Source organism: Schistocerca serialis, chromosome 4 (genome assembly GCF_023864345.2).
Source record: "Schistocerca serialis cubense isolate TAMUIC-IGC-003099 chromosome 4, iqSchSeri2.2, whole genome shotgun sequence".
In the NCBI taxonomy this organism is placed as follows: domain Eukaryota; kingdom Metazoa; phylum Arthropoda; class Insecta; order Orthoptera; family Acrididae; genus Schistocerca; species Schistocerca serialis.
In genome coordinates, this window is record NC_064641.1 from 643,458,720 (window position 1) to 643,747,077 (window position 288,358).

The 288,358-nt window shown below is 40.6% G+C and overlaps 2 protein-coding genes and 1 non-coding gene across 3 annotated transcripts; 2 read left to right on the forward strand and 1 right to left on the reverse strand.

Annotated features, from left to right (window-relative positions):
* Positions 1–14,563: 14,563 nt before the first annotated feature.
* LOC126475499 (COP9 signalosome complex subunit 3) lies at positions 14,564–118,039 on the reverse strand. The gene is made up of 8 exons (XM_050103406.1): positions 117,817–118,039; positions 75,962–76,216; positions 62,298–62,515; positions 42,118–42,312; positions 41,806–41,957; positions 39,872–40,031; positions 39,666–39,779; positions 14,564–14,809 (listed from the first exon to the last, which is right to left on the reverse strand). Exons 1-8 carry the CDS (start codon positions 117,869–117,871, stop codon positions 14,654–14,656), a joined length of 1,305 nt encoding a protein of 434 aa, XP_049959363.1. The 5' UTR covers positions 117,872–118,039; the 3' UTR covers positions 14,564–14,653.
* A 62-nt stretch (positions 118,040–118,101) lies between these two features.
* LOC126475500 (ras-related protein M-Ras-like) lies at positions 118,102–151,425 on the forward strand. The gene is made up of 5 exons (XM_050103407.1): positions 118,102–118,231; positions 118,863–119,101; positions 138,238–138,391; positions 146,522–146,684; positions 148,172–151,425. Exons 2-5 carry the CDS (start codon positions 118,912–118,914, stop codon positions 148,259–148,261), a joined length of 597 nt encoding a protein of 198 aa, XP_049959364.1. The 5' UTR covers positions 118,102–118,231; positions 118,863–118,911; the 3' UTR covers positions 148,262–151,425.
* Positions 151,426–246,040: 94,615 nt separating this feature from the next.
* Positions 246,041–246,117, forward strand: Trnas-cga (transfer RNA serine (anticodon CGA)). Its single transcript has one exon. It is a non-coding gene; the product is annotated as a tRNA-Ser (tRNA).
* The last annotated feature ends 42,241 nt before the right edge of the window (positions 246,118–288,358 follow it).

A 288,358-nucleotide genomic window follows, 5' to 3' on the forward strand; every position in this document is an offset into this window, starting at 1 on the left:
TGGTGCAAAAGGCAAAAATAATACTTCAGAGAAACTGAAGGACATATTGATCAGTTTGCCACTACTTCAGTATCTAGACTGTGAGAAGTTATTCATAGTGACAGCAGGTGCGAGTAAAGTTGCATACACATCCAGGTCTTTGAAGAAGGCGGAATATAATACCACAGAAAAAGAATTGTTGACCATAGTGTATGCAGTAAAGCAGTTTTGACTGTACAGATGTGGACTAAAGTGTACAGTGATAAGAGACCATAAGCATTAAGATGTATCTTTAGTGGGAAGGATCTGAGTTTGATACTCGTGAAGTGGAGACTGAAGCTCAAAGAGTAGGGCTATGGGATAAGTTACAAAGCAAGTGAGTTAAATAGTAATTTGGATGCTTTTAGCAGATTGATGCCCAGGGAATATGTACAAACTGAGGGGAAACAGGTGCCAAAATAGTGTTGTAAGAACAGAGGAGAGCTCTGTAACAAAAGCAAGTATAGTAAGAGTGATGCATGATAATCCACAGGGAGGACACCAAGGAATACATAGGACTTTGGAGAGAATAGTCATATAAATAGAGGTGTGGAATGAAGTGTGGCATTGAGGACTATGTACCGAAGTGTCCATCATGTCAAAGAAATAAGTATTTTCGAGTTTAAACATGACTGCCCTTGAAAATCACTGACACATCTGAGACAGTGTTAGAAAAGTTTTCAATGAATGTCATGAGTGTTTTAGATACATCAGAAATGGTTAAAAAATATTTGCTAACTTTTCTGGATAATTTATAGTGGATGATAAAGTATAGCCCATCAATGATTCAGTAAAATGAGGCAGGTTCAGGGAGTTGGATTCACAATGGTGAGGGCAGGAAGAATTAGTTAGCATAGTCACTCCGAACGTAATGATCACGATTAAAAGAAACAAAGGTAAATTCAGATTAGAATAGTACATTAGTAGTGCAGACAGAAAGGCAAGATACAGGCACAATAGCTATTGTGTTTATGGAGCACACACTATTAAGGTATGGGATTTCGTGATCATTTAAAAAAAACCAAGATTCAAATTTCTTGAGTGATCTTAAGAGTAGTGTATAAATTTTTAGAATTAAATGAAAACACATTACAGCTCACCATCTGGAATCTAATGGTGCACTGGAGAAGTCATTGTCACTGGTTGAATTTATAAACATTTTATAACAGGGGGTCAAAGTTCTGGGGAAAAGTGAGCACCATACCACACAGCAGCACAGGCTACACATATTTGTCCTAGTGTACGGTATGGAAGAAAAGTGAATATACCAGGAGCATTGCAACAAGTCATCAAAGGTAAGTTACAGTTATGAGTCATATGAGAAAAGATTAAGAGCAAGTAGGCAGGAAGCACAAATCACATGGGACGGAGTGGGCATGGGGTGGGGAGAGAGAGAGAGTTGATAATAAATAAGAAAACCATTAAGGAACACTATGATAAGAAACAGAATTTGGAGGCATTTATAGTGGATGACAAAGTATAGCCCGTCAATGATTCAGTAAAATGAGGCAGGTTCAGGGAGTTGGATTCACAATGGTGAGGGCAGTAAGAATTAGTTAGCATAGTCACTCCGGACGTAATGATAAAGATTAAAAGAAACAAAGGTAAATTCAGATTAAAATAGTACTTTTTATTTCAAGTACAGCACACAGATAGTCACAGCACTATCCACAAGTTCCAATGCAGGACAAAAATGCAAACGGATTTTAAAGTATCTAAAACAGAGAAGTTTTCAAGATTGTATTGTGATAATATAGGGGACGTTGTGTCTTACAGCAAGACTTTGAGAATTGTAACAAGTGTAAATTTGGATTCTCTGACTGAATATTGTAAGAGGGTTGAAAGATATTTGAAATTAGCAATGCAGACATATAGGGACACAGCAAAAGAACTGAATTTAGAATTTAATGAAAATAGACAGTGTGCCCCCTGCTAGACCAAAAAGTGATGCGACATAAAGAGGAAGTTAAAGGGCTACATAACTTGGTATGCCAGCTGACAAGAAGGGAGAGAGGAGTGTGTCACTTATTTGAGCAGGTAAATATAATATTATTTGTACGTTAGATGAAGCTGATGCTACATATTATAAGGAACACACAAAATATATGGAAAGAAATTTGGGACAAGTTCCAGTAGCAAGAACAACATTGTCTAGAGTAAATAGAATGGTAAGTGCAATAGGAGAAAAAGTCACGAATGTAAAGATTCATTAAGTCATATGTCAGGGAAACAGATACAGGATTTAAAAGAGTTGAAACAATGTGCAAATTGGTGTTGCAACTGTCAGATTGCTGTCCAAAACTAAAGGATAACAGTAACTTTAACATGATGTATCTCTGCCAAGTAACAGTTGGATGAAACTTGGGGCTTACATAGAAAGAGCTGCTACAATATAGTACAGAAAGTAATGGAAAGAAATGATCAATTGGACAAACAGAAATGACAATGAAGTCACCATGATTATGATGGTTCCCTGGGCATTATAAAAAGTGGGCTGTGGTTCTTAATAGGGTGTGTGATCACCAGGGACACCAATGCATGCTCTGCAGCAGTGACAGATATCTTGGTTGAGTTTTATCATGCATATTTTTAGTCAGTTGTTGAATATTTCATACCATTTTCCTAAATTTATTTCAAACATTACTATATAATCATAATCTAATCATACTCATCCTTTAACTGACAGTAATTTTTTCGCAGGTTTCAATTTCTGAACATTCAAAATCTGATAAAACACTGCTGACTTCATAGTTGTGAAGACTTTGTACACACAGTTTATTTTAAACAATGCACTTGAATGGTGCTGATAGGGAGCTTCTTGCATGATTAATTACAAGAGGTACCCATACTATCCCAAAACTTTTGAATGTGTTTCTAGATCTTTTAGGATAATTTTGCCAGGCAGAGTAACAGAGCAAATATAGGTAGCTGAAACAGTTTCAAACAAAACAGAATACTATAACTTGGACAAAGTTATATTGAAGAACTCTCAGTATCTTCTGTCTATACATAAGAAGTATCATTAATAAAAAGGATGAACTAATATGGAAAATGGAAGAACAGATGGAACAGCAGCATTCGTTTTATCCTTATCGTAACATCACATGCAAACTGAAATCTGACATGTGTATTGAAGGATATAAGGAAATACCACGTAGTAAGAGGAAAGGGAGGGGGGGGGGGGGGAGGGAGGGAGGGGCCTACACAGGATGGTCCAGTTAAGACAAACAACTCCAAGTACATCAAGATATGGTTTTCGCACATGCTGGCCACAAGGTTGGTAAGGAGTTCTTGTGGTAGGTTGCACCATTTCTCCACTAATGTGGGTGACAGCTACTGGATAGTTTTTGGTGCATGTGGACGTGCTGCAATATGTCTCCCCAACACATCTCACATATGCTTGATGGAGTTTAAGTCAGGAGAACAGACAGGCCAGCCCAATCACTGAATATCTTCTCATCCCAAGAGCTCGCCCACCTGCATAGTTCTTGGCGATCATGCACTATCATTCATAAAAATGAAGCCAGGGCCAAATGCACCTGTGGAAAGACACGCATGTGGGTGAAGTCCAGTGTCACAATAGCACTGACTAGTGAATGTGTCATGTTTCAAGATTTGGAGTTCAGTATGCCCATGCAACTTTATGCCTCCCCACACCGTAATACTTGGACCACCAAAATGATCATGTTCAACAATCCTGGATGTACTCTTATATGGTGAGAAGTGGGAATACACACTGCATCTAGGAACATTGTTGAACATGACCGTTGTGAATAGTTTCACACACAAGCAAGTTGTCTGATCACTACAATAGCAGGGCACAGATCGATAGTCACACACCAACAGCTGTTTCAGCTCTATCCAGTAGTAGATTGATGGGCTGATGACACTATAATATATGGGAAAGTATTGTCGTTGAGTGAATGGAGGAGGATGCAGGATGACAGACAGAATTTCTATTTGGTATAATGAATTGCAAGCTGCTCTAAATGTAAATTCACGTAAATGAGTAGGGAAATCAATACTGTAATGTAAAATAAGTTTAGAGGTGTGCTACTTGATAAAGTCATGTCAGTTAAATATCTAGGCATAATGTTACAAAGCAGTACAAAAAGGAACGACCAAGAAAGGATGGTAGTAGGGTAGGGGAATGGCGGACTTTTGTTTATTGAGAGAGTTTTTGGAAAGTGTAGCTCATCTGCAAAGGAGACTGTGTATGGAACGCTTGTGCAAACCATTCTTGAGTACTGCCCTACCATGTCAGATTAAAGGAAGACATTGAAGCAGGTCAGAAGGTTGCTGCTAGATATGCTACCACTAGACTCGATCAATGTGTGAATGTTATGGAGATGCTACATAAAATCAAATGCGAATCCCTAGATAGAAGATGAGAACATTTTCACAAAACAATATTGGGAAAATTTAGAGAACTAACATTTGCAGCTAACTGCAGAATTATTCTACTGCCACCAAGATACATTTTACATAAGGACCTTGAAGACAAGCGAAGACAAATTAAGAGCTTGTACAGAGGAATAGAGATAGTCATTTTTTCCGGACTTGGTTTGTGAGTGGAATAGTAAGGGAAAGACTAATAGTGGTACCTGGTACCCTACCCTCGGCCACACATCATATGGTGGCTTGCAGAGTACATATGTAAATATTCTTGAGATATATAACCTGGCTCAAATTGCATTTGTCCTGACAATTCATTCTTTCTAATTATTAATTATTTGCAATTTTCTCCCTCTCCTCCCTCCCCCCCCCCCCCCCCCCCCCCCCCTCCACCCCATTCTTCTTCTTCTTCTTCTTTTTCTTCTTCTTCTTCTTCAGATTTGCGAAAACTATACCTTGACGAACTTGGCGCTGTTTGTCTTAACTGGACCACCCTGTATGGCCACCCACTTTCCTCTTACTGTGTAGTATTTCCTTATATCCATCAGTATACGTAAGTTAAATTTCAGAGTTTGCATGTGATGTTATGATAAGGATAACACATTTACTGCCATTCCATCTGTTTTTTTTCATTTTCCATGTTAGTTCATCCTTTTTATTAATTATGCTTTTGATGTTTAGACAGAAGATACTGAATGAGAGTTCTTTAATATAAACTTTGTCCAAGATTTACTATTCTGTTTTGTTTGAAACTGTTTCAGCTACCTATATTTGCTCTGTTACTCGTCCTGTTTGACAAAATTATCCTAAAAAGATCTAGACAACACATTCAAAAGTTTTGGGATAGTATGCGTACTTCCTGTAATTAATCATGCAAGTAGTTCCTTTTCAGCAGCATTCAGATGCACTGTTTAAAATAAAAACTACATGTACAAAGTCATCACAACAAAGAAGTCAGAGGTGTTTTATCAGTTTTTGAATGCACAGCAGCTGAAACCTGGAAAAAATTACTGCCTGTTAAAGGAAGACTGTGATTATACAGTAATGTTTGAAAGAAATTTAGGAAAATGGTGTGCAGTGTTCAACAACTGATAAAACTCAGCTAATACATCCATCACTCATCATGTAAGATTTGAAGAATCAAGTGAAAAATAAAACTACGCAATACACATTTAACAAATCTCAGAGTTTCTGGGTAGGAAATTTTTTAGAGGCAATGTCAAGACGAAGATTACAGTGAACAACTAGCTTAACTCACTGCTAGCATATTATGGCACAAGAATTTTAATGCTTGTGGATGAGGTAGCCCACAAGGGTCCATTTCATCACGTCAGCACATTACATCTTGCGCTTCACAGTGGACATAGTGATGACAATGAGTTCTAGCAGCAGCCCATTGCCAAGTTCGGTGTTTGTTTCTTGAGAAGGATGGGTTGCCTCTGTGTCGTGTGTCATATAATTCTGAATATGATGAAGTATCACTACATGTCTCCACACGACACACTACATGTGCTCTGTATATGTACTGATTTCATTTATTACATATGTGTTACACAACTGTTGTAGATCGCTGATGATGAAGATTTGACTGATGCAGCACTTTGAGCAAGCTGCAAAGTTGCACACATCATTACAACAACTGGAACACAGTTCTCAATGGGGCCTTTGGTAAAATCATGCCTACTCACTGTCACTGAGCATCATCAGTGCCAGCAGACATTACAAAATCTGAAGGAATTTGCCTCTCCAACAAATGGTATCTCAATGGATCCGTGATATGGGCACTGATTTTGAAAAATCAATTGAAGCAAAAGTGCCAGATTTTTATAGCTTTTTCGTTAGCCCTTCAAAAATAACAACAGATGTCACAGAAATTTCTCAGCCCGCACTACTTGTGAGGGGCATTGATTCTGAACTACAGGTTTTTGAGGAGCATACACAGTCACAGGTCATGGGATATTTGAGGTTGTCTCGGAGTCTGTACAAAACGTGCTTGCCATGAGACAGGCTCTGTTCTGTGGCAACAGATTGTGCTCTGCAAATGGTTGGGAGCCAGAAACGCTTCACGAGTAGTCTGAAGAGGAAAAAAAAAATAGACGGAATTTCGAAAAGAAATATCAAGCATATACTGTTTTGTGCACTAGGAAGCCGTTTGTGCTGAAAATGTGAAATGTGCCAATGTTATGAAGGTAGTGGTGAAGTGTGTAAATTTTGTAAGGTGCCACAGTGTCAACCATCACTATTTCAAAGGCTTTTTGCATGACCTGGAAGCAGCCGATTGTGATATTCCTTATTACTGCACAGTATGGTGCCTTAGCAGAGGCAAAAGTTCTAAATGTATTTTTTGAAATTTGGGAAGAAACTGCATTGTTTATGGAAATGAAAGGACATGGGCAACCATCACATGGCAACAAGAAATGAGTGGCGGACCTGGCCTTGTTAACTCACATTACAAGACTTTTTAAACAGCTTCAGTACATCACTTCAAGGACAGGATCTGTTAATTGTTGATCTGCGTTATAAAATTAATGCATTCGTGGATAAACTTCATCTATTTGAAAGGCAACTTGGTAGTGGAAACTTAAATTTTTCGAGTGTTTTTCGTCCCTTTGATTGCCTGAAGAAATAAGTTTTGGTAATTAACCACGAATTATCGTATGAGGTTTCAGGATGTGTGATATCTACAAAAAGAGTTGAAACTGTTTAGCACTCCATTTTCAGTTGTACCAGACACTCTTCCTTCAGAAATGCTACTAGAACTAGATGATTTGCAAAACAGCACACTGCTCAAGAACAGATATTCCACCGCCATGAATTTGGTAAGATGGTATCATGATTTTCAAGCAAAAGACTTTTCCAAATTACACAGGAATGCAGATGACATCATATATATGTTTGGTTCAACGTATGGTTGTGAACAACTATTTTCTGTGACGAAGAGAGTAAAAACTGCAGAAAGGTTCCAGCTGCACAACTCAAAACTTAAGAATATTCTGCATCTTGTGGCAGCTTGAGGACTGATACTACTTTCTTCTTTTTCTTCTTCTTCTTCGCGGATAGATCACTTAGGACCACGAATAATCAACATTTGTTGGCCTTCCTTTTCGCCCAGTATTCCTTCATAAACAACGAATGGGCTAGCTTTCGTTGCGTAGACCATGTATGTCGGTTAGTTTTTCTCTCTTCTTCCTTAAAACCCCGTGTGTTTGTGATTTTTCTGATTTCATTTCTATCATGTAGATTTGGAGACCCTAATTCTCTCAGGTCTTTTTCCGTCTGTTTGTACCAGTTCGGTCTTGTAGTTTTGTTCTTTAAAAATGTATGGATTTTGTGCGTTAACCTGTTTGAGTCCATTCTTTCTAAGTGCCCCATGAATTGGATTCTTCTCATGCGCATTGTCTGTTATTTTGGAGATATTTTTATATATTTCTGCCTTGGGTTTTGGATAATGTACCCCATACAGGACTGATACATATTAATGTTTTTTTATAATCAGTCACCCTGTATGGCTTTGTACATGGTCTCCTCCCTAGCCAGCAATTTCCACACAGAGATGTACATAAGCTGCTTGCTCAGCCACGTCCACCTGTGAAATTCCGTGCACATGCACAAGCTGTGTACTCACTCCTGCACACCAGTGCCTGTGGACACTTGGCTGCTCGCAGCTGAGCTCTTGAGCTGGAACAGTCTGATCTTGAGCAATTTGTAACTTCAAATTTCGTAAGTGATATATTTTTTGTTAATAAACTTAGTACATGGTTATTACTTCCTACATTAACCTTATAATTCCATTCAACAGTGGAAATTAACTTCTTTTCTTAATGTATCGTGAGAAGTTTCACAATATTTGCAAAATATGTCACAAATTTGTGGTGATAGTTTGACAACCGAAAGAGGGGCTACAGACTCTTCATTTTTTCTGGTGACTGGAAATCAAGAATTTCCCGTATCAGCTTTGTGTTGAACCTGACACCCATCTTGGCATATCCAGTTGCCAAGATAACATATCTGGGTCTGTGTGAACTGATACTTTTACAGACCGACAGTTGGATACACAACTTGCAGGCAGAGTACATTGCGTAAGTATTGTATGGTCCCTGTTAGTCCTCAGAGAACATGATGATGCCATCCAATTACACCAATCATTGTCTATGTCTGAAACATCATAATACTCCTTCTAATAGGCTCTGATATGTAGCTGGTGCATTTCTTTAAAGGTGGTTTTACATCTATCTGCTGATGCTACTTCAATTTAGTGAACTGGTTCCTTAAACTTATGGTGAGAGAGTACCTGTACTGCTCTAGATTGTGTAGGGTTTCCATTACATGCACAAGCAGAGAGAGATGCCTGGTATTGTGTACCAGTTGAGGTGTCTGTAGTCGCAGAAAAACTGATTTTGCTTCAGAATTATGACAGAAATATTCCAGGGTTTGGAACTATCCTCTATGATGCTGTCCAACAGCTCCTGATTTGTGAGTTCTTTTCTTAGTGACTGGAGGTGGTGAAGAGTGTCATAAGGCTGTCTATGATCTGATGAAACATGTCCCACTGAATTTTGATGTGTGTGAGGTGTTGCAGGGAAAGATATTGCCCAGTGAGTAGATCAGTACATTCCAGTAATAGTGTCACTGATTGTTCCTGGTCATAACTTCCTTCCTATTGTAATGTAATGTGTCAACAGATTGATGTCTGAAATATTCCTCTGTGATACTGACAAAGTGAAGATTGAGTCAATAATAAAGTCACTGAAGACTAAGGACTCTCATGGCTATGATGGAATTCCTAGCAGAATATTAAAGTACTGTGCTGCACATGTTAGGGTGGTACTTAGCCATGTTTGTAATTTTTCCTTTAGGAACAGTCGATTTCCTGAATGATTGAAGTACTCAGTAGTAAAGCTGCTTTACAAAAAGGGAAAAAGGAATAATACTGACAATTTTAGACCTACTTCTATGCCATCAGTGTTTGCTAAAGTTATTGAAAAGGCTGTGTATTCAAGGATAATTGATCATTTTATATCACATGATTTGCTATCAAATGTACAGTTTGGCTTTAGAAGTTGTTTAACAACTGAAAATGCTACATTCTCTTTTCTCTGTGAGGTACTGGATGGATTAAACAAAATGTTTCGAACACTAGGCATACCTTTTTATTTAACCAAGGCATTTGATTGTGTTGATCACACAAACTTGCTCCAGCTGTTGGACCATTACGGAATTTGGGGAGTAGATGAAAACTGGTTCACTTCTTACTTTAACAACAGACAGCAAACGGTAATTATTCACAGTGTTGAGAATGGCTGTAATGTGAGGTACACACAGCTCAGCAAAACCTGACATTTTAATTTCACAGAATGGGCCTATGATTAGTGAAACTGAACAGTTCAAATTTCTAGGTGTTCAGATAGATAGATAGATAGATAGTAGACTGTTGTGGAAAGCCCATGTTCAGGATCTTGTTGAAAGACTTAATGTGGCCATTTTTACTATTCGAACGGTATCCGAAGCAAGTGATCATTTGACACGAAAGTTAATCTACTTGCTTATTTTCATTCACTTATGTCATATGTTGTTATATTTTGGGGTAACTCTTCCCCTTCTAAAAGGATATTTTTGGCTCAGAAATGGGCAGTTCAGGCAATAACCGGTGTAAGTTCACGAACCTCTTGTCGACTCCTGTTCATTAATCTGGCATTTTGACATTGGTCTCTCAATATATATATATATATATATATATATATATATATATATATATATATATATATATATTCTTTACTATTGTTTCTTGTTAACAATATCAGCTTATTCCCAAGAATTAGCAACTTTGACTCCATTAATACTCGGCATAAATCCAATATGCATTTGGATTGGACTTCCGTAACTCTTGCGCAGAAAGGTGTGCAGTGTCCTACTGCATCTATTTTCAATAAGGTATGGCAAGAATTCAAAAATTTTAGCAGTAATCCATGCTCTTTCAAATCAAAACTGAAGAGTTTCCTCATGAGTCACTCTTTTTATTCTGTTGAGGAGCTCCCTGAAAATTAAGCTGATTCTTATGTTATATTGTTGATTGCATTTACTTAAACTTATGGCTTGACTTTTTTTGGGTTCATAAACATTTTATTTTATCTGTTATTACTTTTATGTTGTAATTTCATGAACTGACATATTCCATGACCTTGGAGATTTGCTCCTCAATCTATTCCTACGGAACTAGACTTGTAAATAAAATAAAATATGAGCTATGTAAGAGCAAATACAGATACACAAAAAGATTAGCCTAGAGCAGCAAAACTGTGGTAGGTTAATAGGAAATTTGGTGTAGGAATGTTTCAAGCAAGATCAATCCATAGCACAAGTTCCAGTACCTGAATCATAAGAATGAGCTGAAGAGCAGCCCCATGAGTAAACAAGTCCGTTGCGATGATTTCAAAAACTGACATAGCGAGAAGGTTTTATGTTATTCACACTAAACACAGGACTGCAGAGCATGTCACAGGCAGAGGGGCTGCACGAGTTGTGATAGGAGTGGCACTTACAGTGACATTTGGAATCTCTCAATGGTAGTACCCTCCTTGGTGTGAGAATGACTGTGGGCTCTATATCACTATCGAATGAAGGTACCATGTCTACCTTACATACTAAACATGATAAACAAATGCAGTATGGAAATTACTTGCCCACTAGACTCTCACAGACATTCTGTACATTCATGACCAAATTATATATTATTCAGTCTTTTTTACCCTGTTAGTAATGTTAAGACATTTGTGTTATTTGGCTACCTTCACTGTTCCTTCGTATTATTCCCATCTTAGTATACTACAATTATATGACTATTCTAAGCTCTATTGCTGTTACAAATTTTTAGTACAATCCACTTATATTTCTGTTTACTTCAATGATGCCTTTCTGAGACTCAGTGGTAAAGTGACAGACTACGGATCCAAAAGTCCCAGGTTCAATTCCCAGTCCAAGGATTTTCGTCTGTCACTTATTACTTTTTTCACATTTGGAAATGACCGTTAGTGTGGAAAATGCCAAATTGCACTGTGGTTTGGAGTCCATGTTAAATTGTTGGTCCCCTTAGAACTAACTGATTAAATAATTTCAAAAGTCTGAGGAAGGCAATGGCACAGCATCTCCAACAGTATTGTGCCTTATAAAGCACTGTGGTTTTCAAACCAACCTTTGAGTTAATGATAGCTTAACCTGTTTTTTTCCCTCTGTTGTTGCTTATCATGTATCTACAGATTAATCAACATCAGTATTACTATACACAGTCTGGTTACATTAATGTGATCACTGCTTATCTTCAGTGTCAATATACAGTAACCACTCACTAGCACTAGCAGTGTACCATATATAAAGTGTATTGGGGGGATGTGAGAAAAAGAGCAGTCTCATAAAGCAGAAACAGAGTGATTTATCTGACATCCAAAAGGTCATTATCATTGGCTTTTAGGCCAATGCTGGAAGAATTTCCAAAATGGCTATTTTGTAAACTGTTTGTGCGCTACCATGGTTGAAGTATACTGTGCGCGGCAAAATGGCTCCATCCAAACCTGGCACCAAGGCAAATGTAGTGCAAAATGGACCTTAGATGACAGTGGCGAACAACAGCTATGGAGATGTGTATGTGTGAATAGACATGGAACCAATACAAACTGCAATACAAACTTCAATTCACACCTTCAGCACATTTTCGCCTTCTTAAACAGTCAGTATTGCTGAGTCTCTCCAGCATTAGAATAGCACCCAAGCTTTGTTCGTAATGGGGAAATCCTGCCTGTTCCTCAGGTGAAGGTGATCTACTGATCTGAAGGAATTATATTTTCCTTGAGACATACGAATCTCAACTTTATCTTCAATAATGATAGAAGCTGAAGAAATTAATTAAAATTTGTGGCATGGCTGGCACTTGACCTTGGGTCTTCTGCTTACTAAATAGGTGTGCTAACCATTACATCACCGTAGCAGTATAGCTAACACAACTGCATGGACTCCCTAACACAAACCAGATGCCCACTGCACAGGCCCATATGCAGCAACTTTTGATAAATATTCAATGATGAGACACTGTTGGTAGCCTCTTGGTTCATTTGTGTGGTTAGTTGCTCAACAGTTCTATGTCTTCAGCCTATTTTCACTTTCTTAAATCATCAGTGTTGCCCAGGCTCTACAGCACTGAAATAGCATCACAGCTTTGTAATGGGTGAACACATTGTTAATGAGGGCATTGGACTACAATAGTCCCTAAAGCTGTGTTAACCATACTGCTGCAATGGAGTCATGTGTAGCATATCTGCCTAGTAAGCAGGAGACCCAAGTTAAGAGTCCCAGCCGTGGCACAAATTTTAACTCATTTCTTCAGCTTCTATTGTTATCGAAGATACAGTTGAGACTCACTTGTCTCAAGAAAAATATAATTCCATCAGATCAATAGAGCATTAACACCTGAGAAACAGGAAGGATTTCTCCAGTACACACGAACTTCGATGCTATTCCAATGCAGGAGAGCCTTGACAATACATATGATTTAAGATGGGGAAAATGGGCTGAAGACATGGAACAGTTGAGCAACTGAGCACCCAGATGAACCAAGGGGCTACCAACAATGAACGTTCAGCAAAAGTTCCTGTGTATGTGCCTGTACAGAGGGCTCCTGGTTCATATACCCATGCCGGTTATTGCTCATCAGTGACAAAGGCTGGAATTTGCCTGCCAGTACCGCAACTGGACATCCACTGACTAGCGACAAGCGGCCTTTTCAGCCAAATCCGGTTTTATGCTCCCTCGGACAGATGGCTGCTGGTGTGTAGGGTGTGAAACATCTGAATGCAAACACCCTGCAATCACACGAGAGCTTTATGGTCTGGGGAATGTTTTCCTAGCATTCCCTGCATGATCTCGTCATTCTGGAAGGCACAATGGATCAACACAGGTCTGCATCTGTCCTTGGTAACCATGTCTACCCCTACACACAGTTTGTTTTTCCTTGGGACAATGGCATCTACCAGCAGGACAATACAACATGTCACACAGCTTGCAGTGCACAGGGACGAGTGTTCCCCTAGCAACCATTATACCCTGAATTTAAAGCCAATCAAGAATTTGTGGGACCGACTGGACTGTTCATGCCGTGGATTCCCAACTGAGAAACCTAGCACAGCCGATCACGACACTGGCATCTGCATGGATATCCCTGCCAGTATCTCAGAATCTCATTCACTCTCTTCCTGAATGTCCTGCAGTGCAAAAGGCTGTTTTTCAGCATTTTGACAGGTGGTCACATTAATGTGACTGGACAGTGCATTATGATAATGGCAATTCCTGGATAGGAACAACAAACTAAACAGAGGAAAGGAATGTCATTTTTACCATGTTGATGAAAACATCAAAAATTGTCCTATTTTAATTTTCTGATGTTATATGGCATCATCAATGGCAATTCTTCGCTGAGGCAGAAAGGGTTTGTTGAATAGAAGTTCATAATAACAATAATTTGCTATGTTTGCTACATCCCCTTCAGAACACCTTGTAGATAGCTCTGTTAACAGTTGGACTTTCTGACAGCAACTTAACAACACATTTACTTCCTTATGAAGTTTGGTGTCAACATCCAATGCAATTTGAAAACTGTAGCAAAGGGAAAAAAAAAACTTTAGAAGGAGAAATGACTTACATTACCAATCGCTCATCTTTAGTGTTGCAAAAGAAGTTGGATGTTGAGCAATAAAAATGTTTGCCCATATGCCCAGCAATGTCAAAGAGTCTAGCAGATAGTATAATTAACTTAAAAAACAAACTGATACATCTGCTTGACAATTTCCATGCACGCATACCTCTGCGAGTGTGTAATGTAAGAGAGAATCATAAACGGTCATGCATGCTGCCATATATTTCACTGAAGAAGTGTATTATAATTGTAAACTGAATCATTGCAAATCATGATGAGAGATCATAATTATGATCCATGAAATGAACCAAGTAATTACAATATATCTTGGGAACATGCTCTTTAGATCATTATCTCTCTAATTCAAAATAGATGCTCTCACACTTAATGACCATCTGCATAAAATAAAAACTATGTGCTTTTATAATTTCATTCTGAAATAAATGGTATTCCAAATAATTAATAAGTATATTTGTTCAGTATTGTTTATTAATACAAACATAAAATAAGAGTGTAGGCGAAACATTCTATCACAGAAAAATATTTAAGACACGTGAGTGTTCACATAGAATAAGTCGTAATTTTAGACGCAGGTGTTGTTGCAGGTGGTAAATCATCATCTTGGGCTCCACAAGACTTCTTCACAAATACTGGGTTAACCATAATTTCCTCCTCCATTGTCTGCATTTTTCGATCCAAGTCAGTGCAAACAGCCATCTGTTAGATAAAGCAGAATTTGTGTTATATTATTAAGAATGAAAATAAGTGTCCCACAAATTCAATTACCTGGGGTAAGTACAGTACCACTTTAAATGAAAACAATGAAAAAGCCAATCACAATGAACATATTGAGCACTGTTGCTGTAGAATAAAATAGCTGATAAACTGACTAATCAAACAGGAAATAATTTTTAAAAGGATAGCACTTTTTCATTTCATTGTCAACACTGTAACAGTGGCCAGAAATTTTTGCAGCAATGTGCTGACGCACCTCACACTACACATCACAATGTATATTCACTGTCGAGTCTGATGCTGGATCAGCAGTAATTAAGCTCGTCACTTGCATCTCAAATGACACCGTACCTCCACAAAGTTATATAAGTCTCAGCTTTTGTTTTATTGTTTACAACGAAATGTAAACAGAACAACAACACAAGTTCTGGAGTATAAATGTACTTATGGATATTTCATTCCTTCTGATATTTTTGCATTACACTACATATATGCTGGCAAGCGTTACAACCAAGGCTCAACATCTTGCCCATTCATTAAATAAATTCAAGTGATAAGGTTAATGAAGACCTCCATAACACACCAAAATAATAATAGTAGTAGGAAGACAACTGGAAAGTTGGGACATAAGTTTCCAATCAAGTTTTTTCATCTCATGCCATACTGATTTCATTAGACTGCAAATCAATGCCATTTATGTAGCAACACATACTGTGTTCACTAGCATCAACATGCAAACTCCGTTTTATGTGGGCACAAAAAAGTGACAAAACAGTCTTTCTTCGGATCACTGTTTCTTACTTACTCCATCAGACAAATACATATGTTCCCAACTAGATTATTGCAATGGTCACAGGAGCTTTTCAGTACACCACAATAATTTAATGTTGTCACCAAGTGGTAAGCATCCCTAACAGTTCAATGACTATGCAAGCTTAGGACATAAACAACTGAGTATTGTATATGTGAAAAACATATGCACATCCTAATTTTAAGGAGGGGAAAAAAAAGAAATGCTGGTTTTAATTTGTGTTTTATTTACAAAAAATTATTCTAATATAATAATTCTATTCACCACCACCACTAACTGAAGAATCATTGTTGTCATTGTCATCTTCCCATAGAGAATCGTCCTCGGTTCTGTTCAGTAAATTTGTGATATCAGATTTTTTTAAGGATTGTTCCACCAGTGGTAGCGGAATGGAGTCTCGTGCACATTCTACCCAATCACAAATCTGTGACAAATCCGACCACTTAACTTTTCCACTCAGTGTGAACTAGGGGTTTTCACTGGCTATCCGTAGTGTATATTGCTGAATAAGTGCAGCTCTGAAAGGCTGATTATACACATATAGAGTGGTTGTAGGATGGATGTTAGGCCTCCAGGGATAATGACCGAGTCAGTTTTTCATTTTAGTGATTTGTTTTGCACTTCCTCTGTTGTATGTCTGCAGAATTTGTCCAGGACCAACATGTCATGTAAAGTCAGCAAGGCACCTGGGCAATGTTACCAAACATACACCACAGTCAAACAAAATGTCATTGTACATCCATCCTCTCAAATTAGTTATGTACATGTGGACAAGAAAAAAATTTCCCGGATTTTTCCCAGTTAAAAGTAAACTTTTTCCTGGGTGAAAATGCACTATACCACAGTTTGAAAGATATTATACCCCTGGTGGAAGTACATTTTATACGTTAAGTGACAATACACTTTCCCTTGGAGCTGTAAAGCTTACCAATCCTTTTTATGGTAAAGATTTTATACACCAGCATAGAACTTCCTGACACTTTAGGAAATGAAACCCAGCAAAAAGCAACATGTTTCAGAAAGATCTCTGATGCACATCACCATGTACACTTCAAATTTTTGTGTTACAAAAGTATAAATACGAATTCCACCAAATACAGCACGGTAGCTTCTGAAACACTGAAACTGAGATCATGATGCGCTTTCATCAGCCAATCATAGCTCTTGTCACATTATCTCACCAGCCAATGACAGCAAATATTCACAGCATAGGACACTTGATGTAGTTAGTCAAAAGGTACATTACTGCAGAGCATTGCGAACACACAAATAGGAAAAGTTATTGATTGAAATTAATATACGTACAGTATAGCTACAAGAAAAGTTAAACTTTCACATGTAATATTGCTTGTTAAAAATCTTTAGTTGCTTTTTTTTCTGAGGGTGTGGTTAGGCAGTACCTAAGAGCACAGTTTAAATTGCTGCGAGTGAAACTACCATTCACAATACTTTCCTGCAACTGTTAAGGAAAGAAACAGTTGTGACGTCACACTCATTGAAAGCAGTTAATTGTTAAAAGTATTGTACAGTCCTTATTCTAAAGCCTTTGACATATTTTTGTGTTGGTAGACGCTTGTGTCTGCACTGTGTTTTATTCTTGTAAATGACACATTTTATTTGCAGCTAAAGTTTTATTTTGGTGTTATTCTCTTCTTTATGTTTTACTGGTGCAGTATTATTCTGCAGTGGTGGACTAAAATGAAATTCTTTGTTACAGTATCACAGTTCTTACCAGTCAAAATTACAAAAATTTGACTTACAAAAATGTAAATGAAAACTAAAACACTGAACAATTCCCAGAATTCTAAAAACTTTTTGGGTTTTCCGAAAGAGAAAATTCCATTTTTCGTGGACTTCTCAGTTGTCCTGGGGCATATACACTATGAATATGCCTTTTACTGATATTTTCAGAATAGTTTTCCTTTTAAATATCACATGAGATGGTAGCTTTTGTCCATGGCATGGTACATCTTTGCTCCTCATTGTCACTAGTTCGTATCATGACACTGGATTTCCCTTTCCCGTTCATTGTGTTGTCAAGCGGCATCTCAAATTAGACTCACATTTGAGCCACGTCACCAATTTGCAATAATACACAGCAATGTTTGTGGCACAAATTTATCACATAGCAGTGAAAATTCACTACTTTTTCCTCATAGTTGCCAGGAAGCCATTGAGCAATGGTAGTTTTCCTATGGAATCTAATCCATTTCGATTGGAAAATCTTGATAGCCAGCCCCAGCTAGCTTTGAAACCATTGCTGCCTAGTTCTTTGGAACATTTCATTAGTCACTGTGCATCCGTATTGTTGCTTCTTATCTACATGAATGCAGAGCCTTTTTTGAGGTCTGGATGCTTAGCTTTTTGTCTGCAAAATGCCTGGTGATTACTGCTCGCTTCTTGAAGCCATGTTTTGTTTTTGTGCCAATCATGCATACAACCCTCACTCACATTGTACTTTCTTCCCATAGCACAGTTCCTAACATTCTCGGCTTCTTCAATAATTTTAAGTTTTTCTCGAGTGCAAGTGATAATTAGAACTTGTAGCCATAATTAACAAGTTAACACTTAATCATTCCCTTCTAATATGTTACTGACACATCACAGACTAGAAACAAATACCCCGATTTTCAGCTGGTGTGCACACAGAAGTACAAGTTAACTGATATTCATCATACTAATTTGCCATAACAGTTACAGATGAATATTTTAGAATATCCGAAAATGTTTCACTTGCAGTTTCAGATCTGTTACTCCTCTTTAATGGAGGACAAAAAGTTGATTGCCTGTCTGCATAATTTTTGTTTCTCTAAAGCTTAAAAATTCAGGATCCATTACTTCAAATTATCATATTCTTGCTTACCATTTATTTCACATATCAACATAATTCAATCACAACAGCTGAATATTTATACCTCCTGTGACAAGGAATATTATCACTATCATAGAATCTTCAAATAAATAAATTATATGTTAATACAGTGGTCAAAATACATGTTGCATATTGCCAAAAATTTAATACTGAATGTTGTTATCCAGAAATATGTTATGATACCAATACACTCGGCTGTTTTGTTCCTACCTGAGGAGGCAGTATGTGCAGTCTTGGCAACCGTGTCACCTGTAAACATTGCAGTGCTTATGCTGTGTGTGATTAAAAGAGATTTGTTGTTTCAATATGGTTCAGACAACAATAACATACAATCAGGGGCTCCGCATGGCCACTCTAATGTAACAGGTAGGAGAGAGAGGTGGATGTCATGGCGAATGTCACTGTGTTTCAAAGTGATGTCTCTATAATCTGGAAAAAATTTCTAGCGACAGGATCTGCAGAGGATTGTCACAAATTGGCTGCTGAAGAAAAACAAGTTTGTAGGAACAATATATGTGTATAACAGCAACACAATGCTGCATGTCCAAGGCAGTAATTCTAAACAGCTATAGGACTGCAGGTGTCAACAGAAACTATTATCGTTTTGGGGTGGAATCATGATGGCCACAGGACACCCCATGTGCCAATACATAGGAAGATGACCGGTGTGAAGTGTCAGGACAGCTTTCTTGCACACACTGTAGCTCCATCTGGTGAACATATTGGAGCAGGTTTCACACTAAAGGATGACAATGCACACCTGCTTTGTCATAATCTTGTCAATGCCTACCTATGAGAGCATAAAATCATTCGGATGGAATGGCCTCCATATTCTCCAGATGTAACTGCACTGAGAATGTACTGGTCTTGTTACAATGAGCAGTTAGCAACTGTCCTGTTCCACCAGAGACAGGGCATCATTGAGCCCACTGTGGAGGAATGGGACAATATCCTGTACCTGAACAATTTGATAAGGAGTATGTCAATCCACATTCAAAAGTACGATATTGTTCTGGTGTAAAGTAAAGAACCGGCACGCCGGTCAGGAACGTTACAACAGAGAGGGCTGTGAAGATGTTAGCCAACTGCATGCGGACTGACCCCTCTATATGACGACAACCCGATGACAGCACCCTTGACACGAGGAGGATGTTACTGCTGTGCTGCCTGGCTGTGGTCCAGTTGAAGACTAGCAGTTCTATGACTTCCACATCGGCATCAAGAATAGGCACTTGTATGGCAGTGACTTAGGAACTGTATTACTTCTCTTGTTTCACAAACTGTATATACTGAAGAGTCTGCTTATGTTGCATGTTGCCCTTTGCTTGCGACACATCATTGTAAATTTCTCAAAGTTAGGTAATGTCATTTATTTTCTGTAAATAAAATCCATTAGTATGATTTGCTTGGATTGTTGTCTAGCGACATGAGAAAGCAGGTTTCCTAGGCACCCCATATTCTACAAGTAGGCAGGATACAACACTGCAGTCCAGAACAGATTTTCATTTTGTTATTCCATTATACAACCGATGTTTGTCCAAATTCGCAACTGCAAATACATTTCATGTATGACATTCAAAAGTGTCTCCAATTATGAGGAAGGCCAACTGGTTCATAAACAATGTGTTATTTAAGATGACAGGGAGAAGAAACTGTACTGTTCGCGGCGGGATCTTTTGTAAGATTTTGTTTTTTTGACTGCATTTATCAAGTGGAAATGTGCTTATATTTTTTATGTTTGTTTTCTTATGACTTTATCTGAGCGAACAAACTCAGTTTTGTTTCCTATTATGACTAGTATTGACAATAAAGCAATATGTAACATTTATTTTGACCACTATATGATTCTGCACAAAGCAATATAAAGTCTCTAATGATTTTTGTGTGTCTATGTTCTTTATTTTGAAACAACATGTCTGATGGAATATATCTAGCATATCTGTATCAAATAATACATAGAGCATTTTTTCAATGATAGATTTTTTTCCTGTACTTGTTGTGAATACATCATCATCATCTAACACTACAGCAGCAAATCTGTACTCCACAAGCCACTATACAGTCTGTGAGAGAAAATACACAGTGTACCAATATTTTACTTCCAAGATACTTGACTCAAGGATTGTGCATGAAAGAACAACTATTGATAAATTTCCATGTAAATTTCTCTAATTTTTTCCCTCACTGTCATCACATAAGATGCTTATGAGTGGAAATAAAGGCTGTGTCCACATATTTAGGACTGCATATATTCTGAATTTTAAGAGTAAGCTTTCCATTACGCATGTAGCATTTCACTCTATTTTGTTGATTCCACTAAGGAAATGTCCCAAACAGATGTACAGGCTGCGGCGGCGTTCATAGTAGGATATTAAAAACACACCAACAGGCAGTAACTGTAATTTATTTATTACCTCTTATTTCAATTAATAGTTAAAGGTATGCCACTTACTAATGCATAAGTCATTGTCCATTGCATGGATTAATTTTTGAATTTGACTCCTGTCAAATGATGCCCCATCTAGGCGGTGTTAGAAGCTTTCCATAACTCGGCATAATGTATTCCCTGGGACATTGCTGACGGCAGTTCTGATGTGATCCTTCAACTCAGGAATGGTGGCACAAAGTGTTCGGAACACTTCTTGCTTCAGGTAGCACCAAAGGAGAAAGTCTGCACGTGAAAGGTCAGATGAGCAAAGCGGCCCGGATATGTCACCAAAACGGGAAATTACTCTACCGGGAAATGTATGTCGCAAGAAATCCATGCAAATGCTGGCTGTATGCAAAGTCGCTGTCTTTTTGAAACCATAATTGTTCCACATCCACATCGACCATACCTAATTGGGGAAGAACTAAGTCTTGCAGCATCCTTAGGTAACATTCACTGGTGACAGTTACAGCCATGCCGCTGTCATCCTCAAAAAAGTAAGGGCCAATAATTGCAAAGGAAGTAATTCCACAAAACACTGTGACACGAGAACTTTGCAAGGGCTTGATGTGCAGTTCATGCGGGTTTACATCACTCCAATAACACATATTCTGTTTATTCACTGAACCACATAACTCGAAATGAGCTTCATCTGCCATCAGGATGGTGGCGAAGGAGATCACGCATGGTTGAGCAGAAGGTTTCATTAAAAAAAAAAACAATCACAAGGCCTAATTTCCTGAAAAATCTACAGCTTATATGGGTGAAAATAGAGATCTTCGAGCAATATTCTCCTGAATGAGCGATCGGACATATGCACAGTTTGCGCATGATGACGAGCAGATCTTTTTGGGCTACACAATAGTGCAGCACGGATGTTTTCCACAGCTTCTGGTGTCTGCACAGTTCTTTCACTTCTTCCCGGTTTGCCACTCCAAACAGAACCTGTTGTTCGAAACACACGTATCCACTTCACAATGGTCCATCCATCTGGAACTTTCCCATGACATCCCAAGTTGAAATGTTGCCGAAATAGCCACTGGGTAGCAATAACAGAGTTGTTATTCTTGAAATAACTTTCACACTGTCACACTCGAAATGGCAGCTCATTAGTACACGAATGCGGAATGAGCTTGCGCGCATTCCTGCAGTATGTCATTGTACTATGTAAGTCAAATTACGCTATGAATGCTGCTGCACCCTGTACAACACTCAAGAATCAATTAGACAAAGGCTTTGCAAGCAATGCAATTAATGAATCAATTATATTTTCTCAGGATTCTTCCAATGAACACCAGACAAGAATCAAACTGTCTTCCTTACAACTAGATTTGTGTAGCCACTACACCTCGAATTACTGCCAATGGGTAGTCTGCAGCATTTGACAGTTGTGACTGATTCCAGTGATTAGCTGCTCCTCACTAATTGCATAGGCAAATAATATCATGTCTTTTTGTCTTTTTATGTTCGTTACATTACATTCCTTTATATCGAGTGTCAGCTGCCTGTATTTGTGCAAAGTGTTGATCATGTACATATCTTCTTGTGTTTCATAACAATTTTGTAATTATACAACCTGCCATATATATCTGTGTTGCCTTTTCAGAGAGCTACTACCAGTATTTATCATTGTCCTACTACACTTATTTGGTATGCAACAAAAGACAATTTACTTTTGATGATACCTACCAATTGAGAATCAACAGTTAATTTTGTTTGTTAAGAAATCTTCAATCCAATGACTATTCTACCTGATAATGCTGTAAGAAAACATTTTGTTTCCAAAACAGCAGAACACTATTGAATTGAAGACTTTCCGGAAATTAAGAAACATTAATCACCTTGCACTCCACCCTCTACAGTCTTCTGGGTTCTAGATGGAAGGTGTTTGTACAATCTATACTGATTCTTACAGAAAAGATTTCTAAATGTAGTCATAATTTACACAACACATGTGCCATAATCTCGCAATTCCACCACAGTAATACCAGTGTGTCATTGTACACACCTGTATTCCAGCTTGTCTTAAAAACTGGAACAATCCACCTCTACTACATATTATGCACACTGCAACAAATGATGCCTGGGGCTGCAAGGTCATAACTGGACCATTCAAGTGGCTATCAGAGGAGGTTGAAAAGACCAGCCACACTCAAAGAGCTTCAACAAAGCTCACAATCTGCAGCACTGTCCCCTTGTTTTGAGAAAAGTGGAAGGCCTGAATCAGATACTTGGGACGATTTAGTGGCATGTTAGGCTGCTATTTCCTAGACTTGTGCCATAGGGTTGAGAATTTAAGGTCCCCCCTAAAGGGGTCAGATAGGCACTACACATCACAGGCTGCTACTCAGGTAGTTGATTTTTTTTTTTTTTTTTTTTTTTTGATTTAGCAACTCTTCATCCGTAGCAACAGGAGACCCTGAAGTATCAATGTAAGATCCAAAAAATGTCTCCCACAGGTGAGTGTATTAAAATTCCATTGATCAACTGCTGAACATTCACGATGAAGTGTCAGAGTTTGAAGCACACCTAAAGATGTAACAACCATGCATGAGCAGCGCCTATTCCACAGAGTGGTCCAACAACCGATCTGTTCCAGTCATTCCACCAGGAAGGAGGTACACGGCTCGTGTTGTCTGTAGTTCAACCATGTCACACGGTTAGATTGTGTCTGCATTGTTACTGTGCCAGGAAGGGTTCTCAACAAGGGAAGTGTCTAGGAGTGAACCAAAGCGATGTTGTTTGGACGTGGAGGAGATACAGAGAGACAGGAACTGTCGATGACAGCCTCGCTCAGGCCATCCAAGGGCTACTACTGCAGTGGATGACTGCTACCTACGGATTATGACTCTGAGAAACTCTGACAGCAACACCACCATGTTGAATAACGCTATTTGTGCAGCCACAGGACATCGTGTTATAGTTCAAACTGCGAAATAAGCTGCATGATGCACAACTTCATTCCCGATATCCATCTTTGCAACCATGACACCATGCAGCGCAGTACAGATATACCCAACAACATGTCGAACAGATATACCCAACAACATGTTTTGGGGTGGGATTATGTGGGGTCAACATACGACACTGGCGGTCATGGAAGGCGCCTTAAAGGCTGTACGATATGTGAATGCCATCCTCCGACCGATAGTGCAACCATATTGGCTGCATATTGGCAGGCATTCATCTTCATGGACGAAAATTCGCACCCCCCATCATGCACATCTTGTGAATGATTTCCTTCAGGATAACGACATCCCTTGACTAGAGTGACCAGCATGTTCTCCAGACATGAACCCTATCGAACATGCCTGGGATAGATTGAAAAGGGCTGTTTATGGACGACATGACCCACAAACCACTCTGAGGGATCTATACTGAATCGCCGCTGAGGAGTGGGACAATCTGGACCAACAGTACCTTGATGAACTTGTGGATAGTATGCCACAATGAATAAAGGCATGCATCAATGCAAGAGGACATGCTCCTGGGTATTAGAGGTACCGATGTGTACAGCAATCTGGAACACCACCTCTGAAGGTCTCGCTGTATGGTGGTACATTATGCTATGTGTGGTTTTCATGAGCAATAAAAAGGGTGGAAATGATGTTTATGTTGATATCTATTCTAATTTTCTGTACAGGTTCTGGAACTCTCGGAACCGAGGTGATGCAAAACTTTCTTTGATGCGTGTATGTTGAACATGCGAGATAAAGAGGCAGTAAGGTCATATCTAAATGAGAAATTTGGAAACTTTTAGCTCTGAAGAGAAACCTGTGTCTCAAGTCTAAAATAGTAGCTGACCGTGCACTGGACAGAAATGTACGCAGTAGAACATTTCGTGATGAGAGGGGCCCTATGTGGTATACAGTCTCTTGTGAAATAACTTCTAAGGAAATAGAGACTACTGCGTAATAGGTGTAAAACAAATTATGGGGCTATAGATAGAGAGATTCTGAATAAAACACATTTGGCTGTCAAGAAGGCAATGCATGAAGCCTTTAATGACTACCATAGTAGAATATTATCAAAGGATCTCTCACAGAACCCAAAGAAATTCTGGTCATTTGTAAAGTTATTGTCCAGATACTCATGGATGAGACAGGGACTGAAACTGAAGGTAGCAAAGCAAAAGCAGAAATGCTGAACTCAGTTTCTGAATGTTCCTTTTACAAAGGAAAATCAAAGAGCATCACCTTCACACCACTGCAGCAAAGATAAGTGAAATAGATAACAGTGTCAGCTGACATTGAGAAACAGCTCAAATCAATAAAATTGAATAAAGCTCCTGGCCCCAATGGAATCCCTATTAGATTCTATACTGAATTTGTGGCTTAGTAAGCACATCTTTTAACCATAATATACCGTAGATCTCTTGAATTAAAAAAATGCACCCAGTAGTTGAAAGAGAGCACACGTCACATCCACTTGCAAGAAGGGTAGCAGAAGTAATCCACCAAAATACTGTTCAATACCCTTGGCACCCATTTGCTGTAGGATTTTATAACATATTCTGAACTCAAACAGCGCTTTTCGCTTGCTGTGTTACAAGATAAGTAATTCAGCTAGTAATTAATTGCTTTTGCTGTATTTACACACTTTAGTGTCAGATAGACGTGATAAATTGAAGGTTTCAGTTTTTATTTGCGTCTCAATAAGATAAGCAAAGTTTCTGTTTAGGACAGTTCCGCGTATACGCAAACGTTTGTTTACATTCTTAACCGATGTTAAATACATGGGATTATCAATTAATTCGGGGCACAATACTCAGTATTTGCGATTATTAGTGTCATTTAGACTTGATACATTGAAGGTAGCAGTGTTTATACGTTTTATTAGGTTAATTTTCGCGTGTACGTAAACGTTTGTTTACATTATACATATGAGGGTTAATAAGTTTAAGATAGTGTTCGATACTTAGTATTCATGTTTATTAGTGTCATTTAGACATGATACATTGAAGGTAGCAGTTTTTATATGTTTCATTAGGAATAGTGATACTGACAGTGAATTCTAACCTCACTTGTATACGTTTGACTAGCGCAACCTGCGACCGTTAACAGTTAAGCAAACGTAAAATACGTGGTAAATTAGTATTAGACTACAATATCTGAGTAAATCAGTGTTACAATACAACTTCTGAGCCCTTCTTACATATGGTTTAGTTAGCTGAAAGCTAAAACTCACCTCGCTGTCTGCTTAAATTCCCTAGCTTGTTGTGGGCTTTAGTGATCGTGTACTGTAAGCCCATCAGTTCCTATACAGTAGAGTTCGTATTTGTGTTTTACATTCTGAACTAAAGGTTTTGTTTTGTACCTGAGTCTGTCAGTGTACAATACTCAGTATTTAACTTTATTAGTGTCCTTTAGACTCGGTACATTTATGGTAGCAGTTTTTATAGTTTTATTAGGTCACTTTCGCATGTACGTAAACGCTTGTTTACATTACAAATACGAGGGATAATCAGTAGGTGCAGCTAACCGTAGGTCACTGTTTAATTCATTAATAATACTCACTAGATAGCCCATAGTAGTTTACTGTAGGTCACTGTCTTATTCTTTAGTATTCACTAAACAGCCCCTAGCAGGAAAATAAGCACCAGATCTAGCTTCCACCATAAATTTTTATTTTCATTATTAAGTGTCCTTTCTGCCAACTATAGTGTAGCTGTTAATCTTGTGTGGCAGTAGGTTTCCTAAGTTTTTTTTTTGTAGTAAATCAGTTATTAGCTAGATGGATAGGGACTGTGTCTGTTGTGTGCGGATGCAGGAGTTGTCACAGTCCAAACGCAGCTGGAAGCTTTGTTGGCCAGTCAACAAACTCCAGTGTGCCACCTTGCGGTGTGGTGGGGAAGGGGTGCCTGGGGCAGCCTCTGCTGTACTAGATGTGCAGGGGGCAGGGGGATGTCACAGCTTTTTGTCATTGGGCCGACCTCAGGTGTGACTGAGCAGGCTGGCCCACTCCCACCTCAGTGTGGCTGGTAGACTGTGTTGAGGTCTCGAGCCTCAAGGCAAATGCTGCATGGGGGATACAGGCTCCTGCCAATCCCATGCACTTTGCTAATAGATTCAGTGTGCTATCTGATGCTGGGAGGGAGGCTGAGCTGGATCAGAATGCACCTTCTGACAGGATAGTGGCCGCTCCTTCAGCAAGGTCCGAACAGGCACGTGGGGGTAGGGGTTTGTTAGTTATTGGGAGCTCCAATGTTAAGCGGGTCATGGAGCCCCTCAGAACATAGCGGCTAGGGCGGGGAAGAAGTCCAACATTCACTCCACGTGGTGCTTGCCGGGGGGGCCTTGTCCGGGATGTGGAAGAGGCTCTTCCGGCGGCTATCGAGCGTGTGGGGTGCAGCCAGCTGCAGATTGTTGCACATGTCAGCACCAACGATGCCTGTCGTCGGGGTTCCGAGGAAATCCTTGGGTCCTTTCGGTGGCTGGCTAAATTGGCAAAGGCGGCCTCCATCCCTTGAGGAGTGGAATCCAAGCTTACGATCTGCAGCACTGTATCCAGGGCAGACTGGGGTCGTGTGGTTTGGAGTCGAGTGGAGAAGCTAAACCAGAGGCTACATTGACTCTGTGACGAAAGTGGTTGTAGATTCCTCGACCAACGCTGTGGGGTGGAAGGTTGTAGGACGCCCCTCGATAGATTAGGGGTGCCTACACACAGGAAGCAGCTACATGGGCAGCACAGTACTTGTGGGTTTTTTTTTAGATTAGGTTTCCCCACGGGAAACAAACCGTTGGCCTGAAAAATTACCAGTTCATGACACTGATGTGGGTGTGCCAACTGTAAAAGTGTGAAGTTATTCAAGGAGCGCTCTCAACATACAACACTGAGCAAGTGGTTAGAAAACCAACTCGAGTTGGGAACATATTAGATATTTTGGCGACAAACAGACCCGATCTTTTTGTGGATGTTAATCTAGAAGAAGGTATTAGCGACCATAATGTCATTGTGGCTTCTATGTCAGTGGAAGTTGCAAAAAAAAACCAAAGAAACAGCATAGAGTTTTCTTGCTTGGGACAGCAAATACAAGTGTCATTAATGAATATCTTCATAGTCAGCTCCAAGCATTCACTGCGGGACACAAAGATATTTAGCATCTTCGGTCGGAATTTAAAGGTATTGCCCACCATGTGCTACTAGAGAAGTATGAGCCTAGCAAAAATATAGGGGAGGGAAAGGATACACCTTGGTACAACAAACATATTAGGAAGTTGCTGAGGAAGCAGAGAATTCTGCACAGTGAGGGAAAGGATACACCTTGGTACAACAAACATATTAGGAAGTTGCTGAGGAAGCAGAGAATTCTGCACAGTCGTTTTAAACGTAGTCACTGCCCTGCTGACAAACAGAAATTATGCGAAATGAAAGCAGCTGTCAGAAGGACAATGAGGGATTCTTTTAATGAATTTGAATGCAATATTTTATCTGCAGATTCTAAAAATAGCCGCAAAAATTTTGGTCGTACATAAAATCTATGAACGTTACAAATAATTCAATACCTTCTCTTACTGCCAGTATGGGTAATGTAACTGATGATGATAAACAGAAGGCTGAAATCCTAAACCTAGCTTTCAAAAACTCATTTATGGTAGAGGACTGCAGCACCATTCCCCCTTTCAATTATCAAACAAACACAAGGATGGCTGACATAGTGTTTAGCGTATATGGGATTGTAAAACAGTTGAGATCCTTAGATGCCAGGAAGGCATCTGGCCCAGACGGTATCCCCCTAAGATTTTATGTTGACTATGCTACAAATGTAGCACTATTCTTATCCATTATCTACCAGAGATCATTGGAACAGCGGAAAGTTCGATGGGACTGGAAGAAGGCCCAGGTCATAGCAATCTATAAAAAGGGTAGAAAATCGGATGCACATAATTACCGGCCAATTTCACTGATATCAATTTTTTGTAGAACCATGGAACATATTTTGGGTTTAGACACAATGATCTTCCTAGGCTCTGAGAAGCTCATTTGCAGAAACCAGCACGGTTTTAGGAAACAGCGGTCATGCGAGACACAGCTGGCCCTCTTTGTGCATGATATACAACAGGCTCTAGATACCGGCTCCTAGGTTGATGCCATATTTCTTGACTTTCGAAAGGCGTTCGACTCAGCTCTGCACTGTCACTTGCTCCAAAAAGTGCGCACTTCGGTCTATCTGATGACATATGTGGTTGATAGAAAGTTTTCTAACAGACAGGGAGCAGTATGTCTGAACGGGGTGACTTCAACAGAAACAAGCGAAACTTCAGGTGTGCCCAGGGCAGCGTAATAGGTCCACTGCTTTTTACGATTTACAAAAACAATCTGGTTGATGGTATTGACAGCGGCATTAGACTGTTTGCCAATGATGCTGTAGTCTATAGGAAAGTAGTATCACACGAAAGTTGTGAACAAATCGATGAGGATTTGCAGAAAATAAATGCGTGGTGTAATGACTGGCAGTTATCACTCAATATTAGTAAGTGTAACCTACTGCGTATAACAAGGCAAAAATCCGCATTACTGAACGAGTACAAAATAAATGAACAGTCTTTGGAAGTGGTATCATCCGTCAAGTATCTGGGTGTGACTATTTGAAATGATCTCAAATGGAATGATCAGATTACACAATTAACGGGCAAGGCGAACTCTAGATTGCGGTTTATTGGTGGAATCCTGAAGCGATGCAGTCCTTCAACAAAGAAAATAGCTTACAATACGTTAGTTCATCCAGTCTTAGAGTATTCTTCATTTGTATGGAACCCTTACCAGTTGGGTCTGATTCAAGAGATTGAGAAGGCCCAAAGAAGAGCAGCAAGATTCATGACTGGTACATTTAGCCATCGCGAGAACATTACAAATCTCATAGAAAGTTTGAAGTGGGACACACTTGCAGATAGACGGCACACTAAACGAAATGTGCTGCTCACTAAATTCTGAAATTCAATCTTCACTGAGGATGTTGAGCATATATTATTACCACCATGTTTCAAATTGCACAATAATCACCATTCAAAGATAAGGGAAATTATAGCTCATACTAAGGCATTCAAACAGTCGTTTTTCCCTCGCACGATCCGCGAGTGGAACAGAGGGGTGAGGGGGTGGGGGAATACAACTTAGGTGTGAATTGTGCCCTCCGCTAGTAGAGTATATATGTAGATGTAGATGTAGAATGAGATATTACAAACAGAATGACTTCCTCCTTGTCATCTGACATGGATGTCAGAAACATTGACCGTGTTAAACCCAATACATTGAGAATGCCTGTGGATCAAGTACACATACTTACACTTATTATTGAAACTATCTCATGAAATTTGTGACTGAATTTAGGATTTCTTAGTACGGAGGATGCACCATTTGGTCTTCGATGGAGAGTCACTGAGTGTGGAAGTAACTTTAGGAATGCTACAGGTGAGTGAGTGCTGTTTATGTTGAATATTAACGAGCTTGCAAACAATAACAACCTCAGACTTTCCGCACTTGATGCATTTATCTAAAATGAAACAGTTGTTTGAAAAAAGCTGCACAAATATTAAATCAGATATTGATAATATTTTAAAGCAGTGCAAAGACTGGCAACTTACTGTAAATGTTCAGAAATGTAAAATTGTTAACTTCACAAAATGAAAAACACATAGTATCCAATGAGTGCAATATCATAAGTCACAATTGGAATTGGTCAACTTATACAAATACCTGGGTCTAAAAATTTGTAGGGATATGAAATGGAATGATAACACAGGCTTACTTGTAGGTAAACTAGATGGAAGATATCAGTTTATAAGTAGAATAGTACGGAAATACAATCACTCTACATAGGAGATATATTTGAGAGCATTCCACAACATTATAGAACATTCCACAATGATCTGGGATGTTCTGAAATCTTTGGGAATAGTGTGGAACATCCAGGAAGACTCCAGAATGTTCAGGAACATCCCATATCATTGTGGACGTTACAGAGCACTTCAGAATGTTTAGAAGTGTTCTGGAAGATTGTGGACCATTTAAAGCCTTTTTGGTACGTTCTGGAATTCACCACTGGTGGGGCTATGCATTCGTATTCATGGGCTCGAATGTCAGTTTCTTATCAGTGACAAAGTTAGGAACCGAAAAAAGTAGTGCAGTGTGTAAACACAAACAGTGAAGTGTGATTAGACAAAATGATACAGTGTTTGAATATAAATTGAAAATAAAGTGTTTAAAGTCTACTTAAAATATTTGTTAACAAAAAGGTTATCTGATTTATATTTTAGATAATTCTGATATGAAAACGAGGAGATCTTACCAGTTCTGAAGCAAAAACATTGAAAACAAAATAAACAGTGAAAAAAATGAAACAGCCAAAGAGTGCAAAGCATGTTTCAGTTTCCAATGGTTGAGAATGAGCACTGTGAGAAGCAGAGAAACCGCAGAACAATGAAATGAATGGACTGAAGCATCAAGAATTGCAACACCATCTTATAATAAATGACATCAAACTCAAGCTAGCCATGAAATTATCACCCAATGAAAAGCGAGGATGAAAAAAAGGAAACAGTACAACCTAACAAATGAAGCACCCCCTATGGCCTGACAAAAGAATGTAACAAACACAAACACATTGTAATCAGAAAAATGGATAACATCTGCTAATTTTGCAACGAGAAAAAATTCAGTAGAGAATTCTGTTGCATGAATGGAAAAATTCGATTACCACCACCAGAAACACCTCTGCAGATTTTTACATTACATGACCGGGGAAACTCCAGAATCAAAACACTTTCTTCAAAAGATAAAAGTGTACAATGCCCGCTTCCAAGTGATTGCTTTCAGAGTCATATCAATCATCAATAACAGAGATAAAACCCAATGTTTTTTTTTCCATCCAATGACAAATCTGTCACATGGGATCATTACTACCACTACCAAACGAAGACCATAAATTTCTCCTGGTATATTTCATCAGAAATGAAGAAACAGGAATTGGTCAACAATGAACAAATAGCACTGGATTGAGACGAGTAGTAGTCTGAGATGCACAGAGGATCTTATAGAAATACAATCAGCTGATTCACATATTCTAAACAGCACTAGACTGAATGATTTCTGATGACTATAAAATTATAATTCGAGCCAAAAAAAGACCACAAGGAGAACACGAAAGCTGATTTAACGCACTCAGATAGATTAAGTCATCATCATAATTGTGGACAATGAAAACACAAGAGATGACATAACCGTACAACGAAGAAGAGAAGGACTACAATGCAATGCGGAGACACACTGTTCTTATGATGCCCTCTGATATCCATTAATATTTCTGCACAGAGGGGACAGATATCACTGTAATGTGAAACAAATCCAACCCTATGCAGGTGAAGAAACAAATGAAGAAGTCACTTCCTAGGGATTCTATGCTCACTGCTTAATGATGAGAGACACTGAAACATTCTCAACACTTGCTGTTTATTCCAACAATGCCCGGTCTATACGAGAAATGGAACGGATGCTTTACATAAGACTGAATCAAAAGAAACTGCGCACAGAAGGATACATTAACCTTCAAGGCGCAATCATAAGCGACACAAACACCGATGACATTGGAACTATGGTAACCTTATCCTCATTGTACATAGGAAGTCTGAGACACATGCACGAACACACTCAAGATGCCATGACATACATAAGAAAATATGGACAATCTGACTTCTTCATAACATTCACATGCAACTAGTCGTGGCCAGAAATCAAAGAATAAGTAAGATATGGACAAGCCCCCACACACGATATGACATAATAGCCTGAGTTTTCTGACAAAAACAAATGAGAGCTACTGAAGTCATCATAAAATACCACATCTTTGGAACCGTTAGATGCTGGTTGTACACAACTGTATGGCAAAAATGAGGAGTGCCTCACTGATACAATCTCATATGGCTACATTCTACACGATAGAATTCATTCCACGGATATTGACAAAATCATCCAAGCTGAATTCCCCAATCCACAAGAAGATCTGGAACTGTACAACATAATAGTGAAAAACATGATTCACGGACCATGCGGGCCATTAAACTTCAATTCACCCTGTATGAGTGATGGAAAATGTACTAATAAATACCCAAAACTACACTTGGACACCACACAAACCAGAGTTGATGGCTATCCCAAACACAGAAAACGATCACCCAAACACAGTGGCTTCACAGCAAAAATACAAATATGAAGCAGGGACAAACTGGAAATAGGTAATCAGTGGTTAGTACCATACAACACACTACTTTCCAAAATGTTTCAAGCACACACAAACATAGAATACTGCAATTCTCTGAAATCCATCAAATATGTCTGTAGCTATATGAACAAAGGTACTGATATGGCAATATTTCAAACAGCCAAAGACAGCGAACAAGTAAACAGAAATGACGAGACCCTCATGTCACAAATTGAAAGATACACAAACAGTAATGAAGCAGCATGGCAGATTTCGCCTCCCCCATACCACAAAAGCAAACCAACTGTGCAACATCTAGCAGTATATTTGGAAAATGGACAGAGAATTTGCTTTACAAAAAACACTGTCAGAAACACCACAAGTGAACCACCTCAGAACACAATATTAACAGCTTTTTACCAACTGTGCCAAATGTATCCATTCACAAAAACATTACTATTTGTCGACCTCCATACCTATTATACATGGAACACAACAAGGAATTCCAGATCATTCAGGAATCATGAAAACAGGCACTCTACGCTGAGTATACACCATATGTCTAAATGCCAAATTTTTCTATCTCCGGATGTTGCTACACGAAATAACGGGATCAACAGGTTTCACAGATCTCAAGACTGTTGATGGGCCTACAGAGAAGCATGCCAACGCTTAAGACTACTGTAAAATGACAACCACTGGGAATTAATAATACAAGAAGCCTCACTCACAGCCTCAGCTAAACAAATGAGAGACTTATTCGCCATAATTCGAGCAACATGTAACCCATAGACTGCAAAATAGCTATGGGACTCCTTCAAAGAGAGTGCAAGTGATGACATGCTGCACCAAATCCGACAAGCTCATCCTGAACTGACCATCGAATTCAACAATGGCATCTTCAATGAAACACTCGTTTATAATTGGCAACCAATGCTGTACAATCACAATAAAGTCATGAGATGTTCAACTGACTCTTTTACTAGAACATGGTATGCATTTCAGGATTACACCCATGTTCAGACATCACAAACTTCAACTTCTTCCAAACCAACCAGGCAGAGCTTCAAGACTGCTTGTGTGGTAGTTATAGTCATATGTTATTTGACACTCTCTTTGAGTTGTCAAGGCTGTATGCCTGGTTGGTTACGAAGCAGTTGAAGTTTGTGAGGTTGGGTGTAATCCCAAAACACATAATGTTCTAATAAAAGAGTCAATTGAACATCTTATGACTTTATTGTGATTGTACAGCATTGGTTGCCAATTATTAACATCTAAATGATCGCAGGCCTCACACAGGATTTTATGTCCTGTATATCAAACACTCATTTGCCTAGAAGATAAATATTTAGCAATAAACAACCAGATCTTAGTACAACTTGGGATGCATTCACCATGAAACGATTCTATCAGTGTATTAAACTACAAAAATACAAAAGAAAAAAGCTACAACATGAATGAACTACTTCAATACATTGCTCACAACAAACCACTCCTCAATGACAATCAAAAGTAAATTTACAATGTTATCATGGACCAAATTGACAACAAAACTGGCAGAATTATTTGCTTGGAAGCATCAGGCGGTATCAGGAAAACATTTCTAATAAATCTATTGCTGGTGGTAATATGTTCTAAACAACACATTCCACTTGTACTGGCATCATCTGGTATTACAGCCACACTTATGAAAGGATGATGAACTGTCCATTCTGCCCTGCAACTGCCATTGAATACAGTTGAAGAACAATTCCTGGTATGTAATCTCAAGAGCACCTGGACGCTGTGAACTTCTAAAGCACACTAAAATTATCTTCTGGGATGAATGCAGAATGGCACACAAAAAAATCACTTGAAGTTGTGGACAAGACATTACAAGACTTACGAGGAAACTCTGAAGTGATGGAAGGAGCTGTACTCATATTCTTAGGGAATTTTCGACAAACACTTCCAGTAATCCACAAGTCAACACCAGCAGACAAGATCAATGCGTGCTTTAAAAAATCACATCTCTGGCCACACATACAAACACAGCGACCAACAAAAACTGAAGAGTTGAACTATTGAAAGACAAAACAACAGCACATTTTGTTCAATAACTTTTACAAATAGGCAAAGGCACATATCCCACTGACCAGACGTCTGGCCTCATTAAGCACAACAGCGATTTCTGCAATATAGCCACTGCTGAGAATGAACTCATTGGCCAATTTATCTAAACATTGTTCACAACTATACCAATCTGGACTGGCTATTTGAAAGGGCAATTTTGGCAACTAAAAAAATACTATCAATGATAACAACTTTAATATTCAAAAGAAAATTCCCAGTGAAGAGAGAACATAAAAATTGATCAAGACAATGGTAAATGTTGAAGAAAGTGTGAACTTCCCTAAAGAATTTCTAAACTCTTTGCAAGTACCAGGAATGCCATTACACTGTCTTTGACTTGAAATTAGATCTCCGATCATACTACTCAGAAATCTCAACTCACCAAAACTATGTAATGGAACAAGGATGATTGTCAAACAGCTATTGAATAATATCATCAAAGCCGAACTATGACTGGAAAGTACAAAGGACACACACTATTTACCCCCAGAATTTTGGACTGTATTATAAGTAAAAATGTGATACACAACAGAATCAACTTCAAACTCAAACCAACTTGTCAACTGCTTCTACTTCACATATTTTCTTAAAAATGTGTGTAGTGTGTGTATGTGGATGTGTTTGACTACAGTTAAATGTAAACCACTGTTCATAAAGAAGAATTAGAAGTAGTAAAGACCGATGCAAAAGATCATCATAACAATTGTCAGTATATTGTCATATTTTTCGCTGTCAATGGGTGTTATGAGAGTAAAATAACTCATTCGATATTACAGTGAGAGACGGCATTTATGATCCATTGAACAAACAAAAATTAACAATCTTCTCCAAATAATTAGAGGGAATGCTGACTGATAATGTCAAAAACCATCAATGTCTCATTAGGTAACCCTCCCTGTCATTTTAAGGCACTTTCCAATTTGTGCCTTGAAACTGACACAGGTTTACATTTGAAATATTGGAGTTTTTGACGAATTTATCCGGCTGCATTCTCACGAGTAATTAAGAGCACACAACATGGTGGGAAAAGCTTAACTTCTCTCTGGGCAATATGTTGAACATTATATCCTGCGTGCTTCATAAGATACAAATTTCTAATCAATAAATGCTAGGAAGTTCTCATATACTATGTATGCAATTGATATGTTGACAAACATCTTGTTTAAACCACAGGTCTTTAAAACCAAGAAATATTAGTACTTTACTTTGTTCCAAAGTCTATATCATTAATTCCATTGTCATTGCTATCTCAGTCCATGTCCGAGCCATCTGATTGTAAATTTAGGATGATATGTTTGAGGCTCATACCCATCTTTACCTCCCTATCACAGAAGCTTTTCAGTGCGTCACACACAGTGTGCCTACATTGAAGCTGGATCTTGCACCAAAATACAAGTTTAGTCTCAGGAACAAAACCAGAAGAACTGCCAGCATGCGGAATAATAACCCTAGAATCTTTTCCTATGGGAGCCTTGAAACCAACAGTACACTCACTCATTTCCCACAGCTATTCACGAAATGATTCTGATTCACCCATGTTTCATCAAGGTAATATACTGTTGAACTACCTCTTCTCTTGAATCATGCATGATTATAAGGGATATGGTATGTGCTGCACCTACGCCACTTCTTGCATTTAAAAACTCTCTTCTTAATTCTTTTAGAATTCTATGCAATGACAAGGTGCTACCTTTGAAGCCAGATTTCTCATGCATAATTGTAACATGTTTCTGTGATGTTGGGTATTCACTACCTATATCCATTTCAAACACGGAGTGCTTTAAAATATCGTTGTCCAAACCACCCATTTGTGTTAAAGGTTTCTTGTGATTTCAATGCTTTCCAGACGACACAACAGTAAGTTTTCCTGAGGTTTCTATGGCTCTTACACTTTTGTTTATTATTCTCTGTACAGTTGTTACCTTGTCAATGCATGCTTCTGCAGTTTGTACTCATATCTTCAAAATGCCAATGATATGAGTCTCGCTTATATACACACATTTGAAGAAGTTATAAACCTCGTTGCCTGCTTATGAAGCACTTCACCTTTGTTGCCGCCACCTGACGCATTTGTTTGGAAATTGCACTAAAACATTTACAGATACACATGCACAGCTATATTGCTACAAAAAAGTAACATCTACATCTGAATGAATAATTTAGTCACTCTGTGAATGAAACTTCACTGTTGTGAAGTATGGTGATAGCACAGCATGAGGGACGTGGTTGTTGCAGTCTGATTGTAACTTGTGGATAGCTGTTCGGATAGAGAACTAACCTTACTGGCTGCTAACAGTTAATGGAGGTGGATGTGCAGAATGACTGAAAATTTTTCTGACTTCCTACATGGCCCAAATTGTAGTGAGGTCATGAGTACTGCAATTGTGATACTTGTCTCTGTTCGTAATTTGTATAAAACGATCTTCAGCAAACTTTGAATGTAGAGCATATTTCCAATGGAGTCATTAATTTATGAGCCATCAGCATGCCAATGGATTTATTTGTGATGCTCTCTTTAAAACTACTCCAAAATTTTTTATGTAATTGGGTACCAGTCATGAAAAGAATACCAGTTGTTACTTTGGCCACGAATAATTTTATTGATTACAGTGTGTTAAAAGTCACAATAGCCTCATAATCTTCCTGTATAGCCTCTGAGTATCTAAGTGCACCGCTACTATGGTGGAAGAGTCATAGTGACTCATAAATGCCCAGTTAAGCATTTTATAGTCACATGAGCAACTGGATCAGTTTTCTTTGATTTTTCATTTGATATCATTTAAAAAGAAAATCAACACAAACGTACTGTTATCATGGGTGAGTTGGAGACTAAATGAGCTTCAACCAACACTGCTTCAACACACTCATCACTTCATACTGACATTTGTTAGGGTTGGCAAAGTAGATATCTGTAGCAGATTCTTAACAATCAATACTGTAATTAATGAAGCATAAGAGTGGTGCAGGCATTCCCTATCCACATCCCATCCTAGCTCTGGTTAGTTGCCTCATACTTGTGAGCAATGTGCTTTATGTGCACTTTCCAGGTTAATTTTTGTTTCATGGGGAGTTATATATATAGCACAATTAAGTCCAAGGGGAATAGCCATTGAGATGTATAGTTACTTCAATAAGAGTTGTTTTGGGCCTAGAAAAGTATCTGGTTGCCTTCTAGATAAATACTCTTCATGCAAATACATGCATCTGTGGTTCTCCATGCTTTCCTGGTGGATCACATAAGGTAAATTTCACAATATTTCCTCAAGACAACTCCTTGATATTGTCAGACTGTTGCTGTAAGTTACTACTGGAAAGTAGTAAATGCAAATACAATAGTTTACGTATTGCAGAACTTTTACCTTCTATGGCAATATGTTATGTAGGCCATTAGTATAAGTACAAAAGGGCCATTAAAATCTAACTTTGGGGCAATCTCATATTCTTAGTTCTTGGTCATATTGCACATCATCCTATGACAAGGAGTAGTCAAAGAGAGTGAGAAAATTACAGGCACTTAGCATGTTACATGTCTATATTTTTATAGCTAGCACTAGTAGTGAAGCATTATTGTATGCACTGCTTAGACACAGAAATATTGTTAAAAGGTAGGTCTTTCTATGGAAGGAGGTTTATATGTCACTGATTAGATGAACAAGATCATCATCTTTTCTTGCAAAAAAAGACTGATTACTAAGGAAAAGGTCACAATATTCGAACCACTACTCTAACCTGTATTGAATCATCTGCTCCATTATCTTGCGGAGACACTGTAGTTGTGTTACTGGCCAATAAGATGCCACTGAAACAGCTTGCTCCTTAGTTTCAGCATGGGTATTATCCTGCTTCCTCTTGAAAGCTTAGTATTTTAATGTTCAGTCCACTTTCTATATAAAATATATAATAAATAGCGCCAAACTAGCTGATTTTGAAGTTCACCTTTCAAATTCCTCCCTCAGTTTCTGTTTCAATCATTCTTCTTTAACCATTCTCAATCAACAGTCTTTTGCGAGTCATCAATACTAGTGTCAGACTGTTGTTTGTTGTGCAACTTTTTTTGTCTTTCTTTCAACCAGACAAATAAAGAATCCCAAATCCCAAAAGATTATGATTCCTTTACATTTTACACAATTCTATTGGACCATAACCATCTCCAATATAAGTAAGTAAAGCATATACATCTACATTTACACAATCTGAACTATTATAACAACCAGTTAATGAATCATTAAGGAATTTTGCACTTTTCCTGTCTATTCTTAATTATAAAAACACAATAAATAGTATATGTACATTCATGAAAAGTGGAATTAATCCACATGAATGAAGTACTGAAATAACATATAATCAATAGAAAAATTATTTTTTTATTTATGTTAACTCATTTCCAAGCATCTGAAAACAGTTTTGGTTGTAACATACCTCTTCTTCCAGGCGACGCAGCATAGTGGGACTATTGTATTTCTCAGGGTCATCATGAAAAATAACCATGCCATCTTTCTGGTTTATTGTAGCAAATATATCACCATCTTCTATCTTTAAGAGAAATCAAAGAATTAGGTAAATCACATAATATTTACTCAACCATCAATTTTTACTCAGATTCATTCTCATGTTAAAAGCTTTACCATGTTCAGTATGTATTTTTCTGCTTCTGCTGGACCTTTGAGCTGAACACGACTAGCCACATCTGACAAAGACAATGTTAAAAAGGTTTTGGTCAGCCTTTGAATATTCTTCTTGTACAGAGATGCTAAAACCTGCTTTACAAGACCTGCATTGCTATCTCTGTGAAAAGCAAAATACAATTCAATTAAACTTAATGATAGAAACAAAATTATATGTTAACCAATGAATAAAACAAAAGGTAATATTGTATGTTGCTCATGCAACGGATGTGGAACATATGCATATATCAGGCAACGCAAAAACATATTAAATCAGAATAAATGCAATGTTTGGTTGTTAACTGCATGTGCACCTCAGTGACACTTGTGGGAAAAGATGAAATATGTCACACCTCCATCACTAGCGGTCATCATGAAACATCAATGGCTCTTTGACACACCCTTTTTCAGCCTTTCCTCTCTTTGTTTCCACTCTGCTCTAATCTATTTGTAATTTATCAGTAATTTCTCTTTCTTAACTTCACAACATTACTAAAATGTGCACTGTAACTTGGCATTTCTAGCAGAGAGTGTTGAGAGTGACAGAAACGTGTTTCACTCTCCACACACTACTCAATGGAACTGATTGGAGAGGAGAGAAGAATACTTGCCTTGCTTCTCTCTTAGTGCAGGTAGTATACATCTGTGTTTTGTGGTTCTATAAAAACAAAACGGACATACTGAGGTAACAAGCAATCAAATGTATTGCGTAAGTAGAACTGAAATTGCCGTATACATTAATGTGTTCAAAAATGACATTTCCGTAACTATATTTATTGCTGCATCTTACATATCAGTGAAATGAAACAGCATTCAACAATAACTATTACAGTATAATGCTACCACACAGAATATTGTTTGACAGTGACTGTAGTGGCCAGAAACGAGTCAATCTCTGTCCAAGTCATATGACTTATACCATTTCCTTTGTTCCCACCACCTGCCACTAAAAATGCTAAGTTACAGTAGGCACCCAGAAACCTCTCGGGATTGGGTTTTGCTCTTAGTTTGTAAAGTTCCCTCTTCTTACTCCTCCTCATTTCACTCTACACTTTCCTCCCACACTTATGACTTCCATCCATCTTATTTCCAAGTTGTAAAAAATTACACAACAATGTCAAAAATAATAACAATTCCATGGCAGCACAAAAATTGGATGTTATTTTCACAACAAGACTTAACTTTTAAAAAATAAAATAATAAAAAAAGTACATAATTTGAACATTAACGAAAATTCAGCTGAGCGTTTAAGATTCATTATTTATTTTAACTTTTCTTAAAGCTGTAAACTGAATTGGGACAGATTACTACTCGTCACATACAGGAGGTGCTGACTGGCAGACAGGCAAATTAAAAGTAGGCTAGCTATCAGATACAGTTCTCCTCCAAATTTAGAAACACACATACATTCATACACACACAGGGCAACTGTTGTTTCCAGTCACTGAGGCCCAAATGAAGTGAGTAGTAATCTCCATTGGGGTGGAGGAAGCTGCAATAGTGTTGCCTTTGGGCATATGCAGGGATGTGGTGGGCTTCTAGGTGCAGCAGCATGAAGCTGTGATGGGGGGAGGGGAGGGGGAGGAGAACGGATCCACAGAAGGGGTAAGGACTCTGCATATACAGTGGCAGATGGGGGGTGGGGGGACAGGAGGCAAGATGCCACAGTGGAAGCAGGGGAGGGCACACAGGTAGAAGAACAACAGAAATTAGTGAAGGATGAGGTCCAGGGGGTTACAAGAATCAAGGACATGCTGCAAGGAGTGTTACTGCTCGCACAATGCAGAAAAGATGAATGCACCGTCTTCTTCTTCTTTCTTTCTTTCTTTCTTTAAGAATATTCCACTCTCCACTATTTACATCTTATCAAATTTATGAAAATGTACAATTTTCACCTGGCAAATGTCTCCTGATATTTACTGATTGTCACTTTCAGATCATCCGAGTTGTTGGTGCTATAAGATGATGCTAAATCATGATAAGCTTGGCTCAGAGGCTTAATGAATCTTCCCACAACTTGTGACGTATACTTTGGTATATTCTGGACCTGGAAAGTTTTAGAGTACAAGGTACAACATGCATGTACAGATTTACTTGAATCATAATTATAATTCTTGGTTGAAAACAGAAATACTTTTACTTGCAGCTTAGCAAATTCGACCGACTATGACCTGGTTTCAATATATATCTGCAATGAATATACTTACCTTGCCATGTAGTATAAGTGATACAAGGATATATTTCTTGTAAGCCTCCAACATTACATGTGACACTGCCATAGCTGGGGTGGTAATGGCTACTTCAAAGAAATATAGAGCCCTATCATAGTTTTTAAGTGCTGCATAGATCATTCCACCATAGTAATAATACAGAAGGAAATACTTAGCATCAAACTGTCCACCCTGAAAATAGAGAACAGTCACACAGTAATGGCAGCGTACAGACTCACAAACCAAAATCTGACATCCACTGTAAAATAATAAGATCTACGAGTATTTCATTATTCTAAAATTATATTTCTAGGAAAACCACAAATAAAAATATCTAAGTTCTCTAGATTATCCATTACCTTACTACTTCTTAATGAGATAGACTGAATGAGGTAATGCTATCTAAGTTTGATATGAGCATGTTGTTGTTGTTGTTGTTGTTGTTGTTGTTGTTGTCATCTTCAGTGCAGAGACTGGTTTGATGCAACTCTCCATGCTACTCTATCCTGAGCAAGCTTCTTTGTCTCTGAGTAACTACCGCAACCTACATCCTTCTGAATCTGTTTAGTGTATTCACCCCTTGGTCTTCCTCTATGATTTTCACCCTACGCACATCCCTCCAATACTAAATTCATGATCCCTTGATGCCTCAGAACGTGTCCTAGCAACCGATCCCTTCTTCTAGTCAAGTTGTGCCACAAATTCCTCTTCTCCCCAATTCTATTCAGTATCTCCTCATTAGTTATAAGATCTACCCCTCTAATCTCCAGCATTTTTCTGTAGCAGCACATTTCGAAAGCCTCTACTCTCTTCTTGTCCAAACTATTTATCGTCCAGTTTCACTTCCATACATGACTACACTCCAATGAAATACTTTCAGAAAATACTTCTTGACACTTAAATCTATACTCTATGTTAACAAATTTCTCTTCTTCAGAAACACTTTCCTTGCCATTGCCAGTCTACATTTTATATCCTCTCTACTTCAACCATCATCAGTTATTTTGCTCCCCAAATAGCAGACCTCATCTCCTATTTTAAGTGTCTCATTTCTTAATCTAATTCCCTCAGCATCACCTGATTTAATTTGACTACTTTCCATTATCCTTGTTTTGCTTTTATAGATGTTCATCTTATATCCTCCTTTCAAGATACTGTCCATTCTGTTCAACTGATCTTCCATGTCTTTTGCTGTCTCTGGCAGAACTCCAATGTTGCCGGAAAACCTCAAAGTTTTTATTCCTTCTCCATGGATTTTAATTCCTACTCCAAATTTTTCTTTTGCTTCCTTGGCTGCTTGCTCAACATACACATTGAATAACATCGGAGATAAGCTACAAACCTTTCTCACTTCCTTCCCAACCACTGCTTCCCTTTCATACCCCCTCGACTCTTATAACTGCCACCTGGTTTCTGTACAAATTGTAAATAGCCTTTCGCTCCCTGTATTTTACCCCTGCCACCTTCAGAATTTGAAAGAGAGAATTCCTGTCAACATTGTCAAAAGCTTTCAAGTCTAGGTATGCTAGAAACGTGGGTTTGCCTTATTTAATCTATCTTCTAAGATAAGTTGTAGGGTCAGTATTGCCTCCTGTGTTCCAACATTTCTACGGAATCCAAACTGATCTTCCCCGAGGTCGGCTGCTACCGGTTTTCTCATTTGTCTGCAAAGAATATGCTTTAGTATTTTAAAGCAGTGACTTATTAAACTGATAGTTGAGTAATTTTCACACCTGTCAACACTTGCTTTCTTTGGGATTGGAATTAATATATTTTTCTTGAAGTCTGAGGGTATTTTGCCTGACTCATACATTTTGCTCACCAGATGGTAGAGTTTTGTCAGGGCTGGCTCTCCCAAGTCTATACAGTAATTCTAATGGAATGTTGTCTACTTGGGGCCTTGTTTCAACTTAGTCTTTCAGTGCTCTGTCAAATTCTTCATGCAGTATCATATCTCCCATCTCATCTTCATCTGTGTTCCCTTCCATTTCAATAATACTGACCTCAAGTACATGAATGTAGCGTTCGCAATTCCTCACATATTCACTGAGAATGTTTTTCAAGTATTTTTCCAGCTAATACGTAAATGCACCACTAACTACTGGTCTCAGTGAACTTCAGGAGGGCCATATAGTCGTGGTGGCACAGCTGCTTGTGCTCTTAATGGTGTTATGAGGTGAGACTGACAAATCTGGGAAGAGTCATCATCTTCATTTCTATTTTATTTGTGGGATTGAATCTTATCTCTGTATGCAACATCATTCAGATGGCACTGGGACCATAACAATGCCTTTGTCTGTTGGCAGAATTACAGTTTCCTTGTCCTCTGCAGATTTCTCTATGATTCTTGTTCTTCGCTGGAGATGTTGGATCTTAGTACTGGTGCCATGGTAAGTACCCTACAGATCTTACTGTAAACTTCTTCTTCTTCTTCTGCTTTTGATGACAGCAAAACTGCAATATGCTCCACGGAGCTGAGGTAATCTGATATTGATAGCATTTTTTCATCTACATGGATACTCTGCAAATCACATTCAAGTGCCTGGCAGAGGGTTCATCGAACCACCTTCACAATTCTATATTATTCCAATCTCGTATAGGGCACGGAAGGAACGAATACCTATACCTTTAACAAGGATCTTCACTGTATCCTTCTGCAGATGTCTGTTAGTGAGATTAATTACTGTACAGCTGCATGCTTCACATCTAGGCTTCTTGTGCAATCAATCAAATTCTGATTTCTGGCATGCAGATATTTTCAACTGCATTGATTCTGTATGTGACTATGTCGTTCTGTCAACCAAGTCCCAAGAATCTGCAGAGAGTGTAACTGACATGTAGAGATGGAGATGAAGAAGCTCTTTTGAAGTGACATGTAGCATTTGTTGGGTGTAATTAATTCTCTCTCATATTAGTACCAGGTTTGCACAGCACATAATCCTATTTGCCACTAATGCTAATAGAAGTTTGACTTTGGTAAATGTAGTGAGACCTTGTTGGAAAGGTCAGCTTCCTAAGAAGTTGACGTTTCTTCTGGTGAAGCTAATCCAACTTGTGTCCATTATGGAACATATCCCACCTGTAGAGTGAACTGAAGTGATCTCTCAGATTTTCTTGGCATGATTGATTAATGGTATGCTTCTAAATACACAGCTAACTTATTATTTTGAAAACTGACCCAGTCACCATCTTCAACTGCCACAAGTATTCTTGTTACATGTACTTGCCGCCTGAATTCGCACCCACTGTGCCCTTTCGTTTTTCAGAGCCTGTACTAATATTCCCTAAAATGCACATTCTCTTAGTGTTTCCTGGCTCTGGTTAATGATCTTAATAAGTTGAGTGTCAGACCTAAGGACTTGCTTAAATTGAAACCTCTATCTCCTGAAGCTTGAACAGTTCCTGGAACATTTATACTCTATCCATCCTAATCACCATTTGTCACAAAGAAATATGCTGCTTAAGACTCTGGTCCATAGAGCTCAAACACTTTCAAAAGAGGAGGCACTCACCGAAGAATTACATCTACAAATAGTGCTCCAAAAGAAAGAGTACTCAGATCATCAAACTGAGTGGGTGTTGTAGTCAAAAAATCAAGGACACCTGAGAAAGAGAATGAGACTTACGCATAGAAAGAGAAGCCAAGAACTGCTTACCTGCCTTAAGCTGTTCTGACATCTGATCGGTAGACTTCTACAAAGACATGGTATCCAGTGTATTTCACTCCCATCAACGAAGATTTAAAAAATCTTCTTTGTAATGTGAAATATGATATAGGTGTCTGAAAACTAGCTGTGTACTGCATTCCATACAAAAGTGCATCAGCTGTCACCAAGGATTGCTTTGAATACAATCATGAAATGAAATATGAGGAGACTAGTACTGCAGTGCAAGCATCAAATTTCTGGGACAGTGTAACTAAGGAGTCTATCGAAATAAAGATGTCAGAAAGTCTAATGAACAGTGATGGAGGTTTCAATTTAAACAAGGCCTGGAGTCTGGGATCCAGTTTATTAAGATCTTTCTTTACATCCATCAGAGTGGGAAACACTCCGAGAATGTGCTTTTTGGGGAATATCAGTACAATTTCTGAAAAACAACAGTGTGTCAAAGGACACAGTGGGCACTGAGCAGTGAACAAGGCTATAAACAGTGGCACAGGACCAACAATAGTACACGTAACAGTAAAACTTCCAGTGCCTGAAGAAGACAATTGGGTCAGCCACTAAATAAATACTCTCCTTTGTATTTTCTTTTATTTTTGTACACTACATTATTAGTATAGTTTATTTCAAAATGTAGCTCACACAGTCTCCTAACATAGAATAAATAATACTTTTTCAGCCCCATTTGTACTAAATTAACTCAGCACCCACTGCTTCATTTGAATAGACTGTATGGCCTGCAGAGATTTTATTTTTATTTAATTGAATTTTTATGTTGTTCACAAATTGCAAAACATTCTAAGCTTTTCATGCTACTTAATGCCCTATAAGCATGATCTTTGAATGAATATAATTCTGACCAAAAAGCGATTCTAATAGCCAGAGTCAGAAGTTTTTGTTAATCAACCCTTTTGTGTTCTTGTTGAGATGTTTCCTTAGCAACTTTCATCCCCTAACAAACATTTATTTATATCTAACTGAGCAGTGAAATATCAATTTTATTAAGTTTAGCTTTAAAATTTTTTTAATGTAACGAAATATTTTGTTAAAAATTTTCAGCCCCTATTGCACTCCCTTAGAAGTTGAATTTCCAGAAACACTGAAAGACATATTTTTTTATTTCTAACCAAGCAGTCAAATACCAATTGTCATAGATGAAGCCTTAAAAATCCTTTGGTAGTTCTTTAGCTTTCACCCACTATTTTACCCCATTAGTGGTTGAATTTACAAAAAACATATTTTTTATTTTCTGACTGAGAAACCAAATACCAGTTTTTGTAGTTCTAGCTTCAAAATTTCCTTAATAGCAACATACTTTCAAAAAGCCTAGCATCTCCTATTTCACCCCCCCTTAGGAGTGGAATTTCAGACAATCCCTTCTTAAAAGATGCCTACAGTATAAGATCCACACCCTCACCAAACTTCAAGTTCCTATCTTTAGTGGTTTGGGCTGGTTGGCGATGAGTCAGTGAATGAGTTTAATCCTATTTCACCCCCTTAGGAGAAGAAATTAAAAAAAGTGAAAAAACACATTTTTTCATGTCCAACCGAGAAGTCAAACACCAATTTTCAAAAATTTAGCTTTAAAAATGCTTTTGCAATGAAATATTTTCACGAAATGTTTCACCCCTTTAGGGTTGCTTTTCCAAAAAACAGCGCACATATATCTTTTTTATTTATAACTGAGAAGCCAAATTTAAAATTTCATAGATTTGGCTTTAAAAATGCTTTCATAATAACATATTTTCTTTAAAAAAATCTTGTCTCAACATCCTTTTAGGGCTGCAACTTCAAAAAAATCCCTTCTTAAATGACACCTACAGTACATGATCCACATCTTCTCTAAGTTTCAAGTTTCTATTCTTAGCGTTTTGGCCTGGGCGACGGAGTCAGTCAGTCAGGACACCGCCTTTTATATATAGAGAAATTAGTACTGGTAATAATAAATCATATTCTCTATAGCAGCAAATATTTTAAAGCAGGTTGAAACATTAAAACACAATTGAATGATGGAATCATTATTGTCATTTCTCCTCCTCCAGTTTTTTAACTTTTAATTTGAAATTTTCTTCTCCTATCAAAGCATCAAGTTTCTTCACTTTCCTCATCTCTTCAAGTTTCTTTATTTCTTAGAATAATTTCCCTTTCTCTGCTCCTTTCCCCCCCCTCTTCTTTTTGATTTTTCTTTACTCTTGGAGGTTTACCTCAAATCTTTTGTGGGCAGCTCTCACACTGGTTAACATAGTCTTGGGCAAGTGGTACATTTTCTATTGTTCTTTGAGGAGGAGGAGGAGGAGGAGGAGGAGGAGGAGGAGGAGATTAGTGTTTAATGTCCTGTCCATAACGAGGTCACTAGAGACAGAGCACAAGCTTGGATTAGGGAAGGAAATAGGCTGTGTCTTATCAAAGAAACCACCTTGGCATTTGCCTGAAGCGATTTTGGGAAATCGCAAAAAACCTAAATCAGGATGGTGGGATGTAGGTTCAACTGTTGTCCTCCCAAATGCAAGCCCAGCTCGGTACTGTTGTTCTTTGTGCAACTACACTTTGTTCAAATAGGTTATTGACAAGCCAAACATCTCCATACTGGTATGCTTTCCCCTTCTTGTTATTTTATTTTATTTGTATATTAGATTATTTACACACCCTTGCTATGAGGGGCAAACACAGCTGCAGTAATCTATTTCAATTGATAAAACCAGAACAGATGCCAGAAACGGATTTATTAAACCACTCAGTCAAAACTAGTTTCATGTCCCTAAAGTCTCATATTCAGGCAAAACCGGTGAACCTAAAAAATATATGAAGTTTACAATTACAGCTAACCTTAGTTTGACTGTAATCAGCATGTTTCAGTGCCAATTACCAGATGAGGATTATGAACCTTAAATTGTGATTACATCTCCACGAGGTCCCCTATCTTCCTGCTTGATGATGATGATTGGTTTGTGGGGTGCTCAACTGCGCTGTCATAAGCGCATGTACACATTCCAAATCTGAACACAGTCCAATCTCGCCACTTTCCATGGATGATGGTGGAATGATGAGGACAACACAAACACCAGTCATCTATAACACGAGGACAACTGGCTTGCCCCCTTTTCTTATTTTATATGACAGTATTCCATTTTAGGATACAGGTCCTGTCTGGTTTTTTAAAGTGGCTGTCCTTCAGCCACTGTTTTTTATACTGGTACACTGGTTACTATGTTTTGTTTTTGATTTTCAGGTTATTTTTAACTCTTTGCACAATTGATCTGTTATGATTTCACAGTGTAATATAATATGCTGGGTGCAAGGACAGTCTCATAGTTTCTCACATTTTTCGTCAATTTTACCACATTTCAAACTGGTCACTATAGTTTTTGTTGGTTTTAAGATGTGGTTCCATGTTGAACACAGATATGCCTTTTTGGTTTGGTAGATCTTTTACAGATATTTTGCAAACAGTTCACTCTTGTATTTTATTTCTTATGACATTGCACGAATGTGGTGTATTATTCACACTTAAACCTAATTGCATATGATACTGTCAATGTGTCAAGGTACTTTACATTGTTTGTCAGTTATACTGCTTTTCATTCCAGTGATTTTGTTTCTGTACAGCTGTTCCCCTAGCTTATTGTGCTGTAACGCAGTTAATTTCTCACGTGGGTTTAGTTCCTACAATGGCCTATGCACATGTTGATCCTCTGGTTCTGTGCATGTGCCCCTGGGAAGTCTTCTGTGGACATGACCTGCGCACTTCGTAAGTGTTGTGCGGGGTCCGTGGCTGCTTCACCTGTGGTTTGGTCACTCCACTTGCTGGTAAGCTGGATCTAGTGGGGGAAGGAGGCCAGGGGAGGTTCTTGCCCATTTCTTCGGATTTGTTTCTTGCCATCATTTTCTTTCTAGGGGTTTGTCTTGCCTCTGTCTTCTGTCATTTTATGCACGATAGGTGTGTATTTCATATTCCAGTTTCAAGCAAGAAGGTAGAGGACACCTATTATTTTCTCTCTTGGAGATCTAATCTCATTTTAAAGTCTATAGTCCTCACCTGGTAAAAGACAATGCAGCACTTTGACACAGTCAAGTTAAGGTTAGTTCTAATTGTAAACTTCCTATTCTTTGTAAGGTCATCAGTTTTCACAAGAAGATGTGACTTCATGGTCACAAAAACAGTTGTGACAGAGTAATTAATAAATCAATTTCTGGCAGCTGTTGCAGTTTCATCAACTGAAATGGATTACATTTTTAATTCTTGAAAAACAACTCTCACCTGTTGCATTACCGTACGAAAAGACCAAACTCAGTTTAATAACTTGAAAAATTTTCTGATTTTTTTTTTTTTTCTCACTCATAATGAAACATGAATGAAAGTCATCCAGTCTTGAAGAAGAACTCCCCTTATGCTTCGCTACTAATATCTAATATTGCTATCATGGGATTTGGCTTGTTCACAGATTCTATTCGTTGTGTAAAACACTTATGATAATATTTTAACCATCGGGTTTCACTGCACTGCTGGGTTAAACATTTCATTTGGCTCTACTGATTAGTTCTGAAGAGTTGGTGTAAGGCAATCCCTGACAGTTAGCACTGCTGTTACCAGCTTTCAGCTGCGTACCGCTGACAGCTGCAAGTGAAAACAATAGTCATATACCTGTGACAACTGCCAGGTGTTGCCATAGAGACATTTAGAAAATTGCATTACATGACTGGTTGATGTAGGTGCGAAAAGCTGCTGTACCCAGCCCACTGCAACTGTCAGGAACCTTCTTATACTGAATCAATCAGGCAGCAGCAGCCGACTGACACACAAGCAGCGGCAGGGAAGTAATTGATTTTGTGACTTTTACAAGTTCCTAACCAGGGGCGAATTTTTTATATCATCATCTGGGTGCTTTAATAGTTTAGTTTGTTGAGTTTCTGCATGTTTATTTAATATCTAATAGCCACAGTTCTTTTGCAATAGAAAATAAACCGATTTTGTGACATATTACAAGTTCCTAATCAGGGGCGAACTATTTACTTTCACATCAGTGCTTCGGTAGTTAGGTTTTTGAATCTCTGCGTATAAATCTAATTTATTAAACTCAGTTCCTGCGTTTTCATCAGGGTCTACAGTAGAGTTGTGCAGCACATGCCAATAATCTGTTTATCTGCATAGTTTAGTTTTCCACAGTCTTTACTATGGACAGGGACTGCAATTGTTGTATGGGATGTGAGCCGAGTTGGTGACACTTCGCTCTCAGCTTCAGGCTGTAATGGCTTCGGTTACACAGTTTAAGGCTGCAGTGGATGGGCACCACTGTTGTGGACCAGCCGTGGGGATTCAACAGACATCCAGCACGTCCTAGTCCTCCGATCGGTCCTCACCGGTGGCCAGCCCAGTTACTGCTTGCACTCAGATTGACCCTGCACCTGTGGTCAAGTGGGAGGTCGCCCCGGGGCGTAGCAGGTGGAGAAAGACTTCCCAAGTGGCCGCATGTAAGGCCTCCCAGGTTAGTCTGACAAACAGGTTCCAGGTGCTGTCTGTGGCTGACACTGTCACTGAGCCAGATGCTGTCACCTGTCCTTTTTCAGAGGAAACCACTCAGCCTGCAAGATCTGGACAATCACAGAGGGTGGGATTATTGATAGTTGGGAGCTCCAACGTTAGGTACGTTATGGCAACCCTTAGGGACATGGCTGCCAAGAAGGGAAAGAAAACCAATGTGTACTCCATCTGCATACAGGGTGGAGTCATTCCAGATGTGGAACAGGTCTTCTGAGATGCCATGAAGAGCACAGGGTGCAGCTAACTGCAAGTGATTGCTCACATTGGTACCAATGATGTGTGTCACTTTGGATCAGAAGAGATTCTCTCTGGTTTCAAGCGGCTAACAGAAGTGGTAAAGGCTGCCAGTCTTGCTTGCAAGATGAAAGCAGAGCTGACCATTTGCAGCATACTTAACAATCATATACAACCGTTCGCTCGACGAAAGACCCGTACCCAAAGACTGGAAAGCTGCACAGGTCACACAAACATTCAAGAAAGGTAGTAGGAGTAATCCACTTAATTACAGGCCCATTTCATTAACGTCGGTATGCAGCAGGTTTATGGAACTTATATTGTGTTTGAACATTATGACTTACCTCGAAGAAAACGGTCTACTGACACACAGCCAACATGGGTTTACAAAACATTGTTCTTGTGAAATACAAGTAACTCTTGATTTGTATTGAGTGTTGAGTATTATTGACAAGGGATTTCAGATCGATTCCATATTTTTGGATTTTCTAAAGGCTTTTGACACTGTACCATACAAGCGGCTTGTAGTGAAATTGTGTGCTTAAGGAATATTGTTTCAGTTACGTAACTGGATTTGTGATTTCCTGTCAGAGAGGTTGCAGTTTGTAGTAACGGATGGAAAGTCATCGAGTAAAACAGAAGTGATTTTTGGGGTTCCCCAAGGTAGCGTTATAAGCCCTTTACTGTTCCTTATCTATATAAACGAATTGGGAGACAATCTGAGCAGCCATCTTAGGTTGTTTGCAGATGACACTGTCATTTACCGACTAATAAAGTCATCAGAAGATCAAAGCAAATTGCAAAACAATTTAGAAAAGATACCTGAATGATGCGAAAATTGTCAGCTGACCCTAGATAACAAAAAGTGTGAGGTCATCCACTTCGGTTACACGATACAGTCAAATTTAAAGGCCAAAAATTCAACTAAAACCCTATGAATTACGATTACGAACAATTTAAATTGGAAGGAACACACAGAAAATGTGGGGAAGGCTAATCAAAGACTGCGTTTTATTGGCAGGACGCTTAGAATATGTAACAGATCTACTAAGGAGACTGCCTACACTATGGTTGTCCATCCTCTTTTAGAATACTGCTGCACGATGTGGGATCCTTACCAGATTGGATTGACAGAGTACATCGAAATAGTTCAAAGACGGGCACCACATTTTGTATTATCACAAAATATGGGAGAGAGTGGCACTGAAATGATAAAGGATTTGGGCTGGACATCATTAAAAGAAGGGCTTTTTTTGCTGCGATGGAAGCTTCTCAGGAGATTCCGATCACCATCTTTCTCCTTCGAATGCGAAAATATTTTGTTGACACCAACCTACATAGGGAGATACGATCACCATGATAAAATAAGGGAAATCAGAGCTCGAATAGAAAGATATGGGTGTTCGTTCTTTACGCATGCTGTACGAGATTGGAATAATAGATAATTGTGAAGTTGGTTTGATGAACCCTCTGCCAGGCACTTAAATGTGATTTGCAGGGTATCGATGTAGATGTAGATTAAAGTATGCTTTCATACTCTAATATGAACTTTTGAACATAAGAATCATTTGCTTCAATTTCTTTACGAAACTTTTTGCCTTTGAAATATACACAAGTTGTCCTTATATTTTAAGTTCAAGTAGAAGCCACCAGATGCTGTGGTTGGTATTTTGTCATCCTTACTAAATGTAGCCAACAATTTATATACAACAATTTGCAAATTTAAAATCTAGTAATAAGCATGTTGATGAGAAGCTGAAACTTTCTTAAAAATGGTACACACCTAGAGAAATAGATTTGAAAACTGCCAGTTTACATTTAATGCAAATTTTTCCATTAGTGCAGAAATATTTCTCAAGGGCTTGGTATTTAATTTTTTCCTTGAATCAATAAATGACTTCTTTTGATCCAAAATTCTCAAAACTCTATCAATACAGGCGAGTGACTGAAAATATAATATTTATTTCACAAAACATCATCCATTTTTGTAACATACTTGTGGAATATTTTTTATTATAACCGGAACTTCTTATCAGATTAGAGAAGTACCAGGTGTAGAGGTATGAAACTGGAATTTCCCTCTAGATGGTGCTAGCCGTCGGTGTAGAGCCCGTGAGACCATGTCTACAGAGCAATCTGCTTCCTGTAATGGCTGACGACAAATGTCAATGCACAGTAACCCAAGTTCCATACACTTTTATCTGTTTCAAATCTATAAACGTGTCAAGTTCTGTGCCTACAAACTACAATTTGCGAACAGTATTTGTTTTCTGTTATGATTTGATGCAAACTGCTGCAGATTCGCATTGAATGCTTGTCAAAAAGTTTTGGCGACCATGCTCTTGGGAAAACACAAGTATTTCAAGTGCTTTGAAAAATTCAGAAGTGGTGATTTTGACATGACAAATGACGAGTGCAGGACACCACCGAAAAAGTTTGAAGACAATGAATTTCAGGCCTTATTGGATAAAAATGATACTCAAACTCAACAGGAACTCGTGGAACAATTGAATGTGATGCAGAAAGCCGGTCTCTGCAGTTGAGAGCTATGGAAAAGGTGCAGAAAGTATGAACATGGGTTCTGCATGAACTGAATGAAAGACAACAAGCAAATCAAAAGACCACCTGTGAAATGCTGCTCGCCAGATACAAAAGACAGTCTTTTCTCCATCGAATAGTGACAGGTGATAAAAAGTGGATATATTTTGAGAGTTGTAAGTGTCATAAATCAAGGGTGAATCCAGGAAAACAATCGACATCCACAGCAAGACCAAAACGCTTTGGAAAGAAGACAATGCTCTGTGTTTGGTAGGATCAGAAGGGTGTCCTCTATTATGAGCTGCTAAAACCTGGCAAAACCATTAACACTGATCGCTAACAAACGGCAAATGATCTATTTAAATCAAGCATTATGTGAAAAACAACCAGAATGTGGAAAAAGGAAACACAAATTCATATTTCTCCATGATAACGCCCCATCACATACAGCAAAATGTGTCAGGGAAATGATCGAGGTGTTCGGCTGGGAAATATTAGGGCATGCAGCTTGTTCTCCACACTTGGCTCTGTCCAATTATCATCTATTTACATCACTAGAACATGCTCTCACTGAACAACGCTTCAATTTGCATGAAAATGTACAAAAATGGCTCAGCTGACTGGTTCACTTCAAAAGAAGTGCTGTTTTTTTGCATGGCATTCACAGCCTGTCGTAGAGGGGGGAGAAGTGTATATATAGCAATGGAGATTATTTTGAATAAAATATTGTTTATCAGTTTCAAGCGACAGATGTATAATTATTGCAACCAAATTGTGGTTTAATATTTCTACACTTGGTATACTTGATTATAAGAATGAGTTTTCATACGATACAGCAGATCTATTAACAGTTCTTACCATACCTGAATTTAAAAGAGTGCAGACATCCATTAAAAAAAAAATACTGTTTTCCCTGACTCTCACCATTTTTGAAAGTGTTCCCTGACATTCTGACGTTCATAAAATTCCATGACTTTCCAGAAAGTGTGAACCATGCACCATTCTGAGACATAACAGAGTTCCTTGACTGACTTTACAGCTTTCACACCCTTTGCTGTCTTTCTATTATCAAATCCCAAAATGCGGGCAATGAGTTGGATTCATAGCAAAGATGTGTGGTAACAGTACAAGCTTACTCTACGATGACTCATCAAGTACAGTCAGAAATCTCCCCAACATGAGTACAGTGGGGTTGTGGATAAATACTAGAGGAGTCATGAGAGATTCCAGCATTTGCTAGAGTGAGAGGTCTCTTTGGGGTGGAGATGAAGTGGCCATTGGCAGACTGCTTGGTGTTTAACCATTAAGCTCCCTGTGGACTACCGATCCCTTATATCAGAGTAATGGGTATACGCTTACAAAGTAAATGTGTGGTAAAGTTAATGGACGAGCATCCTTTCCACTGACTCATTCAAGGGTAGTTTGATAAGTGTGGTAAAATTTCACGAGAGAATGGAACCTTTTTGTTGTGTCTTCAGGGTTGGTAAACTTGATTATGCCAAGGATTGTGTACAGAACGTCAACAATGTACAGCATAAAGGTCATTGTTAACAGTCAGTCTGAATTGATCAGTGTGTCAACTGAGCATGAAAATGGAGAAAACCCGAGTTTCATGCTGTAATTAAACATTTTGATTTAATAGGTTGGGCTAACGCATAAATTAAAACTAAATTGAATGAAGTTCATATGGGCTTTGCACCATCAATGGAGACCATTTACTTCTGAAATAATGAATTTAAATGTGGTCGGATCTGCAGCAAAGATGAAGTATGCTACAGGGACCCAAGTGAGATTGCCATAAAGGAAACCATTAATAAAATCCATTACATGTAATGCATGACTGCTGAATAAAAATCCATGAGATTGCCGAGACTGAAGGCATCTCAAGTGAGTGAGTTTATAATATCCTGCACAGAGAATTGGCTATGAAGAAGCTATATACAAGGTGGATAGCTCACAGTTGACCAAAAGTGCATCTGGGACAACATTCCAACACAATGCCTGGCATGTTTAACTGCAACCTGCAAGACTTTTCATGCCAACTTGAGACTGTTGATGAAACATGGATCCATCACTTCACACTAAAGTCAAAATTGCAGTCAAAACAATGGACAGAGGCTGGTGAAAATGCACCAAAGAAGACAATGACTATTTTGTCAATTGGCAAGGTGATGGCTACTATTTTTTGGGATTCCCAAGGAATAATTCTCAAAGATTACTTGGAAAAGTCAGAATCTTAACTGGATCCTATTATGCTTCATTGCTGGATTGTATGAAACTTACATAGGCTGAAAAAAGACTCATGGCTGGTATGCAAAAAAGTACTCTTTCACTAGGATAATGCACTTTTCCACACATCAGTGATAGTAATGCAAAAAGTGCATCAATTGGGCTTTGAATTGGTTCCTCATCCAGCCTATTGACCAGACTCCGTCCCAAGTGACTTGGAAGTTTGGCTTGCTTGGAAGAAATTTTCATATAATGAGGAAGTGACATTTACAGTCAACGAGTATTTTGCAGAGTTTGACAGAATATATTTTTCCAACAGGATAAAGAAGGTGGTGGATCGCTCTCTCGGAGGAAACTATGTTGTGTAATAAAGTGAGTTGTTTATGAAACAAACATTTTTTTCTTGCTTTTCTACCAGACTTATCAAATCACCCTCATACAAGTACCATGGTTTACAAAAGAAATTGCTTCAAACATGGGATTTGACAGTGGGAAGGTCTGGCTGATTCATATCCAGGATCTGCACTCACTCTACAAATACTTTAGTGGTACCACATCTGCACTGCACCCCATGGGCACAGGTCCTGACACTGGGCCAGAGGCTACAGCTATTTCCCTTTGGATGGTCTGTCTTTTAATTGAGAATTTTTTCTTAGCTAATTTCCAAGGCAGTGTGTGGAACTGGTAACAGATTCCAAAGACTTTATCACCTACATAAAAATAGCTACCGTATTTACTCGAATCTAAGCCACGCTTCTTTTCCGCATTTTGTAATCCAAAAAACTGCCTGTGGCTTAGAATCGAGTGCAAAGTAAGCGGAAGTTCTGAAAAATGTTGTTAGGTGCCGTCACAACTAAGTTCTGCTGTCGAATATATGTAGCACTACACAGGCATGATTTGCAGGCACAAAGGCGCCAAAACCTCTGCGTCAGTAAATAAATTTTAAAAAAAGGTTGAAGATGAGCTTTTTTCTCCGCCACGAGTTTTGACCACTGCATTTTCATACATTATCCAACGAAGTAAATACAAAATCCGTATTGTTCATCTTCGAATGTAGCAGCATTTCAATGTACTACGAAAATCCAACTGGCAAGACTGTGTGGGATGTTTGTCAATATGGCCAACTCTACGTTCTGAATTTTTTCCTACCTGTGAGAAGAGATGGTTGCTAATAGGAACTTGTATGTATTGTGAGTCACATGCATTATGCTCTTCACCATAAGAATAATACGAATATAAACATTTTGCCATGTATTGTTTCGTGTTTGCTGCTATCTCATTGAAATCCTGTCTGCCTAATAAACTACGAAACTAGAGTGAGTCAACAGCAAACGCGGAAGAATATACCTATCATGTCATGTTTATATTCGTAGTATTCTTATGCCTAATAGTGGTACAGTCAGAAATGAAGCACGGCAATTGACTAGATTTTTAAATCTAACATGACTCTAATTTCTGTGCAGAATGTAATGTACTAAAGAGGCGTCTGCAAAGATTTTCAAATGGAGAAAAATTTTTGCTAAATTCTCGTTCAGAACATCTTCCATCATCTACAGTCTATTATTTGGTTCTTGTTGATAATTATCGAAGAAAGCAGGAGTGTAAGTCACAACAAATAGCGGTCTCTTGCCATTGTTTCACTAATGACACGATTCCTCTCTTTTGTTTTTTAATTGTAAGCGGCGGTAGCGTGCACAAAAGCAAGCCATGCCGCGAGCGGCGACAGGTCGTAAACACAGATTATCAGAATCGACAAACAATGCATGACACAGTACAAAAGGAAGGCTACCAGTATAAATACGGACAGAGTGCCTGACGCATAGCAATGGCTACCTGATAAAGCTTAACTGCTAAGCTTACGACTCGAACCAAACTACTGTAGCTGTATCGTCATTCATGCGACCTAAATTGTGTCTCATATTACAATGGACCAACTTTGTTTCGATTTGGAGGTGAGTTGTAAATGAAGAGAAAACAGCAAAGTCATTAAACATAAACATGGGTCGCATAGAGACTACCCACTCCTCACAACAGCGCAGACTGCTCCGCACATGCATGAATCTGGTAGCTTGGGCGCACCAGAAAAATTTTTCCGCCTAGCATCTGCCTGCTTGTTACTACTGCTGACACATCTAACAGCCAGAAGTGGGAGAAAGTACTGATCATACGCGAATGAACTGTGCTTGCACATGAGCCCACTGGCAACTACTCAAACAAACCTACTGTAAATAGTTGTGACACCACACTCATTAGAAGTAGTTTGTTGTTATGAACATAGCCTTCATCTTAAGGCCTTTGACACATTAAAACAATGAAAAATTCCCAGGTTTTTCCTGGTTTTCTGCCAGATAAAAAAATTTCCAGGTTTTTCCGGGATTTATTGGTTGTTCCTGGGGCATATACACTCTGTCTGAAAGCAGAAAGCTACTGTAAAACAATGCTCATGTTTCACTAGTTTCCAAAGGACTTCGACACTGTGATTCAAGGACTACCACCAGTTTAACTGGAAAGGAATTGGATAAGGTAACAGCTTCTGTGCTGTCACAAAAGTTTGAATTTTGCACAAGCATCAAGAACACTATCTAATATTGAGATAATCTGCAGCATCAAACAAAACCATCCATGGGGTTCCCTCTGATAACGAAAAAGGGGTGAGATGGATACTTGCAGAGTCCCTAAGAAAGCCACAATGCTGAAGGGTAATGTCTTGGTTGCAGAATATAGGGATATACATGTCCTCCATGAAGACAATGGCACTGTCATCCTAGCAGCTGACAAGGGTAATGCGATGTTACAATCAGATGACTATTGGCTGAAGACTGAAATACTACTACAGGATCCGGCATACATGCAAGTGAAAAAGGGTCCTACACCAGCTGCGTAAAGGAAGACCATTACAATCCTAAATAACTCAAGACTTGACATGGATATAGCCAGGATGCTGTGCGCTAGAGCAATGGTACCACCACAGCTTTATGACCTTCCAGGAATACACAAAGAGAAGATGGAGTTTCATTACATCTGATAGTGAACAATATAAATTCATCAACATATGGCATAGCCAAGCAACTGGCACAGTTACTAAAACCTCTCATGGGTCACAGTCCATACCATATCAAAAACTCAACAGAGGCTGCAGAAGTGCTTCTAACAGTATGCCTGGAAAAGAGTGATGTAGTCAGTTTAAACATCACATCTCTCTTCATACAGGTAATACGCGAAGATTTCATGGTATCACTAGAGTCACACTGACAGCAACATGGTGAAACTGTTTCCACATAACTCACTGATACCCCCACCACCCACTTCCAATGTGGTGGAAGGTTCTATAAACAGACAGATGGAGTCACCAGGGGATTCTCTCTAGCACCCACATCACTAACCTGCATATAGAACACTTCAAGGAAACAGCTCTCAAAACCACATTCCTTATATCAAAGGCATTCTACAGATATGTGGATGACACATTTGTGGTTTGGCCCCATGATTAAAGATACCTGGAAGAATTCCTGTGATAGCTTAACAGCATACATGACAATGTTACGTAGCCCACAGAAACTGAAGAAAATGGATGCCTACCGCTCCCAGACATTCTGATAAAGGAGAATTCTGATGCACATTCCTTCTACAGGAATGCGCAATGCAAATCTGTGCTCACCACTTCGTATACAGAGTATGTGAGATATGAGAGAAAAAAAGAGACAGAGTACTGAGTTGTTAAAACATCAGCAGGAAACCTCTCACAAGAAAGGCCAAGGAAGAATAATAATAATAATAAGAAGAAGAAGAAGAAGAAGAAAGAAACCAATTCAGAAAAAGAAACCAAATGCCAGGCATTCCTCCCATATGCAGGGCTGCCCTCTGCAAAGATAGCCAGAATAATGGAGGAGCACAACATAGAAACCATTTTCTACTCAGTGGTTAAAATTACAAACATGCTTGGGTCAGTCAAACACCAACTAGGGCTTGGGCATCCAGTATCTATAGGACTGGTTGCAAGTGTGGGATGCAATACATTAGTCTGAAGCAGCGATGCATCTCATAGAGCTGTTTGGATGTGTGAAGAACATTCACCTCAACCAAACCAACAAGTCTGTAGTGGCAGAGCAAAGCATCAGTAAAAGGCATATGTTTGTTATTGAACAGACAGAGGTGCTGAACCATGCCAGTGGGTTCTGAGATTCAGTCATCAAAGAGGCTGTGGAATTTAAAGAGTATATTTCAAGCGTACCTACAGGGACAACAGTTTCCAACTAAACTCTGCTTTGGATGTGATGTTAGCAAAAATACTGAGTGTACATAAAGTCCGGGAACACTTTCAATTATTTATTGCACAAGAACCAAACATTGTACAGATATCATACATATGTCACTTTGAAGAGAAACCCTGAAAGTTTTCTTTAATGTATACCACTACAGCGTAGTTTGGTAATTTGCCGATAGTCAGTGCTACTTACAAACATGGCGAGTTCAGGAGCGGAGCGAGCTTTCTGTGTGTTGGCGTTCGCCAAAAACAAGTACGCTACAGCTGTTCAACGGATGTTTAGAACAAAGTACAGTAAGAAGCCACCAACAAGTAAGGCCATTTACCACTGGCACAACAAATTCGTTACTACAGGTTGCTTGAGCCCGGCAAAGAGAAGCGGATGTCCCAGTGTGAGTGAAGTGAATGTGGAGTGTGTACGAGAGACATCCATAAGGAGACCACAGAAATTGGTGTGTCATGCAACCCGTGGACTTGAAATGGCTCCAATGACAGTGTGGAAAGTCCTGTGACATTTTCATTGTGAAGTTGGTGGGTACCTGAACACGAAGCTGGCGCATCAATGGATCGGCCGGGCTACAGAAGGGGACAGCTGTTTCATGAAATGGCCTCCGTGATCACCAGATCTCACTCCACGTGACTCTTTTCTGTGGGGACACATTAATGATCTGGTGTATGTACTGCCTCTACCATGTGATGTAACAGAGCTCTGGGAGAGAATATGGGAAGCAACTGCCACAGTTGACCATGCCCTGCTGGAACAGGTATGACAAGAATTCGATTACCATACTGACGTCTGCCGGGTTACTCATGGATTGCATATTGAATGTTTGTAAAAAAACTTTCAGAGTTTCTCTTCAAACTGCAACATATGTGAGATCTGTACAATGTTTAGTTCTTGTGTAATAAATAATTGAAATGTTCTCGGACCTTATGTACATCCTGTATGTCAGGAACACACTTATGTGAAAGCGGTGGCAAGAGCAGGCGGAATAGGCAGGCAGCACCAGGACTCATCACCTGGACTCCCCATCCAGCCCATGAGGAGGGGACAGGGCACTACTAGCTGTGACATAACTCCTGGAGGAACATGATTGGCCCAACTGTTGGGACCTTGGTAGAGGAATCTGCGGTCCAGCAGCTATAAAGAATCAGATAAGACATAAACCTGATATTTTGCCTGAAAATGCAAGTAGGAAACTCATCAAAACACTGCAAAAAGATGACACCACCACTCAGCTAATAAACTGAGAAGATTTCATCAACCTGGGGCATTAGTGATAGATGGCTTAGGTTCAGGCCATCAGTTTTTAATACTGGCCATTTCACTTCTGATGGATATTTTTGTGACACAGATGCATCACCTCTGACCTTTTGTGCTGTTTCTTGGATCTTTTAACAACATGTAGTTTTATAATCTTGTTTTATAACTGTTATTAATTAACACATTATTTTTTATTTAGCTGTATGAATTTTATTTAAATTGCTAATCCAATGCAATCTTTACTTCCCAGTTTCACATCTCCCTATGTGTATTGTCTCGGGGTATTATACTTTTAGTAATTCATGTCTTACTTTTGCTGACTCGCATCTTGAGTGATAATGATTTCACAATGTTACAAATGAATAATTAGCCAAATGCAATATATAACAAATTAATCAGTGTGGTTAAAATTACACAGAAGGTGGTTTTAGTTATATGACTTACCTCACGACTAATGTTGGTGATATCTGTGTTAAGGAACTCTAATGCTGGTTTAAAACACTTGGCAAGAAGACACAACTGACAAAGATCAGCATGTACTGAAGTCAGCTGTGAATCAAACAACTGTATTTTTCTTATAGCACGCCTCATCAGATCTATACCACGAAGAGCCATTTTTCGTTCTGCAAGACTATGTGTGATCTGATGACACAGCTCAGCATCTGCAAGATACATAAACTGTATGTTTCACTAGGTTGACATTACTGCATCACAATGAATAACTTCACTTCAATAAAATATGTTTGCAGTTCCAGATCAACTAACATATTCATTAGAGCATGAAAGGTATATACAAGAAACAATCAATTTTAAAAATAAAGTGTATTTTTTTATGTTTACAAATTTTTTCAAGTGTGTTTCATCCAATATATGCTTTACTGTTGGTAACAGATAATTCTGCCCCTCAGCCACCTCTCATTTGCATTCACACAATGCATTTCTGAATGATAATGGTCTGTTCAGTGCATTTTTCTTAGTCTCATTTAAGGTTCCAAAATGATATTTTAGTAAAACTAATTTGGGTATTGGAAAAAAAGAGAAAAGTATTACGTCTAGGTGTGCCCATCAGGTTTTGTAAAATGTGAGGTTTGCTACATGCAAGAAAACAAACATACAGTGACACATGTATGGTTCAATCTCTAGGACCAGCAATATCAGTTTCAGGGTACCCTAATTCTTGTGTCAAGTAAATCTTCTCTTATGTTAAATGTTATAAATGATGTGACAAAATTTTTTTCCCTGCCTGCTAATGAAACACTACTTAACTTGTTTTTCTGTTGATGCCCAATGCACATTATAACCAGATAAATTACAATGGAATAAAACAAGGAAAAATCATTTCCTCTTCAATACACTGCTTTCAGCCTGCCTTTCATAATGATCACTGAACTACCAGGTGTACCGGTATGAAATGAGTGTTAAGATATAAATGTGTCCATAGGGAACATTTGTTGTGAACAAGCCTTAATTTTTTTTTGTTTGGTTGGTATGACATCTGTCAAAGATATTTAGTATACATCAAGTCATGGAACAAACAACATCATATGTTTTCATCGTGTTAACAATGTCAAATTTTGTGCCAGAAAGTGATGATTTGCGGAAAGCATTAATATTTTGTTTTCATGTGAGAAAAAGGGCTGCAGAGTCGCATCGAATGCTTGTTGAGGCATATGGTGATCATGCTCTATCAGAAGCAACATGCAAAAGATGGTTTCAACGGTTCAGAAATAATGATTTTGATGTAAGAAATGAAGAACATGGAAGACCACCAAAAAAGTTCAAAGATGCCAAGTTGCAAGCAATATTTGATGAAGATGATACTTTGAGTCATAAGCAAATGGCAACAATGCTAAATTTTGCACAACAAACAATTTCTGACCATTTGAAAGCTATGGGAAAGATCCAAAAATGTGGAAAATGGGTGCCACATGAATTGAATGAAAGACAGATGGAAAACTGAAAAACCATTTGTCAAATTTTGTGACAAAGACATGAAAGAAAATCAATTTTGCATCAAACTGTTATTGGCGATGAAAAATGGATTTATTTTAAGAATCCTAAATGGGAAAAATCATGGGTTAATCTGGGACAACCATCAACATCGACTGCAAAACCATATCGATTGCGAGAAGACAATGCTCTGTGTTTGGTGGGATCAGAAAGATGTGGTGTATCATGAGCTTTTAAAACGCGGTGAAACTGTGAATGCTAATCACTACAGACAACAAATGATTAATTTTAACTATGCATTGATCTAAAAAAGACCAGAATGGGCCAGAAGACATGGCAAAGTAATTTTTTTACACAACAATGCACCTGCACACAAAGCAAAACTGGTTCAGGATACAATCAAAACACTTGGCTGGGAGCTGCTACCTCACCCGCTGTATTCACCAGTTTTAGTTACCTCTAGCAACAAGGTAATTAAATATGTAGCAAATATAGACCTCACACTATACTACAGATCAATTTGTTACCGCAAATTTTATTTTGTATTCACATATATTGGCTTCGACAAATCACAACCAAACTGCAGAATATATTTTGTGCTTGGCTCTTAAGTATTTGGATAAAGAGTCATTTTAAAACTGCCAAGAGCTGCTGTTAAAATAGTTCTTTATTTACTACCAGTTTTGATCTTCTGATCATCTTCGTATATGATAAACTTATCTCATACAACAGCCTAGAAGGCAAAATTGATGCTGTGGAATCGGATAAAATTAAAGCTATCCTGCATCTCTGACACCTACATTAAAATTGTTAAAACAGGTAACCAAACTGTGTATCAGGTTTAGCTTTTTTGCGTGGAGACACACTAGATTCAGTCAGGTTTCCATCTTTTTGTTTGGAGATGTTCTATACACTGCCAGCGTGTAGAATGTGTCCACGCAGAAAAATGGAACTTGTTTGACAGTATACTTAGATTGATTTACTGCGTTAGTAGAAACACAGTAAAATGTGGCCACGTAGGTTATTATAAATAATTTTATGATACATGAAGTTGATTAGAAGGTCAAAATTGATAATAAATACAGAATTATTTTAATAGCAGGTACTGGTAGTTTTAAGTAAGTGATCTAGATGACAACAATGGGGGAAAGTGTGCAATGAACAGTTCTCATATTTCAGTGTATTACTGTGGCTGCCATAAACAATAACTGTTAATACTGCCTACACAAGTAGCAGCATGGTGTCTCAAGTGACTACTTCAACTACTTCACCCACTGCACAATGTTTTACAAGATATAATCTGTGAGTTAACCCCTGTCTGATTCAGCTTCAACATAAGAATCTTTCCAGTCTTCTGCTTTGCTATCAGAATCTGTTTCAGCTAGTCGTCATCCCTCACCTTCTGCTGCAGTCTAGCCACAAACATTTCATTTCTCATTAAAGGCACCATAAGACAATGGTGTAAGGACACCATCATTGCTGCATTCAGTGTGTGTGAAATAAATAACTGGCTATCTATCTACATGAATGGTCACTGCCTTATTTAGCTACCCACCAACTCTACAACCACATAGTTGAAAATTCTGTCCACCATAATAAAGATGATGTCAAAACTGCTTCAGTACCAATTCTGTACGAGTATTCTCCCCTTTTGAGCACCAGCTCTTCTTAAATGCAGGAATGGAAACAATCCATCCAGTACAACCTACATCTCTGCATTTCCTTTGGCTTAAACCTCAATCAACCCTTTTCCAGTTTTTAACATTCTCCTTCTACTCGTGTCTTCTTTATTTCTATTCCTCCCTTATCCCAGCACTGTACTCTCCTTTTCCAATCCCACTCCTCACAGAACTTTGCATATGATAATGAATGTGTTATTGCTCTCAACAACTGGGCTGAAAATGAAAATCTGTACCTGGTTTATTATGCCAAGGATTTGAGAACTTTCAGATCGGCCGCTTGGTGAAGAGATTACATCCGGATCTCTGCTTTATGTCCTAGGACTGCAGAGGGCCTACACCTGATTTCCCACACAGCCAACAGTCCCAATAGCGAGATGTGTACTACGACTCAGATGGAATTTCTGCAGGACCGATTGGCAGAGTTTTGCCGATCACCTAGATAAATATATCTGTTTTATTCCACCAGAACCTAAAACTACCCTCGATTTGTAGGGATGTTCTTAGTGCCACTAAGAAGTTTATCCCTCACGGATACAAAAAGGAATATATAGCAGAGTGGAATGAACACTGCCAACAACTTTATAAAGAATATAGCAAAACTGGCAACAGCAATATTGCAGATGACCTCCTCCAAAGTACTGACACTGCTAGAGGAGTATGATGCTGAGAGACGATACAAAATGTAAATTTCAAACATTAGGGTTCAAAAGCATGGAGCCTTCTGTGTAAGCTTGGCAGAGCCTCAAATAAACCCGGTCAGAAGCTTGGTATTTCAGGTAACCAAATTGCTAACCATATAGTTGAAACATCTAGGTCGTCCTGGGAGAAATAACACATTTCCAAAATAAAACGACAAATCACCTCTCTAAAAGCTCACTGCTCCAACGAATCCAATTTCTCTTCACCAATTAAACTGATTGAATTGGATGAGACCTTGAAACAAATCAAACACAGTAAAGCACCTGGTCTGGAATTTCTGATAAACAAGGGTAATGGATGAAAAAAAAAATGGCTGGTCCACTTCTTCTCCAATATCCTAGATAATTTATCACTGCCCAACAAGCTAAAGAGAACAAAAATAGTGGAAATTTTCAAAGTTTCAGACCAATTTCCATTTTGAGCTATACTTATAAACTCTTGGACAGGATCATTTACAACAGAATTAGCGGCTTCATTCTGGAACACATCCCACCTGAACAAGCAAGTTTCAGGCCCTGGAGAAGTTGCTGTGACCAGGTACTGGCCCAACAACTTCCATAGAGGCTATGTGAAGACATCTGCTATGTTTGTAGACCTAACTGTGGCACAAAATGCTGTCTGGAGAGAAGGGATGATACACAAATTACTAAAAACAATCAGATGCTGAAAAACTGTAACTCTCATTAACACGATGATAAACAATGGGTATTTCCATGTTTACTTGGAAAAAAAAATGTGAGCAAGGAGAGGAAATTAAGTAATGATCTACCACAGGGCTCCATCTTAGCCCCCCATATTACTCTACCTATATATTTCCGATCTGCCCAATACCAGCTCAACAAAATTCTGTTACTTGGATGATACTGCTCTTGCTTGTTGAAATATAGATCTTGGACAAGTGGAGACAATTCTTACAGATCTAGCTGTTATGAGTGCCTATTTTAGAAAGTGGCAAATTAAACCCAATAAAAGTACAACTGAAGTATGTACATTCCATTTGAACAAGAAACAAGCTAACACGGAACTCGGAGTGAAACTTAATGAAAACACTCAAGGCCATAACAAGTACCCTAAATACCTAGTACCATTGATTGCACCCTTTCACATACAAAACATCTTCAAAATACTGCTGTCAAGATAGAACTCAGAAAAATACTATTCAAAAATTATGTGGAAAGACAAGGGGAGCTTCAGCAGACACCTTGCACACATCCACTGCACTGGTCTTCTCACCAGCTGTGTACTGTGCCCTGATGTGGCTAAACAGCCGCCAAACTGACTTGACTGATCCCCAGCTAAACCATACTATGTGATTAATAGCTGGGACAATCCGACCAACAGCCATTTATTGGCTTCCTTTGCTGAACAACATCTACCTGCCCGCAATCCACAGAAGTGAGACCTCGTTTAGTTAGCATTGCAAGCTACTGGAGAACCTGGAGTTACCCATACAGGAAGACATAACAAGTCTACAACAAAATAGACTCCATTCAGGAAATCCGCCATTACAGCAAGCAGAACAGCTATGCCAGTAATATTGAGGTGAGAGACCTATGGGATCAGAACTGTAAACCTATTGCAAATCCTGAAGAGCGTGAGTAGTTCCAAAAGTATAACTGTGATACTGCTGGCACAGAGATGGCCAGGAAACTAAGGGTCAAATAGAACACAGCTCACACAGGGCATGGTTGACGCGCACACTCTCTTTACAAATAAGGGTGCTACAGTGTCTCCGGTTTGTGATTGTGGGGCTCCGAACCAGATAACAAAGCATATTAGAGATAAATACCCCTTGCATTACTATCAAGGGAGTTGGAACAACCTCATGAACACTGACAATAAAGCTCTTATATGGATTAGGAACTTAGATACTGACATTTAGTTAGTTTTGTATGCTGTTGTCTTTCTGTATTCTTGTCGTGTACATATACTAACGCTATATACCCGTATTTTTACACTGCAAGTGAGCCATACAAATCTTCTGTCCGCTGTCCCCCTGCACCCTTTCTCCGCTTTCAATTCTTTCCAATCACATCTGATCTACATGTCTCCTCCCCCACCCCCTCCCACTACCATGCTGCATCAACCCCTTCCTTTTCCCCATATTCATCCACCCACATCAGTAAGTATAAACAGTCAATGTGTCATAGATCCAAACAGTGTGTTTCTCATTATATATTGTGGCAAATGTGATTAAAAGTCAATAAGGGAATGGAGCAGGAATGTGGCACTGGTGAGCTCCCCATGGCGCAGGCGAGGGGGAGCATGGCTTTAGGGATGAAAGTGGGTGTAGGACAGGGGCTTCAGGTGATTGAAGTCTGGAGGATTGTGAGATCAGATGAGGTATATAAATCAGAGCAGCTCAAACTGGGTGGAAGGAAGTGAGCGCCTCAAGACACAGCTTGTCAAGCAAGCACTGAAATTAAACATGTTGTGTGAGTAATGTGGAATGCCACTGTATGGCCAACTCTGCTCATGGCCACAGGCTGACAGTGGCTACTCATTTAAGTGACAGGTGGCTCTTTGGTGTTGACATAAGCAGGATGGGTGCTTAGATATCACTCACTTGGCAAGGAATTAGGAGTAGGTGTAACACAACAATGAACCAGGATATATTGTAGATGGAGTGGGATGCAGGTATCACTTCAGGAGGGTTGTGGGCAAGATGTTCCTCATTTGCTGGCACAATGCTGAGTGCTTGAGGCCCTGGCATTAGATGTGACTGAGTCGTTCCAGTATGGGATGATAATGGGTAATGACAGAGGTGTAGATATAGACGTCACATTGTTCATGGGGTAGTTGGAGAACTGAGGGCTTATATGGGTATGGTGCAGAAGATCTGTCTGCAGACTGTATAGTGAATGATGCCTTGTATTTGGGAACTACAACATAGACTGCCAACAACTGAAATTTCAGAGAATAAATAATGAGCTGCCAGTAAACAATAGGTCAAAGGTGAGAGCAGAATTTGAAAGACATCAAGGATAGAAGGGGATGTATGATCAGTCTGAAAAAGGGATAGTAAAAAGATGAAAGATGAGAAAAAAAATGAATGAAAAATGGAAAAAAGGAAGGAAGTGGAGAAGGATGGATAAAAAATAAAAATAATGGAAGAGGAAAGTGTTTTACAAGATGCCTAGATGAATGTCATCAATTACCCACTTTCTCGTTCTGTGATTTAAGTTGACATGCTGAACATACATTTGATGAGAAAAAAGGTCTCACGACTGCGGGAACAGAAACATCTTGTGCTTTGAACATGCCCAATCATAAATATGTAACATTGCCAAGAACTGCGTGACATAAAGGAACAAATATAAAAAGATGAAAGATGAGAAAAAAAATGAATGAAAAATGGAAAAAAGGAAGGAAGTGGAGAAGGATGGATAAAAATTAAAAATAATGGAAGAGGAAAGTGTTTTACAAGATGGTTGTTTTTGGATAGCTTGCTGCATATAACTTTGGGGGCTGACAAATTATTTATTTCCATGATTATTGCGCATCTGGATTTTTGTGTTTGAGGTTAGATTGAGTATGTCAGATGGCAAGCTGTGGGGTGCAGATCAAAAATATCTTGTCACAGTTGCTGCCCATACAGCAAGAAAAGCATGTCTACAACAGCTACAGAGTAATAGGAGCCTGCAAGGAACAAAATGGCACTTTCTCTTGAGTGAAATCTGTAACAGGAGAGAATCTAGATCACCTGTATGCTAACACTCATTCCAGATTAACATATTCATGTATTAACTCGAATAACATGTATCTTTTGTTTGTTTCTGTTTTGTAAAGTTGGGCAAAGTGTGTGTGGGAATACTTCCATATCACCTAACCATTTATAGAGGAGTGACAGCCACACTTCAATGGCTTTGAGTGACAAATAATTTGCCACAGTCAGGAGAGATTCTACCTTAAAATAAATTCCTGGTTCTGATTGCCAGCAGCCTATTACAAAGAACATTGAAAGCTGAATTCTTTACACGAAGCAGACACACTGAAGAGTGACAAATATGAAAATGAATCTAAGGGACAATATTCAAATTGAAATTACAAGAATATAGAGTATTTACAGTCCTACAGGGTGTCATAATAAGAGAAATCCGAACAAATGGCAACAACTTCTGTAAAAACAGTTGGTGTTGTAGCATCGCAAGTTGTTCCGAGCGAATGGTTGTTTTTGGATAGCTTGCTGCATATAACTTTGGGGGCTGACATCTAGTGGCCTAACTGAGAGACAAATGAGCATTTGTCACTGGTGGGAAAGCTATTCAAGGTCCCTTACTGGACGCGTGCATTCACCACCTGTAAGAACCTAAATAAATGATATTAAATCATTTTCAAAATTGGTAAACTACCTTTTGCTATTCATGAGAAGATTGTATAAAAATTTCAACATTTTAACTATCATAGTTTTGGAGATAAAAAAATTACTAAAAAGTAAAAAATAGACACTTAAGGAACCAAATTCAGTTAGGAAATATGATAGTTTATCTTTTGGTATAATTGGAAAACATAAACCAAACTCTCAGTGTGCAGAATTAATTAATTGAGATTTTCATATTAAAACTGTAATTTTTCGTTTTTGTGTCTAATATGGTTGTGGAGTAAATATGAGTGTGTATGTCAGACATTCGTTTCATTTCAATGTTGCATTATATACTGTCTTAAGTAACCTGCAAGAGTTACACAAGCCTGTCGTGGGAAAATGATCCTAGGGGATTTACTCACTTTGCTGATGACGTATGTCTAGGTGTGATTGCTACTGTAACAGAGCAGCCAGAAAGTCAGCTGGAGTAAAATTTGTATCCAAAGAATATTTCCAGAATTACTGTCTTTTCATTTTTGTTTATTAAACATTACTTTAATATTTGCATGCCAGATTGACGCAAATGCGTCTGTGTTTAAGGATTGGTGCAGGCCAGTTTTGGTACGAGTATGATCATGAGTGAGCATTCTGATTGGCAGTGAGTATGGTCAGCCAGTCAGAATTAAGACGGTTCCCTGATAGTTATACTGGGAGTGAGGCTGGAGGAAGGGAGTTGCTCGCTAGCTTTGAACGTGGACAGTCATGTTACTAGTGCCAGTCAAAATAATGTGTAAGATGAAGAATTTCTTAGTGTTTGAGATATTGGTGACCTAAGTCGACAGCAGTTGCTGTTGATGACTGCTTGGTGAAATTTCAGAGATTCTGACTAAATATGTTGGACAGATATTAGCGTGTGAAATATTGGCCTTCATAGTATCCGTGTGACATGTTTCAGTATTCAACCACTGAGTATTTTTGATGAGCAGTTTCTTTTTCAGAAATCCACAAGAAGGACCAAAGGTAATAACTCAAATTGGTGGTGAAATTACTGACTGTGAAAATGTTGTTTAATTCAGGTTGGGTTTGGACAGGTTTCTGGCTGTTGTGCGTGTGAAATGTGTGTATGAGTTGTGAACTGGAAGAAAATAGCCAATAGTTTAAATGTGGACTGAATAGTACCTTTTTTTGGCTATCAAGGGTAAAATAAACATTTTTGTGTGGTAATTTCAGACATTATTTTCCACAAGCCAACTCATTTTCTTACTATCCGATTAAAGTGAACGACAGTTTTTCTACAGAACTTTCTTTCATAACTAGAGTTGCACGACCTCAGTAATTGTAGATATTAGATGGTGTTTTTCATCAATGCTGCTTTTACATCACCTTGTAAGTATCTACGTTGCTGAGTGAAGGAACATTGAGCAGACGCCATTGCAGCCCATACAGTGACAACAATGTAACGAGAAAAAAAGAAAAAACAAACCCTGCCTGGCTGCTGTGTCTATTGAGAGGTGTTTTGAACTGTACGATGCACGCACACACAGCACTGTGAGTGTTAAAATCTAAATTGACTGATAGCGGTAGCATCGTTAGTAGTCCCTGTTCCCTCTCCTAACAATATCCCTGGTGGAAAGAAAGAGGAGGTGAGGGGTCGGGGAACACAACATAGTCACAAAAAGAGACACATACTTGAAAGTTGTATACAGAACACAGACCTGTCTGACAAATATGCTGCTGCTGCAACAACAACAACAACAACAACAACAACAATGAATTGCAGAGCTGAGGAGTCTCTTACAGCATCAATGAAAACTGTAACACACAAGCATTTGACCTGTGACACTGGAAATCAGTATTTTAATTTTAGAGAGGCATTCTAGTCCTGAAACTAGTTCATCAAAAGATACCTATCATCTTTATCATCATCAACAACAACAAATGTAAGACGCTTAGATGTTCAGTTAATTTTATGGCAACTACATACAGAACACTACTGTAACCTATATTAGAGTATTGTCCAGTATTTGGATGCCTTATGAAGAAGACGTGACTGCAGTTGTAAAGGGAAGGCATAAACACATTGCTAGGATCACACTAGGTCCACCTAGCTCAAACAAAAGAGCAACAGATACATTCAAAGAACTGAATGGGAATCAGTGAAAGAAAGGTGAATGTTGTTTCTGTGAAATCTTATTGCATAACTAAAGACATCTCATATAACCTTGTAGGCCATACAACAATTTTACAGCATCTACTACGTATCATATGTAGGGATGAAGACAATAATGTAACAGAGATTAGGGCCTATATGAAGTGACATATAGTCATTCTCATCCACTCACACTGCATATGTGAAAGGAACATGAAAAGGTAGAGATAATACTGATAAGTGACAATGTACCCTTTGCCATTCACTATACAGTGGTTTCTAGACGAGTATGTACATAGATGCTGACTGAAGCTTTAAAATAATTTTTCTATAATATGATAGGGGAGGTAGTTCAGTTGTTGAGCATAATTCGCACATCTCGGCTGCTTATTCTCTTAGTACATATAGAATGCACCGAAATGCAATGGAACCTACAGGCTGGAATATCAATGGTATTAGGAAAATGACAGCTTGCTACTCACCCTAAAGATGACAAGTTACAGACAGGCACAACAAAGACTGTTACAAATTTAGCTTTCGGCCAAAGCCTTATGCAGAAAAGAACAAACACACACAACTGTTATGTCCAGCAGCTCAGACTGGAATTCAACTTTACACTGAGTGGCAATCTGAAGTGGGGCAGGGAAGGGGATGGGGTAGCAGGGTATGGGTTGGGGGAGGGAGGAGCACTGCCAGGCAGTGTGTGGAGGGCAGCACACAATGAGAGTGACCACTGTTGTTATGACTCATAGTGTCTTCTTGGCAGAAAGCTTCTGCCAATTATCTGACTCTTCCACCTATAAACTCTGCCGGAGGGATCCCATCCCTGAAGTCCAACATAATCTCTAGTCCCTTCTTGAAGCCTTGGGCCATTCCTAGAATCTCTTCCCTGAATCAATTTCCCCCTCATCCATTTCCCTGCACACCCACCTTCTACATGTTTCCCAAAATCCACAAACAACAATCCTGGATGCCACATTGTAGCTTGTTATCACGGCCACTGAAAGGATTTCGGCCCTCACTGACTAACACCTCCAACCAATGGCCTGAAATTTGGCCTCCCACATCAAAGCTGCCAACCTCTTCCTTCAGCGGCTTTCCACCATCCCCACCCTTTACCACCTAGATCTCTACTCATCATTACTGACGCCACTTCCCTATACACCAACATCCCTTATTCCCATAATCTTGCTGCTATTGAACACTATCTTCCCCAATGCCCTTCAGACTGCAAACCCACAACCTCATTCCTCATACACCTCACTAACTTTATCCTACCACACAACTACTTCTCCTTTGAAGGAAAGGTATACAAACAAATCTGTGACCTGTTTACCGGCCATCTAGAGAAAACCCGGAGTTACCACTGAAACACATCCTTTGCTACTGTAATCTTCCCAGCATCAATCTCTGTTAATCCACTGTCCCCACACCATCCACCCAAGAGTTTCCGCTTCCTCTGTCCTGTTACCTCCTCCCAATCCACCTATTCCTGGCATTCTCATCTGCACCTTATCAGCTCCAGTACACATGTATCACAAGCCCAGCCCACACACCCGTCAACCCTCCCTTCCAAATTCCTAATGAGCAAACCCGCTGCCTCAGTCCAAATCACTAGCTACCTGTCCCGATCTCCACTCCTCTTCCTTCCTCATGACACTCACTCACTCACTCACTCTCTCTCTCTCTCTCTCTCTCTCTCTCTCTCTCTCTCCAGCCCATCCAATAAAACCTCCACCCCACCATAGCCCCCTTTGAAATATAATCTCGGCATCGTGTGCCTGTTGGCATGATGTAGGGGCACAGGTGTGTGTGTGTGTGTGTGTGTGTGTGTGTGTGTGTGTGTGCACGCGTGTGTTACTCTAGCTCAGCAAATGATTTGTTATGAAAGCTATCAAGTTTTCTTTCTCTTCTGTGTGTGCTTGTTGGCAGTTCAATGCTTCAGCTATTTAACTAGTGGTCTCCTTTACTTCTGAATTATTTACCTTCTACCACAACTTTCCTACATATTTACAACAATAACTAATTAATTCTACAGCACAACATTAAATACCAATTCATTACCACCTGTAAATCACAAAGTACAGCATTATTAGCTTTACAACTGCAACAAATCCTCATGTGAATGTCATTAAAAGGTGATGTTTCAATTTCTTGTGACTACCATGACCATAATGACCATAACAACATTATACAGGTTTAAAATAATACAAACTGAAAATTCAAAACCAACAGTAACCTTATAGTGACAATCATGTGAACTAATTATTTACAGTTCAGTATATTAAACTTTTTTTAATGATGTTATTTTGCTGTTTGAGGCTGCTTTTTTATTGAAATAAACACTATTTCTCTTAGAACTAGCTAATCCCCTTGGCTATTATCAAGCAACACTGCACGAGAATTACATCATCAAGTGCTTCCATTTTGTCAGCACAGCATGATCCACAGAGAATTATGGAAAGATCAATATTTAATGGCGTCCCATGTTCCCATCAAATAGTGTAATATTGTATAATCACTAATGTGAGGTTCTACATCTAGAACGGAAAACTGCAACCCCTATGGGAGTTTAGTCCCCTACCAAGCATATACATCTCATTAAAATTGGTCAGCCTAGGTCTTAAGGATAACAATACACCTGCAAACTAAAAATCTTGACTGTCTCCTCCCTATACATATACGAGCTAATGATATTTTTACACAACAAACTGGAATTGTTCATTAGAATCCAATTTGATCATCCATACAGTACAAGGAATAAAGATAATTTTATGCTTCTTGCCCATAGACTGAAATTATATGCTCAATCCCCACAATATATGGGCATGAAAGTCTACAACAAACTTAAAGGCAAAAACATTCTAAACATGGAACTAGGGATACTAAAAAAGAAGTTACATGAAATTCTTATACACAAATGTTACTACTCATTAGAAGAGTTCATGGAAGATGAACTGATAATTTGAGCAGAATCCAACCGCAAATTAGCATTATATTGTGGAAAAAAAAGGCAAATTGTCCATTATCAAGAAAGATATTTACCTATGCTGGAAAATAAGAAAATATAGATACTGCTACACAGACTAAATATAGTTTTAAAAATTAATATTAGATTCTAGTTTGTAATTTTTGACATGTCTCCTGTACCATAATCTCATTATTTGTAAGTGTATGTTATAAGACACACACAATTCACAATGCACAATGGTCAATAACTTAAAATAAAAAACAGTCTCATGCAGTAAATGACTTTTCAGGAAACGCAATGAGACAGTGGATTCAGGCATAAAAAATGCTATTAAAATATGCTTGATGTACTCACAGGTATCTGGTGCAAAACGAACTTGTTCACCATTACAGCCTGTTATAAATTCCTGAGCTTGGGCAAATAATAATTCATGATGATCACTTGATACACTAGAAATTGGAGCACTAAACTTTACACAGAGGACAGCAAGAACACCTAATGAATGTTGTTGCAGGTCTAAAGTCTCAAGGACATTGTCCAAATGCTGACCATTCTTCATTAAAACTTCTGTTGACTTGTTGAGTAGATCACATAATTCTCGGAAGCTACCTGTTAACAAGGAAAAATATTCAATTAAAAACTGACATAACAGGCTATGCAGACTGCCACTGACTGGAAATAATGTGACAGTTAACAAATAAAGTTTTCTCATAGTGAAAATTTAGATACCTGCCACTACAGATTGCAAAACAAATCTACTGTGAAATGAAATGATCATCTTGCTTTTTGTAGGCCAACAAAGAAGCATGACAACAAACTATTGTATTTGGAGTGGCTTTTGACATTTTCCCAGTAGTTGTGCATACTCTGGCTGTCTTGTTCCTTCCTTTCCTTTGACCAATGGGCGCCTATCTTCTTTCCTGTTGATTTGTCTTAGAATCTCAGTTGCTTAACAACTCTCTCGACAGATTTCTGGACTTCTAAGTCTCTTTCTGTATCTTCTAAGTCTCTTTCTGAATATTCCAGTTCCTATGAAACTTTTATCATTTCTATCAACCACACTGAATTGATCTTTCTTGTTTGCCTGCTAGGAAACATCCTGTTGAGATGTCCACTAAAGACTAGACTTTCTTTCTAGCTACATCTGTATTTTTTTCACAGTGTCTGTAGAAGCCCTACTTTTGTTGGCTTTTATATTCATTATCTTGCTGTACTGGCCCCAGTATTTTCCCGTCATCTTTCTCTGTTGAATTTCAAGTTTGTCTGTGAGAACTTTCCTCTTGAGTACTAAATACTCTGTAGTATATACATCTTCAGGGTGGGTGACTGGTAGTGTGCTTCATGTCTTCGTTACAGGACAGACCCTTTTTTGTTATTGGTTCTCTTGATCAGCTGGCACGTCAGTTCCTGCTTGTTAATTCTTTTGGAAAGATTGGATTCCAGCCATTCTCCCAGATATCTGAACCTGTTGGTTTACTTGATTTCTCTCTGCTCCAGAGATAATGTGTAAGGAGAATCACTGATGTTTGTGATGTATTGTGTTTTTTCAAGCAACACATCTGGCCGTATGTCTGCTTCTTGTTGTCTGGGAATCTTGAACCGATTCACTGAAGTTTCTATTGAATTGGATTTAAGTGCCAGAACATCAACAAATTCCAAGGAATCAACACTAAACCCACTGCACTTGTGCCCCAAAAGAGATACCATCAGGTAGACCCTGTCTATGTAACTCTTTCTGTAACTCTCTTTTTATATATTCTGGTGCACAATTAAAGAGGAGAAGAAAAGGGAGAGAATATATCTCCCAGTCTGACACCTGTCTTGAATAAATGAAACGTTATTCTTATACCTTTGTAAGTACACAAAAAAAGGACACACCACGAAGGAATTATCTGAATGGGACAGAAACTGATAGATGTGATGTACATCTACAGACAAACAAGCCATTATAGTTTCACAAAGATTGGGCGATTCTAGTGAACGAGCTTCACAAATTGAGCAAATCGATAATGTGTTGGTCCACCTCTGGCCCTCATACAAGCTTGGGCTTGGTACTGATTGACAGAGCTGTTGAATGTCCACCTTATGGATACTGTGCCAAAGTCTGTACAATTGGCACATTAGATTATCAAAATACTGAGATGGTTGCAGGGCCCTGTGCATAATGCTCCAAATGTTCTTAATTGGAGAGAGATCCGGCTAACTTGCTGGCCGAGATAGGGATTGGAAAGCACAACAAGTGCTAGAAACTCTCACCATATGCGGGTGGGTATTATCTTGCTGAAATGTATGCCCATGATGGCTTGCCATGAAGGGCAACAAAATGGGGCATAGAATATCATCAACAACACGCTGCTGTGCTGTAACAGTGCTGTAGATGACAACCAAAAGGGTCCTGCTATGAAAGGAAATAGCACTCCAGATCATTATTCCTGGTTGTCAAACTGTATGGTAGGCAACAGTCAGGTTGGTATCCCACCAATGTCCAGGGAATCTCCAGAAAAGTCTTCATCCTTGAAACTCATCGACTGGAGTACAATTGTCTTTGGTGATGAGCCCTGCTTTAAACTGAGCCCCGTTAACCAGCGAAGACGTGTCTGTAGATGTCCTGGAAAGCAGTGGGCTACCACCCTGACTGTCAACCGTCGTATAAGACTGACAACCTGGAGTGATGGTCTAGGGTGCCATTTCTTTTCATAGCAGTACTCCTTTGGTTGTCATCTGCGACATCCCTACAGCACAGCAGTACATCAACGATATTCTACACCACATTTTGTTGTCCTCCATGGCGAGCCATCCTGGGCTTACATTTCAATGATGCCCGCCTGCACACAGTCATAGTTTCTACTGTTTGTCTTTGTATTTGCCAAACCCTACCTTGGCCAGCAAGGTCAACGGGTCTCTCCTCAACTGAAAAAGTTTGAAGCATTATGGGCAGGACCCTAAAAGGAGCTCGGTCTTCTGATAATCTAAAATTCCAGTTGGACAAAATTTGGCACAAACTCCCTTAGGAAGACTTCTAACAACTCTGTCAATCAATGGCAGCTAAAGCTTGTATGAGGGCCTGAGGTGGACCAACATGTTATTGACTTGCTCAATTTGTGAAGCTATTTCTCTTGAATAAATTATCCAATTTTTCTGAAATTATAATCATTTGTTTATATTTATACGGACCTCACACCTACCGATTTAGGTTCTATTTGGATAATTCCTTCATGGTGTGTCATATTATGGTCTTAAGAGTGTATATCAGCAATTATTTGTAACATGTAATTATCATCGAAAATGATAACAGAGATAGTAATAATCAATCACTCAGTATATAATATGAGACTGCAGCAAGAAATTTTCTCTCATTATATCTAGTAAGTTAAAAGTTAAATAAAAGCCAAAACTGTATATGCAATAGATGTATGGAAAGTACTTTGACAAGATACAACTGTGATTAGCTCAGTCGAATGATCAAAAAAGACAGTTGTGCTCCACAGGAACCACAAAGAGAACACCTGCATAAATAAAAATTTATGATACATAACTGAAAACATAAAATTAATGCTTTAATTACGAAAATAGTACATAATATACTGAAAAATAACATGAACTACTCTCAACAGCGAAACATTTCTGTTGTCAGACAGTTCAGAACCTGAACCTACAAAGAATTTTAAAACATATTTCAAACTGGAAGATCAATCTGGGCTGATTTTTAAGGAGTTGGCACTCCTGGGAGGGATAAACGATCCGATAACCGGATGGTTAGGTGAATCATAGTTGCATAATTAAACAGCTGTTGGTGGTGTTGAAACCACAAAGGTATGATCCTGGATTCTGTCAGAAGATTGTCAAAGGGACTTGTATGAAATGTGCCTTTGACTAGTCTTCTCCCATAAGGATGAACTGGGTGTAACAGAGACAAATCCAATAATGCTGCTGAACCACGTATAGTCTAACTGCAACAAGAGCAGCGCCTGATAGAGGTGTTGATGCTGTACACAGTGCCCCAATAGGTGTGATATGAAAGGAGAGAGCATTAAGTTTCTGTATGCAACTTGTTTTACATTGATGGATATTTGAAACCATGCCAGTTTACGGTGGAAAAAACTAAAATTGCTCCTCCTGGAATTATATTGGCAGATTGGCAAAGGGTCATCACACATTTTAAGATCAGGTATAGAGGAAGAACAGGCAGGTCTGGAGCTCTTTCAACTCACTTCCTAGTGTTGGGTCACGAAATCATAGGATTTCAGGTAAAGGGTTTCCCACAAAGCACTCTTCTGCCAGGACATGGGGATCGAGGTCCCTTGTGTTGGTGAAGAGGGAATCAATTAGGAAGCTGGCCTCACCTCAGAAAAGGGGCTACAGTCACAGTGTGTTGAGGGTTCAGTAGTATCCTGAGCAGGTAATTAGGATTTTTTGATGGCAGTTACAAAACTAGTCATCAGGTTGACAGGGTGAAGGCATTTCTTCACTACAATATCAAACAAATATGACACCTCACAAATCTTGAGTGTAATCATCTCATAAGGATGTCATTTTTTGGAACATTATTTTGATTTATATATATATTTTTGTTATATTAGATTTACTTTCATTCCAATTGATCCATAGTGAGGAGGTCCGCCAGGATGTAGAACATGTCAGAAAAACAATATCTATTTGTGGATACTCCACGAGCCCCAAATCAGCAAATACAGATGCTGCAACTTCTTCATTCCAACTTCTTCCAGCACCTCGTCAGCAAAATGGTATTGGCAAAATTAAAAATAAATTTGAAACAAACAGCTGTAGAAAGATTAGCTACTTGTGAAGAGAAGGGAAAGCTTCCTGGTTTGAGACATTTGCCAAAAAATATAGCCAAGTATACTGCATTGTATGTGAATCTTGTGCTAACCATACAAGTGAATTTGCATCATCACTAGATAGAATCAGAGTGGTGATAAAACTAGTGGTGCAACATTGCTAGTCGCCAAAAATGTTCACTGCTTCATGCCCATTACAATTGTAAAAACTTGAATTTACTATACACGTAAGCGTAAAACTTGGGATCTTCTCCCTATTCTGCTACCACAGAATTTCTCAGCATATAGGGAGATTTACACAAAATCAAAGTGTTCTGAGACTCCATTTGGCCCTTTGTCCAGTCATTAACAAGCCCATATCGAAAGATATGTTTGCTAATCACAACATGTTTTAGCAGCACAATTGACTTATTCAGTTACTGACCCTACCTACAACTTTACTGTCCAATTACAAATTAACTCAAGTAACTTACCCAATCAGGTAAGTTTGTGGAGGTACATCAATGAAAGGATATTATAAGTAACACCATCTGGACACTGCGTAGTTGGCTGTGTGCATACAGTGATGCTGATACAAACTACACTGCACAAGCTAAAGAACCCACCCCAAGGTCTTCAGTTGTATACAAAAATATGTCCCATGTTAAACTGAGAAACACAACTTAGTAATCTGGGATAGGTGGGCAACATCACAATGGTTTATAACTAGACCCCAAGAAGAAACATTATTAAGTTGCGTACACCTAGTGAGAAAGCTTATATAATATCTAAGAGTGCAACAGGTCATAGCAAGGATTCCTTGCCCTCCACGTCAGTTCATGCAGCCTGCCAACAGTACTTGAATCTGCTTGATAAAACATATGGAATATGAGATGTAATTATGCTACTGTTGATTTTACTAAGACTACATGCAGCTATCTGATGATGATCCTTCTGCAGCAGAAATCATCTATGGTGGACCACTCAGACGTGTCTACCCTGCATGAAAACCTTCATTCCTATGGCAGCAAGTCGAGAGTTCCATCTCTAAATTTCACCCGTTACCGGTATCCCAACTTACAGACCTGGATATTTTTGTACATAAGTTTCTATGGATTTGTTCTTATATCACATTGCATACAGACTCTGTCGAATCACCATTACAAACACTGTACACAGGCCATTATCTCATACTAACATGGAATGAACACACGTAATTGAGTGACATTCTTCTGTTCCAGAACTCGTTTGATTGTAGACTTGATAATGCGACAGTTGAAGCTCACTGATTTGTAAGCAAATGACTTGTTGAAAGAGATGCACAGAGAAGGAAAGCTTGTTGAATTTTTATCACTGCCTATCTGATGCCAAGTTTCCAGTAATGAAGAAATTTGCCGCTGATATGACATCAGTGTTTGGAGCAACTTTTTTTCTGTGAGCAAACATTAAAAAAAATGGAGTGTGAGAAGTGAGCACATCAAATGAGATTCACTTACGAACATTAGAAAGTAACGCTCTTGAATGGGCGCAGCAATACCAAGCCAAACATTGGTGATATCTTGAAAGCCAAACATCTGTTTCAAAAATCTCACTAACTGTCTTTGCTGATAGTTTGTGAGATTCAGATACATGCACACTAGGTCTGATGTAAGTACCTTTTAGCCAATGTTTCCTCCTTTGATAATTTCCTTAGTAAATACATATGATGGTTGTAATTCTTTGTTGTGCATTGCATGGCACTCATCCACAATTAACATGGAATGCTGAACTTAGTTTTTCATCGTTTTCCTGAAGCTTTCATTCTGCCTTCCATGCACTGTACTGAATGATGATGTGGCCCATGCTCATCATTTAGTCAGTTTAGTGACTTCTGAACTACACAAAGGCTGGCTGATCCACCAGTCCATTTTTCATAATATGATGTCCATATTCAGCCCAGGTTTGGCTCAGCCTTATGAACAAAGCTCTACCTGCCGGAACACTCGTTCATACTTCACAGTTGGAGCTGGTACAGTGTACATACCGCTCAAAGTCCTTCAGTCATAATAAACTCATGGATGATTACCACACTTCATAAGCAGCCTTACTTAGAAGTATGGCTATCCCATACAATCACAGCAATACTTCAATGATCAATAACACATTAGAAGGAATGTGCTATCAGAACAATTTTGTCTTCCATTTTATACTTCTTTACCAGAACTTGGCACTATAAGGTCTTTTAGTGGATGTTCAGGAATTCACCTTGTGTCTCCAGAATACTAAGAATGTAGCCACCGTCAAGTCATACAAATTGTCTGGCCCAGTGATCGACAACTTCATCATATACTTCCAACTATTTTATTACAGTCAAATTAATAGCTCTAAGTACAAGCAGACAGGTCTCTGCTAATAACCTGACAACTACACTACCAGAGTGTTAACAAAATCAAGATGACACAGTTCACACAAATCTCAAAATGTCCTGTCGACTTGACTCCTTTCTTCCTACAATGCACAGATCTTCCTATCCCAATCAACTGATTTTTACAAGCTTTCAGTCCCCTACATCAGCCATTATTAATTAAAATTTGTATTCTCTTGTGATCATATTTCTGTCATATAAAAGAATCATTCACATTTGAGAATGACAACTACTTATAAACTGGAAATGGGAAGGGCAACATTCCACAACATATGCCAGTTTTTCAAAGTGTTTTCTTTCAACTTTCCAGATCTCACTGCCATTACTATCTGCATTACATGATCCTTTGCTGAAGAAAGATGCGGGCTTCTGTTCTCAGCTTAAAGTGAGTCGAATTTCTTCCTTCTATGTTCTTAACAGGGCAGAACAATAGATAATCAGTAGATAGAAGCTCTTGACTGTTAGGAGTGGAGGGGGGCAGGGGGGGGGGGGGCGGGTGCAGGATATTTACCAATGTAATATTGCTTGTTATGATGACCCTATGCAATATGGCATTAAACAGCTGTCATTTCTCTGTGCAAGTTTTATGACTAGTGTAAATAATGAATCCTGGTTAGAAGTGCTTTCACAATTAAGCACTAACAATGCTTACTACACTTTCTCGTCAGTATTCATGGCTAATTTTGAAATGTGCTTTCCAAAGAAATTGACATGAGCTCATTCAGGTAGGGTCACTATATCTAGTACCTGGATCGCAATATGCATGCATTAAAATGACTGTAGTACACTGAAATGGCTCAGTTCTCAAAGTAAACAATCCACAGATTCTTAATTCAGAGAATATGTAGAAACTTATAAGAAAGTATACTGAAAGGTAACAGCAAAAGCAAAATTGCTAAAACATGCTAAAATAAGAGTATAAGGAAACAAATCAAACTCTACGTCAGAAATTGTAAAAAGTGAAACAGGGAACAGAGGAAATCACAATCACAAATGTTATTATTGGTAAAAAGGTTCTACCAAATTATCAATGATTACTTTATAAATGTTTTCTAAATTCCACACTGGAAATTCACAAATCAGGAAAAATTAAAATATTCTAGACCACATGTAGAATGAGTATAGTTCCAATGTTGAACATGAAATGGTAGATTATCTAAAGCCTCAAATGCAAAATGTTAACTCGAATAGATAAAGGGCCAGTATCACTTATAATAAGAACTACGTCACTAATTGCAAAGCCTTTGGCACACAATGCCAACAGATATAATTTACTGAAGGATAGTTTCACCAGAGATTAAAAATTTCCAGAATGATACCATATTAAAAAGCTATAACAGACATAAATTCGACACACGTCACTTCTCTCTATAGTATATGAGAGATCAATGAAAAACTAAATCACAAAATACCTAAGTGATCACAAGATACTGATGTATTTCAAACGGGTAGAAGTACAGGAACGGCAATATTGGGCTACACAAGGGTAGGAAAAAAAGTAATTCACATAATATCTACTTTATAAAATAGAACGCAGGTTGTGGAACTAATAATGGCTAACTCTATTAATAAAGTCAGACTCATATCTAACGCAAGGGAAGATGAAATATGCGCACTGCAAGATAGTGTGCTAGGTCCTCTTCTGTTCCTTATTTGTATAAACGACACACAGAGCTCAGAGACAGCTGCTTAAATCTTGTTGTTTGTAGATGACACTAGTGTCTCATGTGGTTTTAAGCAATCTCTTTGTATAATTACTATTCAAGTCCACATATCCATGGTTCAATGCCAACTGATTGACACTAAATGTGAAGAAAACAAACCACATTTGGTAAAGTGAATCAAGATCTTAATGTGGTACTGGACGGCAAAACTATAGAAAACATACAATGTACAAAACTGTATGTTAACCTAGACTTAGCCTGGTAAGAACATGAAATGAATGCTCCCAGAAACTCATTTCAGTGCACTTTGTTCTGAGAATCATTTCAAAAGTTTGTGCAGATGTTGGCAACACCTATGCATGTATGATTAAGAGTGAATGTGTTACTACTTTCAAAAATAAAAACTGACCTCTGGTCTCCTCACTTCAATAGCCCCATGATTTAATGAAAACGAAATGATCATGTGAAACATTGATTCACAATTCAGTTGTTCCACCATCTTAGATTTCCCTGATGGCCCTTTGTAAATTTTTACCAATATGTGGGTGCACAGGAATTCTAAATGTTAGAAAATTACTGTAATAAATGTAGTACCTTTTCTGTCTGTGTGTTTCTTTGCATGTGAATATTTCTACCATTTGTTTCCTGTTTTCTCTGTTCCAGATGTAGCTCCAAATACACCAATTTAATGACAGGAATCAGGTACAAGAAGAGCTGTGTAGTGTTCATTGCAGTTTGCACAGCCTTTTTCAGATGGTTACAGAACAAGGTTTTCATGTTCGGGTAGTGCTACTGTTTATAATTCTTGTGTACAGACTGATCTAATTTCAGACTCTAGATATATTACAGCATTATTTACTGTTCATTTACAAAATAAATACCAAGCAAGGTGGCGAAGTGTTATGGCACTGCACTAGCATTCGGGAAGAGTGAGGTTTAGACCTGGTCCAATCATCCTGAAATTGGCTTTGCCGTGGCTTCTACAGGATGATAAGCTGAATCCTGGGATAGTTCCACCGAAAAGGTCATTATAAACTTCCGTCTTCCTGCCCCACACTTTCCTGGTCCAACTGTATTCCACACATGTGTACATATGTGTAAATATCCAAAATGTATTTCACACGACTTATACCACTATGTTAGTTGGTCAAAGGACAAATAAATAAATAAAATTTGCTTTCAGTGCCAGACTATGCTGCTTTATGTTTCCTTAGCGGTAAAATAATGTGTTTATAATGTGTTTTTGGATAGGTATCTTCAAGCAGTAGCCGTTATATTCCAATAACTATTTTTTTTTCTTTTCTGTTTTAGATCTACTACTATTTAATAGAGTTTTACACCAGACACATTTCACTTTTATTTATAAATCATCATCTGTGGTGGTTCTTCTTTCTTCCTCCTATTCACTTGCTATGAACCAACGAGTTTTGCCCTCATTCTTAGCAGAGTTTGCTTTGTACACATTAAATGTCCACTGTTAGTCCTATTTGATAGGGGTTCCACACACTTGAGCAATATTCTAGGATGGGTTACTGGAGTGTTTTGTAAACAATCTCCTTTGTAGGCAGATGGCATTTTCCCAGTACCCTAGCTGTATTTTCCTAGTAATATACTAGAGAACAAAATTCAGGCAACTGCTTTGCCTCAAATATTTTTTGGACTTTAACCTCTGCTAATAACAAGTGAAAAACCTGATGACTACCGAACATGAAAAAAAAGAGTGATACATACATACCACTGGAGGTGATTTTTTGCAAATCAAAGCAAAACATGCCTGATATAGAACTCTTAAATGACAATACACTTATGACAGAAAACAAATAATTTTAATGTGTGTATGTGATGATTAAAGTATATATAAAAAACAAAGATGAGGTGACTTACCGAACAAAAGCGCTGGCAGGTCGATAGACACACAAACAAACACAAACATACACACAAAATTCAAGCTTTCGCAACAAACTGTTGCCTCATCAGGAAAGAGGGAAGGAGAGGGGAAGACGAAAGGAAGTGGGTTTTAAGGGAGAGGGTAAGGAGTCATTCCAATCCCGGGAGCGGAAAGACTTACCTTAGGGGGAAAAAAGGACAGGTATACACTCGCACACACTCACATATCCATCCACACATACAGACACAAGCAGACATAGACTCCCGGGATTGGAATGACTCCTTACCCTCTCCCTTAAAACCCACTTCCTTTCGTCTTCCCCTCTCCTTCCCTCTTTCCTGATGAGGCAACAGTTTGTTGCGAAAGCTTGAATTTTGTGTGTATGTTTGTGTTTGTTTGTGTGTCTATCGACCTGCCAGCGCTTTTGTTCGGTAAGTCACCTCATCTTTGTTTTTTATATATAATTTTTCCCACGTGGAATGTTTCCTTCCATTATATTGATATCATTAATTTGAATCCAACAATCACGTTTGTTATTGTCACTGTTGCTTTTCGAAATCTTTTCTGTCGTCTTATTTTCCTCTTTCTGTTTTTGCCAGTAGTTTCACTTTGTATTCACCTTCTCCTTTTTACCGTAATCTGCTATACTATTTTATCCCGCCTATATATATACTCAATAATACGTAACCCACTTCCAAACCATAACCAAAAAAATTTTTTTGCCACTTTCAGCACTACCGCCGCTATAATATCCACCGTTTCTAGTTCACAAACAGCTCTTTTCACCTTTTAAACAACCATTTCGGCCAGTTCTAATAACTTTCGCTTTATTTCCATTTCCGTTTTTCCGACATCACTGATCATTTTTAGCCGCTTCCCACAGGTTTTAACGCCATTATTTCTTCGTCAGACAATTGTTAGCCTCATTTTCATAATCTGCCACCACAATACCACTCCTTTTAATATACTACACGCAGTTTTTTCGAAATTTTCCCGAATTTCTCCGTCCTTTAACGTGTTTTGGCGGCAACACAACCAACTAACCTTTATGCACATCGTTGTCTACCAACCCAAGTCCAACATAGCCCAGCTGTAACCAACACCTTTTCGCCTTTTTTCATTCCAGATCTCCAGTTTCTTTCCGGTTCACCTTTATCTCTCCCCATATATTTTTATTTTCATTTTCATTTCACTTCATGTTACACTTTCCACCTTCTAATACCATGTCACCCTCACAACACCCCCACAATGGCCCCATTAACTTTTATTTACATTCCCTCCGCAAACATGCCTTCGCCCTAGCCAGATTACGCTCGCATATTTTATTTTCTCAGGCTTGTCTGACATTTGGCATTACCCCCAAAGGCCTCACACTCAAAGTTCCCATCTCTGGCTGCAACCCTTCCTTCCATCAGTCCCTATACCAGTTCCAAACTGAACAATCCATTGCCCTCACCCACCTAATCCTTGAAATATGTCTGCTTGTGTCTGTATGTGTGGATGGATATGTGAGTGTGTGCGAGTGTATACCTGTCCTTTTTTCCCCCTAAGGTAAGTCTTTCCGCTCCCGGGATTGGAGTGACTCCTTACCCTCTCCCTTAAAACCCACTTCCTTTCGTCTTCCCCTCTCCTTCCCTCTTTCCTGATGAGGCAACAGTTTGTTGCGAAAGCTTGAATTTTGTGTGTATGTTTGTGTTTGTTTGTGTGTCTATCGACCTGCCAGCGCTTTTGTTCGGTAAGTCACCTCATCTTTGTTTTTTATATATAATTTTTCCCACGTGGAATGTTTCCTTCCATTATATTGATGATTAAAGTAAATTGACACAGGACATCAATGGAAGAGAATGGAGTGGAAGGGTGTGGTAGGGAAAGGAAAGAAATATCACCATCAAATCGCAGTGTGTTCTTACTTCTTGGAACATCACGATGCTTTCACATCACTTTGCCCAGTACTGAACAGTGAAGTCAGGACGTACTGTATATCTTACAGAATGCTGGAACATAGTATCGGCAAGAGAGGGGAAGAAAACCAATGTGCACTCCGTGTGCATACCGGGGGAGGCATTCCAGATGTGGAAAGGGTCCTTCCGGATGCCATGAAGGGTACAGGGTGCACCCATCTGCAGGTGGTCACTCATATCGGCACCAATGGTGTGTGTCGCTATGGATCGGAGGAAATCTTCTCTGGCTTCCGGCGGCTATCTGATTTGGTGAAGACTGCCAGTCTCGCTAGCAGGATGAAAGCAGAGCTCACCATCTGCAGCATCGTCAACAGGACTGACTGCGGACCTTTGGTACAGAGCCAAGTGAAGGGTCTGAATCAGAGGCTGAGACGGTTCTGCGACCGTGTGGGCTGCAGATTCCTCGACTTGCGCCATAGGGTGGTGGGGTTTCGGGTTCCGCTGGATAGGTCAGGAGCCCACTATATGCAGCAAGCGGCTACACGGGTAGCAGGGGTTGTGTGGCGTGGACTGGGCGGTTTTTTAGGTTAGATGGCCTCGGGCAAGTACAGAAAGGGCAACAGCCTCAAAGGGTGCGGGGCAAAGTCAGGACATGCAGGGACCAAGCAGCAATCGTTATTGTAATTGTAAACTGTCGAAGTTGCATTGGTAAAGTACCGGAACTTCAACGGCTGATAGAAATCACCGAAGCTGAAATCGTTATAGGTACAGAAAGCTGGCTAAAGCCAGAGATAAATTCTGCCGAAATTTTTACAAACGCACATACGGTGTTTAGAACGGATAGATTGCATGCAACCGGTGGTGGCATATTTGTCGCTGTTAGTAGTAGTTTATCCCGTAGTGAAGTAGAAGTGGATAGTTCCTGTGAATTATTATGGGTGGAGGTTACACTCAACAACCAAGCTAGGTTAATAATTGGCTCCTTTTACCGACCTCCTGACTAAGCAGCATTAGTGGCAGAACAACTGAGAGAAAATTTGGAATACATTTCACATAAATTTTCTCAGCATGTTATAGTCTTAGGTGGAGATTTCAATTTACCAGATATAGACTGGGACACTCAAATGTTTAGGACGGGTGGTAGGGACAGAGCATCGAGTGACATTATACTGAGTGCACTATCCGAAAATTACCTCGAGCAATTAAACAGAGAACCGACTCGTGGAGATAACATCTTGGACCTACTGATAACAAACAGACCTGAACTTTTCGACTCTGTATGTGCAGAACAGGGAATCAGTGATCAGAAGGCCGTTGCAGCATCCCTGAATATGGAAGTTAATAGGAATATAAAAAAAGGGAGGAAGGTTTATCTGTTTAGCAAGAGTAATAGAAGGCAGATTTCAGACTACCTAACAGATCAAAAAGAAAATTTCTGTTCCGGCACTGACAATGTTGAGCATTTATGGAAAAAGTTCAACGCAAGCGTAAAATGCGTTTTAGGCAGGTACGTGCTGAGTAAACCTGTGAGGGACAGGAAAAACCCATTGTGGTTCAACAACAAAGTTAGGAAACTACTGCGAAAGCAAAGAGAGCTTCACCCCAAGTTTAAACGCAGCCAAAACCTCTCAGACAAACAGAAGCTAAACGATGTCAAAGTTAGCGTAAGGAGGGCTATGCATGAAGCGTTCAGTGAATTTGAAAGTAAAATTCTATGTACCGACTTGACAGAAAATCCTAGGAAGTTCTGGTCTTACGTTAAATCAGTAAGTGGCTCGAAACAGCATATCCAGACACTCCGGGATGCTGATGGCATTGAAACAGAGGATGACACGCATAAAGCTGAAATACTAAACACCTTTTTCCAAAGCTGTTTCACAGAGGAAGACTGCACTGCAGTTCCTTCTCTAAATCCTCACACAAACGAAAAAATGGCTGACATGGAAATAAGTGTCCAAGGAATAGAAAAGCAACTGGAATCACTCAATAGAGGAAAGTCCACTGGACCTGACGGGATACCAATTCGATTCTACACAGAGTACGCAAAAGAACTTGCCCCCCTTCTAACAGCCGTGTACCGCAAGTCTCTAGAGGAACGGAAGGTTCCAAATGATTGGAAAAGAGCACAGGTAGTCCCAGTCTTCAAGAAGGGTCGTCGAGCAGATGTGCAAAACTATAGACCTATATCTCTGACATCGATCTGTTGTAGAATTTTAGAACATGTTTTTTGCTCAAGTATCATGTCGTTTTTGGAAACCCAGAATCTACTCTGTAGGAATCAACATGGATTCCGGAAACAGCGATCGTGTGAGACCCAACTCGCTTTATTTGTTCATGAGACCCAGAAAATATTAGATACAGGATCCCAGGTAGATGCTATTTTCCTTGACTTCCGGAAGGCGTTCGATACAGTTCCGCACCGTCGCCTGATAAACAAAGTAAGAGCCTACGGAATATCAGACCAGCTGTGTGGATGGATTGAAGAGTTTTTAGCAAACAGAACACAGCATGTTGTTATCAATGGAGAGACGTCTACAGACATTAAAGTAACCTCCGGCGTGCCACAGGGGAGTGTTTTGGGACCATTGCTTTTCACAGTATATATAAATGACCTAGTAGATAGTGTCGGAAGTTCCATGCGGCTTTTTACGGATGATGCTGTAGTATACAGAGAAGTTGCAGCATTAGAAAATTGTAGCGAAATGCAGGAAGATCTGCAGCGGATAGGCACTTGGTGCAGGGAGTGGCAACTGACCCTTAACATAGACAAATGTAATGTATTGCGAATACATAGAAAGAAGGATCCTTTATTGTATGATTATATGATAGCGGAACAAACACTGGTAGCAGTTACTTCTGTAAAATATCTGGGAACATGCGTGCGGAACGATTTGAAGTGGAATGATCATATAAAATTAATTGTTGGTAAGGCGGGTACCAGGTTGAGATTCATTGGGAGAGTCCTTAGAAAATGTAGTCCATCAACAAAGGAGGTGGCTTACAAAACACTCGTTCGACCTATACTTGAGTATTGCTCATCAGTGTGGGATCCGTACCAGATCGGGTTGATGGAGGAGAGAGAGAAGATCCAAAGAAGAGCAGCGCGTTTCGTCACAGGGTTATTTGGTAACTGTGATAGCGTTACGGAGATGTTTAGCACACTCAAGTGGCAGACTCTGCAAGAGAGGCGCTCTGCATCACGGTGTAGCTTGCTCGCCAGGTTTCGAGAGGGTGCATTTCTGGATGAGGTATCGAATATATTGCTTCCCCCTACTTATACCTCCCGAGGATATCACGAATGTAAAATTAGAGAGATTTGAGCACGCACGGAGGCTTTCAGACAGTCGTTCTTCCCGCAAACCATACGCGACTGGAACAGAAAAGAGAGGTAATGACAGTGGCACGTAAAGTGCCCTCCGCCACACACCGTTGGGTGGCTTGCGGAGTATAAATGTAGATGTAAAATGCTATACTCTCTTTTTTCTGTGAGGTACTGGATGGGTTAAACAAAAGGTTTCGAAAGCTAGGCATATTTTTTTTATTTAAGTAAGGTGTTTCAATATGCTGATCACAAAATATTGCTCCAGAAATTGGACAATTACGGAATACGGGGAGTAGCTCACAACTGGTTCACCTCTTACTTTAACAATAGACAGCAAAAGGTCATTATTCACAGCGTTGGGAACGGCTGTGACGTGGGATCTGAGTGAGGTGCTATCAAATGTGGGGTGACCCAGGGATCAGTGTTGGGGCCACTACTGTTCCTTAATTATATAAATGATATGACCTCTAGCATTATGGGTAGCTCTAAAATATTTCTGTTTGTTGATGACACTAGCTTGGTAATAAAGGATGTTGTGTGCAACACTGGGTCGGTTTCAAATAGTGCAGCTCATGACATAAGTTCATGAATAGTAGAAAATAAACTAATGGTAAATCACAGTAAGACTCAGTTTTTACAGTTTCTAACATACAATTCAACCAAACCTAACATTATAATTTCACAGAACGGGCATATGATTAGTGAAACTGAACAGTTCAAATTTCTAGGTGTTCAGATAGATAGTAAACTGCTGTAGAAAGCCCACTTTCAGGATTTTGTTCAAAGACTTAATGCTGCCACTTTTAATATTCGAACGGTATCTGGAGTGAGTGATTATTCGACACGAAAATTACTCTACTCTGCTTATTTTCATTCGCTTATGTCATACGGTATTATATTTTGGGGTAACTCTTCCCATTCTAAAAGGATATTTTTTGCTCAGAAATGGGCAGTTCCAGACCCTGTTCAATATATATATATATATATATATATATATGAACAGGGTCTGGAACTGCCCATTTCTGAGCAAAAAATATCCTTTTAGAATGGGAAGAGTTACCCCAAAATATAATACCGTATGACATAAGCGAATGAAAATAAGCAGAGTAGAGTAATTTATATTATATATATATATATATATATATATATATATATATATATATATATATATATATATATATATACACCTTACTGTCCTTTCTTGTTAACAATATTAGCTTATTCCCATGAACAAGCAGCTTTCACTAAGTTAAAACTCAGCAGAAATCCAATCTGCATTTGGATTGGACTTCCATAACTCTTGTGCAGAAAGGTGTGCAGTATACTGTTGCATCCACTTCCAATAAGCTACCTCAAGAATTCAAAAATCATAGCAGTAATTCATGTGCTTTCAAATTGAAACTCAAGAGTTTCCTCATGGGTCACTCTTTCTATTCTGCCTAGGAGTTCCTTGAAAAATTAAGCTGATTCTTGTTGTATTGTTGATTGCATTTACTTAAAATTATGGCTTGACTTTCTTCTGGGTTCATAAACATTTTATTTATCTGTTATTACTTTTATGTTTTAATTTCATGTATTGACACGATCCATGACCTTGGAGACTGGCTCCTCAAATTGGTCCTATGGAACTTGACATGTAAATAAATAAGTAAATACAAAAGGCAGTAGGGTTGAGAGTACCCCTTCATCTTCATCTACATTCTCTTCCATTTCTATAATAATGTCCTCAAGAACATCGCCCTTGTACAGACCCTCTATATACTCCTTCCACCTTTCTGCTTTCCCTTCTTTGCTTAGAACTGGGTTTCCATCTGAGCTCTTGATATTCATGCAAGTGGTTCTCTTTTCTCCAAAGGTCTCTTTAATTTTCCTGTAGGCAGTATCTATCTTACCCCTAGTGGTATGCACCTCTACATCCTTACATTTGTTCTCTAGTCATCCCTGCTTAGCAATTTTGCACTTTCTGTCTATCTCATTTTTGAGACATTTGTATTCCTTTTTGCCTGCTTCATTTACTACATTTTTGTTTTTTCTCCTTTCATCAATTAAATTCAATATTTCTTCTGTTACCCAAGGATTTCTAATAGCCCTAGTCTTTTTACCTACTTGATCATCTGCTACCTTCACTATTTCATCTCTCAAAGCTACCCATTCTTCTTCTAATGTATTTCTTTCCCCGGTTATTGTCAATCGTTTTCTAATGCTCTCCCTGAAGCTCTCTACAACCTCTGGTTCTTTCAGTTTATCTAGGTCCCATCCCCTCAAATTCCCACCTTTTTGCTGTTTCTTCAGTTTTAATCTACAGTTCATAACCAATAGATTGTGGTCAGAGTCCACATCTGCCACTGGAAATGGCTTACAATTTAAGACCTGGTTCCTAAATCTCTGTCTTATCATTATATAATCTATCTGAAACCTTCTAGTATCTCCAGGCTTCTTCCATGTATACAACCTTCTTTCAAGATACTTGAACCAAGTGTTAGCTATGATTAAGTTATGCTCTGTGCAAAAGTCTACCAGGCGGCTTCCTCTTTCATTTCTTCCCCCCAATCCATATTCACCTACTACGTTTCCTTCTCTTCCTTTTCCTACTATCGAGTTCCAGTCAGCCATGACCATTAAATTTTCATCTCCCTTCACTATCTGAATAATTTCTTTTATCTCATCATACATTTCTCCAATCTCTTCATCATCTGCAGAGCTAGTTGGCATAGAAACTTGTACTACTGTGGTAGGCATGGGCGTCGTATCTATCTTGGCCACAATAATGCATTCACTAAGTTGTTTGTAGTAGCTTACCTGCATTCCTATTTTCCTATTTATTATTAAACCTACTCCTCCATTAAACCTATTTGATTTTGTATTTATAACCCTGTATTCACGTGACCAGAAGTCTTGTTCTTCCTGCCACTGAACTTCACTAATTCCCACTATATCTAACTTTAACCTACTCATTTCCCTTTTTAAATTTCCTGACCTACCTGCCCGATTAAGGGATCTGACATTCCATGCTCCGATCCGTAAAACGCCAGTTTTCTTTCTCCTGATAAAAATGTCCTGCTGAGTAGTCCCAGCCCGGAGATCTGAATGGGGGACTATTTTACCTCCAGAATATTTTACCCAAGAGGACACCATCATCATTTAATCATACAGTAAAGCTGCATTCCATCAGGAAAAATTACGGCTGTAGTTCCCCTTTGCTTTCAGCTGTTCGCAGTACCAGCACAGCAAGGCCGTTTTGGTTAGTGTTACAAGGCCAGATCAGTCAATCATCCAGACTGTTGCCCCTGCAACTACTGAAAAGGCTGCTGCCCCTCTTCAGGAACCACACGTTTGCCTGGCCTCTCAACAGATACCTCTCCATTGTGGTTGCACCTATGATACGGCTGTCTGTATCACTGAGGCACGCAAGCCTCCCCACCAACGGCAAGATCCATGGTTCATGGTGGTGGTGGTGGTGGTGGTGGTGGTGGTGGTGGGGGGTTAAAATGTTATACTTGGGTATAAAAACCACTGTCATTGTAGAGAACTAGTTCATCCACCATAGGCTAAGAGTTGGAGAGGGAAGCAGGAAACAGGGTGCAGCAGAAAGAGAGGTAAACCTGTGAAACAAGGCAAGGTCATGAGTATTCAGGGCCAGTATATGGCAGGAGACACCCTTAACTCCAACCACCCCATCTCCGCCCCAAAGGTAGTTTAAATAGTTGTATCTGAGACTGTCTACAGGACTAATTCGGAATGTGCCAGTGGCCAGTTGAACTCCACAATGAGGGACTGTGTATCGAGGGACTGTGTCTAACAATACTGTGTCTAACAATCTCAAAGCCAATAGTGCAACTGGCAACCGCATTCTATGCATGACTGGACCAGAGCTTGGTAAATATGATGGCGAGTAGCATGAAATGCACTCCACTAGGTGTGGACAAGGAAGCAGCAAGTGTGAACATTTTGTATGCAGCTATTTTTTAGATGTCAAATATAAGGCAACCATGTCAGGAGTACCAATAATCAGCACTGTGCAACAATGTTCAAGTGCTGCTGAAGATGATGATTTTGGATTTGAAGCACTAGACTGCATGATCAGCAGTGCCCTTACAAAGAGTCAGCATACCACTCTCAATGGGGGTGGGGTGGGGGGGGGGGGGGCAGCGTGTGAGGGAGACAACAGCTGTCCTCAGGCGGAATTGTTTTAACGCATTACAATCCATCTCTCCTCTCTACACTCCCTATATACTGACAGTTTACAACATTTAAAAACCTGTGTGACACTGGTGTCAATATTGGCAAGGATTGTTGGCAGATCTCCAGCCAAACTGAGGGCTGATGTCAGTATATGAAACACATCTTGCTAAAATACAAACCAAAAATGGTACACCCACAAACTTCAGAGTGGTGGATCCTCCTGCTAGAAAAGGAAACTGTGCATTAAAGGGCTATGTCCTACACACAGTCTGGTGAGCAACATCTTCCATTGGTGTGGCATGAAGTTTGTACTGCCTGTGTGGTTGACTTGAGTGACTGCAGTTTGTTGACTGCCATCACCTCATGGTGAAAAGCGTCTAACATCTTGAGCTAGAAAATATGGGCTGATCCATAAACTGTGTTGCCATAATCTAACCATGATCTGACAAATGCCCTATAAAACTTCAGGAGAGGAACCTGTCAGTTCCTCACGCCCTTCATTGTGGCATTTCAAAATATTCAATGATTTGAAGCCTGTAGTTCACAGATCCTTTAGTTGTGGTAGCCAGGTTAGTTTAGAGTCGAATAGTAGGGCCACAAAGTGCACACTGTCCTTAAAATTTAAAGTAGTGTCCCCCATAGTGGGCTCCAGCGGGGGACAACTGTGACAAGCACACCTGAAGTTGATACAAATGGTCTTCAAGCGACAATCTAAACCAGTTTTATTGGCTCCACTTTCCAACCACCTTACGATCAGCTGAAGTTGTCTTGTTGTTAGTGCAAGATCAGAGGAAGAGTAGAAGATCACTGCCCTTGGGGCAGTCCTGAACAGACAACAGACAAGAGATCACCAATCCAACAGCAAAAGTGACTGTTCTCGAGGAAGGATTGCATAATAAGTGGCAAATGTCCAAGAAGTCCCCATTCACGAAATTGGCGAAGGATACTTATCTGCAAGTGATGTCGTATCTTTCTTCAAGATCAAAAAACACACCAACTAAATGGTTGTGTTATAAGAAAGACTCCTGTATTGCCGTCTCCAGTAGAATTAAGTTGTCAAGGGCGGAACAATAGTGCCTGAAACTGCACTGGGAGTGGCAAAGGTAACCCCTGGGTTGAAGGAGCCAGAGAAGATGGTAGCTGACCACGTGCTCAAGAATCTTGCCAATACAGCTGGTCCGGGCTCCACTTGAGTAACTACCAGGGCTGACATAATCTTTGCCTGGCTTCCATGTGGAAAGTAATATTGCTTCCTTCCAAGTGATTAGGTACTGTCCATAAAACCAGATCTGATTGAAACAAGATAGAAGCTTGTCTTTGACTCCTGGGCACAGATAAATGAACACGGCATAATTAATCTGATCTGGTCCAGTGGCAGTGTCCCAGCTGCTGACAGAGTTGATTCCAACTCCCACATGGAGAAGGGAAACTTGTAGACCTACTCATTACATGAGAAGAAGTGGACCTCCTCATTTCAGCAAGCCTATGGAACATCTGAAAGTAAGGAGCTTGTCTGGATGATGCAGTGATGGCAGAAAAGTGCTCAGCTAAAACCTGAACCATGTGTGCGCGACCACCAAGACTCCATTTCTCAATAAGGCCATAAGGGAAAGTATACAGCCCTTGCCTGCAATCTCTTATAGAGTCCCAAAGTTGTACAGCAGATGTGGACCAATTAACAGAAGTTGTGAATTCCTTCCAGAAGTTCATCTTCTGTTCATTTATCACTTGTCTCACTTGTGCTCTCACAGATTTGAAGACATGAAGATTTTCTGTAGGTGGATGGTGTTTGAACTCCCACAAAGGTGCATGCCAGGCTGCGACTGCTGAGCACCATTCTTCATTCCACCAAGAGACTGGCAATCATCTGTGGTGACTGCTAGTTGGAAGAATGGAATTGGCGGCAGCTCATTGAATTATACAGGTGAGATGGTCCACCACATCCTGGGCACATTTCTATTGTTCAAAGACAGCCTGCTGATTGTATCACAATCAATTTGCCCTTTGACGTACACATCTGTGCAGTCTCCTGTCAGCCATCATCTGAGTCAGCTGGTCCACCCACTGGAAGTGTTTACTGGAAAGCAAATCTGTGACCACTTTCCAATAAACTGAGTCTGCTATAACTGGGGAGTAAAATCAAAGATCAATGGTTGAAGATGGCTCCACAGCTGTGGAAAAGTGTCATCTGAGCAGTTCAAAAGGCAGATACTCTCTAAATCGAGGAGGTGCTTTGTAATCTGACCTCTGGAACAAGTACAAGACAAGTCCCGCAGTACATTGTGTACACTGAAGGAGCTGTGAGGAGGAATGGGCGGGGGAGTGCAGGGAAGAGCTCCATCACTGCGTTTGCATCCAATGGGTTGTTAGGTGGATGATATAATGAATATACTGTGACCTCAACTGGTATGAGATCTTCCACTGTAATAGCTTGTATGACTGTGGTAAGATGGACAAGTGGCATCTGTTATTGACGAAAACATCCAGCCCTCCCTTATCCCTGTCTCCACTAAGATTGTCCTTCCTGTAGGTGTGGTAACCTCTTAGCTCCTGTGTGTCAGGACTTTAAAATGAGTTTCTTGTGAGCAGACACAGAACAGTCTCTTCAGAGCCAGGAGCTACAATTCTTCGAAATGCGATCTGTATGCTTTAAGGTCCATTGCAACACAGAAGCCCCTGTAGGGGCCGTTGATTAACAAGGGTTGTCCATATCTTTCTCCCAAGGTGGTGGCGATTTACCCAAGAGCTCAGGGGGCACATTATTAAATGGTTCACACCTTTCCCATTCCTCCATGCAGATATAAGTATTCTTGACTGGGAAAGGGAGAGCGCTCACCTTTCCAATCATTCTGCTACCACTTTCTTTCGTTTCAAATGACTTTCTGCATGATATTTTTGTTGCTTATGGCAGGAGTTGGTTGCATAGATGAAGAGGATGGTTCAGTTGGTCTCTGATGTACAGAGAAATGTGGCCGAGGGCTGAATCCATCGTTGATGGCTTCTGGATGGTTTCAGAGTCAAGTGTAGCTTTCCCCCAAAGCTACCTTGACAAATGCATTTATTCCTACTCGAATCTGTAGTCTGGGTTTGTGGGGAGGCATCACAAGTGGTGACTGGATTTCTGGTACCGCGAGCTGCGGAATTTGAATCCATGCCAGACGTCATGGACGTCGAAGACCCCTAGAGGTCTCTGCACCATCGCGCCGTAAGCTGTGGCGGCACGCGCCTCTTGTCCTGCTTTCAGTGTTTGGGCGCCACAGTGGAACACATGGTTCCAGCGGCCAATAGCGGCGCCCCCGATAGCGTACTTAAGCGCCTGCCTCTCACGCAGCCAGCCAGTCTAATCTGGCTTACGTCTGTTGACACATCGCCTCGTTTTAGACAGCTTACTTACTTGTTCTGTGTAAGAGTGGACGTGTTTGTTAGGTTTCCTTGTGACTCCATTGTTCGATCTTGTTGTTGTTCGTTCTGTCCTTCTTTGGTCGTGTCCGTCCTCTCCCGTTGTGCTGTTGTTCGTGGGCCTCTCTGCGGGTCCCGCCGTGCTTTCCGTCATTCCAACCCTGCGACCGTCCCGGTCGCAGTTACAACAGGATTATTAAGGGCCAAAGCAAAGGAAGTGGCAAACATTGAAGGTTGTATAGCTTTGAAAGCTTTTTTAGCTTCACCATAGGGTATGTGCATCATATTTTTCATCACCTGAATTTTACTTTCCTCTTTATAAGCCCCACACTTCCTGCTCCACACTGGATGATCCCCAGAACAGTTTACACTTTTTGGAGGAAGTGTAGAAGAGTCATCAGATTCACGAGTTGAGTCTGTACAATTTCCATATGTAGCTCTCCCATTTCATGTCGTAAGGGTTTGATAAAACCATTGGCATTGGAGCAACACACTGGGTCTGGTTGCGAGCAAATGGTTGAACCTTAAGAAGGATACAGCCTGCAAGAATATGTTCATGTAATTCTGGAGTTTTGAAGGTTAGATTACAACATGCCATTGACTCTCCTCAGTTTTGTATTTATGTAACAGCCATGTTTTTCCATTCTTCATGTAACCCCTTAGGATCCATCTATATTATATTGGACCAAACAACCACACCTTTACAGAAATTAAGGAGGTTTTGCAGTTATGCAACTCAGCCACAACAGGACAGGGTAGCATCCCAGAAACTTAGATTCTGGGTGTGATGTGGCAGTTTCATCTAGAAGTGTTTCATTACAAAGTCATCTTATGCTTTTTAAGGACCCAGCAATAACCACCAATGCCTTGTGAATATAGAAAGCAAAGCTTTCTCAAGGTTTCCCTCTGCTCTCTTGATTATGATGAAAGTGTTATGGCAGACTAGTGCCCCATTACTATAATTTTGAGACGTCTCCTCAGGTGGGCTGACAAACTGAGCTCCTTTTGTAGCAAGGGTGTAGGTACCACCTGACGGTACAACCATCGTGTCTGGGTACATGTGAACTGAAGTTGTTCCATATGGATCCCACAAGCCTCTAGAGAAACAAATGTCAACCCAGGCAGAGTCCCAAAAGCCTGAACAAGTCTTATACAACTGTGGGGCGGCATGTGCCCTGGAGTTTGCTTACTAGAGACTCTCACTCCATCAGCACGTAGCACACTTTGAGATTGAGAGTTATTTAAAATGGTGTGCACCTTCCTCGTAGTCCAGGCAGTGAAACCAAGGCCCCCCATTCTCCGAAACACACAATGTTCCACCATTACATCTAACAATCATCCTTGAAGTATGTCCAGAGTTTATGGTAGAAGGGGCCAGGCGGCACTGGACAGTCCCCAGCTCCCACAAGTGAGGATCGCTGTCCACATAGGCAACCACTGCTGGCATAGTTCCCTGCGAAAAACAGCCCTCCCTCCCCTAAATTGTGAGACACTCTTTGTCAGGCCCTTACACTGAGACTTGTCTGGCATAGTGGCTCTGCCAGTAACTATGCTACCACCAGCATAGCCCTCAGTGTCACCTGGGAGTGGTCCAAATGCTGGGTGCCCAAGCAGACCTCAGGGTCAGGATGGACCACAGCACAATGTCAAAAATGCGTGACTTGCATTCTGGCAGGAGAGAATTGTAAACCACGGAAAAGGGTCCACGCAGATGATCGCTGGCTAGTGCCTTGGAGTTGGCGTTCAGTCAAGGTGATGGAGTGGGAGCCATAGCAAATGCAGAATTCTGTGACATAAAGCACAGGGGCAATCAGTGGCCCAACAGAGACCACTAGCCCAACGATGGTGATGAGGAAGTGTGACACTCGGCACGCAGCCATGTGAGATGCTGTTCTTTTTGACCAATGGACAAGTGAGTGGAGCACCAAATTGAATTCAGACCAACTGGTGGGGTGAAAACTGATAAATCCCCATTCATGGAGGGTAAATAAAACATGATGATGCCAGGCAGTGTCATACATCTCATGTAGGTCAAAAATACTGCAATGAGGTGTTGGCACTCAGAAAACATCGGTCAGATTACTGTTTCCAACCTAACAAGATGATCGGTTGCAGCTCATCTGTCGCAGAAACAATAGTGAAAGGGGAGGAAAAAGGCCCCAAGATTCAAGAACCCAGCATAATTGGCAGATAACCATTATTTCAAGCAGTTTGCAGACCATGTTGGTGAGACTAATCTGATGGTAACTGTTGATGGATGTTGGGATTTTACCCAGCTTAAGGACTGGAATGATGATATATCCCATCACTGCGAAGGGAAGAAACCAATGAGCCAAATATGGTAGAAGATACTGAGGAGATGGAGCGTTGAGTGACAGTCAGATGTTGTATCATCTGATTGTTAATGAAATCAGCACCTGTTGCAGAGCCATGAGATAAAGCAACAGCCTGAAGCAATTTCCTGTCAGTGAAAGGTTCATTATAAAACTTGACCAGCCATTGCGTGAATGCGAGGGAGATGTCTCTTAGACATCTGAAAGCAGCTGCATAAGAAGGGATGCTGATGCTGCTGCAAAGTGGGTCACAAGGTGGTCTGCAAGAGCCAATGTGTCAGTGCAGAGACCATCCTGAAGGAAGAATTCCAAAACAGGTGTGGATTTTTGGCATCCCAGAAGGCTATGGAGCTTGGCCCATATCTGTAATGAAGAGGTGCACGTTCCCAAGGGGGAGACATTGTGGTCCCAGCAGTCAGTCTTACTGAGTTTAATTAGATAGGAAGCCTTAGAATGACATTTAAAGCTGGCTAGGTTGGTCTGTGAAGGAATTTGCTTGAAACATTGCAAGGCTCTTTGGTGAATCTGAAAATCTATTGCAATGTCTAGTGTCCACCATGGCATTGTCCTGTTATGGAGGAGACCTGTAGAAAGGGGAATAGCAGCTTGAGCAGTGTGAATGATGTTGTCGAAGACATCTTGCACAGCCTCGTTGATGCAGTCTGACAGAGTGGGCGAAGGAACCAGTAGAGGCATATAACTGCCAACTGGTTCTTCATAGAACCCAATTTGGTAGTTGGCCCATCTGATGGTGGCAAGGAGTTGACAGGATCACCAAAATGTGGTCACTGTCACAAATATTGTTATATAATGACCAATGGAGTTGGGGGGGTGAGGAGGGGGGGGGAGGGGGGGGAGGAGGTAGAGAACGTTAGATCTATAGCTGAAAAGGTGCCAAGGGCAGCACTGAAGTGGAGAGGAGTACCATCACTGAGGAGACATGGATTGTGGCTGGTACGAAGCTGGTCAAGTAGAACGCCCGTACCAAATGAAATCGTTCTTCACCACAGCGAGTGGTGCACACTGATGTCCACAAATAGAAGAACAGAGCAGAAAAGTTGCTGGATTAAGGTGACAACTCAATGCAGGTAAGTGGCTGGTCAGGAGGTAAGTAAATGTTGCAAACAGTGGTCACTGAGGTCGTCTGCAACTGCATCGTTATTGCTTCCTGCGCACTGACTAGAGCAGTGCTGCAAAATGACATCAAGAAGGTGCTGACTCATGCACCAATGGAAAGATTGGGCAGTGTCACACCTCCAGGAAGACAGAGCCCAACACTCACTGTCAATACCGACTTAACCACCCGCCCATAGCTGGTTCGCCCCTGTTGGGTCGCAGAATCTGACAGCATTAGTACTGAGTAATAGGAAGATGATAACCATCCTGCATTCTGCGAGTAGTAATAGCGTGTAAAAGTAATTGCATGTAGCGTGTAAAAGTAATTGCATGTAGTGTGTAAAAGTAATTGCATGTAGGAGGCACAAGTAGTACATCAAGCCACCTCATAATGAGAAGTCAGGTTACGTTTCTTTCCTTTTTAGAAATAAAGTGTTCTATTAATCTGCTAGTGATATGCACAGATCATTTTGGATTCCTGCCACCAGCCATCACAACTTCTTTCCTTCCTTGTTTGTGTCGGTGCTGACTCCCACAGTAGCTAAAACAACAACTTGCGTTGACAATTACAGAAGCAATGCTGCCTTCACTCTTTTTCGCTCCATCACAGCGCATTGCCAAAATTTCTCTTTTTGTTTTTTTTCAGGGGAGCATTGCTACCAGTTGTGTTCTTTTGTGCAGACTAGCCGCAATGCTGCTAAAAATTTGTGTATTTGCATTACTTATAATTAATTTGTCACACTGCTCCTCTCATTAAAATGACCTCTAACCCACTTCCTACACTGCTTGTGCCCACTCCTCTGGTTGTTGCTCTAATGCAGTTTATTCACTTTCAGAACCACCAAATGTGGCAGTTGATGACGGCAGTCCAACAGTTCATTAATGCACAAGCTGCTGTTGCATCCACTCCACCACAACAGTCAGCCACATCCATGGCACCATCTCCATGCATCCTACCGTTCTGAGCTTTGAATGAAGAATAAGACAAGTGGAATGAGCAGCACGCTCAATTAGATGCTCACTGTACTACGTATCAAAGGCAATGCACTGTGAAACTTTCTTGTTTCTTGTCAATGTCCAGCACAGGAGCTTACTGCCTCACTCAGAAGTTATTCCTGACTAGAAGGCCAAAGATGATAGTTTTTTTTGAAGATTTAGTTTCCACCCTTAATAAGTATTACGAGAATCAGGTACAGGTTGCTACAGCTCATTACAAGTTCTTTCAACTGTGGAAAAAGCCAGAACAGACATACTGTCAATGGGTCACTGAACTTCAGGGTTTGACACGAAAGTGTAATTTTCAATGTAGCTGTGATCAGTGCTATAGTGACACCGTGATTTGTGATGCAATTATACACAATGTACCAGGCAGAAGGGTTCATGAGCAAATTCTCAAACACTCTGATGTTACTTTGAAACGAGGGTTATAAATTATTGAACATCAGTATTGTGTGATAGTGCCATGGAAGACTTTGAGGTAGCTCCCATTTGCAGTGTAACACAAAGTGACAAACAGGTACAGCCTTGCGACTGACCACCACATGCAAACATGCCACTGCGCTGTGGACAGAGTAAACAAGTGTCAGTTCGTGTGTCTACTGAGAAATCATGTCGCCGCTGCTTTTCTATGCCTAAAAGACAAAATTTTCCTTCGCAGAATGTGACTTCCTTTGCTTGTGGAAAGCCAGGTCATGTAAAGTCTGTGTACTTGCAACAAAAAACGAACTCTACCCATGTTCGCTCTCATAAGTGTGGAGCGCCTTGCCACTCAGTGAATGTAGTTTTTCTAAACTGGCTAACGGTACTAATAGCAACTAAATTCAGGAAGTTCCTTCATCCCGCCCAAGTGCTGAGCAATGATAATGAAACAAACTGTTAGTGATCTTAGTCATTACCAGATGCTGGGTGCGACTCCAGTTAGACACTAGCACTTCCGTCACATTCCTTAATCAGGTGACTTATGAACAGCTGGGTTTGCCACAGTTGAACTAAATCTTGCATGCCATTCACTGTGTATAATGGTCAGGATGTTCCAGTGCTTGGTACATGTAATATGCCTGCCACATTCCAGTCTCACGCCAGAACAGTGACACTTTCAATTTTGTGTTAGTGAGACTGTGAAAATATTTTTGGATTAGATTAATTTGATTTGTTTGGTCTTAGTATTCAGGACAATGCACTTTCTGTTTCTGCTTTCCATCCAAAAGACAGTGTTACTCAGTTGAATAAGGACTTGGCAGAGCACACGATTTTGTGGCACATGTTATAATGAAGTGCAATGCGCAACATAAGTTTTTTCAGGAGCGTCATCTCCCTCACGCACCTAGAGACAAAGCTGCAGTGACTTAAAGAATGGCAAGACAATTGTGTTATTGCCCATATCCAGTCCAATCAATGGGCTTCTCACTTAGTAATCTTACAAAAGCCTTCTGAAAGACTTCACCTTCGTGTTGACTTTTAATCCATTGTGAATCCACAACCAATAATTGACACTTATCCTTTACCTTGTCCTGAGGAATTGAAGGACAGGCTTGGCGTGGGCCGCTATTTTTCAAAAACTGACTCAAGCGATGTGTATTTGCAAATGCCGCTACATGAGGAGTCTCAGAAAGTGTTAGTGGTCAACGCACAGTTAGGGTTGCTCAAGTTTTTGCACTTACCCTTTGGCAGCGCATCCCCGCCTGTGAGATTCCAAAGAGCTTACTACAAAAGTTGATTTTGTTCTAATTACTTGGACAATATTGTGGTGTCAGGAAGTATGCCAGAGGAACATACCAGTAACCCTCGTATGCTTCTTCAAGTATTTTCAGCAGCAGATTTGAAGTGTCGCTTGGGCAAATGTGCCTTTTTTTGGGACTGAAATTCAGTACTTAGGCCATATTCTAAATAGCCAGGGTGGTCATCCCCTTTACTTACACTTGCTGGCCATATGAATGCTCCCTGCCCCATGGAAGTTGACAGAATTGCATTCAGTTCTTAGGAAGATGACATATTATATCCAGTTTATACCCAATGCAGCCCGGACCACGGCTCCATTGTATCATTTGTGCCAGAAAAATTTGTCTTTCGTTTGGACCAAAGAGTGTCAGGAGGCATTCCAGAAACTTAAAAGTGCCTAGTTGAGTGACAAACGCCTTGTTCATTCAATGCTGCTAAGCCTATGGTTTTGGCAGTGGACGCTTCTTGATATGGGGTTGGAGCTATGCTCTTGCACAGATTTAGTTCACAGGACAAGCCAACAGCTTTCACTTCTAAGTTATTGAACAACACTCGCTGTACCGATTCCCAAATAGAAAAGGAAGCTCTTGCAATTATCTATGGCATGACAAAGTTTCACCATTGTGTGTTCGGTCAGAACATTTACCTAGTGATGGACCGTAAGCCATTTGTCTTTGTTTCATTTGTCCAAACCTGTTCCACCATGCACAGCTCAGAAGCTGCAATGTTGGACTTTATTATTCTCACAGTATCAGTACAAAATACTGTGCTGGTCCATGTTGAAGCATGCAAATGCTGATGCCCTTTCTCACCCTCATGTTGGTCCTGGATCTTGTTAGATCAATGCACAGGATGCTGAACTTTTACAGACTTCTCCACTGCTCTATAGGAAAATTGCACAGGCCACAAAAGCATATCCTCATTTGAATCTTTTGTTGCACTGCACCCGTCCTGCTTGGCCTTGTTCAGTGGAAAACATTCAAAATACTTTTGTGTGCCAATATTTTGTTTGTCAGCATAGCTTCTCCATCCAGCACTGTGTGATTTTATTGCAAAATGACTGGACAATCACGTGTGCTTATTCCTAAAGTGCTGCAAAAAGATGTGTTGCAATTGCTCCAGCATGGACACTAGGGAATTGTACGCATCAGCACTGTACTTGGCCGGGCATGGGCGCCCATACTGAAGAGATGACGACATCGCAGTATCGTGCTGAAAATCTATTGCCCCTGCTACAAATGTTTTCAGCTCGGTCAAAGTCTCAAGCGCCATGGCAACAAGTGCATACTGACTTTGCTAGTCCCATTGTGGACTCTTTTAGCAAATATCTGTTTGCAGTGCTCATGAAATCTACTACCATTCTGGCTTTGTCATCTATTTCTTGCTTGGATGGTTTGCCTGAAGTGTTGGTTGCAGACAACATACCACAGTTTACAGAACAGGACTTTGAACAGTACTGTACAGCCACTGGTATCACTCACCTTACCAGTGCTCCACTTTATCCTTAGCCAAACAGAGAAGCTGAACTATTTGTACATCCAACAGATGAAAAAAGTATGTACCTCCCATACATGGGAGTGAGCACTGCTGCTCTTCCTCACAATGTACCGTTCCCATTCTCGTGACAGTCCATCACCGGTAGGAGCATCTACAGGACCGGCACCACTGCAGGCTGCTCCAGTTGATGCACCCACCACAGTGTACGGCACCTCCCATGCTCTACATGTATCACTCTGCACCTCATGATTCTATCCTTTTCAGAGTTTCTTATCACACCAAGCACTGGGAGAGAGGAACAATTCTTCACAGTTTGGGCGCTTGCATGTATTTGATTCAAGGTCCTGCTGCACCACACTCAGAACCAGATTCATGCTTGTCAATTGAGATATTCTTCCACAGACTTTCTTTCGCCAGATTCACATTCTAATGGGATCTTGAGGCCAGCGCGGCTGTCCCCAGGTGTGTCTTTGACATTGCCTGTGGAACCAATGGAGCTTGACCCATCGCCTTCGCTGCCGCAGCAGCTCAACTTGATATCACTCGTCCAGGCACTTGCCATGGTCTCACCACCACCACCATCATCATCATCATCATTGTAACTGTCATCGTCATTGCCGTCCTCTCCATTTTTTGTTGGACCAGCTCAGGACTAGAACGGGTGCCTTTTCGGGGGCTATCCGACCGACATTCTCCTCAGAGCACAGGACAGATGTCGGGGCGCAGCTGGGGACTTGGCATCAGTCCCAGTTGCAGCTCCCAGTTCCTCACACCATCCAGATTCCTGTCCCCCCCCCCTTACAGGCATCATAAGTAAGATGGTTCCCTACAAGGCAATGACAGAACATTTTGGGAAGGGGGGAGGGGGGCAGTGTGCAGTCCTAAAGAGTCATAGAGCGTCGACTGCTCATCTACCAGAACAGCACTGTGAAACGGCATCAAGGAGGTGCTGACCCGTAAGCCAAAGGAAAGAGCAAGGAGCACCACACCACCAGGAAAACAAGAGTTCAGCACCCCTCAGCAATTCTGACTTAACCAGCTGCTGATTGCTGGTTGGCCCAGTTGAGTCACAGGCTTCGAGAGCATCAGTATTGAGTAACAGGAAGGCAGAAGGATTGGTCACACCCCAGGATTGCTGCCTGCCACCTATGGGGATGGAACTGCATCAATGAGCATTGGTCAGACTCTGACAAGGTGGGGTGATGCGGTGTCTCCGGCATGACCATAACAGCCTCGTTCCAATTCTTCTTCTTCTGCTTCACAGCCTTTGGTGGCTGGGATTCTCGCGAGGGCCTATCTCTGGTATGCATAGGGCTGGATGAAGAGCGGGCAGTCAGGGACCCACAGGCCAGAGTTCCTTCAGCCACACTCTAGTATCAGGCCTCTGATCTATGGATTTCTGGGGCAGACATTCCAAGAAGGAGCTCTGTCACCAGTAGATGCTGGAGGGGAAGGTGTTCCTTCGGGTGGGTGCGGAAAATGGTTCTAGAAGATGGCGCTAGGGAAACCACAAGACAGGAGGGCAGTGTGGGGAACTTGTATGGTAAAAACTGAGGTAGCTGGAGTGATGGCTGTGACTTTCGCACAATTGGTCATCACATCATAAGGATGTAAGTGTTCACAGTCTTTTCGTGCATCGGTATACAACCTGCAGTCAACAGGATCAGATTTCTGTATTCTCTTTTCTTTATTGAAGACTTGGCCAACCAATGGAGAATGGTGTTCTGTGTAACTGAGAAATAAAGGTGGTTGTTCATATGGACTACCTCTGTGGAGTGACTGTCCACAATTACCACATTCTGTGTCTGCTGTGCAGTGGGGGGACATATGACCAATGTGTAAGCAATGGAAGCACCTTACAGGTGGTAGGACGTAAGGTGTCATGTCACACCTGTACACCATGTCTTCGACTTTTTCCGGAAGCACACTCCATTCAAAGAATAATGTAAGGGAGCCTGTACTGTTTGATTATCCCTGGGACCCTTTTGGATGCGTCGGACAAAATGTACACGATGCTACTTCAGATTAGTGCCTACCTCCTTGTCTGTTTACACTTTAATGTCTCTGTGGAAGATTCCTTGGCTTGTATAACAATTTATTATGTCAAAGATCACTTGGATATAAACAAACATATTTATATCACCAGTTTTGGCCAATAGTTGCCTTCTATGATGTGCTTAATCCACAAAAAACTTCTTTTATCATGTGAAGGTACTATTAAATCATTGAAATGTTAAAGGTCTTTATGTTGTTCAAAATGCTAACTATATTTGTTTGCCCATACAAAAGTTTTTATGGATTAAGCACATTTGAAGATAGCAACAACCTGGCAAAACCACTAATGTGTATATTTTTATATACCTAAATGGGATATTATTGTATACAATTGGCAATTAGCTTGCTTAAAAAAGAATGATTCCTTGTCCTTGGAGCATATTCATTTTATTTATTTATTTATTTTTTTTTTTTTTTTGGTTACTGGCCACTTGTATGTTGCCCAGACATTCACATGCCAGATGAACTGTAGATTGTACAGCACAAGAGAATTTAATCAATAGCTATTGATTGCACATTTTTCCCCATGACCAAACTTCTCCAAATTTATGTCCACAATGTTCCACAAAAAATAACTGCATTGTTGCAGTAAAAGCATCCCCCTAAGTTTGAATACATACTAAGAATTGGATAAACTGTTTCACTCCCAGATGTCTGGCTTGATCCTCTTCCCATGGGGTAACCAGGGTAGGGAAAGCAGCGGCATTACAACTATCCGCACTGAAATTTCTATACCTGTCTGATGAAAAGACCAGATCAGAATAGCTATTGTTTTGGTGTAATTTAACAGGTTTCATCTGCAAAATGTCTGCCCTGGTGCCATCTAATGGGATCGACAGCTCTCCCCAAGGGTGCCAACTGGCCGCAGCAAAGGCCATCTGGTACAGTGGCCGATGCTGGGAGTCCTGATGCCCCAGGATGATGGCTATACACACCTTGGCCTGTATGAGGAACTAGTAGCTCAGGCATCAACACTGTGATCCCAGTGTTGTTAGGGGGTTCAACTGAAAGGATACTGAATGATCCCACTACTGCATTGACTTTTAAGTGCATATAAGAGTCTATGCAATTATTTTGCACAGATTATCTTTAACATTGCACACAGTAGCTGCTACTTAAGATGTTCTTCCCCAGTTGGTTCATACTACAGAAGAAAAAAAAATTAAAATGGAGGTCAAACCCAGAAAGGGACCAAAAATTATTTTGGCCAATAGGTGATGAATGGACAAATATCCCGAGAAAGAAAAACAGATTGTAGGGAGTAGCCAGGCAGACTGCCGTGATAAGAAAGAGAGTAAGAGAAGGAAAGATAGATGAGAGATTGAAGCACAGGAAAAAGATAATAAGTGCTGGAACAGGCTGGGCCTCATGTTCGCCATGCACATACACACGAAAGAGTCATACGCACCCCAAGGGGGAAAAATAATGGCACGCCTGAGGGAAATGGCAGCAATGGATGGGAAAGGTCAACTTTTCCACTCTTTACGTGCATCTGGAAGCCTTATTCAACTTTCTGAAAAGGTTGTTCTATAAGTCATTGAGGGAACAGGGTGCAACCAACTGCAGAATATGATACACACTAGAACAAATAATGCCTGTCACCAAAGATCCAAGACCAGATTTGGTTGTGTGAGTACATGCGCATGTGGGTAGTGAAAACACAATTGTATAGCATATCGAACAAAATTTGCGACAAGACAGAGGACTTTTTTGGTCGGAGAGGATGCATTATGTTATCTTGGATAAATAGTCATAACAGAAGAAGAATTAACTTCCAGTGAGCACATGGAGAAGTCTAATGGGACCCTTGCTGTACATGAATATTAAAGATCTGGCAGACAATACTAATCTTAGAAGTTTTGTAGATGATGCAGTCACCCATGATGAATTAGTATCTGAGAAAATCTGTATAAATATTCAATGATATGAATATAATAGAGGGAAACATTCCAAGTGGGAAAAGTATATCTAAAAACAAAGACGATGTGACTTACCAAACGAAAGCGCTGGCAGGTCGATAGACACACAAACATACACACAAAATTCAAGATTTTGCAACCAATGGTTGCTTCATCAGGAAAGAGGGAAGGAGAGGGAAAGAAGAAAGGATGTGGGTTTTAAGGGAGAGGGTAAGGAGTCATTCCAATCCCGGGAGCGGAAAGACTTACCTTAGGGGGGAAAAAAGGACGGGTATACACACGCACACGCACACGCACGCACACACACGCACACACACACACACACACACACACACACACACACACAAGGCCTTTACAAATGACTGCTTGTGTCTGTGTATGTGTGGATGGATATGTGTGTGTGTGCGAGTGTATACCTGTCCTCAGCAACAGCTCACACACATGACCACTGTCTCTGGCTGCTTGGGCCAGACTGCGAGCAACAGCGCATGACGGGAGAGGTGGCTACAAGTGGGGAACGCTAAAGTGTTGTTTGTTGGAGCAAACAGGAACGAGATGGAGAGAGGGTAGAATAGCTAGGTACAGTCCAGATGTTAGACAGAGGACGGAAATGGGGGGAGGGGGGGAATGGAAAAAGAGAGAAATAAAAAGACTGTGGGTGCGCTTGTGGACTTGAAGGCTTTGGAATGGGAACAGGAATGGGGAAAGGTGTGTGCAGGACAATGACAACGGGTGTGTGCAGGACAATGACAACGAAGGTTGAGGTCAGGAGGGTTACAGGAATGTAGGATATACAGCAGGGTGAGTTCCCACCTGTGCAATTCAGAAAAGCTGGTGTTGGTAGGAAGGATCCAGATGGCATAGCCAGTAAAACAGTAACACTGTGTTGGGAAACATGCTGAGCAACTGGGTGATCCAGCTGTTTCTGTAGTGAGAAGCAGTCTGTCTCGAAGTATACCAAGCAAGCAAGAGTCTCGCTGAGGCCTTCACAAACCACAGTTACCCTCCCAACCTTTTACATAAACAGGTCTCCCATGCCTTATCTCTCCAGTCACCACTGCTTCCAAGACCCATCGTCCGGCCATAGAGGAGCATTCCCCTCATGACTCTGTATCACCCAGGACTGGAACAACTGAATCAATTCTCCGCCAGGGTTTTGACTACCTCTTGCCGTGCCCTCATCTCATGTCTCATGTTACTGTAATAGACCTAGATGCAAGACCCGTCCCAAACATCCTCCCACCCCCACCTGCTCCAGTCCGGTCACAAGCATTACCTCATTGGGCTACCTGTGAAACCAGTCATGTGATCTACAAGCCAAGCTGCAACCTCTGTGCTTTGTTCTATGTGGGCATGAGAATGAACATGCTGTCTGTCCACATGAAGAGCCATTGACAAATTGGTTAAGAAACAGCTGGACTACCCAGTTGCTCACCATATTGTCCAAGAGAATGTTCTTCATTTTAAGGACTTCCTCACTGCTGCTGCCACCTGGATCCTTCCTACAAACACAAGATTTTCTAAACTGCACATGTAGGAACTAACCCTGCAATATATCCTATGTTCCCGAAACCCTCCTGGCCTCAACTTTTGTTAGTCATTGTCCTTCACCCATCTATCCCCTTACCTGCTTCCCACTCCACAGCCTTCTAGTCCACAAGTACACACACACACACACACACACACACACACACACACACACTCACTCACTCACTCACTCTTTTTACTTCTCTCCTTTCCATTCCCCCTCCCCCTATGCCCTCTGTCTAACCACCTGACTGGATACAGCTGTCCTACCCTCTTTCCAACTCGTCCCTATATGCTCCCACACAGCACTTTACCGTACCCAACACGTAGCATGCTCTCCCTCCCCCTGCTCGCCCCAGCCTCCTCCACCCAGATTGCTTCTCCCATCACGAGCAGTTGCTTGCAGTCTGGCTCCAGCAGCCAGAGACAGTGGTGTCGTGTGTGTGAGCTGTGTTTGAGTGAATATGTGTGTGTGTGTGTGTGTGTGTGTGTGTGTGTATGTGTGTGTGGGGGGGGGGGGGGGGGGGGGGGTTCTATCCTTTCCACAATATCATCGTTATGAAATGTAATCATCACACTAGCTCATTCGCTAAGTTAAGACGATGACAGATTGGGTCACTGGCAGTCTGCAAAGGAGATGCTTTTACAAATCAGATGTGTGTCCCATTTTGAAATATTGCTCACTTGTATGGACCATACCAAATAAATCTAATGGGACTATTAAATGTTTTTCTGAGAAGGCAACATGAATGGTCACAGGTTTGCATGATTCACCGGAGAGAGTCATGGAAACGCTGAAAAATTTGACTTGGCATATGTTTGAAAGTAGATGCCAGTTATCTCATGATAGCCTAGGCCTACTTACAAAATTTCAAGAAACAGTGTTGAGTGAAGAACCCAGAGATACACCTCAATCCACCATATATCACTTCCAAAGGAACTGTGAAAACAATGTTATGTTAATTATAACAGGCACCAAAGCATTTGAGGGGACACTCCACAAGTGATTGGAACTGAAAGAAACCCCAATATATTATACAATGCTAGTACCCTCTGTCATGCTCATCACAGCGGTTTGCAGAGTATGTATGTAGATGAAGACTGGATGCATGGTTCTCATGAATTCACAGTACTGTATTAGTCTGTATATTCATGTGTCCATATTCTTGTACTTTAAAATGTCTCAGTCAACCGTGTGTAGCTGTTGTGTGAAGCATATCAATATATGAATGAGCTGCTCCACAAATCTGTGGTTGGTTGGTTTTGGGGAAGGAGACCAGACAGCGAGGTCATCAGTCTTATCGGATTAGGGAAGGACGGGGAAGGAAGTCGGCCGTGCCCTTTGAAAGGAACCATCCCGGCATTTGCCTGGAGCGATTTAGGAAAATCACGGAAAACCTAAATCAGGAGGGCCGGACGCAGGATTGAACCGTCGTCCCCCCTCCACAAATCTGTGCCTGCTCTACTTTGAAAAGGACACTTTACTCTTCAATTATCAACACAACTTCACTGTATATTTCTACCAAAATGTACAGCTTCATTGCCACTTACTCTTTCTTTAAAAGTGTCTCTCTGACTAAAAATTTTGATCTTAATCTTAAAATAAATTTATTGATAAAGGAAATTATTTCACTTTTTATGTCAGACTTGGAAACAAATTGTGCCTACGACCAATAAGTTCTCAACTGCTCATAACTCTTTAATCATTCATTATGTTCCTTCTTTTTGTCCTCAGATCATTTTGAACCAGTTTTTTTAGCTAAATCTCGGAATCCTTCCGTTTTCAGTACTTTTCCTGAAAGGGTTCTCTGTTGTTTATATGTCCAGTTTTTATATTGTTTCTTTCTCAGTCCTTTCTTACATCGTTGATCCAGCTTGTTGTGGACTTCTTACCCTAGAAATATTTGAAAATCTTATTGGTTAATCTACTGTCTTGCACTCAAAATAAATGTCCAAAAAACATAAGTCCTCTTTTTCTCATTACATTTGAAATATTTTCTATAGTTTGGTATATTTCAGCATACCTCATAATTTCTAACATTCTGGTGTGTTTTGTGGTCTTAATATTTTCCTTATAATTCGCATTTCTGGCACTTCTAATTTGTCTAAATTACAGTTTAATGCCAGGCATTCACTTGCATAAAGGCATTCTGACTTCACAACTGTGTTGTAATGCCTTATTTTTGCATTTCAGGATAGGCACTTTTTATTGTAGAGGTCTTTGGGGCAATTCCATAGTTACGGGTGTTACATGTACACATCTTAAAATCAGGAAAAATAATGTAAGGAAAAATATTTATTGAATTTAATATTGAAAACTTTTAAGGCTTACATTATATTTCATGTTAGAAATGTTGATACTGGAATTGTTTTATTGTTATCCTGGTTATTAATCAAAAAAGTAGTGTTACGGGTGTTACCAAAAGTAGACCTGGTCCCTGTTATGAGTTAGGGAATTCTCTAATTTCTGCAAACTTGATGAAGCTTTTATTCTTGTAAAACAACTGTTAAGAGGTATTGCCCCAAATTTTATTTTGAAGTATAAATTTTTATTTTTTTGGACATCATAACTCAGTATATATATATATTAAATGTTACGGGTGTTATATAGATGCATCAGATTTGATTCTTGAAGGAATAAATCTACCTCTTACAATCACATAAAAAGAAAAGAAGTATTGTAGTTTATTTGGAATAAAAGTATGTACTTAAGAGAACATATTTGAAGGATAAAGCTATTTATTACACAAAAAATTTTGTTACAATTTTATAGTACTACTAGGCCAAGATATCGTTACTTACTTAACATTTACCTCATTTTGTAGGCCTAATAAATTTATGACAAAAATGTTTTCTTATTATTGATAGGTTTAAAAACTTCATTTAATAAACTTTTCCAGCAACAACCAATTCAAAATTGAACTCATTGTACAAACGGTTACCTTGTTTGATTTCTGGTGTTGTTGCCTTAGATAGTACTTGACTGAATTTCACAAAACAAACATCAGTTTCATCTAGTTTAAAAAGTGTTTTACTTTTTCCTACTGACTTCAGAAACATTATTTTCACATCCTCCTCTTCATCAACCTCACTCACTCTGGCAGATTCCCAAGTAATGGTGTTGAATTTTGGATAGGGTTGGCTTCTTTTTGTCACTTGGAATGTCAACCACGACAAATAACTCAGATTTTAAATCAATTTTATTAGTTAAGCTTAACTCACAAGCACTTCCAATATTGTCTTGTGATTCAGATGGTGAAACAGTCTCCCGATCAGAATCATCAGAACTGCACACTTCATAGAAGTTTATGCATCTTTTGCATGTAATGTTTTAACTTTGGCATCCTCAGTAATAAATACTGACATCCTTGTCATTAATGACTCTGCTGTTTTTGAAACCAGCAAATCAGTTGTGTCATAAGCCCGAAAGTGATGGCAGCCCTGGATTTGAGGAATTGCTTGTAAATTTTTCCACCTTTCATCCAAAATAGGAATGTTATGCTGCACTGTTATCTTATCAACCCATAGTACCTTAATTTTAGAAAAATTCGTCAGAGTGTAGTCATAAAAGTCAACTGCATTGTTAATAATAACTTTCCTAGATCTAACAGCTGTCCACACACTCCTCTTCAGTGCACCTCCTATGCCATCCATGGCTCCTTTACCATGTGAACTGGCAAAAAAATTCCATTCAACTGTCAATCCAAAGTTTCAGAGCCAATTATATCGGAAACTATCTTTTTAATAACACCAGATTTTTTACTGGGGCTTTTTGGAAGTACCTTCAACACTTTCTTCACAGCTTTACCAAATGTCTGTTTAAGTCCCAATAGGAGAAGATTCATTTGGAACATTTGATCTTGCGAGTTCTAGTTTTTTCTTTTCTCTGAATGCTCTCACACTCTCTCTCTTATTTTTTTTCAATTCTTATCTCTAAGACGTTGATTATTTTTCAATTTTTTTTAACCTGCAATCTTCTTAATTCATCTCGTTCTTTCTTCAAGTAAGCTTCTCTGTTTTCATGGTTTTCTTTCATCTTTTCTCAGTACTTTTTCACTCTTTCCCTTGCTGGTACTGGTGCCATGGTCTCCGAAGACAGAAATCATGATAATGTAGGCCTATATATGTATAAACATAACACTGTTCAGAGAGATAAAAGTAAAAGACATTGTTAAACATAGGCTCTTATGAATGACTAGAATCTGCCTCAATGAGCAGTTTACTGGGCCTATATAAAATTTAAAACTGAGGTTAGCAATATTGTTCTTGGAAAAGTTAGAATGGAAAACATAAACTATATGTAATCTAAAGAATTTTGGGCTTAATTAACTTTTTAGAAGAATGTCAGTTGAGTCAGGTTAATGCCCTAATTAACTTTTATAATGTAGGTGTAGTGCTTAAACAAATGTATGCAGTGGAATAAAAATTTTAGTTTTCATGCTTAAAACTGTTTTCAAAAATGGCTCTGAGCACCATGGGACTTAACATCTGAGGTCATCAGTCCCCTAGAGCTTAGAACTACTTAAACCTAACTAACCTAAGGACATCACACACATGCCTGCCCGAGGCAGGATTCGAACCTGCGACCGTAGCAGTCGCGCAGTTCCGGACTGAAGCACCTAGAACCGCTTGGCCACCATGGCCAGCTGATTAAGAGGTTAAATATTTATTCTAAGCATGGTCTTCCCTTTCTAAAGCCAGCTTGATATTCACCTAAATGACAAATATTAACATTATTCGCTTATTTACTCTGTTACTCGAATTACTTTTTAGAATCATAACACCCCAATGATGTAGTTAACTGAGGATAGCAAGGTAACTTCACTCATTATCCTAGATTTAAAAAACAACAAAGACAGTCAAGAAGGAAATTTATAGGCTATACATAAGTACTTTCTGCACATTAAGATAACGCAACCATGCTGGAGTTATACAAAATTTTAAACACTGTCACACAGACAGTGAGAATACAAACTATACAGTATTCTTCAGTTGACACCACTTCTAGCCTATTGGAAATAAGAGAATGAGTATCACATATTACGAGCAGCATTGTGACAAAGAAATGCAGTTACAACAGGAAATTATACTTATATTTTAAGGATTTTCTTGAGAACTGACATATACAGTACAGAATAGAGAACAGCACTATACATAAGAGGCACTCCACACATGATGTGCGCACATAAAGGTATCAGCTACGTGAACGGAACCATTATTGAGTTATACTGAAGTAGACAATAAACATCCTGGGTCTCCATTCCTACGTATGGATGTTTCCTGGGTATGCAGCTCTTACAAATCACGAATCGGCGAAATAAAACAATAACAACACTTACTGCTACCATGAGCTACCCGGATAGTGCATTAACTGACACTAATAACAACACAATCCCATATTACAGTCTTTCCAAATTCAGTTCTAAATATAGTTTATCATCATTTGGCTTCATAGTAACTAAGAATTTAAAATTCCTGTGTTAACTACGTTCACGACGAAACTTACCTTGTGCAGACAGTGTGCGGACATTATTTACAAACTGCTCTAATGCCGAAGCCATAATGTGTTTACTATAAACAGCAGTCAAGCACTATTCATCTGAAAAAACGCATTCAAGATTGCTTCCTACTTTGCAATAACAGCTCAAAGACAGTCAGTTCAGTGGCTTAACCAATGAACAAAAAAGATGTTATCCTCCCCTTTCCGAAATGTACACAAATTTCCATCTAAGATCGATGTTATTTAACACCTCGATGTTTTCGATATAGTAATCGACATTATATCGATGTTATAAAATGTTCAAAGTGCATGTTATCATTTGCCAGACTCGAAACAAAGATAATCTCGGGAGTAGTTGGGCGGTGTTCGTGTAGAATTTATCACAAGTGTGTTGTGAAAGATGTAATGACTTAGAAAATGAGTAAGTAACCTTTCCATTGTTCTGGGGTGCCGATGCTACTACCGGGCGTTCCAATGTATTTGTGAACATAAATTTCACAGAACAATAATGCCATGTACCTTGAAACGGGGGCGGATGCAAAAATATATAGATATAATACACATAGTGTAAATTTAAGACTTCGCGTAGTATGTGATTAGTACGTTACCTGCGTACGTTTCTGGCAACTGTTTGGAGGTACGTGCATGTTAACTAGAGAGAGATAAACAAATTTCATTCCCTTCGTTATTTCTTGACAGGCGATCAGCATTTATGAAACTTGTGTTTTAGAATATGTTAAAAATAGACGACAGTGAAAAAGCCTCTTGGAAATGTCAATGTATTAGTTACATTTGTTTAAAATAGTATAATAAGTTTATTACTGTTTTATTTCAGTAGCGACTCACATATAATAAAGTTAACTGAACGATTCTGACAGTACTTCATGTACATGAGGTCCGTACCATAAAGGATTGGTAGAAGTATGGGAATCTGAGAACCTTTAAGCTGCTAAAATGGCGTAGTCTTCAGGAGAAGATTCAGTTTAGAAATGACTCCGTTTGTTTTGTTTTTGCCAAACACTACATGTAATTTTTTCCCCTTATAATTTTAGGTGGAAGGTTCAAATTTACACACACACAATAGGTAGAAGAAGGGCAACCATGTCGTCCCGCCCCCCCAATGAGAACTTGGTCACCTACAAACTGGTGGTGGTGGGGGACGGAGGCGTGGGCAAGAGTGCACTTACGATTCAGTTCTTCCAGAAACTTTTTGTCACTGACTACGACCCAACGATTGAAGATAGCTATATCCAGCACACAGAAGTTGATGGCCAGTGGTGCATTTTAGATGGTACGTAGTGAATTGATTTAGAAATTCTTTTGTATACTGCTTACAAAAAAGTGGCGTACTTTTAAGAAAAGAACTTCATAAGTAATTTCTATTATGATAACTATTTATTGGAAGTAGTTTCTGGAGAAAAGCCATACAGTATTGTTTTGTTTGTTACCTTACACATAAGATTAGGAATGAAACATAAAAGTTGTTCTGTATGACATGAAATGGCACTCTTTCCACTATGAAAACTTAAACTGTAAGATAAATTTGGGAAACCTATATTTTCTAATGGATAAGTTTGAGTATTGTGATGCATATTATGTACATTTATCATACATAAACAACAAAATATGCCACTGAGGTCAACTACATAACTTTTAACCATGGCCTTTAAGAAGGAATGTGTCTGCTTAGTGTCCCTTCTGCATCCCTCGTCTTTTTCCTTTCACCCTTGGAGAAATATAAAAAAGGGATAGATAGGCTTAGTACAATCCTAAATTAATAAAATGTCAGAATCATATTTAGTCATAAAACACACACATGCATGCACATGCGCGCGCGCGCATTGCCAAAAATGTACAACTACTTTGACATTTGGTTAGCTGGCACATGTTGGTTTTTGTTTGCTATGGTGTTTTTCTTTAAATATCAACACACTCCCTAAGTGCTAGAACTGCTGATATTCAGTCAAGCTTATAACTGAGGGTGGGTGACTTACACAACAATTCTTTCCCTTTTAAATAAAATAACAAGTTTATGTTTAACTAAAACTGACTGCGAGAAAAATACTGCTGGCCTATGATAAAGTGGAGTTTCATTTTTTCTCACAGTCAGTTTTAACTTAGGGTATCAGAGCATTTAAACCAACAGACAGATTGTTCCTTCCACATACATTCTTTTTGCTTATGTTATTTTAAGCAAAAATTATATATACAGCAGTGTGCTGTTTTGTTATCTTCATTGCAGTCAGTTTTAAGTGAAAGAAAGAATGCTGTATTTATCTGTTATTGACTTACAATTAGAATACTTGTAAGGACTCTGAATGGTCCAGTATTTTGCAATCCTACCTGTTCACAGATTAAAACTGTGAGATATACTGCCATTGAAGTTACTATCCTCACAGATCCAGCAGCTGGAGAGGTCTCTGCTGTGCCCCATATAGTAATGAAATGATCAGATGGCATTTATTGGCTAGGAGATCCCCTTTGGAGTCTTTTTAGTTGACGCCACTTCGGCGACTTGCGTGTCAATGATGATGGACACTCAACAACCAGTCTGCTGGGAATCGAACCTGGGCCCCCTTGCATGGTAGGCAGTAACGCTACCACTGCACTAAGGAAGTTGACGCCCCATATAGTATTGATCACAAATGATTTGTCCATTCATTTGAAGTGCCTTCATTTCCCAATTTAGGTTTTGTTTGCTATAAGAATATACAAGACTAAAGGTAATAGAGAGAGAGAGGGGGGGGGGGGGGAATTGAGGGGGTGAAAATGGCAGAAAGAGGTGAGATGATGGGAAGAATTTTTTTTGGGGGGGGGGGGGGGGAGGGAGTGGACAGTGAGAGTGAGGAGGAAAGGCAGATGGACAAAGAGAGGGGCAGAGGAGATTGGGACATGTACACAATTCCCGTACATATTTACCAAATGCAAAGCATTTCCGGATTCACTAGTTTTATTGTAAATTCAACAAAAATGCAGTATCTTTTCAGAAATTTTCAACTATTATTCAGAAAACATGCACACATTTGCTGGGTGCCTTTATTAGCTAGAATCATGTAATGAGCACAAACAGCAAACTTTCGGTGTCCATTTGTTACAGACAGTTTTCTTACACATATGAGACTTTACAGATGATTTTTATTTCCTGTGTAGTCAGATTTAGAAGGCAATATGTTCACTTATCTTGCAGGAAGATCTTCAGAAGTGATGCAGGTACCAGTCTTTCAGATTGTTGTGTACTTCTCAGCAAGTTCCTCTCCCAGCTGTGGTATGAAGCCCCTGTGCTTTCAACTTTCTCATTTAGAGTATTGCACAACAGCAAGGCATTTATCCCAGCCAAATCCAGCAAGTTTTAAAATGTGCAAACAGGCCAACATCTGGATGGTGCTTTGAGTATTTGCAAGCCATTTGGTTGATCATGTCCACTCCTATTTAGAGCAATTATAAAATGTAACTGTATCTGGCTGATTTTTTTAGACCATCCTCAATTTTTGCATAAGGATGCATAGTGCTGAGAATCAGTATATTCCTCTGCTACTTCCCTGACAAACAGTGTGGTGTCAATATTCTTAAGCAATACTGTACTATATAACACTCTTATTTTGTTCTCTTGACGTACATATTTCCCTGTAAGATCGATTTACAGTGTCGACAATGTGTGTGGCATTTGTTTTCATTGTTTCAGAGAGAACCAAGGAATTGAAAAAAATTTTCATGTGTAACATTTCTTCCATTATTCAAGGAAGGTTACATCACTTTTTTCTGACAAAATTGCCAGGATGCTTATCGCTTGGTCCAGCGTCATCTCTTCTTAGATAAGGGAAAGCATTCACAGTATATCTTTAGTCTTTATCTGCTGGCATCCAAAACTTTTGCCTGTATCATTGAAGCTATGAACTGTCTGAAACTGAGCAAGGTGGCGCAGTGGTTAGCACACTAGACTTGCATCCCGGAGGACGACAGTTCAAACCTGCATCCAGCCATCCTGATTGAGGTTTTCTATGATTTCCCTGAATCGCTTCAGGCAAATGTCAGGATGTTTCCTTTGACAGGGCACAGCCAATTTCCTTCCCTAATCCGATAGGACCGATGGCCTCGCTGTTTGGTTACTTCCACCAGATCAGCCAGCCAACCGTGTGTATCTGAAAGGCACTTTGAAGGAAAAAGCCATTCATAGATTGTTATATATGGACTTGGTGTGTAACTACATTGTGATTTTACAAAGAGCTCGTACCAGATACCTGATACCAATGCAAACTTGTCTTCTTTCACTCTGATGTTGTGGATCTAATTTTAAATCTGAGAGAATATATTATCTCTCTGAATTTGTCATGAACCATTGTTGACTTCACAAAATTATTTTCCCAGTTCAGTGACCACAGTGAGTCCAGTTCTAACCCCTTAACCTCTCAGCCGCTATAGCAACAGATATGCAATATAGCTATAAAAGCTTCCGTCTTTTCAACTTTCAAAGTGCAATCATCTGAACCCAACACCTGACATGCTTTAGTCCCAGTGCATTTTATAATATTTGTCAAAATTTTTGTATTGTCATAAGATGCAAATTACTGTAGCATAACTCATTAACATTTACTTGTGCATGTGGGGAGGGTCAAAAGCACAGTCTTTGAATGCATTCTGCTGTCAATATCTGCCAGGTGAACTTTCATATGATTCCCACTTCCCAGGTAATTTCATCTGGAGCTACAATTTCTCTGAAACTAGTAAACTAAACTTCATCCAAAGAGGCCTCAGGAGGCCCAATGGTCCCAACTGGCTGCCTTGTCATCCTCAGCTGATAAGTGTTACTGGATGTGCCGATGAAGGGACTTCAATATCTGTACCAGAAGGAAATTGAAATAGTGCACAACCTTGGTTATTCCCTTGTCCATGGCAGCATCGACCATACCCATGGCCCCAAGTTGACCTAGCCTGTGTGAGCTGGTCCTATAGAAGTCAGAGGTTAAATACCAATAATTAGCATTATGATACATACAGTGTATTCAGTGTACTGTAATAATATTAGAATAAAGCATACATCTTTATAAATGTAATGTTAGGTCTGCAAAAACTCAAGAAAGCACCAATGTGTAAAAATAATTATTGCAGTTGAAAAGTGCATCTATGCAGCACATAGACAAATAAGCATATAAATGTGTGTATATTTTTGTCGTCATTATTGAGTAAATTATCGTATGGTGTAACGTACCCTTCTGATGGAGAAACCCCTCAGGGGCTCAGCATTCGTTTGCTGAGTGAGGGCTTGGGGACCCCGGGTTCCTGAGCTGGGGACTGGTAATCCCTCTGTTACTGTAAGCTCTGGGCATGCTTCAGCGACCACTGTGTGGCGCAGTGGTGGGTTGTTGTTGTGTTTTGGAGAACAGGGGCCTTGGCTTTACCACCTCGACTGTGATGAAGGTACACACCTCTATGACAAACTCTCAACCTCAAGGTGTGCTACATGCTGATGAGGTGAATGGCTGTTGAGGTGAAACAGTCTCTAGTGGGCAACCACTGAGGCACGTGCCACACCCCAGTTGTGTAAGGCTTGTTCAGGTGTGGAGGGCTCTGCCTGTGTTGGTGGTTTTTTCCCTAGCATCTCGGTGGATCCCTATGGAACAGTCTCATCAAACAACTACTACTGACAGGTCGGGTTTACCATCAGGTAGTACTTATACCTACTATTCAACGAGAGCTCGGTTGGTCAGTCCTCCCAAAGAGAGTCTCAGAATCATAATACCAGGGCATTAGTGTGGCATAACACTTTCATTTAATCAAGTGAACAGGGGCACCTTCGAGAAGGTTTAACCTTTCTATATTCAGAAGACATTGGGAGGTATAGCTGAGTCTCTAAAAAGTATCAAACTACTTTGTAATGGAACACTCCCATTTGAAACTGCTAATTAAAACTAGGTGACTACCTAGTCAAGGCTGAGTTGCATAACAACCTTAACTTTAGTAAGAATGTGGTTACCTGCTCCAATATAATGGAGTTGGGCCCATGGAGTTACGTGAAGAATGGAAAAATATGGGCATCTCGGAAGTGCAGAACTATATGAGGAGAGTCAATGGCAAATTGGAAAATTTGGCAAAATTTATTCTAATGTTTAGTACTTAGGAATTAACTGAACATATCCTTGCAGACTATATCTGCCCATTTGTTTCTAACCCAATGTAATGCTTCAAATGTCAAAGATTTGGCCATACCATTGTGGGATGCCTATGTATGGCAATTGTGGCTCAGCTCACGAATCAGGCAGTTCTTGTACACTTCCTCTGAAATGTGTAAACTGCTCCGGGAATCACCCAGTGTGGAGCAGAAAGTGTGAGATTTACAGTGAGGAAAGAAAAATTCATGAGTTGAAAGTCAAGAGACCCATACCATGTAGTGAAGCTAAAAAAAGCTTTCAAAGCTAATGCAACCTCTGGATTTTGCTACTTCTTTTGCCGCCAATCTTAAAGTGTGATGCCTCCACACAAACTCAGACCACAGATTAAAGTTCGAGCACATGCACTTGATGCTGTACCTGTGGGGGAAACACTCCACTTGAAACAGAAGTCATCGGAAGGTGTCGGCAATGGGCATACCAGCTAAGCCATATACCATTGCCCACCTTCAGAAGCCAACTAAGCCGTCCCCTCAACCTAGGCAATCACGTCCTCACATAAGTAAAGAAAAACATCCTTCAAAAAGTAGTTCAAAGTCCAAGACGGTGGTAGTTAAACCTTTGGATCGGTGAGCTCCCTGCCTCTCTGATGGGGACTATGCTCTTGAGAATATGGACTTCAAGAACCAGAGAGCCGAGAACCAGATAACGTTAATCTGACCTCCTCACTAAATCACCACCTCTGAGGGAGAAAGATGAGAACAACCTTCGCTACACAATGGCTTCCACAGGGACCTCAGTGTTGCAGTGGAATGTAAATGGATATCTCTCACATTTGGAAGAATTACAGCTCCTGGTCCAGGAGGAAGTGTTCTGCATCTGCTTATAAGAAAACTGTCTTAAAGTCACAGACCCATCTGCATTATGGGGTTACCACCCATACAGGAGACAGGGCTAAAGGTAGAGTGACTGTTTTGCATGACAGATGCCACTCTCCTGTCCCTCTTACCATGACCATACAAGCATTTGCTGTGAAAGTTCTAGCACCCTTTAATATCACAGTGTGTTCTTTGTATCTTCCACCTAATGATGCTTTGGACACAGATGCACTGACAAAACTCTTCCGGGCACTCCCACACCTATGCCTCCTTGTGGGGGATTTAAATGCGCACAATGTGCTATGAGGCTCGGCTATCACTTGCTCCAGGGTTCAGATGATTGAGTAACTCGTCCATTCTGAAAATATCTGCATTCTGAATGCCGATCAGATGACACACTTTTCCAAAGCTGCAGGGTCTTTTTCAGCCATTGACCTTTGTTTTTGTTCTCCAGCTATTGCAAACTCAGTTCAGCACGCGCCCCCTTACGGCGTTGTCAAGTAATGGGGTCTTGGCGGTCACACCAGAAAACACGGCCCAGGTTTTAACTGAACACTTCTTTGTCACTGTCATCGAGACAAGCTCCTGCTTTTCAGGTGTTCAGTGGGGCTGCAGAGATGAGGAAGCTCAATTTCTTCTCGCACGATTAGGAAGTCTACAACCTTCCATTCTCCATGTGAGAAATGGAATCAGCTTTGTCTGCAGCCAGAGACCCTGCTCCAGGACCTGAAGAGATCCATTATGCCATGTTTTGTCATCTGTGGCCTGAAGCGAAAGGACAGCTCCTATCTTGTTTCAATCAGATCTGGTTTGATCTGGTGGATGCCTGCCATCTCTTATCCAATCATCTCTCAAGGACTGGTGTTTTTGATATTGCATTGGTGATGCCTTGTCTGACTGCTATGTTCAAGAGAATGGGGTCCCCCAAGGCAGTGTCCTCATTGTCACATTGTTTGCCACTGCTATCAATGGCATTTCCTGTGCAGTCAGGAGCCGTGTCAAATGCTCTGTGTTTGTGGATGACTTTGCAATCTTCGACTGTTCCTCTGACCTTATGATAAGGCAGCTACTGCTGACCCTTAGGAAGCTGGAAACCTGGGCCAGGACAACTGGCTTTTGGTTCTCACCAGAGAAGACTACATGTGTCAATTGTAACCATGCTTGTTGAAGTTTTAACCAACCAGTGCTCGCAATTATTTTTTTCAAGAAACTGTGCGCTTTTTGGGTTTATTATTTGACTCAAAATTAACTTGACTCCCACACCTGAAAGACCTATGAACAAAGGGCTTCCAGTCATTGAATATTTTGAAATACCTTAGCGGAAAAACGTTGGGAGCTGACAGGGCTCACCTTCTGGAGTTTTATAGAGCATTTGTTTGATCACATTTAGATTATTGCAGCATGGTTTACGGATCAACCCGTACTTCCTACCTCAAATGTTAGACACTGTCCACCATGAGGGCATTTGGATATCAACGGGAGCCTTTTGGACCAGTCCAGTTCTCAATCTGTATGCAAAGGCTGCTGAACCACCACTCTGGATTCAGCAATGTATCCTTTGGTTTGGCTTGACAGGCACTGAAAATCTGTGTCACCTCAGTATTTGGCATTTAATGCAGTGGTCCAACCCACTTTTGAATGGCTGTTCAGGAATCAGCCCCAAGCGACCAAGCCATTTGGGATACGTGCTACAGACTCTCTCAAGGATCTGGATCTATCAGGCATCAAAATACACAGCCAGGGTTGGAATACATTGCTGCCTAGGTATCTTCAGAGGTCCAAAGTTATTTTAAGCTTGACACAGTACAAGAAAACTAGTTCTCCAAATTATGTTTTTACAACTTTATTTTCGTTCATTTTAAGTATATAGTGCAGTTTTATCATTGTTTATACAGATGGATTCCAGCAAGAGAATGTCCTTGGTTATTCTGCTGTTTTTCCTGATAGGGTTTTCAAAGTGCATCTTCTGGAACAATTTACTAATTACAATGTGGAATTATATAGCATTCTGATGGCACTGAAGAGGATTCACAGACCTCACCATCAAGGTTTCTTGTCTGTTTTGACTCGCTTAGTACACTGCAAGCAGTTCACCAAATGTATCCCATAGACCAGCTGATTCAGCTCATCCATGACCCCTTACAGTGGCTCCAACATTGTGGTAAGGAGGTGATCTTTTGCTGGGTACCTGGCTACATCGGGATACAGGGAAATGATGTGGCCAACAAAGCTGTCAAGGATCATGTTGAGATGGTGCTGTCCATCAATGTCCCATCCCGTTGCACACCATCGTCTCATTTTCTGACAGACACATGATGTGTCAGTGGGAGACTGAATGGTTGCACATGACAGAAAACAAACTGCAGTCACTCAAATCGGCCACACAGCATGGCGGACTTCATGTCAGTCTCACTGCTGGAAGGAGGTTCTGCTTACCAGACTGCATTGGACATACCCCTTTAACGCATGGCTTCCTCCTCCGGTGGGAGGATCCACCACTCTATGAAGTTTGTGGCATGCCACTTTCAGTTCAGCATATTTTGGCAATGTGTGTCCTATATACTGATATTAGGGCAGCCCTCAGTCTCGGCGGAGATCTGCTCACTATCCTCGTAGCTACTGATTCCAGTGTTACAAGAGTGGTGAACTTTTGTGAACTGTCAGGCCTTATCCATAAATTGGTGGGGAAGGGAGGCAGACTTTAATACATTATAAATTGCCCTGCATGTGGGGAAAGCCTTCGTCCCCAACCATGAGATTGGCCTGCTGACTTTTTGTCAGGGCACTGATGACTACGATGTTGAGTGCCCCTCACCTCAAATCATCATCATCATCATCATCTGATGAAGAATCTGAAACTACAGGTTGTGGCATTCTTCCTCAGATGATAACTCCAGTGGTTCACCCTCGGAATCATGAGCCAAAATCTCATCTATGGCATTCACAATATCCTCATCTTTTCTTAGATATTTGGCCCTAATAAATGTGAACATTACAAACACTATGTATACAGTTAGAAATACTACTAACACAGTGTTTTTTCATAGAAAAAGGCACTAGCAGCGTGGTACTTGTTAATGCACATTCAGGTGTGTTTCAAGCTGATCTCCCTCTACTCACACTTCTGGAGAACTGAAGTGTCATCAGGTAATGGCATAAAAGTCAAGTTTGAGGTTGTTGACCCCCCCAAAAAAGTGATACTGTCTGAGATATGGAACTATATCGGCTGGAACAAGGGGGTTAGAACTGATCCACTGGCTGTTCTTGGTGAATCTGGATTTCTCTCTTTTAAGGTTTCTTCATAAAACGTAAAATTAAGTGTACACAGCTGCAGTTCAGCTGTTGAACAAAACAATATGTTATCTCACAAAACAGTATAACCATGGCTCTGAGAACATATCTTTTTGACAAACAAAAAGTTTCAATTTCAATTAAACATTAACTTTTCTTTTACTCTCAAAAGCAATACGTAGAAGCAGTTTAGTTAGAATGTCAGCAAGTTGTTCTTGAGTTTGACAGTATTGTGTGTTGAACCAGCCATGATTCAGTCTGTCATTGATGAAACAATACTTCATATCAGTGTGCATGCTTCTTGACATTTGACGTGATTTTATCAGTGCTATTGCATTTTTATTATCCATATCATTTTTGTGTTTTTATTCAGCAATTCTTCTATGAAAGTCTTCAAAACCTCCATTTCCTGATGACACTGAGCTGCAGATATTTGCTCTGCTTGAGTAGTTGAGAGGGAAACCACATTAGTTCTTGCAGAACCAAGTGATGGAGCATTTTTATACAGAAATACAGTGGAACTTCAATTTTACATTCTCCAATTTTAGGTTTTGCTTGATTCCACACCATAAATTCATAGCCCCTGTGAAAGACCCATAAGATAAATCCTTAAAAATTCCCTAATTTAACATTTCTTCCTAATTAGGTTTACCTTGGTACTAAGTTCTTATTTGATGTCTTGCTTGACTTCATCCCGTTTCTTTCCAATTGACATTTGATGTGACTGAGTGACTTATAAGTGGCGCAGAAGACAGATGGTTCGCATCACGAGTGGTGGCGGAGTTAAGGGAATGTTTTAGGCCATTGTGGAGAGGGGAGATGTGAGAGGAGAAATGCTGATGTAATCTGTTGTTGACATTGCCAAACAACTTGCAACATTTAGCTTCATTGTGCAATTATGATACAACTACTGCTAGGTTGCAGTAGTAATGGAAAAACAAGACAGTCGATGCAAAGTATTCTGGACTAAGCCAATATGTGACAAAGGGGCCCAGCTCCCATCTTTTCTTTTGCTGCTTATAACTCATTCTCATCTTTTAGTGTGTATTTTCAGTGTATTGTATTCAGCAACAGTATAAGTCATCAACCTTTTAAATTCAAACACTGAGTCTCCTCGGTCATGTCGAGGAAACATCACCCATTTTTGGCTAGTGAACTCTTATTGGCTGACAACTTGAGTCATCTAATAGCCAGTGCAGCCACCACACCACACTAACACATTAAAATGAGCTTGCCTACTGGATGTGTGGAGAGGGGGAGTGGCTCTTCAGCGACGTGAGTGCTGGTAGGTGTTAAAGCATTTTGTAAAGTGCTGAAAATATACTTTTTGTACAGATGATGTGCTATGACAGTGATTTCACATGGAAATAGAACTTTTGTGTTTAAATTTGATATGATAAATTTGCAACTACATTAACTACTCATGTATATACTTTGCAGCACACACACCACACACTGTAGATCATAAAGAGTGGCAACAGTGATAGAGGCCATGAAGTGAAACTGTAGTGCCTCAGCTTTCTTTCAAATTAACATTTTACACATGCAGAGAAATTCACTGACCTGACTTCTAATAAGCTTGTAACATCAACTAAGGAAGTAAATTCGTTTTTTCAATTCACTGTTTCTCTCATCAAGCCTTAAATAATAATGGTGGTGAGCGTATGAAATACGGCTTGTAAGAAAAGCATTAAACAGTAACAGCAATAGTATGCCATTACGCAAATGTCTACATTTATGCTTATGGTTTAACCACCTAGCTGCTGTGATGGTTTTGGTTTAATTCAACATGTTAATAAATTTTTGCTTTTCCTGGGTGAGCAAAAACGCTTTATTTGTATGTTCAATTTGTGGTATGTGTGATTTGTATTACTTGTTGATCTGCTTTCATAGTTAACTGCATTTGCCAAGTCCAGTCTGTTTTAAAAGTTAGATACTGCGGCTGCCTCTCACTTCACTGTATGGAAAGTGTGACTTTGCTGCATTGACCCCCCCCCCCCCCCCTTTTTTCAAGTTTCTCCTTGTGATGAAATTAACAATGTTTCATTCTTTTTTTCCATTCTGTATCTTTTCAGTGCTTCTAGCATATTTTTTCTTAATAATGTCAAGTCAAGATGTGTTATTGGTTCTTCATCAGTTGTAATGTCAAAATTTTTCTTCAATTTTTGCAGTAGATGTTCCATTTGACAGATGTCTTCTCCATACAGAATCCTGTTGTCAACCTCTATAGTAAGATAACTTTTCTGCACAGTATGTGATTTGTAAACATGTTGTTTGGATTTCAGTTGAATGAATTTTTAATTCTTAAGAAACTTGTGCAGTATCTTACTGCACTGCAAAGGAGCTTGTTTCAGTCCATACAGTGCCTTTTTGAAGAGGCAAATTTTCCTAGGTGCTTTGTATCTCTCCAGAACTTCATGACAACTTGTTCTTTCGTATTACCATTAGGAAAGGCTATTTTGACATCAAATGTCAATTATGAAATATTGCTGTGCAGCAAGTGCAAATAAGAATCTCAGAGAATTAGTTTGTGAAACAGAACTAAAAAGTCTTCAAAATCCAGTTTTGTTTGATCCTGTTGACATCCTCTTGCAACTAACCTATAGTCCTTGAAATGAGTGATAGGTATTGACAGTCCAGGTGGGCAACGGCAATGTCACCGAACGTGGCTTAACGCACCCCATGCTCGGTCTCTACTTGTACATGTTCTCTAGCAGCAGGAACAAACGCATCGATAACATGCAGGTCATATTTGTACGTGTGACTTTATTTGTGGTTGATACCTGTAATATAAAATCTCTGTATCTAGTATGCCGAAATATCATAAAGATGTTTGTCAAACTTCTCAATATGAAGGAAAAATATTTTCTCAAATCGTTGACATTCACAGTTTTTCTTTCCTTTGTTAAATACCAGGGTTATTAATTGATTTTACAACGTGCAACTGAATAGTTTATCAATATGTTAACTGTTATAATCTGAAGATGGTGCTCACTATATGCTTATTCCTCACCTTCTTATGTGTTGTAGTTATGCTAATGGAAAAACGCTACTCTCATTACTATCAGGATCTGAGTTAAAATAGTATTCTTCAGCCCTGCTCAATCAATCACTGCTCCCTCCCAGTTGTGTAATTAAATTTTCTATGCATACTTCCACAACGCCTTCGTTTTTGGCTGCCTCTTTGATGACACTTGCAGTACTGTTCAGTTTTTGTCCATGTTTCGCTTGACGATTGATTGATAGCTGCTACAAGATTTTCAGCTTCAGAGATCATGAGTGTTTTATTGTTTGCAGCAATGTAATTGTTTTACTTGCGCACATACCTCTTCAATGGCAATGAAATGACAGTGGTATGGAGGAAGCCAAGCAAGTTTCTTGCCCGTGCCTTGTAGCAATCTCATCAGTTACACGTGTTGGGAATGGTGATTTCTTTTGTACCACAATTTCAAGTAATTCGACCTTCCTCAAATTTTCTTTGAAATCAGTTTTTCATCATTTCAGCCACTGAATGATATCTTCTTTTTTCATTGCCAAAGTTGGTGTCCTGTCATGAACAATGGAATGATAAAGGGCATTGTCCATAACAATCACTGGGGACTTGTCAGATTCGTCATAAGCGATGCCTCGTAACACTTTTTTACTGTTCAACTCTTTGTCTAATCACCTAACTTTTTTGAACAAAACATTAACAAGCAGTTTGGCACAAAACCGTCCTATGTACCTGCGTGTTAGACAACAATTCATTGTCCTTTTTCAACGGGTGCTGCCACGGTCCCCTCTGGCATTTCATCACTCCAGCCTCATTGTAATGAATTGCTGACATTAACCCAAGTTTCATCTACCCATACTATATTTTCGAATCTCGCACCCATGTTCCTGCACAGAAATCTACACCACCATGCAGCATCAATATTTTGTGTCTTTTAAACATTGTGTAGCCGAAGCCTAGGTCTTTCAGCACTGTACATAATGAAAGTTTGCTTGTATATATATATATATATATATATATATATAAAAACAAAGATGATGTGACTTACCAAACGAAAGTGCTGGCAGGTTGATAGACACACAAACAAACACAAACATACACACAAAATTCAAGCTTTCACAACAAACGGTTGCTTCATCAGGAAAGAGGGGAGGAGAGGGAAAGACGAAAGGATGTGGGTTTTAAGGGAGAGGGTAAAGAGTCATTCCAATCCCGGGAGCGGAAAGACTTACCTTAGGGGGGAAAAAGGACAGGTATACACTCGTGCGCGCACACACACACACACACACACACACACACACACACACACACCCTCACATACACAGACACAAGCAGACATTTGTAAAGGCAAAGAGTTTGGGCAGAGATGTCAGTCGAGGCAGAAGTAAAGAGGCAAAGATGTTGTTGAAATACAGGTGAGGTACGAGTGGCGGCAACTTGAAATTAGCGGAGGATGAGGCCTGGCGGATAACGAGAAGAGGGGATATACTGAACGGCAAGTTCCCATCTCCGGAGTTCTGACAGGTTGGTGTTAGTGGGAAGTATCCAGATAACCCGGACGGTGTAACACTGTGCCAAGATGTGGTGGCCGTGCACCAAGGCATGTTTAGCCACAGGGTGATCCTCATTACCAAGAAACACTGTCTGCCTGTGTCCATTCATGCGAATGGACAGTTTGTTGCTGGTCATTCCCACATAGAAAGCTTCACAGTGTAGGCAGGTCAGTTGGTAAATCATGTGGGTGCTTTCACACGTGGCTCTGCCTTTGATCGTGTACACCATCCGGGTTACAGGACTGGAGTAGGTGGTGGTGGGAGGGTGCATGGGACAGGTTTTACACCAGGGGCGGTTACAAGGGTAGGAGCCAGAGGGTAGGGAAGGTGGTTTGGGGATTTCATAGGGATGAACTAAGAGGTTACGAAGGTTAGGTGGGTGGCGGAAAGACACTCTTGGTGGAGTGAGGAGGATTTCATGAAGGATGGATCTCATTTCAGGGCAGGATTTGAGGAAGTCGTATCCCTGCTGGAGAGCAACATTCAGAGTCTGATCCAGTCCCGGAAAGTATCCTGTCACAAGTGGGGCACTTTTGTGGTTCTTCTGTGGGAGGTTCTGGGTTTGAAGGGATGAGGAAGTGGCTCTGGTTATTTGCTTCTGTACTAGGTCGGGAGGGTAGTTGCGGGATGCGAAAGCTGTTTTCAGGTTGTTGGTGTAATGGTTCAGGGATTCCGGACTGGAGCAGATTCGTTTGCCACGAAGACCTAGGCTGTAGGGAAGGGACCGTTTGATGTGGAATGGGTGACAGCTGTCATAATGGAGGTACTATTGCTTGGTGGTGGGTTTGATGTGGACGGACGTGTGAAGCTGGCCATTGGACAGATGGAGGTCAACGTCAAGGAAAGTGGCATGGGATTTAGAGTAGGACCAGGTGAATCTGATGGAACCAAAGGAGTTGAGGTTGGAGAGGAAATTCTGGAGTTCCTCTTCACTGTGAGTCCAGATCATGAAGATGTCATCAATAAATCTGTACCAAACTTTGGGTTTGCAGGCCTGGGTAACCAAGAAGGCTTCCTCTAAGCGACCCATGAATAGGTTGGCGTACGAGGGGGCCATCCTGGTACCCATGGCTGTTCCCTTTAATTGTTGGTATGTCTGGCCTTCAAAAGTGAAGAAGTTGTGGGTCAGGATGAAGCTGGCTAAGGTAATGAGGAAAGAGGTTTTAGGTAGGGTGGCAGGTGATCGGCGTGAAAGGAAGTGCTCCATCGCAGCGAGGCCCTGGACGTGCGGGATATTTGTGTATAAGGAAGTGGCATCAATGGTTACAAGGATGGTTTCTGGGGGTAACGGATTGGGTAAGGATTCCAGGTGTTCGAGAAAGTGGTTGGTGTCTTTGATGAAGGATGGGAGACTGCACGTAATGGGTTGAAGGTGTTGATCTACGTAGGCAGAGATACGTTCTGTGGGGGCTTGGTAACCAGCACAATGGGGCGGCCGGGATGATTGGGTTTGTGAATTTTAGGAAGAAGGTAGAAGGTCTTTCCCTCTCCTTCCCTCTTTCCTGATGAGGCAACTGTTTGTTGCGAAAGCTTGAATTTTGTGTGTATGTTTGTGTTTGTTTGTGTGTCTGTCGACCTGCCAGCACTTTCATTTGGTAAGTCACATAATCTTTGTTTTTAGATATATGTGTGTGTGTGTGTGTGTGTGTGTGTGTGTGTGTGTGTGTGATGACAAATAGCAACTTTCTCAAAATCATCCAAAGCTGTCACTCGCCACTTCCTCAGCTGCTTGTTTCCTGGTCTGCACAGCTTTGTTGTGCCACTCCTCATAATCTATGCTGTACTGTTCTTTCCCTATTGTTACAGCAGTATTCTTGCTTGTTCTCAATGCTGCTGCTGCCCGTTTAAGAACCTGAGCAACAGAAAATAAGGCTCACCTTTTTTCTTTTCTTTTTCGAAGTAGTCCCTCACTGAACAAATGAATTTGCAGGCCTAGCTGTGTAGCACACTTTTCTTCCTCCATTTCATTTCATGTGTTAGACTGGCACTACTCATCTCACAGGACATTGTTTAAAAGGAAACAGAAACAAATAAACACTAACAACAACAGAAATGAATTACAAACTGAACTATTATCACAAATGACCAAATGACATGACTGGTTGCACGTGAGACACTCACTGGTAAGTTTCTGACACTTGCGTGTCAGGTTTGAAGAGCGGCAACGTGGCCCCTGCTACCTGCTAGAGTGCAGCCTGTCGTTGGCTGGCTACCTGCGGTTGCTAGGCAATGCAACAATGCTTCTGAGCTTTCAGTGCCAAAGACTTGTCTTCCAGACTATAGTCCTGTATGTTCCATTATCCTTTTTCTTGAAAATCCATTTTCCAGTAATTGTTTCTTTTCTACAAGCAGTTTCTTTTTTATCTACCAAGTCCTTGTTTCAGTTTTGTTCAGTGACTTTCTCTTCATTTATAACCTTCATTCAGTTTTCCTTGTCTTCACCTACAATGCATTCCTTGTATGTGAATATGGCATAATCATGTCCCTTTGGTAAATTTGACATCTTGGTTTCTGATATGTTTTTGATATTCTTCTGGAATTTCTGTTCTTTTTTGTCTTCAAAGTGTTCTCTTCTTTCTTCCTCTTCAAAAGATTTATTTTCTACTCTTAGATGTATTCCTTCTTTGGTTTCCTCACATTTGTCTCCATATTGGTGAGTAAACTCAACAATCCTTGCTTCAGAAAATTTTCCAATCTCTAGAATCCATATGACATAGCTGTTGTCTTTATATCCTACAAGAATGCCTCCTACACTCAGTTTTCTAAATACTCAAGTTATTTTGTGAACACCAGTCTTGACAAATTTGTTCTTCTTTCATACAACTGAGTATCACATTAACTGCTGTATTAGGACTTCTGTCCATGAGATAAGCTGCAGTCAAGACTGCATAGTCCCACATTTTTCTTCCAACTTTTGAATCAAATAACATGGCTCTTTGCTCAAGATAGTAAGATTTATTCTTTCTGCCTTACCATTCAGTTGAGGAGATTCTTTAATTGTGTAGTATACCTTGAAGTCAGCACTTTTGTTCTCTCATCCTTTGTCACATCTTATTTTTTTCTGCCTTGATCTTTACATTCCTTTACATATTCCTTGATAGGGTCTTCTGTTTCATCTTTTGTGTGAAAATTATGCACTTTCAAGAAATGTGTAATCATAGATGTTAAAAAATAATAGTTATTAAGTTGGGATGCTTATCTTACCACATTGATCTGTGTGAATAACCACAAGAAGTCTTGTTGCTCTGTGCTGTACAGTGTTGAATAGTTTTCGTATTTGCTGTTCCATTATCCATGTTTCACAAGAAGGCTTGTTCTCTTCTAACACAATTTTGTCCATGCCATCACAGAGTTCTGGTATTTTCTTCGGATAACTGAAATTCAGATGTCCTAGTTTTTTGTGCCTCTCAAGGGTTTTATTGTTTTGTGTCACCCTTTTTACAGTCACTTTTGATGTCAGTGATCTGCAGTTCTGATTTGCCTCCATCTTTCATAATATTCACATTTTTCTTGTCAAATATTGCCTCTCCCCCTTTTTCAGTAATGGCATTTAGTCACAACAAATGTCTTGATAGTTCAGAGACATGTGACGTGTTGGTCAATAACATACTTTGAGAATCAGCTTCACATGAAATTTCTATTTGGAATCATAATTTTTGGACCTTCACAGCTCATCACATTGGGCGTAATTTCTGTTTCATGCGACATGTGCTCATTAGTTCCTCTGCCCACAACAAACTTGGTATCTATGTTATCAATCTGCCTTTCTTGCTTTTCTGTCACAAGTATTCTGAAAGAAAAACTATTTTTTGTGCTATCTTCTGGTGTTGTTCTTTGTAGTAACATGTTTAGTTGGATGATTTGTGTTTTTGCAGAATATACATGAGGCATTTATTGCCAAACACTCTCTCAGGATTTTTTACACTCGCTTGTATAGTGACCTGACCATCCACAACCAAATCACTTCACTGATATCTCTCTCTCTCTCTCTCTCTCTCTCTCTCTCTCTCTCTCTCTCTCTCTCTCTCTCTCTCTTTTCTTTCTCTCACCCCCCCCCCCTCCTCCCCCACCCCTCTCCTCCCAAAAAAAACTTCTTAGTCTTCCAGTGTTGATCAGGCAAACTGTGTGCTCTGCATGCTGGTAACTTTGATATGTGAGCTCCTTAGCTGTTTTCTGCTAATGTCATAAGAAATACCACATGAGTATTAAGGTATGTTTATTACGTGACAACTGGTTTTGTTCAGTGGACATTATCAGTCTGGAATATGATGGCCCCACTAACACTTCACTAATAACGTGGGAAGAACACAACCAGCAGTAAATGCTAGGAACACAACATGCTGTGCACTCTAGACTGTTCAGATAGGTCTTGACATAAGATAGCCTAATCTCATTAGGCATATGTATTTAACAGCAAATGCCATGTGGAATGCTTTACTTGTGCTTCAGCTGCAAAGTGGACCTTGAAAAGCAGTGAAACTAAAACATCAGTAACTTCAGAGTATTTTCTTTCCTCCATTCTATCTATATCACAAATTTGTTGTTTAATATTGTTCAGTGCTTACTGCTATACTGAGAATGTTATGTACCAACCTTATGTAGTGGGTTTTTCATTAGTAAATAGTCACAATAAATAAATATAAATAAAAAGCAGTTCATTTCATTACCTTGATTTATATCCCTCTGTGGCTCTATTAACAATTTTCAGCTTTCCACATTCCTCACTTGGTTATTTATTAGTTTGTTCAGCTTAGCCAAATGAAAGTTGCATATTAACTTTTAAATTTTCTTATATTAAACTTTTGTTTTTCTTTTGAAAAATCCTCCTGCTTTCTTTTGTATTGCAGTGATTTGGATGCTTCCAATATCTTTCTGAATGTTATGAACTACTTCTCCTGTGTAGAGTTTCAGTGTGTTGCTAATTCTCTTTGTTCTTTACTTTTCCAGTCACAAGTACCGTTAGTTATTAGTGTGTTATTAGTAATTAATCTTGATTAACAGTCATTAAGACAGTGTTTATTACATTGCTTCTTTTTTAGATCAACCTTTCATTCATGCATACTTGGTCTGCAATGACCAACAGCCCATGCTCACTAATTAAATAATGTAACAATGTTTTGTAGTGTTCAGACAATAGACATAGAACAAAGGATTTCTACATGGTTCTGTGGTGATTGTAAGTCTCTGGCACAGTGTTCAGTGACTACTTGAATTCCAGTGTGAGGCCTGTATTTTTTTGCAACACACTTGGCACCTGCTCCCAGTTGTGTTGCTATCCTCTGCAATGCAGAAGCCTCTCAGATGCAATCAACAAGTAATAATCCACATACAGATATATGCCTTAGCAATATAATGATAATGTGTACTTTCATGTAAGAGCATCCTTGACTAGATTGCATTGTACTGCATGTCTGTTGATAAGTAAGGTAATTTTTTGTATGCAAATGTTTCTGTGGCAATAACAAGAACAATATATTGTATCATTTGACACAGAATACTGCTTTCCTTTCTTAGTCTGTATATCAAAACTTTAACATTTCACCTAAGGCGTATCGTGTTCCAATTTTTCAATCATTGTAAAGCATTAACAATCTATCGCTTTTTATCAGTTCTAGATACTGCAGGCCAAGAAGAGTTCAGTGCCATGAGAGAACAGTACATGAGAAAGGGTGACGGATTCCTCCTAATGTACTCTGTCACAGATAAACAAAGTTATGAAAATATAATAAATTTCCACACACAAATTCTCAGAGTGAAGGATAGGTGAGTGAAAGTTAATTGATTGAAATTACTGTTTAGGAATAACAAAAGAACAATACTTAAAGGAATAATCATATTGCAGGAAACTGAGTAGAATAAGCTCAGTTCCATATTGATGCTGAACTGAATTTGATCATCACATTGAAACAGTTTTAAAATAAAACAAAAAAAATTCGTTGCATCATTCTTCCTAGAGTGGTTTTGAGATGCTAAATATTTAAAATGACTATCAAAACTTGAATGATTAAAATGAATCCTATTCCTAGGAACCTGAAAAATTTTCATTTGCAATAAATGCGAAAGTAGATGTGAATTCTGTCTCAAAATGCAAAAATAGCAACTTATATCAGATGAACTATTTTATCATATAGAGTTTGAAATAGCTTTATTTTCCATATATAAATATATAACAAAAATAATCATTTCCATTTACTGTTGCTGTATTGCAGCTTTATGGGAAAGATACTGTGTGTAAAATGCATTTAAAAATTAAAGAGTACACCTGAGCTAAAATGCAGGGACAACATTAATAAGTTACATTCTGTTGCCACGTCAGACAGTGGATGGTTAAATGGTATCTGTAAAAGACATTCCACATAGGACAGTGTGGGACTCTGACTTCAGATGTGATATCTTAAAGCAATGACATGGATATGCTTGTCTCCCAGCCAAAGGTTGTATTATGCAGACCTTAAATGTGGTGTTTCAGGTGTGAACTGTGGTTGCATAAAATGCCGGTGGTGGTCAGGCCTAAAGTAGCTCATTGTGATGCTGCCAACTTCAGCAAGAAATTGTGCAGTAATCATTGTCAAATACTTTGTGCACTCCACTTTGCTTTGCATTGTGCGTAGTTCATTGATTTCCTTTCTCATTTTGAAATGAATGAAGAAATTAATCCTGTCCATCATGGTGTGTGTGTGTGTGTGTGTGTGTGTGTGTGTGTGTGTGTGTGTACTATCTATTCTTTTGTTATTACTTTTCTCCAATAACTGTTTTATGAGTTTTTTATTTGATATTGGTTTCATCTGCAGGCAAACATTTAGATTTATACTGCTAATCACATGCAAAAATACATCCTTATTTCCCCATAAATAAATAGCAATTTTGCCAAAAATTGATGCAAATCTTGACAAAAATAGATGAAAAATGTCACCAAAAGTAGATTCAACATTTTCATGTTGCTAACTGTTCTTCATTTCTGATGGAATCGTCTGTTTATTGCATGAATCCAGCAGACACAGGTCAGTTGATAGCTGAAGAGGCCTAAAAGTGGTTCACAGCTAACAGTTCAAGACTTAACCTTGTTATGTCTCATATTATAAAGTATCAAAGATGAAATAATGACATTTTTGCACCAGAAGTACATATTAATGGTCATACACTGAGTGAACTGCAGTGTGTAAAATTCTTTGGGTCTAGTGGGATAATTAGTTAAAATTAAGTCAAAGTTCAGTTCAGTGTTATAAGCCCTTTCGAACCTTTCATTGTGGTAATGTAAAGACAGAAGTCTCAGCTTATTTCACGTATTTTTGCTCCCTGTTGTCTTGTGGAATTACCTTCGGGGGCATTGCACCTAATGTAAATGGTGTTTGTACAGCATAAGCAAGCAACAAGAGTATTGTGTAAGATAGATGGATAACTCTATGCCTTACAGAAGCCTTTTTAAGAATCTAGGAATTCAAACATTCACTTACCAATGCATTTACTCATTGATGGTTTTAAATCAGTTTACAGAGTCACAATTCAGTACACAAAAATAATTTTCGTATAGACATTGCCACCTTGTCCAGGCCCTCCCCCCCCCCCCCTCCCAGGGGGGGGGGGGCGGCTCATGGTTCTTTCACGAGTTCATGTGTGACACTCTCAGGCCCCAAGCTGTTGTTGCCCATTCTTCCTTTCTGTGTTGCATTTCCTTCCCTGTGCCCCTCCCTCCACATCCTCGCTCCTTCCCCGCTGCCCCCCCTCCTTCCCATTTTTCAATGCTCTTACTTATGTCGACCTGGCTATCCACTTGGTTTTCTGTATTCCTTGCCAGTATGTTCCTCTTGCCTTTCCTCTTTCATCCTTTGTTTTTGGTCCCCCTTTGGGGTTTGACCATTACTTCTAAATTTTCTGTCTGTAGTGTGAGCCATTTGGGGAAGAACTGCATCCCTAGCATCTACGGCGTGGATGCCTCTCCCCCTTTCCTCCCCCTCATCCTTCCCCACCATAACCCCCTTCTCTCCCCTTCACCCAGCTAGATCACCAGCATGTGTAGCAAATCCTTGTGGCAGGGCTGTTATGTGCCCATCTGGCTGAGCCCCCTGACAACCCAGGTATCAGACTCTTGATACCTGAGCTTTTGCCTCCCCATGTATGCCTGGGAATGGTTACTTGTCATTCCAGAGCATTGGAACTACTGGCCACAGCTGCTGTGCCAGATGCTCCTTGCTATGGCAGAGTGGCGAACATGCGGAGAGCCCCTGATCGGAGTGGGTGGTATCAGGGTGGATGCTTGGCATATGAAACATATCGAGCACCAAAAATTCTTCTACAGTTGTCTCTTTGAGTGGTAACAGATCATTGCATGTTGTTTCTTATGACTCTGCATCCTTCTCTTCCCTGGCTACATCCTAGGAGGAGGGTCAGGCTTGCCAGCTTGGGATGAAACACTTTCCCCATTATCTGGTCTGTAATAGGACGGACAGGGACACATTCACCACCACAAAGCAGTTACTTTTTTTGGAGAATATCGAAGACAAGTTTGGCGAAGTGGAGTCTTGTGGTCAGGTTCCCTGTTAATCAAAACTACTTTTGCCACACAGTCTGCAGCTCTACATGCTTGTGATCATTTCGGTGATGATGTCCTGGTATCCATTACTCCTCACCAGTCTCTGAATATGGTCATTTTTTTAGGGACCTCATCCTTCAAATTAACAAGAACTCCAGGCCAATCTGGAAAGATGGGGCATACTTTTTGTTCAGTGTGTGCAGAAAGGCTATAAGAACAATTGGACTGATACCAGTGCCTTTATTATGGCATTTGAGAGAGAGACCCTGCCAGAGACTGCTGGACTGTTGGTCATCCCTGCTCTGTATTCAGATGATTTCTGTATTTGGGCTAGCTCCCACTCAGTGCTCTTCGATGTGGGCACTCTCACGCAGTTTTCAATTTTGTTCTGTTAATTCAAATGTGATGCATTTGTTGTCTTGGTACTGTGGTCCAGCCTGATTTGGTGTTCTACGTCGATGCTTAAAGCCTTACTGTGGTCCCCCAGTTCCATTTCTTTTGTCTTCTTTTTGACAACAAGCTTACTTGGTTGCCCCATATCCATCATCCGAAGGTTGGCTGTTTTCGTAAACTCAGTGTTCTACGTTTCCAGGCCCACACCTCTTAGGGTGCAGATCATTCAACTCTTCTCCATCTTTATAGGGCATTACATCTGTCTTGTATGGACTATGGTTGTCAAGTTTATGGATCAGCTGCCCCTTCCATGCTGCTGCACTTGACGCTGGTTCACTATTGTAGTATACATTTAGCTACAGGTGCCTTTTGCACTATCCCTGTCGATAGTTTTCTGGTTGATGCTGGGATCTCTCCCAATTCGGTGCTCCCACTTACTGGTTTCCTATACTATCACTACCCTCTCTTTCCCTCCTCTGCCCTTCTGTTCTGTTCTTTTCGCAGCTTTCGGCCATCGCCTGCCTTCGGGTGGGTCTGCCAGTTGGGCTTCACCTCGTTTCTCTCTGCCGTGACTTCCACTCCCCTCCTTGTTCTTTTCCCCACGTTCTCTCCCAACCACTGCCCTTTGGCTGGTTCCTCAGCCCAAGATTTGGATGGATCTCTTCCGGGTTCTGAAAGCCTCAGTCACTTCATTGGTGTTCTGTTGTTTTATTCTGAATGCTCTTTTAGGAGTTTCGTGATGCTGGTGTTTCTTACACTGATGCTTCTAAATCTGCCGATCATGTGGGATATGCCTTCACATCTTCTGTTGGTGCGCAACACCATCTCTTGCCTGGTACCTTTGGGGTGTTACTGCAGAATTGATGGCCATCTATCGGGCCCTCTGCTTCATTAAACAGTCCTCACTCATGTGGGTTTCGTTGTGTGTGGGCTCAATGAGTGGTCTTCAGGCTATTGCTTGGAGTTTTTCCTGCCACCGCTTGGCCTCTGCCGTCCACAACCTCCTCACTGATCATGGTGGTGGTGGTGGTGGTGCTGCTGCTGCTTGTTCGGTCGATTTCCTTTGGATTCCTGGTCACGTAGGTATTCCAGGCACTGAACTTGCTGATTGTCTGGCTGGGGGGGGGGGGGGGGGGGGGGTGTCACCTACTCTCCCCATTCTTCGTGACACCTCCGTGGCAGATTTGTGGCTCAACATCAAATTCCTTTTTTTACTCAATCATGGGCTGACTTTTGGGAGGCTAATAAACTTTGCACAATCAAGGAGACTCCCACTACAAGGTATTCTTTCCTCTGCCTCTTCCAGTGAGAATCTACCATCTTCTGCTGTCTTCGTATTGGTCGTACTAGGTTGACGTAAGGTTTTTATTTACTCTGCAGTGAGCCATCTGCCCCCTGCCCCCTCTTTATAGTTGTGAGGCTCCCCTCATAGTGATCCATATTTTGCTGGACTGCCACCGCCTTTTGGTCCTTCGTACTAAATGTGCCCTCCCACCTTTCTTGTCTTGGGTGTTAGCAGATGCCCTCGATTTTCTTCACAAAAATGGTTCATTCTCCCACATTTAAGTAATTTCCTTTTGGTATTGGGAGTCCTCAGTTAGCATTGGCAATGGTTTGGAAGACGTTTGGCCTTGCCTCCACACCAGCCAGGCTTTCCCTCCCTTTTCCTTATGTTTTGCCTGGTCTTTTGTGCTATTTTGTTTCCCATTTTTGTTGTATCTTCTTCCCCTGGTGTTGTCCCAGTTGTATCATGATCATGATACGGTGTGTGTGTGTGTGTGTGTGTGTGTGTGTGTGTGTGTGTGTGTGTGTGTGTGTGTGTCAGGATGGGTCAGTAGTGGTGCTTGTGCCCCACCACACATAGTGTTTGTGGGCACCAATACTCTCCCCTTGTCCACCTATCCCTCTCCTGTTCTTTCCTGCAGGCCGGGATGGCCGAGCGGTGCTAGACGCTTCAGTCTGGAACCGCGCGACCGCTACGGTTGCAGGTTCGAATCCTGCCTCGGGCATGGATGTGTGTGAGGTCCTTAGGTTAGTTAGGTTTAAGTAGTTCTAAGTCTAGGGGACTGATGACCTCGACCTCAGATGTTAAGTCCCATAGTGCTCAGAGCCATTTGAACCATTTGTTCTTTCCTCTTCCAGCTACCCTGATGTCCCTTTTTCTTTCTTTGTTTGCATGTTATCCCTTTCCCTTGACTGGACTGTACTGTTAGTGTTGTTCCTCCCTTGATTTCTGCCATCTGAGGCCATGGGACTGCTGACCTTGCTGTTTGGTCTCTCTCTCTCTCATCCTCTCCCCCCCCCCCCCCCCCCCCCCTAAAAAAATAAAAAAATAAATTCAAACAGCCATCCAACTTGTCAGTGTTCAGAATGAAGCTATGTACTCTGGTAGTAAGATTTTTAAAAAGTTCCCATCTAATATAAAGTAAGGAATTAGGAATCTCTACCAATTCAAAACAAAATTAAAAACATACCTCATTAACCGCTCCGGACTACCTCTGTAACCGAGTACTTAGTGTTGTTGCCTTCAATGTTGAAGGATGTGGGTTCAATTCCTGGTACCTCCTCAGATTTTTTTTTCTGAGCTGAGGAGGTCACCCACCCCTTGTGGGGCCAGAAGAGGAGCTACTTGACTAAAGAAGCAGCGACATCATTAGGATTCATCTACTGGCAGTAGCAACTGGAGGGATTAGTGACATGCTGATCACATGTCCCACAATCATAGGTTGCTCCTCAGCTATGTTGTAGGCACAGGCCACAGGCTTAATCTGTGAGTGATGTTTACTTCATTGGCTCCTTTTTCTATGAATTGCTTGAATATCTATACTCATAAAGTCTTAGATTGAAAAGTTTTGTTAGCTACATGCAAGTAGTTGGTTTGTCACTGTGACTGTTATAAAGCTGTATGGCAAATAATAATGTGTGAGTAATAGGATTCTGTGTTTATACATGTAAAAATATTTTCTTTGAAAAACCTCATTGTAATCAAGTTACTATTAAGCAGCTATATAGTAAAACTGAAGAGGCCCAACTCACTTCTGTGTCTGTGTTTGCTTTCAAATAAATTAGTTTTTGGATAGGTTCTGGCTTTTCATCTGATAACTACTTGTACCCACAAGAAGATGGGCTCCCTATAGGGTCACCAATCAGTGGATGTATAGCTAACATGTTGCTTAATCACATTGAGAAAATATATTTGAAACCATAATAAGAACCAAATGATACAGAATAGTCTAGTGCCTTTACTATGTAAATGTCGTCATATGCCTTCTACATGAAACCCCCAGTCATATCCAACAACTGCACAAAGATCTGAACACAATCCACCCAAAAATGGAATTTACAAAGTAACAGAAAGTAACAAAGAGCTAAATATTCTTGATCTCACAATACACGGACACAACAATCAACGCTGATATTGTATAAACAAGGAATCCATGACCACTAGCCCAGCCATACACAGGAACTGAACCACACTAATACACTAGCAAGCTGGTTTCTGAGACATGCTGCATAGACTGAATAAAACTACACTCTGAGGGCAACTACAAAAAGGAACAACAGATAATAAAACAGCTGTTGTGAAGACAAACTGAGTCACAAACTTAAAACGAAGATGCAAGGGACATTCAGCACACACAGATCATAACCATCATACACACACACACACACACACACACACGCACATCACACACACACAAAACACATACATGAACATGGAGCACCCGTAACAAACAAACGGTACGCACGCGCGGAAGCGCGCTCACACACACACACACACACACACACACACACACACACACACACACACACACACCTGTCATTCCCAGAATATGGCTTGCGATGTTTACATTTGGTCCGCATGTATTTCCACAAGTTGAATTTGTCGAAGTATGACAAGGGGTTAATGCAGTTTTATAATGTTCCCAACTTAGTTTGATGACTCACAACCCCTTGTACCGGCAAAAATTGTATAGATAATTCATGTTTAAAAAAAAAAAAAAATCCTGTGGGGTTACTGTTAGGAGTGTTATTGGTCAAATAAAGAAATCTTATGATTAAAAGAAGTATAACAGTATTAGTCAGTCACTTTTGAACAAATGTTGTTCCATTGCCCTTTGCTTTAAAATTGTTGGTAGAGTGTTCAGAACATTTCTTTATTTTGTGTAGTTTTGAAGTCACTGAGAGTGTCGAGAGAATGCCATTTAGTTGCATTGTGGTGCCTGTTGCAGCAGGCTTTATGTGATAAAATAATCATCTCTGGCTCAAGTGCCTTGTGAATGGCCTTACCCTTACATTCATCAAATACCTTATGGTCATTAAAAGTGAGTTCATAATTACAAAATTCAAATTGTGGAACCCTGAAAAAGTTTATACTGCCTCATTCTGTGACTGTACAGTTTCTGTCCTCCTCCTAGTTTACTGTTCCACTGATTCTTGTGGTCATATTAATTTCATTAGTTCTATTCATGTCAGTGTGAATACCAGCACCAAACGCTTACAAGTTGAAGATCTCAGTCCTTGAACTTTTCCCCAAATGTTTGCCACACATGTAAATTAGTGCAGCATTAATGGTATTTCACCTCGTACACCAATGGTGAACTGTTGATGCCTAAGCTGTTTCAGATAAAACATTCCCAAAATGTTTGTGGAGATATCTGGACTGCTTATTTCATTCTTTTGTTTGATGTAATTAAATTGTCCTTGCGAATCTGAGGCTGATTGCTCATGCCAAAGTTGAGACAGGCTTAATGTTGTTATCTTGAAAGTACAAAATATTTCAAATATACAATACTGCCACTCTTTTTAATAAAGAACTGCTGCATACCTTTTGGATACATGTAATTTTCTTCTGCAAGAAATGGTTAGTATGACAGAATTAAAATTTTTGGTTTGATGGAAAAAGATTGATATTGTTAATTTAAAGTTTTAAATTTTTTTGTCAATAATTTGGGAAATTTTTTGTGCAGGGATGTTTATCCAATGCTCCTTGTTGCGAACAAAGTAGACCTTGTACATCTTCGAAAAGTATCAGAAGAAGCTGGTCGTGAACTGGCCCATAAGTTGGGCATTCCTTATATTGAAACTAGTGCCAAAGATCCTCCACTGAATGTGGATGCTGCATTTCATGAGGTTAGTTGATTTTGTTGGCTCTTACATTCATACATATATTGTATACAAGTATTTAATAGACATTTGCATCTGAAAAAGAGATGTGATTACATTGTGCAGAAAATGTCAGTTATATCCTTTTTTGTTTGTTATACTTGTAATAGAGACTTTGTATCTCACCATATATAAATGTAGAGCTATGAAAACACTCAAAAACTGGTTAGTACATGGACAGCAAACTATTTTAATTAGTTAACAAATCAGAATGCAACTTTCAGATACTACATTACATATGGAGCTTGAACTTAGTCTTTTCATCTGTAACTGCCACTTTGAAAGTTACTCCTACTTTCAGAGTAAATACCTTTAGGTTTTCTGTTTAATGCACTTCATTGTTGATTGATCTATAACTGATCATTTTTATATATCTAAAAACAAAGATGATGTGACTTACCAAATGAAAGTGCTGGCAGGTCGACAGACACACAAACAAACACAAACATACACACAAAATTCAAGCTTTCGCAACAAACTGTTGCCTCATCAGGAAAGAGGGAAGGAGAGGGGAAGACGAAAGGAAGTGGGTTTTAAAGGAGAGGGTAAGGAGTCATTCCAATCCCGGGAGCGGAAAGACTTACCTTAGGGGGAAAAAAGGACAGGTATACACTCGCACACACGCACATATCCATCCACACATACAGACACAAGCAGACATATATATTTCAAGAATTTTTCTTAAAAGTGTTTAAGTAGTTGGAACACAAAAGAAAAATAGTTAATGATTAAAAATGTGAAGAAGAGATGCCCACATGTCTTTAAAGTATTTTAGTTTCAACAAAGTACAACTCATCTAATCAGATAATTAAAATTTCAATTTGGAAAAATCCTTACCTGAAGTATTTGGGAAAGAGAATATTTGTTACTTTATTTACATTTCTTATTCATTCCTCTGCTCAATATCTGTTTGTAGAAATCCAGTGATATTAGTTTCTTACCCTTAATCAGCAAGAGGTAGCACAAAAGTAAAAATGTTTGATTTGTAAAACCGTACCACAGTAAATGAATAATGGGGAAAGCAAATTCAAGTAAGAGTTTTTGTGCATCACAATATTAAACAACGAGATTTTTACATACTAAGTTTCTTTAGTTTGATTTCATTGACACCGAGTGTTGGATGTTGCAGATTCTGACTAAGTTTGAGTAATGTTCACTGAGTGAGTTGTCTGACAAATAAATAGGCCAAGGTAATAGTGAATCTCTTATGCCGTGAAGGGCAATGTGTGATTAGAAGATATCCCACCAGACATTAGATATTTTGTGCTAGGTGCAATAATTTTTTTACTTCCAGTCGCATTGTTCCAGTATGTACATTTGTAAACATAAAGGGAGGCAGGCATTTCATTTACCATATATTTATTAATGTTTCAACTGTAAACAAACACAGTTTTCTTTTTTGTGATTCAGACTTGATATTATATCTCATGACGAGGTACTCACTATGTTAATAGGTTGTACGCATCATCCGCAATCAGCCACCTGCAGAAACTGAAAAGAATCGCAGGAAAAGAAGACACCCTATGAAGTGTGTTTTGCTGTAAGTCCTTTACTTGGCTACTGAAACAGTAGGCGAGAAAATGCTCACCACTTTGCTGATAATTTTTTTATTCTTCTTTACAAAATGATGTTTTTAAGGAAACGGTCATTGGAAAACGCACACTTAAGGTACATAGATGAAACAAAAGTATTTTCTTCTGAGATTGTAGGAATAAGAAGGAAGTAGTAATTGGTGTCAAATGTTAGAATATCAATATATGAATGTTATACATGGGTATATTCATTGAAAGGCCTATTCATCTAATCTTAGCATTAATTTACTCTATATGTGTTTGATGTGTTATTTTTCTGATTATAAGACTGCCTTTAAATATGATTTGCTTAAAAAGCATTGAACAGAAAAATATTCTGTTGGAATGTAGCAAAAATTACTTGGATTTTATTACAGAGCATAACTATATTTTATACACACAAAATCATTCATAAATTTGCAGCTATACGCACACATAATGCTCACTTCCATTTTCAATGCTGTATTGTCAACAGATGTGTTAATTACTGTTGTGCTAATAGTTAGGCTTTTCTCTGAAAATGTTGTATGGGGTATCTTTTTATATACGTGTCACAAGTTATCTGGTTGTTTACTCAGTGTGAAGTATTCTTTCAGATGTCATAAATGTACAAATTAGAATGAAGTTGTATCATCAATTAGCATTCCATTCATTAATGTTTGTGTTTGAGACTGCTGTTAACATTGAGTGATGTAGTAAGTCTCCTGTATAAAATAAAGATGTTCTGTAGTCCACTATCATGGTGTGAGTTTTATGATTCTGATCCAAAGAAATATTTTTAATTTTCAAGCATACAAATCTTAAAAGCAAGGCAAAACTTATTGCAAGCTTAATTTAGCAGATTGATGCTATCTGTTATATGATAAATTGTACACCTACAATAAAAGTGACAATTTTCATTTGTATATTGTAATAGACAAATAGGTTTGTTAGTGAATTTACATTATTGTTGTTTCTGTAATTATTCAAATGTTTTACTTAAAATAATCATGATAAATAATTTTTTAGGATTTCTGTTTAATCCACTTCATTGTTGTTTGATCTATAACTGATCATTTTTATATAATTATTTATTTTAAGAATTTTTCTTAAAAGTGTTTAAGTAGTTGGAACACAAAAGAAAAATAGTTAATGATTAAAAATGTGAAGAAGAGATGCCCACATGTCTTTCAAGTATTTTAGTTTCAACAAAGTACAACTCATCTAATCAGATAATTAAAATTTCAATTTGGAAAAATCCTTACCATTGATGTAGACGATGCCAAGGCCATATCATCAGGGTTTTGTAAGTACAGTGGGCTGGTATGTGTTGACAGTTTCTCGATTGATGATGTTGATCTTATGACTCATGTGGAGTACACTGGTATTTTTACACATATACTGCGCTCTATACTCCATTTGTGTGCCAGAGATGAAATATAAATTTTCTTTGCTTATAAATAGCCTCCAACAGACACACCCATTTCTGTTAGCGGTATTATTATAAGTAACTTATGCATTTATGGGACTGTTGGATTTTTTCACTTGAAATCTGTATCCTATCTTTATCACAGAGGTAAAATAGGGAAACCCCTCTAAATCCATACATATTCTTATTTTCCTTAAACTGATTAAAAGCAGTAGCTGCAGAAGCTGTTCGTGGTTACTTATCCAAAGTTAAAATTAGTCTCATAAGAATCTCAGCCCATTTTAAAAATGATAGAATTTTGTGTGTCACCTCTTACTTTTTTTAACTTATAGCTACACTTTCATTAAGCTCAGGATTCATCAGGACATGTGAGGATTAAAAATTCTGATAATTCTATGTGTGGTAGGAGTTATTTCACTTTACTTTGGTTGGACAAATTGTAGCATAACTCCCAAAGAAATATTGATACCTCTGTGTGTATCACATTTCTGTACCACGAAAACAATGTGTTCGCTTGTGTGCGTGCGTGTGTGTGCGTGCATGGAACGGACAGCCTTATAATTTCTCAACAGAGGTGATATTGGGCTGTATGATGATTTCATGGTCAGTTTTTTGCTGTGTTATAACCTGTAAATTTTTCCACTACAGTATTTCATTTATGTATTTGTAAACCAATGTAATTTAAATTTCATAGTATCAGACTGATAGGCAATCAAATACGAGCATGATATACTTCTTATTTTAATTGCATTTTCTTCCTAAAAGTACACAGATCTCTCATTTTCTAGATGGTCAATAATACACGAGGATTCTTTTAGTACTAACTCAAAATTTAGTTTCTGTGTTGAGCCTAATAATTTATATGCAGAGAGGACATTGCTGATTAACTGATATTTTGAGTCATCCTTTTTCTTGGATACCTTGTTTTTGTAGTTGCTTAATATAGTTTCATTTTGTGGAAAATTTACATAGGAGTACTTAAATTTGCTTTTCATGTGCGAAAAAATGTTGACAGAACATCGTTCCCCTATGAGTGTTGTAATGCATGAATGATATGCTGCTGTTTCAGTTGAGATGACATTTTCCTCTGGCAGTCTTGTAATCATTACATATTTGCTCTTGATGCTAACATTTTGAAGAATGCTTTCTTTCCATGTGACAATAAATGATGTAATAATACTTTCCTCACATTGAATTTGTTTGAATTTCAAAAACTCAGTTTTTCATGTACACAGCAATGGCAGTCGATTGAAATAACTGAGTTGCTTGGAATAGGGAAATATATATCTAAAGATGTACAACTTCAAAATATATTTTAATGTTACTGAATTGGTAAATGAAATAGCATGTTTTCTGGGGACATACCTGCCATATTTTAATTATATTTAATATAGACATGAGGAAAAATATTTATATTTTTGTTCAGAAACTGAAGTAAGTAAGCTTTAAAACACTTTCATATGTAATATAAAATGTGTAAAAATAAATATATCTGTGTGTTGTAGAAGTATATGGATTTTATATGTGCTTTTTGGTATATATTAATTTCTGGCAACAACTTGTAGATTAGAACTTACAAATATTCTGTGTGCACAATTCTTGATATTTAGTGCTGAAGAATATATAAGTTGAATGTAACTTTTCAAAATTTTATTCTGAGATGTTTCCCTTTTTCATTAACTTTTTTGTTGATATTGTTATGCTTAAATAAATGTTGATTTTTGTGTAAGTGGGTAGTGTTCATCATTTTGTTCTGTGTAGAAAGTAACCAGAAACCTACAACCTTTAACATTGTTGCAAGACTCTGTGAACACACAAAGTATCCATCTGACTGAGATTGGTGATTTAAATTATGGAATTATTTCTTGCATCAGAAGGGAAATTCTTCAGGAGAAATGCCAGTCCTGCTGATATACGCATATGAAAGTGCATACTCTAAACTACCTTTCAGAACTAATAGTTCTTCCTTGGAAATGAGAGGGGGATAAATTGGGAACATCCAAAAAGAGGGGCAGATTACTCAGACACCAGCATGAGAAGAAGGGCCAACAGTTAGTATGGGTATTGTGGGTAGCTGTACTCACTCAAAAAATTCAGAGTGGGTCCCACACATTTGGGAATTCTGCAGTCCTAAACGCGAGAGACAGATGCTTACTCAAGCGATGAGATCACTGCCACATGCATTTGTGAAAGTACATGATCAAGCTAACTAACCTAAAAAAAAAGAATGAGAAGTATCAGAGAGAAGCTCCATACTTTGTTTTTGTGTTCTTTTAATTGCATGGAAACCAGATGTGTATTGTGAGCGCTTATTGTAGAATGACAATAGAAGTCATGTTTTAGACCATTAAGTGCTTATTAGCAGAGACATCATGCACCAATTTTACAAAACAAAAATAATTTGTGAAGTTACACATCATCAGCATTTGTCTTTAGCCCTGCTCCTTGATTTTCCGGTGCACTTACAACGTAAGAATATCAGTAAACACTTGTCTTTCCGTGGATACTCGTATTATCATATTACAAAGTGAAATTTATTCCAGTGAGTCAAAAATATTATAAGAAAGTAAGAGACTGTCTGCAATAGATGGAATAGTGCTGGATCTTAAGTTTCCCTTTCATTGTAGAAAGTCTCATTGTAGTATCACTTAAAACAGACATGGATAGATTTGTAGTAAGAAGCACCAGGACAAACGAGGAGAGCATAGACAAAGCATTTAGGCAGCAGAATATGGAAGAGACTGATCCTCCACCTTTGAAAACAGTGTTCCTTGAGACTTTAGTGATGATCATGTTGTGGCGGCTGATAGCAAAAATACTAAGTGTTCTGTAATATCGCTGAGTTTTTCATTTTTCTTAAATTTCGAGTGATTATAAAAGGTCAGATCCAAGTGTGTAGTGCTATAATTTTACACTCCAAAATGAGAAGTTAAAATTTCTGTGCTTTACAAAAAGCATTATAGTGATTTTAGTAATTTTGTTTCTTTGGTAAACATGGCTTTGAACTTTTGAAGTATGTTATGTACTTGAAGTATAAGTGAAAATTCCATAGTAATATATTCATATTGTTTTTATATTTTTGCTGTTATTTTATATACACGTATTTTGTATAATATAAAAATATATTTTGGTTCTTAGCATTAGCTGCTTCAGCGCCTTCAGTTTTTAAAAATTGTATGAAGCTTATCCATGGCTTCAGCTCAGCAAAGATAATAAGAGTGTGTCAAATCTGAAAAAAAAGAAAAAAAAAACCTTGTGTTGATATGTTGTCAAACTGAAACATGAAGCAGCAGAGGGGATAAGGACTGTTGTATTAGTACAACATGGAGTTGAATTTAACATCAAAAAATGCATAGTAGTGTGACATTAGTCCAGAACCAACAGTGCTAACAAAGAAATAACCAAACAGTAGCAAGCACATGGCATTCCCTGATATGAGCGAAAAACCAGACATGGAATACCGCCAACGATGAAGTTTTATTTAAATAAACCGAAACGATTTTGATGACAAAACCATGTTTTTCTTGTAGCTGCAAAGACAGAATTGAAATTCTCTCATACTTTCACAATGCATATTGAAGTTTTTTTACTGAGTGGTACTTTTAAACACAATAGGCTAATCTGTGTGTTGTCGAATAGTGAAAACTAGTGGCTGTTACTGACGTTTTAAGTGCTTCTCATGCTTTTAAATTTGATGAAGTTTGGTGTAAAGTGGTCAAGGTGTTGCTGTTCTTGACCTTGATGATAGTAAACTTCTGTGTCAGCTCAGAACTCCAAAATACCTCCTCCATTCATAGTAATAACACAAATGTCAAATTTGCATCACTCGAATGCCAATTTGACAGTGTTTCTCTGGAAATTTTTTAAATCGTTGGAAAAATTTGCTCTTGGATGTCCTACAAACAACAATGAAATTGTAAAATTTTACAGAACTCATTTAATGGATAGATATTGATAAGTGATAGTCAAATTTTTGGACCTTTTTAAGAGCTAAAATGAAAGAGTAAAATGTTGAAGGAAACTGTGAAGCTTTAAACAGTATGAATGAATAAGAGGACTATTCCCAGAGTTTTTGCCCCTTGTTTGCTTGCGTAGACCATCCTGTTCTAATTAGGGATGAACGATCAGTTCCTGAACTAAATCAAAGAGCCAGATCCTGTTAAAGATTGAGGGATCATTGACTTGGAAAAAAAAAGAGCTATAGCTCTTTTGATCTGAAATGTCTCCTTGATGACATTAGTCAGCAGAATAACGATTCTGCAGCAGGCTGCTGCAACAGTGTCCCATGTCAAACATTGAAGGAAACATTTCCCAAGCTGCAAAAAAGTGTGGTACAGACCATGTACATGTATGAATTTGCATATCTTACTAAGTGTGCAGCTTTTCTCAGCCATGGAAAGAATAGAAAATGAAAAAAGATAAGTTCTTGAGAACATTGCCCTAAGTCAGAAAATACTGTGCACCTTATGCTGGGTGCAAATGACAACTGTTTACAATATGCCACACTGGTGCAGAGGAAGTCGAGAAGAAACAATTTGATATAGGACGCCTTTGGTCCATCAGGTTGGGAAACAACCTCAAATGGGCCATTACTATCTTTGAGTGAACGATTAGTGCTAGAGGAAAAACTGGATAGTTTAATTTTGTACTGGGATGAATTTTTGCTACTGGCCGCATTTTTCGAATCATTCAAGAAATAGGTACAAAATGGACATTCAAAGCCATCCCCACACTTGTCTCCACCAGTCAGGATTTCTAGTAATTAGTTCATGGCAGTCCCAGTTACCACTATACAAAAATGTGTGACTACACAATTTGTTTTCCACATTTGACTAAGTGACTCCTAAATGAAACTGGCCTGAACCCAAGTAAAGAGAGGGTACACAGAGGGATGAAGGCAATGGGAATGGGGGAAGACTTGTGTTTCTTCTGCAACAATACATAGAGTGGGCGAGAAGTCGCTCCGTAGTTTTAAATGTCAATAAATGTTTTATTAATTAATATTTGCACACAGAACAAGTGTGCTACACTATAATTCCACATATGCTCTTGCATTGTCAACCAAACAACTTTAACGTATAGGAATAGCAATTGATTTCTGCTTGAAAGTCACCTAGCAAGTACATTTCTGAGGACAACTGTGACCCTCCCTCTCCTCTAATTCAGTCAGAGTGCATGAGTTTGTTCAGTATACCTCTTCTTTGCCCCAAACCCACAAGAAGTAGTTACAAGGGGTGAGACTGGGACTTCTCGGAGGCCATTCATGGGGTCCTTAACGTCCCGGACAACGTCCTGGAAAGTGTTTGTCCAGTCAGTCACAGACGATGCAGACAGAATGAAGTGGTGCTCCATCTTAAAGGATATCCACAACATTGTCCCACTGTAATATCAATGGCCACACACATTCATCCAGCATCTGAAAATACCCGTATCTGTACGTGGTCTCTCACAATATGAATGGACAAAAGAGACAGTCCATGGTCATACTGCATCTGACTGTCAGTTCTGGTCAGCTTTATGATACTTCAGTTGTCATTCCTGGATTTGTTTCTGCCAAATAATTGCACTCATGTCGACTGACGAATCCTCCAACGTGAAACAAGGCCTCATTGCTCCAAATACTGTTCTTTGAACCATTCCTGCCAGTCGTTATCCCATGGCTACATAATTTTCCCGTATTCCATTCGCCTGTCACAATCCTCCAACTGTAACTCCTGAGCATGATGAAGTTTCCAAGGTTTCCTCCTTTAACACAACATGAACCATGTGTCTACTGATTCCAGTCTCTCAAACTCCCTGGCATGTTGATTTACCGGGATTGCACATGAAGATGTTGCCCACTGCTGCTAAATTTTCTGGAGAGTGCACCACAAAAGGTCATCATTCTATGGTTTATCCACAACTGACCCAGTTGTCATTAGCTTGGCGTGACAATACCAAAAAGGTCTTAGCATCAAGTGTGGTATGATGACCATCACTGAGCAAGGGCTACAGATCACCACACTTCAAACCACAAAGCGTTCTGGGTGCACTCTTGTGAAGTCAACTTTCCTGCCATCTCATCATTCACTGTAAGAAGATAATGTGGACAGTCGAGGTATTCTCAGGGATCCTGTAACAAAACACAACTACGTTCATTAGTAAATATCAACAGTCACAAAACTGGTGGACACTTAAAACTAGGGAGTGACTTCTTGCCCACCCTGTGCATTTCTCATTGCCATTTACTCCATGTACCTTAACATTCTCACAATGTTGTTCATACCCTGAAGAGTACCAACCATTACAAAAAGTTTCCACCTCCTGTGCAAGATATGATGAAAGGTGGGGAGGGCACCCCTGAGGCATCAAGAAGCCTATAATAATCCCAGTACCAAAGAAGGCATGTGCTGACAGGTTGACAGGTGTAAATATTACCGAACAGTCAGGTTAGTAAGTCATGGTTACAAAATGGGGGGATGGGGATGGGAAAGAAGAGAGTCAAAGCATTTGAGATGTGCTATAGAAGGATGTTGAAATTAGATGAACTGGTAAGATAAAAATGAGGTGGTTCTCCGTACAACTGATGATGAAAGAAACATATGAGAACATTGACATGTATGTGATTTAGTTACTGTAGCATATATTGTTACTAGCATACCACATTACATCTAGTTTTTGCCTTCATTAGGAATGTATATTATTTACATTTATTGTAAATTAAGGCTATCTTCAAATTTGTTATTGACTGTAACCTCAAAAAGTTTTAGGAAGCTAGTAATTTTGACCATGGATTTATCAGTGTCTTTAATAGCAATCTCATTTTGTGTACTAATTGCTTCAGTTCTTAAAGGGAATTAGTAATATTTTTAGATCAACAGATTAAAATGTAATCAGCAGGCTTAGTTGAAAATTATTTGTTCACTGTTCTGTGAAAATTGCACCAGCAACAATGCAGCCCAACTGTGAATGCTGTTCTCAAACACAAGATGAGTTAGTTAATGTTTGTAGGATGCTGGAAATCACTCTATTGTCAAACCATTGACAACTGCTGTGAGTGGATGTGTTGGTAGAGCTCCCGAGAGAACTGCTATCGTCTCCCGTGTATTCTGTCTTCTCTGCAGGAACTATGGGATCTGTCATTACCCGTCCTCTTGTCTGTGAGTGGCGTGTAAGTGGTAGGTCTAGGAGTACTGTGTAGAGTAGACAGGGACCAGGAAGGAGGGAGTTACACCATTCACAACAATATGCCAGAGTTTGAAGTGCTCTTGGAAAGCAGTGAAGCTCACGTAATAATAGTTACAGAAAGCCAGTTCAAACCTGAAGTTGACAGTAGTGAGATGATAGGGGAAAATTTAATTGTATGTTGAAATGATAGACTGAAGGGAAACAGAATTGGTGTATTTTGTTGCAGTAGACAAGACACTCAAATCTACTGAGATAGAAATTGAAGCTGCATGTGAGATTGTTTCGGCAACACCCAGTATCAGGGATCGGCATAAAATGGTTATTGAATCCTCCTATCGCCCAGCAGACTTACCTCCGGATGTAACCAAAAACTCTAGAGAAAACCTCAGTTCACTTTTGCCTCAGCTCCCTGGTGGCACTGTAAAGATCAGTGGCAACACCAATCACTTAACAATCAATTGGGAAAATTACAGTTTTCTTAGTGGTGGATGTGACAAGACATCCAGTGAAACATTACTAAATGCCTTCTCTGAAAACTACCTAGAATAGATGGTTCGAAACCCCACTCATAATGGAAATATTTTAGATCTAATGGCAATAAATATATCTGACTTCTCAGAGGATGTCAGCATTGAAGCTGACGTTAGTGACAATGACACAATTGTGTCACGAGTGATTCCTAAAGTAAAAGGGGAACTGCAACAAGTAAAAAGATCTATATGTTCAATAAAACAAAGATGATGTGACTTACCAAATGAAAGTGCTGGCAGGTCGACAGACACACAAACAAACATACACACAAAATTCTAGCTTTCGCAACCAACGGTTGCTTCGTCAGGAAAGAGGGAAGGAGAGGGAAAGATGAAAGGATGTGGGTTTTAAGGGAGAGGGTAAGAAGTCATTCCAATCCCGGGAGCGGAAAGACTTACCTTGGGGGAAAAAAGGACAGGTATACACTCGCACACACGCACATATCCATCCGCACATACACAGACACGAGCCTTTACAAATGTCTGCTCGTGTCTGTGTATGTGCGGATGGATGTGTGTGTGTGTGTGTGTGTGTGTGTGTGTGTGTGTGTGTGTGTGTGCCTGTCCTTTTTTCCCCCAAGGTAAGTCTTTCCGCTCCCGGGATTGGAATGACTCCTTACCCTCTCCCTTAAAACCCACATCCTTTCATCTTTCCCTCTCCTTCCCTCTTTCGTGACGAAGCAACCGTTGGTTGCGAAAGCTAGAATTTTGTGTGTATGTTTGTGTTTGTTTGTGTGTCTGTCGACCTGCCAGCACTTTCATTTGGTAAGTCACATCATCTTTGTTTTTAGATATATTTTTCCTACGTGGGATGTTTCCCTCTATTATAATTATATGTTCAATAAGTTAGATAAAAGAGCAGTAGTGTCACATCTCGATGAGGAACTTGAAACTTTCAGGTCAGCTCCAGGCAGGAGCATGTAGAGGAGCTATGGCTCAAGTTTAAAAGGACAACTGACCATGCACTAGTATGTAGTCAATAGAACAGTTCATAATAGGATGGACATTCCATGGTATACAGCCACTGTAAAGAAACTTGTAAAGAACAGAGATAACCGCATAATATGTGTAAAACAAAGCATAGGGCTACAGATAAGATAGATGCTGAATGAAACACAATTTGCTGTCAAGAGAACAATGTGCGAAGCCTTTAGTGACTATTGTAGCAGAATTTTGTCAAATTATCTTCAACAAAATCCAAAAAGATTTTGGTCATATGTAATGGCTGTTAATGATACTAAAGTTAGTGTCCAGTCACTCACAGATGAGACAAACTGAAACTGAGAGTACCAAAGCAAAAGCAGAAATGCTTATATTCCTTTACAAAGGAAAACTCAAGACAGTTGCTCCAATGTAATCCTCATATGACTGAAAAGATGAGTGAAGTAAGTGTTAGTGTCAGTGGTGTCGAGAAACATCTGAAATCATTAAACTTGAATGAAGCTCCAGAGCCTGATGGAATCCCTTATCAGATTCTGTACTGAGTTTGCCCACTCTGTTAACTATAATCTATCGTAGATCACTCAAACAAAAACCGTGCCCAGTATTTGGAAGAAAGCACAAGTCACAGCTATTTACAAGAAGAATGGCAGAGGCGATTCACAAAACTACCGTCCAATATCGTTGAAATTGATTTGTTGAAGCATCTTAGAACATAATGAGATATCTCTAACAGAATGACCTGATGCATAATAATTTCAATGGATTGTGTAAACATCAGTTATATGAATCCTTACTCACAATTTCCTCACATGACATAATGAAAGCTTGGGATCTAGACAGTCAGATAACTACATTATTTCTTGGCTTCCAAAAAGCATTTGACTCGGAACCACATCTGTGCTTATTGTCAAAAGTTGATTATGCAATATCAAACAAAATTTGTGACCGGATTGAGGATTTCATGGTAGCGAAGTACAGCAAATTATCTTGAATGGAGAGTCATCGGCAGATGTTGAAGTATTTGGTTGTGCCCCAGGGAAGTGTGTTGGGACCCTTGCTGTTCATGTTGTATGTGAATGACTATGTGGACAATATTAATAGTGGTCTCAAACTTTTTGCAGATGATGCAGTTATCTATAATGATGTACTGTCTGAAAGAAGCTGCATAAATATTCAATCAGATGTTGACAAGATTTCAAAGTGGTGCATAGATTGGCAGCTTGCTTTAAATATTCATAAATGTTAAACTGTGCACTTCACAAAATGAAAAAAAAAGAAAAGAAAAACACATAGTATCCTTTGATTGTAGCATCAGTGAGCTACAGTTGGAATTGGTCAAGTCATAAAAATACCAGGATGTAACACTTTGTATGGATATGAAATGGAATGGTCACATAGGCTCAGTCATGGATAAAGCAGGTGGTAGCTTTTAGTTTATTGGTAGAATACTGGGGAAATGCAGTCAGTCTACAAAGGAGACTGCATAAAAATAACTTTTGTGGCCCATGCTAGAATACTGCTCAAGTGTGTGGGACCTGTAGTAAATAGGACTAAGGGGGGGATACTGAATTCAGAGAAGGGCAGCACCAATGGTCCTCACCCACAATTACTTCTCCTTTGAAGGCATTACCTACAAACAAATCTGCGGTATGGCTATGGCCACCCACATGGCACGATCCTGTGCTAACCTATTCAAGGGCCATCTAGAGGAATCCTTCCTAAAAACCCAGAATCCTAAACCCCTCACCTGGTTCAGATTCATTGATGACATCTTTGCTATCTGGACTGAAGGTGAGGACACCTTATTCACATTCCTCCAGAACCTCAACAACTTCTCCCCCATTTGCTTCACCTAGTCCTACTCAACCCAACAAGCCACCTTCCTAGATGTTGACCTCCACCTCAGAGATGGCTACATCAGCACCTCCGTCCATATCAAACCTACTAACCACCAGCAATACCTCCACCTTGACAGCTGCCACCCGTTCCATACCAAGAAGTCCCTTCCGTACAGCCTAGCCACCCGTGGTCATCGCATCTGCAGTGATGAGCAGTCCTTCTCTAAATATACTGAGGGTCTCACTGAAGCCTTCACTGTCAGTAATTATCCTCCCATCCTCGTACACTTGGTTCGAGAATCATAAAAGAAGGTTGTATACATGGAAGAATCCTGGAGATACTGACAGGTTTCAGATAGATTATATAATGGTAAGAGAGAGATTTAGGAACCAGGTTTTAAATTGTAAGACATTTCCATGGGCAGATGTGGACTCTGACCACAATCTATTGATTATGAACTGTAGATTAAAACTGAAGAAACTGCAAAAAGGTGGGAATTTAAGAAGATGGGACCTGGATAAACTGAAAGAACCAGAGGTTGTACAGAGTTTCAGGGAGAGCATTAGGGAACAATTGACAGGAATGGAGGAAAGAAATACAGTAGAAGAAGAATGGGTAGCTTTGAGGGATGAAGTAGTGAAGGCAGCAGAGGATCAAGTAGGTAAAAAGATGAGGGCTAGTAGAAACCCTTGAGTAACAGAAGAAATATTGAATTTAATTGATGAAAGGAGAAAATATAAAAATGCAGTAAATGAAGCAGGCAAAAAGGAATACAAACGTCTCAAAAATGAGATCGACAGGAAGTGCAAAATGGCTAAGCAGGGATGGCTAGAGAACAAATTGAAAGGATGTAGAGGCTTATCTCACTAGGTGTAAGATAGATACTGCCTACAGGAAAATTAGAGAGACCTTTGGAGAAAAGAGAACCACTTGTATGAATATCAAGAGCTCAGATGGAAACCCAGTTCTAAGCAAAGAAGGGAAAGCAGAAAGGTGGAATGAGTATATAGAGGGTCTATACAAGGGCGATGTACTTGCTGACAATATCATGGAAATGGATGAGGATGTAGATGTAGCTGAAATGGGAGATATGATACTGCGTGAAGAGTTTGACAGAGCACTGAAAGATCTAAGTCGAAAAAAGGCCCAGGAGTAGACAACATTCCATTAGAACTACTGACAGCCTTGGGAGAGCCAGTCCTGACAAAACTCTACCATCTGTTGAGCAAGATGTATGAGAGAGGCGAAATACCCTCAGACTTCAAGAAGAATATAATAATTCTAATCCCAAAGAAAGCAGGTGTTGACAGATGTGAAAATTACCGAGCTATCAGTTTAATAAGTCACAGCTGCAAAATACTAACACAAATTCTTTGCAGACGAATGGAAAAACTGGTAGAAGCTGACCTCGGAGAAGATCAGTTTGGATTCCGTAGAAATTTTGGAACATGTGAGGCAATACAGACCCTACGACTTATCTTAGAAGCTTGATTAAGGAAAGGCAAACCTGCGTTTCTAGCATTTGCAGACTTCGAGAAAGCTTTTGACAATGTTGACTGGAATACTCTCTTTGAAATTCTGAAGATGGCAGGGGTAAAATACAGGGAGCGAAAGGCTATTTACAATTTGTACAGAAACCAGATGGCAGTTATAAGACTCGAGGGGCATGAAAGGGAAGCAGTGGTGGGGAGGGGAGTGAGACAGGGTTGTAGCTTATCGCTGATGTTATTCAATCTGTATATTGAGCAAGCAGTGAAGGAAACAAAAGAAAAATTCGGAGTAGGTATTAAAATCCATGGAGAAGAAATAAAAACTTTGAGGTTCACCGATGACATTGTAATTCTATCAGAGACAGCAAAGGACTTGGAAGAGCAGTTGAATGGAATGGATAGTGTCTTGAAAGGAGGATATAACATGAACATCAACAAAAGCAAAACGAGGATAATAGAATGTAGTCGAATTAAGTCGGGTGATGCTGAGGGAATTAGATTAGGAAATGAGACACTTAAAGTAGTAAAGGAGTTTTGCTATTTGGGGAGCAAAAGAACTGATGATGGTCGAAGTAGAGAGGATATAAAATGTAGACTGGCAATGGCAAGGAAAGCGTTTCTGAAGAAGAGAAATTTGTTAACATCGAGTATAGATTTAAGTGTCAGGAAATCGTTTCTGAAGTATTTGTATGGAGCGTAGCAATGTATGGAAGTGAAACATGGACGATAAATATTTTGGACAAGAGGAGAATAGATGCTTTCGAAATGTGGTGCTACAGAAGAATGCTGAAGATTAGATGGGTAGGTAACGTAACTAATGAGGAGGTATTGAATAGAATTAGGGAGAAGAGGAGTTTGTGGCACAACTTGACTAGAAGAAGGGATCAGTTGGTAGGACATGTTCTGAGGCATCAAGGGATCACCAATTTAGTATTGGAGGGCAGCATGTAGTGTAAAAATCGTAGAGGGAGACCAAGAGATGAATACACTAAGGAGATTCAGAAGGATGTAGATTGCAGTAGGTACTGGGAGATGAAGAAGCTTGCACAGGATAGAGTAGCATGGAGAGCTGCATCAAACCAGTCTCAGGACTGGAGACAACAACAACATCATTGTACAAAAACAAATCTCCCGTGCCTTATCTTTCCAGTCTCCCACCACCTCCTAAAGTCCCACAGTTTGGCCACAGAGGAACATTCCCCTTGCAACTCAGTACCATCTGGGACTGGAGCAACCGAATTACATTCTCTGCCAGGGTTTCAATTACCTCTTGTCGAGCCCTGAAATGAGAAATGTCCTACCCACTATCCTTCCCACCCCTCCTACCGTGTTATTCCGCCGTCCACCGAACCTACACAATATACTCGTCCATCCTTACACAACCCCTGCTCCTAATCCCTTACCTCATGGCTCATACCCCTGTAATAGACCTAGATGCAAGACCTGTCCCATACATGCTCCTACCAGCACCTACTCCAGTCCAGTCACTAACATCACCTATCCCATCAAAGGCAGGGCTACCTGTGAAACCAGTCATGTGATTTACAAGCTATGCTTCAATCACTCTGCTGCATTCTATCTAGGCATGACAACCAACAAACTGTGCCCAAAAAGCAAGGGGACCACACTGTTGCTGAACATGCTGCCAAACACAATACCCCTCATCTCAATGACTGCTTCACAGCCTGTGCCATGTGTATCCTTCCCACCAACACCCGCTTTTCTAAACTGCGCAGGTGGGAACTTTCCCTGCAATACATCCTATGTTCCCTTAACCCTCATGGCCTCAACCTTCAGTAGTCACTGTCCTCACCCATCCAGTCCCCTCCCTGTCCCCATTCCAGCAATACAAAGCCGTCATTTCACCGCCACATCCGGTCTTTTAATTTCTTTTTAATTTTTGATTTCTCTCCTTTCTGCTACTTACCCCCTCTCCCCTCCACACCTTCTCTCCTGGCCTCTGTCTAAACTGCAACACTTCACTGTCCGCCACTCCCACCATACTATCTCTCCCCCTCCCCGCCCCAGCCTCCTCCTTACCCTCACCCAGTTGCCGCCACCACCACCATGCACTGGTGGTGCTGCTCGCAGTGTAGTTTCAGCTCTCTGAGACTGCGGAGGTGTGTGCAAGTTGTGTTTGCGTGAGTGTGTGTGTGCATGTGTGTATGTGTGTCTACTGCTGACAAAGGCCTTATTGGGCTGAAAGCTATGAGTGTGTGAATCTTTTGATTGTGTCTATCGCGACTCAGTATCTCCGCTGTATGGTGAGTAGCAACTTTCCTTCTCTGGTATTGAATACATAGTTCAGTTGGTCTTCTCTTTTGTGACAGTGTCAGCTTGCGGACAGTGCCTCTTAAATGATTATCCTGTGCCTCTATCATTTTCGCATTGAGGTACCTCACTTCCCTGGTACTCGAGGCTGGATGGTGTTTCGAAAGTTCTTTGATGATGATAAGTAAAGCTTTATTTCACAAATCATTAATTAAAAAAAAATTCCGCACTTGGTGCTCTTCTCCTACCGCTTAACAGAATTTTGAAGTTAATGTTGTCCTAATTGATATTTGAAATTAATACTTTATTAGGAAGTAAAAAATGTATGTAACTGTATCATTAAAAAGTGATTGACTTCTTAAGAAGCTTTGCAGCTTAAGGATAACAGATTAACAAAAGAGGAGTAACCAAGATTCAAACAAGATCTCATTTATTTATGCCAATGATCTGTTGCACTTGACCCAGTTTAAGACATTTTTAGATGTTGAAAGACAATTTTTGTCTTCTTGTGGTGACCTGTAAGAGTATTGCAGAGTCAACAAACAGCCTGAAGCCAAATCCTAGCAAAACAGTAACCAGCACATTCCACCTCCACAACAAACATGGCAACTACAAGTTAAAAGTCTCATGATGGGAACTCCTCTCAACCATAGCTATACCCCTAAGTACCTGGGGGCTATTCTTGATAGGAATCTGACATTTAATAAGCAATGTAACAATGTCCGAATGAAGGTCACAGCATGAAACAATATCTTAAGAAAACCCAAAGGAACAATTTGGTGAGCAAGCCCACATGTGCTTCACACATTGGCTTTAGGCTTGTGCTGATCTGCAGGAGAACATGCTTCCCTTGTGTGGCACAAATCCTGCCACTCAAAATAGATTGACATTACTCTTCACCAAACTTGCCACGAGGAGACAGGATGCTTGACACCAAATCCCAGTCGAAAAGATCTAAGTTCCGGCTATAATAACACCATTCAGCATCAGGCGGAGAGTAATAGTGGAATCTGAAAAGAGCAAAGTCAACACTGACGGCAGACAGCCACTTCACGGGCATGAAACTGTTGCTCAATGTCTTCACAGCAGGAAAACCTTTGTTTCAAGTACCATCTCCTTAGTGAAGCCAGATGGCAAAGAGAGATTTTAATGCTGTCAGAACAGAACTAAATAAGACTGGATATCAACGAAAGAGCATTTAGCCTCAGGAAACAGCTTGTCATGACCAACATTATGATCACTGCAGGACTGTGACAACCAAGATATGTCCTCTGCATGTGGTGCTGACTGCTGAGCAGACAATGTGTCATTACCTTCACTGCCACATTTACAGCTTCTCCTCAAGTATAATGAATGCATGGGGATATGGCATCAGTAAACCAAACAACTGTGCGCCTTACTGAGGCTGTATACTTCATTTGAATCGTTCTCATTGAGATACTAAGAAGGATAAGCAGGCATTTAAATACTCTAAATAACTTTTACAAACAGGAAAATTTGCATATTTTATATACACACTTCAAACATTGATCAGTATAGACAAAAAGTATTGTAGTTGTTATCCAAATTAAGAGAATCCCTAGAATGGTTACATGGGTAAACATTTTATACCGGGTGTTTCACAATTCCTGTTATACACTTCTAGGGATTGTAGTGTATCATAGTCTTATAAAGCAGTATCGCTAAGTATGCTAAAAGGAAGCCTTGGTCTACTGCATGCACAGTTTCCTTTTGACACCAGACTTCCTATATCTACGGCTACGTTAGTATTCTGCAAGTCACTGCCAACTGCGTGGCACTACATTTGCCTCTTTGTGCCAATCCTGTTCAGTCTTAAATTTCCTTCCCTTTATACTTCCCAATCTCGTTAGAAGAATGGCAATGTCTGTGCATCTTCAGGTGCCATGATGTATCAACTGGCTTTGGCCTGTTCAAAATAATAGTCTTTGAACTGACAAAACTCTGAATATCCAGAAATGTGTTTTACAACTTTCACGCCCGGGCAACATTGCTACTTATTGAAATTGAAAGAACAGAGTCATCATTTCAGCTGATGGTAACAGCTCAAGCAAGGCATGCATTATAAGTGACTTTGAGAAATTTAGTAATAGGTAACAATTGTTCGTCATTGTTGTACATTAAGGTAACACATATTTTTCAAGTTTGATTTCTTTCTCTGTGCTACATCCTCATTACATTTAATTGCATGAAAAATGGCGTGTAGTTTGGGCTTAATAGAAAAGGAGAAACAGTGCTCTAAAGCCCCTACCTTTTAAATATAACTTAAAAATTTCATTATATTTTATTACTGCATAATATTATTGTACAAAGTGATCAGTTAACAAATAATCTTCTGATGGTTATTAATATTGCTGTATTAACTTTAAAAATACAATCTGCAATGTCTACAATGTATGTTTATGAGGCAAATATGCTGAGAAAATCATTGTCTTTTGAAAACTCTCATTGTTTAATAAATTTTTTATACCTTTGAAACTCAGACACACCTTATTATTTTAGATAGCAATGTGGCTTCAGTATACCACTGAGAACGTTGCTAGATTGCACTTGTGATGGTAAGTAACTACGCGCGGCGATGCGTCAGCCATATGTTACACATGGTCCATTAGAATCGCTAAGGAGAAAGCATCTTGTGCTATTCTGGAATGGATATCTGCAGCATCTTCACTGGAGTGCAGTTAGAGGGAGGGTAGTGACGAACCCACACGCGCAGCCCAGCTTGGAGCATCTGCGCTCTGTTAATACGTCTTCGCTTCCATCCGATCGTGTCATCAACTTGCACCTGCGTTCAGCGGCGGCTCATGGCTGCGCTCCCACGCGATCACATCAGCATGTGTGTCTAGGTGAACACGTATTTGGGTAGGAATTTCTCACAAATCAAGTATGAATGGGATGTCCCCGCCACATGCGTGCTGGCATCTGTGCGTGGTTTGACAGCTGACGACCGCATCACTTCGCAGTCCAGTGGACAGTGTGTGGGGGGTGGTACTTGTGTGCGTTGGTTGCATTATTTTGCGAGCGGGGCTGTAGGCTGTGCCATGCGCTATTTGCACAGTTTACGAGTACTGTGCGTGTCTACACATCACTATGCTGCATAATTTAGGAGCAGTTTGCAGGTCTGTACTGAAATTTTTTGGGAAAATTAGGAGTTGTTTGCATGTCTGCAGACTGTGTATTGTGCCCCCAAGCACATCAGGGCGGGTGTTTTGTGTCAGTGTGATAAATGTACTCCATCGCTAAATAAAATGTTCCAAAATGAATAGAGTGCAGTCCTTCCTTACTCTCCCCAGCAGCCCAGCACAGCCTGAGTCATTTTCGCGCCATTTTCCCCCTACAGACACCATCTGGAATTACGTCACAGGAGGGATTAAAGTACCCTTTGGTGGCAGTAATGTGAACTAGGTCAGTTGGAGTGTAGATCTTGTGGTGGAGACATTGCTTGCAAAATAATAAAGACTTACGTTTAGTATAGGCAGAGTAGTTTTCCTGCCATTTCGCCCCACCCTCTTGGATGACGTCAAGCACTGTGCACGTTAGTACACGTTGGTACATGTTAGCTCACCAACATGGGTTGGTAATGGGATGTGGCGGTCGGTTGAGGATCGTGGTGGAGACTTTAACTATTTCCTTCCAAGTCCAGGTGGGCATTGCACTCGCGAAAATTCATTCCGAGTCCCTGGTAGCACACTCTGCTGGTACTAGGACTCATGGTAAACACAGTGTTTGCCACCATCTTGAATTACGGTACTTGCGTAATCCGCTGACATCACGGTATCGCCCTCTGGCGGTGGCAATATGAACTAAGTCAGTTGGGATCCGGATCTCGTGGTGAACACACTGGATGTCGCCATCTTGCATTACTTAAAGTGCCCTTTCTTTCACGCCATTTTGTTAGATTAGCAGCGAAATCCCAAGTGACCTTTGTTTACTGCCAAAATTCAAACTTGGCGCAAGTTTATAGGAGGTGACTTAGGTTAGTGGAAGTAGCCCAAGTGGCCTATCTTCCCGCGATTTTCTTTGCTTAGTAGAGATAACCATGGTGTGATGCTTTATCCTGATGGAATTAGAACTTCCCGCCATTCTTCTGGGGGAGGGGAGTGTAGCACTTTCCCGCCAAAATTCAAACTTCCCGCCAAAATCCGCTATCTTGAATGAAGTCACAGCCGCCATCTTGGATGACGTCATGTGCTGTTGCCAAGTCAACACACTGCCATCTTGGATGAGGTCATCAGCGCCATCTTGGATACATCTGGCAACAAAGGAGAGTGGGCCCGAACAGGTTTTGTCCCAGTACTGAGAGTGTCACAAATATGATTCACCAGTGGCTGTTATCTTTAAAAGATATCTCCATATGATCAAACATAAGTGTGTGGCTGAATAGAGAGACATGATTCCAAAACACAAACAGCATTTCTACCAGAAAGCGTAACACTATAGATCTGAAAAATTGCTGTATTGGTCATGGGATTCTGTACATTTGTTAATCAATATGGTCTTCCTCCAGTAAAAGCAACAAAACTTTAAATAGGTCTGTGGAAGCGATTTCGACCACTGGTCACCATCTCCATTGGACCATTATATGTCTATTAAATGTGATCATCACATATAGTTGTGCCAACATGTAGACGGTATTAGTTTCCCGATATGTAAGAAGAGAGAGATATGGCAAAATTTTATTGAGTTCTCTACCAGGCTATGTGACGTTAGTGAAGTTCTTATAGTTTTATTCACCTGTGTTCTACAAAAATAACGAGGAGAGAGAGAGACACTGTGCTGTCAACGAAGACTTGGACACCATTACACTGTCGTATTTCTAGCGTGGTAATCATAGGAATACAATAAAAGAGATCAGGTCATGTACAGGAGGGATATTTATAGTCAGTCATTCGATATCGATGAATTGTAGGTGTTATGCTTCTGAATTTCTTTGTGCACTCCATCTGAACTCTGCACGGTTATGTGTTTTCTCCTGTACATTAGAGCGCTATTTTTGTTGTTACGATAGCTCTCTACCTGGCAGCCTTCTAACTGATGGGACAGTGCTGCCAGAACATGAAGGGGTTTCGAGAGAAATAGCGGGGATCTGTAAATTGACAGGGGACATCTCCTCCTTGTCGAAATCAGGTGGATTCAAACGCTATATGTAGAAGACTGAAAGATTCCTGAGAATAGGCAAGTAAGCGATACTGTGACGAAAGGGAAGTTGAGAGGTGAGCTCTATACCGTTTCTTCTTCTAAGTATCGTAGGCAAACATATCACCTCTCACATACGTCACGCGAATAACTGCAATGAGAAAATTAGGGGATAATATGAAGGTTTCTACAGAAAGACGATCAGCAGCAAAAGTTCCGCCTGTTGTTTTCTCAATAAATGAGAGACAACATTCTTCCTTGAGTTTTATGTGCCTATAAATGGGTGGACTGACATCTTAATAGGTACACTAAATTTCCTTCTATATGTTTACTTCACAAGCCATCATACGGTGTGTGGTGCAGGGTATTCTGCACAACTACTAGTCACTCCTTTTCCTATTGCACTCAAAAATACAGTGAGGGAAAAAGACCACCTATATGTCTCCCTGTGAACGCTAATTTCTTGTATCTTATCTTCGTGGTACTTATGCGGAATGTACATTGGCGGCAATGCAATCCTTCTGTGGTCAGCTTCAAATGCCAGTTCTCAATAGTGTTCCTCGAAAATAACGTCGTCTTCTCTCCAGGGATTCCCAGAGCTGTATTCTGAGGGAAACCTAGGTCTGCAGACCCGTACACATTTGGGATGTGGTGGTCAGTATACTGGTATTTTGTTATTGTTCACTTGTCAGCTTTCTTTGGGATATTTCGAACACACATCTCAGAACGTTTCTTGTTGCAGGAGGGATGTGGAGAAGCATATTGTTCAACATCCTGGTATTTACCCCAGTGAAATTGAAGCACCCAGCCCTGGGAAGGATAGGACAAGTTTTGCAAGTCTGGAATCATCAACAGCTGTCTGGGAAGGCGCGAAAGTGGTTGGTTGTCGGCTGGGGGCAGTACAGCCTTGATGCACAGGCGGAGATTTGTGCCCCAGTGACAGCTGTTTACATGCAGTCTGTGAGTGGAGAAGAGATTTAAACACTTTACTGACCACATAGACCAACAGTTCTCAGCAGGAAAAGTTTGGGAGCCGTATAACATAATTCGAAGTGAGTTACTTCCACCAGCATGACAAGACAACCGAAAGACAGAATGCAAATAGCGTTACATGTCCTCAGCTATTTGACGAGGCTTACCGCCCACTTAGGCACCAGAGGAAGTATTTACGTGGCCTGTGGGAAGCCCTCCGAGACGTCACGAAAGCTTCTGTAATCTGACTGCAGAAAAAAAGTTACTCAGCAAGAAAGCGACTCTCATAATCAAATTAATTAATTATCCAATCAATATGTTATCAATGAGTGCCGCCAGGTGGGTGGATGCAAGGGCGAGAGATCCACCGATATGATTCGAGAGTTGGGGCGTCAACCAGGCGTTTGTTCGTTGCAGTGAAATGTTTTAATAGAACCTATACAGAGCAAGATGACCATCCTAATAAAATCAGGTATATTCTCTAATTTATAAAGTGACACCTAGTATAAACTTGACATTTACAGCTTCTCTGTGCTGTTACCTTGAGAGACTTCGTTTGACAAGACATTTGTTTACTTTAAAAGGGTTCGAAAGTGCGGAGGCATCCTGCATCAGAGGTAGAGCATGCTCTTAGCTCTCCGTCATGAGCCGAAAATGAGTTTAATATTGTAGTCCTGTGATGCAGGACGTGGCTAATAAAAACTGATTTTTCTACCTGATGGTAGAATACTTAGAGGAAATGTAGCCTATGTCATAGAGTTATACAGGAATTTCACAACAAGTAACGATACTTTAGTGACGTGAAAATGCGTGTATGGTCTGATTTTTTCTATTCAAATATAACTCGTATAAAAGGGAGGAATCTACATTTCATGTGAGAAATTAGAGGTGTATTGACAAAACAACATCCCCATTTCGAATTTTTTTTAAATTGACGAGTCTATATCATGGATGAGGCTGCAGTCAGCCAGAGTTGGGCTGTATTGTGCTACGGCTGACAATGGGAGTGCTCAGGTGGTAGGAAGTAGAAGATTAGCTTGGCCTGTGACTGGTGGTAGCTCCCTAGCTGACCGGCTCTTTGGGTACACAGTGCACCTGTTAGATGGCGTTGGACTAGATGGGAGGTGACTGGTCAATTTTCTACTTCATCTTGAGATACTGTGTTCAGGTAAGATAATAATTGCTACATTAGCAAAAAAATCGCATGATATATTTCACACGGTTCTATTGGCTAGGATGCGACTTGTAAATAGATATAAGTGTGTTTCATTCAAAAATGATGTTGCTACAAGCGTCCTGTATTTAGGATGTTACCTCTTATTTGACAATCTTGGCAATGTTACAACTACAGACGCTGCAGCTGGTACAGGAGACTTCGCAGTTGTCCAGCCTGGCAGCACCCCTCCTCGAAAGCACTGATGTTCTTTATGTTGACTTAAGCTATGACAATGGTACCAAGCATTGCGCAGTACCCAAAACTAACAACAACGATACCCTTCCACGATTTGTCGCAGAGGGCAAGAAAATTGCTACTGTTCTTGCTACCTGACCAGACTATCACAGGGGTCTTTTTCCCTTGGTGCTTGCCTCGGCACTTTGTCCCCTCTGCCCTTGAATCCACTACCCTTTGTTCACTTTTCATCAACTATTGCCTAAATGTGACTCTGTTAATGGGTAATCCCATCTAGATTCATGGATAACAACATAACCCACATCCCATGAACTCCTCAACTGGTAAGTAGCAAATATGGATCCCGCCAATTTTGAGTCGATCGCTCGTCATAATTTTTAGGGGTGATTTTCTCAAAAACGTGGGGGTGTTGACCCAAAATATCTTAGATTCCTTCGTTTTAGGTTGTACACAAGCGACCTGCCAAATCTGAGCCGAATCGGTTGGCCGTCTCTGAGGCCTTCCCCTTGTCAGTAGCAGCTATCCATTTGTAGATCGGGAGAAGACTGCTCCCTTGTATTTCAGGGACGCTCGTTACAGGTAAGAATTTTTTCTGCCCGGCCGTCCACACACGCACAGCCGGAACTGGCCGGGACCAGGGAGACGGACTGTGACCGCCAAGCAGCGCGCACGCATGTGTAGCTGTGTCTCGCAATGTAAAGTCCAAATACAGTCCACTTTTACCAATCATGTACTTTCATTTTCAACTGCCTTTCCTTTGCAACGAGTGTATGCATTTGTTTGGACTGTGGAAAGAGCGAGGCAGCGCAGAATTACAGCGTATTTTGTGGCTGCCTACATTTTGGTCCTCCGGGCGCGGATATAACTATTCGAACATGTTCCAGCATAAAAGCTATGAGCTTTGCTTTGCACGTGCCGCGAATTACGAGTATCCGGTTATCATGGCTTTCTGTGTGGATCTCCGAGATTACCAAACGCTCCGCATGTCTCCCAAGCATCAGCAGTGACATACGTCCGCACTAGAGCTCTCTAAGGTACAAAAGCCACGAGAATCGTGTTGTGAAGTGCACCTCAAGCAAGCAGACGTCGTAACACAGCCAAGGAGTTCCTACACACGACACCAGTGCATCAGCGAGCGCCGGTTGTCACCGTCTCCACCAGTAGCTGCAGCCCTGTCAGCGCTCTACAGGTACCATCGTCGTGCTCTGTGAGCAGCGTGACCCTGTTTCCTTAATCTGTTATTCATTGTGCTAATCTCTGAAACATGGATCTTGTCAAGAAACGAATTTAATTAAGAAAAGAGCAGTAATCAAGTCACGAGTGACTAGACTCTCCACATTCGTTAATAGCTTTCATGAAGGATCCAGTCTCATCGACATCAGACTAAAGCAGGCACTGCAAAATACAAGCAAGGATAAATACAACGACATCCAAATTCAGAGATTAACGGTGTAGAAGAATCTCATGATGCAGAGTGGGAGTCATTTGAAGACTTGTGCTTAGATTTAGAATCAAAGATAGCGACACTGCAACAGTCAAATGTTGTGTTGCCACCTAAGTCTGCAAGTTTATGCAGTGCACGTGAAATAAAGCTCCCAGCATTTTCAATACCAAAATTCAATGGTAATAAAGCAGAATCCATGCACTTCTTCGATACCTTTAAGGCACTAGTTATGAGCAATGAAGCCTTAACTGATGTCCAGCGATAATATTATTTATTGTCATGTGTGTCTGGTGAATCTCGTAAGCTGATTGAAAACATACCAATTACAGAAAGTAAGTAAGATTGCATGGAATTTGTCGTTCAAAGGTATAACAATCCCAAGTTAATTGTTGATTTGCATGTAAAAGAACTTCTGAATCTGCCCAATGTCGAAGTTGCTAAGAACTAACGGATATTAATAAATCAGCTAATGAGTAATCTGAATGCGATTGAGGTAATGCAGGTCGGCATTCTATTGCATGAAATATTGCTCTCGCACATTTTGTTAGATCACATTAGTGTGACTCTGAGGAAACAGTGGGAATTTAAAACAACTGACACCACATTTCCTAGTCTGAAAGATCTGGTAGCATTTCTAGAAACCAGCTGTCAGATGTTAGAGCTCATTCATCCAGACAAAATGCGGTCGCGAAGCATACTGAGGCAGAAGGGTACAGTTCTCGACGTACACTCTTCGACATAAAACTCGACCGGCGGCCGGCCGCTTCAGAGGCTAAGTCCGCGCCGATCGCGACATGGGACAAAAAAACTGGCCAACTCGCTAATTCTCTAAGTCCGGTTATCTGCACAATCTGGCAACACTGTAGACTGCGGCACTTCCTGGAGGAAAACTTGTCCCATGATAGAGAAACACTAAGCTGATTACGCCTGTGGTCTAGCGGTAGCGTGCGTTGTTTCTGTTCATAATGTCAGTGGATTGAGAGCAGCTGGCATAAAATATTTTTATAGCCTCTTCTGTCTGCATGCTGAAGACGTGAATGTAATGGTAGCGCAGATTCAATCTATTTCGCTTTCTGACACACCGATATCAAAATTTTATCCAGTAACGATTTTGCAGCAGATTTCCTGCAGACTGTCCTCCTCTGGACGCCGTATGCGGCAAAGCTCCGGGATCCATTTGCTGGCTACTGACAGCGGCCGTGGCGACAGCAGCGGCGCTGCACTCCCCCGTTCTTTATCGAAAGCGCCTGCTACCGCCCATCGCTTTTGATGATTTAAAACGCTTTATTATTAAATGTTGCTCCACAGAAAATTTCTACAATTTCCATTCACGCTCAAAAGCAACGGAGACAGACGCCCTGATCAGTAGGCGGCAAGAGCTGAGTATGGCCCGAAATTAATTTTATAGACTGGGACGAAATTAAACCACCTCACTACATTCAATGAATTTATAAATGCTTCATACCTCGTTTCTTTTCCTTTCAAACTCAATTATTTGTGCAATTTTAGGTCAATGTTTGGATGTTTTCGTCAAGCCAGAGTGAGCGTCTGTGGTGCAAAGTGTATTACAGTTCTTGTTTCATTCCTTATGGTAAGTCTATGCGATAAACTGTGTGAATACCTTGCAATGCATGCTCTGTAGCGGTGCAGGAACACTGCACATTTGGAGTTCCATGTATAGGTTCATGAAGTATTTATTGTTGATCGGAAGTGATAGTTAAGGTCATCAGATTTAAACCAGAAAAATTTGTCGTTTTGAAGGTTTCAGAGAATGGAAAGGAATTGCTAACGCCGGTGTTAGAAAACGTCTACAGTTAAATGCTATTGCAAAAATTTAGAAGAAGGGAACTATATTAATCAACATGTGCACTTCATAAACAACCTCCTGACATGTTAGACCTATATGACGAACAAAGCTCAAATTTATATCGTTGACAGTCGGTTTGAATCTTTTCAGGATCTATTTTACAGTGAAGCACCTTGGCATTTGCAAAGCAGTCATCCATGATATTAACTTAATTTACTAAGTCGAAATCGGACGAAGATTGATGTTTAAAGGCATTCTTCAGACTTTGTATAAGGAATTTTTACTAGCAGTTCGCATCTCCATTAATTAAAACAGAAAATAAAAGGTTGTAGTCAGCGGCTTCCACCGTGATTGGAACTGCTATGCCATACAGTACGAGCACCGCAACGCACAAGGGAATCTCTTTTTTTTTCAATTTTGCTTTTTTTCTTTTACTTTTTTTGACGATTACACCTTTTTTTCTCTCTTATTTTAAAGCCCCTTAGGAAAATGGCACTAAAAAAAGAAACTAAGTGCCACCGCCACTTTTCATCCTATAACAAAAAAAAAATCTGGTCCACTTCAAGCGTTGGCTACTAACTAAACCTTCCCCAGAGAGCTGCCTATATACCAGGGGAAATATGGGAATTCAAGGTTAGGGCTATCCTTACAAACAAAACAAAATCTTCCTTTTTCTGAATTTTATTTTTATTTTCATTTTTTTGTTTATTTTTGTTGTGTAATTGATCAGACGCCTTCTGCGCCCCGCTGGTAATATGTTGAGTCAGGTCTTCTCGAAATTGATGTGTTCCGTTCAATAGTTCAGAAATGTTCATTGGTTCAAACAGGAAACCTTCTTCACTCTTGGCTTAACACATTCCAGCTGCAAGGCGGGTCGTGGAAAGCACTCCCAAGGAAGTTCGAGAAAAATTGTCTGTATTTTGGGTGACGGACAACGACATAATGACGGTCATTGAGGTATGTCCAAAAATCGAGAACAGAGTCTACAGTTTGTCCAAATAGGTTGTGAATGGCATGTCCGCGAATCCAATTCACAGCATTGGTCTTTGTCCGAGGAAAATAGTCACGTCCCAGACCTAATAATGAAAGGGGAGTATTCCGATTACAGAATGTCCCGCGTTAGAAAAGCCACAATACGACGAATAACCTCTGAGCTAACGACACACTGGCGACAACAGACGGACTATAGTCACTGCGATGTTCGCTGAGCTTCAAAACGCAACCTTAAAACACACAAACAGTTGTTACTTATGTGAAGAACGCCGTTCTTGGAGTCCAGAAATTAGATATACTTTCTAAGTGTCTCATCTTACAGTGGAAAACGAATGTCAAGTGAATTTAGCGAGGTAATGCCGGCCTACACCCGAAAGTAAATGCACTATCAGAGTGTTGACAAATACTTGCTACGACGCTGCCATTTCTCGGCTCTCTTACGAGGCAGCTCTTCAGCGAAATGCTTGCCGTGATTCTCCGATACGGTTCTTCAGAGTGGAGACGCGCGCGCACGTTTGGTTTTTATGCGGCGTTCTCCCCTGATGCTTTCTGACGTCGCCTTGTGGGCTATGTATACATTTGAGACATTCAATTATCATTAATCCAGAATGATACAAATTTCAGCTTCCGGCGTGGAAGAAGGCTGTTGACGCCGACATTATATCATTTCAACGTAGGGAAAGCAAAACGGGTCATTCAATGTTTCTCATTCAACATAAAGCATTTGAGATAATTTTCCGCAACGTTCATAATCATCTAAAAATACAAACGAAGCAAAAATACATTGGAAGCTTATTCGAATTGAATATAATGTAAGATACCAAACGCTTTGCACCTCGATGTCGAATTTGTCCACGTGCAATCTTTTGCAGCATACACATTGAATGTCATGATTACCATGAGAATGAAGAAATATGTTGGTAAGGATGGAAGCAAGAAGAGACGCAGTCAACAAATATCCGATTCCTCATGGCATTCATTTCATTTGAGACGTAAGAAGAGGTAAAGCGGGATATTACTTTTGTTAACACGAAAGATATGCCGCACATATTGATAACGAGGAAGTCTGCGTCTTCATACGTTTCCTCCTTGAAATCTGTATGCTCTATTATATACTAAGTAGCCCGATCATTGTTTCAGTAATGTTACCCTCTTGTTTGACCCCGTAACGATGAACAGATTCCAAATGCATGTCTCTGCATGAAAGTAGCTGTTCGAACCCTTCCTGGGTTGTTTTTTGTGTTTTATTGCTTGGAATTTCTGAAGCAGACCACTGTGTCTTCCCCCCTCGTGGGTTAGGTCTCAAAACTAAACCGCTTTTTATCCAATGGCATAATTTATTCAGACAGCATCAGCACAAGACTGTCAAACAAAGCCTTCCATTTACAGTTGCAACACTCTAACCAGCACTGACCGAAGTGTAATCCACGGTCATGGTCCGAAATTAGCAGCTGTCTGCTACTGTGGCAAAGTCCGTACTACACTTTCGATTCCGCATCACCATTTTATCTGGTAACACTGTATAGTTGCAGAGTTGTGCCAGCATGTCTGTCCTTACACTGTCAACTTTATGCATCTCACTTCTCCTGTAGCGTTGATCACGAGGAGCCGAAGTAAATGAGTGTATTCTGCATGACGTAACATTCAGTATTCCCTTCTTTCATAGCCACTCTTCATGTGCATCGATACCAAATAGGAATGTGAAAACTCTTGCGAGTGAGAGAATGACAATAACAATCGTAACAAGAACAAGCAAATAATGAATGATGTTTATTCCAACGCAGAACGAGAATGGCTTTAAATATAAAAATCTATATCTATATCCATATCTATTGATCTTTGAATTGGCACAATGCAAATATATTCTTAGCATTTAGTTACTGACTTTAGTTCTGGATGTTTGCAGAGAAAAGGAAAAGTCGGTACTTCTCGCTAGTGTAATATAATGTGAACCAGCAACTACCCTTTCCTTAGAACACGACTCAAGCAGGTCCCCAAGTAGGTACCAAGGCACTGCTGCATTCTGTTCCCTGACATTGCTCTGATGACGGTTAATGCAGATAGTTCCGATTATGAAATACAAAACGTATTGCAGGTTAGTTCCTAGGATAGTAACATTAAATTTGCGTTGTAGACGGCACATGAACGTGACGACTATCCATATTACTCATCAATATAAAAAGACAATATTATGGGAATTTAGCAGGATTACTCAACATGAATTCTGAAATTGGGTGACTGACCGCACAAATGCTAAACGTCGTCAAGAGTATACGATGTCCTAATCGCATTAGGAATATGAAGATCGTCTTCGACAGCTCGCAACTTTCACATTGCTATCTCCACCCTACTCCAGACAGACTACATATTGAAAAACACAAGCGAGTTCTCTTGCAGCGTAAGCTTATTGTAACTAATCTAAAAATTATTGGACAGGAACATTGTCCTATTCAAAAAAAGCTGTCCAGCAGGTCCTCTAATCGCTCCTTGGTACAGTTGTTTGACTATTGAAAATGGTTCCAACAAGTCACCACTAGAAAACACTGCTCTGTATCGCAATAACTCAAGATGTAAAGCAATACCACGATACTACAAATATCAGGGAACACCTTATCACAGATAAGACTGTCCTTAAGGCTTGTAAGCTCACATTTATTACAATAAATGACATATCTGAAATGTTACCACTCTTATTATTACGTCAGATTGGTAATGCACGTAGTAAGTTCGTCGTATTCATGATTTCCTCTTCAAAGTAACATACCGTACTTATTATTTAACACAAAATGACATTAAAAATTTAAGCTATTCACGAGCAGCTAGTTGAGAATATGTATGAACTTCAAATGACACGACGAACCGTCTTGTTCCGCATATGGATTCAAACCCAGCTCATGCAGACTAAGCAAAGATTTCGTGACTGACGGAAATTAACAGTCATTCCTGATTAGGCATACAGAGAGTGATATACCTCGATTTTAGACAGTATCAATTAGCAAATATCAACTTTAAATTGCATAACGCAAACATTTTTAACAGACGCGAATTCCTACCCAGCAGCTATTGTCCCTGCTAACGAACTACGAGAGATGTTAAATATTGCTTCTTCACAAGTAACTTACTTGAAATGCCGTGAGGTAAAGCTTTGTGTTGGATACGGATTCGAACCCAGAACCTAATCGGATTGCTATCGAAGCACAGTCAAATGTGACATATCGGATTTTCGCGGCAGTAGCTAGATGTTTTAACTGAAATGACGAGACGAAACATTAATTTTTTCCTTCCCAGGACTCCAATCCGGCAACTATCCCTGTTATATTCTAGTGAAAACGAACGTTAAATATGGTTTTGTTGCACCAGCAGCGACATGTGAGCATGTTTGAACTAGAAATAATATGACGAAGAGTTCAGTGCTGACTGGGAATAGAGCTCCACACATATCGTTGCTGACTACACACAAGGAGACGTCAGCTACCGAATTTTTCTCCACCAGCTGCTCAGAATGACATCTTGAACTTACAGTCATCTCGCAAATAGTTCTGTGTCTCACTGGGAGTTAAAAACATCAGATATCGTTAGTGTTGACAACGAATGAAAATACATTAAAAATCAAAATTGTTATCCACCCGCAGATAGGTGTTCTCATGCTAGAGCTTGATAATACATTATTAAATCTTTAGTGCCGGGCCAGGATTCGATCCCATTCACGCGTAATATGTGGAGATGTTGAGGAATCTGCAGTTTTGAACAAACAACAAATTGTAGCCGAGCTGTATTGCCACGAAGGGATCAAATTCCGCGTTAAGGGCGGTCTGAGTTGCATTCCCAGTTCAGAACCAATTTTATCGACATACAGAAGCTCGGATAAAAGATGGAATAAGTGTCCTGTGACCATACATAGCGTTTGTTTCGTCACTAGAAATAAATAACTAGTTTAAGAAAGGTTACTGGTGATAGACTTTCTACATGTCGCCACTCCAGACTTTATTGTGGTTCAACCTACCGTCTACTTGGAAGAGAAGGAAGATCATCTTTAATGTGAATTTTCAGACCACACTGCCATTATATCTTCTTCACTTGGTGTAGCCAGGAGAGAATGAAATCTGTCTCTCCCTATCTAAAATCATTGACAGAAGTGGGAATCGAACCCAGACCATAGGTATAACAACCTACCATCCGTCCAACAGACCACGAAATCCTCTTCTCTGCAACTCATTTTTCTATCGTAACGCCGTTGCGCCACACTGGATGAGAATTCTGACACACAGGCTCCCTGTAGTAATTTGCAGCATGTTCAGTAAACTCATTTACTTGGTTCACCGAATCACCATGAACTAGCTGCCTCGGCTATCCAGTGCATACATTCGACTCTATTTTGTAATCACCGAAATAAAATCACGTAACTGCTACCTACACAGAACTGCCAACAGTGTAGGATGCAGAAGTTTAAATAGGAAGTGTTCCTTTCCACGTGAGCTATTCTATTGCGCTATCTGTTTGTAGAAAACGTCGTTCAGTCCAAAAGAAAGGCTGTAACTGTTTGTCTCTCAGAAGTCAAGACCTGGCTATATGCATAATCTCACAGTGCTGTGGAATCCAAAAATTCTGGAGGAATAGTTCTCGAGCTCGGGAGCTGTTGTAGCTACGTGTCAGCTAGTAGCGTAGATAAGATGTCGCGAGTTCGAATACATTCAGTGCTACATTTTTTAAAACGCAATTCTGCTGTCTGCTGAAGTTATCAATCTAATGGAACTTTGAACATAATTCCCTTCACTTCTCAACCCAAAGTAGTCGCATGTGGAAAAAGGGCTAACTACTGTGACATTTTGTTCTATTCAGGTTTAATAGACAGCAGGCAGCAGATGCATCTCGAAGATGTGTAGGGAGAGCGCATCATGCCATAATATGTCAGAAAAGAATTTTCTACATTAGCTGTCGTGTGGTAGTGAGATTTTATTCTTCTTCAAACTTTGTTTGACAGCTTAAACTCAGAACAAGTTTTCTACATGCATGTAATCAATAAACTGCATGTGCATTGTCAGACTGTCATAGGTAACATCAGAGAATTCGCATATATCGTTGATGATTAATTTCTCTCTCATGTTTACTATTGTTTTAACAACACTAAAGGAAACCTTACGAAAATTGTGCACTGTATTATAAGAAATGAAATAAAACTAACCACGATAACCTTACGACGAAAGTCTGTTTTAATAAAACTAAGTTCTTCAACATTGCACTATGAGCCGAAAGCATTTTCTTGCGATTTCCTTACTGATGTTTGATCCGACTGCTTGTAGCTGTTTCACAGAAGGGATAAAAACGTTGCAGTCAGTGAGACTGGAACTGCGAACCATAACAGACGCTTTTATACAGGTCAGCACGTTACCACAGAGCTGGCAAAGAGGTATGGGTCTGAGCTTCCTCTTACGACGGCAATAGTGACTAGAACTCGTAAGCCGTTATTTAAAGGTCGAGATTAGTTGCGATTTCCACCTGCAACAACTTTCCTGGGCTGAAAACCGTAAATTTACAATCTTTTGTTACCCTTCAAGCTATAATAACTCAGATTATTCAATGGAAATGACAGGTAAAATCAAGTGAACTTTGAGGCTTAATTCCGTGCACACCAGGAAGCAACTCGTCGATCACAGAGTTGCCAAACATACGTTGTCTTGTTGCCAAATCTCAGTTACATTACCAGCAGGAAGAAGACGAAACGATGTGATCCTACAGCGGGCTGGGAAGTGACCATAGCTGGTGTCTCCAAGTCGCGGCTGCTAAGGCCTGGAATACGTAATGCGTCTGATTCGCTTTCTGTAACTAGGTTTAGGGACTGGAGCGTAGTTACTAATAATACTCAGAACTGACTGCAAACTAAGCATCATAAATCAGTAACTCTCATTGTTGTTTTTATATTTCTTTCGTAAGTGTACTCAAAACTAAGAAACTCATTCACAAGCGTTTTCGTGCTTCGCCAATAGTCGAGCACAACACACAAATAAAAATAAAAAGGAATGTTTGTGTGTGTGTGTGTGTGTGTGTGTGTGTGTGTGTGAGAGAGAGAGAGAGAGAGAGAGAGAAAGAGAGAGAGAAATAAACAGCAATGAGAGTGAGTGTAAAAAATTGTTGTAAAGAAATTGAATCATGGTATTTAAAGAAATATTTCATTAAAATGACACGTTCCACATCATTACGAAATGTCGTATTCATGATCTATGGAACAAGAATTAATCTAATGTAATCTAATCTAGCCATGAAGAGTCATGAATTACCGAAATTTTTGCCAATACCAGTAACCAAATCTAAACTTGAAAATAAAATACGACAATTTTTGTAATAAACCGTGACTCCTATCAAGACCCTTTCGTCCCTGTTATCTAACCACGAAAGATGTCTGATATACCTCCATTCTGAAGTAACAAAGTGTGCATGCATTTAAAGATGAAGTGCATGATGTGAAGATCTGTGACGGAGATACGAACCCAACACGTAATCGGATTGTTAACTAAGAAAAATCAAATGTTACGTATCGGTTTTTCTTACGATCCGCTATGTGTCTGAATCTAAAGTAAGGATACAAACTTTTGTGCCTAAGCGACAATCGAACTGCACACCTACCGTGCATCCACGAATATAGCTTAAGTATCAGTTGTTTACTCATGAACAGTAAGATGTGTGCGTGTTTGACCAGAAATAACGACACCTGTTGCGATTGTTGGCAACACATGAACAGACATTAAAAATGCGCGTTAATTTTCACTAGCAGGTGGGTGTACACTTGATAAAGCTTGAAATGAAATTATGAATATTTTTGTACTGGATCAGGTTTCAGACCCACATACTTACCTTTGGAGGAGACCTAGAGAAGATTGCAGTCTTGGGAAGAGGAACGAAATGATTGAACTATACTGTTCCGAGAGATTCAGATCCTCGAAAGAGGAGATACGAATTCGAATCACAGTCCAGCACCAAATTTTTCAACTTCTCTAGTTCAATCAAGTACAAGTAAAATAAGAGCCCTGTCCCTTTAAATGGCTATCGGTTCATCAAATAAAATAAAATTTTCTAATGTAAGTAAGCTTACTGGCGACTGTATTTCTGTTTACCATGACTTCCGCTATGTCATTTCCCAACGTAAACCGGCTCTGTCCAGTTGGTAATGAAGGAACGTGATGTTTAATGCGGATTCTGGATTATAACGTCTTTCTCTCGAGGTTACCAGAGGTAAAATAAATCTGTTTGTGCCTCTTAAAAGTAAATGCCTGAACCCACGCATTGCACCTGTGATAGTTCGTTCCACCAGACCATTGTGGCCATATTTCCCAGCCCCAGGAGTGTGCTGCAACGGATGATGTGCTTAGCTTACAAAATTAGTCACGGTGGAAAAAATGCGAGTCTATTAAATGGTCAAGTAGAAGCAAGCTTCTGACGCAGAGATTATGCTATTCTCATGTCAGAAGGATGTAAAGTTCCTTCTAGGCATCATAGGCTGGATGTGAAGCCATTTTGATGTTTCACAGATTCAGCAAATTTCTTAGTTCGAGAAAATCCACTGTGAAGTGTGAAGTTGCCGGATAATTCGATTATTACTGTTTTATTACTATCATTTTATTCATACCACTGCTGGAACACGACCGTAGTCTTGAGATAAAACGTGAGACCAGCTAATATGATGTTGTAGATTCGCTTGAATTACACTCATAGCTTCAGCACCGAGAGGAAAGGGGCGATAAGAATTTTGTCGATATGTGCTTTCGGTCGCCAGACGTCATATTAGCTGGTCTCGCGTTTTACCTCAAGACTACGGTCGTGTTCCAGCAGCGGTATGAATAAAATGATAGTAATATTGACAGTAATAATCGAATTATCCGGCAACTTCACACTTCACAGTGGATTTTCTCGAACTAAGAAATTTGCTGAATCTGTGAAAAATCAAAATGGCTTCACATCCAGCCTATGATGCCTAGAAGGGTCTTTACATCCTGCTGACATAAGAATAGCATAATCTCTGCGTCAGAAGCTTGCTTCTACTTGACCATTTAATAGACTCGCATTTTTTCCACCGTGACTAATTTTGTAAGCTAAGCACATCATCCGTTACAGCACACTCCTGGGGCTGGGAAATGTGGCCACAATGGTCTGGTGGAACGAACTATCACAGGTGCAATGCGTGGGTTCAGGCATTTACTTTTAAGAGGCACAAACAGATTTATTTTACCTCTGCTAACCTCAAGAGAAAGACGTTATAATCCAGAATCCGCATTAAACATCACGTTCCTTCATTACCAACTGGGCAGAGCCGGTTTACGTTGGGAAATGATATAGCGGAAGTCATGGTGAACAGAGATACAGTCGCCAGTAAGCTTACTTACATTAGAAAATTTTATTTTATTTGATGAACCGATAGCCATTTAAAGGGACTGGGGCTCTTATTTTACTTGTACGAAACGAGGTATGAAGCATTTATAAATTCATCGAATGTAGTGAGGTGGTTTAATTTCGTCCCAGTCTATAAAATTAATTTCGGGCCATACTCAGCTCTTGCTGCCTACTAATCAGGGCGTCTGTCTCCGTTGCTTTTGAGCGTGAATGGAAATTGTTGAAATTTTCTGTGGAGCAACATTTAATAATAAAGCGTTTTAAATCATCAAAAGCGATGGGCGGTAGCAGGCGCTTTCGATAAAGAACGGGGGATTGCAGCGCCGCTGCTGTCGCCACGGCCGCTGTCAGTAGCCAGCAAATGGATCCCGGAGCTTTGCCGCATACGGCGTCCAGAGGAGGACAGTCTGCAGGAAATCTGCTGCAAAATCGTTACTGGATAAAATTTTGATATCGGTGTGTCAGAAAGCGAAATAGATTGAATCTGTGCTACCATTACATTCACGTCTTCAGCATTCAGACAGAAGAATCTATCAAAATATTTTATGCCAGCTGCTCTCGATCCACTGACATTATGAACAGAAACAACGCACGCTACCACTAGACCACAGGCATAATCAGCTTAGTGTTTCTCTGTCATGGGACAAGTTTTCCTCCAGGAAGTGCCGCAGTCTACAGTGTTGCCAGATTGTGCAGATAACCGGACTTAGAGAATTAGCGAGTTGGCCAGTTTTTTTGTCCCATGTCGCGATCGGCGCGGACTTAGCCTCTGAAGCGGCTGGCCGCCGGTCGAGTTTTGAGTGTACATTTCTCGCGACTGTTCCCGACTGTGCGTACTGCAACTCAACGCATAAGCTAAGTAGGTGTCTTAAGTTCAAAGAGAGCGACACTGCTAGCAGAATAGACTTCGTGAACAGACAAAAACTTTGTTTCAATTGTCTGGGCTCGAATCATAGGCAGAAGGAATGCCGTGCTGGCAACTGCCGCATTTGTAACAAGCACCACAACACATTATTGCACAAGGAAAAAGCCAGTAATAGTGACAGCAGAAATCAAGAAACGGATGTACAACAACAGCAAACATACTGCACGGTGAAAGGAGACCGCTAACATGCAGAAGTATTATTATCTACTGCACTTGTGAACATCGCTGACAAAAATGGGAAGGTGTACAAATGCGGGGTACTTCTTGACAGTGCCTCACAAATGAACTTTATATCTAAGAGCTTAGCAGATCGGATGGGACTACAGCTCAGTTGGCATCTAATACCAATAAGTGGTATCAGCGATGTTCAAACAGTAGAATTCTGTCACGTTTGCAGTGTGTACATTTCCTCCAAGAGGTGCTGACTGCAGCTCATATGCTGTCTGTGCATTACTACGCATAAAAGAGCAACTCCCAACAGCAGCCTTTGAAACCTCCACCTGGCAACTTTCTAAGCACGTAAGGTTAGCGGACCCATCATTTAACGAAACTGGTGAGATTGATCTTCTGCTTAGAGCATCGATCTTTTTTAATGTATTGCAGCCTGGTCAACTGAAAAGAGATAACCCAACTTTACAGAAAACATCATTTGGTTGGATTGTGTCAGGAAAGATACCTCCTCATTCAGTTAAGTCCAGTGCTTGAAGAGTATTGCCATGCCTTGCACACAATACCAGCCTTAACATTCAGGTCGAAAGGTTCTGGCAGGAAGAAGAAATGAAATCTGTTTCTGTGCACACAAAAGAAGAGCGATTATGCGAGGAGCATTTTGCTAAGGCCATTCAGAGGAATGCAAATGGTAGATTCGTGATGAAATTGCCAGTGAAAGACAGTCATGCAGGACTACGAAAGTCCGTAAATAATCCTACATGCTGCTTAGAACGCATAGACAGAAGAGTACAGCGACAGTCATAATTAAGGCACAGTATGTCAGTTTCATGAGAGAATATGAAGACTTGGGTCGTATGGAACTGGTGAGCACAGATACAGAGAACTGCACGTATTACGTGCCACATCACTTAGTGCTTAAAGAATCAAGCAGTACTACTAAACTTCGAGTATTGTTTAATACCTCAGCAAAGACATCATCGAACACTTCCCTCAATGACATCTTGATGGTTGGACCAACAGTACAAGATGACTTAATTCAATTGCCCTGTTGTTCCGAACACACAGATATACTTTCACTGCAGACATTACATAAATGTACAGACAGATTGAAGTCGGAAAGGTAGATCAAAACCTACAAAGAATTCTTTGGCGCGGGTCTCCCAACGAACCAATCAAGGCTTATCGCTTAACAGATCACTTTTGGTACAGCAGCAGCGTCCTTTTTAGCAACAAGATGTTTATTACAGCTAGCAGAAGATGAGATAACAACATATCCAAGGGCTGCAAACACGTTAGAAAGGGATTTTTATATATAGACGATGTTCTGAGCAGAGCTGACACTATAGAGGAGGCACTCAGTCTGCAGGAAGAGCTTATTAGATGACTTTACAGTGGAGGGTTTCCTCTTCGTAAATGGTGTGCAAACGATTCAAGATTGCGGTAAAACATTCCACCTGAACATCGTGAAGTGCAAATACCATGGAGTCTGGGCAACGAGCAGCAAGAAACAGTGAAGACATTGGGTCTGTTGTGGCATCCTCATAGCTATACCTTCCAATTCGTAGCCACTAATGTGGAAAACAGTAACGCAAGCTCGACTAAGCAACGTATACTTTTTGGATTGCTTTTGTATTCAATCCATTGGGACTTCTGGTACCAGTGGTAGTGACTTACAAGGTGTTTCTGCAACATCTCTGCAAAGACAAATAGAATGGGACATGCCGTTACCAGATGACCTGAAGGTACAGTGGGAGCAGGTGAATAATCATCTACCATCACTGAATAGCATTCATATCGAACGAAGAGTGATCAGCAATGGAGTAAAGTGGCTGGAGCTACATGGAATCTCAGATGCCTCCGAGCAAGCATATGGAGTCTGCATTTACCTTAGAAGCGCCTGTGAAGAAAATAATTTCTCAATCATGCTTTTAACTTCGAAATCCAGAGTAGCACCAATAAAGCAAACATCACTGCAAATACTTGAATAGTGTGCAGCCCTACCACTGGGTAGATTAATGGAGAAGGACAAATCTGGGCTACACTTAAACATCGCCTAAATTTACTTTTGGGCAGATTCTGCTGTTCTCTTGGCATGGTTGGTGAAAGAACCAAGAACATGGGGAACGTTTGTTGGAAATTGTGTCTCTGATATCCAGGGACTCTCTGCAGTAGAAGACTGGAACCACGTATCCTCTAAGAGTAATCCTACTGACATCATTTCGAGAGGAATTGTGCCACAACAGCTAGGTGACAGTAAGCTATGTGGAAAGGTCCTTCTTGACTCCATCAGCCACCATAAGCATGACCTGTTAACACCATGAAGTATGCAGACGAATCAGCTGAAGCACCAGAAAATGTTTGCTTACTCGCAACTACTTGCATTGTGAATGAGATAGCCCAACGTTATTCGTCATGGTCAAAACTACGAAGAGTTATGATGTATGTGCTGAGATATATAAACAATCTTACGTGGCAAGCCAGCGAGAGGCATAGTGGGAACCTAACAGCAGGAAAACTTCACACAACGCTGAAGGCAGTCATTCGTATGGTGCAACAGCAAGATTATTATGAGGAAATTGAAGAACTACAATATGGCCATTCAATCCCCAAGAAAAGCAAACTGAACTGACCTCATTCCTTTCTGAACGAGGAACAGTTGTTAAGGGTGGCTGGCAGGTTGGAATAATCAAAATTTTCTTACAGTCAGAAGCACCCCGTGATTCTTCCTCCTAAGCATCATGCCACTAAATTAATATCCATGAGCGAGCATCTTCGTTTGTTACATGCAGAATCTCAGCTGCTGTTAGCAAGCCTCAGACAAAGGTACTGGATACCCAACAGAAGATCTGTAAACAGACAAGTAATCCACAAGTTTCTTCGCTGTTACTGCTTGAAGGCAACCACTGAAACACAGCTCTTGGGACAACTTCCTTCAGTGTGTGTAGAGCAAAGCAGGCCTTTCATTAATTGTGGGGTTGAGTATGGGGGTTCACTACATGTAAGGAATGGGGGAAAGAGGAGCTAAACTAGGACACAGGTCTACATTGCCTTGTTCGTTTGCATGGAAACAAAGGCAGTACACACAGAGCTTGCCACTGATTTGTCCTCCAAAGCTTTCATTGCTGCTCTTCGAAGATTCATTTCGTGACGAGGCATTTGCACAAACGTGTACAATGACAATGGGATGACGATTGTGGGTGCAAGGAATGAGCTGAGTGAACTGCATGCACTGTTCAACTGTCAGTTTTACACAACCCAAAGCCAGAACTATGCATCACAGAATGGCATACATTGGCATTTTATCCCACCTCATCACCCGCAATTTTGGTGGTCTGTGGGAAGCAGGTGTAAAATCCATCAAGACACATTTGAAGAGAGTCGTGGGAAACCAAGTGCTGACTGACATTGAAGAATTATACACACTTCTAACACAAATTTGAGCATGTTTGAGTTCCTGACCCATTACACAACTTCCTGACAACCCAGATGAATTCTCATACCGTACTCCAGGCCATTTTCCTATTGGTGAATCCTTAAGAACAATCCCAGAGCCAGGCTTGTTTTCAAGCCATCACCCAGGTTGTCAAGGTGGCAGCTCATCCAGCAGTGCAAGCAGGACATTTGGAAATTGTGGTCAAAGGACTACCTATCACAACTGCAACAGAGAACTAAATGGTCATCAACAAAGAACAATCTACAGCCAGGTACATTGGTCCTACTGAAGGAAGACAATTTGCCACCCCTCATGTGGCAGTCTGGGGTCATTGTTGGTATACACCCTGGTCCTGATAGTATGGTACAAGTTGTTCTAGCACACACAGCAACGAGAACTTATAAACGACCACTGTCGAAGATCTGTGTTGTCCCACAGGAAACATAGACTCTAGTGCACATGACTATTAAATTACTAACTGAAGTGTTTCTTTTGTTTACAGTGCATACGATTTCTTCAATCATTTTATTTCCTTGTTTGTTTAGAGTAACTTGTGCTGTATGTGATTATCTGTATTTGTGTAATTTATATAAATTAGGTGGGCAGAATGTTCTGTATTGGTGCAACGTCCCACAAGGGCGCAGCAGAGACCAGACGCTCACTGCAGGTAAGAATTTTTTCTGTCTGGCCTTCCACACAATGCACGGCCGGAACTGGCCAGGACCAGGGAGACGGGCCGTGACCGCCAAGCAGTGCGCACACATCTGTAGCTGTGTCTCACAATGTAATGTCCAAATACAGTCCATTTTTACCTATCATGTACTTTCATTGTCAACCGCATTTCCATTGCAACGAGTGTATGCATTTGTTTGGACTGTGGAGAGAGTGAGGCAGTGCAGAATTACCGCACGATTTGTGGCTGCCTACAAGGGCTTTTGGCTTGACTGACTGGAGCCACTCTCCAGTGCCAGACTAATAACGAAAATGTCCACTCCACATCCAGCAGTTATTGACCAAACTGGATGGAGGTACTGTCTAGTGCTCGATCAGTTGTAAGTCAAATTGTTTAAATAAATAATATACCACTCTACATACAAAATAAAGACTTACATCAGCCCTGTCGGCAGCCCAGCGCAGACTGAGTCCCTTTCCCACCAATTTCTGGGTGGGGAGGGGAGCGAGAAGGTGGGGGTTGGCAAACAGCATCCTCTGACGGTAGTGCAGTGAACTAGGTCAGTTGTAGGAAACCACCCAAAATTTGATTTTCCCGCCAATAAATTTGAATTTCCCACCATTTTTTGAATTTCCGTGCCAAAATTTCAATTTTCCTCCAATTCCCGACGCCATCAGGAGAAGGGCGGGTAATTAATTAATTTATATAACTAATTTGATGTCAAAATTGTGGCAGGAGCCCTATTACCCCACTACTACGGTGAACTAGAAGATCAGGCAGATAATCCATTTTCAGCAGACCAAGTTTTCTACTGTACACAAAGTAACGCTAACTCAACAATGAAAGCTACATGTTGTTTTCAACAATGATATCAGTCAGCTGGATGAATTGTATATTAATGTCAATAGTAGTACAAGAAATTTTAAGCTCCTCTGCAAAAATCCTTCCTGAAGGACAACAGCCAAATCTGGATTAAAAAAGACTTCCTGCATTTAGATATTTATTAGATGGTAACGAATTCCTCTTTTCTAGAAATGCTTACCCTGCATTTTATGTCTTTCATATTTCGGGTTATCACCTGTTACTTACATACTACTTTTAGGGTCTCAGTTCCAGATCTAATTCCCTCAGCATCATGGTTGAAACCAGCATCTGGCCTTCCACATTTAGGTTTTCCGTGATTTCCCTAAATCGCTCCAGGCAAATGCCTGGTTCATTTCAGACGGCACGGCTGATTTCCTTTCCTCTTCCTTGAACATTTGCGAGCTTGGGCTCTGTCTTCCATGACCTCGATGTCCATAGGTCTTCCTTCCTTCCTTCTTCAGCATCATCTGATTTACTTCGTCTACATTCCATCAACATTGTTTCACTTTCATCAAGGACATAGCCAGGATTTTTTGAAAAGGGGGCGGGGTCCGATTTGTTAAAGAGGTCCTTAAAACAGCGATGTTTTTCATTTATTCTGAAAATTTCCATATAGAACAATAAACCATTTTATTCGACAATGATCTCGGATTTTGTCCAAACGGAGATATAATCTAGTTACATACGAGTGCTGTATTTTGGCAAACCACTAACAAGCAATCATGTTCCAACCTCCCTTCACCCTCTAAGGTCGTTTCTCTCAGTCTGGATTTGAGCTGAGGGAGTGATCAGGAATGGACGAGCGCTTATTTTTTGAGACACTATGATTATTATCGACAGGACCTTTGGAATAAAGAGAAGCAAGAATAATTTTTGGTGGCGAAAATGCAAAGATCTGGAATTATGTAATCTTACACTTTCCCAAATTTCCTCATTTAGGTATGCATCTGTCACGTCTTTCAATGTAAGAAAATCATGTTTTGCATTAAGAAATGTCCCGACGGACAAGTCGGCATAAGCCAAAATGAGAAAATTCGCATTATTATTTATTTATCATATGACTTTTAGTGCTAGGGGTCTTCAAAGCGATGCTCGGTTCGCCTTCGATGCAGCTCCTTCGTTCATTTAAACAGATGGGCTGGAAATTGGAATCTGTCAGGAAAGGAAGGTATTCACAAGGAATTGGCTGTGGCCTACAGTAAGGAACCAACTCCAGCATTTGCCTAAACTTCGGAAACCTCAGAAAACTACCGGCGGATGCATTTAAATTACTTAGCCTCCCAAATTCACGGATTACTATCTCAGCCGCTCAACACGCGGAGCTACCCCAAGTCGGTAGAGAATTTGGAAAAACTGGTTGCTGTACATTGTTTTAAAATAAAATGAAAAGCATCACAACAAAAGATTGAATTCTGACATTGCATGTTTTTCCTTTAATTGTGCATGTTTAGCCATTTGGTTGCGCATGAATGCTTGTATATTTGAAGATTTAAATGAACTTGGAATTGCTGGTTCCAGGTAGTAAAGTACTACCGAGCGAGGTGGCACAGTGATTAGCACACTGACTCGTATTCTGGAGGACGACGGTTCAAACCCACGTCTGGCAGCCCAGGTTTAAGTTTTCCAAGATTTCCCAAAATCGCTCCTGGCAAATGCTGGGATGGTTCCTTTGAAAGGTCACGGTCGATTTCCTTCCCCATCCTTGACACCATCTGATCTTGTGCTCCATCTGTAAAGATCTCGATGTCGATTGAACGTTAAACTCAATCTTCCTTGTTTTGTTATTGTATTACAAGAGTGTAAATAGGTTTTGGATGGAAAGGGAAGGGTGGCGATATTTTGCCTTTGGGCTACTAATGATGGAATATTGAGACATTTGGTGATGTTTTTGATGGTCAACGCAACAAGGATAAATTCAAGCGTATTTTTATGCACTGGTTTTGACTGAATGTTGTTTGTAATGATATTTATGATCCGTTGCATTGTGAAATACTGAAATATTGCAACCCCAGGGTCCTACCAGCCTCCACATAACGACTATAGTGCTAACATTAAACTGCTGTCGATAGGTAATTAGGCTCTTATAGCAGTGTGTGCACATTTCTAACTTACCGTAACATCAGCCGACGAATCAGAATCGGTTTTCCTCTCCTTTCTTGTTACAAATTTTTTTCGTAATTAGAAACTGTCAAAAGAGCATACAGCACAAAAAATAAACGGCAGGACTTACATTGAATTCAAGTGCACGTAAGAACTGAACTGATTAACAGAACAACTCAGCTCAAGCAAGGCCAACAACTGGTCTTGATTAAAATAGGCATGGGCGATAGGCGATAGTGCTGTGGATTTGTAGATAGTTCAGATCCATCTCTGGCCTAGTTGACTATCTGCTGTGGGTATCCCTTTATCGTTGTGTGACTGAAAATCAAAATATCTGACAGTTTCACTGCATGACAGGTAGTTCATGTGTAATTTCATTTAGGTGATGGTGGGGAGGTGGGGGGAGGGGTCCGGATTCCATGCCCCCCTTCCCCCCCCCTCCCCCCCCCCCCGTCTTTCGGCTATGTTCTTGCTTTCATTGATGCTCATCTTGTAATCTCTTTTCAAGATACTATCCTATCAGCTCAAATGCTCTTCTAAGTCCTTAGCCGACTCTGACAGAATTACAGTGTCATCAAGAAACAGCGAAGTTATTTTTTCTTCTTCCTGCATTTTAAATCCCTTGCCAGATTTATCTTCGGTTATCTTCACAGCTTGCTCAGTGCATAGATTGAATAACATGAGTGATAGTCTACAACCATTTCTCAATTCTTTCTCAACTAGCGCTCCGCTTTCATTTCCTTCGGTTCTTATCACTGCAGTCCAGTTTCTGTAAAAGTTACAGATAACGTTTAGGACCCTGTATTTTACACCTGCTGCCCTTACAATTTCAATGACTGTAGTTCAATCAACAACGTCAAAAGATTTTTCTAAATCTGCAAAAGTTATTAAAGTACAATGAGGTGACAAAAGTCACGGGATAATGATATGCACATATGCAGATGGTGGTAATATCGCGTACACAAGGTACAAAAGGTAGTGTATTGCCGGAGCTATCATTTGTACTAATGTGATTCATATAAGGTGGTTTCTGAAGTGATTATGACCATACAATGGGAATTAACACGCTTTGAACGTGTAATGGTAGTTGGAGCTAAGCGCATGGGACATTTCGTTTCGGAAATTGTTAGGGAATTCACTATTCCGGGATCCACAGCATCAAGGGTGTGCTGAAAATACCAAATTTCAGGCATTACCTCTCACCATGCACAACCCAGTGACCGACCGGCCTTCACTTAATGACAGAGCACCTGCGTAGGCACAGAGTTGTCAGCACTAACAGATAAGCAACACAGCGCGAAATAACGGCAGAAATGAATGCGAGGCGTACGCTGAAGTTATCCGTGAGGACCGTGCGGCGAAATTTGACGTTAATGGGTTATTGCGGCAGACGATCAACGCGAGTGCCTTTGCTAACAGCACGACGTCGCCTGCAGCGCCTCTTCTGGGCTCGTGACCATATCGGTTGGACCCTAGACGACTGGAAACCCGTGCCCTGGTCAAATGAATCCCAATTTCAGTTGGTAAGAGCTGATAGTAGGGCGCAGACCCCACAAAGCCAGGGGCACAAGTTGTCAGCAAGGCACTGAGCAAGCTGTTGGTGGCTCCACAATGGTGTGGGCTGTATTTACATGGAATAGGCTGTTCACAACCAACGATGGGATTTTGATAGATGATAATGCGGTATGTCACCAGGCCACAATTGTTCTGGACAAATCGAGAGAACGATTTGGCCATTCAGATAGCCCGACATGAACACAATCCTGCACTGGCAACGCTTTCGCAATTATGGACGGCTGTAGGGCAATATAGCTCAATATTTCTGCAGGGGACTTCCAGCGACTTGTTGATCCACGCCACGTTGAGTTACTGCTCTACATCGGTCAAAAGGAAGTCCGACACGACATTAGGAGGTATCCCGTGACTTTTGTCACACCAGTGTAAGTTTGTTTTTCTTTAAGACATCTTCTAAGATACTTCACAGGGTCAGTATTGCCTCACGAATTCCTACATTTCTGCAAAAACATATCTGATCTTCCCCGAGGTCGCTTCTATCAGTTTTTCCTTTTTCTGTAAATAAACCGTGTCAATATTTTGCTAACATGACTTATGGTCTGGTAGTAGTTAGTATTCACACTTGTCAACTTCTGCCTTCTTTGGAATTAGATTTAGTGCATTCTTCCTGAAGTCTCAGGGTATTTCGCCTTTGTCATTTATAATGCACACTAGGTAGAATAATTTTGTCATAGCACTCCAGCGGCCTTGTTTCCACTTGGATCTTTCATTGCTCTGTCAAATTCACCTCATAGTATCATATCTCCTATGTCATCTTCATCTACTGCTTCTTCCCTTTCTATAATATTGTTCCCAAGTTCACTTCCCTTGTAGAGGTCCTATATACTGTATATTCTTCCCATCTCTCAGTTTTCCCTTCTTTGCATAGCACTGGCTTGCTATCTGAGCTCTTGATGTTTACACAGTTGTCTCTCTTTTCTCGAAAGGTTTGCTTAATTTTCTTATAGGCAGCACCTATCTTTCCTCTAGTTATGTATGCTTCTACAGCACTGCATTTGATCTCTACCCCTTGCTTAATATTTATGCACTTTCTGTCACTCTCAATTTTTAGACATCTGTATCCCATTTCGCTTGCTTCATTTGCTACACTTTTATATTTTCTCCTTTCATAAGGAAATTCAATACCACTTTCATTATCCAAGGATTTAAATTAGGTCTTGTCTTTTTACCTAAGCGACCATCTGCTGCCTTCACTATTTCATCTCTCAAAGCAACCCATTCCTTTTCTATTGCGTTCTTTTTTCTCGTTTCAGTCAAACGTTGCCTAATGCTTTCTCTGAAACTCTCAACTACCTCTGGTTGCTTGGTTCAAATGGCTCTGAGCACTATGGGACTCAACTTCTGAGGTCATTAGTCCCCTAGAACTTAGAACTAGTTAAACCTAACTAACCTAAGGACACCACACACATCCATGCCCGAGGCAGGATTCGAACCTGCGACCGTAGCGGTCTCGCGGTTCCAGACTGCAGCGCCTGGAACCGCACGGCCACTTCGGCCGGCCTCTCTGGTTGCTTCAGTTAATGCAAGATTTATCTCTTTAATTTCCTACTCTTTGCTGTTCTTTCAGTTTTAGTCTGTAGTTCAAAACCAGTAAAGTATCTCAGAGCTCACATCATCTCTGGAAATGTCTTACAGTTAAAATTTGGTTTCTGAATCTCTGCCTTAACATTATATAATAGATTTTAAAACTTACGGTGTCTTCGACGTATCCAAACTTCTTACATAATTCTTAAATGAAGTGTTGGCTATGATTAAATTATGCTCTATGCAAAATTCTACTAGGCCGCTTCTTCTTTAAATCATTTCTCCCAGTCCATGTTCTCCAACTATTTTTCCTTCTCTTCCTGCCCCTATCATGATGTGACAGTTCATCATCACAATTAAATTTTTATCACCCTTAACAATCTGAGAAATTTTCGTTACCTCGTCGTATAGCGCATTACCCTATTCAATTTTGTGTTGATAACCTTTTACTGACACGACAATAAAAGGTTCTCCCCGCTGTTGCACTTCACTTATTCCCACTATGTCTAACTTCAAGCTATCCATTTCTCTTTTACAGTTCTGTAACCTAGCAACTCGATTAAGGAATGTAACATAGCCTGCTCCGACCCACAGAATGCCAGTTTTGTTTTTCCTGAACACATCCTCCAAAAGATGCCAGAACACCTGGAAGATGTAACAGGTCTACTAATCAGACTGCTTACACTACGCTTGTGTGTCCCCTTCTGGAGTACTGATGCACATCAGATAAGATTGGCGGAGGACATCGAAAAAGTTTAAAGAAGGACGCTCATTGTTTTGTATTATCGCGAAATACGGGAGAGCGTGTCATGCATATGTTATGCGAGCTGATTTGGCAGTCATTAAAACTAAGGGGTTTTTCTTTGCGGCGAGATATTTTCACGGAATTTCAATCAACAACTTTTTTCTGCCGAATGCGAAAATATTTTGTTGGTACCCATGTACAATGGGGAAAATGATCATCGTAATAAAGTAAGAGAGATCAAAGCTCTCACGGGCAGATTTAAGTGTTCGTTTTTCACGCCAGCCCTCGGGAGTGGAACGGTAACGAAATAGTTGGAAGGTGGTTCGATGAACCCAGTGTGCGGCAGTTAAGTGCGAATTGCAGAGTATACATGTAGATGTAGAGTAGTCCCCGTCCAGAGATCCGAAGGGGTACAATTTTATCTGTGGAATACTTTACTCAAGAAGTCACCATCAACAATACAGTTGAGCAACATGCCCTCGGAAAAAAGGTCACGGCAGTAGTTTCCCTGAGCTTTCAGCCGTTGGCAGTACCAGACAGCAAGGCCACGTTGGTTAATGTTAGAAAGGCTACGTCAGTGACTCATGCAGACTGTCGCCCCGGAAACTATTGAAAAGGTCTCTGCCCCTCTTCAGCAACCGCGTGTTACTTTGGCATCTTCACAGATACTCCTCCATTTTGGTTGCATGTAGGGTATGGTTATCTGGTTTCGTCTAATAGGGTCATCCGAAAAGAAACGAACCGAAGGCTGTAAAATGAAAACCGCTGAATAGATCGTAACGCCATTTCCTACGGAAGAAGGTGTGTCCGTTATAACAGCGCTGAGGCCGAAACTCCGCCGCAGGAGGGACAAGGTCTTACACCCACGTGACGACAGCGCGATCTCGTGAACGCTTCGACCATGCACTGCACTCAGTGTCGTTGACAGCAGAGACAGGAGCTTCAAAAGAAGAGCAATGGGATGCAGTATGTTTCCTGATAGCGGAAGGATTGCATGGGACGGAAATTCACCGAAGAATGGCACAAGTGTACAGAGAGCACTGAATGTCCGTTACAGTTCTGACGCTCAGTCGGACTTTTGGGCAAAGTTGCCAGTTCTAATTTTTTTTTCGGAAGATGGAGCTTAAAAATTTCGGAAGATACACGAAAAATTTCTGAAGCTGTTCTAAAAAAATCTTATATTATTTTCATCCAACAATTTAGGCTTTTTCTTCCTCTCCACCATCGTGTCGTAAATGTCATTGGCCATGAGACGTAGGAAATCCGTGCCATTTGGAAAGTCATAACAGGGCACAAATTTCGTGTTCGTTTTGGAATGCGAAACTCCAGTTGCCGTTCTAGTGCTGTCTGTTTCCTACTTCGTTTTTCATTCTGTTTATTGCCGAAAACACTCTTTCCACACTAGCCGACGAATGAGGTAAGCGTAACAGCGACTTCATCATGGCTGGTAACTTGGGGAACATAGGTGTTCCATATCTCCGTTTCACCTTACAGACAACAATGTAGAATTCAGCCGCATGTGTACTCTTCGTTTCCGGCCTCTAGATTTCTCAATAGCCTCCATTCAGTATCAATTCCTTGAATGTCATATGTGATTTAACTTGTATACTTTTATACAAGACTAACAATAGACGGAATTCTCTTGTCCCTAACGCAATGTGGGCGAAATGCCTCCAAATTTTTTATACCATTACTATTGAGAGGAAACCGTTCGAATGTACGTTGAGCACTCTATTAAAAAGTCTAAGCTCTGTGGTTTAAAGTTCTTCGTTTGGTCACAACTCAGATCTGTATTTTTATCTGTGTTCAACGAATCCTTTGCTACTACATACAGTTCATCAAGAAATTTAAAAAGACCGGGATTTCGATACTGAACGTCTTTCAGGAGGGTTGATTCTAGATAATTTTCGTCAATGTAACATTCTAATACCTCTTCAGTGTTGGCTCAGTGTCACGCTGCATGGTGTGAATTTGAGAACACACTGATTGCATCTTAAGATTACGTGTGTTGAAGATAGGCAACACAAAATAGAAAAAAAATTAAAAAGAGTGTTTTAGTGTTATCATTTAATTTTTGTAGAATTGTGTAGTTTGCCAGAAGTCTGTCATTAGCCAAAGCATCGATAAAAATAGTTTTAGGGACTCATATTGCTCAAGAAGCCTCGGTACAACCAGACATAAAGAAAGCTTGCGTGTCTGGCTGAGATGAAGTAATTTGTGCTGTTTCACTTTTAAAAAGTTCTGAAACGCTCCCAGTTCATCAAGGCGGTTGTGCTACACTGGAAAGACACATCCCTCGCTAGGTCGTATGTGCCTCTAGGAAGGGTTAAGCAAGCCTAAGAAGCGCACAGCGCAAATGAAAGGCAAATGCATTTCATCATGAACAGCTCCGAAATATCTTGTTTGAACAAAGTGGGATAGTAAGGACAGGTCCCTAACATAGCATTGGCTCCATATGCTGTATCACTAGTAGCATTAGTAAGTGGAATCAGTCCTTGAAAAGTAGCAGTTACCTCGTTTCCTTCATTCACAACACGTACTGCTAAACACAAATATTTTACGCAACCCTTATCCGTTGATTCGTCGACAACGAGGATAAATTTATTTGTCTTAAGGGGCTCCGGAAAGGCTCAAAATCACGAAAAGTTCAATTTTTACTTTTTTGCGTTTTCTGAATCTGCAGACTATTACCTTTTAATAGATATATAATTTATTCAATTCCGAAGACTACAACTATTTTTAAATTTTTTTTTGAAATGTGTTCTACATGGGCGTGACCCACTGTGGCGCTGTTAAACTGCTGTCAAACGGTGTTATTATTAACGTCCGTGTTCACCAGGTACATTTTAGTGATGTGAGATAAAGTATGTGTTGTGGCTAACCTGTGATGGTTCACTATATATCGCTGGTGTGACTGTCGATTGTTTCATGTTTATTCACTCTGTCGTTATCTCGAAAATATTCGTAATTAATTCTGTTTCTTGAGTCTCTGTTTTGTTGAAGTATAATAATGAGTAAAAGTAAAGTTATTAGAAATCCTCTGAATGCTTTTAAGAAAAGGAGAAATGTTGGAAAGCCAAAGGTATGTGTTATTACTGTAAACAATAAAGACGATAACCAAGTGAGTGAACCTAACCTCTCAAGTACACCTGCCCATAGCAGTCAAAGTGGGAAAGAAAATACTTCACAGAAGAAGCTTGGTTCAATGAGTGAAAACTATGAATGTTTTATGGGCGAATCGGATGTGAATGAAATATTTGATATGTCGGTTCTCAAAGGAATTTTTTCGAACTGTGTAAGATGTATTCATTGTAGTGAAGTTGGTCTGGAACTCTCCATAATAAAGCACGTAGGACTTGCTAGTGAAATACAACTGAAATGTGATAAGTGTTCATACATGACCATCTTTTGGAACAGAGTTGCAGTAACTGCAACTGAAGAAAATGGTAGCTAAATCTACGAACACAACATTAGATTTGTTTATTCCTTGCGTTCAGTTGGTAAGGGTGCTACTGCAGTGCAATTTTCTGTGGCATCATGAATCTTCCAAATCCCCCAACCAAGTTTACGACCTATAATAAATTAATAGGGTCTAAAGTAGAAGATGTCTGTATAGAATCTATGAAGAACGCTGTGGAAGAGGCAGTAATGGAAAATAATGGTAACAGAGATTTGACTGCAGCGTTCGATGGTACCTGGCATAAACGGGGACACACATCTCTTCATGGTGTAGTATCTGCCACCAGTATGTATACAGGGAAAGTTTTAGATGTAGCAGTAATATCAAAGTATTGTAGATGTCCACAAAAATATAAAGGTACACATGAAAATAATTGCAAAGCTAACTATAGCGGCAGTAGTGGAGGAATGGAAGTGGCTGGTGTTGCCAGTATATTCCAGCGTTCTGAGGCGTGTGATAAAGTGCGATATGTTAATTACCTTGGTGACGGTGATTCTAAAAGTTTCAGACATGTTCAAGGACTGAAGCCCTATGGTGATGATGTTGTAGTGCAGAAATTTGAGTGTATTGGACACGTACAGAAGCGAATGGGAACAAGACTTCGGCGACTGAAAGCTTCGTACAAAAAACAAAAACTCAGTGATGGTAAAGGGTTGGATGGGAAGGGAAGGTTAACTGACAGTGTAATTGACAAAATACAGAACTATTATGGAATGGCTATTAGGCAAAATACACAAAGTGTCGACGAAATGAAGAAGGCTGTTTGGGCTCTATTTTTCATACTTCTTCAACCGATGAAAATCCCCAACATAGCTTGTGTCCCAAAGAAGAAGACAGTTGGTGTAAATATAACAAAGGATTGCTAACTGGTGAAGTGTACACTCATAAGCATAGTCTGCCTCATGCAATAATGGAGGTGATAAAACATATTTTCAGAGACTTAGCAGCACCTGAACTGTTGAAAAAGTGTATTCACGGAAAAACTCAAAACCCCAATGAAAGTGTAAATAGTGTTATATGGTCGAGAATCCCCAAGACTGTATTTGTTGGAATAGAAACACTTCACTTTGGTGTGTATGATGCTGTTGCGACTTTCAATGATGGCAACATTGTAAGGTGCAAGGTATTTAGAAATATGGGAATGAAGATAGGTTCTAACATGGTACGAGCGATGCTTGCTTTAGACAAGGAACGCCTTCGGGCTGCAGACAGGGCTGTAAAGAGTCTAGAAATACAAGCAAGAGTAAACAGGAGGAGGAACAAGAGGAAGCTGGAGGAGGAGTTTGCAGAGGATGAAGATAATCCATTCTATGGACCTGGAATGCACTAAAAAGTTAATCCAATCTTTGTCACTCGATTCCCAAAACTTTTATTTTCTCATACTAATTACATGTTTTCTAAGGATCTTCCAAACATATTTGTATCAAATTTTCAGTAAATGTTACACAGTACCTTCTGCATAATTTAACACAGCCTTTTTCCAAAAAACTGTATATTTTTGAATATATAAATAAAAAATTGCAAAAAAATGTTGTGAATTTTCATTACAATTTAAAAAAAATCATCTTTAATAACTGAACTAAAATTTTGTAAGATCCCTGTGTTAAGTTGTAGCCCATATTCCAATAAATAATCTGTAAAAAGTTCAACTTCCTACCTCAAATATTTTGTGAGGAAAGATGTAATTTATAAGCATTATTTTAACATTGCAAGTATAGGGCGTTCCGGAGCCCCTTAAGCTTCTCGGTTAGCTTCACGAAACTTGCCTTGCTTGTAACATTGTTTATGAATCTAGCTACATTTGTTCAGCCGAAGTCAATTTGTTTTGCAACTTGTGAATCAGGACACGCTGCCTGGATGATTTTCGGTAAATGTTCAACAACACAACGTGTTAAATCGTGTTGTGCAACAAAACTAGCAAGGTGAATGTCACTAGTCTTAATTGTGTCATAACTGTGTCATGTAATCTTGAGTTGCCACTAACTGATGAGTGTTGAGATAGTGGTAAGGTTAGGCTACCTTCGCTGGCCACCAAAATTAACTACATTCTTCTTACCAGTCGTCTGCCTTACTGTATCACTTCTACCAGACGCAATTTTGAGATCACAATTGTATGAACAGCAGTTGTCACTATAAGGAACTTTCTTGCTGCTTCTGATCCAACCACTAAGCGCTGTTTCTTTTTCCCATTATGATTATATTTTGTAACTTATTTTACCTTTTTGGGCACTATCATCATAAATTCAGAATCCGACTTCGAACTCATATCTACACAAGCACAACACTCCACTACTATGCACGGGTTTGTGGTGTCACCTGGCGACAGTCACGAACTGTCCAGAGCCCTGCGCGAACTTTGTTGCCCGATGCTCCTTGGCCGAATCGGCAAAAATTTTAATGCATCAGCTGGACGTTGTTTGTTTTTCATGGCTTTGTCGGCCCCTGCGTCCAAACAATTCAATAGTAGCGCAGCAGTATCGATTATAATGTTTCGTTGCTATCGAATAGATATTTTATATACTCGACGAAGGAAGATCGGAAAATTTCGGAAGAAATACACAAAATTTCGTATTTTCTGGAATAATTAAAAAATCGTTAGATCTTCCGACATTTTGGAGAACCGGGTAACACTGTTTCTGGGACAATGGCTGACTCTGTAACTTGTCGTTCTTCATCAATCAAGGCATTCACCCGCTAGAAAATGATATCGACAGTGTGGTGTGGTGGTCTAGAGCGAGCGCCACCGGCCAGTGAGATTTGTCCTTCCATGAATCGCCTATGGCACGCCTTTACCCTTCCAACAAGCATGCAGTCCGTGGCGGATTTACGTATAGACCCACTAGGCACGGGCCTAGGGGCGGCACCTTAAGGGGGGCGGCATTGTTTGCTCTGTATTCATTTTAATCTTTCACGTTTTAAAATAACTACGGTTACAAACGACAAAAATTTTTAATATTGTTAAACAACTTGCTAGTTTAAATAAGCCTTAAGAACGAAATTCGACAATACTAGCTTGGAAATATACACAGTTTACTTGGTGACTGAATGGAACTTTAACATTGGGTTTCTCTCTGATATTATCTTCACGACTGTTCAAAATATTTTGAATCAAGCTGTCAGGACGGCAATCTACAATACAATGTTTGAAACGTTATTATTCCGAGAATGTTGGCTTCTACTTAACCCTACCATATTTTCCCCGTGAAAATACCTGGATCCCTGAAAAAGCTGTGATAAACTAATCAGCAGTTTCTTAAATACTGTAACATGTGCGGGAGTCAGTATGTAAAACCCGACTCTACGAAATTACAGGGAAGTATCAAGTCAACCCTCCATTACGGTAATTAATGTGAAAGCTCTATGGTCTTCAAAATCTGAGCTTTGATTTGATGACACCCGTTTAACAAACCATGTTGATATTGGGAACGTTTTACATTTTGAAACACATGTTTATACGAAAAGAAGTTAATCAGAATATCTAATAATGTGTGAAATACACTTCACAACAGTTTAAAAATTTTATTTATTTACTTAGGTACTTTTTTTGGTGAAAAAGCAAGAAGAAACCAACTTTCGTTTGTCTCATTTTTTCTGCTGCACACTGCACGATATCAAAATTCCCACTCTTTGCAATCGAACAGAACGTGGCATTGCAAATTTTGTATTAAACTTCTTAACTAGGCTTTTTTTTCTGCGAGGGAAGGTTATTCTTATTTTATGTCGGAACAAAAGGTGCATTTGCGTGTAGACATATCACACTAATGACAACACAGTGGGGCGGCATTTAGGAAATTGTCGAAGGAAAAGCAAGAACGAGAAGCCAATGTTCTAAAAATTCTTACCACAGTAGATAAATTTTTCGCAAAAAATGTTGCTGGTTCGACTTCGAGTGCAAGTAGTACGGATATTTCTGGTACTGCAGCTGTTGTGAAAGAAGTAAATACAGACGAAACAAACGTTAAAAATGAAGAAAAGAAAATTGTTTCTGATTTCGAGTTTCACAAAAAACTAAGTGTCGATTCAGACATTACAAAAAGAAATAACCTCGTTAGTGATGATCCTGCAGAATGGTGTGTCAATGAATCAACAATTGACATTCTCTTACAACTTGCCGCTAATCAAAATTGTAACAGTGATTCAAGATATGTGAACGAAAGTGGTGAACCTGTTGAACGTTTCCTTCTGTCTTTACCAAGCCGGGGCCCCAAGTCCGAAAACTTAGCTGAGGCTGTACTAAAAGTCCTGTCTACAAATTCCATTGATATTAATGACTGTGGAGGCCAGTCATATGACAACGCAAGCAATATGTCAGGAACCTACACTGATTTGCAGGCACGCATTAAGGAACGAAATCTGAAACCGCATTGTGTGCCTTGTGCAGCACATTCTTTGAATTTAGCCGGTATTAGTGGTGCAAGCTGTTGTCAGGAAGCATGTTCATTTCTCAGTGTAGTGCAAAACCTTCATAATTTTTTCTCTGTTTCTACATAGCGCTGGGATACACTTTTTTTCATGAAACCAGGAAGCAAAATGGTAAAAAGTTTGTCAAAAACACATTGGTCAGCAAGAGAGGAAGCGTGTGTAAGTCTGTATGAAAACTGTGAGAGCGTTTTCAATGCCCTCACACATATTGCCAATAATACGTTTGAAAAACCACTTGTGCGAAATGAGGCTTCATCTTTATTGAATCAAATCAGCAGACTAGAAACAGTATTCATGATGACAGTTTGGAAGGACATACTCCAGAGATTTAACAGCGTAAACCTGAAATTGCGAAGTGTAAATATTGATACTAAAATAGTGCATGAATTATATGAATCACTTGTAGGATTTATTGCAGCTATTCGTGGCATGTTCGACTATTATGAAAATAATTCCATGGAGATTGGTACTGCTATAGATTATGAATGCACCTATAAAAGATCACGAAAACGCAAACTTCATGATGACAAAGAAGCGGACTCTGAAGAAGTTTTGTGACTGGAGGGGAAAAATTTAGAGTCGAAACATTTCTCCCAGTACTCGACAACTTGTACGCCGAATTAGTGAGGAGGAAGGAAAGCTATAGAACACTATTGGACTCCTTCACAATTTTCAGTAACCTTAAGAACAGTTCACTTGACGATATTGCTGAACGTGTAGCAAAACTCGAAGCGTTATATGACACAGATTTAGAGCCTTCCTTCCCTAGTGAATGTGTAAATTTCGCGAAACTTTTGAAATCTTCCGAGATTAGTGATATACCTGTCGAAATGAGTAAATTTTTACGGAAAGAGAGGTTACAGTCAATGTTTCCGAAGTTGACATTGCTCTTTGAATATTTCTATGTATGGCACTTACAAATTGTTCATCGGAACGCTCGTTTTCGGCTCTTAAAAGACTGAAATCGTACCTGCATTCTACGTTGTCTGAGGAGAGATTGAATGCCTTGTCCATTCTTCACATCGAAACTGACCTCCTAAATGATATGATCAACGAGTTTTCTGTCGTCAAAGCCAGAGGAAAACTTTGCTGACTGGTGAGTTTGTTTGTTTATTCATGTTAGTTTTACAAACTTAAAGATTATAATGTGATTTTTATTATAACTTAGAGCACATTCATTGAATTTACAAACTATGTGTTACCTGTTTATTTTACAGTTGCCGATGGGAGAACGCGGAACTCAACCTCGTTTACGTGGAGACGTGACCGAAGGTGCCCGACAATACTAAACAATACCCAAATGACCCAGGCCGCTCGGCGCTTTACAGTCAAGTCATACTGATACTGTAGTACAGAATGGCGCACACAAAACCGGCCCGAACCGGACTGCGAACGCGCATGAGTAACATTACTAGCTTGTCAGTTTCTTTGCCACCTTCCAACAGCAGTAGTGTGTGAGTAGTTCATACGGAAAGTAGTCGTTATAAACCGTGTACTTCATTGTCATGCGTTACTCCACTGAAGAACGTGTGTTCATTGTTGAAGAATATGTGCGGTCTGAATCCATAAAGTTGTTCGTGGCACTTTTCATGAAAAGTTTCCTAAAAGTGATATTCCTGCAAAATCAATGATTCAGGATCTAGTGAGAAAGTGGCGTTCGACAGGCAGTGTTGTTAATTCAAACAGAAATAAGGCACCGACTGTACGTACACGTGACGGCACACATTGAAAAAAGTCCCTACAAGTCAATATGACGATTATCACAGCAATGTGGAATATCTCGCAGGTCATGTCAACGCATCCTTCATGGCTTAAAACTGAAACCTTACCGTGTGAGTGTTGTTCAGCAAATAAAAGGAGTGGACAAGGGTAAGCGTACACATTACTGTAGTTGGTTGCTGGAAAATGTCACTGGGGGACATCTTGATCCGTTCCTCCTTTTTTCGACGGACGAAGCTTGGTTTCATCTGTCGGATTACGTTAATTCACAAAACACGACACTGGGCTACAGAGAATCCCCATGGCATACTGCAAAAGCCGTTACTCGATTTAAAAATTGGTGTATGATGTGCTGTATCTGGTAACAGAATTATCGGGCCATTCTTCTTCAACAAAACTGTCAACATACATGTTTACTTGCAACTCTACAATGAATTTTCGGCACTGTTAACTCCAAACGAAAAATGCTGTGCACATTTCCAGCAAGATGGGGCAACTTCTTATATGTCGGATTTTTCCTTAGCTCGTATACATACTGGTTTTACAGAAGAGAGGACCATTAGTAAGGGCTTGTGGCCACCCCATTCTCCCGACTTGTCACCATTTCACTTTTACCTCTGGGGATTTCTTAAGGCTAGAGTCTACTGCAACAATCCCAGGACACTTGACACATTAAATATAACATATGTGAAGAAATTTCGAACATTCCTCAAAGGGTGCTGAAAAGTGTTTTCCTGAACATACTTCAATATGCACAACTTTGCTTGGATGTTGGCGGAGAACATTTTGAACACAGACTTTAAATTCCTTTCTAAAATATGCTTATTAAACTAATAAAAGTAAATCTGTTACTTAAACTTAATTACATAGTTAATAATGAAACTGTACATTAAAAATGTAACAAAGCGATGATAGTACGTTGATTTTCTTCATACATATTCCTTTCGGCGCAGGGGCAGGTTTTATGTGCGACACTCTGTATATTACAACTGATGCGTATTCTTGGCACCTGCTGAAATATATAGTTATCGCGGAAATATACATTATTGTACAGTACGCTCAGATGCAAAAGTGTTAATAAATAACGTAATTCAGTTCTGTAAAAGCTTTGCTAACACCGTTAGAAAGAGCTATGATGAGAGCAGCAACTGCAATACAAAACTGTTCAGTCCTTACATGGGTTAAAGGTATTGTGTACACTTAAAATGAATACAGAGCAAAACTTGCTGCCCCCCTTAAAGTGCCGCCCCTAAGCCATGCCTAGTGGGCCTGCCTATACGTAAATCCGCCACGGACTGCATGCTTGTTGGAAGGGTAAAGGCGTGCCATGGGCGATTCATGGAAGGGCAAATGGAGGTTGATCTAGACCACCACACCACATTGTCTAGTGGGTGAATGCCCTGACTGCAGAAGAACGACAAGTTACGGAGTCATCCATTGTCTCAGAAGCAGTGTTACCAGGTTCTCCAAAATGTCAGAAGATCTACCGATTGTTTAATTATTCCAGAACATACGAAATTTTGTATATTTCTTCCGAAATTTTCCGATCTTCCTTCGTCGAGTGTATAAAATATGAATTCGATCACAACGAAACATTACAATGAGTACTGCTGCACTACTATTGAATTGTTTGGAAGCAGGGGCCGACAAAGCCATGAAAAACAAACACTGCCCAGCTGATGCATTAAAATTTTTGCCGATTCAGCTAAGGAGCATACGGGCAACAAAGTTCGCGCAGGGCTCTGGACAGTTCGTGACTGTAGCCAGGTGACACCACAAGCCCGTGCAAAGAAGTGGAGTACCTTAATGCTTTGCACATTAACTATTAGGTTATAAAACAAATTTGATTATTCCACTCTAGTCTGTAAAATTATGTAAAAGCAAATCCAGTTCTATGTTTGTTCGTCAATCTTTAGTTATTAGTTAGTGCACCGAAATCTCTATTTCATTTTCATTTCTTACTCTTTCCTATAGATTCACGTATTAATACCGAACGTGTTTTTTTTTTTATCTGCTACACATTCAAGATATTAGATCGTAAACGACAGTTTAATTTCAATTTTGAACGCATCTCTGTAAAAGTACATATTAATTTCCAGTGTATGACATGTTCGCTTCAATTTTTAGATCGTAACACTACTTTTTTATTTTCATTTTCAACGGTTTCGTGTAAAAGAACATATTAAAAGTGAACGTATAACAAAAATCAGATGTCTCCTACACCCTCTGCTGAATTTTTAGGCCATAAAAGAAAAGTTATTTTCCTTGTGTTCATTTGTTGTCTTTCGACAGAAGAATGTGTTGACACAATGCAGTTTTAAGTTTGTTTTATCCGCTGCCGTACAACAAGTATAGTTCAGGACCCATATAACATTTTGATTGAGCGCGACTAGCCGCTGACGCGTCCTTCAGAACAACGAATAGCAGAGCACGGAACAGCTCACAGCGCTTCCACCCAAAACGGCAATTGTGAAATGATTGACTAATAGTTATTATTTAAAACAAAATTTTTTTTGGGGGGGGGGGAGGGGCACATATAATACAGTATGCCTAGAGCCGCAAAATTTTTAAATCCGTCACTGCATGCAGTTTTCTTCATACACTTGTGCCACTCTTTGACGATTTTCTGCTCTCCTCACTTCTTCCGCTGTCAGGATACGCAGTACACCCCGTTGCTCTTCATTTGAAGCCTCCATTTCCCTACTTTCAATACAACACAGTGCTGTGGACGATCGACACACACACACGTGCCTGCTCTGTCGTCATGTAGGTGTGCACCCGTGTCCCTCCATCTGCGAGTTTGGGGCCTCAGCGCTCGAGGGACCACAACTTCCTCTTTAAGCAATGCCAATACGATGCTATGATCCCTTCAGAAATTTTCATTCTACAGTGTCACTGAATGGCGCTAATATTTAGCTCAATTAAGCAGCTCCAGAAAGGTTCAAAATTATGAAACGTTCAGTTTTTACTTTTTGTATTTTAAAAATCTACAGACTTTCAGTTGATGTATAATTTATTCAGTTCGGAAGACTACAACTATTTTTAAAATATTTTGAAACATGTTCTGCATGGGCGTGACCGACTGTGGCACTGTTAAACTGCTGTCAAATGTAGTACTCATGAATCTACATGCTCATCATGTACATTTTTGTGATGTGAAAGAAAATGAGTGTTACAAGATAAGAGTTGTGGCTAACCTGTAATAGCTCGATATATATCGCTCGCTCCGTTGTCGTGTGTTCCACGCTTATTCTCTTTTGTAATCCTGAAAAATTCTTTTCATCGAAGTCTGTTTGATTGAAAGATAATATTAAACGTAAAGTGACTAGAAATCCTTTAAAGGCTTTTAAGAAAAGGAGTTATTTTGGAAAGCCAGAGGTAGGTATTATTACTGTAAACAATAAAGACGATAACCAAGTGTGTGAACGTAACCTTTCTGGTACACCTGCAATGAAAGTGTGAAAGAAAGTACTTTGCAGAGGACGCTTGGTTCAGTTTGTGAAAAGTATGAATGTATTTATGGGCGAATTGGATGTGAATGAAATATTTGATATGTCAGTTCTCAACGGAATTTTTGCAAACTGTGGAAGATGTATTCAGTGAAGTGAGATCAGTGAGGACCTCTCTATAAAAAATCACATAGGACTTGCCAATGGAATGGAACTGAAGTGTGTTCATACATGGTCATTTTTTGGTACAGTGTTGCAGTAGCTCCAACTGAGGCATACGATAGAAAAATCTATGAACACAACATTAGATTTGAAACTTCCTGGCAGATTAAAACTGTGTGCCCGACCGAGACTCGAACTCGGGACCTTTGCCTTTCGCAGGCAAGTGCTCTACCATCTTTTTTTTTTTAATAATCTTTATTGAACAAACTAAAAGCACATATATATTCACTATGCAAGAGTTCTTCAAGGTACCATTTAAACACACACAAATGACTGTTAGTTAAACCAAAAAATATTAAGAAACATTAAATACAACAAAATATAACATATTCTGTTTTCTTCCTTTTTTTATTTGTTTTTTTGGTCGAAGCATGAGAACGTGGATAAGGGTGTTGCATCATGTGACAGGTAGGCACGGCACACCCCAACTTTGAGGGGGGTCAAGGAAGACGCTGCGGAGATAACCGGCAAAAGTTTGTCAGTAAGATGGTTTTTAGGTGAGGGTGCTATGCGCGATCACAACTTTGTACCAGAAGTCAAGGACTGTATGCGGACCACTCTGAAACAGGTATTCTAAAGCCTGTCCTCGAAACCAGATTAGGGTATGGTGCTTAGCAAGATGGTAGTGAAATGTCTGGGGCAACAACAGGAAATCCGGGGTCACCGTCGTTGGCGGGGCACAGAGGTAAAAGCCCACGACTCGTTGGATGAGGAGCCATACGTTTTGTTTCAGGGGGCACGTAAGACGCTGCTCGTCGGTGTCTTCGAGCTGACAGTCAGGGCAGATTGGGGAGTTGGCCAGTCATATGCCATAAAGTCGACTATTAGTCGGGAATTTTCCATAGACTAAAACATCACAGAGTGCAGACACAGACGACGGTAAAAAGGGTGCATGCACACACCCCCAAACCGTTCGCCAGTTAATGTCGGGCTGCTGTAGCACCATGGGGTCGCAAGGGTTGGACAGCATAAACAAACGATAATAATCTTTTGTACGTGGAGGACGGGTGACTGGAAGATCGGCCCGAACGTAGCTGAGTTCTATGAAACAATTGGCGACGTGGTACAATAATGGAGAAATAGGTGCCACATTGTTCGGTGGATCGAGAGAAGCTGGTCCAAGGATATCTAAGAGACTGCGTGTTAAGGACGGGACCGGCCCCTGCCAGTGCCGCAACAGAGTGTGGACAAAGAGTGCAGAAGATCGTGCCTGCACGTTGACGAGTCGGAGGCCACCTTTTGTAGGAGGCTGTGTTAGGGTGTTGTAGCGGACTTTGAAAAGTGCCCCTGCTGACACGAAATATCCAAATGCTGATTGGATGCGGCGGCCAAGAAGTAACGGCATTGGGAGGGTCTGGACGACGAGTACCAGTTTAGGGGCGACATACATGTTGACATAGGACACACGTTGGAGTTGGTTTAAGTTACGGTGCACTTGACCGCGGACATGGTGCCGAATCGACTGCAAAAGCCGCCGGTAAGCCAGGGCCACTGTGCGGTGTGTGGAGCTCGTAAATTCGATACCCAAGTAACGAAGGGTGGTACTGACTGGGAGTGGGTTCGGCACCATAGCCGGGAGGCCGCGCCCAATGTGCATCATAGTCGATTTACAGACATTAAGAATGCTACCAGAAAGGCGTCCATACTGATGGATCCATTGGATGGCATCATTGAATTCCGTGGAGGAGCAGGTGAGAAAGAGGAGGTCGTCCGCATAAGCCCTGCAGTGAAAGGTGTAGTCACGCAAAGTGAGACCCTGCAGTCTAGAGGTAAGACCAGTGATGAGGGGCTCGAGTGCAATGGCATATAGTAAAGTAGACATAGGGCATCCTTGACGCACAGAGCGGCGTATAGGAATCGGCCCTACAAGCCTCCCATTAACTTGTACCATCGAGACCGCGGGAAGTAGTAACCGGCGAATGGCATCGACAAAAAGTAATGGGAACCCCATACGTGTCGCCACCATGAGGAGGAATGAGTATCGAACGCGATCAAAGGCACTCGTGAAATAGACGGATACCAGTGCTGCACGAAGGCGACAAACCGACGCCAGTGCGATGAGATCACAGCATTCTCCTAGGGCTGTTTGTAAGGTGGCCCCACAACCACGTACAGTCTGCTCCGGTGAAAGGACCATAGGTAAGACGGTGGGTATGCGCGCTGCTAAGAGGCGTGCATAGATTTTATAGTCTGCATTCAGTAGTGTAAGGGGGCGATATACAGAGACATGAGACCCTCCCTTCGGCTTAGGCACAGGTAGAAGAATGCCAGTGACGAATTCATGTGGAATTGGGAAGGACGGAGTAAAGAGTTCCTGAATCATTTCCATCCAGCGAGGAAGCATTAACGTGGTGAACGCCCGGTAAAACTCCACTGGGAGACCATCTGGTCCTGGTGATTTGTTCTTGGCCCCTTTGTTGATCGCATCTACCACCTCTTCTGCGGTGATTGCAGACATCATGGACGTTGACTCCGCTACGGTGAGGGTCCGATCAGGGGAAGGACGGAGATCATCAGGAATTGGCGTTGCCATCGGTTCATCATCATAAAATTAGCGATAATGTTCAGCAAAGGCAGACACCACTGCCGCCTGTCTTGTGTGGTGAACACCATCGGAGGTCGTGATGTTGGGGACGAAAAGTCGACGTCGACGACTATGGTCGGATGCGGCATGGATTGTGGATGGGGTTTCGTCGTGGATGAGGTCTTGTCGTCGGGAACGCACCACGACACTATGCAGTCGTGCACGTTGGAGAGAGAGGAGACGAGCTTTAGTACGCTGTAGTTCCCTATGGTTATCAGGTGATGGAGGGAACGCATCGAGCTCACGGAGGACGGCGTAGTGAAAATTTGTGGTGTCTCGATGCCATGCTGCTGCTTCCTTGCCACATTGCATGAAGACCTTTCTGATCGAAGGTTTGGCACATTTGAGCCACCAATGGAACGTGGATGTGTACTGCGGGAGGCGTCTTTCGCAAGACGCTCATGTAGTGGCAATACATTGTTGGCAGTGTGGATCATTAAGGAGGGAGGTATTAAGCTTCCAGTAACCTTTGCTGCGCCACACTGACTGAGGTGGCAGAGCCAGGGAGCAAATGACGACGCAGTGGTCCGAAAATGCAAGGGGCCATCGTTCAGCTCGGGTGACTTCATTGCCAAGGTGGGCAGAGACATAAAACCGGTCCAGTCTGCTCGCAGAATGTGCTATATAATGGGTAAAACCGGGAGTATTGCCATGAATTTTCTCCCAAACGTCCACTAGATGAAAATCCTCGATTAAGGTGAGCAGCGCCGGGCATGGCGAATAACCAAGCATTTGGTCCTGCGGATGGAGGACGCAGTTGAAATCGCCTCCCATGATAAGGCGATCATAGCGTCCAGAAAACAGGGGCGCCACGTCATGTCCGAAGAAAGTGGACCGCTGCCGACGGTTCGTGGAGCCAGACGGAGCGTAGATATTGATGACGCGCGTGTCGAAGATAGTAACAGCCATGCCCGTACCACAGGGAAGGATTGTCGTGTCCTTGAGTGGGATTCCTTCGAGTATGTAGAAAGCCACTCCACGCCCTGATTGATCAAATGGTTCAAATGGCTCTGAGCACTATGGGACTCAACTGCTGAGGTCATTAGTCCCCTAGAACTGAGAACTAGTTAAACCTAACTAACCTAAGGACATCACAAACATCCATGCCCGAGGCAGGATTCGAACCTGCGACCGTAGCGGTCTTGCGGTTCCAGACTGCAGCGCCTTTAACCGCACGGCCACTTCGGCCGGCCTGATTGATCACATGTGGACGTGTATGAGTCGTAGCCAGAGACTGGTGGTAGTGTGGCAACGCGTACTTCCTCAAGAAGGGCGACGTCGACGTCAGAGGCCCGAAGCATGTCACATAGTTGCAGCTTGGGTGCAGTGCCGATCATGTTGATGTTCAGTGTGGCGATCCGGTACGTTTGTTTCAGTGGTGGTGGACGCGCATCTACCATCACCAAGGGAAGTATGAGGAGGGCACCGACAGGAAGTCCCGTCCCATCAGCTGCAGTGCCTCGCTTTTGATGTTAACAGGCAGCCTTGTCCGACGGAGGCAATTCATCCGGAGGAGGGGGCGTATCTTCCTCAATGTCGTCGCCCCATGCTCCTGTGCCGTGGGTCTGTCCAGTGTCCATGGGAATTGCGTCGTGGTGAGAGAGATCTGGAGTTGTCGGCGGGGAGACAGGCGTCTCAACCTGCGCACCGATCGTTACATTGTGCGTGGCGACCTCCATGGTGGTCCCGTCCTGCGAAACGTCTTTTTCATCGTGAAAGGGGTCCGCCGACTTCTGCGTGGAAATGTCGGCTGGTTGGGTGTCGTCTTCGTCGTCGCGGGTGGCGACGCTCTGAGAGCCTGTGGGCGAACGGCGACGGCGTTTGCGTCTGCGTGGCGAGCGTTGTTTGCGCACATGTTCCTCAGTGTCGGACGACGGCAAGGAGGAGCGTCGACCTGGTTCGAAGGCGTCGGTGGGTACAATGAAATTGTCAAACAGGTGTTGTGAAGAAGTACTGTTCTCCTCAGCGTCCGATGCGGGAGCCTGTTCGGCGGCAAGGTTGTCAGGTGGGACGTCCGCACCGTCCATAGGTGACTGGGACGGTGGGACGTGGCGATCGGAAGGGCCTGGGCGACGGACTGGACGAAACTGTAGACGTGGCAAGAGCCGCTGCTTAAGTGACCGGTAGGGCGGTCATCGTGGGCGTGACGGACGCTTCCGACAACGGGAGCTGCGCGACACGTCGTTGAATGCATTCAGACCGTAGGTGACCTTCTTTCCCGCAACCGGAACAGGTCCGAGGTTGGCCGTCGTACATTATAATGGCACGGCAGCCTCCGATACGTAGATAGGAAGGCACGTGTTTCTGCAACTCGATGCGGACCTGTCTAAGACCGTTTAAAGCGGGGTAGGTTTGAAATTGTACCCATCGTTCGGCAACATGTACCAGAACGTTGCCATAGGGACGGAGCGCCTCGATGACGACGTCTGATGGTAGTTCGAAAGGCAGTTCGAATATTCTTATCGTCCGCGTGCCGAGACCTGCGTGATCGACGGTAACAGGTCCGACGTTGCCGTCGGAATGAAAGAAGCGCAGTCCACGTTTTTCCTCTTGAAGCACCTTGGTGCACGCCGCATCGTTGATCATTTTGACGTAGACGGTACTGCTGACTATGGACAAGTGGATACCAATTAGATCCGTTGGTGGTATTTTAACTTCATCGCGAATAAATCGTTCTACCTCCAGGGCCTTGGGTCGGGCGAAGTCGGAACAAAAGTTGAAACGTAATGTCTTCTTCCGATAGTAGTGCGCCATGGTGGTCTAGAAGGAAAACGGCACTTACAGCGGCCGAAGCAAACACAAAGACACGGTGCGCGCCTCGCCCGCAAGGCTCTTTCGCGTGACCGCCTCGCAGCACTGCCGGCGGCAGACTGTCCATCTGAGCTACCGACGCACGACTCACGCCCAGTCCTCACAGCTTTACTTCTGCCAGTATCTCGTCTCCTACCTTCCAAACTTTACAGAAGCTCTCCTGCGAGCCTTGCAGAACTAGCACTCCTGAAAGAAAGTGCTAGTTCTGCAAGGTTCGCAGGAGAGCTTCTGTAAAGTTTGGAAGGTAGGAGATGAGATACTGGCAGAAGTAAAGTTGTGAGGACCGGGCGTGGGTCGTGCTTCGGTAGGTCAGATGGTAGAGCACTTGCGCACTAAAGGCAAAGGTCCCGAGTTCGGGTCTCGGTCGGGCACACAGTTTTAATCTGCTAGGAAGTTTCATATCAGCGCACACTCCCCTGCAGAGTGAAAATCTCATTCTGACAACATTAGGTTTGTTTATGTCTTGCTTACAATTGGTAACAGTACTACGGCAGGTGCAGTTTTCTGTGCCATGATAAATGTTCCCAATCCCCCAAACCAAGATTAGGAACTATAATAGAGTTATGGCGTTAAGTAGAAGATGTCTGTATAGAATGTATGAAGAAAGCTGTAGACGAGACAGTAATAGAAAACAGTGGTAATAGAGACTTGACTGCAGCATTCGATGGTACCTGGCATAAACGGGGACACATGTCTCTTCATGGTGCGGTATCTGCCACCAGTATGTGCACAAGAAAAGTTTCAGATGTAGCGGTAATATCTAAATATTGTAGGTATGCACCAAAAATAAAGGTACACATGAAAATATTGCTCAGCTAACTATAATGCCAGTAGTGGAGAAATGGAAATGGCTGGTGCTGCTAGTATATTTCTGTTGCAATATGTGAATTACCTTGGTGACAGTGATTCTAAAAGTTTCAAACATATTCAAGAACTGAAACCGTATGGTGATAATGTTGTAGCGCAGAAATTAGAGTGTACTGGACATGTACAGAAACGAATGGGATCAGAACTCAGTGATGGAAAAGAGTTGGATGGAAGGGGAAGGTTAACTGACAGTGTAATTCACAAAATGCAGAACTGTTATGGAATGGCTATTAGGAAAATGAAGAATGAAATGAAGAAGGTTGTTTGGGTTCCTTTTTTTTCATACTTTTTCAACCGATGAAAGTCCTTGTCATTACTTGTGCCCCAAAGGAGAAAACAATTGGTGTAAGTACTACAAGGGATTGCTAAATGGTGAAGTATACACTGATAAACATAGTCTGCCTGATGAGATAATGGTGGTGATAAAGCCTATTTTCAGAGACTTAGCACCACCTGAGCTGTTGAAAAAGTGTCTACATGGAAGAACTCAAAACCCCGATGAAAGTGTAAATAGTATTATATGGTCGAGAATCCCCAAGACTGTGTTTCTTGCAATAGAAACACTTCACTTTGGTGTTTATGATGCTGTTACTACTTTCAGCGATGAAAACGTTGTAAGGTGCAAAGTATTTAGAAATATGGGGATGAAGATAGATTTCAACATTGTATGAATGGTGCTTGCTATAGACAAGGAACGTGTTCGGGCTGCTGACAGGGCTGTAAATAGCCTATAATTACAAGCCAAAGTAAATAGGAGGAGGACAAAAAAGAAGCTCGAGGAGAGGTTTGCAGAAGATGAAAATAATCCATTCTATGAACCTGGAATGTACTAAAAAGGTAATCCAAACTTCGTCGCTCGATTACCAAAAGTATTATTTTTTCATACAAATTACATGTTTCTCAGGATCTACCAAACCAATTTCCTTCAAATTTTCAGGAAATGTTATGCAATCCCTCGTGAATAACTTAACAGAGCCTTTTTCCAAAAACCTGTGTATTGTTGGATTTACAAACAAAAAAGGCACAAAAAAGTAGTGAATTTTCAGTACAATAGAAGAAATTAATCTCTAACAACTGAATTCAAATTTTTAAAAATACCTGTATTAAGTTGTTGCCAATACCCCAATAAATAACCTGTAAAAACTTCAACTTCCTAGCTCAAATGATTTCTGAGAAAACATGTAATATATAAGCGCTGTTTTAACATTGGGAAGACAGGGCTTTCCAGAGCCCCTTAAGTAATATTTTTCAGTAATAATAAATTTTCATTAAACCTGCCTTATAAGTTACAAAATTTCCTACACCTACGTAGGAAAAATTGCAGAAAGGAGTTTTTTATGTGTGTAGGAGGGGTGGGGGGGGGGAGGCTAAGGGGAGCGGAGGCAGCGCAGCCTTGACAGTTCTGCCAAGAGCACAGGACCGCCTCGGTATCGCTCTGGTCTGAAGACACCTACAGATCCCGATAATTTCTGTTTATTATGCAGCAAAATTATTATTATTTGTGGTGGAATTACATTCTCTTAGCGCATAGTAAATTTGTTTATGATTATCACAGTTACTGTTTTTCAAGTCCAAAAAAAGCTGAAAACACAATGTGAAATAGCACTAACAAAGAATGTGCTGCTGAAGAAACATTTGAAGCAACAAAAGAAGAATAGCACAGTTAGAAACCTGAGTTGTTGATTTGAAAAAAAAGTCTATGTAATCCAGTTTCTGATATGTTAAATAGTGAAAATGTAATGGATCTGTTGAAGGAGCTTTTGAAACTTCCAGCTAGTGGTAAGGTATCACAATATCCTCAGGAAATAAGGAAATTTGCTCCAACCATACATCTTTATTCTGCTAGGCATATAACTGCTTATGGAAGTTTGTGAAATGATCTCACCCAAGAACACTTACTGTAATAACTGAAAAGTTCCTTAGTTATAAATAGTTACTATCTTTTCACAGCACCTCAATTTGGGGAAGAAACACATTATTAGGTTTGGCTATAAAATAATGGGATTATTGCTGTAAACCATTTTATTTTAAAAACAAACAAATTTACTTGTAGTTACCGTCCATACACTCCCCTCCTCTACCCCTACAACGCTCCATGTGAATTCTCCGTTGATGGGAACATTGCTGGAGGTACTCCTCTATTAGCTCCTTGATGATGCATGCCACTTTCTTTTTTACTTCTTCCTTATAATGCAAATTCGACCTTGGGGAACAGATGAAAGTCACATGGTGATAGATCGAGTGAATAAGGTTTGTGGTTTTACACTGGGATGTTGTACATCGCTAGAAACCTCTTAACAGAAATGTGGCATAGTCCACACAAAATCTCGTGGCCGGTAGATGCACAGATGGCAGGGCGAGCGTGGGGGGAGCGGTAGTGATAGGTGTTATGGGCAGGGGTTGTAGGGGTATTGCCGAGTGCTGGTGGGGTAGTGTCATTGTAAACTAAAGCCGCCAGTCACATTTTTTTTCTTCGTAAATATTAAATGCGGTCCATCCACGCCCATACTTGCACGATGACGATTCAAACAGATCTATTGTTACCTCTGCTTTGGTTAGTAACTGAAAAGAATTCCGCCGAAAATGTAGCGATTTATTTTCGCCTGTCTTGTTAACCATTTGTAACATTGAGAAAAGCGTTGTGGGTGGCGAATTTTTGGTAAAACCTACACATTTCTCTGGGTGCCATGGTTTTTTGGTTGATTTGGGGGGACAGGACCAAACAGCAAAGTCGTTGGTCCCATCAGATTAGGGAAGTAAGTCGGCCGCCCTTCCAAAGGAACCACCCTGCCATTTGCCTGAAGCGATTTAGGGAAATCATGGAAAACCTAATCAGGATGGCCAGAAATGGGTTTGAACTATCATCCTCCCGAATGCAAGTCCAGTGTGGTAACCACTGCGCCACCTCTTTCGGTTGGTTGTCATGTTAAAATACAGTTCTTTTGCCAAAACAAAGCGGAGTTTAGAAAGTATTATCTCAGTAACATGTTGTGCACAGAAAACAGAATTTTGAAACAGTGATTTATTAACTTTACTAAATGATGAACTAAGAAAAAGTAAGGTTAGCAGTAGTAGTGGAGGAAAGTATATACCATCCCACTCTCCATTCTTGCCAAATTTATTCAAGATGGCGGATCCAAGATGGCGACGATAGATATGGCAATGTCGCAATGACGTTATCATGGGAAGTTCAAATTTTGGTGGGAAGATAGGTCAATTGGGCTACCTCTACTAACCTAAGCCCCTCCTCACCTTCCCACCCCCAGAATATGGCGGGAAGTTCAAATTCCAGCAAGACAATGCAATATACCACAGCTATCTCCATTAACCTAAGAAAGTGGCGGGATAATAGGTCACTTGGGCTACCTCCACTAACCTTAGTCATCTGACTGCCACCTCTTCCTAGGAATTTGTGGGAAAAGGACTTAGCCTGTGCTGGATAGGATTTATTTAAACAGTTTTTATTTAAACAATTTGAGGCAGTATCTACATCCAGTGTGTCCACCATGGGATCCGGAGTCCAACTGACCTAATACACAGTACTGCCACGAGAGGGCATTGTTGCTCCTTTTGTGACATCATCCAAGATGGCGGCTAGAGGGGAAAATGGCGGGAAAAGGACTCAGCCTGTGCTGGGGTGCTGGATAGGAAGGACTTAAGTCTCTAGTTTGCAGGCAGTCTTTATTTAAACAATTTAAGCAGTAGCTCCATCCAGTGTGTCCACCATGAGCTCCGGAGTCCATTTAATGTAGTATGCAGTACTGCCACTAGAGGGTGCTGTCATCCCTCCCATGAAGTAATCCAAGATGACGGTCTGAGGGGAATATATGCTGGGAAAAGGACCCAACCTGGCTGGGCTGCTGGAGAGTGGAAGGAGTGTACTTTATTTATTTTTGGAACAATTTATTTAGGGACGGATTTCACATAGTTCATTTATTACACTGATACGAAACACTCGCCCCAACATGCTTGGAGTCACAATACGCAGTTTACAGACATGCAAACTACTCATAAACTGTTGAAATAATACAGTACACTTATGTACAGACACGCAAACAACTCGTAAATTTCCAAAATAATGCATACAGTTCATTTAGGGAGGGTTCAAATGGTTCAAATGGCTCTGAGCACTATGGGACTCAACTGCTGAGGTCATTAGTCCCCTAGAACTTAGAACTAGTTAAACCTAACTAACCTAAGGACATCACAAACACCCATGCCCAAGGCAGGATTCGAACCTGCGACCGTAGTGGTCTTGCGGTTCCAGACTGCAGCGCCTTTAACCACACGGCCACTTCGGCCGGCATTTAGGGAGGGATTTCACCTACTTTATTTATTACACTGATACAAAACGCTCACACTGGCGTGCTCGAGGTCGCAGTAAATAGTCTACAGACCTGCAAACTTCTCGTAAATCCACGAAATAATGCAGTACACTAATGCAGAGACGCAAACAACTTGTAAGTTGTCAAAATAGGGCATATAAAAGGCTCTGCAAACACACTTGCTAATCCCTGTCGAAATCGTGCATTCCACAGCCTACAGACCAGCAAACTACTCTTAAATCACTCAAATAATGCATATATAATGCTCTTCCAACACGCTCACAACGCTTAAACAGCCGGAAATAATGTAGTGTACCAACACTCATTGCATGTAAAAACGCTTTCGAATTATTGTCAACGTATCAGAGCCTCCAAGGGCAAGCACACGACGACACTGGTGCGAGCTACCACCCACTGCAAGCCAGTGAAAGCCATTTCTCTCACGCCAGTCCCATACGTGAGATGCCTCGTGTGTTTACCATTGCTGGTGCGATACCTGTGGATACTGATGTCACAGGTCGCACTATAGAAATCTATTCCAGAACAACATTGACTACTTTCTCCTTAGCAATCCTAACAGGACACAAGAGCTGTGTCTAACCACGCACGCGTGCTTACCTTCCCAGCATGGCTGGCACATTGCTGTGAAATGCCCATGTGGCGACTCAGCATCTAGAAGGTCCTCATTGTTATACTGACATCACGTGGCTATGTAAAATACAAGCCATGTCGATCACTCTGAAATTGTATAGTGTCTCAGAAATAGTTAACAGTTGCGTTTGCAGGAGCATTTGTGATGTCTCAGCTTGTCTGCATGTAAATTCTTTACCTAACAGACCCTATTTACGAAAATAACGCAGAATAACGCCGAATGCATTCCTCCTGATGGTTCTAACGTGGCACCCCGTCGATAATGTGCAACCCTTCCTCGAAATCGTTAAGTCCTACTTTCAACAAATGTCTCCAAAACCCAAACGTTCTCACCGCTATGTAGAGGCTCCTACATCCCGGCACAAAGGATGTCTTGTGAGTGGATGGAGTATTATGATTGGCTGTTATTGAATTTACCCACCGAATTACTGATGCCGCCGGTGTGGAAGCACTGTCTGCATTTTTTTTCTTTCTGCAGACGAGACTTTCAGTGGAAAAAAACTGCTTTGCACAGATCAGCATACTGCACCAACAATTAAACCTTGCAAAGTGGCCTACAGATCGTCAAATACTGAAAGACTCTTACTCAATTACACTGCTCTGCCACTGAGGACAGGAGCTTGCATATTAGAGCGTGAAACAGATCTCCAAACCAGCAATATATCACTGCGTACCGTTTCGATGTAGTAAACATACAATTCGTATCCTGCACCATACAAAATAGTCCCTTTTACATCATTCATGTATCTGTCGGCCGCCAGACAATCGTACATTTACGGCGAAGACAGACAGCATAAGCACATGCGTCATAGGTATACTCCTCGCTGTGCGCAGTTTGCCAGAATATCATACCATTTCCGTGATACTTCTCGATATCAAGCACATACCAATATCGCTTGCATAGCAGTATCGCTTACGCAATATAATTCTGAAGATATAGACTCGAAATTATTTCTCTAGAAAACCGAAGCTTTAGTGAGGTGGAGTGTGCTGTAAACCACTGAGTAACTAGAAATTTATCCTATCTGCGAAGATCTTTACATGAAATCTAGAAAAAAAAGAGGAAACTGATATTTCACTCGCAAAATACTGATGTCAGTGATGTAACAGATTCCAAATCAACCCTATAATTTACAAAGTCCACTAAGATGTCTCTCATGTCTAGAGAACCAGCAAACATGTCTTCCATATGTCTTTCCCTGCTAGATGCACACACCACAATCGCTGTTCCCTCAACTACATAAATGTGCCAAATGTGCAGAAGCAGTCAGCCGTACAATTTACATGGGAGGGAATAATGGTCCAGTGCAAACACACGTCCATTTTGAATCATCTCAAATTTCTATGAGATCACAAAAGCTGCCCAACACATACTAAGTATTAGTTCGCTATTCGGCCATCTAGAGGAGTACACGGTTAAGTCAGCTACATTCCTGTATCCAACAGGTCTTTCTATTTGGATGGCTCCTGAGGTTACTGGGAAACGTGAACCATTCCCACCATAGGCCAACAGCTCTGCACGCCAGGCACCCATAGGCAGAATCATCATTCTAGGAAATTGGTCACATATATATTTGATCGTTATACTTACAATTAAATGTGACGATTGCAGTCTCAGTTTAACAACATTTGTCAATGAACGAAGTATCAGAAATTCACCCTGCTAACGTCTGTGGCTCCAGAAATAGAAATATCTGTACCATCCTTATGACTTGACATACTCTTCCCCTTGCTGTCACAGTATTCCACGTCAAATCCATACCTTCCTGACGACTGGATATAGTCATTTCCTTCGCACTTGTTGGTACACAAACACATACTTTATAAGCCTGACGCTCAAGGCAAACCTATTACACATCCCCTACTAATGAGTATAATTCTTCATCGATAATTGATTGTTGGCAATACGAAATAATACTGACCAACAATCAACGATGGATGGACATGTCTCATAAGTTTTCTTGCGAGTGGTACCACTTTGTCTTAGAAAGAGAGGCGTAATCGTCTTATAAACCGCCAGATGTTAAAAAACACAACCATATTACCATCACAAGCGGCCTTGGTTCTACAGACGCATACAATGATCCATGTTAAAAGCTATACTGCCTTTATAAATCTACATATGGCATTACCTCTGAATGAAGTGGTTTTTTCCAGACAAATACTGTGACACTGAATATTGATGGTGATCGCTGGAGTGTATAGTATCAGGCATCACGTTTGCTGGTTCTCTAGAGATGAGAAACATCTTAGTTGACTTTGTAAATTATAGGGATGATTGCGTTTTGGAGATGTTTGTTGAAAGCAGGATTTAACGATTTCCAGGAAGGTTAGCACTTGATCGACGGGGTAACACATTAGGAACATCAGGAGGAATGCATTCGGCGTTATTCTGCATTATTTTCGTAAACAGGTTCTGTCAGAACAAGAGTTTCCATGCAGACAAGCTGAGACATCACAAAAGCTCCGACAAAAGCGACCGTTAACTGTATCTGAGACACTGTACTATTTCTGAACGGTTGACTTGGCTTTTATTTTACATAATCACGTGACATCAGTATAACATTGGGGAACTTTTAGATGGTGAGTCGCCACATGGTCATTTCGTGGTGATGCGTCAACCACACCGGAGAGGTAAGCACGCTTGCATGGCTAGATGCAGCTCTTGTGTCCCGTTAGGATAGCTACGGAGAAAGCAGTCGATGTTGTTCTGGAACAGATGTCTACAGTGTGACCTGTGAAATCAGTATCCACAGGTATGGCGCCAGCAACGGTAAACACACGTGCTCAGAGGCGTCTTGCATGTGGGACCGGTGTGAGAGCGATGGCTCGTGCTGGCTTACATCCGGTGGTGCCTCGTGGCGGTGTCAATATGCATGTGCCCTTGGAGGATCTGATACGTTGACAATAGTTCGAAAGTGTTTTTACATGCAGTGAGTGTTTGTGCACTACATTATTTCCGGCTTAAGGCATTCAAAAATGGTTCAAATGGCTCTGAGCACTATGGGACTCAACTGCTGAGGTCATTAGTCCCCTAGAACTTAGAACTAGTTAAACCTAACTAACCTAAGGACATCACAAACATCAATGCCCGAGGCAGGATTCGAACCTGCAACCATAGCAGTCTTGCGGTTCCAGACTGCAGCGCCTTTAACCGCTCGGCCACTTCGGCCAGAGCTTAAGGCATTGTGAGCATGTTGGCAGAGCATTATATATGCATTATTTCAGTGATTTACGAGTTTGCAGGTCTGTAGACTATTTACTGCGACCTCAAGCACGACATGGTGAGTGTTTTGTATCAGTGTAATAAATAAAGTAGGTGAAATCCATCCCTAAATAAATTGTATGCATTATTTCGTTAATTTACGAGTTGTTTGCGTGTCTGTATGCTGTGTACTCCATTATTTCGAGAGTTTACGACTAGTTTGCAGGCATCTAAACCGTGTATTTTGACCTCAAGCACGTCAGAGCGAGTGTTTTGTATCAGTGTGATAAATGAACTATGTGAAATCAGTCCTAAAATAAATTGTTCCGAAAATAAATAAAGTACACTACTTCCTGTCTCCAGCAGCCCAGCACAGGCTAAGTCCAAATTTCATTCATTTACATTCAGTTTGCGAGCAACCAGAAGTTATCAAGGGTGGACGAAAATGTTTTGAGTCGTCTTGCAGTTTTATCTACATCGAGAGGTTTATTCATATTTCGACTAAAACTTCACTTGTTGCTGCCATTGTACACAAAAATCATCGCCATTACTTTTTTTTTTTTTTGAGAAAAAATAAAATTAGCATGAGCTACTTGAAGTTAGCCAAGGTCGGTTTCAAGGGAGGGTGATACACACTACATTTATTTACCTGCGACACATCTTCCGCAAGACAAAAACCGAATTTCGGTAACCGTTATTGTTGTCGTGTTTACATGTTAAAGTCTGAAGCGGATTTGCTACTGCAGTTAAAAACGGCGCCTGGAAAACAGCTGTTTCAGTTTATGGCTTCTTCTCTTCAATTTGAGGAGGTGTAAAAGGCTTCAGTCTAATACTTCTACTTATCCTTCGATGTACAAAAAGTCATTCCACCCATGTTAGCCGATTTTTTTTAAAAAACAAGGCGAAACCTGACAGTCCAAGCATGTTTCAAAACCGGTTGCGTTTACATGAGAGCAAAAATCGATTGCGAAATTGGAAAACCGGCAACCAGAAGCGGATTACCAGAATCGATTTCGAAGTGTTTACATGACCACCCAGAAGCGATACTGCGAAACCGGTTTACAAAATACGGTTTTGCGGACCTCGTGTAAACAGTGTGACAGTAGACGTCGCCTTTGACTACAGATAAAATGGCGGACGGGGATTCATTCTTCTTGAAACATAATCTATGAAACGTCCCCTTTGAAAAATTGTACAAGACTGTGCTTAAACTGACACACAATATTTTTTAGCGCAACGCAATCTCACTTTCAAAAATCCCTACAAAAGAATGGCCCTGACTAACATTAATCTATACGTTTCAAAAGTCACTTACCTCACAAAAATCTTGGTTACTCGAACTACTGCAATAGAGCGAGCGCCACTACTGCCAGCTAAATAAAAGATTCAAACTACAGAAGGCACTAACTACTGATAGGCATAATTAGCAAATGAAAGATTTTAATAGAGAACGAACAATGTATTTACCTTAATAGTCATCAAAAGTCATAATATATATAGCAGTTCATGACATCCAGTCTTACAAATTTCAAAACTCCGCCATTTCTCTCCCCACATCCACCACTTGGTGGCTCACCTCCAGCTGCGCAACGCTATGCGCTGTTCACATCCAGCTGTCCAACATTACAATGGCCAACAATAATGCAAACCAACCACAGACTGCACGCAGCACAGCCAGTGATTTTCATACAGAGCGCTACGTGGCGTCACCATTATAAAAACCTAAACAGCCTACTTAAATAGCCCCCAGGCTCCCCACAAAAAAATTTACAAATTGTTTTGGGCAGTGGCCAATACAGATTTCAAAAAATTTTTCATAATCATAATTACAATAACGAAGAAAACAAATGCACACACTTATTGATACAATGTTGGTCAAAAGCTAAAATTTTCTCACAGTCCATAAAGACAGTCCTGATCATTCATCACAGTAGAATTGCAGTGTTTTTCTTTCTCAAAGTATGAGCAGTAAAATAAAATGCATACGGAAGTAGTGGATTTCCATGCAGTCTTGAAGAAGCAGTGTTGTCCTTCCAACGGAAAGACAATGCTGACTCTTGACATGCAGACAGGTAATGGGCCACACCAGAGCAAACCCACAGCAGAGTCAGTCGAAGTTTTGAAGAATATTGGTAGGTAGGTCATCACAGAGCAGACCCACTGTAGTCCTGGTAGAGAGTATGGTATTGGTGGGCCACCAGAGGTGCAGACCCACTGCAGTCCTTGTAGAAATAATGGTATTGGTGAGTCAGCAAAGGTGTAGACCCACTGTAGTCCTTGTAGAAATAATGGTATTGGTGGGTCATCAAAGATGCAGACCCACTGTAGTCCTTGTAGAGATGGCCAGCAGCCATCTGATGTGACTGTTCAGGTGCACAATCACCATTGAAGAGTCTTGCGGATAATATAGCAAGTCCATAACCACCACTTGTGCACTCACAAAGTTTTTTGAATTGTCCTTAGAACCAGCAATGCTGTTATCCAGTCCCTTGCTGAATTATTAACACATGTGCAAACACTATCAGTCCCTACTTCTCACATATTGTCCGTATAATATGACCAACAGAAACGTGTGCAGTGAAATGATACTTAATTTGATGAACTGGTGTCAATTACAATTTTATAACATAAGAATACAATAACAAAGGTACAAAATACATCATTAAAGAACATAACAGTACAGATAACATTTGTAGTAACACACACTTTACAAAAGAATAGAAATAAACATGCAGATCAGTGTTACAAAAATTATGACATAAGTACATACATAAAGATCAGAATAACTTTTGAAACATCAACTTTACATATGAGCAACAAAACAGAACAGATAAATAATGTCTAAAAATCTTTACATAGTAAATAACATAGTATTAGAAAAATTCTGCAACATAACTCTCATCAACTAAACACATAAAGACAGGAAAAACACAAATACACAAGCGTACACAAACACATAGCAGTATAACACAAGAGGAAAGGGCAGGATTTGTTTTCAGTGTAATATTTGGTACTGCAGTCCAACCCAAAACTTCATTCCATAGATCTTTTGTCTTATTTAAACATTTGTTTCCACCAAAAAAATCCTATCCAAGCATGCTTTCTGTATTTATATGTTCACATATTTCTTACCTCATTATTTACTTTCCATTATCTTACCTCATCATTTATTTCCAAGAAAATCCTACCTAAACCTGTTGCACCTAAACCCTACTTTTTTGTTCATATCCTCTTTCAAAATACTTTTTTGGCCAAACCATTTTCTTATAGCATCTCAATGCATTTCTTCCAATTCATCACAACTTGTTCTCTTATATGGCCTACCCCATCTTAAGCTGACTTAAATCTACTGAGCTCAGATGCTAAACTAAGGATGAGGCAATGCAGCAGCACAAAACAATTAACACAAACAGCAATGACAAAAAATGCAAATTGGCAAAGCAAGCAGCAGTAAATCTAAATTAACGGAGAAAATGCAGCATTACAACTATTATGAGACAATGTGCAGCAACAAGAAAAATAAATCAGTAGTAAAACTGGCTTAACAGAGTAATACAAAGTCAAATTCAGTAACACTATGCCTGGCAAACAGCAGCAGCAAATGAAATAACTTATACCTAAACATGACAAAGCTCAAGCATAAAAAATATTACACTAAAAATGGCCATGTCTAATACCTATGTCACATCTTAACACTAGAGTGATGCATCACAAAAACTTACTCTGCAAGAAAGCTACCAAGTCATTAAAAAAATTATTTATGCAATTCCTGTGAAGGGAAATGTCTATTTGTGCTCTCTTTTCTAAGAAAGTATATCATAAACGTATTCTTTACTGGGTCTGTAGACAGAAAATAGTGATATTAGTACATCTATTAAATTTTATAATAACCAATGCTGCAGTGCAGCTAGAAACTAGATATTAAAGAAAATGAGCAAATATGTACAAAGGAAGGCATAAAACATCATTCATTAGCCATATGGCATTTCATAAGGTAGTAAAAAAAAATCTCTCAACTAGAAAGACAGTATTCATAATCAGGTGTATAGACATAAAAATATTTCTCGTCATTTCATTAGGCATTTCAGTAAATATCATAAATTAAGAGCTCCACAGTGTTATCATATGTTTTCAAGTTTGAGCGTGTCGTATTTGCGATGCTTTCTACAAAGGAATATCAATAGCGGGGATAATGGTCCCTTTTTTTTCTCCACCTGTGCCTCTGAAAGGAACACACTAATGGCTTTTTTTCAGGCGACTGTCACGCAGCTGGGTGCCCACGACTCATTACGTGAAGGTGGTCACTTAACTTTCTTACTGAAATATTTACAACACCAGTTTGCATTACAGTGACAGTCTCATATAGAATATTTCACAGGTCGAGAATTTGCGTTGCAAATGTGTAGAAACAAAATCCTATGAATATAACAGTGTTCAAAAAGTTTTCATCGGCATTGTGATACATTCACGCATTTACACACATTTCATAACTCTTAAAGTACGATTCTTGGTTTCCAACATCCTTTTCCACAAATCAGAGTCCCTAACCACAACTCATTATTCATATACGTATGTGTCGACACTTCTTCAATATTGCATCATAATAAATATGTAGCGTAATCAAATTCCTCAAATACGGTAGCATCATCTTATTGATCATAAACATACCTCAACAGCATAATACACATCGTCATCGTAAAAATAACATCATAACACCTCAGTCAAATCTCAAAAACGTCGTAGCTTTCTGCAATAATGTCAAAACCTAAAAAAAATTCTCTGCTCATTTCAATAGTGTCATCTACCTCAAACGTACTTTAAAATCATGCTCCCTTACCAAATACATCATTCAAAGCTCTCATAGTATCACAATGGTTCTGAAAAAATGTGAACAGTTCACAAAGTACAGACAAAATACAATTTCATAAGTGTGAAGTTACCCAACTGTGTAACTGCGTAAACATGTGTCACTGATGTAGTAAAAAAAATGTTTATCTCTCAGTTAAATGATCAGATAGCTGTGTAATTTGTGTGTTGGAGAAATATGGTACCGAGGTGTAAAGTTGTATAAGCAAATACCATATTAGCTAGGGCTCCTGGTGCTTGCCAAACACATGGTACACAAAGTAAGCACATACCCCCCTGAGGATTAATGAAAAATACCCTCAGGTGTTACAGATTACAGCAATGGAATGAAATGTATCACGGAAAACCTTTGTATCATTGTACTTCAAATATCTTTAAAAATAAATGTTTTAAGTACAAAATTAATCACTCAAATACGTGTACTGTAGCGCTAAACTGTGCGTCTTGTTGTAAGATAATCTCTGTGGAAATGTTGTACTTATCGTCCTCCGAAAGCTAAGTTCCGCAAAAGTCAATGTACTTACCTCATGATAAACAAAAGTGAAATGCTTTGCGTACAGATATCTTAGTAATTATGCTTATTGCCGTGATGAAGAAAGTACTGTGCTGTAACGTATTGTTGTGCTACGAAAAAGGCTGTCTCATTGTAGCTATACCAAAAAAGTTACTACTAAAACATGTTTTACTTTCCAGAATAATTCAGAAAAACTGTGCAGATATGAAACAGAAACACCGCAAAAGCAACATTGTAAATTGTCACTAATTAGTAGCGTCGTGATAAAATCGTGTAGCTGTCACATAAACTAACCACTGTGTCATCTGGTATCTCACAGAAAGTACATTAAATCCAGAATGTATTTTCAAGTAAACCAAAATGTTGCATTAAAATCTCATTAGCAGTACTGGTAAATGTTCTAAGTATGTGAGCCTTATAGACGTTACGTAATCGTGCAACTGACAAGCAAGAATGTACACACACAATAACACTGTGTCGTCTGTTCACAATAACAATGCGTTCGTAATTTCTGTTTAAATAAGTTCTCTTGGTTCTTGACTGGATATTTAACTTCAAACATAGTTGCATGTTAACAGATTCTAAGTCTGACAAAGCATACTAGTAACGTAAAGTGAAAAGTTATATGGCAAAGACAAAGTTAAAAAGCAGATTATCTTTCAATAAACGGTTTTACATGTGAAATGTGATGTAAACCTTTACTCTTCCTAGTACGCAGAGTTTCAGCTTCAACGCAATTATCATGTGGTAAATTGTCCATTGTAAACTAGAAAGAATTTGTGACTCAAGTGTTTCTTCTTATGTGACAATGAATGAGCATTAATGAGAACTTTCTGACCAATATATAATTTCTTTGCATTTGCTTTACCGTGTAGTTTTCTCCTTTTGTCTGCTGCAGATTTTATATTTTTAATAGCCAAATCAATTATGTCTCTGTGTCGAAGTTTACGTGTATTCGGGAAAGGTACAAGCTCTCTGATTCTGTTCGGTGGTTCTTCATTCTTCAGTACAAGAGTAGGTGGTAAAGCAGTGGACTCATGAGGCATTTCATTCAGCACATTTTGAAATAAGTGTAACTATCTGTCCGAATGCTGATGCTTTCTGTGACAATAAAGTCTGCAAAGCTTATTGATTTCTTTCATAATCCGTTCGGAGGGATTACATTGTGATGAGTACAATGAAATAAAAACAGGTTTGATTTTATGATTCCGAAGCATGCGTGACCAAACAGCAGATCTGAATTGCTGTCCGTTATCTGAAATGACTTTAGCAACCTGGCCAAGTTCACGTAAGAAATTTTTAACAAAGGCGTTGGATACAGACTGTCCAGTGGCTTTACGTAACGGAGTGAAAGAAACAAATTTTGAAGTAAGTTCAACAGCGACTAGAACGTACGAAAATCCATTCGATGTTCTGACAAGGGGTCCCAAGAGATCAACAGCAGCAAATTCTTTCAATTTAGAATGAATGATAGGAAACAACGGAGCACAATGTGAGACAGTAGACGGTTTCGCCTATTGACAAAGTTTACAAATAGACAAGACTCTTCGAATTCTCTTTTCCATATTGTTAAAATAACAAGTCGTCCGAAGAATATGGTAACATTTTCGTGGGCCATAATGTGCTTAGCTGAAATTAATGTACCAAATGAGCTTATTAACAAAATCATCAGGAATGCAAAGTACCCATAGCTTGTCATCAACAGTGCAGCGTTTGAACAGCATGTTGTTACTAACCAGATAATAATGCCGAATCTGTGTGTGTGTCTTTTCATGCCATTTGCTTTTGATGTCTTTCCAAATCGGATCTTTATCTTGTTCGTGAGCAATGTCCTTTAAAGATATGGAGATGAAGTTTTCAAAGGCGACTTTCTGAATGTAAAGAATACTGAAATTTTTCTCGAGGTTGCCTTCTGTGTTACTTTTCTCAAGCCCAGACGGTGCACGTGACAGTGCGTCCGCAACAATGTTCTCCCCGCCGGGAATGTAGACTATTGTGAAGTGGAATTCTTGCAGAAACAATGCCCAACGTTTTAACCTGTCATTATTTAATTTTGGAGACATAAGAAATTGTAATGCACGATGATCACTGTATACTTTTACGTGCTTACCAGAAAGAAAGAAACGGAATTTGTTAAATGCCCAAACGATAGCTAAAGCTTCTAATTCAGTGACGGAATAATTTTTTTTTCAGATTTTGTTAGCACTCTGCTAGCAAAAGCAATGGTTTTCTGAACAGTAGTGTCATTTTCTTGAAATAAATGGGCACCAAGACCGACTTTAGAAAAATCCGTGCTATGGCAGAAATCTTGTGACAGAATCTGGATGAGCTAGTATTGGCGCGTTAAGTAACGCTTCTTTCAAAGAATTGAATTCCAACTGTGCTTGTTCGTCCCAGTTCCAAATAGTATTTTTTCCAGTGAGAGAACAAAGTTTTGGTGTAACTAGAATTTGCATATTCAGAAAACGACGGTAAAAATTTACGAGACCTAGAAAACTGCAGACTTGTTTTTTTTTGTGGATGGAACTGGAATGGCTCTGATTGCTTCTAATTTTTCGGGATCCGGCTGAATGCCTTCAGAAGAAATAATATGTCCCAAAAACTTCACCTTTGTCCTATCGAATTCAGACTTTTCCAAGTTAATTGTAATTCCAGATTCAGCAAAAATATGTAACACGCTGTTGAGGATGCGATTGTGTTGTTCCCATGAGGCTTCTGCTATCAGAATATCGTCCACATATAAGGTGATGTGACGTTTTAAGAACTTATGTAATATGGAATTTAGCCCGCGAATGAATGCTGCCGAAGAAATGTTCAAACCAAAAGGAAGTTTCCGAAACTGATAACAAACGCCGAAACAAAGGAAAGCCGTGTATTTTCTACACTCTGGATGAAGTCGATCTGATAAAAGCTGGATCTGAGATCAATAGAAGACAACACTTTTACACCATTAAAATTTTGAAGAAGTTCTTCCTACGTTTGCGGCCTGTCTGTTTCAGGAATTATGATAGTATTGATTTGCCTTGAATCTAAGACAAGCCTGATCGATCCATTTTTCTTCTCAACAACATGTAATGGATTGTTGTATGAGCTTACTGCAGGCTTTAATGCCCTCGTCAAGCATAGATTGTATTTCTGTTCTAACACGGTCCCTATAATGTGCCGGAATTACGTATGGTCTAACACAAAATTTAGTATGCTCACGAACACGAAATTGGTATTGAAATCCCTTGATTGTTCCTGTTTTGTGAGTAAAAACTGTGGAGTGTGCTTGTAAAATCTCAAAAAGGTCTTGCCTATCAGTGCCATTACAATTCTCAATTGTTTGAATTTTATTCGGAATTAACTCATTATTATCAAATGCGCTGTCGAATCAGTACTTGCAGAGTGATTGTTAGTGTCAAGTTCCGTCGAAAATTCCGAACTGTTGTCTAACAGGAGGTAAGGCCGATTAATTTCTTCGTCATGGTTTGAGAGCCAATCTTCAAATTTCAAACCTATTGACTTACCTTCTTTCTCTAAACTTATTTCAGCATCGTGAAAGTTTAAGATTGCTTTGTATTCATTCAAAAAGTCTATTCCCAATATAATTTCCGTCGACAATAATGGAACAATAAGAAAGTTCATAGAGAAGCTGAGGCTTTGACAAAAGAATTCTAAGTCGGTTTGTTGGCGTACATATACACTTTTTCCAAAGATTGCACCTTGTAATTTAATCTTACGTAACGGAAGTGTGGGGCAATCGTTCGATTTGTTGCATTTGCTAAAGGCTGTTTCACTAATTACTGAAATGGGACTACCAGAGTCAAGTACTGCCTTAAATTTTACGTCATTTACTGTAATGTGAATCACAGGATATGCAATGTTGTTATGTTTTACGTCGTGTTCCTGGAGTAAGATGTCCCTAATGTCTTCCATTTTTACGTAATTACTAGCTACGGCAGCTGCGTCGTCAGTTTCAGAAGTACGTTTTGTGGCTGCCTGCGGTATGAGTCATTGCCTATTGTCTCTTTGTTGGCGCGCGTCGTTATTGGGATTTGGAGACCTAACTTCTACAAATTCGCCTTGTCGAGAGGGCCCCGCCCTGTTTGAATTCCGCCAGTTCTGATGCAATTCAGGTCTGTCGTTACGATCATATCGTCTGTCGTCATGTCGGTGGATTCCATAGTTTCTTTCTTGTCGGTCACGTGGTGGAGAATTTCTCCCTGAATCGTAACTGCGCGCTGGACCGTTGCGTCTAAAGTTATTCTGTCTCCCTTGATAATAATTATTTTGGCTCCCATATTGTCTGTTTCTCTGATTGTCTCTGTTATATTCGTTACTACGGAAATGTGATCTTTCTCTGTAACTCTTACTACTGTGCCAACGGTTGTCATACGGGTGGTGTCTGTTTTGGTCACGATTTGTGTTGTGAGAATAGCCTTGTCGTGTCCAGTTATTGTTTCTTTCATCGCGGAATTGCGACGGATGTGACCTGCATTTGTTGTGTTCCTGTTTTCGCGTTCCGCGATTGTCAGTGCCAATTTCTAATTCTTGTAAGAGTCCCTGAAAAGATTCAATGTCGTCTTTGCAACGTCCAGCCAAAATAGTATGTCGTAAATGTTCAGGTAATTTGATTAAGCAAATGCGGATGAGTTCTGAGGGGCTGTATGGGTTTGACAGGTACTGATTCTTGTGCAACATGTCTTCGAAATATTTCACAAGACTGGAAAAGTCAGATTGTTCGAAATGTTTCATCATTATGATGCTATGTTTTACTCGGTCTTGTGTAGCATGAGACCAATATGCTGAGAGGAAGGCACGATAAAATTCTCCTTCACTGTGACAATCGTGAATGACCGATCGCATTCTTTCAGCTGGCTCATTCTCTAAGTAGCCACACATAAATTCTAATCTGTGCTCTAATGACCAGTTGGGAGGAAAACAATGAGAGAATTGATGGAGCCACGCTTGTGGATGAATGTCGTTGCCAGAATTCTTAAATGTTTTGAATTTACGTGTAGTAATGAACAGCTTATAGTCAAAATCATCGTGTCGGCGAGAAGCATATCGGTCATTGTTACTTCGTGGCGGCGGTTCCATCTCAAAATTAGGTGCACCTTGCTAATTTCTTTCATAATTTCCGAAATGCCCTGTGTTATTATTTTGTGGCTTTTCCGTATTTCTAAGTTCCTCTTCCCATGTTGGAGCGCGAGTGTCCTCTGAAAAATATAATTTTTGAATTACTTGTGCCAACTGATCTTGTACTTCCCGGATTTCTCTTTTGTATTGCGTATTAATTTGTTTCTGATTTTGTTTGAATTTCTTAATTTGTTCATACTCTTCTGTGTCAATGATGGCTACAGGTCTTGTGTCATTCAGATCATCATCTACCTTTGCAGATAAGTTAGTGAACTGATCCGAAAGTTCGGCTACTTTCTCCGATAGTGTACTTATTTCCTCAGTGTGTTTTTCCGAACCAAGTTTCAGAGTGTCCATTTGTGTTGAAATCGTTTCTACTGTGTTCTTTAAGTTTTCCTGTGTTTTTGCAAGTAGCGTAACCGAATCGGTAGATGCAACTGAGTCAATTTTAGCCCACAAGGTCTCATGATTTTCATGAACAGTGGTTTGCAGTTCTTTTATGGCTGCTTCGTGATTCTGTAATGCATTTTCATGCCGCGAAAAAATAGGTTGAAAATGCTCACAAATTTGTGTTTTTACGTCATTACAGAGATTTGACATTTCGATTCAATGTTATGAAACTCAGTAGTTAAATCTTCACGTGTTTGTTCAAGTGTGGTGTCGAACTTTTGAAGCTTTTGGTGTGTTTGTCTCTGATTTTGTTCCATTGTGTCTAACTGTTGCTGTGTTTGTCTCTGGTGTTGTTCCATTGTGTCTAACTGTTGCTGTGTTTGTCTCTGGTGTTGTTCCATTGTGTCTAACTTTTGAAGATTTTGTTCCATTGTGTCTAACTTCTGAAGCTTTTGTCCCATTTGTTGCATGAATTGTAACAACAATGCACTGGTGTCTGAAACATGTTCCTCAGTGCTATTCGGCAATGCATTTGAACCGCCAATATTCGCATTTTGAAAAGCAGAAAATGTGTCTTGGCTTATTTGAGAAAACGGCGAGGACGCAAAACCTGAATCTACAGTATTTGCAAGATTGTGTCCTGTCAATTCGGATTCCTGAGGCGAGCTGTTACCGACCGAACGATCGATAATGCTTCCCTGTTCACTAATTGTTTCACTGCCTACACCATTATTTGCAGCCCGCTCCATTTCCCTATGTACAATTACCAAATTACTACTTTGAACATTAGTTAATTCATTACACGGTGGCGCTAACACACTGCTTTTGTCTTCACTGTCATTTCTCAGTTTACTTTGGAGCCTAGTATTACGTTTTTTCACACGCCATTATTGTCACAATATTTCACACGACAACACAGAAAAGCACAATTTGAAGAGCAAAATAAGAAAACACATTAACATAGAATTGAAAATAATATCTCGCTAATTGCAAGCGCAGCTGCGAAATACTTGGTGCAAATCTACATGCATGCCACAACTGTTTTACTGTGCAAGAATGAAAAACTACAACTACAAAGGAAATTCTCTCTACAATTACGCGCTAGCAATAAACAAAGGCTGCGCTAATTACACAAACTACAAGAAAAAATTAGAAGATTCCAGTGAGGTATCCTCGGCTAGGGGTCGACATATGAAACGTCCCCTTCGAAAAATTGTACAAGACTGTGCTTAAACTGACACACAATATTTTTTAGCACAACGCAATCTCACTTTCAAAAATCCCTACAAAAGAATGGCCCTGACTAACATTAATCTATACGTTTCACAAATCACTTACCTCACAAAAATCTTGGTTACTCGAACTACTGCAATACAGCCAGCGCCACTACTGCCAGCTACATAAAAGATTCAAACTACGGAAGGCACTAACTACTGATAGGCATAATTAGCAAATGAAAGATTTTAATAGAGAACGAACAATGTATTTACCTTAATAGTCATCAAAAGTCATCATATATATAGCAGTTCATGACATCCAGTCTTGCAAATTTCAAAACTCCGCCATTTCTCTCCCCACATCCACCACTGCTGGCGGCTCACCTCCAACTGCGCAACGCTATGCGCTGTTCACATCCAGCTGCCCAACACTACAATGTCCAACAACAATGCAAACTAGCCACAGACTGCACGCAGCACAGCGAGTGATTTTCATACAGAGCGCTACGTGGCATTACCAATATAAAAACCTAAACAGCCTACTTACAAGCCGACGTATAGCCACTCCGTGAAACTTAAACTCATTGGTTTATAATCTCAATATTGAATTTAAGGATGGAGAGTCTGCTTGAAGTTTCCACACTAGTTGAACAACGTTGAGCGATCCGTTTTTTTGCTTTCTGAATGCGAAAAAACGGCTAAAATCCTTTCTCGGATGATTTTACAAAATGGTGAACGTTGTATGAACAGCAGTAATATTTATAAGTGGGTAGAACAGTTCAAAAACGGTTGAATCTCAGTGACTGACGAGCAACGTCCTGCCCGACCAGTTCACGCCGACTCCTTCGCTTGATACCCAAGTTGATGACATTGTTCGTGAAGACGGACATGTTACAGTTGAATGAAAAGCAAGTGTTGACACAGTTTATAACATTATCGGTAACAAATTTAAGTACAGTAAAACAACTGCGAAGTGGGTCCTAAAAGTGTTAATGCCACAACACAAGGAAACAAGACTCAAAGTGCACACTGACTTGGAAGAATGCTATGGAAGGGAAGGTAACCCTTTTCTAAATAAGATTTAACGTCTGATGAAAAATGGGTTCAACATTTCGAATCAAAGTCCAAGAGACATAGCCTAGAGTGGAAGCGTATCAGCTACCTGTCCCTAAGAAATTCACATTGCAAAGATCAGCAGGAAAATCATGTAACCGTCTTTCGGGATGCCCAAGGTACCCTCTTTTGTGATTATATGGAAGATCAATGTACAATAAACAGTGCTTACTACTCAGACATGCTGGCGGACAAAGAAAAACCAGCAATGAGAGAAAAACATGTCAGATGTCAAAGAAAAGGTGTGATTTTGCTATTCGACAATGTTCGGCCTCACACGGTGCAGCTGATCCAAGATGCATTTGAAAAACTGGCTTGCGAAGTACATCATCCTCTGTACAGCCCAGATTTGACCCCTATCGGATTCTTGTTTGTCAAAGCCACTCAAGAAAGCATTACTTGGAAAAAAGTTCAGTAACGACGATGAGGTCAAAGAATTTGTAGAAAAGTCTCTCAAACAACGAGACAAAGACATATTTGCATCAGGTGCAAAAAAAAAAGTAGTTCATCGTTGGGACAAGTGTAGACAAGTGTATTAGTTTTGGTGGGGAATATGTTGAAAAGCAGTAAAGGCCCCATTTTGAAAAAATACACGGTTTTTTTCTATATAGATTTGTCTCTTTAATTGCTGAACGTCCCTTGTCCTCCGTATAATACAGCCTATATACAGATTTTCAGTTGTGCGCCCCAGCTTGGTGCTCCAAGCAACTGTTTGTATAGCTTGGGTCCTAAACCGTCCCTGGTAAAAATTAAGGTGGTGCATAAGTTCGTAGAGTTTTTCCATATATTTAATAAAACAACAGATACATGTAACAGATACTTTAGTCATCAATAACCATTTACAACAGTCTGTCAATGCTGGGGTAAAGTTTTGAGTCCACAATTGTAGAAATCATGTCGTTTTGAGGCGAAGAACTCGTCTGCCATCTTCGGAGCGCATTTACGTCTCTGTTCAACAGAGAGCGGAAAACGAGAAAATCTGAGGTTACAAGGTCAAATGTATGAGGACGAGGAGGATGGAGAATGACTTCCCAACCCAACTCTTGTATAGTGTTTTTTGTCAGTCTAGCAGAACGTGGGCCAGCGTTATCGTTTTTTTTTTTTTCTTTTTTTTTTCATTAAGGTATACTGCCATTTCTGCAAAAGGGTTACTTTTCACTAGAGTGAGGCCTCACAGGATGTGAGTACTGCAATGTTTGCGTACATCTGGTTAAGGTTAACCATAAATAAGCGGTCATCTGGAGATAGATTGGGTCGAAAGTTGATTGAAAGGTTGCGGTGTGAAGGGCAGAGGGTACAAAAGTGACAAGGCAAGACCCAATGGAAAAAAAAACCTCTGCAATAGTTGGGTCAGGTTGCAAGAGCAGTAGCGGTTTTCTTGCTGCCTGCGACAGGTCATGCAAGGGTAGGCTTTGTTAGTAGCGGGTATCATGCAGGTCAATACCTTTGATGTTGTGAGATGCTGTTACTTGTCGGTTGCCACTGGATGCCGGTGTTGATCTCTTAGTGTCATCATATCTGTAACAGGTTCATCGTCATTTTGTGTCTGATAAGTCATATATCAGGTTCACAGTGTGGGGTAATGTTGGCGATTTGTTTGTGCATCAGTGTGCGAGTTTGTTAGTTCCCCTGCTGTAGCCTGTTGGTCGACTTTAATAGCAGCTGGGATATCCAGTCAACATTACTGATATGCAGGGGCTTGCCAACGTTTGTCGCTCGTGGTGTATGCTAGCTCGCCATAGGTGGTTATGATCTAGCTAGTAGTGTCTTTGGCTGCTTATGCTTCCACCTATGATTGTGATCATAGTTTCCCAGAGTAAGGATGAAAGGATTGTTCGAGTGTCTCGAGTTCCTGTATAGTCGTGTGGTGTGTTTTTTTGAATACTTCCTTGAGGGTTTCAAGACCGTATTCATTGTGAAAATCCACGTTGCATGTGTAGCGTTGAGCGTTGCTAATGATGCTTAGCACTTTGTTCGGTATGACCTGCAGGCGGCGCAGGCGTGTAGGAGCTACGTATTTCCAGACGGGAGCTGTGTACGTCATCAAAGGTCTAATCAGTGTCATGTATATGGACCTCGACATCCTCCTATTCAGTGTGCTTTCCCTGTTGAGCATTGGGTGGAGTTGTTTGAGCCTCGCATGCGCTCTGTTGGCAATGTATTCGATGTGGTCCCCCCATGTAAGTTCTGGCCCAGCCAGACACAGAGATATCTGACTTTCTCTCGAAAACGTATTGGGCGTGTATGTTGTGTTACCTGCCTACAGTGTTAATGTTTGTGCAGTAGTTTCAGTCTACATGTGAACAGAACTGCTTCATACTTGCCGACGTTTACTTTAATACGCCATCATTCCAATCAAGTCTCGGCAGTTCTGAGTACCATCTGTATTAGTGACTTTATGTTCTATGGTTTCCAAACTTGCGCAAGAATGGCTGTGTCATCTGCGTAGATGGCTAAAGTCAAGTTTTGCGTTGCTGTAAAGTCATTAATGTACAGGTCGAACAAGATGGGCCCCAGGGTGCTTCCCTGGGATACTCTAGCTTGGATACCGTGTGATGTCGATTGTATGCCCTGCACGTCAGTGTTAAAACATATGTTCGTGAGATATCAGTGTATGAGACGTACGAGTCTGACCAAAAAACCAGCTTCGCTTGGTTTGCGTATAAGGCCGTTATGCCAGAGACGGTCGAAAGCTTTTTCGATATCCAGGAACAAGGCCCCTGTGTCTTTGTTCTTGTTGTAGACATGTGTTATATGTTCGACTACGTGGAGGAGTTGTGTTGTTGACGGACTGTGCAGCTGGTCCCAGCGGAGATTCGAGTCCTCCCTCGGGCATGGGTGTGTGTGTTTGTCCTTAGGATAATTTAGGTTAAGTAGTCTGTAAGCTTAGGGACTGATGACCTTAGCAGTTAAGTCCCATAAGATTTCACACACATTTGTACATTTTTTTGTGTTGTTGAGTGGTGATTCCTAAAGCCTAATTGCTCTGGTCTCAGGAGGTTGTTGGCGATGCAATATCTATTGATGCATTTTAGTATTACCTTCTCAAAAATCTTGCTGAACAAGCACAGCAGACTGATTGGTCGGCAATTATGTGGGAGGGAGTGGCCTTTCCGTGGCTTCCTGAACATCAGGTCCTTGGCTGCCCGCCAAAAGTCAGGGACGTGTTGATGTTTTAAGATGGCATTTATTACGTGTGGAATGTATTCTACGGAACTATCCGTGAACTCCTGGAGAACGCGGTTTTGAATACCATCAGGCCCAGGGGCTTTCCTAGCATTGGTATGCTTGATAGCCCAAGTAATGTCGTTTTTACTAGCGCATCTGATTTCATCGTGCGAGGGCTGGGCTACAAGTCGTGTAACCTCCTGGTCCGTTTCGAGAGTGAATACTGGATCTGAAGGAGCCAGATTCTGCATGAAGGACGCTGCAAGTGTTGTGGCCATAAGCTCTGCCTTCTCCATCGTGGAGTAAGCTGGGCCGTCTGTTCCTGTAGAGTGTGAATGTAATGTTTCTCCCTGGTGAAATGTCTGGCTAGCTTCCACACGCCAGGACACGTGGCATCTAGCCCTGCGAGTTTATGCCTCAATTGTTCGTTTCGAAATCTTTGTATTTTGTCCCTTATTACACGCTGGAGTCTTTTGATGTGCTGTTTATAGAACGGGCGCCTGGTACGCTGCCAGAATCTCATGAGGCGGTTCCTCATTGAGATAAGCACCAGGATTTCCTGGGGCAGGGCCATCGAGTGTTGTTTTGGTGTTGTACGTAGAATGGCGTCAATCATTGTGTCTTGGACGGCAATAGTAAGAGCCTCCACCACCTCATCAATTTGTTGCGTGTTGTTAACTTCGTGGGTGCCCGGAATACGACTATCAAGCGTTTCCTTGAACATGGTCCAATTACCGCCCTTGTAGTTCAGTATCCTGCGTGGTTCTGGTCCTGGAGTGTTTCTTCCATATGTAGTATTACAGGCATGTAGTCTGAGTCCGAATCATTTTCAACCATAAGGTTGAGTGTGTACGTGAGGCCCTTGATGAGGGCTATGTCTAACACGTCTGGCCAATGTTGAGCCTGTGCAGGCACATACATGGGAACTTCGGCCCAAGTATAATGTAGTTTCAGCCTAGTTCATGTTTGTATAATTTCTTTCCATTGGAGGTACGTACCCGTGAGTTCCAGTTGGGGTGTTTTGGTTTAGATTTCCAGTGACAATTACCCACAGTGATATGTTGAGAAGTGTGCTGATATCACATGTTGCTATATTTCCAGGAGGACTGTACAGCAATATCACTGCGGTGTTGGCTCCGTTGAACTTGACCCTGATGGCCGTGACCTCTAGTCTCTCAAGTGCAGGGAGCTCAATCTTTGTGTGTTCTACATATTTGTGTATGATGATTGCTATGCCATCTCCCTTCCTGCCATCCGCTTGGTCGGTACGATAAATGCAATAGCCTGGGATGTTTAGCTGTTTGTGAGGCATACGCAGTGTTTCGTTCACTAGGGCGATTCGGATACCCCTTCGCTCCATGAACGAAATCATTTTGGCTCTTTTGTTTGCAATCCCATTGGCATTCCAAAGCAGTATCTGTGATTTTGTGTCAGCGTCTGCATTTTGGGACTGGTTTGGCGTTTTATCCATGTATTGGTGTAAACAAAGACGTGATAATGGTTTGTATGCTAGTACAGTTCAGCGAATCCGACATGAACTGTGTGAAGAGTTGTCAGACACACCCCATAATCTTCATGACTGCTTCGGTGGTCATGAGTCTGGGGAATAATTTCTCCATTATTCTTCAAAGTGTTGAGGTAATGTTGTGAGTGTTGGCCTGTGAGTTGTTGGTTGTGTTGGTGGCTGCTGGTATTTGTGTTGATGTCTGGTTTGGGCTGGCTTGCGTGTCATCTGGTTGAGTGATAGTTGTGGGCGCCTGAGTGGTCTCTGTGCTGAGTGGGTGTGTTGTGTGGGTCGTTGTGTTGGTGTCCGAATTGTGTATGGGCGTATTGGTGTCCTATTGTCTGTGTGCTTGTTGTGGTGTGGTCGTACCTTTCCTGTTCCGGTTGTTTCTCCACCTCCTCTGGCATTGTGGCTTTCCCTGTGTAAGTGCGTCTTCTGTGGTCTATGGTGGGCCGCAGTCCACGATCTCAGGGCGTGTTTCTTGGTGTACCCAGTGCAGGTGTGGTGTTGGGTGTTGTATGTCTTGGTTGTGTGTCTGTTGCTGGGGATGTTTGTAATACGTGTGCAGAGCTCCGAGGTTCTTACGATCGCCCCGCACTGCTGGGGCTGCCAGCTACCATTCCAGCAACAGGATATTCCACTCCTTACTGGGTGCAGGGACGGTTTTGGAGCTGTGATGTGTGTTTGTCTATTTTGCGCCTCAGAGCTTCTTTGTATGCAATACACTCGACAGTTGCTTTGTGAGTTTGTGGACTCACTAGTTTGTGTGTTTTTTTAAGAGGTTTGTGTCATGGACCGACCTGCTGCCATGATCTGTCTTCAGAGTTGTTTGTGTCTTCTGTCAGCTCTGGCTCTGTCTCTTTCAGTGCCTGATCCACCAGAGGTGAAAGCGAGGGCCTATCTAACGTGTTTGTGGCTGGTGCTTGTGTGCGTGGTGAGTGTGTCAGTGTCCATGTGTGTTCACCCTCCATCAGCAGCTCGATCAGCTTCTGCTGCTCGGCGATCTGCTGATCCTTCGAGGCAACTGCCTCTTGGAATGCTGGTGGGAGTAGCTGGCATTCCCACCTCTTGTGCTGCAGCTTTGCTGTGGGATAGTGGAGGGGATATGCAGGTAGGATTGGATGTCTTTCCTGCATAAGAATGTTTTATTTGGATGGGTTCAAGGGGGGTGTACAACAATTTTGCTCTTTTCGAAAACGACAGCTTTTGCTTTTTCAGTGAGAGAGCAATATATTGTGTCCTTACAGAAGAAGGGAGACCTATCTGTGTGAAGTGCAATGCGTGGCACAAGAGAGCACAGGTAGAAGAGAGCAGCCTACAGTGCGTGGGGCTGTCCAATGTGAATGGGCCCCTGACACTGAAAAACCCTACCAAAGAACAGGGGAGTCCCCACTTCGTAGAGCTATCTGCAGACAGCTACGTCAGGTACAGAGAGCAGTGGTTCGTTCGGGACGGCTGCTTGACTGCGAATGCTTCAGTGTTATCAGGGGTAGCATCACTTCAAGTAGTCTTCCTGGTTGTTGTTCTTAGACTGCGTCTTCAAGACATCTCAGTTGTTGACAATAAATGTCAGCAGTGATGGTAAACGATGGAACTAATGGAATAAAGGCAATGGTATGCCACTTTCTTGGCGTGGGTTGCATATATTAGGAGTGGCACTAAGCCACTGTCACCCCACTCTGCATTGTTGCCAAATTTATTCAAGATGGCAGATCCAAGATGGCGACGATAGAAGTGGCGACCTCACAGTGACGCCATGGCGGGAAAATAGTTCAATTGGGCTAACTTCACTAACCTACCCCCCCCCCCCCATCCTCCCCCCTCTCCTCCCCCTCCCATCACCTCTTCCTAAGAAAATGGGGGGAAGCTCAAATTTTGGCGCGAAAAAGGTCAATTGGGCTGCGTCCATTAACCTAAGAAAATGGGGGAGAAATTTTGGCGCGAAAACAAATCAATTGGGCTACCTCCACTAACCCAAGGCATCAGAACACCGCCTCTTCCTTGGGATTGGCAGGAATAGGCAGCCTATGCTGGGCTGCTGGATAGGATGGCTGTAAGTCTTTATTTTGCATAAAGTGTTTACTTAGACAATTTGAGTTGTCATAGGCAGTAGCGCCATCCAATGTGTTCACCATGAGCTCCGGAGTCCAACTGACCTAATACACAGACCGCCACCAGAGGACACTGTCGTTCCATGGTGGACTGGGGAAAAGTGGCGGGAAAAGGACTCAGTCTGTGTCCAGCTGCTGGAGAGGAGGGAGTGTACGTTATTTATTTTCAGTGGGAAGTTGGAACAATTTATTTAGGGATGGATTTCACATAGTTTATTTAATACAGTGATATAAAATACATCTTGGTGTTGGATGACAATCCTAATGTCATCATTCCTTTTAAATGATCCATAAGGTTTATGCGAGAAGTATTCCTGCCATATAATACTCTCATCATATTCCACTGGGTTTGTTATATTAAACGACGTCACTGCGCTGCTTCAGACCGACTGATTTAAGAAATTCGTAATTTGCACGTGTTATCACTTTGCTTGTCTGTTGTGAAGTGCGGAGCTGCCTGTTGTGAACTTTGGTTTTATACCTTACGCCCATCCTGTCTTCATTGACAATACGGAACTCTGTGATCCCCTGACTGATTGAAGCTCATCACCAACACTTCTGGTCTGGCGAGTTAAGGGCTGTCGATTCTGCCTCCAACAGGACCTGGCTGGTTGAAGGTCGCCACCGCTTCTGGATCTCTGCATACAGGGCTATTACAAATGATTGAAGCGATTTCATAAATTCACTGTAGTTCCATTCATTGACATATGGTCACGACACACTACAGATACGTAGATAAAACTCATAAAGTTTTGTTCGGGTGAAGCCGCACTTCAGGTTTCTGCCGCCAGAGCGCTTGAGAGCGCAGTGGGACAAAATGGCGACAGGAGCCGAGAAAGTGTATGTCGTGCTTGAAATGCACTCACATCAGTCAGTCATAACAGTGCAACGACACTTCAGGACGAAGCTCAACAAAGATCCACCAACTGCTAACTCCATTCGGCGATGGAATGCGCAGTTTAAAGCTTCTGGATGCCTCTGTAAGGGGAAATCAACGGGTCGGCCTGCAGTGAGCGAAGAAACGGTTGAACGCGTGCGGGCAAGTTTCACGCGTAGCCCGCGGAAGTCGACGAATAAAGCAAGCAGGGAGCTAAACGTACCACAGCCGACGGTTTGGAAAATCTTATGGAAAAGGCTAAAGCAGAAGCCTTACCGTTTACAATTGCTACCAGCCCTGACACCCGATGACAAAGTCAAACGCTTTGAATTTTCGGCACGGTTGCAACAGCTCATGGAAGAGGATGCGTTCAGTGCGAAACTTGTTTTCAGTGATGAAGCAACATTTTTTCTTAATGGTGCAGTGAACAGACACAATGTGCGAATCTGGGCGGTAGAGAATCCTCACGCATTCGTGCAGCAAATTCGCAATTCACCAAAAGTTAACGTGTTTTGTGCAATCTCACGGTTTAAAGTTTACGGTCCCTTTTTCTTCTGCGAAAAAAACGTTACAGGACACGTGTATCTGGACATGCTGGAAAATTGGCTCACGCCACAACTTGAGACCGACAGCGCCGACTTCATCTTTCAACAGGATGGTGCTCCACCGCACTTCCATCATGATGTTCGGAATTTCTTAAACAGGAGATTGGAAAACCGATGGATCGGTCGTGGTGGAGATCATGATCAGCAATTCATGTCATGGCCTCCACGCTCTCCCGACTTAATCCCATGCGATTTCTTTCTATGGGGTTATGTGAAAGATTGAGTGTTTAAACCTCCTCTACCAAGAAACGTGCCAGAACTGCGAGCTCGCATCAACGATGCTTTCGAACTCATTGATGGGGACATGCTGCGCCAAGTGTGGGAGGAACTTGATTATCGGCTTGATGTCTGCCGAATCACTAAAGGGGCACATATCGAACATTTGTGAATGCCTAAAAAAACTTTTTGAGTTTTTGTATGTGTGTGCAAAGCATTGTGAAAATAAAACTTCCTGGCAGATTAAAACTGTGTGCCCGACCGAGACTCGAACTCGGGACCTTTGCCTTTCCCGGGCAAGTGCCAGGAAGTTTCATATCAGCGCACACTCCGCTGCAGAGTGAAAATCTCATTCTGGAAACATCCCCCTGGCTGTGGCTAAGCCATGTCTCCGCTATATCCTTTCTTTCAGGAGTGCTAGTTCTGCAAGTTTCGCAGGAGAACTTCTATAAAGTTTGGAAGGTAGGAGACGAGATACTGCAGAAGTAAAGCTGTGGGTACCGGGCGTGAGTCGTGCTTCGGTAGCTCAGTTGGTAGAGCACTTGCCCGCGAAAGGCAAAGGTCCCGAGTTCGAGTCTCGGTCGGGCACGCAGTTTTAATCTGCCAGGAAGTTTCATATCAGCGCACACTCCGCTGCAGAGTGAAAATCTCATTCTGGAAACATCCCCCTGGCTGTGGCTAAGCCATGTCTCCGCTATATCCTTTCTTTCAGGAGTGCTAGTTCTGCATGTTTCGCAGGAGAACTTCTATAAAGTTTGGAAGGTAGGAGACGAGATACTGCAGAAGTAAAGCTGTGGGTACCGGGCCTGAGTCGTGCTTCGGTAGCTCAGTTGGTAGAGCACTTGCCCGCGAAAGGCAAAGGTCCCGAGTTCGAGTCTCGGTCGGGCACACAGTTTTAATCTGCCAGGAAGTTTCATATCAGCGCACACTCCGCTGCAGAGTGAAAATCTCATTCTGCATTGTGAAAATATCTCAAATAATAAAGTTATTGTAGAGCTGTGAAATCGCTTCAATCACTTGTAATAACCCTGTATCCGAGGTCTCTGCTGGTTCCGCTTTATATGTAGCGATACAATGATTTCCTCGTTGCGAAAATCGACAAGTTGATTATCCTGGTTCATAATGCGCAGTTCCAGATAGTCCAAAGCCTGAACTGTTACTGGGAGGTAAAACAGCTTTGGTAGGGGCCTCAACGATCTTATACCCTTTTCCCACTGATGGGAAGAATCCATGAATTGTATAAATCAATTTGTTGTTGAGGTAAGAGTTTGTACTGACAGGGAGTATATTCAGTGACTGGTCGTATCTGTAGAGTTTATTAGGATCCTTCTTCAAAACCTGTTCTTTTGTGAAACCGAATAACTGTCCTATTGATCCTTTGTGATCAAAGTCAATCGTTGCACTCGATGTCTCTATTTCAGATTGAAGTATACTGATGTTTGCACATAGCGCAATCCCTTTCCCAGACCGTTTTAAAAATCGTTTAAATCGTCAATATCGTGTGCACCAGGTTCTATTTACACATTTTCTATTCCAATTTTAATTTCCAGATGAAGTTTATTGTTAGCTTCTGTGATATTCGGAATGCTGCTGTAAGTCTCCAATCGAATGAGCGCAATACTTCATTCCCCATTGTTTAAATCAATTGGAGGGAAGTAATTCACGCGTAATACTGACGATCGTGCTTTTAAAAACACCATGGAATTTCGGAATGCTGAATTTTTTCATGACAAACTAGAGCACAATTGGTCTGTCCAGCAGAACAGCTAACAGGCTTTTTTTACTTATAAAGAGACCTAGTCCTTTCTTCTATGGTTTCAGGTATTGTCCTTTTCCAGTAGCTGCTGCTTCCATCATGCGGTTATGTCTTCTTGCTTCCTCTAGCTCCCCTGGGAGTTTTGTGCGTTCTTCACTGTTCTGGCAATAGCCGCAGCATCACCGACCAGTGAATCCACTGCTGAGAGACCTGCAAGAGCAGCAATGAAGAAGAGGATAATTCCACCTGAAGTCTTTGGTGTCGTCAGAATGCTGGGTGCTTTAGCTAGTCCTTTATGCTTCAGTACGCAATTTGCTGTGTACATCGCTGTGAGGATACAGTTTTTTAAACACCCATACTTCTTTTCAGTCATTGTCTTCTTCTTCATCATCTTCTTCTTCAGTGCACAACGTGCAGCATTCATAGCTTACTTGACATTCATCACCCCAACCTCAACTTAATTTTATCATGCATGGTTTTATCAACTACAAATGCTGGATTGCACTGTCCTGTACCAATATTCTTTCTTGCACGTATTGCCTTGGCTTTATCAGCCAACATTCTATCTGTGGCGTGACGTCCTTGGAGATCTTTATGTTTTGCGTATGCAAAGTCGTGTTCCAAACACGCCCTGTCAAGCAGTTAATCCCCTTATAACCACAAGCCAAAAGTTTTTGAAGCTCTGAACCAGGCCTGCAGTAATTATACCCTGGAATACGCAATTCGACGGGAGTTTGTCGAGAATACCACTGCCTCCCATAATGCATCTCCTATTACGAGTGTTATGCTGCTGTGCTGGTTGTACTCTGTGGACCCCGTTATACAGCAAATCATCATCGTCAATCCAACTGTTTTGTGTCATGGGGAATCCAAGCCATTTAATCAATGCGCTATTCCCTCGACATCTTATGACACATTCTATGAGAAACACACGTGGTTCTGAGGTCTTCTGCATTTCTTCGGTGTAAAAGCATTCTGAAATTTCACTACTGTCCTTCTGGGATTTGTTCTCTGCACTTTGGAAACTGTGAATATCTCACTAGGCCAGTTGGGGAGATATGACTTCTCAAATGCTGTCTTGTGTTTTGAGGTATGTACCTACATTAAATTTCTGTTTATGTGGAGCCAGCATTTTAATATAATAGTACACCATATCCATGAGCCCATTATCACCAGCAGCGATTGGTCTCATTTTTATTGTGCTATGTTTGATTCGATTATACTGTGCAGTTATTTCTGGGAGGTTATCTGTCCATTTGTATGAGCAATGAAGATTAAAATGCGTTCATGTTTGACCTTTTATTGTTCTGTTCAGACGCTCCACGATACTCGACTTCAGGTGGGTGAATGTTGAGTAGTGACGTATTCTATACCGTTGCATCACAGTCTTGGAATACCTATTGTAAAACTCTCGACCATGATCGGTTTGGAGGTTGTCCTGGCATTGATTTGTCCCAGTCTGCAACAAATGCTCAAACAAATCCGCAACATTTCTCCCCATTTTTGTTTTAAGGGGAGTTTGAACGCCCTATAGCGATAGTGTTAAATTTAGTGATTTGGCTTCCCTGTATTTCAGGAACCACTGTAGCCATTAATATGAAACTTTTACAGGACATTAAACTGTATGTTCTGAGTCTACTGAACTACAATAATTGCATTTCAGCCACTGCTTTCGAAAACAATTTTTTTTAATTACACGGTTAAAATATTGTGTACTTTTTTACGTTATCTTAAATCATTTTAATTATGCATAACATTACGTTCTTCTTTTAGTTCAGTAGACTCAGGATATGTATGTCGTTACTCTCCGAAAATTTGAATACTCTATTCGAAGTGGTTTCTGAATTTAGTGAAAAATGCAACAGAAAATGTAAATTTTTCAGGAACGGCTACTAAAGGGTCAGGACACTGTAACTCACTTAATATATGGTTAATTTGTTTATTTTTGGTCACTCAGAAGCACCCTGCACCATACTGTATATCATCCTCTTGATCTTTTTCCAAGTTTTTTCTTTTTTTCTTCTTTCTGGACTCCTTAGTGGCTAACTGTGCTCTATACTCTGCTTCATCAATGTGAACCCTGTCCATCCATTCAAGTTCTCTGATGCAGTTTGTTCCAGGATTAATTCACATTAATTCACCCTACCAATGTTGCCATCATTAAAAGCAATAACAGCATCACTGACCCCCCGCTTTAGTGTCTTCATTCCAGCAAAAACATTTTTTGGTAAGCGGGTCTATATAAGATTATTGAACGACTCATTGGGATTTTGAGTCTGACCATGCAGACACTTCTTCAGTAATTCAGGATTTGCCAGGTCTCTGTAAATAGGTTTTATGATATCCATCTTGCTGTACACTAGGCGGGCTACTTCACAGTCTGCACCTTGTATACATTTCACTCAACCTTTACAGTCACGACTTGTTTTTTTCTTTTCAATTCACTCAAATTTACAGCTGAGTCACCTACTTTCTTTCTCAAAATGATGCTTGTGTTGTCCTTAGTTCCTTAACCATAGCATCTGATTCACTGATCAGTCTCAGAAGAGCCTGGACATATGTCTCTAGCTTCTTAACTTTACGTTCAAGGGACTGAAATTTCCATCTATGTACAGACGCATACTCTGTCTGTGCACATCTATCCTCTCAGGCTACAAAGAGCGAAACTCGTTTAGCTTGAAGGGGGAAACCAGATGGCGCTGTGTTTGGCCTGCTAGATGGCGCTGCCATAGGTCAAACGGAAATCAGCTGCGTTTTTTTTTAAATAGGAACCCCCATTTTAATTCGTGTAGTACTTAAAGAAATATGAATGTTTTAGTTGGATCACTTTTTTCGCTTTGTGATAAATGGCACTGTAATAGCCACAAACGTATAAGTACGTGATATCATGTAACATTCCGCCAGTGTGGTCGGTATTTGCTTCGTGATACATTACCCGTGTTAAAATGGACCATTTACCAATTGCGGAAAAGGTCGATATCGTGTTGATGTATGGCTATTGTGATCAAAATGCCCAATGGGCGTGTGCTATGTATGCTGCTCCGTATCCTGGACGACATCATCCAAGTGTCCGGACCATTCGCCGGATAGTTATGTTATTTAAGGAAACAGGAAGTGTTCAGCCACATGTGAAAAGACAAATGATGGTGCCCAAGTATGTGTTTTAGCTGCTGTCGCGGATAATCCGCACATCAGTAGCAAACAAATTGCGCGAGAATCGAGAATCTCAAAAACGTCGGTGTTGAGAATACTACATCAACATCGATTGCACCAGGAATTGCATGGCGACGACTTTGAACGTCGTGTACAGTTCTCTCACTGGGCACAAGAGAAATTACGATGACAGATTTTTTGCACGCGTTCTATTTATCGATGAAGCGTCATTCACCAACAGCGGTAACGTAAAACGGCATAATATGAACTACTGGGCAATAGAAAATCCACGATGGCTGCGACAAGTGGAACATCAGCGACCTCGGCGGGTTAATATATGGTGTGGCATTATGGGAGGAAGGATAACTGGTCCTCATTTTATCGATGGCAATCTAAATGGTGCAATGTATGCTCATTTCCTACGTAATGTTCTACCGATGTTACTACAAGATGTTTTACTGCATGACAATGGCGATGTACGTCCAACATGATGGATGTCCGGCACATAGCTCGTATGCGGTTGAAGCGATATTGAATAGCATATTTCATGACATGTGGATTGGTCGTCGAAGCACCATACCATGGCCCGCATGTTCACCGGATCTGACGTCTCCCGATTTCTTTCTGTGGGGAAAGTTGAAGGTATTTGCTATCGTGATCCACCGACAATGCCTGACAACATGTGTCAGCGTATTGTCAATGCATGTGCAAACGTTACAGAAGGCGAACTACTCGCTGTTGAGGGGAATGTCGTTACACGTATTTCCATATGCATTGAGGTTGATGGACATCATTTTGACCATTTATTGCATTAATGTGGTATTTACAGGCAATCACGCTGTAACAGTATGCGTTCTCAGAAGTGATAAGTTCACAAAGGTACATGTATCACATCGGAACAACCGAAATAAAATGTTCAAACGTACCTACGTTCTGTATTTTCATTTAAAAAACCTACCTGTTACCAACTGTTCGTCTAAAATTGTGAGCCAATTGTTTGTGACTATTACAGCGCCATCTATCACAAAGCGAAAAAAGTGGTCCAACTAAACTTTCATATTTCTTTACGTACTACACGAATATACAATAAAAAATGGGGGTCCCTATTTAAAGAAACGCAGTTGATATCCGTTTGACCTATTGCAGCACCATCTAGCGGGCCAACCATAGCGTCATCTGGTTTCCCCCTTCAAGCTAGACAAGTTTCGTTCTTTGTGGCTTTTTCGTTTGACGCTTCATTCGTGAGATATTTGGCCTAGTCATGATCAATGGACCACCCTGTATAGTCACTCAATTTTCTTAAATTATCAGTAACAGAAACCTGTACTCTGTGTATTTCAGCAATCTGCACATATCTTTACAAAATCACTGAATGGAGTTGTTGTGTCTAGACAAGACAGCCTAGACACAATGAGAGGAAGCCGAAAGGCACGCGCTAAGCTAAAGCAGGATGGCGTGAGGTCTGAAACAGGATACGTAATGAATGCTATAAAGAAAAGTACGTAGCTTCTGGAATACTTAACTTTAATCCATCCTTTTGGTACATCTGGAGATTGTGGCGATACAAGTGAGACTCTTTAGATACATGCAATGTTACTAATGGCGCCTTGCTAGGTCGTAGCCATTGACTTAGCTGAAGGCTATTCTAACTATCTGCTCTGCAATATTCTAACTATCTGCTCTGCAAATGAGCGAGGCTTCGTCAGTGTGCATCGCTAGCTACGTCGTGCGTACAACTGGGGCGAGTGCTAGTCCGTATCTCGAGACCTGCCTTGTGGTGGCGCTCGGTCCGCGATCACACAGTGGCGACACTCGGGTCCGACATGTACTAATGGACCGCGGCCGATTTAAAACTATCACCTAGTAAGTGTGGTGTCTGGCGGTGACACCACAGGTGTGTCGGTTCCTACGTGTGCCTGGTAAGTGTGTTTTAGATTCAGATCATCCTGTCTGAAAGCTGTAATGAAATTTGCGTTATCCCTCATCAACAGTTTCAGGATTCTGGTATATTTCTGACTCAAATAAAATATATCAGTACTCATATGACGACTAAAACAGAAATACCATAGAATTGGTCCTGGTTTCTAAAGCACTGTCCAGAGGTCAAACAAGTTTGTGATGGTGGAGTGTTTCAAATAAATTGATTGACCTCCAGCTCTCACCATGAGTGTCACTCCATTGCGCAGTGATGTTGGTCGTGGAATTTTACTGCTTCGACTGAGTACTGTGTATGCTATACCATCAACTCCCTGCAGTATCTTTTGTAGTACTTGATTTGAAACAGCATTTTTGAAAATATACATACATGCTCGAAGTGGACTCCAGTCAGGTGTGTTAGTAGTGACATGAGAACATCTTTCTTGCCACACCCGGAGGGACCTACAATTATTGCTCATATGTTATCAGGTAGGAATACCCCATTCTTCTTCTTCTTCTTCAGGTCTTCTTCCATACCATCACAGGACAAGTCACTTACAACAAAGTCATGACGCTTCACCCACCCAATCACGATACAGACTACTTCAGGTTTTGGTGTGCAATGGACTTTTACAAAAAAATGATCGCTTGTCATAATAACAATATATGTAGCCACTGTAGCGCAATCATCTTACCAACTGAGCAACAATGGCCACAACCTATGTTTTATAATGACAGGGTAGTTATATAAGAAAAAACAACGAAGGTTTGCGATTATATATATTTTATTTATATTCCAGCAATGACACACAAGCTGTATTACATCAACAACAAGGAAAACAACTTATTCATTGTTTACAGTATTACCCAAATAACTGTTTCTTGTATGCGTTAAATTCATCATGTACTTCTCTGAAACGTATGACGGGCCACAGTTCAATATTTCCAGCACAAGGGATAGCACTGTCCAGAGGTCAAACAAGTTTGTGATGGTGGAGTGTTTCAAATAAATTGATTGACCTCCAGCTCTCACCATGAGTGTCACTCCATTGCGCAGTGATGTTGTAGATAGTGTCAGACCAGCACAGTAAACGTCCGGAGATAGGGAATACCTGAAGATCATCTGGTGGCTGATGTAGTGTTGTGCACAACATAGTTGATCCCATTCCAGCTCTGCAAACCACACTTTAACACTACACGATGCATTTTCAATCTCTAATGCAACACACCAGTCACTGTCCACTGATGCTTTTATATCAACATTTAAGCACTTTGAACCGCTAGCTATTAAATTATAAGCTGAAGTGAAAAGCAGTAGAGCACTGGGAGGAATCGGCAGCTTCTCATCTATTACATCAACACTCTGTCCTTACAGTAACACTGGCATATCCTGGAATGGTGCGTATGTTGGAGACCAGTCATGACACGCACTGTATGGTGTAGGGCCCACGGCACAACTCTCCTGAGAGTCAGGAACTTTTTGGGTGTCTAAATCTACGAGTGGGATGGATAATAGCAGGTCATTGTCCTGCTCCAACATGGTAGTCAGATGTGGTACAGGATACCACAATGTTCCTACTGCTGCTGGTCCTGGCAGGTCAGAGTTCACTGCAGGTCCCAACGATTTGATGGCAGCTGCTGTTGGTCCAGGCATGCTGGATGTCACTGAAGAAAGAAGAAAAAGAAACAACAAGTATCCACAGACAATGTCATGGAGTATAGAACCTGACGAAGAAGAGGAGGAGAAGGAGGAACCACTATATGCGGTAATAGTAGCAACGACATGTAATAAGTACTTTTATGCTTCTTCTGTGATTCTTCACTTAAAACTTCCGGGCTGTACCTCTGAGGATGTCTCCCACAGTCGGAGACGAAACGTCAGGGGAGAGTTTTATACTTCGAAACGTCAGGGGAGAGTTTTATACTTCGATCACGGCCTATCAGCCCGGAAGTTTTAAGTGAAGACAATACCGGCCGTGAAATCTTACATTGTATGATCTTCTGTGATTGAGAGGCAGATGAGGATCTCAACTGCTGCTGTTGATGCATCATGGTTCTTCTTCCTCCAGAGACTGACTGCAACTGGGTCTGGTGAGCTACTGTAACCATCTTATATCCCTATATCATGACCATGTGAACAGAAATCAATTCATTGACTTCAGCAGTATTTCTGGATCGATTCCCAGTCAGGCATTTGCCTTGGAAGTAGTTCTTGCATGCGCCAGTGTTCCATGGTGGAAGGCTCGGGGATTTCTCACATATCAAATATCAAAGGGTTCCTACCACCTGATTCTTCGTTCGGGGGAATAGCGCGACTTCCGCTCTGCATGGTACATGAGATGGCTGGCAGTGCGGCAGCTGACGTGATAGCAGTCACTGGGCCCTGTGCGGGTGTAGGGTGGTCTCAGCACAGACCTGCCAATTTCTAGGTGGTGGTGAGAGGGGAGTGCTGGGGGAGCTATCAGAGGGGAGGGGTTAATTAATTGATCAATTTAATTAATTAGTCAATCATATTGATTGATTGGGAGGGGTCTATACGAATAACTCAGACCTGAATGTGTACTTTCATCAGCAAGGTGGAGAGGGGAGGGTTGGAGGTTCCCAGAGGGGTGGGAAAGGAGGAGGGGGAGGGGGAGGGGGGGAGAGGTTTCTCAGAAGGACAATTATACCCAGGGGATCATAAATCATCCCAAGGGGGTCATAATTCACTTAGCAGAACAACAGGTTTGGGGGAGGGGTAAAAAATCAATCAAGTTTGCCCTTGAAAGTATGAACTTCAGACTAACAAAGTGGCATACAACTGGCTTGATACCACTACTCCCGGAGGAACAATTCCTGACACATCATGCTGTTCCATCAGATGCATAACATTATCTTTTATGGATATGCCCAGATCTTTGTATGGGGAGGTGCTGCTTTGTTTTGGCTCAACTATTCCTTTCTTTTCCTCATGTTCTCGCCATTATTAACAATACAGGATAGGAATGGTCGATGTTGTTCATGAGCCAATTGATGAGAGATGTAAATATACCCACCTGCCGATTTTTGTGATTTTGGCTTAGAGCATGAGGTACCCATTCACCCGATTTCTGAACCTTCCTCGCTACATACAAATGTCGCACGCTGGTGGTATTATTACAGTTTATCGTATTTGCCAGTTCTCATGTACACTGACGTGTATAGTCATGGATTATTGCGTTTAAACGATCTTCACAAACCTCAGCCGAAGGTCTTCCTAAATGCGCAGAATCACTAGTGTCAATACGATCCTCCTTAAAACGAGAAAACCATTTTCTTTCCATGCTCTGTCCAGTGGCGTTATCGCTACACAGGGTGCAAATGTTTCTGGCTGCCTCTAATGCTGTAACCACCCTATTGAACTCAAGCAGAAGGATACGTCAGAAATGTTCCGATTTCTCCAATTGGTACTCTATTTTCTAGCGTCCACAGTTCCCCTCACTATCTCTAAATCACAAATGACAACACGTAAACGCAAATAGGAACGGTGAAGTACAAATAAAAAATGACAATCGATAAAGAAACCTATGTTGTTGTTGTGGTCTTCAGTTCTGAGATTGGTTTGATGCAGCTCTCCATGCCACTCTATTCTGTGCAATCTTCTTCATCTCCCAGTACTTACTGCAACCTACATCCTTCTGAATCTGCTTAGTGTATTCATCTCTTGGTCTCCCTCTACGATTTTTACCCTCCACGCTGCCCTCCAATGTTAAATTTGTGATCCCCTGATGCCTCAGAACATGTCCTACCAACCGGTCCCTTCTTCTTGTCAAGTTGTGCCACAAACTCCTCTTCTCCCCAATTCTATTCAATACCTTCTCATTAGTTATGTGATCTACCCATCTTATCTTCAGCATTGTTCTGTAGCACCACATTTCGAAAGCTTCTATTCTCCTCTTGTCCAAACTATTTATCGTCCATGTTTCACTTCCATATATGGCTACACTCCACACAAATACTTTCAGAAACGACTTCCTGACACTTAAATCTATACTCGATGTTAACAAATTTCTCTTCTTCAGAAACGCTTTCCTTTCCACTGCCAGTCTCTCTACTTCGACCATCATCAGTTATTTTGCTCCCCAAATAGCAAAACTCCTTTACTACTTTAAGTACAGAAATACCAACATGCAAAACAAAAACGCTACTAACTTATACACCGACCTAGTGCGTGATAGCAGTTTGCATCAGTTTTCAAATTAAAGATCGACAACGCAGCTTTTAAGACTTATTACTTAATTGTATAAAATTATGCTATATAATTTATGATTTAATAACTATGTAATACTGTAAACGTAACAGATTTTTCGTTTGACAGTCCTCTTTTAAATTCCTCTTTCTGTTTACGGCGCTTACTTTGTATTTTATGGCCGCCCATAACTGTGGATTGTACGGAGAAATATAAACACACTTCTTAGCTTTGCTTTTCTGTTAAATTATTGTCAGGCACCAACAATGATGAATACAGTCACCGCGAAAGTTCTGAACACTGCGCTACAATGAGAGGTACAGCTGTCACAATGCTGCATTAGGGATGTTAACAAATTTTGGGACTTGTTTCCAACTGGTAATGGTAGGTTCTCTAATAATTATAGCCAAAAATACATTTTCATAAAAATACATTCGTAATTATCGAAAGCCAGCAGCAGTCTCCGGCAGTGAGCGGATAACTATTTGAGGCGAGTTTAATAATCCTTGACTGCCTGTTTAAAAGCATACAAGCTCTCGATAGCACACGACAAAGTTAAGACCCTTGGTGCGTATTTCTTCAATTACATACTGATTTCACGAGGGCCCTGCATGGAGCCGAGCGTACGCAAGTGTGGTGGAAAAGCTGTCTAGTGTAACATCACAAGTTCGTCGTTGGACCCATAGTTCTCGTGGGCCACGTTAGAAAGGGGTCTTAAGACTTACGTTTCGCAATACCTCGATAACAAATAAGGCTATCTAAAAATGATTTTCCGCACCTTCAAGAGGTCAAGTAATTAAAAGTATAAAAAATACATGTTTCAGTGTTTTTGGAATTTTTAACCGATATGTGGATGAAAGTTTTTGAGGAAGTATTACATTATGCAAGCACTTTTGAAGCTAAGTCCATGAAAATTTGTGCTTGGTGTCCCTGTCAGAAATAAAAAAATAGCTATTTCACTGTTTTTGTAAATTCAACCCGTAAGGGGATGAAATAGGGGATGAAATTTGAAAATATTTCAATTGTGAAATCATTTTTAAAGTTAAATCTTTGAAAACTGGTTTTTGGCGTCTTGGTTGCAAATAAAAAAAAATACATGTTTCACTGTTTTCACACATTCAGCCCCAAAGGGAGTGAAATAGGTTCGGACAGTAGCACTGACTCATCATAGCCCAGCCCAAACCGCTAAGGATAGAAACTTGAAACTTGGAGAGGATGTGGTTCTTATATTTTAAGAATCGTTTAAGACGGGACTGTTCAAAATTCCATTCCTAAAAAGGTGAAATAGAGGGAGGTTTTTTGAAAATATGTCTCTATTAAGGCAATTTTGAAGCTAGACCTACGAAAATTGGTTTTTAGTTTTTCAGTCAGAAATAAAAAAAACGCTTGTCTAGCATTTTTGGAAACCTACGGTTAAAGGTGTAGCAGTTTTTGTGAAAAAAAACGTTATTAAACGACTATATTCAACAACATTAATAAAACATTGTAAAACAACTACTGAAACATTTTTAAATCGACATCTATGAAAATTGGTGTTCGACTTCTCGGTTAGAAATAATAAAATATCTGTTGCAATGTTTTGGAATTTCAACCCATAAAGGGTGAAATAGGGGTGAAAATATTTCATTTTGAAAGCATTTCCCAAGCTAAATCTATGAATATTTGCATTTGGCTTCTCGATTGGAAGGAAAAAAAAAATTCGCTTCAGTGTTTTTCGAAATTCGATCACTAAGATCGGTGAAATAGGGCCAGACTGATTTACTGACTCATCATCGCGCGATACAAACAGCGAAGGATGGAAACCTCAAATTTGGAGATGGCGCTGATGTTATACTGTAGTGTCGATTAAGAAGGGATTTTTCGAAATTCCACTAAGAGGGTGAACCGAGAGATGAAATGTTATTTGAAAAATTTCACTATTAATGCAGTTTCGAAGCTATAATTACAAGAACTGATATTTCGTTTCTCGGTCAGAAATAAACAAACCTATGTTTCAGCATTTTTGGAAACCTAACTAAAGTACAGTACTAACAAAGCATTTTTAAAGCTACATCAACGTAAATTGATATTTAACTTCTCTCTTTGAAATTAAAAAAAAAAGTGTTTCAGTGTTTTTGGAAATTCAACGCCTAATATCGTAAAATAGGGGACGAAAGCATTTTTTGATCTAAATCTCTGAAAATTTGTGTTTGACTTCTTGGTTAGAAATTAAAAATTACGTGTTTCAATGTTTTTTGGAAATTAGACCCTAAAGAGGGTGAATGAGAGCTTGACTGATTCACTGATTCATCATCACCCAGCCCAAACTTGAAATTTGGAGAGAGTGTTAATTTTATACTGTAGACATCGGTTAGTGAGGGAGTGAAGTAGGGGATGAAAGCTATTTTGAACATATGTCGCTATTAAGGCAATTTTGAAGCTAGAACTATGAAAATTGGTTCGAGTATTTGGTTTCTCAATCGGAAATAAAAAAAATACGTGCGTCAACGTTTTTGAAAATAAATAGCGAGTGAAAGTTTATTTAAGGTAAAGCGGTATTTAAGTGTTAATAAAGTATTCTTAAGGCTACATCTATGAAAATTGGTATTTGGCTCCTCGGTTAAAAATTAAAAAATACCTGTTTCAGTGTTTTTCGAAAATTCAACACCTATGGGGGTGAAATAGTGGATGAAAATTTTTATGAAAATATTTCGTTATATTAAAACTTTTTAAAACTAAATTTGTGTAAATTTGTATTTGGCTTCAAAATAAATAGAGATGAAAATATCTACGTACTTATCATCAGAAAGGTTTAACAAAGACCTCCGACTCAAGCAACCAGAATCGCTTTATTATCAGAAGCATATGGCCTTATTTAGCATGCAAAGTTGAGATGATGTTGTTATTTGTGAATAATATAAAAATTCGAATAAATAAAAACGAAAAAAATCTGCGTAGACCACACAGTATATGCGAGCGAAGCAGTGCGCGTTAAGATAGTCTTGCCATATTTGTCAGTTATTCTGATTTTTGATACTTTACTAAAATAGTATACTAGAAGCCAATAATAAATAAATAAAAAAAGCAATACCTCTGAAACAAAATTTAATAGTTTTCTTTTGTAATTTATGGGTGTGTAAATTACTTGTGGATCAAAGTGCACACAACAGGTTTATAGATTGTATTATTAAAGCTAATACAGCAGTGTTAATAAAGAAATTGTAAGTAATAAAGTTATTAGTTAATCAGTTACTTCGTAACAGTTTTACTTGAGACAGAAGGTAAATAAGATTTTTGTGTGGCACTTAATTTTTTTCAGATATAGAAGCCAAGGGCGCCACTTCCTCCTTTCCTATTGAGCTCAAACAATGGGACCACGCTTGGAGATAGTACAAATACAAAATAAAACTTGAAAAATAAGAGCCCCACCCTGCAGCTCAAACAAGGTGTCTGGGATGTAGGGACGAATATTGAAGTGCTATAGAATATACAAAATTTATTGAAAATGTAACGTGCTTTTTTAACAAACACATTAAGCAACTTCTCTCATTTATGTCTGAAAAATTATATGCTCCATATGATCAACCAAGGCCGCTCGGCAACGAGCAGTGTGTTCATTGAAGTTCTCGATGACGCGTTCACAATCATCTGGTGGGGTTCCATTAATAACCCTTTTAATTTCTTCCTTCAGTTGGTGTGTTGTTCGCTGTTTGTTCACCCATACTTTTGATTTCACAAATCCCCACAAAAAAGGCCGCAAGGCATAATACCGCATGATCTTGCAGACGATTCCTGATTGCCACGCAAAGAGATAATTTTATGAGGAAACTTTTCATTCAGCAGAACAATCGTTTCACGGGATATGTGACATGTCGTACCATCTTGTTGAAACCAAAAATCGTCGTTTTCATCAATAAGTGGGAAAAATCAATCAGCAAGCATTTTTCGGTAACGGTCACCGTTCACAGTTAACGGCAACTCCCCTACCATTTTCAATAAAGTTCTCATTCTCCGCTTGTTGTGCACAGACTCGCTCAGATGTCTCTTTCCATGATCTGCATGCTTCTGCTCTTGTGTAAGTTGAATCTTGTACGCATGCATTTTCAGATCTTTTAAAAGGGTTTCATGCAGTGAACTTGGTGATAAATTCTGATGATTCGTTTGGAGCGGCATTACGTCCGAGTGTCACACGCAATTCACGAACAGTTGCCGTGGAACTTTCACTGTTTTTGTACTAACTTTCATGCTCGGTTGTCACATGCTCCATGACGAAAATAAACATCAAACAGCGATGCTCACCACATAAAAGTTATCAGACAGGATCGCAGATAACAAACATGAAACCGTCATATGATAAAATGGCGCAAAATTCTAATTCGTCCTTACTTCCCGGACACCCTTAGTAAACCATCCTCAAAGTTCATTGTTTTCCTCGCTTTTTTTATTGTTACGATGTTTCACTTCTGCTAATAACGGTGAATGGCATTATTCCTTAGCTTTTTATTCGATAACAGTAGATACTTGCCACGAATCTTTCGCCAAAGTGTGCCAGTTATGTTTTATCTAAATCTGTTTTCATCCGGTGTGTTGTCTTCGCAACGTCCAGGATCCAAGAGGATGTTCTGCAACTCGAACTTCGTTATCTGAAAATATTCTTTCATTCTCTGAATCTTGTCTTAGAATCCAGGAATTTACTTGTATATTTTCCAGATCAGGAAAATACTGTCAACAAAATTTATTTACTCAAGTTTACGCATCAGACAACCTCATCTAAGTGGGAACCATCGTTGTAGAGGGAGTATTAGGTGGGATTATTCAAGATCATCACGTTATGCTCGAGGCACTAGTGCTCATAATGTAAAATCAGAGCTGATGTACATCAACATCTACATGGATACTCTGCAAATGACGTTAAAGTGCCTGGCAGAGGATTCATCGAGCTACCTTCACAATAATTCCCTATTATTCCAATCTCGTACAGCGCTCGGAAAAAACGAACACCTATTTCTTCACGTGCGAGCTCTGATTTCCTTTACTTTATTACGGTGATCGTCTCTTCCTAAGCAGGTCGCCGTCAATAAAATATTTTCTCATTTGGAGGAGAAAGTTGGTGACTGAAATTCCGTGAGAAGATTCCGCCTGAACGAGAAACGCCTTTGTTTTTAAGATGACCACCCCGAATCCTGTATCATTTCAGCGACACCCTCTACCCTATTTCGCGATAATGCGAAACGTGCTGCCCTTCTTTGAAATTTTTCGATGTGCACCGCAGTCCTATCTGGTAAGGACCCCACACCGTGCAGCAGTATTCTAAAAAGAGGACGGACACGCGTAGTGTAGGCAGTCTCTTTAGTAGATCTGTTATAGTTTCTAAGTGTCCACCCAATAAAAGGCAGCCTTTCGTTAGCCTTCCCACAACATTTTCTGTGCGGTCCTTCCAATTTAGCCGGCCAGTGTGGCCCTGCAGTTCTAGGCGCTTCAGTCTGGAACCGCGTGACCTCTACGGTCGCAGGTTCGAATCCTACCTGGGGCATGGATGTGTGTGATGTCCTTAGGTTAGTTAGGTTTAAGTAGTTCTAAGTTCTAGGGGACTGATGACCTCAGATGTTAAGTCGCATAGTGCTCAGAGCCATTTGAGCCATTTGAACCTTCCAATTTAAGTTGTTCGTAATAATAATTCCTAGGTGTTCAGTTGAATTTAGAGCCTTTAGATTTGATTGATTATTGTGTAACCGAAGTTTAACGGATTTCTTTCAGCGCTCAAATGGATGCTCTTACACTTTTCGATATTTAGGGTCAATAGCCAGTTTTTGCACCATACAGAAATATTTTCTAAATCGTTTTGCAATTTGTTTTGATCTTCTGGTGACTTTTCTAGTCGATGAATGACAGCGTCATTTGCAAACAACCTAAGACAGCTGCTCAGATTGTCTCCTAATTCGTTTATAAGGAACAGCAAATGGTCTATGGCACTACCTTTGGGAACGCCAGAAATCATTTCTGTTTTACTCGATGACTTTCCATCAATTACTACGAACGGTGACCTCTCTGACAGAAAACCACGAATCCAGTCACATAACTACGACGAGATTCCATAAGCACCCAATTCCAGTACAAGCCGCTTGTGTGGTACAGTGTCAAAGGCCTTCTGGAAACCTAGAAACACGGAATCAATTTGAAATCCTTTGTCAACAGCACTCAACACTTCGTGTGAGTAAAGAGCTAGACGTGTTTCACAAGAAGGATGTTTTCTAAATCCATGTTGGCTGTGTGTCAATAGACCGTTCTCTTCGAGGTAATTCATAATGTTCGAACACAATATATGTTCCAAAATCCTGCTCCATATCGACGTTGATGATATGGGCCTGTAATTTAGTGGATTACTCCTACTACCTGTCTTGAATATTGCCGTGATCTGTGCAGCTTTCCAGTCTTTGGGTACAGATATTTCGTCGAGCTAACGTTTGTATGGGATTGTTAAGTATGGCGCTTTTGTATCAGCATACTCTGAAAGGAACCTAACTAGTATACAGTCTGGACCGGAAGACTTGCTTTTCTTGAGTGATTTAAGTTGCTTCACTACTCCGAGGACATCTACTTCTAAGTTACTCATGTTGGCAGCTCTTCGTGATTCGAATTCTGGAATACTGACTTCGTTTTCTTTGGTGAAGGAATTTCGGAAGGCTGTGTTTAATAATTCTGCTTTGGCAGCACTGTCGGCGATAGTGTTTCCATTGCTATCGCGCAGAGAAGGTATTGATGTGCCTTGCCGCTAGCATACTTCACATGCGACCAGAATCTCTTTGGATTTTCTGCCAGATTTCGAGATAAAGTTTCGTTCTGGAAACTGTTACAAGTATCTCTCATTAGAGTCAGCGGTAAACTTTGAGCTTCTGCAAAAGATCGCTAATCATGGAGATTTTACGTCCGTTTAAATTTGTTTCTGTAACATTGTTCTGACCCGTTTTGTACCAGGTACATACAAACACGTTCTTCTAAATAGTTTGAACCGTGTACATAAAACAATAAAAATTACGTACTGCAACGCCCTTTATTGTCATATTCGGGGTGTACTGTAATAGATAAATCAGGTGGCTCGTCGCTCACGTAGATTAACTACAGCAACTGTTACGTACACTTAGCGGGTACGACAGCCACTGCTGAAAGGAAGAATAACCTACAGTTCACAAGACTTCGGACGGACGTGATGTCATTTTAACGTCACACGCTCTATCGAGGTCGAAAAGAGCTGTCTGTCGACTTTCGTGATTATTCGGTTCACAACAAACGAGGCGAACATAACGTTCAAAACAATAACACACTCGCCTCAAGTAGGGAGAACTGCGGATTACGCTTTTTGTTAACAGTTTACTCCGAAACTTAATGAAAAAGTTGTAGTTTTTTCGTAATATGCATCAACCTCGAAAATGAGATGACATACTGATTTTTTTTTTTTTTGAGAAGAAATTAATTTTAAGAAACTTTGAAAACTAGTTTCAGGAGTTGGCCTTTAATGAATGATGGGTAGCTGTTCTAGCACACGAATTAAAGCAGCAGCTCATTTATCTTATGTTCAATAAATAAAAGGGTTTCAAAACACTGAGGATCTCTTGAAAACGGGTCCGTATTGATAAAATTTGTTGTAACAACATTACGAAAAGAAGTGCCCTAAGAGATCTAGCTCGTAAACTGTCTTTTACACGTCGTAGATGGCTGACACCGAGTTGCCTATAATCCTTTTGCAAATGTGTCAGTCTTTTCTACGCTTTTTAGTCTGAGTGGCAGTTTGTTTTACCAGATGATCAACGTGTCTCGAATATTTATTCGTATTTGCGCATTTCACTCGTAATTTGTACATTATTGACAAACACAGTTCACTCCCGAGTGAGAGGTAGAGAGAGAGAGAGAGAGAGAGAGAGAGAGAGCACTCTTGTATTTACGTAACATACTTCTATTGACTTAATATGGAGAGAGAGAGAGCACTCTTGTATTTACGTAACATACTTCTATTGACTTAATATGGTAGTCCTATAACTTTTAGAAACGTGAAAGTGAAGAAAAAAAATTAATGGAATACAAAAGGGCCCGAACCTCTTTGTTGCTAAACTACACTCTGTAACGTAACGTTTACAACCACTACATAAATATGAAGTAGCAGTAGCTTTCCTTTTGTGCTCTAACTCAACATCTCACGAGGACTTTAACCGACAATACGTCATTATGTGACGTGGTAATTATAGAAAACCGTACCGAGAATCACTTGGTTTTTTTCTTTCTTTTTTTTAGTCTTCAGTGTGCCATTGGCCTGAAACGGCCTATTTTCACGACACGCTACCATACGAAATTACGGAATCCAGTATGGTGTTTCCCAAGCACCCAGCATCAAATGTTAACGAAAGTCGATAGCAGTTCCTGCGTCAAAGTAACGTCATGTTTTTCACAAAGTCTTGTGAACTGTAGGTTACCCTGAAAAGAACATCTGAATGAGACAAACGGGGAGACTAGTTTTTGTGCCAGTGCGGATCCTTTCGCATGTTAGAGGATATTGTGTGTGGACTGCGAAGTTGGATTGTGTCTGTGGGGAGTCACCTGCTACGCTGTGAAAGGCGCCGCCCCCCCCCCCCCCCCCCCTCCCACAAAGACAGGCAGGCAGGTCCCACCTGTTGCCGCTGGGGTCTGGGCTCGCAGGTAGCAGCGTGAGTCACCGGCGCGGCGCGACAACAACACGCAGGTATTAAGTTCCGCGGGCCCCCCGAGGCCCCTAGGCAAGGCGAGGTCTGAAAGATCCGACTCAACAACAAACGATCTGCTACCACTCACTTACAACTGAACAGTTTTATTATATCTAATTGCAATCAAGAACGATGGCGGTCTAGTTTAGGCTTGTTCTGCGCACCTACGTCACACATACTTCGAGGGCCAATGGGCTTTCAGTAGTGTCCAAGGGCAGTGCTCTAAATGCTGTAGCTAATGCCATCGTTAAATACGGTCGTAATGAGTTGTTTAGCGAATTTGTATTTCATGAATATTGATTCTCAGTTGAAGTGGTGTGAACACACAAAGGTACTTGCAAACGGAATGTCATCGGCATGGTATGCTCTTAGAATCCTATCATCAGTGTGTAACACGTAAGGTCTTTTAGTTACATATTATTCATATGTACACTCAATTCTTAGCTATGGCATTCTTTTTTGGGGAACAAATGCACAAAATATGAACACAATTTTCAAACTCCAGAAAAGAGCCATAAGAATAATAACCAGAAATACTAGTCGAGCTCATTGTAAAGATCTGTTCAGAACACTGGGGATTTTAACTGCTCCATGCGAATACATTTACCAGTCAGTTGTACACATAAAAAATAACATTGGTAATTACTGTACAAACAGCTCTGTCCATGACTATGCAACAAGAGATAGATTGAACTTACATGTAGCAAGAAAAAATAAACATAAAACTCAAAACAGTATTTTCTACCAAGGAATAAAACTGTACAATAAATTACCAAAAGAGATTAAAGAAATTGCAAAAATACACTTATTTAAACAGGCAGCTAAAAAGTACCTGTTATACAGTACATTTTATACATTGAAGGATTACTTAGCTAAAACAGAGTAGGGGTTTGATAAAAAATGTTATACAAATAAATAATAATAATTATTATTATTATTATAAAATATCCAATATTCCACAAAACACCTTCACTTTATGTTTTTATTCCTTCTTTTTTTTCCTTTCTAGGAATGCTTACCCCCAAGCTATGCATAACACAATACTAACACCTCTTTCTCTTTCTGAGCTCAACATCTCACGCATTATGGAGGGTTGCTGACTCAGTTTTTCAGGATAGCAAATGGGAAGTTGCGATACAGAAAGTGGACCAGAGATCACCAGTGTGTGTGTGTGTGTGTGTGTGTGTGTGTGTGTGTGTGTGTTATGAAACAATGTGTGTATAGGGTGTGCAGTGACTGATAGTGAGATATGAGTGAACAATGAGGCATTACATTGTTTAATAAGTTATTTGTAAAAAAGTATTGTATACCAGGAGTAAATCTAATGATTGTCTCTAACTAGATGTCTGCAAATGTATGTGTATACAAATTAGCTTATTTTAAACTGATCTAAATTTGTAAATACTTGGATATGTCCTATATCCTTGTAAAAAGAGATCTACAGATGAATAAAGCTACTAATACTACTACATTTTTGGTGGGTTGTCATTGCTGGTGGTGGCGGTAACTGATAAATTCTACATAAGCAAGCGAGAGACTTGATTTCCAGGCCATACGCTTCCTCCAGGCGGAAAACATACAACGTATACGCGTACCGCAACTATCACTTGGAGTCGTCAACAATACCAATCCCGTCTGTGTCTCGACATAGCCGAACCGCCATCGTTCATGGGTCGGACTCTAACCAAGTTGACACTCGGCATAGAGGCTGATAGGAGCAACTGCAAGGCATTTCCCACTTACAGCCCCTCCCATCAGCCAGCGCGCAGAGTGTCAACTTGGTCTGCGCGTTTAATAGTTCTGCACTGCTGCGTCAGTCACTTGTTTATTTGGCTGCTATGCGTTTCGATATCTTCAGGTGGAAATTTGTTTGTTCACACAGCTGGTGTTGGCAAAGAGTACAGATGTCTTTTCGCAGTAGCAGACCAAGTGCAGTGTAGGTTATGTTCAGTCTGTTGCTAGTAATAAAAATTGTTTATTTCGAAAGGCCTTTTGAAGTTAAGAAATGTGAACTTCTGACAGTGAATTATGTTTATGGGGACGGTAGAGTCGTAAAAACGCAGCAGTAGGCAGACTTTTCACGGCTCTATCGTTCCTGTAAGTACAGCTCACTGTCAAAAATTCATGTTTTTTAATTTCAAAAGTGCCTTTCTAAATAAACAATTTTTTTTATAAGCAAAAGACGCAACATAACCTATGCTGCCCTTGGTCTGCTACTGCGAAAAGACATTTGCACGTTTCACCAAAACCAGCTATGTAAACAAACTATTCTGCACTTGATGGTTCAAATGGCTCTGAGCACTATGGACTTAACTTCGGAGGTCATCAGTCCCCTAGAACTTAAACTCCTTAAACCTAACTAACCTCAGGACATCACACATATCCATGCCCGAGGCAAGATTCGAAATGCTACCATAGCGGTCGCGCGGTTCGAGAACTGCACTTGAAGATGATGGTGTGAACCAACGAAATGCCTAGTGTCAAAAGAAACAAGTGCCTGACGGGGAAACTGCTTTATTTGCATTTAACAATAGTCACAGCTCTCATAACGTTGTCTCTTATGGACGATACGTTGATCTGCACTACTAATTTTTGATGTGCGGCTAGCATCGGCTACAGGTCTTATACTGTCCTCTTCCGCCTCATATTTCTGACCGTGAAACGTGCCAAACATAGTATCCATTGTGGTTGTTTATTGGGATGGACTAATGTAAACCCAATGCTGTATCATGCTTCGAAAACTGGCTCTCTCACCGAACAACGAATGTATGACCTGAGCATGGATAAATCCACGTTAAAGATCTGTAAATGCACGAGCTTGCAAAACTTAGGGACGAAATTAACTTTCGCATGATATTTCACTGCAAGTAACGTTGCTTGATGAAACTAGGGCCAGAGGAAAAAAGAACTGTTACACCTGTAGTTCAGAAGGTAACTGAAACAAACGCGCTATGAGACGAACAGAAACGACACTTTTATTCTATGTCTGTAATTACACTGATGTCAACGCGATTTATGATGGACTCCTTGGAGAGTACAAAAGTTGCGACATCGTTCTTGATAGCGTCTGTGATCACCATGGGCAGCATTTCATGCTGGCCACAAGGCTGACAAAGAGCTCTTTTGGTTGATAATTGCAGGATGGTCAGTGGTGCATGTGGATGTCTCCCCTACACATCCTACACCTGATCATTGTGATTTAGGCTGGTGAACAGGCACGCCAGTCCATTCGCCGAACATCCTCTCATTCCAAGAGAGTTGTTCGATACGGTTAAGGACTGTCTTCCACAAAAAGGAAGTCTGTACCAAGAAAACCCCTGAAATGAGGCACATGATGAATGAGTACAGTCTCACGATGAGGCTGACCAGTGAGTGTATTGTGTTCAATGACCTCCATACCATATCAACTGGACCACCAAATCCAACATCTTCAACAATATTCCTGAATGCATTACGTATTCCCACCTGTCGCTGTAAGAGGATATACCCAGAATCACTACTGAGGAAGAATCTACTCTCATCCAAGAAGAGCATGCATCCCCAGTCATTGCTGGTTCAGTCTCTATGCTCTTGCCGCGGTGTCGTGGGGTTTCCTACCGTGGGGTTTCCTACGAGCAGTGGCGCACTAAACCTGTCAGAGGCCCCGGCCGGCAAAACAAATTGAGGCACCCCTTGCTGCCCCCTCCCACCCTCCTCACCACACAGGAGTTCTCCGAGAGTTTCAAATGCAAACCGAAGGAAGTCCCACATTGCTTATCATCTTCATTTTGTGTCGTGATAATTTACAAGGAGTAACGTTATTTTACCTAACATTAAAAGTGACTGCCCTCGTAATCTCATTGCTATTATTTAATAGCTATGTTATACGACAGAAATCATTACATGATTTCTGTTGTTCGAATCTATTATTTATGTTTCACAACTAAGTCGGCATAGAGCGAGCGGGGTGTATAAAAATGAATCCCTATTTCCCAAACCAAGAGGAAGGTCACTGTCTGCATAAAACTTCGTTCAGTGCATGGTGGAGGGTACTTTACTTACGGATTTCAACAAAAGCCACAGTGTTGCTCCGATCTTGATGAAATGTTGTACATTTTATCTTCAAAACAAGGGGAACCTCACCGTCTACGTGAAATTTCATACGGTGTATGACAGAGGGTACCTTGCAACAGAATTACACACAAACAAACTTGTGAATTACACACCGTTTGACTGATCAGCTTAGGAGTTGGCTCATGTATGTATGTTTTCGTGGTGAACGGATTTATACAAGCCAACGTATGTTGGCTAGCGGAGGGTTGGCCTACCTTTAAATAAATTCAACATCGTTTCATCAATCAGTATGAAAGTTGGCCGATATACGTATTTTTTTCATAGACGGGGAAAGAGGAGATGGCATGACGGAGGCGGAGGAGGAGATATACGGAGAGAGAAGAACGTGATGGGGGCAGGGAGGAGGTGCATCCAGAGAAGAGAGAGAAGCAGATTAAAAGAGAGAGGGAGCAGCAGGTAAATAGAGAAAGGGGGAAGGTGGTGAATGACTAATGGAACACTGTAATAAATACATAAATTATGGGTGTTATTGTGATTTGATGTACTATTAGAAAAGCAGAGTAGGAGGTGGACAGAGACAGGAAGATGGATGGAGAAGGAGAGGAGGAGGAAGTTTGTGAGAGAGGGGGGCAGATGGAGGAGATGGAAAGCGAGACGTATGGGAGGAAGGAGGAGGTGGATAGAGAGACGAGATAGGACTAAATGGACAAGAGAGGTAAGAGGGAATGAACTGACATAAAACTGGGATGAATAAATATCCGGGCAACGCCGGGTTTACTGTTATTAATTAGATAAAAATTTACGCGACAATGGGCATGTTCATCTGAAAGAAATTACAGAATATTTTCCTATGGTTAGATGCGCCATATAAAGTCTCGATAACTGGAGTGTTGTTCTTGATGTCTACAGACGGTAAAATTCGTTGCTCAATACAGATGAATCCATCAAAGTTCATCTGGTTGGAATTTCATCTTTATGAAATAAACTACATAATAGTCAGCTGAAAAATGCTCCTGTTGGAGCACAATAAAGGCAAATATGTTCGTGTTTAAAAGTCTCTGACAGAAAAGTGGGCAGCCAGCTGTCTGAGTCCTCATTCCGCCTTCCTCACCAAAACTTCTGGAAGCTTCACAGTACGAGTGAGCATGTTATGTAAGAAATTTACCAAGTAAAATATCAGTTTTGTTGAGTTAAAAATTCAATAAATAGCAGATTTTGTATTAGAACTTTAGAAATACCGTTAAAAGCGTACTTTTGTGGATGAGATCCGCCAAATACAAATAATTAGTTTCGTATGACATATATGACGAAACTCCAGAATCGGCAATTTAACTTTGCGAAATTATTGATGCTGGTAAAATGTGTGCTGTATTTACACATACCGTTTTGAAAGAACAATATTTTTAAGGCCCACAGCAAATCCCAAAATTTGTCACACAGAACATCACGGCAAATTTATCATCCAACTTTTCCAATGTCTAGACTCCCTCCGTGGTGACGCTCGTGTTTCCAACTACAAATAAATATCGTAACAGTGAACTTTCCGACTGACATGAAAATAAGAACATCCCTTCATATTTTATCCATGCTTAGGACTGGCTATGCACGTAGTACATACACATGTTTAAATGTTTTTTTTTTAATTTTTTAATTTTATTTATTTTTAGTTATTTTTTGTTGTTATTGTTGTTTTTTGTTATTGTTGTTGTTCAGCATTACAGTAGCAAATTGATAACCTTTTTTTCTTATCAATCGTAATTTCTTATTCCATTTTTTGTAAAAAGGCTAGAGATTTTAAACACCTTTTTAAATCTCTAGAGTCTTCATATGTTTCCATAATGTCTTTTAATCTCTTGTCAAGATCAATGTACTTTTTCTTTCTTTTTTGAAGAGGTAGGCCAATGGAATCGTTTTTAATTACAAAAATAGCATTCACTGCCGCCTCCTTCAGCTTTTGAATCAGAAAGTACACATTTCGATGTTTCTGATTTATTGAGGAGTTCGGTTTTCTATGCCAACCTTCGACAGCATTCGTCGTTCTGTGTCGTTGGCTAAAAACATTACACATTTCAATAGGTATATTAGGATTTTCAATCCACTAATCAACCATATATTCTGCAAATGCTGTGATCTTCTCTCCACTGGGCATTTGTTCCATTATTAAAATCCACGCTTCATCGACAGTGTTAAGTGGAAGATGTGCCACTGCAGCACACATGCGACAAAACAATCGGACTTCCTCCCTATCCCTGTAGTCTTCCGTTAATCCCGATTCCTGTACCTTCTTCCACAGACACTGGTTAAAGTGAAAATTACAACCGGAAAGTTTTGTTTCAGGGAACACTGAATTCATTGCCTTAATTGTAGCCATTTCAAAATCTACCACTGCAGTTTTTGGTGACCACCCAGGCATCTTAGATTTCAATCCAGAAAAAAGTCTTTCATATGAATTTTTACTTTTGTCTGACAGCAAGGCAAATAAAACAGGAAATATTTTAGTTGCCTCTTCTGTACTTCCGATGTCGACATGGATTGTGTACAATTGTTTGAATTGTTTTGAACAGCTGTCAAATACCCCATCCATGAGCACAATTCCATTGTCAGAAAGGATTTTCTCTGCTTCTGCACAAGCAAATACTAGAAGTCTCTTGCCTGAAACAGAGGCATCATCAATCTTCAAAAAACTATTACCTTCGGTTAATTTCAAAAGGTCTTCGCTAAGGTGAATTTCCGAACTAGAGCCAGGGTTCTAGGTTGTCCCAGTAGCTCCTCTTCTCGCCTTACACAATTGAGTCTTGCAGCTGTCATAATTCGGAATAAATGCCACGAATTCTAGTCCTTTATCTTTCAAATCTTGAAATTCCTGCTTAAAAATTTGGGCTACAGGCACTGTCTTTTCTTCACGAACTCTTTTTCTGCAATTATGTAGTTTTTTATTTATCTCCACAATTGTTTTGTCAGGTGGACAAGAATGTTGCTGTTGAGCAACGATTTCACCATTTGCGATTTTTAAACGGCCTTTGCACCTACTCCGTTCATAATTGACGCACATCCAGTTCGTATATTCTTCATTTTTCCTATAAATACGGTAGCGATGACCATCCTTGATAAGACACGGCCTCCCTTTCGTTGTTGTTATCACTTCCATCGTGTGCACTGCATAGAACAGAAGTCGTATAGGAAAACGCACGGAACGAAAGCTATCGACGACGACACTGTCTGTGAAACGGTGACAACACCTGCACTGAGGGTGAGCGACTGGGGTAGACAAGCAGTGGGGGAGGCTCATTTCGCAAACACCTCGTTAGGGAACCGGTTGCTCGGGACACCTTCGCTACCTGCTGCACCCTTGTAGGAAACCCCACGATAGGAAACCCCACGTAGCCCTTGCCGCTATCTTAAACGGTGCCGCCGACGGGCGGATGTCAGCAGAAGAACACGAAGTACTAGTAATCGGGCAAAGAGTCCAACCCCCCCCCCCCCCTCCCCCATGCAGTCACGATGCCACTGTGGAGTGTGAGACTGTACGCCTTGCAGTCCCTTTAAATACGGTTGCAACTTGCAATTGCATGCACAGTTTGAAATGGGTCTCTTCTTGCCTGTGACACAATGCAGCAGTCATCCGCTGCTGTAGTGATCGATCACCTCTTCTCTTTTGGGCCAGCAGTGCTTCTGGTTCGGAACGCTCCCCATGCAATCGAAACAATGCTGTGAGCAATATCTAAGTCCTTGGCTACACTCGTCACACTCCGATCTTCTTCTAATCTCCCGATGATTTTTCCCCGTGTGAAGACAGCCAAATGTTGTTCCAGGCCATGTTGTAATGAAAAACACCAGCACAGTGCACTGGAACTGCTTTCTGGTTAACAAACAGTCTTTTCCCGTTCCTTCAGCTGCCTCGTGTTGCTGGGACAGCTCCATTTGGCGCTGTAGTCTTGCTTACCTCACGCCAACTTCCTGCGCGCTACTGGTAGAAACCTTCCCCCTCATTTTCATTCATTTACACTGAGCTATTAATATGTTATGTCCTTAACACAACAGTGTGTAGTTACAACTTGCTGATTCCCAGTTTCGGTTGATTAGCAACCACCATCAGATATATGGAAGCAAACAGAAAATTTCCTTTCGGTTAATGTGAACACTTGAAAACCTTTAAGAAAACATAGATAGGTAGTAAAAAAAAACAGTCTATTTCTTGGAAACTGTAGACTGGTTTTCGCTAGACATTCGACATCTATATTGAGGTACACTACGTGATCAAAAGTATCCGGACACCCGGCTGAAAATGACTTACAAGTTTGTGGTGCTCTCCGTCGGTAATGCTGAAATTCAATAAGATGTTGGCCCACCCTTGATGACAGCTTCCACTCTCGCAGGCATACGTTCAGTCAGGAGCTGAAAGGTTTCTTGGGGAATGGTAGCCCATTCTTCACGGAGTGCTGCACTGAAGAGAGGTATCGATGTCGTTCGGTCAGGCCTGGCGCAAAGTCGGCGTTCCAAAACATCCCAAAAGTGTTCTATAGGATTCAGATCAGGACTCTGTGCAGGCCAGTCCATTACAGCGATGTTATCGTCTTGTAACCACTCCGCCACAAGCCACGCATTATGAACAGGTGCTCGTTCGTGTTGAAAGATGCAATCGCCTTCCCCGAGTTGCCCTTCAACAGTGAGAAGCAAGAAGGTGCTTAAAACACCAATGTAGGCCTGTGCTGTGATAGTGCCACGCAAAACAGCAAGGGGTGTAAGCCCCCTTCATGATAAACACGCCGGCCGAAGTGGCCGTGCGGTTAAAGGCGCTGCAGTCTGGAACCGCAAGACCGCTCCGGTCGCAGGTTCGAATCCTGCCTCGGGCATGGATGTTTGTGATGTCCTTAGGTTAGTTAGGTTTAACTAGTTCTAAGTTCTAGGGGACTAATGACCTCAGCAGTTGAGTCCCATAGTGCTCAGAGCCATTTGAACCATTTTGATAAACACGACCACACCAGAACACCACCTCCTCCGAATTTTACTGTTGGTACTACACACGCTGGCAGATGACGTTCATCGGGCTTTCGCCATACCCACACCCCGCCATCGGATCATCATATTGTGTACCGTGATTCGTCACTCCACACAACGATTTTCCACTGTTCAATCGTCCAATGTTTACGCTCCTTACACCAAGTAAGGCGTCGTGTGGCATTTACTGGCGTGATGTGTGAATTATGAGCACCCGCTCGACCATGAAATCCAAGTTTTCTCACCTCCCGCCTAACTGTCATAGTACTTGCAGTGGACCCTGATGCGGTTTGGAATTGATGTGTGATGGTCTGGATAAATGTCTGCATATTACATGTTACGGCCCTCTTCTACTGTTGCGGTATCTGTCAGTCAACAGACGAGGTCTGCTGTACGTGCCCCTTCACGTTTCCACTTCACCATCACATCGGAAACAGTGGACCTAGGGATGTTTAGGAGTGTTGGACTCTCACGTACAGACGTATGGCACAAGAGACACCCAATCACCTGACCACGTTCGAAGTCCGTGAGTTTCGCGGAGCGCCCCATACTGCTCTCTCACGATGTCTAATGACTACTGAGATCGCTGATATGAAGTACCTGGCAGTAGGTGGCAGCAAAATGCACCTAATATGAAAAACGGTTGTTTTTGAGGGTGTCTGGATACTTTTGATCAGATAGTGTGTCTGGCAACTGAAGTTTCGTAGCATTCTTGTTTACCCTCTTTTAAGCAAATAAGGCTCTGATCAATTTCTCTACCCCCAGTGTCTTTTTTTATTTTTTTAATGCTTGGCGCTGTTGCTGACCTGTTGTGAACCCAGACACTTAGCGGTATTCAAATTTCTTCCATATGAGTGAACAATTCCTTTCATAGACAAACTGCAGCTTCACAGTTCTGTAACAATAAACTGAAGCTTTCCGTTTGCTATAACGTCAACAGAGTCCATATAGTATTTCTACTTCATATCCCAGACACTGTTACTCCGAAGTACTCATTTATGTCGAGTTGAAGCTCATAAATGCCATAGTCTAAAGGTACTACATTTTTGCCTTTTGTCAGGCACTCAACCTTACATTTCTTCACGGCATTAAAAACTAGTTCTTTTCACTAAATTTATATTTGGTTCATATCTGGCTGGATACTGCTACATTATTTGTTCCCAACTTCGCGAGTTCTTGGTATGCAACTCCTGCCATCCACTAAGTCATCATTGTATGACATGGACGATAGTGGTATTTTCAGACTTCCCTGCATGCCACACCAAATTTGTTTGCCGATTGCTCTCTATTCATTGTAACATGCTCCGTTCCGCCAGTAAGAAGGTTTTCAATCCAGTTGGAAACCTGGCTACATATCCCGTGTAAAATTACTTTCTTAGTGGGTGTCGGAGTGATTTAAGTTTTCCATGGTTACCATAAACCAAGAATACTCAAACAGGTTTGTAAGGCTTGTGCACGGGTGGAATGTGTTGACGTTTCTGAGGAGCCAAGGACACTTCAGGTATGACTCTCAGAAAAGACTGTACCAGAAGTAGGATACAACGGCCTGTCCGCCGCTATCTGTAGCATAGTAATGGGAAAGGCCAAGTCCTGGACTGCCCGCGCATCAGTGCATTGATACATGATACGCATGGCTTTCTCTTAAGTTCAGTACTGCAGCTGATCTCTCACTGACAAGTAGTGTTCCATGTTCTAAGTGTTGTGAAGATGGAATCCACCAAAGAAACTGAATTGCATTGAGCACATCAGTATATAGTGAACTGTACCAACAAATAAGAAGTAACTTCTTGGCGTTGTGTAAATGTTATAGAGAACGAATGGGAAGGAACACTGTCCTCAAAAATAATATAGTTTTAGGCTAAGGTAACTATGTTTCAAATGAAGCAGCAAATGAAATGCGAAAACATTTTGTAAGCGCAAAAAAGTGTACAAAAAGAACATATACTACAATTTCATCAATTTTCGTTGAAGAAGTCGGGAAGATACTCAATCGAGGCTTTGCTTTGTAGCATGGACTATCACACAGAAGTGCAAATAGTCACTGCAACGCATTAGGCAAAAATATGTGGAACCTACTCAAGATCCGACTGATTCTGGAGGAATATCCCTTCAAGAAAATAATTTATTGATGTATAATGGCAGCAAATTTTATTCGCAGGTGATAAAAGAGAACCAAATAGAGAATACTGGTGTTTGCGAGCAAAAAGGGATTCTTTTTTTTGAGTCGTCAATCTTCTGACTAATGTGATGCGAACCGCCACGAATTCTTCAGGGTAGTACTTGCAACCTACATCCTCAGTAATTTGCTGGATGAATTCCAATCTCTGTCTTCCTGTACAGCTCTCTCCAATACCATGGAAGTTATTCCCTGATTTCTTAACACCACCCTGTCCCTCTTTTTTTCACTGTTTTCCGTATATTCCTTTCCCCGCCGATTCACCGAAGAACCTCCTCATTCCTTACTTTATCAGACTATCTAATTTTCAACGTTCTTTTCTAATACCACATCTCAAATACTTCGATTTTCTTCTGTTCCGGCTTTCCCATAGTCCGTGTTTCACTGCCATACAATGCTGTGCTCCAAACGTACATTCTCAGAAATTTCTTACTTAACTTAAGGCCTGTGTTTGATACTAGTAGACTTCTCTTGCACATGAATGCCTTTTTTCCCTGTGCCAGTCTGCTTTTTATGTCCTCCTTGCTCCGTTCGTCATCGGTTATTTTGCTGCCTAGGTAACAGAAGTCCTTAACCTCTGATGTTAAGTTCCTCGTTATTCTCATTTCTGGAACTTCTCATTACTTAGATTTTTCTTCGGCTTACTCCAAATCAATATTTTGTACTCACTAGACTGTTCATTCAATATAACAGGTCCTGTAATTCTTCTTCACTTTCACAGAGGGTAGCAACGTTATCAGCGGATTTTATCTTTGATATCCTTTCACCCGGAATTTTAATTCCACTCTTAAACCTTTCTTTTCCATCCGCCATCGCTTCTTCGGTGTATAGACTGAACAGTGGGGACGAAAGACAGCTTCTCTGTCTTACAACCTTTTTAATCCGACCGCTTTTTTCTTGGTCTTCCTCTCTTATTGTTCCCTCTTGGATCTTGCACATATTGTGCATTACCCGTCTTTCCTGTAGCTTACCCCTATTTTTCTCAAAATTTCGAACATTTTGCACCATTTTGCATTGCCGAACGCTCTTACCAGCTCGACAAGCCCTATGAATGTGTCCTGATTTTTCGTCAGTCTTGTTTCCATTATCAAATATAACGTCAGTACTGCATCTCTGGTGCCTTTACCTTTCCTAAAGCCAAACTGATCTTCAACTAAGAGATACTCGATTTTGTTCGTATCAAGCTATGAATCAGTCTTTGTGGACGGAACGTTCACGAGTTGGAGTTGGAGCAAATATTTTGGACAGTTGCTTACACTTCACACCAGTCTTACAAGTTCTTGCTATGAAACAAACGTTATTCCAGCTGTCTACGTTTTGCTAAATGCGAAAAACATATGATTGTTTTTTGAAGCTACTAAAACCAACGTTCCTGAATGGAACCTTGTGTCTCCTATGTTTGGCCTCGAAATGGTTGTCCTCTAGTCAGCTTGAATATTTCCTGAAACAGGTATATGGGTTGCAGTGTTTCTGGAAACAGGTTCAGTTTTACAGCCTTGTTCGTGCCTATAAGGAAAACTAAGAAACACTCTGCCACATAAGAACGTGTTCAGGTCTAGCACATCTTCCCATGGAAATGTTGGACGATGGTTCGCTATGCATTCAGGTGAGTACCCCTGAAAAACAAAACCTTAAGGATTTCTACTAGTGTTATCTGTACCAGCGGCTCAATAACGAGCATATGCCACGAGACATGTGGAATTGCAGCGGACAGTACCATCGCACTAAAAACTTCTCTTAAGGATGTAACAAAAGGATAAATACATTAATATCAACTATTTACTCACTAGTAAAAGATCTTCGAGAAGACACAGAGTACCACAGTCACTAGTTTGTCGGATTAATGTTAAATGTCGACTGGAAAAGAAGGAAGAATACAGCAATTAATACTGGCGAGACTGTTGCAGATGCTTGAGAAAGACACCAAACTGAAGGCAACTTCAAACCATTTCTGACTTGTGAGGCCTACCCACAGAAATTACGGGGAAGAAAAAAATGTCACAACCATTGGAAGTTATGTAAATATTGGAAGTAGTTTAACGCACGTCGTACTTATCAGTCTTCTACATGCTGAAGATATTGTACGTAAGTTTGGAATTAGAGCGAGGTTCGATTCCACCTGTCTGTTTTGGTACATGACGTTGTATTTCGAGGAAACGGTGTAGTTTACACGAGTTACTAAGACATCAACAGATAACATTTAATAACAGGCCGATTACATGCGTCAAGATGACGACCAGGAGTTAGAGCATTACGGACGAAAACAAACAGAAAAAACACATAGAATATCAGCTAAAGAAATGAAATTTACGGGACAGACTCAGGAATTAGGCAATTTTTGGCGGGCGAAGCTAAAAAAAAAACAATAAAACTAAATTTCTAATCAACAAAAAAATCGAGAACAATATACATACGAATTCCTCCAGAAAAAAGTCGAACGAAAAAATTTATAAGTTTCAAAATTGGAATCTAATATTTGACTTGTCCTATATAACTCAAATGAAGACAACGATACCAGACACACCTTTACAAAATAATCCTATGATCGAAAAACGGCACACACGAATTTCTCTAGAGTAAACTCAGCATAAAAGTACAAAAAATAAAAAAAATTGGAATTCAATATTTCACTCGACCTATATTAATGAAACGAAGACAGTGACACCAGACAAACACACATACACACACACACACACACACACACACACACACACACACACACAACAACAACAACAACGACCACATAATCAAAATATGGCACACACTAATTCCTCTAGAAAGACCGAACAAAAAATGCAAAAAACGCACCAATGAAAGTAGATAGATAGTGCCGTATCTGGTACAAAGTAGGTTACCAATGACGTCATCAATGATAGCATCGGTGAGTCATAGAGTTCTCCCCCCCCCCCCTTCCCCCGCCCTGCCTGATGAAGGCCACTTGCCCTATGCATAAAATAGAGGTAAAATCAGATTTTGACAGGAAATTGAATTGTTGGTGGGGTTTTCCCCCACGACTACGAGACGTCATTGTCAGACTAGGGCTCTTGTCTCAAGTATAAACGGCGAGAAATCCAAGACGGCTGTCCACCATGATGACCACGGCGTATAGGTGTAGCTCCATGATGTCATATGTGATCTACATTAGATCAGAACGGAAGTTACTTGCCTGCTAGAAAGTGGCCAGTCCTGAAGAGACCCGTAAGGGCTGTTTGTAAGTGTCAGGTCACTAGTTCTAATGTAGAATTCCATATTGCCTGTCCTAAGTTAGGTCATTTCCCTCTGATGTCACCATTTAAACAACTGCCACCTTAAGTTCAAACTGGTAAACACATATGTCACACAGCATAGTATTATTTCAGTTCAAAAAAAGAGACCACATTTCTCCCAAGTCCACATATGGTATCTTAAACAATACCCCCACCCAATCTGACATTACAATTTAAACAATTCTCCCTATACACCAGTTATAATTAGTTCAAAATGGTGAGAAAATCCACTTATCCCAAGATTTAAATGATGGGAAATCTGCTGGCTGCCAAAACTATAGGGACTTAATTCTAACATTAAAACTGTATAGCCCACTGATGCAGCCTGTTTGATTGTCACTACCATATTAGTAGGAGTAGGATAGGAAAACTGCATGATTACTACAAACACCACATAAAGCAGGGCCTTTTCTGCATGCATCGTGAAGCTTAGCGTCAGCTGCAACCGCCACTGTACCGCCATTAGTCGATCAGGGTGCCAGGGAATGCTGGACCACTGAAGTCCAACATCACAGCCAAAGTTCTTTTGTTATGCGTGTAGGAACGTTTTCTTATTGATTAAAATATAGGTAGGAGATATCAGCAGATTACAACGACCGTCGATGTGCAGATGGGAGATCTCCGCTACTGTGTGGCTAACACTTGTGGACATAGCAGAGCTGACATGAAACGATAGACACTGCAACCCACGCCCCCTCCACTAGTTACACGAGGCACTAGCAGAGGTCATCAGATACTACTACACCATCCAAAGAATGAAACGCGCACTGTAATAACATTCCAGTACCGTGACCACTGCTCCGCAAAGGGTAGGGCCTATTACTGTTACGATCTGATTTTGTTCGATATCTGTTGTAATGACCTTTAGAACTGATCGTACTAGTCTCCTCTATGTCATTTTTCCGTTACATTACATTTCAGAATCCTTCCAGAAAATCTATGTTTCCATCCATTTCTCCTATGGTTTACAAAGTCAAAGAATGATATAAGTTAGCCCTACATAACAAACGATTTGTAAAACAAATGCAATTAAAGCGAACTCTTTCACAGAAGTAGGTGTGTGTGGGACGGCAGCACTTGACGCCCGAACTTAAATACTACGCCGCTCTAACATCGTGAACTAGAACAGTACAGAACACTAGATCACAACATTCTCTCTCTCACACACACACACACACACACACACACACACACACACGCGCACACACACACACACACACACACACACACACACACACACACACACACAATAACTGTCAAGCATATAGATACAGAAACGTAAGCATAGAGCTAACAGAACCTCACCAAATCCATGTGAGGATTGCGGTTGCGAAGACAAACGGGCGATTTCGGTTTATTGGGAAAATTTTAGGGAACTGTGGTTCATATGTAAAGGAGACTGTATACGTGTCGCTAGTGCGACCTATTCTTGAGAATTGCTCGAGTATTTGGGATCCACTCAAGGTCAGACTAAAGGAAGACATTGAATCAGTTCAGGGGTAGCCTTCTAGATTTGTTACCGGTAGGTCCGAACAACATGCTAGTGTTATGGAGATGCTTCAAAAAGTCAAATGGGAATACCTGGAGGGAAGACGATATCCTTTTCATGGAAAACTATTGAGAAAAATTAGAGAATCGTTATTTGAAGCTGACTGCACTATGATTCTACTGCCGCTGACATACATTTCGCTTAAGGACCATGAAGGTAAGATACGAGAAATTAAGGCTGTACAGAGGCATATAGATAGTCGTTTCTTTCTTCACTCTATTTGTGAATAGAACAAGAAATGAAATGACTAATAGTGGTACAGGGTACCCTCCACCACGCGCCGTACGGTGGTTTACGGAGTATGTACGCAATGTAAATGTACAAATCTATGTATTTTAAACTGTGCGTAGGCCATCCAACATATCTCTGGGTGTGAACATGCCGATGATGATTTAACGCCATCCAACAGTCCTTAGGTCCATATGTTAAAGTAAAGTCACCAGAGCAGTGCTGCATTGGTGTGTCTGCCGTGTTCTGGGTATCGGGACGAACAAAGTGAGCTGAGTTCCACACAGTCAGTGTTTATGGAACACATGTTGTTAGTTTTTCTCCAGGAAGGATAAAGACATGTTCCAAAATCTAACAGTCGACGAATATTAGCGACATAGACGTTTAGTTGCCTGCATCAGCTCGATGATACTTCGTGCAGTACCCTCGAAATGTCAGAGAATAGGTCGGCAATGTGTAGTTCTAACAGGCGGCAGTACTATCCATTGAACTGTCACATTTAGGTGTTCCCATTTTTGCTACAGACACAAAACCACAGCAGCTACAAAACTGAGAGCTCCACACATTTCTGGTGAATACTGGTGCTAAGATTGTGCTCAAGAAATTAATTTTGAAGGTGCCTCATGTCTTTGTGACCACTGAAGAACACCTGAAACCTTTAAGAATACTTGGATCTGGAATCAACGATTTTTAAATTTCAGATCATGGGAACTGTTTGAGTACCCTCTGCTGCCAAGCTCATCTCGTTAATCATGAACTGTTAAGCCATCAGTGCAGTCAGAAACACTTTGATTTATCATCCTCATATTTCAAACTGACAGGAAAGCAAATCTGAAACATGATCTGAGTGAATTCCATAATTGTAATTTAACAAATAGTCGAGTATTTTTAAATGCTGAATTTTACATATATGACAACTTACAGCAAGATTGGCCTAATAGCTTATATAGCCTACATTTTAATATATATGTTAGGTTTCACCGTGCATACTATGGGACTGAAGAGAACGAGGGGTACATGTTTAGTCCAAAGGAATTTAAGGAGCTAGGTCGAACTGTCCTTAAAAACTGTTCTGAACAGAATGAATCAATGAAGGTCGTTTCTATTGGCATTCATACTGAATTTGAAGCCTCTAAAAGCTTACTGCTAAACACAGCAGCATTTGCATTAATACTATAAATCAAATCATCAGCTACACCCTACTTACCAGAATTGTACAGAGGCTGGTACAAATTAATAGATATAGCGTAACATCTAAACCACTTCATGAGCGCTCCTCAACTGCTAACATTGTAATTGATGTGCAAGATGTGCCATTTTTCGTCTTTACAAACGAGGGGCGAGTTACAACAACATTTTTAACAATCGAGGCTTCAATTAAAGCTTTCAAAGATACCAACCAAAACACGTAAAACTTTATCATGGTTGAGGCGAATTTGTTGTGGCATCAACTTGGAAGCAGACAGGATGATTACTGAAGGTCTAGTGACATTACTACGAAATTTCGATCATACAACCTCAACTGTTTGCGTGAAAGGTGGTGAGAAATCTTCATGGATATATTATATTTACAAGAACACCTCTTCGTAGAAAACTACAAAGATATGGATTTCCTCGACTGCATCGCGTTAGATTGAAGAAGAACCATTATATACCCATATGTGCAATGGATAATGTAAATGTACCATTTAACTGGATCATAAATAAATTATTTTAAAACTAATTTTCATGTCTTCTTATTTCACAAACACCTTCTCTCCTACGGAGCTGTGATGACTTGTGTCCGCTCCTGGTGAAAGCTACAAGCGTTCTGGTCCTGCTCTCCAACACTGCTCTACTGACAGAGCATATAAGATAGCTCAGCAAGTGTACTTCCTCCTCGGTCTGCTTCTAGCATCTGCCAGTGTCGTGTGTGCTACTCTCTGGTAGTATATTTCACAACTGTCATGAGGAAGACAACCAGCAATAGCAGCATCGCAAGCAGCAGCAGAAAGCGTCCTCATTACGAGCGGTTTGTCGATGAGGACAGTGTCCCATCAAACCTCTTCAATGAAGAGACATTTTCCAAGATGCTACTCCAGGAGGGTGTAAAATGAATGCGCGCAGCGGAAAAATAATAAACGCTAAATGAAGATTTGGCCTTGTCTGACTACCCCGTGAAGAAGATCTTAGGATCTCTTAATTCTATAAATTACAATCTAAACATAAATGAATAATGAAGGCTGCTAATCCTACTAAATGATAAACGTTGTTCCTGCTTATACATTTATTGTAGATTAAAAAAAAACCTTTAGATTACAAAGTTTACATTTCCTAAGTAAAGTTACTAATCAATTGCCCAACTCTACCCCTTATTATGACAGCGCGGTCTAATATCAATAACGCGAAATGACTGACATCCTCTACATACCAAACACTAGAAGACACTACTTTCAAAGATGACCTACGGTGGTGTGGAATCTCAGTGGAAATAAACTAACGTGATCATAGCTGTTTAGCTTTTATAGCCCTAATAAGCCGAAGCAATTTGCGATATCACCATATGTACTGCGTCCGATGCGTCGATGGTTCTCGTACCCGTCTGTGACGATGGAAGAACTCCAGCCACAAATAAACTCATTCAAACAATAGGACGGCAAAATGGTTCAAATGGCTCTGAGCACCATGGGACTTCACATCTCAGGTCATCAGTCCCCTAGAACTTAGAACTACTTAAACCTAACTAACCTAAGGACATCACACACATCCATGCCCGAGGCAGGATTCGAACCTGCGACTGTAGCGTTCGCGCGGTTCCAGACTGAAGCGCCTAGAACCGCTCGGCCACCATGGGCCGGCTCTAGGACGGCAGGAAGGGGTCCTCTGACTAATATACTCTAATACTGTCTTCTCCTCTCTGTGTTCTACAGACGAGAAACGGAAATTCCCAGCCACAAGGACGGTGTTCAGATAACGTCTCAACGTAAGTATGGGCAGAGGAAGCGTTCTCAATTACCGACCACTGCGTACTCAAAGACGACTTCCAACCTGGAGGTGAAGTCCAGAATTGTATAGGTTCGCAACAGTACAATGCCTAACGCTCACAACGGGCCTCCCAGCAAGGCTCAGCTCCCCACCATCGTAATTCCGAAAACGAATCATATTCCCGAAACCGTGGAATATTCTCCCTTTCGACAATTCTTCCGAACGCCGACCAACCATATTTTAGTCTTTTGTCGTCCAGTGCAGAAAGTTCACGAGGAAATACCTATACTTATACAATAGTACACTTCTGAGTAAAAAGCCTTGGAAATAATCCAGCCTGCGTGGTTTCCAAGGTGCCGCTTCTTCATTCCTCTCACCTGCGTCCAAGATTTGCAAAGTTCGGAAGAATTATCCGATTATCCTTCCAACCCTGCTACAAGACTGGCCGGCCGCCACTGTACTGTGCTTCAGCACTCAGGTGCCCCGACTGTCCGTCTTGGTTACTTCCTGTGTTAAGCATTACCAACACACCTGTGTGGGCCTTCCACCCAGGACTTGAGTTCCGCCTGCCGTTTCATTTCCACTGGCGTTCCAACGTCTACGAGTATAGGCAATCATTCATTATGCCATTTTTATAATAAAGACACTCCGTCACCTTCCATGCAATAAGCGTTAACAACTATTTACAAGGCGTACGTGACAATATCAGTCTCCTTTAAACATTGATATATACGATGTACAACCTATCAAATGATATCTAATTGTGGTTGTAGTTCACGGCAAAATATGTGGATGAGTGCTTGTAAGGTGCGAAATTATAGCCACCTTACAATTTACTGCTCTCGTGCAGTGTGTTTGGGGGGGGGGGGGGGGGGGGATGAAAATCTTGAACATAAATACCATTTCTATAAATCTGCTTGTATTTCTGTATTTTAGTATTTTAGATACTTACAGACTGTCATGTTGTGGTTTTAGGGCTGATGAATGACAGTAATTTAGGGGTGACCTATTTGGGTACACTATCACAGGAGCCTGATGTGATTGTATCTGATGATGGTGCGTCCCTCTATCCTTCTATACATGCATGACTGGCCGTATTTTTTCACGCATTTTACTTAACCAGTATCGTTTCTGCTATTCCACAATCGCTTAATGTGCTGGCTGCCACCCTGTCTGCAGCATCGCCAGTATCTGAGGGATGGTGGGTAAACATTACGCTGTGTACTCACATGCTGGCCACCCCACCATAGGGGGGTGATGATGATGACTTGGAACTTTAACGTATCTCTTACTTGGGAGAGAGATGGGAGAGAGAGAGAGAGATTTATCGACTGTTGGATTGATGTTTCAATGAGATCTCAATGCACTTGTGGTGTCTCCCCCCCCCGATATCACCGCTGCCTGTAACCTCCAGTTCCGAATAACAATAAGCTCTTGAGGGAACTGGAGGGGAGGTTCAGTGTGGAGCATGCAGCCATGAGTCAATCTTACGTGTGTGTATAAATGTTCTTGGATACTAATACAACGCTTCAGAATTGCTTGACTGTGTGAGCAACTTTTTTCCTGGTGCTTATAAACTGTTATTCTGGTGACGTTTCAGAACTGGTCGATGACTTGAAGCTGCTTTCTCTGTCATCGGCATCGTCAACGTCCTCATCACCATCGCCTCGAGCGGCAGCGCCGGCAGCCAGAGCATCACGAGCGGTCCCGTCTACTTTGGTGGCTAGACCGCGACCGTGGCAGCTCCATCTCTGCCGCATCTGTGCCGACAGTTGACGGGAGGTCGCGAGTAGCAGCAGTAGCACTGTCATCACCGACACCTGAGCCATCGGGATGGGTTCTTCATAGTGATAGTGGTTATCAGCTATCAGCCAGCGCCAGCCCCTCCCCCTGTTCTGACAGTAAGGATGAGGATATTCAGATACGTCACACAGAATTGCCTTTTTTAGTGTCTGGAGGTGCACTTGAAGCCAGGGCCTTGTTTATTCGCCTCAGTAACACAGACGAGTACCAAGATCCATTTTTTTTATGAACGAATGTCTCCCCATTCTGGAAAGGGAATTTCCCAAGATCTTATAGGATCTGCGATATCCCGCCATTAAGTCTTCACTACGACAAGTTGCAAGGTCATTTTTCCACCTAAAGAGGGTGTGTTGAAGGATGTTGTCAAACATAAGCGATGTACTAATGGTGAGATGTCAAATGGCACCCTAAAACAGCGAATAGTTTGATAATTGTGCCCTGAAGCTGATACAGGCCCGGCTCTCTGATTTCCAACAAAGAATTTAGGGTAAAGCTTTCCATAGAGTTCTACAGCTGGACGTTCACGTACATATCTAAGATCCAGTACGTGGAGGGCTTCACATATCCGCCTTCCGAACGACATTTCTGATCAAATGGCTATTATTAATCTCTAAAATAAAGACCAGTACTGCTTTCTGTGGTCACTTCTGTCTTGCGAAAGAAATCATACCGTGTGAAAATTAGTAACAGTTATAAACACAATGACCTAACTTCCCCATGAGAGGCAGAATCTCCATATCTCTATTCATGTATGTACATTGTAGGTATCAGATCTGTTCTGTTATGGTAAAGCCTAAATAGTTTTTCGCTTGTTTAAGGACAGTCAATGGAAAAAATATCCAAAATCCAAGTCATTATGGATTATTTGCAGTTTGACTCGAAAACAAAGCAAAGGTACAAAATCCACTACTATAACGAGAATGAGCGACAGTGATTAACTTACGGCCGGCCGTCGTGGCCGTGCGGTTCTAGGCGCTGCAGTCCGGAACCGCGGGACTGCTACGGTCGCAGGTTCGAATCCTGCCTCGGGCATGGATGTGTGTGATGTCCTTAGGTTAGTTAGGTTTAAGTAGTTCTAAGTTCTAGGGGACTGATGACCTAAGATGTTAAGTCCCATAGTGTTCAGAGCCATTTGAACCATTTTTGATTAACTTACGATACCGTCAAAACTTTCTTCCCAAGAAACCTTGACGTAACGTGCCGTGCCGTGCCGTGATGTGACATGATGATCCATTCACAACGTGTTTGAATGCCACCTATTGAACTGCATTGTGAAATGGTTCTGACGTGACGTGGCAGCCAATGTGAACTGGCCTTAAACAAACAGCGTCGTCCCGAGATCACATGATAACTCCAGCTTAACGTCGACAACATGCGCAGGATGTAATGCTTATCTCAGGGATATTTCTACTCTATGGAGATTTCACTTGATGTTATCGCTCTGTGATGTTCATTTGTTCGGTGGCGTGTTTTATTTGGGACGTGGCGGGCGAATTTAAGGTGTTACTCACTTTTGTGATGTTTAGCTTAAGTGTGTATGCGTGCGCGCGCGCATTTGTGTGTGTGTGTGTGTGTGCGTGTGAGTGTCCAAGAGCACACGCGCGTTCGCGCTTGCTTATGCGAGACATACAAACACACGTGTATACTTTTCAGAAAGAAAATAAACAAATAAACCATTGAAGATAACATAAAAAGTGCTGAAACATATCTGGGTGAAAACAAAGCTATAAAACAGTGTCTTTCATAAGGCGGAATGCCTCTCCAATTTTTCATAACAAGCATGGAAGTAAGAAGAACAGCAACAGCCACCAGCTGATTATCAAAAGACAAAAGTAACTTTCACATATTGAGTCGATGGAACTTGGACCATACGTGGGAAGAACTGTTACAACATGGTATAGAAGGCAACTGAAAGAAATACGCAATGAGACGAGTAGAAATTACACATTTATTGAAAGTCAGTAATTACACTGAAGTCAACGCGATTTGTGAAGGTCCCCTAGATACGAGGGGAGTTTGAAAAGGCCGTGCAAAGTCCGAGAGATGGCACCA

What these genes read in the sequence shown, in the direction of transcription:
- LOC126475499 (XM_050103406.1), bottom strand. Translation starts at nt 117,871, where the DNA reads ATGGCTTCGGCATTAGAGCAGTTTGTAAATAATGTCCGCACACTGTCT. An exon ending in TCACCAACATTAGTCGTGAG is followed by an intron (nt 42,313 to 62,297) that starts GTAAGTCATATA and finishes CTCTATTTTCAG; the next exon opens with GGTGGACAGTTTGATGCTAA. An exon ending in TATCAGGAGACATTTGCCAG is followed by an intron (nt 40,032 to 41,805) that starts GTGAAAATTGTA and finishes TGCTTTTCACAG; the next exon opens with AGATAGCAATGCAGGTCTTG.
- LOC126475500 (XM_050103407.1), top strand. Translation starts at nt 118,912, where the DNA reads ATGTCGTCCCGCCCCCCCAATGAGAACTTGGTCACCTACAAACTGGTG. An exon ending in CCAGTGGTGCATTTTAGATG is followed by an intron (nt 119,102 to 138,237) that starts GTACGTAGTGAA and finishes GCTTTTTATCAG; the next exon opens with TTCTAGATACTGCAGGCCAA. An exon ending in TGGATGCTGCATTTCATGAG is followed by an intron (nt 146,685 to 148,171) that starts GTTAGTTGATTT and finishes CTATGTTAATAG; the next exon opens with GTTGTACGCATCATCCGCAA.